Genomic DNA, 288,358 nt, shown 5'->3' with positions numbered 1-288,358 from the left:
TACCAGAACAATATAAAATACCACTGTCTACAATATAAAATGCCACTGTCTACAATATAAAATGCCACTGTCTACAATATAAAATGCCACTGTCTACAATATAAAGTACCAGAACAATATAAAATACCACTGTCTACAATATAAAGTACCAGAACAATATAAAATACCACTGTCTACAATATAAAATGCCACTGTCTACAATATAAAATGCCACTGTCTACAATATAAAATGCCACTGTCTACAATATAAAGTACCAGAACAATATAAAATACCACTGTCTACAATATAAAGTAACAGAACAATATATAAGACCACTGTCTACAATATAAAGTACCAGAACAATATAAAATACCACTGTCTACAATATAAAGTACCAGAACAATATAAAATACCACTGTCTACAATATAAAGTACCAGAACAATATAAAATACCACTGTCTACAATATAAAGTACCAGAACAATATAAAATACCACTGTCTACAATATAAAATGCCACTGTCTACAATATAAAGTACCAAAACAATATAAAATACCAGAACAATATAAAATACCACTGTCTACAATATAAAGTACCAGAACAATATAAAATACCACTGTCTACAATATAAAGTACCAGAACAATATAAAATACCACTGTCTACAATATAAAGTACCAGAACAATATAAAATACCACTGTCTACAATATAAAATGCCACTGTCTACAATATAAAGTACCAAAACAATATAAAATACCAGAACAATATAAAATGCCACTGTCTACAATATAAAGTACCAAAACAATATAAAATACCACTGTCTACAATATAAAGTACCAAAACAATATAAAATACCACTGTCTACAATATAAAATACCAGAACAATATAAAATGCCACTGTCTACAATATAAAGTACCAAAACAATATAAAATACCACTGTCTACAATATAAAATACCAGAACAATATAAAATGCCACTGTCTACAATATAAAGTACCAAAACAATATAAAATACCAGTACCATCCAAAATGTGCTGTGTATGAAAAAATAATCTACCTCTACCTGGAAATGATCCACAAACAGGCTAGCTGCTGATAACAGATCTTATCTATTTATTCATTTTCTAAAACTGGTGTGTGCCTCTATTGAAGGTTTTTTTTCCCCTCAGAACAGCAATTAACCAATGACCTGATTTTGTTGATAAATACTTAATTTATCCAAGAGCCTCTGTTCTTTTCTCAGGGATTCCTAGTAGATTGTTATTGCGGGTCTAATATATGTATTATAACGTAGTACAATATTGATGCTTATCTGTCATCATGTAATATAACGACCGTGAACTGGACTAATAGTGGAATTCCCCTGCTCAGAAATCCTCATCTATTAGCCAGAATGGAGAGTGAATACAAAGAGCGGTTTTTCATTCTGGAGTTGTCCTGCATTACACAGACAGCCCATTGATTTCAATGAGAACTGTGTAATGCTTCATTTCACCTGTGGTGGCACTGCAGGGATATTAAACACCTGCTGCCTGTTTCCTCCTACAAGTGATCGCTGGGGGTCACCCTGTGATCAGCTTATAATCAGGGAATCCTACTAACTGTAATTTGATCCAATGGGTGGAGCAAGTAGAGAACTTGTCATACAATTTTCCTGTGATACATTTATACTTTTTAATCGCCTATCAGACAAGAAAGCAGATAAACAATATTTGCAACATCAGGAACAATCATCCTCATCATTGCATTATTTTCCTTCTAATGACCAACGTCCCAATAGTAAAACATATCAGAATATTGGTCAGATTGGGGCAATTCTACCTTGCCTATGGCGAGCCTTATACCCACATAGACTATATACAGATGAATTAGAACTGAGTTTGTCATGTGGGGTTTCTCATAAGTCCACCAATAAACCTAGTATATTAGCGTAACACAGTAAGAAATGAGGGAGCCTCAAAGAGCTAAATGACAAATTCAGCTCTGCTGCATCTGTAATTATGGAGACTCGTTGTGGGGCCATGTTCTGAGAGGACCCCTTGTTCAAGATAGATGACATCATGTATTGAACCTTTAATCTATGCAGAAATTATTCATTTTCATTCCACACTGTGTCTCTAGGAGACTAGACTAAAGCATGTTGTCATAGTGGAAGGAAACGTGTAAGACGCTGACGTTGACTCCGATTTCCCCTTTCCCTATCATCTCCATTTCCATATTCTATTGATCAAGGAGGATCTTCTGTGATTGTCTTCTATGATTGTATTGTGTATTGACATTTTGTCTGCTGTAACTTTTTATAGTCATTTCAATTTTTTCTTTGTCAAAAAGTTGCCAATTTCCAAAGATAGAAAAATAAATACAAGAGTCTAGAACGGTGGTGGTCAAATGGTAGATTGTGGTCTACCAGTAGACCTCACAGCGGGGACCAGTAGATCTTGTTAGGTCATATAGGGACTCTTGGCCAGTACTACTACCTGGTGTAACTCACGCACAGGGCAGGACAGCTGGGAGGAGCAGCACGGTCATGCATAAATACGCCATGGATGTAGAGCAAGTCTTACAGTAACTGTGGCTGCTATCACTGTTATGGAGGCACCAGGGTATCTAAAAATGTTTGCAGCAGTGTCCTCAACACGCCGTTCTGGTCCCCTAGTAAGTGCCTGATTCAGGCTCCACAAAAAGGATTCTCAAAAAGTTTGTCCATTCCTGAACAATCCATGATCATACCGATCTCATAAGGTTTAGTTTGGGATCCTTATATTTTGTGTGGACAAGACCCAACTCAATGGAAGATGCATAGCATGGCCAAAATGGGAGGGTGTTAAGGTGGTTAGATGTCATTTCCAAAAAGTCAAACAAATATGATAATACTCCTTGCGTCAGTGTAAAAAGTACATATCTTGCTTTATTCTCGTAGATATCCGACGCCAACATCAGTAGGGTTCCATTTCTCCATCCGTTTAGCTGAGGGCCACCCTATCATTGACAGAAACCAAGGACATTTTTGAGGTCTAAGAAATTTTCCACCGAGTAGATCTGAGTCCTCATAGATAAGCAAATGATTGGTCTTGGTTGGATAGGCTCAATTATTGGTTTATTTAGGTCACCCTTAAAATCCCTAACAAAATGAAGTGACGGCGACGTGTTCTGGTTTTAGGAAAGATCATTACAACTGAAAAACTTCTGGATTGTCTCATTTTACGTATGTCTGATTCTCCAGTCAACTGATCAATCTTCCAATACTCATTGTATCAATAGTCGGAGGTGACCTTCCATTCTTGGTTGGGTCGTCCTAGTAAGTGTAGTAGTTTGTCTATGGTCACTTTACCCAATATGCAACAGAGATATCACCCCAAAAAGATTATCCACCCCCTTCCCCCTCCCCCTCCTTTGTGTTGGGTGAACCTTAGCCTATCTGTACAGGGAAATGTCTCTTGGCTGTAAACCCCGTCAGGAACCAGTGATCGCCCCCTCTCCCATATCACAGAAAAGGGGTCCCATTGAGAGCAGTTGGAGTTTTTCCTTTGGTCACTGGTTGCCTCCCAGTTGTACAACATGAAGATTGAAAACCTAAAATACAGAGAATATTCTGGGGGGGGGGGGGAAAATGCTCTATTGAGGTCAAATGATGGGAATCTTCACATTATGCTACGTAAGGTTCTAAATCCTTTCTTTTCTTTCGAGGTGCAATGCTCTGCGTATCAATCCATTCCGTACCAATCTCTTGAGTGTGATGCTCTGCAGTCGGTTTCCCTCATCTGGTTTGTACTTGTGGGTGCAACCATCTGCAGATGTCTTCCTGGCTGCGATGCTCTGCAGGGTTCTGTGGTGAAGACGGTTGATTTGTTCCCATTTCATAATGACATGGGTCTCTATTGCCTTTTTTACTATCTGTTTTCCTTTGAATGTAATTTTTTTTATTTTGTGCTTCTTTGGGCTCCCAGTTTATACATCTATAAGACATGTATGTATATAAATACATATGTATATATACATATATATATATATACACACACTCACGCACGCAGGAGAACCTATATACTGGGTGAGTCTTGGTCAGACAGCATGCGGGAGGGTGCACGGAATAAAGCCTAGAGAAATGACCTACTTGGTGTCCGTGTTATTATTATTATTATTGTCATCATTATTGGAAATATTATTTCTTATTAACATTATTGTTGTCACAATTAACAATACTTAATATAATTAACTGGAAAATAACGAAAAAATTTATTTTTCATCCCATGTGACCACTGCAGCCAATCACAGACTGCAGCGTCACATGGTCTGCAACATCACCGTAGGAGGCCGGACTATGCGCAGGGCAGAAGGAGGGGCTAAGTATTTTTTTATTTTCTTTTCAAGCGCTACTTTCCGCAGCGGAAGGCGCTGCGTGTTCCAGGTCAGATACGCTGCGCAGTTTTCACACAGCGTATCGGACCCGTGTACAGGCACACATTTGTGATCATTCATGGGAACTTAACTCGTTAACAGGTAAGCATCCGAATTGTCTGATTAACATATTAATACATAACACTATTGTACACTCAAACTACTACATAAAGGCACATAAGAAGAAGATTGGATCTGTCAACAGCAGCGTGTTGACTGTTTCCAGATAGGAATATTAGATATTTTGCTATAGTAAAAACTGTAAAGAAAAAGAAAGCAACAAAAAGGGAAGAAAAATACATCATAAAGATTCTAAAATGTACAATTGTTGCCTATAGAGCGAATATTAATCAAAGGCGGAGCGTCACTATCAGATTACTTATCATTTATAGTCTTCCCTCCTTCTTACTAAATGCCAGGATATAACGTGCTGAATAATGTTCAGTCTGTTGACAGGAGGGTCTGCAGTTAATATGGGCCCCCGTAGAATAAAGCGATCTCAGATGGGGTCAGATTTATAGAAAACAGTGTCCTGGTCAACAAATAAAGCAGGGTCAGTTTTTCCAATTTCCAAATACTTGGTGGTTTACGGCACTGAAGGAGTTAACTTTTAATTCCCTGGTGGTCTAGGGCAGAAATGGGGTCAATTGTAAATGTATGTAGCCCCTTGGGGTCCCATCCTAGGAAATGGTTCCTGAGCAATCCCCCAGTTTAACATCCCCAAAACCAGCCCTGGCCTCGGCTCAGATTACCCAATGTCCCTTTCTCATGGTCGGGTTGAACCAGGGTGAACTCTCCTCTTGCACCAGGAGGGGGCACCTTTTTATTGTAGGGATCTTTTGCCATTATGGACTATTTAAAGTGCTTATTTGGCTTATAAATGTTGCTTTAATTTCCTATCGATAACACATATGGCCGCCTTTATGGCTCCTATAGCAGATTTCACCCAGCTTTCCCAACACCCTGAATGACAAATTTGCCTAGTTATGAACCAATATAGGAGCTGGGGATGTATCATTGCAGAACTAGTCAAATGCGCTAGACTGTTAGGCCTGGGAAAGCTGGGTGACAACCCCTGGGTATGATTAAAGGTGGCTCTATTGCTTGTCACCCCAGCTTTCCCAGAAACAGATAGAACCATTTTTAGCAGCAGAAGGGGATGATTTTGATTTTCTGGGTTTGGCTCTTTAATGGCAATCTACATGGACTTGTAAACGAGCGCACATGTCATATTCTCCTGAATGGGAAGTGTTCTCTTATCGGACGCACCTTAATATTATTTGGATCAGATGACATCATCGTTACAGATTATTCTAATTAAACCAGGTACCGGACCAGTACAAGGATGAATAATGCAGGAGAGCGAAATGTTCTAATATTAGCTCCGAGAGGACGCAACGCGGATTACGGGAGGAAGAGGGACTGAGCCAAGGTAATTAAAGTTAATGTGACGAGGATGATTCCATGCACGGCCTTAAAGGACAACTACGGAACAATCCGACGATGGTCATAATGTGATACAATTCATAGAAATTATCCAATTATTATTATTACATTTTATTTTGTGGTGTGATTTTTAAAGAGACAAGTTCCCATCAGATAAGGGTTTCTGTTTGATGCCCTAAAAACCTTACAGGGGTTCTCAACAAAATTAGTCGGTCTCTATATAAAACCCAAAAATTCTGCAATTACCAATTATCTTACCCAATTATCATCACACTTACCAGGTCAGGGAAGCTGAGGTATGAGGAGCTGTTTGTTGGGGTGTTCACACTGTAGATCTGATTTATACTGTTCCTGTGCTGCATGGACATGGAGGGATCATGGTGGTCAGGGACAGCTACAGGAGCTCTTCGATGCGAGGATCCCCACCAAACAGCTCCCTATATCTCAGCTTTCTGGATCCCTACCAGTGTAATATGGAGAGAAAAGGGATTTGGGGGTTGTGTACTCGCCCCTAATATAAGGGGTTATTAAAGTGGAACGGTCACCTCTCCTGACAAGTCTGTTTTACTAACTACTTGTGTTCCCCATAAAATCAAAATTCTGGAGCATCTTTTCTTAAAACTCTGTGTGGTGTCGTTCCTCTGTTATTCCTCCTGGAAATTTATGAATACATTGAAAACTGGGTGTTACCATTCTCCTTGCCAAAGGGGCGTGTCCCTACACAGTCTGAGGCTGTGAGCACTGATTGGATAATGTCAGACTGTGTAGGGACACACCCCCAACTGGTAACACCCAGTTGTCAATTTATTCATATATTTCAAGGAGGAATAGCAGAGGAATTGTATAATGCATAGTTCCAAGAAAAGATGCTCCAGAACTGTTATTTCATGGGGAATATATTTATTTACTAAAACAGACAGGTCCGGAGAGGTGACCGGTTCACTTTAAACAGACAAATTTCCCTTAGCTCAGGGTATATATATATGATGCCGTGTCAAACCTTAAAGGGGTTTTCGAGCAATAATAGTCTGTCTCTATTCAAAACCTAACAATTCTGGGGGGACTGCATTTACCAGTTATCGTACCCCCATGTGAAACCAACCAGGTCCTGGAAGCTGAGATATGAGGAGCTGTTTGTTGGGATCCTGACACTATAGAGCAGGTTAATCTGTTCCTGTGCTACCTGTGACATGAAGGGAACATTGTAGTCACCGGGAAAAGCTAAAGGAGCTCTTCAATGTGAGGGTGCCACCAAAGAGCTCCTCATATCTCAGCTTCCTGGACCTGATAGGTTTCACATGGGGGTAAGATAACTGGTAACTGCAGTCATCACTGACTTTTTAGGTTTTGAATAAGGTTAAAATATTATTTGTAACTAATATCTCAGCTTCCTGGACCCCCTACAAATATAATATGGGGAGAGAACAGATTTTGGGGTTAGCTGTGGGTACCCCTAACATCATCCTCAAAGAGGAACCTGTCCCTTATATCTGTATTACGTCTTTCTAAACCTTGAATGGGTTTTCAACAATTAAATTCTCCTCTCAAAACCTACAAATTCTGGGGTGACTAAAGTAAACCTCAATAACCTACATCCCTTGTATCACACATGTGAAACCAACCAGGTCCAGGAAGCTGAGATATGAGGAGCTGTTTAATTGAGTCTTAATACTAAAGCTGGTTTCAACATTCCTGTGACATGGGGGTCTCCAGCGACAGCTAAAGGAGAACGACAACCAGAGGACCCTACCAAACAGCTCCCTATATCTCAGCTTCAAGGACCCCAATAATTGCATTTTGGGGTTAACAGTAGCCACCTCTAATAATGGACAAATCCCCCAGGTTATATGTATGATGCCTTATCAAACCTTACATGGGTTCTCCAAAATTAATATTAAAAATCGCAGTTACTGAAGTTACCCCCATGTCCTACTCTACTCACCAGATCCAGGAAGCTGAGATATGAGGAGCTGTTTGGTGGAGTCTTTGCATTGCAGAACTGCTTTTACTATCCATGTGATTACATGATGGGAATACTGTAGTGACGGGGAGGGGGGGGGGGAGCTTAAAGGGGCTCTACAATGGGAGGCCACCACCAAACAGCGCCTCATATCTCAGCTTCCTGGACCCCTACGGGTGTAAAATGGGGAGAAAAGGAATTTTGAGGTTTACTTTGGTCACACCTGAAGGGTTGTTGTCAAGTGTGGAAGGAGACCAGAGTAGCATTTTGAGGATCGGTATGGTAAAATGTTTTTTAATTTACTTTTTGAGGGGGATCTGTCTAAATCTTGGACTACCCCGTTAATGGGGAAAAATTGCACAAAGTGAGTGGTGCATGTTGTACTATTGTCAACAGGACATCATTAGTGCTATGACCATGGTCAAGAGTTCTTACATAACCCCCCCCCCCCCCCCCAACAAAAAAAACTCAAAGAAATCTGTATTATAAAATATTTTACTTTCCCATTGATAAATAATACAATGAAGATTGGGGCAGATATAGGATTATACATGAACATCTCTAGACCAGGAGACCATAAATAACGCAAGGCAGCATCAACAGTGGCTAGAAATTGGCAACTAGACCAAATTGGCAACTAGACCAATAATCAAAGATACATTTTTTATAAATGTACAGATGTGGCCATCTTTATCTTGACTCAACGTTAAATACACAGCAGCAAGATGGCTACATCAGTATAAAGAATTGATAACGAGCCGCATAGCTGAGTGCCAGATACTGTTCAATGGAATCAGACGTTTAAAGGGGCTTTGCTATCATTAACATACAGTAGATGTCGTCAATGTACCACATGCGGGATCCCCCCCAATGCCCCCTAAAACAGCGCCACTCCTGCAACATAATCCCACTCGCCGTTCTATGTATTTGGCCAGACATTGAAGAAAACCCCTTTGTGCACTACACAACATATTTTTGGGGGAATCAAGATGTCTTTAGCTGAAGAACACCTTTAACTTAAAGAGGATCTGTCACTGGTTCAGTAATGCCCAATCTCTTGCTGATCTAATAGACGATGTCACACTGATGATAATAATAATAATAGTGAAAATTGTGTCCCAAAAAGTTTATTATTTTAAAAGTTATGAGCTTTTTTGAGGCTATACTAGACAAGTGGGTGTCACCACCAGTGATTCTCCAGAGGTGGCGCTACCTCACAGCCTCTGATGCGGTCTTATCAGCTGCTTCACACGGTGTGAGAGACTGAGGCTGGAGTGAAGGGGGAGCATTTCAAGCAGCCATATCTCGGGCTGTGGATCACCTAGAACAGCGGTTCTGGTGGCAAATGAAACAGGAGATTCTAATCTTTCATATGACACCGGGATTCTAGCTGTGAAACAACCGGGAGATATCACCAGTTGAAAACAGTCGGGAATGGAAACTGTATACTATATGATCACGCTGTGTTGCTGGGCAGGGAAGGGGGAGAAGCTGTATGCTGATTGGACAGCGTCATACAGAAAACATAACGCCGCCCAGAGGGAAAAGAAAGAGTCACCTCCTATTTGGCAAGTATAGGTAAATTGGCGTATTTAGAAAAATGTTCATAACTTTGCAAATTATAAACATTTTTTGAAAAAAAATTACACTGTAGTTCTCAGCATCATAGCGCCTATTAGATTAGTTAGGAGATAGGGAATTAATAAACTAGCGACAGATCCTCTTTAAGGGTAAACGTTCAAGGCAGTAATGCAGGACCGAAGGTAAACCATCTAAAACACATGAGTCTACCCTACTAGGGTGGGCGGCCTCCAGCAGAATTGATATCTTGTCGTAGAGGACATCTAAGGCTATGGACCATGACTATTATAGTTGGCTTTCGGAATAGTGTACCTTTAAGCTGTTTAAAAGGTCAAGACACTAAGGCCGCACGCACACGACTGTATTTTCATCTATCTGTAAATACTGTTCGTAAATACGGATACGTAGTCACCCATAAGTTACCCGCATATACGGAACGGTATCCGCAAATACGGTCCATAGTGCATCCATATTTGATCCGTATATACGGATCCGTAAAGAAAAAAAAATAGGGAGGCTGCAAATGATGTCACCAACATGTTGCATAGCAACGCTTCCGTAAATATGGACGGTTTACGGATGCACATCCATAGCCATTCGTATTTACAGGCTTCTACTGGAGAGTCCATGGCATAATTACGGACAAGAATAGGACAGGTTCTATAATTTTTTCAGCACGGACACCCACCCGTAAAAATACGGAAAGGTGTCCATAGTCAATAGAAATGAATGGGTCCGTAATTATGGATGAAATATACGGTAATGTGCATGGGGCCTAATAATATTCCAGCTGAATATTGATTACCATTACCTATAAGCAGACTATTATTTTGCTGCCCTCTAGTGGCACACTTATGAACTACATGCTCCATGCTTTTTAGCCCTATTCTATCTCACAATGAAATGCGCTGGGTAAACAAAAATAAATAAAAAAAACTTCTTTCTTCCCTTCTAATTATATATTTTTTAGCTATCCAACCTCTGAGAAATGCCCTTGTTTAAGAAACCTCCCGATAGTGATAAATGATTAAACTCATCGACGGTACAATGGACAAAGTATAATAAAAGTCTCCTGTCTTGGTCATTATAACATGTATTTTATGAATCTACTGATTTCACAAAAACAACAAGTGCAAGATTCTATAAAAGCGTTTTGCATCTTAGTAGAAAAATAAGACCATATAGACTTTAAATACATCAATGTATAGTGACAGTGCTCCGCATGACGGCAGCGCTCCTCGTAATCTCTTCAATGCATTCACGGTCAGCTGGTGTATTATAACACTATAAAAATGCCTGCTATTGTATTAAACTTTAAGACTTGGTGTGTCCTTAATTCTCTGACTCCGACTTAAGACAACGAGCAACGTCCAGAACATGAGCTTTTCCATTTTCCATACAACCAGAAGATTAAGGGTTCAGGAACATAAAATGATGAGCATTGGGTTTGGCATGAAGTTCATGAGATCCATAAAGTCCTTCTCCTGAGTGTCCATTATACTATACATAATCCTACCACCAGCAGTTTTACGAGACATTTCTAAAAAATTACCATGAACATTTTTGAAAAACTTTACAAAAATTTCAAAACTTGGAACTATTTTGGCAAAAATCGGACATTGATGACTTGAAAGATGAGTTTATAGCACAGGAAAAAGGGTGAATTGCTCCCCCTTCCCCACCTTGATGACTACCAAACCTATTCCCATCATCTGTGGTCTGGCCATGACAGTGCCCTTATGGCCTGCTAGTGAACCACTGTCATTCACTGGTGAGCAGCCATCAGACTTCCTTTTCGGCTCGATGCTGTGAAAATCTCAATATCATTCAGGCATTATGTGGTACCACCAAGGGGTGCAGAGGGTGAATTTGTACCCAGGCCATGAAGCCCTTGGGGGCCCAAAGACTCCTTAGCATTAAAAGTTGGGTGGGGCCTTGGTAAAGATTTTTAATTGGGGCCTGGTATCTTCTATCATCTCCCCTGGGTCCACATAAGTTATAACCACTTGAAAGGGGTTGACTTCTTTGGACAACCCTTTTCCATATGTCCTGCGTAATGAGGCAACAGATGGGGGTCAGAATAGAGAGCCGCTTCAAAGAACACCTGCTCTGGAGAACCCATCCTCTCCATGTATTTTACAGACAACCATTGAATTCAATTGGAGTTGTGTAACACTTAATACTGAATGTGTGCTCCGCCGCCAGTTTCCCCTGGTGATGACGGGCAGCCAGCAGCATGTGGCTCCTCTCATGATCCCCTGGGAACCTGACTCAGACACAAAGGCTGTCCAAAGTAGGAAAACCCCTTTAATTTTGTTTGATTTCACGCTGAGACTTCTTGCTGTGAGAGGGGAAGAGGGAGGTGTTCTTATGGCAGCTGTAGAGACCACACACTGTGGAATACATAGGGCTGATTTTCATACAGTTATTTCTTGTTTATTTTTTTAAACCCCCCTTTAATACAAATATATACAATTTGCCCTAAAAAAAAAAAAAAGATGATTGGCGCAATTTTCAGACTTATTTGTAGCAGTGGCAGAAACTAGTAATTATATGGGTTCCAGCCGATAAAAATGTATCTGGTCGGTAATTGCGGATAGCACCATTATTGTAGCAATGGCAGACCTACAATGGACATTGAGGATTATGCAGGGGCTCCTGGGACCCAATGCAGAATCGGTAAGAGGGCCCCCATCTATTATGTGTCATTTATAATACTGGTGTCTTCCTTCCTTTCCTACACCCCTGGGGTCATCTATACTAACCCCCAGGATGACTCGCTATAAGTATTCATCCATCATCCAACCCTCAACCTCACACATTAGAGCTTGTGGAGGAACCATTGTGAAGTCCGTGTTCTGGGTCATTGGATATTTTTACATTTGGAGGCCTAGACTGACTTTCTAGTTGTAAGTTAGAGACGATGAGACACCCCTTAATGGTATTATGGGGGTCCAGTAGATGCTGGTGGTTGTATTACTTGATGTTTCGGAGTCAGCTTCTTGTCCAGGAATGCCGAGCGTTGACATAATAAAGTCGGTTTGAGGTTTTTCCTTGATAAAAGTTTTTGGAGAACATTATAAGAAATATTAAGGCTCCTTGTGAGTTTCTTGTATGACAATGTTATAATAAAGCAGTAATCCGAGCGTACTTAATGTAAGTATGAAGAGCACAAGACATACAAGCGTCTTCATCTCCATTCCTGGAGCCTTCAGAAAGTTCTTCATAAAAGATCCATCTCCATCATGTCTAGACCTTGCCATCCCAAACATGGCATTATGGGTTGGGGGTTACAAAGGCGCATCATCCTCGCTGGGCTCTGCAAACACTTGGAAGTCCCTCAGGATCTGCGATACGTTCTCCGATCCTTGACCCGACAGATCATCCAGCTCAGAGTCTGGCGTCACCTCTGGAGCAGCTAATGTTGTAGGGTCGTCAGGGATCATGGACGGGTCAGGAGATGGCGGCGTCTTGGGAACCGGTCGCTGGGATTCCTTTCGAGACAGTGTGCGGTTGGCATCACGGAAACTGGCAAAGGCGGGGCGCAGGCGAACACCGGACTGGGCGGTTCCTTCAATGGCCTTTTGCAGCTAATGGAAAGATAAGATATGATTTACTTTGTGTTGTATGTACTCACCATTTTCAAGAACTCTGCTTCCTGTCAATGAATGGAAACATTCTTGCTTACATCCAGAGGCTGAAAATCGATCCTGAGCTACTTCTCACCGCTGAAGGTTTGTTGCAATTGTATACAGTCTACACAACCCTCTGAGCTAAACAGCCTAGATTCCAGACTGATAGTTTTTACCTGCACTGATACATTGTAGCAAACAACAGAAGAGAAGAAAAGTTTGTGTTGGGTTTAGACTGGATACATTTGTAACAAACCCTCAGCTGTGAGTAGTATTAGGTCTACTAGGGGGTGTTTAGTATACTTTTTAGATACTTTTATATTTATCTATCTAGAATTAGTCTTGGACTACGTTGTGTCTTATACTCTAGCCACATGCAGAGCTGCGTTTAAAAATCTGCTGTAGCTCACTGTGCAGGATGTAGTGTTTATCGGAAACACAGTGATATTTTTCCCATGATGCACTGCACAATCCTACTGCATATTATACCATCTCAGTGTTGATGGATTGCAGGGAGCAGCTAGCAGACTTTTGAATACAGCTCTGGGTGTGACTGGAGTAGAAGTCACGACAGATTTAAAGCGAAGAAAGGAATCACATGTTCAGTACAGCAATAAAAGTATTTTTAGTTGCAGTCATATTGCGGGCCCATGTTTACTGCTCTCCTTTTACTGATCCTCTAATCTTTCTCTCACCTCCTTCAGAGCGATGACTCCTCTCAGTTTTCCTCCACTGGTGATATACGCCTGACTTAGGCCGAGAAGAGAGAAGAGCGTGTGCGTCTGGAAAGGAGGAAGAAAATACATACAACCTTTAACACTGAACATTCAAAAACATTCAAAAATTTCCCAAAAAGTTGGAACTATAAATCCCCCAAGTCTCCATCTTGTCCTATATGTGTAACAGAATATTAACAGCAGCCATTGCAGTGCCCACGGGGGATGTCACCCAACTTTTCCCAGACCGAGTTACATCCCCTGCTCTGCAACATAACTAGGAGTCCGGTGTATTAATTGATCGTTCCTATTAGCCAAATGGCACAGTAGTTTTTTTGTGCCGTTTTGGCCAATAGGAGATCAGACCTATCTCTATATTATGTCTGATGACAGATCCAGTCTTAGGGTCTTTCAGGTTTCAAAATCCAACCTATTTCTGATATATTTTTCAGTTAATTTTTGTGCTGCGCTGCATAGAGAAAAACTGTCAGGAAACTATCATCAACTGCTGTTGACAGATCTGTTTTTCTTATTATGTATCTTTTAGGTATAAGGACCCATGCACATCCGGAACCCATATAATAACGGGCACATTCGTCTCTATGGCCAACGTATATTTAAGGGAGGGGTCCGTGCCATAGAAATTTGGCCAAAAAATAGGACATGTCCCATTTTTTTATTTTATGGACCGTGCTCCCATACTTTATAATGGGAGAACGGCCCGTAAATACGGATGGCTGTCCGCGGCTGTAATTACGTGCACGGTCGTGTGCATGGAGCCTAATGCTGTGCTTTTGTTAATGGATCGTGTATCTAATTGGCTCATTAAAACCTTAATGACCCTGTCTGACCATTAAAGGGGTGATATATGGCACGTCCTGTGGATATGCCATAAATGTCATACAGGTGCGGGTTCCACCTCTGGGACCCTCGTTCTCCAGATCGGAGCTGGGACCCACATGTATCATACATTTATGGCATATCCCGAGGATAAATGTCTGAGATGGGGGATACCCCTTTAACACATAAATATCCAAAGTGTGCATTAGGTATTGATATAATAACCAGACTGTTGAGATGTTCATATTTTAATGAGTCGAGCTGCAGAAAATAAAGCCATTATAAGAACTGTCAGCAACAGATCTTGTTGCCTACTTGTTGATGGTTTCCAGGTAGCAGAACATTTTTTTTTCTATACTGTAAACTAAAACATTAGAGAAAACTGAAAAAATAGAGCGGCAAGGTATAATAAAAAAGATGTTATATTTATTTTACTAGAGTCAGCATTAGTCAAAAGCGGCGCTTCATATGGAACTGTTGGCGTACCTTGTGAAGTGATGTCCTCTCCACGAGCTGAAATGGTGATGGATCAATGAGACAGCTATCGAAGGAGGTCACCTTCTCCAGTTCTTGTTGTTCCCAGACTGCAATCTGGAAATGGAGATCTTTCATTATTGACTTGTTCCACCAGCGTGGCAGCCACGACAGTACGAGCACGGTGTCTACCAGCGATAGATATCAACAAAGAGGCTCCATGACACCAGATGTCAAGGTGCCCTTAGTGAGGACGCGAAGTCGCTTGGTGGTCACGGTTAGGATGCCTTCAGGCCCGTGTTTACCCAGTAGGACAGAAAAGCCACCAGTGAAATTTAGGTTCAAGGGACAAACCATAGTCACACACCAGTAGAGTAGCTTTCATAATACCCAGATACTTGACCTTACTATGTTCCATGCCCTTCATGCAGAAGTTCTTACTCCTCAGTCCTGGTCCTCATCTCTTTCTAGAACCCTATCATTGTTATCGTTCCTTGTGCCCTGATTCTTGTATCGACCCCAGGGTCCCTTTCAGTCCCTAACTTTTTCCTGTTTCTCATGAGCCTACTGTCAACTAGTTGTGTGAATAACCTGAAGCTGCCTTTTCTGACCAGACTGTTGATCTCACTGCTTGATGTCTAACACTGATCATTGGTCTAATCATCACCTATTGTCTTACAACGCGTCAAACAAATTGTTTTTTGTCCACCTGGTGTGGGCCTGTTGAGGGATAATAGCTTTGTGTAGAAGTAAGGGGCCAGTTTAGTCCTTTAGGATTTGGGAGTGGTGGGAGATTCATGGGAAAGGCAGTAGGCAGTGGCGTAACTACCCCTGTAGCCACCATAGAGGCTACTACGGGGCCCACGGCATGAGGAGGCCCGTGTCACCCACAGACACGGCCCCCCATCCCTGGTGGTGCCAATAGCAGCCATTATGGCTGCTACAGCAGTAGTGATGCCACTACACAGGCCTTAACATTTACGGGGCCCCGGTGCTAGCAACAGCCACATTCACTTGTATCTGTGTCCTCAGGACGCAGATGCAAATGAATACTATAGGCTGCAGGCCACGTTAGGCCTGCAGCCTATAAGGCACTGGGAGGACTCCCTGTGCAGGCCGGCGTGAATACGTCACTTCATCATGCTGGTCTCGCCCGGAGGATGTGCAGCGATCCATCCATCGTGGGAACAGGGCAAGGTAAGTACAATATATATTTTTTGGGTGGGCTGTGTTTCAGTATACAGGGGGGAGGCAGGGTGGCACAATATACAAGGGGGCAGTGTAGCACTGTATACAAGGGGGGGCAGTGTGGCACTATATACAAGGGGGGGCAGGGTGGCACTATATACAAGGGGGGCAGGGTGGCACTATGTACAAGGGGGGTCAGGATGGCACTATATACAAGGGGGAGCAGGGTGGCACTATATACAAGGGGGAGCAGGGTGGCACTACATACAAGTGGGGGAGCAGGATGGCACTATATACAAGGGGGAAGCAGGGTGGCACTATATACAAGGGGGAAGCATGGTATCACTATATACAAGGGGGAAGCAGGGTGACACTATACACAAAGGGGACTGTGTGGCACTATATACAAGGGGGACTGTGTGACACTACTAAGGGGTGGCTGTGTGGCACTATCTACTAGGGGGCTGTATGGAACTTTGCAAGGGGGAGGGCTGTGTAGCGTTATCTACAGGGGGCTGTGTGTGGCACTATCTACTAGGGGGCCTATATGGCACTATTTACAAGGGGTAGGGCTGTGTGGCACAATCTATAGGGGGCTGTGTGTGGCAGAATCTTCAGGGGTCTGTGTGTGGTGCTATCTACTAAGGGAGACTGTGTGACACTATATACAAGGGAGGGGGCTGTGTGGCGCTATCTACAGGGGGGCTTTATGGCGATATCTACACGGGGGCTGTATGGCACTATCTACAAGGGGGAGGTGGGGGTGCTAGATACACGTGGGCGGTGACACTGTCTACAGGGGGGGCTGTATGGCACAATCTACAGGGGGGCAGTATCTACAGGGGACATTATCTATAAGGGAGGGCTGCGTATGGCACCTAGGGGGGGGGGGGCAGTCTCAAAAGTGTGCTATGGGGTCGAGTCTTTCCTATTTACACCCCTGGCAGTAGAGATGGTCCTAAACCTCAATTACATATTTAGTCTGGCTGATATTCCTGAGTAAGAAGATTGACTGGAAGAGCATTACTGACTTTTACGTGACTCTCACCTCTTCTGGTGTCATTGTGTCTTCAAGATCAGATTCCTGCAGATAGAAAAGAAGTTGAAGCTTTGAGCATTGTCCATGTCTTCACAATACAGGCTTTTTCTCCATGGAGAGTTTGAGGAACGTTTCCTTTGCTTACATAATCGAAAAGGTACATTACCTACAAGCTACATTACTTTGTGCCCATCTGTAGCATTTAGGACATTGATTGGGAGTTAAAATACTTTTTTTAAGTTTGTATTTATCAAATTCCAAGGAAAATCCAGGGTAAAGTTATCATCTGACCTGTCCCAGTGATATATTAGAAGATATTGGTGGTGGTCCAAGATCCATCGATTACAGATTCAAGAGGCCACATCTCTCTATAACAATGGTGTACATAGAAGAAAGTTGGCCCCATAACAAAGATCAAAATGGGGCACCATTATGGTGCCAGGTTTTTGCCACCAAATACTAGAATACTAGAAGGGTCTGGTGTTTGTGTCCCAATCGGCTCCCTTTCCATTACCCTTGGGACAGTTCCCCACCCCCTTGTTTGTTAACATTGCAGTTCCTCTGGAGAGGGTTGTCCTGTACAGGTTCGTGTCACCTACTCTTGTATCAAAGGTGATGGGACAACCCAGGGCTGGGCCCCCTCTTTCCAAGGTATCTCCATGATTAGCCTATATGGTATGTATGTATGTATGTATGTATGTATGTATGTATGTATGTATGTATGTATGTATGTATGACCTTGTTCTATAGACCACACTGCTTTGGACAAAGTCAGAGAACAAAATCAATGGAACCGCTCTACAAGTTTTGTAGAGTGGAGCTTGGTCGCTCTATACGACCACAAGAGTTGTGTTAAAAAATGTCCAATTCGGGAACCCTCATGAGATCTACAGGTTGCCAATGCACTTTCCCTTAGTGATTCAGTAGGGTCTCAGCTCATGGACCTCCTCCAATAAATTTTTGTGACGTGACACTGTGACATATGAGTAGAGGATTTTATACTAAGGACAGTTTATCAACGTCACCAGAATCCGTTGCAACAACATTATTGATATATAAACCCAATTGTCAATGTTTTTGAAAGACACCGGAAAACCTGGAGGAAAGCCACGCAAAAATTTAGAAAGCATTGTTCCATCGTGTCATTCCCACCTAAAAAAAAATGTCCTACTAACCTGTGGAGGGTCTTTAGGTTTGGCTTCTTTAGAACTACAGAATATTCCGGCTAGTGAAGAACGGAACCGTTTGCAGCAACTGTCTGAAAAAAAAACAAAAATATAATAATTTCAAAATAGTTCCCAATCCATCATCCCGTGACTTCATATGTTCCCTATGGTAAAATAAGTGACCTTATGCCTATCGCAGAAATTCTTACTGAAAAGTCACCGAATTTTGTGAAAGTTGCATGGTCGCTTAAACTTTCTTTCCTATAGAGCAAAAGCGAACATACAGCCTGGGCGGCCTGTCCTGCTGCAAAGGGCTCAGGGGGACAGGGGGGCCACTCTGGCCACATGGGCTTAAAAAACAAATATCCTGCTTCTCTCACACCCTTCCCCTACTCACAGTCTCCGCGGTCTCTCATAGATTACACAGACACTGCATCATCCCAGTCAGGTATTTTATAACCCCTTTCCTGCCCTAGACCACCAGGGATGTTACCATTAACCCTTTCACCACCCTAGCCCACCAGAGATGTTATCGTTAACCACTTAACAGCCCTAGACCACCAGGAATGCTATCATAAACCCCCTTTTACCCTGGTTTTTCTTGATAATTCCACGTCAAGGCTGGTTGAGCACATTGAACTAGCAATAGGCTAGTTAAAAATTGGACAGTTTTGGTAAAACGTAGCTCCCATACTTTTAAAAAGAGCAATTTCTGGGCATTTGTTATATAGGTTTTACTTGATCTCTGTAACAATCAGGTGAAATGCTCTGTGTCCTTACACTGAATAAAGCAGCTCTGCCTGCCTCATACACAGCAGGACAACCCAGCAGAAACTAAAGCACCAATCAGCCGCTGAGTTACATGCAGCCAATCATCTATCAGCCTAATCTCTCGATGTGTGTGCTGCTGGGTGACCTCCCCCAGGCTCCTATTCACCTGCCAAGGTCAGTTATTATGTGATCAAAGGGAGGGCCACATAACAATATAATAAAAAAAACTAAAAAATTCTAACCATCGTCCCATGAAAAGAAAAATTGAAGTCTTAGTCTGTCCTATAGTGAAGGGGGTGTTTCCTGTGACACCGGCGGGGTGTTACCTTGCTCTGCTGGAGTTGCGGGTGTCTGCCCTGAATTATTTGGGATGGTGGGACCGTTGCATTCTTCGATTGGCTGTAAGGAATAATATAGACACATGGGTTGTGAATATTTCGCTCTCCTCCACCAGTCGCCCCCCACCTGCCTTTCATCTGGATGTTAATACCAGCACTGTTATTCATTCCCTCTATGGCCAGCTGCATTCAGCAACGTGACTGAGATTTATAAATACACAATGACAATAATCAGATCGGATCCTGCGCCCTCATTCACGTCTCCGTATTTATCAGTTCCTGCAGCCGGAGCCACTCACACGTTTCCTAATTATCTACTTGTCCTTTTCATCTCTCAAAATGGACTATTATTTATCAACACCAGTCAAAAGTCCATCAATTCATTAAGCTGCTATGAAACATTGTAACGCAAAGCAAAATGAAGACAACCAATTTCAATGTATCCTATTGGGGCATATGGATGTCATAGAAGGGGTCCTCCACTCAGGACCCTTCATTATTAGACATAGCAGAGAGCAGTTCTCACTCTGGAAATTCCGGCCCATCCATGTATTAGAGGGTTGGCTATTCATTTGAATGGCCAGCATGTAATACTTAATTTTGCCTGTAGTGGCCACTGCAGAGGAAATACGGTATATGGCCATTTATGGTAGCCTGTATTCTGCATATGGAGCCGCAAAACACAGGCTACCGTAAAACATCTTGATGGTGTTTTAGTAATGCAATTATACCAGTCTCTTTGCATGAAGATGTAGCCGTCTTTATTTGGACTTTTAACGCATTAAATACACAGCGGCGAGATCCATTATCATGACTTTTTCAATGGCTTTTGTTGTGTGATATCACGCTGCAGCAAGTTATCAGAGTCAAGGTAATGATGGCTACATCCGTAACTGTAGCACAATGGTAAAATGTTTATCTCGAACTCCATGTTTGTGTAGGCTCTAGATTTTCGGGAGTTACTCCCCTCTTAGGTCCTATTCACAAGACAGGGATAGTAAACCGGGCTGTCAAAAAATTTAACATGCCCTATTTTGGGCCGCTCTCACGGCCGCACGGCTCCCATAGAAGTCTATGGGGCCATGTAAAACACGGCCGTCACTTGGATGTAATCCAAGTGACGGCCGTGCTGTCTGCCGCTCGCTCTCTTCCTCGCAGTGCGAAGTGTATATGAGAAGGAGGACTTTTTTTGCTGCAGATAGTGCCGTAGCTGTAGATAGCACCACCCCCCCCCCCCCCCGTAGATGCCCCCCCCCTGCGCTGTAGGAGCGGAAGCCCTCTGGCCGGCAATTCCGCTCCTAGAAGGAGCCCCTGATGTCACAATCCATATATGGACAGTGATATCAGGGGCAAATCCTGAAGCGGAATACCCGGCCAGAGGGTTTCCGCTCCTACAGGGAGCTACAGTGGCGCTATCTACAGGGGGGGCATCTACAGGGGGGTGCTATCTACAAGGGGGCAGTTGCACTACCTACAAGGGGGCTGTTTGGCACTATCTAGAGGGGGCTGTGTGGCACTATCTACAAGGACCACTGGGGAATATCTACAGGGGGCACTGTGGACCTATCTGCAGAGGGCGGTGTGTGGCATTATCTACAGAGGGCAGTGTGTGGCATTATCCCCGGAGGGCAGTGTGTGGCATTAAATTTATCCATCTTTAAAAGGGACAGGAAAAAAACGGATGCAAAACAGGTCAATGTCGGCCATTAAAAATGGAAACACGGCCCTATCAGAAACGGAATGGATGTAAAACGGCTGAGAAAAATGGACCAAAACGGACGTTTTTATCAGCTGACACTCGGACCCTGTCGTGTGAATAGAGCCCAGTCAAGGCAAAGTGAGCTCAGATTGGCTGAGAACATCAAAGCTTAGTGACCATAGCACTGACTGAAAACTCTGAATTCAAAACACAAGCCGAAGGCTCTTTACTGGAATTGGACATTCCATAATGAAGAATCCAAAAAAACTGGTTCAGAACAGAGATATAAGATTTCTTTAGACTAATATGGATTCAAGTCTGTCATCCCGACCCTATAGTGTAAAATGGTCCAGCAAGAAATAGAAGATGACAGTTCACAGTCCACCTGGAAGATAGGCCTCCGTCCCCAACAACATCTTAAGGTGCCCATACACATCAGATGGCAGTCGGTTGGACCGGCCAAATTCGACAGGACCGGCCGACTATCTGCTCTGTATGTGGGTCTCGACTTTCCTATGATGGCCGATGTTGGAGAAAAGAAGTAATTGGGCATGTTGGATTTCAATGTGCCCTATCCCTTGTTCCCGCAGGAGATAAGCCGCTGCCAGAAGAATCTAGCAGCTGCTTATTCGCCTCTCCCTATTGAATACACACGCTTGCTTGTCCAAGCCGAGCGTGAATGTCTGTGCGGGAGTCGGGAGAACTACCGAATAACGAGCATTTGACCAACAGCTTAAGTCTTCTTGACCTATTGTAGAACACGAATGGCGATACTGAAGTTGACATAAATTGTGTTGGCCAAGATACATTTTTCAACAAATTTCTGCCCACTTCTTCCTTGGGCATGTTGATTCTAATGTGTGGTCATCATCCTCAGTCATCAACCATCATAAACGGGTAATAGCTTCCAAGTAATAGCCAAAAATACCCAACATTTACAGATGTCACCAGCGGGATCGATCACTCTTGTCCAAAATGTTATACTCTTTTTCACCAGACTTTCATCTAATTGGTTTAGACCTCGTCAGTCTAATGCACATCAGGTCCATCAGGCCCCTTAACTTTTGGAATGATTTCATTGGCTACAGATTGATCTAGGTCTGTAAAGCCTCTGAGTGGTCCCAGGCTGGTATAGTTTTGAGGAAATTCTTATTTTTGTCTGTATTGTACCACAATATTATATAGAACATTGGATTGGCACCATATTGAGTGGCTGATTTACTTTCATACAATGTTCATCTCTTCAACTACTTATTGTTTTCTTCTCACCTCTTTCTTCTCCTCCTCCTCGACACCCGCTTCCTCTTCATCTACGTATCGGAAGGAATCCCGTTTGCCCCCGGGGCCTGCTGTCCTCTGCCCTTTGTAGGGTGGTGAAGACATACGCAGTCTTCTCTCCTTACTTAGGACTCTGTCCAATAAAGCCGCAATCTCTGTTCTCTCAATAGACCCCAGAAGAACCATACATGCTGCAGGAAGGAAAAATAATATAGAACTGTTTAACCAGGACCTAGTCCCTAACTTTTTATTTGTTAAATAGTCATGGAATATTTTGTCATATTAACTTGTCCTGATGTCACCTTGAATACACGATCTTTAAAGTGAAGCTTTACCTCTCGCTATCATCTGCTGTATTAGTTGTTTACATTGTCCAAAGAAGAAGTAAAACGTTTTTCTATCTGGAAACCATCAACAAGCTGCTATTGACTGATCCAGAATTTCTAAACTGCATAGAGTAAACATTTTACAATTTTACACTGGATTTTGCACTTATCAACATTCCCAATGTGTATCAAAGGAGAAGCTAATACTATAATCTATTATTAATACATTATTATTCCCGAATACATATGAAAAAACACTCAAATGTTCACAGGACTTCGCATTATACATACAGTACATATTCTTAGCTACATAGCAAAGGTAACATCAGGCCTTGAAAGGACTCACAGTCTTCCACCACTTTGCTCCTGTACCATTAGGCTCTGTTCACACACAAACTCAAAAACGTCTGAAAATACGGAGCTGTTTTCAAGGGAAAACAGCTCCTGATTTTCAGAAGTTTTTTAAGCCACTCGCAATTTTCGCTGCATTTTTGCTGCGTTTTTTTACGGCTGTTTTTCGAACGGTTTTCAATAGAGTCTATGAAAAACAGCTCCAAAAACGTCCCAAGAAGTGACTTGCACTTCTTTTTCGCGGCAGTTTTTTTACACGGCCGTTTTTCATAACAGCCGCGTAAAAAAAAGGCCCATCGGAACAGATCGCCATTTTTCAATGGGCAGATGTTTGGAGGCGTTCTGCTTCCGATTTATCGGCCGTTTTTCGGGCGTTTACGGCCCGAAAAACGGCCGAAAATAGGCCATGTGAACATATCCTAAGTCTACAGCCTATCAGCCATACCAATATGGTGGTTGACATCAGAAAATATTGATTATCCCGTTTTCTTTGCGGACAATGGTCTTTGGTCCCCTAAGCACCATCCCGCACCCAAGATCTGGAGTCAAGAAGTGGAGAACGGTCGGTCACCATAGATGTGGAGTCTTCTATGGCAATTACAAGCCAAATAGAAGATTCTATGGGTCCAAAAGACTAACCGGGGGCTAAACGTTGTTCCCTTTTGTAGGAAAAACACAATGTTGGCTTTGTGATGTCTGACTCTTTTATGTGGGTTCTCTTCTACAGAAGTTCTTAAAAGAAGACCATGAATCAAAATTTTAAGCCATCATGTTTTCCCATGGTTCCCTTTGCTTCCCAACATCCACATCTACTCACTACTTTCTATCACTGGACCCGCAGTTCCAGCTCTTTTATTCTCTTATATAGGCACTGAAATATAAAAACCCATCTCTTGACTAAATCTGAGTTTGTGTCTATTTGTAACAGATCAGTAAACGATAAGAAGTTAAGTTAAAGGGGCTCTCTGTTTTGAACAATCCCTACTTGTTAGAAGGGTCCATTAACGATAAGTTGATCATAAAGTGTCGTCCTGCTGGGACCCCCAATGATCAACTGTAATCTGTGGGAAACCTGTCTGTAAGTGTTCAATTTCCCTGCAGCACCACCTCAGGGGAAATGAAGCATTACACCTATTAACCCCTTCCCGTCGTAAACAACTTTTAGATTTTAATTTTCGTTTTTTCCTCCCCACATTCCAAAAGCCATTACTTTTTTATTTTTCCGTCGATATAATCCTATGAGGGCTTGATTTTTGTGGGACGAGTTGTAGTTTTTTGCAGCGCCATTTATTGTGCCATATAATGTAGTAGGAAAGAGGAAAAAAAAATATTTGTGGGGTAGAAAATGAAAAAAACAGCGATTCCTCCATTGTGTTTTGCGCTTCGTTTTTACGGAATTCACTGTGCAATTAAAACAACATGTTAACTTTATTCTGCGGGTCAATACGATTACGGTGATACCAAATATATGTTGTTTTTTCTATATTTTACTACTTTTACAAGTAAAAATCTAAATGTAAAAAATAAAATTTATTTTGTGTCGCCAAATTCTGAGAGCCGTAACTTTTTTTATTTTTCAGTCGATTAAGTGGTATGAGGGCTTATTTTTTGCGGGATAAGCTGTAGTTTTGAATGATACCATTTTGGTGTACATGCAAGATATTGATCACTTTTTATTCAATTTTTTATGGGAGATGAGGTGACCAAAAAATAGAGATTCTGGCGTTTACAATTTTTTTTTTTTTACGGCGTTCCCCGTGCGGCTTAAATAATTATATATTGTAATAGTTCCGAATTTTACGGACGCGGCGATACCAATTATGTTTATTTATTTATTTTTTTACTATGCTCTCGGGGGAAAATGGGAAAATTGATTTTTTTTTAACTTTTAATTTTTAAAATTTTATTTTACATTAAAAAAAAAACTTTATTTTGCTCATTTTTCCTTTTTTTCATTAGTCCCCCAGGGGATTTCAACCAGCGATCGTTGGATCGCTTGCACGATATACTGTAATACTAATGTATTGCAGTATATCGTCTTTCTGACAGGCCAGAAGCAGCGCTTAGTAGGAGCACAAAGATGGCGGACCTAGGGGCCTTCAATAGGCCCCCAGGCAGCCATAGCAACCATCGCCTCCCCGCGATTGCATTGCGGGGGGCGCGATGAGCTGCTAGAGGGGGTCGTCCCCTCTGTCTAATGATTTAAATGCCGCGGTCGCTATTAACCACGGCATTTAACGGTTTAAACTAGCGGGATCGCGCTCGAGAGTGATCCCGCTCATTACTGTGAAGTGTCAGCTGTAACATACAGCTGACACCCGCATCGTATGAAGCGGGTTCACTCCGTGAGCCCGTTCCATACTTCCCCTACCCGGCAATGACGTATGGATACATCAAACTTCAAGAAGGTGTTAAAATCAATGAATTTATTGTATAATAGAGAACAGGTCCTCCAAAGCTCTGTGTAACTGCTTTCTACTCTGGCGAAAAGATGAGGGTCGTGAACAAAGTACTGCCCCCCCCCCCCCAGCCCCTCAGAACCAAGAATTTCCTAAAAGGATTTTTTTGGGCTAAACTTTTGCTCTTATCTCACAATATTTTCACAGAATTATAAAAAAACAAAAAAAAAAACATTGAGAATTCGGCTGTCTTACCTCTAGACTCCACTAGAGGCAGGGTTTTATGGGAGCAGTTCTTCAGGACATTGAGAAGATCTTTGTAAGTGCAGTGAGAAGACACATAACGAACTTGACTCACCATAATATCCTCCACGAAAATGTTGTATTTACTGCCAGAAGAAAACAATAGAACATGAAAATAAATTGATGCATTATTTTTTCTCTTGTGTCGATCTCGATCTTCACTTGTGCTGATCTTGAATTGTTTAACATGTAATTGTCCCTTTAAGTTTCCATAAAAATGTAATGCCTCTCTAAAAATGAATTGGCAAAGAGTGTTACTGTCCGTTTAAGATTTTTGCAAGTCGACAAACCTAGCCGTATTCCCTCACATGAGCACATATCTGGCAGACGATCCTTGTGAGTATTTATAGACACAGATAAAATAAATCCTACAGGCAGCATGGAAGCCCTCGGGAATCATCTAATTATCGGACGCGAGTCTCTCCGAGGCGCAGTTGCAGTATAACTACTTTCTAGAAGCTCATACAAGGCAGACATTATAATAAGACAATTTTTGGAGACATTACATATGTTTGCCAAATTCTGTAACAATGACATTGCTGTAAAATTCAACAACACCTTTTGGGGGGCACTGTGTGTGGTTATAAAAGGGGCACAGTGATTATTGGGGCACTATCAATAATATGTGGGAATTCTGGCTATTATGGATCACAGTCTCTCTTATAGGGCTACTGTGGCTGTTATAATACCGTTATGGGGAACTGTGGCTGTTATGTAGCATTTAATGGGGTACTCGGCTTTCACTGTTATGGGGTAACCACATCTATCATTGTTTTTGGGGTACTGGAGCTGTAACTATTATGGGAGTACTGGGACTGTTATAATAAGTGTACGTAAGGTTCCCCTGACCAGAGCTGGACTACAGTATAGGCAAAAGGGGCAATTGCCCCAGGGCTTCTGTCATATATACGTTAAACAGTCTGTGACCTATATTACTAACAGTGGCATCCGCACCCATATGCTATTATGACATCTATGTAACGTATACATCATGAAAAGCTCTTAAAGAGATCAATGCACATACTGTACATTAAACAGATGCAAATGACGGATGCCATATAGGCTTCCATGTTAAAAAACTTACATATACATTTTTTACAAACTGACATTTACCAGTCAACTGAGACTAAAAGGACACTTTTGTGGCCTATGTCGGGCTGATGTAACCACAGGGACATGTTTAGTGTCTACCCCGGGAGCTTTCCCGGTGTACATGCTAAATCTACATCACTAATGTGTTGTGAACTGGTCCATACTCTTAATTTTCCTCCTTAAACTGGCCCTGCCCCTGACTGTTGTGTTACTACCCTACAGATATTGGTGGGGTCAAACCAAATTAGACTAGAAAGAGATCTCCCACTGAGTGATACTCATGACACATAACGCTATGTGTAATTACTGGAGCTAATTTTATACAGACACTGAACAATCAGGGGATGCAAGAGAATGTGAGCTCAGAAGCCTGTAGAATAGTGAGTGCAGCTCTGGAGAATAATACAGGATATAACTCAGGATCAGTACAGGATAAGTAATGTAATGTATGTACACAGTGACCCCACCAGCAGAATAGTGAGTGCAGCTCCGGAGTATAATACAGGATGTAACTCAGTATCAGTACAGGATAAATAATGTAATGTATGTAGACAGTGACTCCACCAGCAGAATAGTGAGTGCAGCTCTGGAGTATAATACAGGATATAACTCAGGATCAGTACAGGATAAGTAATGTATGTACACAGTAACTCCACCAGCAGAATAGTGAGTGCAGCTCTAGAGTATAATACAGGATGTAACTCAGGATCAGTACAGGATAAGTAATGTAATGTATGTACACAGTGACTCCACCAGCAGAATAGTGAGTGTAGCTCTGGAGTATATTACAGGATGTAACTCAGGATCAGTACAGGATAAGTAATGTAATGTATGTACACAGTGACTCCACCAGCAGAATAGTGAGTGCAGCTCTGGAGTATAATACAGGATGTAACTCCGGATCAGTACAGGATAAGTAATGTAATGTATGTACACAGTGACTCCACCAGCAGAATAGTGAGTGCATCTCTAGAGTATAATACAGGATGTAACTCCGGATCAGTACAGGATAAGTAATGTATGTACACAGTGACTCCACCAGCAGAATAGTGAGTGTAGCTCTGGAGTATAATACATGATGTAACTCAGGATCAGTGCAGGATAAGTAATGTATGTACACAGTGACTCCACCAGCAGAATAGTGAGTGCAGCTCTGGAGTATAATACAGGATATAACTCAGAATCAGTACAGGATAAGCTTTGTAATGTACGTACACAGTGACTCCACCAGCAGAATAGTGAGTGCAGCTCTGGAGTATAATACAGGATATAACTCAGAATCAGTACAGGATAAGCTTTGTAATGTACGTACACAGTGACTCCACCAGCAGAATAGTGAGTGCAGCTCTGGAGTATAATACAGGATATAACTCAGAATCAGTACAGGATAAGTAATGTAATGTATGCACACAGTGACTCCACCAGCAGAATAGTGAGTGCAGCTCTGGAGTATGATACAGGATGTAACTCAGGATCAGTAATGTAATGTATGTACACACACAGTGACTCCACCAGCAGAATAGTGAGTTCAGCTCTGGAGTATAATACATGATGTAACTCAGGATCAGTACAGGATAAGTAATGTCATGTATGTAGACAGTGACTCCACCAGCAGAATAGTGAGTGCAGCTCTGGAGTATAATACATGATGTAACTCGGGATCAGTACAGGATAAGTAATGTCATGTGTGTAGACAGTGACTCCACCAGCAGAATAGTGAGTGCAGCTCTGGAGTATAATACATGATGTAACTCGGGATCAGTACAGGATAAGTAATGTAATGTATGTACACAGTTATTCCACTGGCAGAATACATTCCACATGCGGTGTCTCACCTGACATGACATGAAGACAAGTCTGGTAAGTACGGCAATCTCTTTGTCTGGATTATGGAATCATAAAGACTGGGCTGAAGATTCTGAGCAACCACGTTGGCCATGATGACGGAGATGAGCATAGGGAGAATATGAGAGATCTGTCCCGTCAACTCAAAGCAGATGACAGCGGTGGAGACAGTATGTGTGACAGCTCCTGTAAGTGCAGCCGCACCTAAACAACAGACAAGGGGAGGGTGACAGGTAAAACTGCATGAGCACCACAATGTGACATGTAACTGGAGGATATCACGGACACTAAAAAACCTTCTATAGAAATGTGAAATAAAGGAACATTTTATATTCTCTCTTTAGTAAATGAACCAAGTAGAATATATCTGTCTGTGAAGATGAAGCTGCAGGCTGTATGCAATGACCTTCCATACATTGTGCCCCCTTCAATGCTGCCCTAGACAGTTGCCTATCCTGCCAACTGTGCTGTCCTGACACAAGGCACAATATTCATATGGTCATCAGGATTCACAGCACAGAACAGCACCACGTTTCCAGAATCCAATGGGATTTCAATGCAGAGGCAGCTGGGCATGTGCGTCATCTATATACTGAATCAAGAACTGGGACCCGCTCATACAAAACATCACCATGCGAGCCATCAATGTGACCACATGACAGGTCAGAAGATCCTATTATCAGAACACACATAAAGTTACAGGCAGGAACTTGCAAAAATATCATGTTCCTCTTCACTGCTGCTGAGCAGGGGTGGGGCTGTGACAACCGATCCGACTTGAAGAGAGTGATTGTCACTATTAAAACAATTTTTGTTTTCTATTATAATATTAGATTTGTTGTTGTCATTAAAATTTTATATAATTTTAACGTTTAGCTTGGAGTTCCCCTTTAAGGAAGTTCAATGTGGTACTATTGTCCGTTACCAGTATTCCACCATCACAACACAATAACACTTATAGGATATTTATCCAGAGCTGCGTAAATTAAATGTCTCCGTTCCTGGACTTATGCATACAGCTGCCACACTATAACAATGCCTCCTTCTATCCGTGGCTTTTGTCCTCTGTGCCAAGCTCCCGCAGCCAGGGGATTCCCACGCTTAATAAACCGCCATTTATCTTCATGAAGAATGCCAGTTCCCCAGGGCAAGAATTCTCAGAGCGGAGATTATTTGGTTTGGCATCAAAGTATTGGCACCAAAATGACCCCTGTAATGATAGAAGTGCTTCATCCAGCTACTCACAGCGGCTTTTGTTTAGTAAGAGTCGGCCTGTAGTTGTGCGCGGCACTTGCAGAAAACTTTGCTAACTGGTAAACATTACATAGCCATATGCCTCTTCATATTAAAGGGCCATTAACCCTAAAAAATCTATAGATATAGTTTAAGAAGTTCTCCACTTTTTTGCATTACTCCTTTTTTGTTAGATGGATCCCCCAGAAATGTCGATCACAGGGTTTCCTGTGGCTGGGACCTCCAGCGATCAGCTGCAATCTGCATAGGAAACCTGCAGCAACTGCTCAATTCCCCTGCAGTGCCACCACAGGAGAAATAAAGTATTACATGGTCCGCACTGAAATTAATGGGCTGTCTGTCTAACGGACACAGACCTGCCAGGTCTTACTATGTTTGTAGTTCTGTATCTATGATCCTGCTAATCAATAGAGGTCCTAAATAGGGGACCTACCTGTATTAACTCCCTTATAGGGTCTTGGTAAATAGGTTTTCTCAAATAGACAACCCCATTAAGTCAACTGGAAACTGAGAGAACTAAAGATAACATTACATACATTTTGTTAGAAGCAAATCAACAGTGAAATCAAGAGTTGACCGGCTGGGCAATGGAACAGACTGGTAATAGATTCACTCGATGTACGGGCACGAGTTCACCAATGGACTTCCTTACCTGCAGGATATTAGGCTCCTGGTGCAAACAGGGCTTCTAAAGGGGGGTTTCCAAGCATGTTGGTGTCTTTGATGAAGATGGCAAAATTCTATTCCTCATTATATGAACTGTCTGTGAATTTACAGACGATTGGTAGCCCTGGTTAACACTTAATATTCTTGGTGGCTCAGAATGGTGCAGGAGTTAGAGCCTAACATTTAATTTGATCTAATCCAAATAGATCCAAATGTTTTATAGGGGTCTGCTTTCCTTTACACCGCCATAGAGTTACATGATAACATTTTGTCTGCCTCCCGCTACCACTAGGGGGAGCTCACTGCATAAGGATTTATACAGCTCCAACTGAACTCTATCATAAATCCATCATAAATCCATATGCAGTGAGCTCCCCCTAAAGACAGCATAAATAATTTTTTAAAATCTGTTTCTCAGAAATTGCCCAAATGGGTGTTTCCTGGTACTAGAAAGCTCCCCCTCAGTACGCCCATGGGCTCTGCCCCACTGCGTGAATGCTCAGTCTGTTCCAGTACTATACCATATACAGATAGATATACTGTATATTTATTTACTAAGTCTTGTATAGTCTAGCTGTAATTATATAGCCCCCCAGTTACAAAAATAATCTGGATGACAGGATGACCATTACATACTACTACTACTATTACTACTACTACTACTACTACTACTACTACTACTACTATCAGGAAAAAGTTACCAATCACGGCATAGCCCCCAGGTAATATCTTGTAGACAATTCCATCAAAGAGAATTCCATTGGGGAAGAGATAGGCCATCAGCTCTCCAACAATTCTTCCGAAGGCAGCCCCTAGAGGAAAATTACAGATTTTTTTTCAGATTATACAATACATTATAAAATTGTATTACAAGATAAATAATAAATATACAATATAAATAAAATAAGAGAAGATACAAAACATATGACACAAGACCTCACATATCCTTGGAATCGACAGAAGGCGGAATCTTATTCCCAATACACCAATTAATTCCTGGTCCACATCTTCTCTTTCTTTATGTCTTACTCACCTAATATAAAGACCGGCATGAAGGCGCCGCAGGGGATCGGCATTGTTGTAGCAATGACAGACATCAGAAACTAGAAAAGAGAGACAACAAATATAAAGAAAAGAGACAAAAAAATCAGAGGGTCTTTAAATCTGCGTAGATTGGTTATTGCCATCGACAGGCAAGATTGTCAACAAGCTGGAAAACTGGAAAACAATTCGTTTTTTGTAATGTCAATGGGCAATTTTTGGGCAAGACAAGAGGCGACCTGAAGTTGAATGTGCCCTGTGCATTGCCTTCTATGGATGCTTTTCCCCTTTTAGTGCCTAAATAATGCAATCATACAGTGCCCAAATAATATTGCCCAATCAATAAACTAAGGAATGTAACTGCATCCTATGCAGCTGCCTTTACATAGCTTTTGGCACCAAGTGTGGGATCAGGAGTGCAACCTCTGGGTTCCCAGGCTATCATTGTCAGTGGTGCCCTATCCACAGGTAATCCTATTTTTAGGCTAGCCCTGGCCAGTAGCACAGATTATTGCAGAGAAGATATTGAATCTGTAGGCCAACAAGTCTAGTCATAATTTCTCGGGAGAAGTTTGCTCCTCCTCATTTCTAGAGTTAGTTATATCGATGACGTTTTTTGCGAAGTCCAAAACATGAGGTGACAGCTTGTCATATATATATTTATAACTGCGTTATCTACAGTTTTTTCATACATACATACATACATACATACATAGAGTTTTCAAAATTTCATCCACTTCTTTGGCTAACAGGTTGATTTTTGCCCATTATCCCCATGTAAGAACTCTGTAGGTCTCATTGTTTTCTTGCCACAAGATTACTAGGAGCTCTTAAAAGCTGTATTTTTCTTTTTGGTTTTATGCAAGATTTACTTTGCATTTTATGTACTGTATACAGAAAATGTATGTGAGGCTTCTCAAAGTTATTTTACTTTGAATTTCATGTTTCAGCTTTGTTGTAACTTTAAATTAATAAAAATAATTTAAAAAAAATCAAATCATCCACTTTGCTTCATTATGTTAAAGGGCTATTTTTATATATAATTAAAAGCTATGCAATTTTCCAATATATTTCTGTATTTATTCCTCATGGTTTTCAAGATCTCTGCTTGTTGTTATTCAGTAGGAACATTCATTGTTTACTTCCAGTGGATAAAATTCTGTCCTTGGTCATGTGATGGACACACAGGTGCTGGGATCATTAGAAGACACAGCTCATACAGATAACGTACGTGTAACGAGCCGTGCAACTGTGTGTCCATCAGATAACCAGAACAAAATTTTATCCACTGGAACTAAAAAATAAATTTTTCTACCGAATAACAACAAGCAGAGATCTTAAAAACTGTGTGGAATAATTACAGAAAAGTATATTTCAAAAATGTATAACTTTTAAATATACAAAAATAATGAATAAAAAAATAATATATATAACATATAGATATATTTATTTATTTATTTAATTAAAAAAGATATAAAGTTATTTGCTGAAACCGGAAACCCCTTTATGACGTATTTGGAGCCTTCTAGTTAACCTTCAGCACAGGAACGCACACAACTGGCACAAATAATAAGGGAAATGGAAGCCATAAATTACAGAGGTCATAAACCATGTGAAATACTGATGATATCCCAGTCAATAAAGTCCAACCCCAGATAACTACAAACAACGCTAAGAACATATGATAGGATAATTAAAGTACATTAACAAGTTGTAAAAAACAATCCACAGGCAAAATATTCCTTTATAACAAGGTCAAATTCCTGAAATATTGCCGTCTTTTATAGTGTTCATTGAGCTCTCACAATAGTTGACACTTTTATCTAGTGCTGTGTACATTATAAAGCTGCAGTCAGATAACACAAGATCACCCCATGGTTAATAGGTGATGGGGACAGTTCCTCCTCCCTCCTCCCCCTCCCTGCAAAGTTGTCTGTGTACATGTCACAGAGCATGCTCACTACACTTTCCCATAGAAGTCAATAGACTATTTCCTAATTTATTAACTGTTAATGTCCAGGAGCGTCTCCGAATGCAGACCTCTGGAGCTACTGTTGTAGCAGCTCAAATAAGAAGGTCTGGGATCTACAGGCCAATGTGTCTAGCAGTATTTATTGGGATGCAGAAGTTTTCTATACCTGATTAGTGAGCGCCCAATGGTTTTAAAGGGAGGTATTATAGAAATTACATATAGGGGTAATACCTGTGCAATTATTGCCTTTTTTTCAAGATTTGGAGATAGGAATGAATTCTTATAACTATGATGACCAATTGACCTTCAGCAACAAACACATATGCACACCACCCAACTTATAAAGAGAACCTGTCATCTGCCCAAAAAACTACAGCTGACATCTCAGATTGCAGGCGCCTCACAGATTCTGCTGCTTTTTATTTTTTTTCTTCTAGGCCCCACCGTTCCTGAGATATCGGTGTCGTTAGTTTATGTGCCTGATATGCAAATGAGGCCTTTGACTGTCAAGTGGGCGGTTACCAGTTATCAAGTGACAGGTGTTACCCGCCCACTTGACAGTCAAAGGCCTCATTTGCATATCGGGCACCAAAACTAACAGCACCGATATCTCAGGAACGGTAGGGGCTAGAAGAAAAAAATAAAAGGTGGCAGAATCTGTGAGGCACCTGCAATCTAACTGAGATGTCAACTGCAGTTTTTTGAGCAAGTGACAGGTTCTCTTTAGATCGCCATTTGTGGGACAGTATTAAGCCCCACCTCAGAAATGTCCATAAACCATCCAAAAAATGGCCAATTTGAATCATATTGACAACATATATAATACAATGAAGGCCCTTTTACACGGGCCAATAATCGGGCAAACGATAAAGCCCGTTCCCGATCATTGTCCTGTGTAAACAGGGCAATGATCAGCCGATGAACGGGCAAACGCTCGTTCATTGGCTGATTGTATAGTTTATGCAACCGAATATATTATCGTTGTCGGAGGCACATCTCCCTGTGTAAACATAGAGACGTGCTGCTGACATGATGGAAATTTATGAGGACGAGCGATCGGAGTAACGAGTGATCGGAGTAACGAGCGCTCGTCTCCATACATAGCTCCTTGTGAAAGAAGCAAATGAGCGCCGATCAACGATATGTCTTGTTGATCGGCGCTCGTTTACACGGCCCGTGTCGGGCCACGTAAGAGGACCCTAGTCCAAACCATAAGTAACAAACCATAAACTTGCTGAAATTACTACATGTTACTGGTTCTAGAGAGATAAGGGTTGGCCTCCAACTAGGATGGAACCATTTGTAAAGAACGCAGTGTGGGTGTAGACCTGGAAATAAGCTATTAATTACTACGCACTATAAAGCATAAAAGATCTGCAGTGCCACCCGTGTAGGCCGATTCAATATTCCATTTCCAACCATCTGACATGAGTTTGTATGTGAAGAAAGACATATCTATTGACGGATCAAAGGATTCAATTCCCAACGAGATACACAGTGTAAGTGCCACAAGGTGGACGTTACCTTCATGATGAAGAACAGAGGCAGAGTGACAAATACACTGATGTTGGGGGGGAGGAAGGCAGCGGAACGTCCCAGTTCAGAGGTGTTATCCATGTGCTTGGTCCATGTGTGGTTATCGAATAGCACGCTGATGCTCTCCCGGGGCATGAGCTGTGAGAACATCCAGGCAAGACAGAAAGAGTTAATGAGAGAGAGAGAGCAAGACATCCCGCCAGAGACATAGACAGAGAGCTAGAGACAGGTAGTGAGAGAAGAGATGGACAACATGCGGTGGTTTACTAGCTCTCTCTTTCTCTGTCTTTCTCTCCGAGAGAGAGACAATTCAATTAATATTTGGCTTCATTATACACCATGGGTTGGGTATTATGCGACTCATTGTCTTGGGTCTTCTTGCTGTGTATGGATGAAGTATCTACTGGGTTCTTTGCATCTAGACAAACATCAATATACAAGATCATTGAGCCCTATTTACATACACAGTCATATATATGTGTTTCCCGCTTTGTCTTAAAGGAACTCTCCAGTAAAAACTGATATGCCTACTGCAGGGCCTGAGGGGGAGGAGCATGACACAGGGATTTAAAGAGCACCAGAGATAGAAGTCATGCACCGCCCCTTCTGAACGTGAACTAGGTGTAACTCAGGGCATTTGTTTTTTCCTGGAGTGTTCCTTTAATCCCTTGCCGTAGGATATAATTTTAAAAGTTAGGTTCTTATTTATTTAAAGTTTGTCCACTTTGGACTATCCATTTTTGTTAGAAGGGTCTCCTGATAAGCTAATCATAGGGTATCCCGATACTGGAGCCTCCAGTGATCAGCTGTAATTGTGGAGGAACCTGTCAGAAAGTGTTCAATCTCCCTGCAGTGCCACCACAGGTGACATGAAGAATTACAAAGTTCCTGTTAAAATCAATGAACTGTTTCCTCCTGAGCAAGAGGCAATCTTTCCTGCTGCTCTCCGCTCTTGCTTTTAGATGTGGGTCCTGAATAACAGACCCCCATCTACTAACAAAAATGCTGTAATAAGGTATTTGAAAATCGGCCTTCTAAATCCAACAACCCCTTTAAGTAAGAGAAAAAGAGGCTTGCACACTTTCTCAGTTAAAAAGGTAGTATGAGATGACCTAGATTTATGTTCATGGATGGTCCATTGATGCCACAGAATCTTATCCTACAGGCATTAAAATATTTGTTATCTGTCTCCTACCTTGAAGGCACTTTTTAAGCTTAGAGGTTTGACTTTTTGAAAATCTCAATGAGTTTCTAATAAAATCCATCCTGACTAAAAAGTCCTGAACAGACTTAATCAGGGAGAAGAAGCTACAGTAGATAGAAGCAAAAAACAGACAAAAAGAGACAATACCAGGTCAACATGTACTCAAATAGGCAAGTCGGTAATTTCTCGATGCCATGGACTACCAGGATATGGGCAAAGGACTTATCACTGAGTCTTCAGGGCCAGGTTCACTTTACTGTATACCACTAACCGGACACAGTATAGGCCATTTTACTTGCTCTTTAGGTTCTCCGTGATTACACAGGCTTACCTCTCCGGCCATGAACTTCCCAAATCCCGGTGGAAACGTGAGCGTTGCAATGCAGAAAGTAACCACAGCCGGGTAAATGAAACGACTTGGAGATAAAAGGAAAGATAGGAACGGAAATTAACTAGTGAAAGAATGGTCAGCCTGCTGTGCAGACTTATAAAATGTGGGTGTGGCTTCTGCCATATATGGGTATGTCTTATAAGATGGGCGGGTTTTGTAATTAAAATTAATTTGCATGTTAGATATTTCACGGAATTTAATCATCAACTTACTAACGGCTCAGAAAACTGTTCAGGGTCTGGTTACGGCGGATTCCAAGCACTACCTGACGATTCAGGTACACGAAAAAGGCCCCAAGGAAACCGCAACAGATTCTGCACAAAAACATAATAAGAATTATAGTACTAACACTAACTAAAGGTTTCTAAAAAATGTAACTATAAGAGATTGGAGGAAGTTTTACCCAATTACTGCAAATGCAGGTAACTCCTGGAGGTCAAAGGGAAACTCCATGCGGAAATTGGTGCGGAAAAGGGCAGTAATGGTGACTGAAAGAGACAAGTTGACTGTGACTATTAAATTTCTTGAAAGATCTTACTTTCTGTAGGTAAACAAGAAGAGGGGAAGATCAAAAAGAATAAGGCCTAATACACACGACTATAGATTTTATCCCAAATGACGTATCCGTAATTGCGGATAAAATACTGACACATTAATTTCTATCGGCCACGGGCACCTTCCCGTATATTTATGGGCGTGTGACGGGGCCGTAGAAATGAGCCGCAAAAAAATAGGACATGTCCTATTTTTTGCATTTACGGACCGTGCTCCTATACTTATTACTATGAGCACGGTCCTCAAATGGAGGACATTCCGCGGCCTGTCCATGGAGTATTTACTAACCGTAAATACTGCACGGTCGTGTGCATGAGGCCTGACACATGACTACAGGATCACAGTTCGTTTGTAGTCTGTAACCATGGAGACACATAGGTCTTCATAGTAGATGTATACACAAAACGGTTGGAAATTTTTTTTTAAAAATCAAAACTTTTTGCTTCATTTATTTTTTTTAGATGCATTGGAGTCAGGGCAGGCAGCAGCACCCGGCACACATGGTGATCTGGGTAAACAGGGGGCTCACTTCGACTTTGTCACCGAAGAGTTTACATACAACTAAGGCCAGCCCTAATTGGAGCAATAAAACTTGCCCTATAAGTTTTAGAGTATTTACTATGTATTTTTATACAATATTTGTGGTGTTTGGGATAAGCAATGTATTTGAACCAACCTGCATCCTTGTTCCATACCGCAAGGACCCGGAAGATGAAGGCACTAAAAGTTGCTGCAAAGAATCCACGCCAATAGTTTCTCACCGCAAAGTAGGAGGATGTGACCTCAATGCTGAACAAGACACCTATACAACAATTCACAGCAACAAGGGAATATTATTACACATCAGCGAATTCATTAATAGAAAGATAAGACAAGTCAGAGCACTGGATGCCGCACTCACTCATTACTATAGGTACAAGTTGAATAAAAAAAGATGGATGTCCAAAATGTTTAAATTAATCCCATAACCAAGGTGTAGGCCACCGGAAGTCTTCTTAAGAGGTAACTGTGGTTTCACAAAACTTTTGACTTGTCATAGTTTCATGTCAGAAGTTTTGATCGGTGGGGGTCCAGGTGCCGAGACTCCCACCAATCTCTGATTAAAGCCTCATGCACGCTTCTGTTTTCCGTCGTACGGCCGCTAATGACGGATTCGTGAAACACGCACCGCACCCAGATGATTTCCGTGTGCAGTCCGTTGTTGCAAAGGAACAAAATAATGGATTGGCCGAGACTGTTAAGTCAAAAACGGACAGGAGTAGGACCTGTCCTATTTTTGTCGGAATGGCCACACTGTTCCGTTAAAACAAAGTTATGGCCCCATAGAAATGAATGTGCCAGTGTGCTATCCGTTAAAAAAATGGATAGCACACTGAAGAAAATAACTGAAGTGGGCATGAGGCCTAAAGGGGACAGAATTGGTCAGCTGTGCCCAATTGGATCCCATCGGTCTTTTCTGCTAGCTTTGGAAAAGTTGGGTTAGCATTGTACAGGCCATAAACTTTCTATGAGCCTATATACCACTCTACTCAGCCATTTTTTATATAGCAGTTGGTGGAGGTCTCAGTGCCCGGACCTCCACCGATCAATACTTCAGACATGTCACTATGACATATCTCACATAGAAGGGGCAGGACAGCATCAACTTGTGAATATATTACATATTATATATACACATTAAAAAACATCCACCAGTTCTCACAACATATAAGAATAGGACTTGCCTCCTAATGGGGTTCCAAAGCAACAGCCAACACCAACGGCGCATCCCACAGTGAGTACGTCAGTGTAATAATACGCCTGCTACTGATAGGCCATGAGTGACCAGAAGACACAACCAGGAGATAGCAAGACCACCAAGATATGGAAGACCACAAAGTGATGAGATATGGTGATGGATACAGTATACCAAGTGTCAGGATGGAAACAAGATATTGGTGGGACAATGACATAACAAAAAGGGTCAACAGGGAGATGAAATGTTGACAGCAGATGATGGAGGGAAAATGGTACCATAGACAGAACCAAGGAGAATAAATTCCATACAAAAGAAGACAAATGACGCACAAACCATAAAAAGAAGAAGAAAAGAAAAGAAAATCAGCAAAGACCTCATGACAACCCTGAGTCTTATAGAATGCTATGTGCATGCTGCTGGAGAAGATATCAGATCCAAATGACCAGGACTGATGTCTTCCAACTTGGGAAAAGGGAAAAGCTAGTTGGTGGAAACCAAACACAATTGCATGCAAAGAAGTTTAGACTGGATACAAGCAAGATGCAAGGAACAGGAGGAAGAAGAAGAGATGAAGATGAAGTAAGGGTAGTAAGGTCAAAATGAAGTCACTGTCATTCTGAAGGGATCTACATGAGATGCAACTTTTTGATTAGCTAAAACCAAGCTTGTTTATTGTGTGACTTGATAGTCTAGTTTTTCTAATGAGTCCATGGACAAATGGTGGCCACACATTAGATAAAATTAGTCATACCTGCCGTTTTCAGCGGGTTTCTCTTCTCGAGCGTGCATGTTAATGGGGTAGTTGAAAGGAATAGCTGATAGCTGTCTTAAGTGTATGGGCACCTAATGGCAACATTTTAATACATTACTAAATCATTGGCTGGGCTGAGGTAATATTTATTAGCCTGACATTATAAGCCCATTACCTATCTTCTTGTATGAAGCCCATTGGCCTAATATCTGCTACCATTTCTAGTTCCTTGACCCAACCCTTGAGAAGCGGAATATCTCAAGAGTCAAGACTATCTGAGGACAGGTCCCAAATTTTGTACCTTCAGAAGACGTTAGGGGAACTTTCTTGCTTGTGGACAGAGTTGAGCAGAACATAGCATGGTTCGGGGCGATATTTTCCAACTGTTCCCAGTTGGAGCAAATTTCCAATCACTTGGGCTAGCCACGCTGGGGTCATGATACAAAGGAAATTCTACTGACTGGTATTTCGAGACTACTACATCATTATACTGTGTTGCTCACGTAGCTGCCTCCGGTTGACAGAACATATAGGCAGAAATGAGGGGAAAAACAGAGGTCAAGAAAGTCATCATAGATGCGGGAAAACTAGGGTTAACATATATAGGCAGCACTTGCCTCCAAGTGGTGCAGCAAAGCAACATCCAACCCCCACAGCACAGCCAGCGGCCAAAAGATCCAGACTTCGGTAGGGGTCCTGAGTAAGGGTGTTATATATGTGAATGTAGGCAAAAGTTCATAGATGGAATTATTATTACATGCATTCTTCGTACAATAGTTGACATCTTTCACAATGATTTTGTACCAGAACTTCCATAGTCTGAGTAATATGTTTTATAGAAACCAGTGGTCTCCAATCTTTGGCTCTCCAGCTGTTGCGAAACTACGACTTCCAGCATGTCTTGACAGCTGCAGGCTGGGAGTTGTAGTTTACAACAGCTGGAGAGCCACAGTTTGGATATAGCTGATATTAACAAAAGTCTCTGTGTAGCCCCAGTCTAATACGGAGTGATAAAGTGAGGGTCACTCTTTCTCACCCTTTTACTTTGGCCCAAGTAATGGAAAGTTCTACTAGCCAAGAGGGTTGACTTGAGTATCTGAGAAATTATTGATATCTCCAGAGACAATGGTGCTCAAAACAAAAATCCTCCAGTCAATCCCAGTTCTGTAGGCAAAATGTTATTTTTAATTACAGAGACTAGAGAAGAGTGGCCAGACGTGGCAAGGCAACCGTAACTCAAATGACCATACGTGACAGTGGTGAGTTTAGTTGTTGACCATGTGTTTCTATTATTGTCACAGTCTACAAATTTATTAAAGCTGGACATAGACGTGAGATTGATGCCCTCTTTCTGTTAACCCCTGTTCCCCTTGGAGATATGGGTAGGTGTGGACCTACATGGAGGATAGACTTCCAGGGTCTCCAGGGGAGACCGAGTTGGAGATGGGAGAGAAGAGGCGCGATATTCTATTATCAATGAATGATAGGAAAAGCGTAGAGACAGGTGAGTTTACGCTCACCTTTTTCGGAAGGTACAACATTTTGTAAAGATTTTTTCGTAGAGGGGTGCAAGCAGTCTATGGCCAGGTAATCGGATAACCGGGTCCACGGTGTCGAGTGTCATCTGCAGGGGTTCATGCTGAAAGCACAGTGGGAGAAAGAAGGGCACAGACGGGTTCCATAGTGTGATAACGTAACGCGTCTGTGCCCTTCTTTCCCCTACTGTGCTTTCAGCATAAGGAACCCCTACCGCTACAGATAGGCGGCACCAAACATGTCTCGGAGTCACTTATTCCCGTGCCCTTAATAAAAAATGCAGCCTTGGCCAATTCGAGCATGTTTATGGAGGAGTAAAGCGGCATAGCTGTCAACCAAATGAACTTTCTGCCAATAATTGTCTTATGCCTACAGCCATCTTTACACCAGCAGGTCAGCACACCGTGTCCCAAAACATAAGTCACCTCAACCTGGTTCCACAAACACAAGGAGTTCAGTACCGTCCCCAGATCTCGATCCAATAGATAATCTTAAGGATGTGGTAGAGTAAAGATTGGCAGCATGAACGTGCTGCCAACAAGTCTCCTCTCCACCAACTGTGAGATGCCATCATTTCACCATGGACCAGAATCTCTAAGAAATATTTTTAGCACCATATCGAAATTTTTTACACCTACCACCAGTGGTGGCAGCAGACAGGGGAAAGAAGGATATTGTTCTGCATGTGCATAGGATGTAAATGAGTGGCAGATAAGAGATCCTCCAAGATATATAGAGTGGGATCACAGGGCAGCTGTATTTTTATTGGGGGAGGTTCTGTGCCCGCCGATGCTAAAATAAAGGGACCCCAGCAATTAGCAGAAACCCCTTTGACCATAAGCTCAAGAATCTGTGCATCTCCTAAAATCTTCGAGCTTAATGTTGACCCATTGGACCGTGCACAGTGCCAATGCAATGCAGCAGTCCGAACGCTGGCACCGCCACGGAAGATGAGGACAGGTTCTCTCATCAGACTGGAGCAAAGACTGTGTATATGCACTGGCAATCTCCTATCTCTTTAATGGCAGATATGGAAACAACTCAATGCACTCACTTGGTTATTTCCATATTGCCCAAGAGTTAATAAGTAAAGAAGTAACTTGGGTTTGCCACTTTTCCAGCTAAAATAGCAATGGCATTACACATATAGTCAACATCTCCTGCCAATGTTACCCATAGGTCCCTTGGGAACTGAGTCAATACGGTGACAGTCCTTACGGTTTCGTACTATGAAACCATAGGGGCACCTTGTGTCCATAATATGGCATCTGATGCAGCATGCCATGATTTTTTTTTCTGTGGGATTCGGTATGGATTCCACAGAAAATAATCTGTTTATTATTCTGTATAGAATCAGAGGCATACAAGAATATAGAATGACCCCGTAGACTAATGATCATCGCCAGCAGTGTTTGCCACACAGAAGACGATGGCCGCAGGTGAAAATCCCCCTTAAAATAAAACTAGACATGTAGATGACTTCTAACACACTAAAAAATGTAAAAAACATTTTTGAATCTTAAATCCAAAAATCCTGTTATTTTTACTATGAATAAGGTTATTGTTTATTAAAAAAAGAGTTTTCCGGGACTGTAATATTAATGGCTTAACTTTAGGATAGGTCATCAATATCTGATCCGTCCGGGTCCAACAACCAACAGCTCCAACGATCTGCTGCCCGAACAGGCTGGAGCGTTGGGTCCCTTCAATGTTTACTCAGACACAGCGCCATACATTTGATTGTGGCTGTGCCCGGTACTGCAGCTCGCAACAGCTCAGTCCTATTCAATTAAATGGGACTGAGCTGCAGTACTAGGCACAACCATAATCAAATATACGGCGCTGTGTCTGAGTAAAAAATAAAGGGGCAGCGGTCCATTCATGCAGCTGACGGACTGGGGCGCCAGGAGTCAGAATCCCCACCGATCAGATATTGAAGGCCTATCCGAAAGAAAGGCCATCACTATTACAATCCCGGAAAACACCTTTTAATGTGGAAATGATGTGATGAGGAGCAAGTAGGAAAATTCAGAGGGTGAAGTCACAATTTTTTGACTGTTAATGCAATTCATGCTACATAATAGGGTTGTACATAAATGCCTTAAAGGTACTAAAATAATATTACACCTGGTAACATTGGTCATATATGTAAATCAAATGTGGCAATATATAATAATTAACAAAGGCGCTCTGCAATATCATGAGATTAGTAACCAGCTTCATTAATTCTAAACATTCTCCCGGCAAGTCAAAGCCAAGGCAGCTGGAGGCCATACCAGGGGGGCAATCAGCAAATCAAAGGGAGGCAAACAGGGGGCCAATGTAAAATACAATTCAGTTCCATTCAGCTCCTTACCTCATAGACCCCACAGAACACAGACAGGAATTTGCTTAGGACGGCCGCACAGATACTCGCAATGTGCACAAATGGGCCCTAAAACACAAGAACATCGGTATCAAAACAAAAAGTATTAGAAAAGTCAGAGAATTTTGCTGGTTCCAATTCCATCTATAATGTAAGGAGGCTCCTTGGGGAGGGGGACATTTTCCTACAGGATATTCATATAAATAGTACTTTAGAAAGAATTTAGAATTTTTGGAAATTTCTTTAACTTCCTCCTTCCAAAGAGGCCAGAAATGGTATCATACAAAACTCATCTCTATACTGATGAGGTCCAAAAGACAGAAACAGATGGGTGTCAATGGTTATCTGTTTTGACCAGCCGGTTTGTGAACCCACTGGGCTACTCCACCAGTTTGGCTTAGGGCCACCTCTATGGGCGTTGTTTAAGCAGCCTCCCCTGTCTTAACCCTTTAACCCCCATACATGCATCTGGTCTTTGCTGTGGAGAGGCTACCAGGGTGCTACCTCTTGAGGTGGTCCCAGCGGAGTAGCTGCTGGCCAAACAGATACGAGACAGGCACAGGCAGATGGTACCTTGATGGATGGAAGCGGATAATCCACTGGTCACAGTTATAGATAACTTGACACAAGGGGACAACCCAAAAACGATTTATTTTTTAATTTAAAATATATTTTTTTTAATTTCAAATATGTCCCTGTATTGCTGAACCCGCAACTGAAATCATCTGAACATTTTTGTCTGATGTTCCTGCATAAGATTGGCTTTGGTCTATGTCGTCCAGTTATTACAAAACAGAGGGCGGCTGGTGGTTCAGTTCTTGCAGAATAGAATTTCACTGAGCGTGGCCCCTGATAGGGAATCCCTACCGAGCCACGGCCTGATCATCTATTAAAACCATCACATCCTATCAAGTGACGGAGCTCCTGCCCAGTGGAGTATTTATAGATGTAATTATCATGAAGCTGAAATCAAGAGCAAGAACTTCTGCTGAATGTTTGTTTTGGACAAGGACAGTTTTCGTGTGGTAAATTTTCCTCATTTATTACATCATATGTACCCAAGTTATAGGGAATGTTCCATCAGAACGTGATCCATTATTTAAATCAGGTTATATTATAAACGTTTTTTTTATTATTATTAATTACTTTTTTCATTTTTGTGACTATCCACATAATAAACAACATTCATATTTTCTGTAGCTCACTTGTTAGCTTTGCTGTATAGGCTGGGATAGAATGAGCAGAGTCATCTCACTATCATAGAGATTGGGCGAGGTAATGACAGCTCTGATGTACTGCTTGAGGCCTAGATAAGGCAGGATAGTAACACTATATACGTGGATAAGGCTCTGTATACAGCTATCCTGTCATTCCCTGGTCTTTGGGGGAAGGGCTGTACTCCATCACTTAATGGAGACTGTAGTAATTTTTCACATTTCTCTGTCAATTGACTCCCTTTAATTTCAGCTGCCATAAAGCATACAAAGCCTGTTGTACTGTCTATACAAAAAAAAACAAGAAAGGAAATGTGTGTAGCAATATGGCCGCCCCCTATATTGCATATCAGACTCCTTTTTCTTATCTTAGACAACCCCTTTAACAATATTCAGATAAGCTACTCTAAATAAGGTTTTTCGATATTAATATGTCAGGTCTTTGGACCTTTAGACACCCCAGTGGGCATGACAGCAAAATAAAGCCTCGATGGGTTTTACATATGAAAATTAGACTTCTATCAATATCTTCTTCTGCCATGTGTATGTGACCCAAGATAATTTTTGGTGGATTTCCCCTTTAAGTCTAATTTGCTTCTCCGTAAATGTAAGAAATTTTTTGAAATCGTATTCCTTACAAATCTTTCTTCTGATGATTTGATTTGCATCTTACCTCTTTTCCTAGGGGCATCCCACTACCCAAAGAGGCCGTCAGCCCAATCACTTTGGCTACAAAGGCTTTGAGAGTCAAGTATTCTTTCAGTACGACACCTCGGAGAATAACTTTCAGCTCTGGGATGCCAGAACCTTAGAATAAAACAGTAAAATGAACTTGTTAGATCCTCTGGAGATGTTATTACATCAGTACAGACTGCACAAAATTCAGTTCTATTTAATGAATTTTTTGTAAAAAAAAATTTAACTTTTTTTTATAAGACCTTTTTTGGTGGGATCATGTCATAGACTCATATCAATTTATATGAAATAGGAATTTGAATTAATAATGTTGACTGGATAACCAAGACCAATACTTTAAGTGGTTGTCTCAATATGGAGTCCTCCACCGTTCCTAGTCTACAACTGAAAGCACTCAGAGGATCCCCAAAACACCCATTCATTTTGATAGAGGGAAAAACACATCATCTCTCCATTGATGGTTGTGACGAAGACCAGCCTGTACTCAGATTCAGTGGGTTAGTAATTGGAAGAGATACAAGGGCATATGAACCATAAAAACAGATCATGTGGCTGTTATGGGGTCGCCCAGCCGAAGTTGGCCACATTTATTATTTTAATGGGTGGTGAGAACTTGAGGAGGGATCCTCTATACACAGAAACTACAACATTGGGGAATCAATCCAAAGATCATGGAAAGTAGATGGGGGGGAAACAGGCAAAAAGTTCTCCTGTCACAAGTGGTTAGGAGTGTGGTGGTGTTACCGAGCATCAGAAGGCAGCAAATTTTAATTTGTGCTTTATGCCTCTATGTATGCTCCTGATGACATGTTATAAGTGTCTGTCCTGGGGGAAAAAACTTTTAACCTTTAGAAATGTGCCAGACCAATACAATATTCCAAATTCATCTTTTTTTAATTTATCCAAAAAAATCATCAAAAATAGTCAAAAAGACAGTACAAAGCACAAAAACTGCGGATGAACAAGACAATATCAGTATAACATAAATATGTTGTAGCTTAATAGGAACATATGCGATATACATAGCCCTCCGAGATATCATGATCCAAATACCTGCAGAGCAATAAAGTTAATCAACAATACATGCAAAACAAAAAGGGAAAACGTATAAAAGTATAGGTAAAGAAGATAAATTCAGCGTTCACACACCACACCTGACGAGCTTCGTATAATGCTGAGATTATAATCTCTACCTATATTTGTTTTTGTCTTCCCTTTTCATTTATTGATGAGTAACTTTATTGCTCTGCAGGTATTTGGATGGTCCTATCCCTGAGGGCTATGGATATAGCATATGTTACTATTATTCTATGACCAGGTCGGGATCTACGTATTTATGCTATAATGATTTTGTCTTGTTCAGCCACCGTTTTTGTGTCTTCTTTTTAACTATTGTTTTATGATTTTTTTAGATGATTTAATAAAGATGAATTTGGAATATTGAATTGGTCTGGCACTCTTCTCTTCTTGGTGTAATATATACATTGTATGTGCATGGGGTCCGTAACTGTGTAGACCATGTGGTGGGGACTACATTTTGGGTTTGCTAGGAATAGAAATGTGTGAAATGTTGGATAATTGGAAGTGTAATGTTTTATAGAAAACAGTCTTGGACACCATCACTCTCCCACATGAGTAGGTCTGGAGGACCTCACATAATTACTCTGTGCTGGAATATGGATTTCCCTCAGCATGGGCACCAAAGCCTCTACGACCACATTTGGTGGAACTCATATGATTTTGAAGTGAACTTCCCCCACTTAGATATCTAGAAAGAAGCAGAGCTCTCTTTAACCAATAATACGATCTTTTACGTTCCTTGCAAGGAATCATTTGTTCTCAGCCTTAATGATGTTTGTGTGTGGGGCTAGAAGGTTATGTAGGGACACACGATGTGACTGGTTTCGGTGGATGACCATACTCTTATCTGGATAAGTGACTCACACCAAGATTGAGTTTAGTAATAAATTGTGTTTAGAGACATCTGACACAATCTCTGGTTACCCTGACTGCCCAACCTGTTCCTCAAAGTTGACCCATCTGAGAAGCTTCAGCCAAGTGCCTCGGAGGCTCTACAAGACTTCATAGTCACGACAACTCATATAAACCCAATATCGAAGAACTAAGAGACCTTTCATGTGATATGTTGATATAAAGGAGCCAATGATAAATACAGGATACTGTAAGATTTGGGCCAAAAATAGCAGGTGACCAATGGCCTATGAAAGCCAGCAGTGAGACCTTCTTACCTATGGCTTGTGGAGACACTATGTGGCAAAAGACTGCAGCAAATAGTATAAGAACAAGAGGGTAGGACACCCAGGCCATATACTGGTAGTAGACATTATGTGCAGCTCCATCGAACATCCACCTATATGCTGGGAAAAGGATAATCGGGAAACCAGGAATATGGTGAGACGTTATGGGACAATATTTTGGATAATGTTTATTTTTACACTTAAAGTGGCATTCGGGGAAATTACATTGCTGGCCTATCCCACCCCTGGGATCCTCACTGATCAGCAGTACGAAGCCGGGCATTGCTGCCCCTTCACTGCAGTGTGGCTGTGCATGGCATGGCAACCCAGCCCTGCTCAGCCCCTTCATTCTGCTAATCAGTGGGGACCCCCATGATCATATATTGATGGCCTGTAATAAGGATAGGACATCAAAGTAATATACTGGTAAACACTTTTAAAATACTAATAAATTGCATAGCTGGTGGCGCTGTTGCACTGGTGTCTAGGCAATGGATTTATCACTGGCACAGTGGTGAAAAGCGGTACTGCACGCTGCAACTCTCAAACATAATTATAAGATTTTTTTTATTTTTCCATCAGAAATTAAAGATACATCTTGTCAATAGGCAAGTCAAGCTCTGCAAAAAATTAAGTGACATAGTAAATTACACAACCGGTGTTACCCTGTAAACTCTTCGCACTGGCGTAGTCCATACTCCAGCTCACCAATGCCATGACAAAACCAAGAAGAACAAGGAATATCCAATCTTCTCCCAACTTTTTGATGAAATATTTCTTTACCCGCTGTACGCAAGCTGCAAGACAGCAACCATAGAAAGTACCAATCATTAATATTTTAATGTCTGGTGATAATTTCACGCCAATGCAATCATAGGGATTATAAGTAGCTAAGTATTTTTCATAGGCTAGTGAGAGGGACTTCGTAAAGCGAATCATTTCTTACCATGCCACTTGGAGTAACACTGCTTCTGAACATCGGGGGGTTTGGCGGCACTCGTGCTCGCACTTTGCTTTTCTTGCAATAATCTGACAGCTTCCTTACGAGCAAATTGAGAAAGTTCTTCTGTATAGTGGCCATAGGTCTGTTGGGAGACACAAGACGTGCCCAAACCAGGTTATTATGCGAAGTCAAATGGTCATCACATAAACTTTTGGACTTGATGACCAACCAACTGCAACTCTAGTAGGATGTTGCCCATCTCAGATCGGACATTACCGGTGGGACTGGTTACCGGTATGCCATTGGTTGACGTAACAATACTTACAATGTATCCGGCACTCCAGGTCTATCCTATATCGGTAAATGACCAGATTAAGTCCTGTTTAGAGGATGAACTTTTTCTTACAAGGACAACACGTCTGGGGCTGTACTCGCCTCTTCATTAGGCAATGACATACAATTCGTATGTTTAATTGTCTGACAAATTGTGTAATCAAGTGATGAAGGGGCTTGTACAGCATCGAAAAGTGTTGTGCTAGGTACATACATAATAGGAGACGTTCATTCTTCATGCGGGTCTTGGTCCGGTGATTCACAAATGGAGTCCGGAACAGCAGTGCCAAATATAGTATATACAGAGGGGTAACATCTTGGCCCCAATGGAAATTCTGTGACAGGGACGCCCAGCTATCACATGTCTTTAAGAGTAATAGTCTTATCATATGAGGCAGATTAACCTTTTGGGACCCCTCAGGGTACAGGGACCAGATACAAGGGCTACTTCTGCCCACCTCTATAGTAACGCATGTGGCTATAAGATTATAACTGGAATCCCTCATCTATAGTAAAAAGTTGGTATGGACCAAAAAAATCTTCCAATCTTTTGTCCCAAAGGGGAACATTTCCATCTTTCATTGTTACTATACCAAAGAAGCTTACATTTTATTTCCTATCCCAGATAGATTTACCTAATTGTAGCTTTAAAGTCTATGTCCACCTTTGCAGGCAATTGATCAAATGCATCTAAAATTAAAAAAAATAGTCTTAATTAAAAATGACTGTTTGTTTGTGCAGCTTTTAAGTAAACCAATGTGTCTCTATGGATACAGACTACAAACAAACTTTTGGTAGTCTGATTCTGAAGTCATGCGAAACTCCACTCGCTCTCCCCTTCTTCTTGAGACAGTAGAAGAGGGGACAGATGAAAGAGAACAAAACTGCAGGAACAGACTACACAGGGTTAATAATCTTTAACTATGGAAACACATAATTTTGCATTGGAGTTGTGTACATATAACAATAGATTTTTTTTAAATTAAGACTATTTGCAAATTTGCTATTTATTTTAGATCTATTGGAGCAATAACAAATTCATACCCTTTAAGAAAATATATTCCTAAACTCAGAACACATCTCCGCTAAATATCCAGACTCGTTTCTTCTCCGACTGACCTTTTAACTACTTTTTAAAAGACTTTAATAAATGTGCTTTCATCTTGTACAAAAAAAAATCACACATCTGAAAGCTAAAAGGCAAATATCAACTTAGAATATTAGTTTTCCAAACTCAACAAGAATTTTTCAATTTTTTTTGACTATAAGAAATGTTTTATGCTGGAAGCCATTATACTATATGTGCCCAACAGACCAAATAAGACGATATTGTGCAGTATTTGTCACATTTTGGTAAGAAGGGTTAATTCCATAGATCAATGGAAGATTCTCAATATTGATGTGTCAGATCTTGACAGTTATTGGGAAAAAGAATATTAACGTAAATATTAACAGATGGAGTGAACTTGACTAAAAGAAGAATATTTAAGATTTTATTTGACTGTGGACATGCATCTGCCACAGACCAAGATATCTCAATTTTCAGACACCATGTTGGAGTTATATGTGTTGTCCTCAGACTGGAGGAGGAACTTGGTATACCAAAGACACGGACACCAAACCAATGTACACCAGGGACACCAGGCACCTAAGCTCTGTGTACCAAGGAGAGGGGCACCATGCCTCTGTCTACCAAACAGAAGGCCCACTAAACCACTAGACACCAGGGACTATCTGGATCATACACCACTGTGTACCAAATACAGACACCAAACCATTGTACACCAGGGACCGGAGCACCAAAATATTGTACACCAGGAGTAAGATCAGAAAACCACTGTACACCAGGGGCACCAAATTAATGTATATAATACCAAGGACAGGGTCTACAAAGTTAGGGATTGGGGCACTAACCCACTGTACACCAGGGACAGGGGCATTGAATCGTTTGACACCAGAGACCACTGTTGGCCGCACATCTCAGTTATCCCCACTCCCACTCAGACCCCCTGAGCTTCCCTCCTTAAAGGGGTTATCTGACTCGTTAAAATTTTTTGAAAGTTCTGCAAATATCCTAAAATAAAAAAATAATCGATACTCACCTATTCTTTCCCTTGGCGATCCAGCGCTGACGCTCCGGCGGTTCTCCTAGTGTTTGTTTACATGCCGGCAGCATGAGACTTCTGCAACCAAACAGAAGCCTCTGCGGTGACATGACCTATTCCTGGCATAAACGCTCAGTGATAGGCGCCATGATGACAAGAATACAAGACTTTACTGCCAAGGCCTCTGAATGGCTGACAAACAAGTCGGATAACCTCTTTAATGATTGGGCAGAGTGACCCTGAATGCTCTCCCCAATCACAGTAAGAACTGTGCAGCTGCCCTAGACCACCAGGAAAGCTGGCATTAACCCTTCACTGACCTAGACCACCAGGGATCCTGGCATTAACCCTTCACTGGACTAAACCACTAGGGATCCTGACATTAACCCTTCACTGAACTAGACCACCAGGGATCCTGGCATTAACCCTTCACTGACCCAGACCCCCAGGGATCCTGGCATTAACCCTTCACTGGACTAAACCCCCAGGGATATTGGTATTAACTCTTCACTGACTTAGACCACCAGGGATGTTTCCCTTGAACATCAGGGATGCAGACAATGACCTTTACTGCCCTAGACAATGATACTGCCCTAGACCTGGTTGCTGTATAATACTATTTGCCTGGATGCTCTGTTGCCCTGTATATCTGGCTGCTCTGTAGCTAAATATTAGGGCGCTGTATGTAAATCTTTATTTGGTGCAGTTCTCTTATCACCCGCATGCCGTCTGCAAAAGGAGCATTGCCAGAGACTGGGGAAATAAATACTGGCCATCATAAAATGGGCCGCTACATACCAGGGACTGCGGCACTGAACAATTAGACACTTAACCCGCTCAGACAATATAGTAAAGGGCAGAAAACTTGCTGATCCTCAGAAGAAAAATTAGTACTTTGGGCATATGTTGTTATATTAGGATTTGCCTTGAGCACCAGAAGGGCATCCATTCCTTGTGAAGTCTTTTCAAAAATATATTGGCAGTACAAATACAACAAAAAAAATACATTTTGTGCAGAGTAAATATTTCCCACTTGCTAGCAGTTTCTGAGATGTGGTGGTCTTTAGGGAACATCTTGCACTTTTCATAGGACCATAGCAGCATAGGGTGTAAAGACCTGACAAGGGGTGTGCTGAGAATTGTCTGGGCCCCCCAGGCAATAAGGCTCATGGGTCCCTTATAGCATGGGCAGACAAAGACAACAAAGGGTCCCTGTGCAAAAACAGCATGTGGGCCGTCTGGTGGTCTAGCGTAGTGAATGGGTTAATGAAAATATCCCTGGTGGTCTAGGGCAGGGAAGGGATTGTTGATAATATCCCTGGTAGTCTAGGGCAGGGAAGGGATTAATGATAGCATCCCTGGTAGTCCAGGGCAGTGAATGGATTGATGATAATATCCCTGGTGGTCTAGGTCAGGGAAGGCGTTAATGATAATATCCCTGCTGGTCTCGGGCAGTGAAAGGATTGATGATAAAGTCCCTGGTGGTCTAGGGCAGGGAAGTAATTGATGGTAACATCCCTGGTGGTCTAGGGCAGTGAAGGGATTGTTGATAATATCCCCGGTGGTCTTGGGCACTGAAGGGATTGATGATAAATCCCTGGTGGTCTAGGGCAGTGAAGGGATTGATGATAATATCCTTGGTGGCCTAGGGCAGTGAAAGTATTGAGATAATATCCCTGGTGGTTTTGGGTGGGGAAGGGATTGATGGAAACATCCCTGGTGGTCTTGGGCAGTGAAGGGATTGATGATAATATCCCTGGTGGTCTTGGGTAGGGAAGGGATTGATGGTAACATCCCTGGTGGTATTGGGCAGTGAAAGGATTTATGATAAAGTCCCTGGTGGTCTAGGGCAGGGAAGTAATTGATGGTAACATCCCTGGTGGTCTAGGGCAGTGAAGGGATTGATGATAATATCCCTGGTGGTCTTGGGTAGGGAAGGGATTGATGGTAACATCCCTGGTGGTATTGGGCAGTGAAAAGATTGATGATAAAGTCCCTTGTGGTCTAGTGCAGGGAAGTAATTGATGGTAACATCCCTGGTGGTCTAGGGCAGTGAAGGGATTGTTGATAATATCCCCGGTGGTCTTGGACACTGAAGGGATTGATGATAAATCCTTGGTGGTCTAGGGCAGTGAAGGGATTGATGGTAACATCCCTGGTGGTCTTGGGCAGTGAAGGGATGGATGATAATATCCCTGGTGGTCTTGGGTAGGGAAGGGATTGATGGAAACATCCCTGGTGGTCTTGGGCAGTGAAGGGATTGATGATAATATCCCTGGTGGTCTTGGGTAGGGAAGGGATTGATGGTAACATCCCTGGTGGTATTGGGCAGTGAAGGGATTGATGATAATATCCAATACATTTTATATTCAAGACTATGGAGACATTTGCATATATTTTGGTTTTACTGCATACCATCTCTTATGTGATTTAAAAAAATAAATAAAAAAAAAAACATTTCTTTAATTGGTCTGAATTAAAAATCTCAACCATTTTGCTTCTGCAGCGTGCAACTATTCCAGTACACTGCACGATGCAGAATGGTGTTAGCGCTAAATTCCATCCGGGAGGGGGTTGACCACAGATGGAAGTACGTAAAATATTTTTCCCTTTGTACTGTACGTTTATAGTGGAATCAGAAATGGAAATCATATAAATACCTGGAAACCTTGTACATAGTTCACAAGTCACAAGTCATTGAGTTTATGATCTTGAATGCTCGAGCTCTGTTGATCCAGAAGAAGGAATGACAAGCCCATCAGCCTGGCATGTGCCAACTTAATCTTACAAGGGGAAATTCTTCCTGACAGCATCACGTTAATGAGATTATTCCCTGTTATCAATCATCCCAGTTATTCATCTTCTTAATTATAGAAACATCTACAGTTTCCAGTATGAACGGCATCTAATTCACGGTAAATCCAATTAGTCCATCTGTTATCACTGCACGGAGAATTCCAAAGTCTTGACCCCTCTCATTGTTACTTCTTTCTTCTATGCGGCCAATGTATCACTGATACCTGGATAGACCTCAATATGGATGGTTCATTGGTAAACAAATTGTATTTACCTTGAATTGATGTTTTCATGATATTAAAGGGTGGTCCGCTTTGGACAACCTTTTTGGAACACTGGTCCGCCGATGATAAGCTCCGATCACCTATGTGACCAGCAGCGATCAGCTAAATTCTGTATAGGAACCTGGCTGTAAGTGTTCAGTATTCCTACAGCGCCACCACAGGGGAAATAAAGCATTACATGGTGTCCATTTAAATCAATGGGCTGCACATGTAATGCACAGATGTGTCAGGTCCCCCAGAGCGAGGGACGTTCTTTATACCTGCTCTCTGCTCATGTCAATAGATTAATAATAATTATAATAGTGATTGTTAGCATTGCTATTATTGTTACTGTTATATTCATGCGTTTATAACCTTCATGGATCGGCTTTTTGTTTTTTAAATTATTTGCTTATTACAGCATATCTCCAGCCAAAGGTAAAGATCTGTCCTCCTGAATCTGTATGTGTTCCTGACTTCTGCTGCCAGATACAGATAGTAGCTGTCTGATATCTACCATTGTCAGCCATCTTATCTCTCATAGGATTCATTTCTCTGTCACTCAGTCACCCAGATATTCCTCCTTCTACAGTCTCCCAGCTCTCCCTGACAGTCAATCACAGGGAGAGAAGACTCACAACCTGCTCATTGTGCAGAGATATGTTTGATTGTAAATCTGCCTGTAGCATGTAAGGCTGGGTTCACATGACCATGTTACGTCCGTAATGTACGGAACGTATTTCGGCCGGAAGACCCGGACAGAACACAGTGCAGGACAACTGTCCCGTACTGTAATCATGATTACAGTACGGGACAGAAGTTCCACGTACATCACTATGATGCTTGGAGCCCGGCTCCCTGCACTGTGTTTGGTCCGGGTCTTCCGGCCGAAATACGTTCCGTACATTACGGACGTAACATGGTCGTGTGAACCCAGCCTAATACATCATCTTGTGTCATTAGAAACCGCCAATAAGTCACCCCATTTTAAAAACTGCACCCCTCAAAGTATTCAAAACAGCATTTAGAAAGTGTCTTAACACTTTAGACGTTTCAGAGGAATTAAAGCAAAATAGAGGTGAAATTTACAAATATCATTTTTTTTTTTAAGAAATTCATATTTAATCCATTTTTTTCTGTAACACAAAAGGTTTTACTAGAGAAACGCAACTCAATATTTATTGTCCAGATTCTGCAGTTTTAGGAAATACCCCACATGTGGCCCTAGTGCGGTAATGGACTGAAGCACCGGCCTCAGAAACAAAAGGAGCACCTAGTGGATTTTGGGGGCCTCCTTTTTATTAGAATATATTTTAGGCACCATGTCAGGTTTGAAGAGGACTTGTGGGGCCAAAATAGTGGAAATCCCCTAAAAGTGACCCCATTTTGGAAACTACACTACACTACACAAGGCAATTATCTAGGGGTATAGTGGCCATTTTGACCCCACAGGTTTTGTGCAGAAATTATTGTAATTAGGCCGTGAAAATGAGAATCTACATTTTTTTTCAAAGAAAATGCAGGTTTAGCTAATTTTTTTTCATTTTCACAAGGACTAAAGAAGAAAAAGCACTGCAAAATTTGTAAAGCAATTTCTTCCGAATAAATACACCACATAAACGGCTGTTTGGGTACACAGAAGGGCTCGAAGGGAAGGAGCGCCATTTGGCTTTTGGAATGGTTTCTGGGCACCATGTCACTTTAGCTGAGCCACTGTAGTACTAGTTTAGTGGAAACACCCCAAAAGTTACTCCATTTGGAAAACTACACCCCCTTGAGGAATCATATAGGGATATAGTGAGAATTTTGAAACCAAAGTTTTTTTGCTAAATTAATAAAAATTAAGCCGTAAGAATGAAAAAATATGTTTTTTTCCAATAAGATGTAGATTTAGATGAACTGCTGTTTACATATATGGGAGGCTGTAGAAGAAAAGGAGCGGTATTTGACTTTTGAAGCTGGATTTGAAGTAGATTTTGCTGGAATGGTTTACGGACGCCATGTCGCATTCGCCAAACCACTGATGAACCAAAAAACAAGTGACCCCATTTTAGAAACGACACCATAAAGGCATTTATCATGGGGTGCAGTGACATATTAGACCCCCACAGGTGTTTTTCACAAATTAATACTCAGTGGATGATTCAAAGTTCAAAATTGCAATTTATCCAGTGATCTGCCATTTCAATATGTTGTGCCCAGATTGTGCCACTGGAGAATCTTACCCCATAAATTGTTAAGCGGGTTCTATGAGGTATGATAATGCCATGCTTGTGGATGTAAACTGATGTTTAGGCACGATGTAGGGCTAAGGAGGGAAGGAGCGCCATTTGGAGTGTGGATTTTGCTTGGTAGTAGTTTTGTTTGAGTATTACAGTTTATAATGTGGGGACATATGTAATCTGTGCGGAGTACATTAGGGTATATGTAATATGTGAGGAGTACATCAGGATATATGTAATATGTGAGGAGTACATCAGGGTATATGTAATATGTGAGGAGTATATCAGGGTATATGTAATCTGTGCGGAGTACATCAGGGTATATGTAATCTGTGCGGAGTACATCAGGGTATATGTAATATGTGAGGAGTACATCAGGGTATATGTAATATGTGAGGAGTACACCAGGGTATATGTAATATGTGAGGAGTACATCAGGGTATATGTAATATGTGAGGAGTACATCAGGGTATATGTAATATCTGAGGAGTACATCAGGCTATATGTAAGCTGTGAGGCGTACATCAGGGTATATGTAATCTGTGCGGAGTACATCAGGGTATATGTAATATGTGAAGAGTACATCAGGATATATGTAATATGTGAGGAGTACATCAGGATATATGTAATATGTGAGGAGTACATCAGGATATATGTAATATGTGAGGAGTACATCAGGGTATATGTAATCTGTGCGGAGTACATCAGGGTATATGTAATATGTGAGGAGTACATCAGGGTATATGTAATACGTGAGGAGTACATCAAGGTATATGTAATATGTGAGGAGTACATCAGTGTATATGTAATCTGTGCGGAGTACATCAGGGTATATGTAATATGTGAGGAGTACATCAGGGTATATGTAATATGTGAGGAGTACATCAAGGTATATGTAATCTGTGTGGAGTACATCAGGGTATATGTAATATGTGAGGAGTACATCAGGGTATATGTAATCTGTGAGGAGTACATCAGGGTATATGGAATATGTGAGGAGTACATCAGGGTATATGTAATATGTGAGGAGTACATCAGTGTATATGTAAGCTGTGCAGAGTACATCAGGGTATATGTAATCTGTGCGGAGTACATCAGGGTATATGTAATATGTGAGGAGTACATCAGGGTATATGTAATCTGTGCGGAGTACATCAGGGTATATAGAATCTGTGAGGAGTACATCAGGATATATGTAAGCTGTGAGGAGTACATCAGGGTATATGTAATCTGTGAGGAGTACATCAGGATATATGTAATATGTGGGGAGTACATCAGGGTATATGTAATCTGTGCGGAGTACATCAGGGTATATGTAATATGTGCGCAGTACATCAGGGTACATGTAATCTGTGAGGAGTACCTCAGGATATATGTAAGCTGTGAGGAGTACATCAGGGTATATGTAATCTGTGAGGAGTATATCAGGGTATATGTGAGCTGGGCGGAGTACATCAGGGTATATGTAATCTGTGGGGGGTACATCAGGGTATATGTAATATGTGAGGAGTACATCAGGATATATGTAATATGTGAGGAGTACATCAGGATATATGTAAACTGTGAGGAGTACATCAGGGTATATGTAATATGTGAGGAGCACATCAGGGTATATGTAAAATGTGAGGAGTACATCAGGGTATATGTAAAATGTGAGCAGTACATCAGGGTATATGTAATATGTGAGGAATACATCAGGGTATATGTAATATGTGAGGAGTACATCAGGATATATGTAATATGTGAGGAGTACATCAGGGTATATGTAATATGTGAGGAGTATATCAGGGTATATGTAATCTGTGCGGAGTACATCAGGGTATATGTAATCTGTGCGGAGTACATCAGGGTATATGTAATATGTGAGGAGTACATCAGGGTATATGTAATATGTGAGGAGTACACCAGGATATATGTAATATGTGAGGAGTACATCAGGGTATATGTAATATGTGAGGAGTACATCAGGGTATATGTAATATGTGAGGAGTACATCAGGCTATATGTAAGCTGTGAGGAGTACATCAGGGTATATGTAATATGTGAGGAGTACATCAGGGTATATGTAATCTGTGAGGAGTACATCAGGGTATATGTAATATGTGAGGAGTACATCAGGGTATATGTAATATGTGAGGAGTACATCAGGGTATATGTAATATGGGAGGAGTACATCAGGGTATATGTAATCTGTGAGGAGTACATCAGGGTATATGTAATCTGTGCGGAGTACATCAGGGTATATGTAATATGTGAGGAGTACATCAGGGTATATGTAATCTGTGAGGAGTACATCAGGATATATGTAATATGTGAGGAGTACATCAGGATATATGTAATATGTGAGGAGTACATCAGGGTATATGTAATCTGTGCGGAGTACATCAGGGTATATGTAATATGTGAGGAGTACATCAGGATATATGTAATATGTGAAGAGTACATCAGGGTATATGTAATATGCGAGGAGTACATCAGGGTATATGTGATATGTGGGGAGTACTTCAGGGTATATGTAAACTGTGCGGAGTACATCAGGGTATATATAATACGTGAGGAGTACATCAGGGTATATGTAATATGTGAGGAGTACATCAGGGTATATGTAATCTTTGCGGAGTACATCAGGATATATGTAATATGTGAGGAGTACATCAGGATATATGTGATATGTGGGGAGTACTTCAGGGTATATGTAAACTGTGCGGAGTACATCAGGGTATATGTAATACGTGAGGAGTACATCAGGGTATATGTAATATGTGAGGAGTAGATCAGGGTATATGTAATATGTGAGGAGTACATCAGGGTATATGTAATATGTGAGGAGTACATCAGGGTATATGTAATCTGTGCGGAGTACATCAGGGTATATGTAATATGTGAGGAGTACATCAGGGTATATGTAATCTGTGCGGAGTACATCAGGGTATATGTAATATGTGAGGAGTACATCAGGGTATATGTAAAATGTGAGGAGTACATCAGGGTATATGTAATATGTGAGGAATACATCAGGGTATATGTAATATGTGAGGAGTACATCAGGATATATGTAATATGTGAGGAGTACATCAGGGTATATGTAATATGTGAGGAGTATATCAGGGTATATGTAATCTGTGCGGAGTACATCAGGGTATATGTAATCTGTGCGGAGTACATCAGGGTATATGTAATATGTGAGGAGTACATCAGGGTATATGTAATATGTGAGGAGTACACCAGGATATATGTAATATGTGAGGAGTACATCAGGGTATATGTAATATGTGAGGAGTACATCAGGGTATATGTAATATGTGAGGAGTACATCAGGCTATATGTAAGCTGTGAGGAGTACATCAGGGTATATGTAATATGTGAGGAGTACATCAGGGTATATGTAATCTGTGAGGAGTACATCAGGGTATATGTAATATGTGAGGAGTACATCAGGGTATATGTAATATGTGAGGAGTACATCAGGGTATATGTAATATGGGAGGAGTACATCAGGGTATATGTAATCTGTGAGGAGTACATCAGGGTATATGTAATCTGTGCGGAGTACATCAGGGTATATGTAATATGTGAGGAGTACATCAGGGTATATGTAATCTGTGAGGAGTACATCAGGATACATGTAATATGTGAGGAGTACATCAGGATATATGTAATATGTGAGGAGTACATCAGGGTATATGTAATCTGTGCGGAGTACATCAGGGTATATGTAATATGTGAGGAGTACATCAGGATATATGTAATATGTGAGGAGTACATCAGGGTATATGTAATATGCGAGGAGTACATCAGGGTATATGTGATATGTGGGGAGTACTTCAGGGTATATGTAAACTGTGCGGAGTACATCAGGGTATATATAATACGTGAGGAGTACATCAGGGTATATGTAATATGTGAGGAGTACATCAGGGTATATGTAATCTGTGCGGAGTACATCAGGATATATGTAATATGTGAGGAGTACATCAGGATATATGTGTTATGTGGGGAGTACTTCAGGGTATATGTAAACTGTGCGGAGTACATCAGGGTATATGTAATACGTGAGGAGTACATCAGGGTATATGTAATATGTGAGGAGTAGATCAGGGTATATGTAATATGTGAGGAGTACATCAGGGTATATGTAATATGTGAGGAGTACATCAGGGTATATGTAATATGTGAGGAGTACATCAGTGTATATGTAATCTGTGCGGAGTACATCAGGGTATATGTAAGCTGTGAGGAGTACATCAGGGTATATGTAATCTGTGCGGAGTACATCAGGGTATATGTAATATGCGAGGAGTACATCAAGGTATATTTAAGCTGTGAGGAGTACATCAGGGTATATGTAATATGTGAGGAGTACATCAGGGTATATGTAATATGTGAGGAGTACATCAGGGTATATGTAATATGTGTGGAGTACATCAGGGTATATGTAATATGTGAGGAGTACATCAGGGTATATGTAATATGTGAGGAGTACATCAGGGTATATGTAATATGTGCGGAGTACATCAGGGTATATGTAATCTGTGAGGAGTACATCAGGGTATATGTAATATGTGAGGAGTACATCAGGGTATATGTAATATGTGTGGAGTACATCAGGATATATGTAATATGTGAGGAGTACATCAGGGTATATGTAATATGTGAGGAGTACATCAGGGTATATGTAATCTGTGAGGAGTACATCAGGATATATGTTATATGTGAGGAGTACATCAGGATATATGTAAGCTGTGCGGAGTACATCAGGGTATATGTAATCTGTGAGGAGTACATCAGGGTATATGTAATATGTGAGGAGTACATCAGGGTATATGTAATATATGAGGAACACATCAGGGTATATGTAAGCTGGGCGGAGTACATCAGGGTATATGTAATATGTGAGGAGTACATCAGGGTATATGTAATATGTGAGGAGCGCATCAGGGTATATGTAAGCTGGGCGGAGTACATCAGGGTATATGTAATATGGGAGGAGTACATCAGGGTGTATGTAATATGTGAGGAGTACATCAGGGAATATGTAATATGTGCGGAGTACATCAGGGTATATATAATATGTGAGTAGTACATCAGGGTATATGTAAGCTGTGAGGAGTACATCAGGGTATATGTAATATGTGAGGAGTACATCAGGGTATATGTAACCTGTGAGGAGTACATCAGGGTATATGTAATATGTGAGGAGTACATCAGGGTATATGTAATATGTGAGGAGTATATCAGGGTATATGTAATATGTGAGGAGTACATCAGGGTATATGTAATATGTGAGGAGTACATCAGGATATATGTAATCTGTGAGGAGTACATCAGGATATATGTAATATGTGAGGAATACATCAGGGTATATGTAATATGTGAGGAGTACATCAGGATATATATAATATGTGAGGAGTACATCAGGGTATATGTAATAAGTGAGAAGTGCATCAGGGTATATGTAATCTGTGCGGAGTATATCAGGGTATATGTAATAAGTGAGGAGTACATCAGGGTATATGTAAGCTGTGAGGAGTACATCAGGGTATATGTAATATGTGAGGAGTACATCAGGGTATATGTAATATGTGAGGAGTACATCAGGGTATATGTAATATGTGCGGAGTACATCAGGGTATATGTAATATGTGAGGAGTACATCAGGGTATATGTAAGCTGTGAGGAGTACATCAGGGTATATGTAATATGTGAGGAGTACATCAGGGTATATGTAATCTGTGCGGAGTACATCAGGGTATATGTGAGGAGTACATCAGGGTATATGTAATATGTGAGAAGTACATCAGGGTATATGTAATATGTGAGGAGTACATTAGGGTATATGTAATATGTGAGGAGTACATCAGGGTATATGTAATCTGTGCGGAGTACATCAGGGTATATGTGAGGAGTACATCAGGGTATATGTAATATGTGATTGATGAGTACATCAGGGTATATATAATATGTGAGGAGTACATCAGGATATATGTAATACGTGAGGAGTACATCAGGGTATATGTAATATGTGAGGAGTATATCAGGATATATGTAATATGTGAGGAGTACATCAGGGTATATGTAATATGTGAGGAGTACATCAGGGTATATGTAAGATGTGCGGAGTACATCAGGGTATATGTAATATGTGAGGAGTACATCAGGGTATATGTAATATGTGAGCAGTACATCAGGGTTTATGTAATATGTGAGAAGTACATCAGGGTACATGTAATATGTGAGGAGTACATTAGGGTATATGTAATATGTGTGGAGTACATCAGGGTATATGTAATATGTGAGGAGTACATTAGGGTATATGTAATATGTGAGCAGTACATCAGGGTATATGTAATCTGTGAGGAGTACATCAGGGTATATGTAATATGTCAGGAGTATATCAGGGTATATGTAATATGTGAGGAGTATATCAGGGTATATGTAAGATGTGCGGAGTACATCAGGGTATATGTAATATGTGAGGAGTACATCAGGGTATATGTAATATGTGAGGAGTACATCAGGGTATATGTAATATGTGAGCAGTACATCAGGGTTTATGTAATATGTGAGAAGTACATCAGGGTACATGTAATATGTGAGGAGTACATTAGGGTATATGTAATATGTGTGGAGTACATCAGGGTATATGTAATATGTGAGGAGTACATCAGGGTATATGTAATATGTGAGGAGTACATCAGGATATATGTAATACGTGAGGAGTACATCAGGGTATATGTAATATGTGAGGAGTATATCAGGGTATATGTAATATGTGAGGAGTACATCAGGATACATGTAATATGTGAGGAGTACATCAGGGTATATGTAATATGTGCGGAGTATATCAGGGTATATGTAATATGTGAGGAGTACATCAGGGTATATGTAATATGTGAGGAGTACATCAGGGTATATGTAATATATGAGGAGTACATCAGGGTATATGTAATATGTGAGGAGTATATCAGGGTATATGTAATATGTGAGGAGCACATCAGGGTATATGTAATCTGTGTGGAGTACATCAGGGTATATGTAATATGTGAGGAGCACATCAGGGTATATGTAATCTGTGTGGAGTACATCAGGGTATATGTAATATGTGAGGAGTACATCAGGATATATGTAATATGTGAGGAGTACATCAGGGTATATGTAATATGTGAGGAGTACATCAGGGTATATGTAATATGTGAGGAGTACATCAGGGTATATGTAATCTGTGCGGAGTACATCAGGGTATATGTAATATGTGAGGAGTACATCAGGGTATATGTAATATGTGAGGAGTACATGAGGGTATATGTAATCTGTGCGGAGTACATCAGGGTATATGTAATATGTGAGGATTACATCAGGGTATATGTAATATGTGAGGAGTACATCAGGATATATGTAATATGTGAGGAGTACATCAGGGTATATGTAATATGTGAGGAGTACATCAGGGTATATGTAATATGTGAGGAATACATCAGGGTATATGTAATCTGTGAGGAGTACATCAGGGTATATGTAATATGTGAGGAGTACATCAGGGTATATGTAATATGTGAGGAGTACATCAGGGTATATGTAATATGTGAGGAATACATCAGGGTATATGTAATCTGTGAGGAGTACATCAGGGTATATGTAATATGTGAGGAGTACATCAGGGTATATGTAATATGTGTGGAGTACATCAGGGTATATGTAATATGTGAGGAGTACATCAGGGTATATGTAATATGTGAGGAGTACATCAGGGTATATGTTATCTGTGAGGAGTACATCAGGATATATGTTATATGTGAGGAGTACATCAGGATATATGTAAGCTGTGCGGAGTACATCAGGGTATATGTAATCTGTGAGGAGTACATCAGGGTATATGTAAGCTGTGAGGAGCACATCAGGGTATATGTAATATGTGAGGAATACATCAGGGTATATGTAATATGTGAGGAATACATCAGGATATATGTAATCTGTGCGGAGTACATCAGGATATATGTAATCTGTGCGGAGTACATCAGGGTATATGTAATCTGTGCGGAGTACATCAGGGTATATGTAATATGTGAGGAGTACATCAGGGTATATGTAATGTGTGAGGAGTACATGAGGATATATGTAATATGTGAGGAGTACATCAGGGTATATGTAATATGTGAGGAGTACATCAGGGTATATGTAATATGTGAGGAGTACATCAGGGTATATGTAATCTGTGAGGAGTACATCAGGATATATGTAATATGTGAGGAATACATCAGGGTATATGTAATCTGTGAGGAGCACATCAGGGTATATGTAATATGTGAGGAGTACATCAGGGTATATGTAATATGTGAGGAGTACATCAGGGTATATGTAATATGTGAGGAGTACATCAGGGTATATGTAATCTGTGAGGAGTACATCAGGGTATATGTAATATGTGAGGAGTACATCAGGGTATATGTAATATGTGAGGAGTACATCAGGGTATATGTAATATGTGAGGAATACATCAGGGTATATGTAATATGTGAGGAGTACATCAGGGTATATGTAATCTGTGAGGAGTACATCAGGATATATGTTATATGTGAGGAGTACATCAGGATATATGTAAGCTGTGCGGAGTACATCAGGGTATATGTAATCTGTGAGGAGTACATCAGGGTATATGTAAGCTGTGAGGAGCACATCAGGGTATATGTAATATGTGAGGAATACATCAGGGTATATGTAATATGTGAGGAATACATCAGGATATATGTAATCTGTGCGGAGTACATCAGGATATATTTAATCTGTGCGGAGTACATCAGGGTATATGTAATCTGTGCGGAGTACATCAGGGTATATGTAATATGTGAGGAGTACATCAGGGTATATGTAATGTGTGAGGAGTACATCAGGATATATGTAATATGTGAGGAGTACATCAGGGTATATGTAATATGTGAGGAATACATCAGGGTATATGTAATCTGTGAGGAGTACATCAGGGTATATGTAATATGTGAGGAGTACATCAGGGTATATGTAATATGTGAGGAGTACATCAGGGTATATGTAATCTGTGAGGAGTACATCAGGATATATGTAATATGTGAGGAATACATCAGGGTATATGTAATCTGTGAGGAGCACATCAGGGTATATGTAATATGTGAGGAGTACATCAGGGTATATGTAATATGTGAGGAGTACATCAGGGTATATGTAATCTGTGCGGAGTACATCAGGGTATATGTAATATGTGAGGAGTACATCAGGGTATATGTAATATGTGAGGAGTACATCAGGGTATATGTAATCTGTGAGGAGTACATCAGGATATATGTAATATGTGAGGAATACATCAGGGTATATGTAATCTGTGAGGAGCACATCAGGGTATATGTAATATGTGAGGAGTACATCAGGGTATATGTAATATGTGAGGAGTACATCAGGGTATATGTAATCTGTGAGGAGTACATCAGGGTATATGTAATATGTGAGGAGTACATCAGGATATATGTAATATGTGAGGAGTACATCAGGGTATATGTAATATGTGAGGAGTACATCAGGGTATATGTAATATGTGAGGAGTACATCAGAGTATATGTAATGTGTGAGGAGTACATCAGGGTATATGTAATCTGTGCGGAGTACATCAGGGTATATGTAATCTGTGCGGAGTACATCAGGGTATATGTAATATGTGAGGAGTACATCAGGGTATATGTAATATGTGAGGAGTACATCAGGGTATATGTAATATGTGAGGAGTACATCAGGATATATGTAATATGTGAGGAGTACATCAGGATATATGTAAGATGTGATGAGTACATCAGGGTATATGTAATATGTGAGGAGTATATCAGGGTATATGTAATATGTGAGGAGTACATCTGGATATATGTAATATGTGAGGAGTATATCAGGGTATATGTAATATGTGAGAAGTACATCAGGATATATGTAATATGTGAGGAGTACATCAGGGTATATGTAATATGTGAGGAGTATATCAGGGTATATGTAATATGTGAGAAGTACATCAGGGTATATGTAAGCGGTGAGGAATACATCAGGATATATGTAATATGTGAGGAGTACATCAGGATATATGTAATATGTGAGGAGTATATCAGGGTATATGTAATATGTGAGAAGTACATCAGGATATATGTAATATGTGAGGAGTACTTCAGGGTATATGTAATATGTGAGAAGTACATCAGGGTATATGTAATATGTGAGGAGTATATCAGGGTATATGTAAGCTGTGAGGAGTACATCAGGGTATATGTAATCTGTGCGGAGTACGTCAGGGTATATGTAATATGTGTGGAGTACATCAGGGAATATGTAATATGTGAGGAGTACATCAGGGTATATGTAATATGTGAGAAGTACATCAGGGTATATGTAAGCTGTGAGGAGTACATCAGGGTATATGTAATATGTGAGGAGTACATCAGGGTATATGTAATATGTGAGGAGTACATCAGGATATATGTAATATGTGAGGAGTACATCAGGATATATGTAATATGTGAGGAGTACATCAGGATATATGTAATCTGTGAGGAGTACATCAGGGTATATGTAATCTGTGCGGAGTACATCAGGGTATATGTAAGCTGGGCGGAGTACATCAGGGTATATGTAATATGTGAGGAGTACATCAGGGTATATGTAATATGTGAGGAGTACATCAGGGTATATGTAATATGTGAGGAGTACATCAGGGTATATGTAATATGTGAGGAGTACATCAGGGTATATGTAAGCTGTGCGGAGTACATCAGGGTATATGTAATCTGTGAGGAGTACATCAGGGTATATGTAAGCTGTGAGGAGCACATCAGGGTATATGTAATATGTGAGGAATACATCAGGGTATATGTAATCTGTGAGGAGTACATCAGGGTATATGTAATCTGTGAGGAGTACATCAGGGTATATGTAATCTGTGAGGAGTACATCAGGGTATATGTAATATGTGAGGAGTACATCAGGGTATATGTAATATGTGAGGAGTACATCAGGATATATGCAATATGTGAGGAGTACATCAGGGTATATGTAATATGTGAGGAGTACATCAGGATATATGTAATCTGTGAGGAGTACATCAGGGTATATGTAATCTGTGCGGAGTACATCAGGGTATATGTAAGCTGGGCGGAGTACATCAGGGTATATGTAATATGTGAGGAGTACATCAGGGTATATGTAATATGTGAGGAGTACATCAGGATATATGCAATATGTGAGGAGTACATCAGGGTATATGTAATATGTGAGGAGTACATCAGGGTATATGTAATCTGTGCGGAGAATATCAGGGTATATGTAATATGTGAGGAGTACATCAGGGTATATGTAAGCTGTGCGGAGTACATCAGGGTATATGTAATATGTGCGGAGTACATCAGGGTATATGTAATATGTGAGGAGTACATCAGGGTATATGTAATCTGTGCGGAGTACATCAGGGTATATGTAAGCTGGGCGGAGTACATCAGGGTATATGTAATATGTGAGGAGTACATCAGGATATATGTAATATGTGAGGAGTACATGAGGGTATAATAAGAGGGTATAATAATGGGGTAAATAATACAATTATCCATAGATGTGGGTTACGCTGTGGAGCGATCCGTTATTCACAGGCCGGTGTCGCACTGATAAACTGTTTTCTTTCTTATCCCTCTTGTGTAACGCTCTGCACTTTTTGGGGACTTTTCCTCCTTTGTAGTTTGGTAAATTTTTTCTGTAAAGTGTTTCGCTGGTAAAATACGGGCGCCCTCGCTTCCAGCGGATGTGCTATGTCCCTTCCCTTCCTAGTTCCTAAATACTATGTCCCTGAAACTGAAGGAATGTTCCCCTCCGGCCTGCGCATCGGGATGTTTTTTCATCACCGCATTACTAGTGCCATAACTTTCTTATTTTTCTGTTGATGGAGCGGTGTGCGGGCTAGTTTTTTGTGAGAAAAGCTGTCGATTTTATTGGTACCATTTTGGGGCACATACGACTTTTTGATCACTTTTTATAAAAAATTTTGGAAGAGGAAATGAGCAAAAACAAGCAATTCTGGGATCGTTTTTTTATTGGGGTTTTTTTCGGCATTCACCGTGCGCCATAAATTACATGTTAACTTTATTCTGCGGGTTGATACGATTACGGCGATACCAAATTGTCATTTTTTTCATGTATTGCAGCTTTTGCACAATAAAATCACTATTTTAAAAAAAATCATTTGTTTTCTCTGTCGCCTATTCTAAGAGCCATAACTGTTTTATTTTTGCGTGGACAAAGCTGTGTCAGGGATTTCTTTTTTTTTGCGGGATGGGTTGTTTTTATCGGTACTTCTATGGGGTAAATGTGACTATTTTATCACTTTTTATTCCATTTTTTAGGAGGAGATGTGACCTAAACACAGGGAATCTGGTATTGTTTTTCTTCTTTTTTTTTTTACTGCGTTCACCGTGCTGGATAAATTACATAATAGTTTTATAGTTTGGGTCGTTATGGATGCGGTGATACCAATTATTTATAGTTTTTGTTTTTTTTTTAAAGTTTTTTCCAACAATAAAAGACTTATGGGAAATAATGCAGTTTGGCTTTTGTTTTTTACTTAAAACCTGTATTTTTAGTTGTTTTTTTACAACATTTTTATTAACTTTTTTTATTTGTCCCACTAGTGGACTTGAAGGTCTGAAGCCCAGCTCGCTATTCTAATACACTGCACTACATACGTAGTGCCTTGTACTAGAGCTGTCAGTTATTCACTGACAGCAAGCCGATGAGGACCCGCTCCAGCGGGTCCTCATCAGCTTCCGTACCAGGCATACACGGAGGCCATTATTTGGCCTTCGGTTGCCATAGCATCAGAACAATTGCGACTCTGGGGTGCCGGTCGGGTAAAAACCACTCAGATGCTGCGCTCTCTATTGAGCGCAGCATTTGAGGGGTTAATCGGCTGGATCGGAGAATAGCTCCGGTCCTGGCCGTTACAGGAGGGTGTCAGCTGTAATATACAGCTCACACCGGCGGTGATGGTGTGGGCTCCGCTTCTGAGCCCGCACTATCACCATGAGGTAATGGTACTGCGGTTTGCGGGAACCCCTTCCCGACAGCGCCGTCTATATACGGTGGATGTCGGGAAGGGGTTAATATAAGTTACAGGGGAAGTAATAAGATAAGGATTTATGGCCGTTACTCATTGCCGTACATTTCTCTTTACAGTTTAAACTCTCACCTGAAGTCACTACGCGTGAATTTACCCTAACGGTTTTCCAAAGCATCAAGAGTTAATGAATAGTGTTTTTTCAATATACAAGTATTTTAAATTTTTTATTGTTCTTGTCTGTATTCACTTACTATTTTCCCTATGGCACCGTTGTTTATATGACCTGTTGCCAACGGTTCCGTCGGGATAAGCGGTGCACTGAGCCGGTCGCGCTTGCGCAGTTGAATGTCAGCTCCCTGCTCTGAGGTCTAGGGCTAAGATGTCCCTGTTGGAGAAAGATGCGCAGAAGAAAAACGGTGTGACGTCAGACGCCTGGTGCGCCTTTTCTCTGGGAACGGCGCACACCACAGGAGGATTGTAGGACAGCACGTGAATGACACACGGACCGCCCGCCATCATAAGGGAGGTGAAAGAATTTCAGGGGCAGATGAAGGCACCGAAATGTAAGTTCTATTGTACAAAAAACAGACCAAACATGAAAATAAATGAAGCGGACATCATTGCCGCGACAATCCAAACCATATATTCCGTTAGCTTAGTGGCACAAACTCTTTAACAACTTTTACGACGCTCAAATCCGTTTTTTCCCGTCTTTCTGTGAATATTTGTATTATGATGGATTAAGAATGTATAGAGTTACTATATGTAATTGTTTTAATTGTCTTTTCGATATTTAAAAACAACAATGTCAGAAGGGACATGTTCGGAGCCAAATTTCAATGTATTTACAATATTAGCGGTGGGTTTTTACAGCTTCAGAAAGACCACTTGACTGCCGAGTCTTCGTTAAAGGGAACCTGTCACCAGCATTTCACCTATTAAATCAGCAATACCTGGTGGTAGAGGGTGAAAAATCATTTTATGTAACCTATAATTGTCTTCTTAGTCGGCTCTGTGGCTTTAGTATTCAGTTTTTCGTTTTCCCATGAAGTATGCTAATGAGCATAAAAGAGTCAAGTCTTCATTCCTCAAGCCTTTCTCAGTTAACCCCGCCTCCTTACTTTTGATTGACAGAATTCAGGGTGTTCCAGTTTTCGGCGGTGGGCGGGTATAAGAAGGGGAACGAACGAGACTTCCGGATTATTACCATAAAAAGCACAAAATGTTTGCAGAGCGTTATTTATGGTCGGAGGAGGAGTTTAGGAGCGGGGATAAAGGCAATGAACTTTTGACAGCAGCGGCCAGCGAGGGGTGAGTAGAGTTCAATAGGTGAAATGCAGGTGCAGGTTCCCTTTAAAAACCCCTTAATGACTGGGCCTGAAAAGACCTTAATGACCAGCTCAATTTTTCTGTTTTTGCCGCTCTGCGTTTCAGCAGCCATAACTTTTTTTTTATTTTTTCATTGACGTGGCTGTATGAGGCCTTGTTTTATGCGAGAGAAATAGTATTTTTTTTTCCCCACAGTTTGGGGGTAAAAAAATTTTTTTTTACGGCATGAATATAGGAAAAAGCGATACTCGGAATAGTTTTTTTTTGTTTCTTTTTTATCCCGTTCACGTTTCTCGCTAAACAACCCATTAGATTAATTCTTCATGTTATTACGGTCGTGTAGATACCTAATATGCGTAGGTTTTTTGTTTTTATTTAGTGTAGGGGCAATAAAATGTATTTAATGCAAAATAAAGACTCTTTTTGGGACTTTTTTTATTTATTTATTTGTTTTGTTATTTATTTATTTTTTAATCCCATCAGGGGATAACTTTATTTTTTACTGGTAATGTATTAGCATACTTCTGTACGCTAATACATTACACTGTGTCACTATGACACAGGCTGCTGATCGGGCAGCACATAGTGTGCCCAAACAGCAGGCACACGGAACAGACAGCCCTCGGGTCCTTTGTAGGTCCCCAGGGCTGACTGCAGAGGGATTCCCCATTGTTTGATCGCATCACTGGAATCCCGGTGATGCGATCAAAGAGGGGAATTCCCTTTAATCATGCCGCGGTCACGGACCGCGGTAATCAAAGGGTTAAACAGCTGCGGTCCGACTGTTTGCCGACCCCAGCTGTGTTCAGGAGGCTGCTCTAAGATCAGGAGCTGTTAGTAACAGCTCCTGCTTAGAGGATGAGCGCTCACACGAACGCTCATCAGCTTCATCTGCAGCGACGCCAAAAGACGTCTCTGTGGACTAAGCACCCGCACCGCCTGACGTCAAAAGACAGTGGGCGGTCGGGAAGGTGTTAAGTATACATTGTATGTTGCTGTGATGGAATAAAGGAAAACCACTTGTACTGGCAAAAGTCTGGTGCATTGGCTTCTTTGTTAAAGGAGTTTGTCCACGACCGGACAACTGATGACCCATCCATAGGAAAGGTCCTCAGTATATGATCGGTGCGGGTCCGACATCCGGAACCTGCACCGATCAGCTGCTCCGGCTCCCTCGGGGCACCGGATGTTTTGAAGGGCATGCAGTAGTTGGAGCCGCACAGCGGCCATTCTGCAGAACTGCAGCTCTGCTCCTATTCACTTGAATACTGCAGCTCGGCCGCTATTCTGTGACCGGAATCATCTACTTCCAGCATGGACGTCTTATGCCCGGAGGCAGCTGAAGCAGCTCATGGGTGCGGGGTCTGGGTGTCAGACCCCCACTGATCATACACTGATGACCTATCCTGAATCTTCGATGATCCTGAATCTTGATTATGACAGATTGATTAAAAAAATGTTTGAACAAAAATTTTACACAAAAAAATGAAAACTCCAGAATCTCAGTTCAGTGGTTATGAGGAAACGCTCCCGTGTTCTTGCATTAGAGCCGGTGTCCGGCATCGGTCTGGATTCTCACGCACGGACGGCGGCAGCTGCTTCTAAAATCTCACATGCTGATCCCAGGTGTCCTCAAGACGTCTCCGACCACTGGCACAAGACATGAACAACGACCGACTCTTCCTCACACCGGTTCTATTTAGTGTATACACGTTTGAGGGGGCCTATACCTTAATAAACAAATGCCCCAAAAGGGCAGCAAATAGGGCAGAGCCACTATCTCATATACACCCTGTCATGGTCCTGCCATTTGTACCGATCACAGGGACTGTGGAGCTACGGGAGTTGCATTTCGTAGCTGTTTGTTGCATTTTTGTTTTAAGTCATTCACCATGATGTATAAATTATTAACATTATTATACGGGTCGTTAAAATTGCGGCAATACCAAATATGTATAGGATTTTTTAAACACTTTTGCACAATAAAACCATTTTTTATGTATTTAGATTTTTATTAAACACTTTTTTTTTATTTATTTTTTTAAATAAACTTTATAAAAGTTTAATGAATTAACTTTTTTTTAGTCCCACTAGAGGACTTCTGTAATGGTTTTGTATACTCGGTACACCAAAGCATTATAAAGCGTCTGTAATAAACTTGAAGACCATCTATTAGGTCATACCTTAGCCAGGCCCCACGGCTCCCCACGATCGTGCTGCAATGTCTAACCACTTAGATGGCACGGTTGCTATTGACCATGCTGCCATGTAGGGGTTAAACTTAATATCAAGATCTTTATACCATTTGGGCTCTTTCGGCTAAAGTTTCCGTTTGGTGAATCATAGGAGATTTTTTTAATCAATAACCATTTGCAAAGTTGTTTCGTTAGTTATTTTAGATATATTGGGACAATAAATAAATTGGTTGCAAAAGTTTACACAACCTTTGAAGTCAATGGATATTACCAGAGCCAAAGACTGATCAGAATGTATGGAAAATGGATATATTTTTGTTTTATGTAACTTTTGCTGCTCCTGACACTCTGAGAAAATAATACACTGACACTTGGGGTACAGGATAATGACACTGACACTTGGGGTACAGGATAATGACACTGACACTTGGGGTACAGGATAATGAGACACTGACACTTGGGGTACAGGATAATGAGACACTGACACTTGGGGTACAGGATAATGAGACACTGACACTTGGGGTACAGGACAATGACACTGACACTTGGGGTACAGGAAAATGACACTGACACTTGGGGTACATGATAATGACACACTGACACTTGGGGTACAGGATTATGACACACTGACACTCGGGATACAGGATAATGATACATTGACACTTGTGGTACAGGATAATGACACACTGACACTTGGGGTACGGGATGATGACACACTGACACTTGGGGTACAGGAGGATGACACACTGACACTTGGGGTACAGGACAATGACACTGACACTTGGGGTATAGGATAATGATACACTGACACTTGGGGTACAGGATAATGACACACTGACACTTGGGGTACAGGATAATGAGACACTGACACTTGGGGTACAGGATCATGATATACTGACACTTGGGGTACAGGATAATGACACTGACACTTGGGGTACAGGATAATGACACACTGACACTTGGGGTACAGGATAATGATGCACTGACACTAGGGGTACAGGATAATTACACACTGACACTTGGGATGGTACAGGATAATGACACACTGACACTTGGGGTACAAGATAATGATACACTGACACTTGGGGTACAGGATAAAGATACACTGACACTTGGGGTACAGGATAATGATACACTGACACTTGGGGCACAGGATAATGACACTGACACTTGGGGTACAGGATAATGATACACTGACACTTAGGGTACAGGATAATGATACACTGACACTTGGGGTACAGGATAATGACGCACTGACACTTGGGGTACAGGATAATGACACTGACACTTGGGGTACAGGATAATGATACGCTGGCACTTGGGGTACAGGATAATTATACACTGACAGTTTTCTGGCGTAGAAAAGTCACAATTTGCAAAATAACATGTTGGGTTTTTTTGCACCAAAAAAAGTTGCAATGCTTATATTTTGACGCCACCTCTGCTACTTAAAAGTGGTCATGGACTATTAAAAAGGGGGAGTAGCAACTCACTGCTGACAGATTCATTATAATTTACGTAAGAAGCAGAAAATACCCAGGTTATACCAGCTGTACATATATAATTATATACAGTAGATACCCAGGTTATACCAGCATGCTCCATATCACTATATACAAGAAGATATATAACTTATACCAGCTATACATATATAATTATATACAGGAGATACCCAGGTTATAGCAGCATGCTCCATATCACTATATACAAGAAGATGTATAACTTATACCAGCTGTACATATATAATTATATACAGAAGATACCCAGGTTATACCAGCATGCTCCATATCACTATATACAAGAAGATGTATAACTTATACCAGCTGTACGTATATAATTATATACAGAAGATACCCGGGTTATACCAGCATGCTCCATATAGCTATATACAATAAGATGTATAACTTATACCAGCTATACATATATAATTATATACAGAGGATACCCAGGTTATACCAGCATGCTCCATATCACTATATACAAAAAGATGTATAACTTATACCAGCTGTACATATATAATTACATACAGAAGATGCCCAGGTTATACCAGCATGCTCCATATCACTATATACAAGAAGATGTATAACTTATACCAGCTGTACATATATAATTATATACAGAAGATACCCAGGTTATACCAGCATGCTCCATATCACTATATACAAGAAGATGTATAACTTATACCAGCTGTACATATATAATTATATACAGAAGATACCCAGGTTATACCAGCATGCTCCATATCACTATATACAAGAAGATGAATAACTTATACCAGCTGTACATATATAATTATATACAGAAGATACCCAGGTTATACCAGCATGCTCCATATCACTATATACAAGAAGATGTATAACTTATACCAACTGTACATATATAATTATATAGAGAAGATACCCAGGTTATACCAGCATGCTCCATATCACTATATACAAGAAGATGTATAACTTATACCAGCTGTACATATATAATTATATACAGAAGACACCCAGGTTATACCAGCATGCTCCATATCACTATATACAAGAAGATGTATAACTTATACCAGCTGTACATATATAATTATATACAGAAGATACCCGGGTTATACCAGCATGCTCCATATCACTATATACAAGAAGATGTATAACTTATACCAGCTGTACATATATAATTATACACAGGAGATACCCAGGTTATAGCAGCATGCTCCATATCACTATATACAAGAAGATGTATAACTAATACCAGCTGTACATATATAATTATATACAGGAGATACCCAGGTTATACCAGCATGCTCCATATCACTATATACAAGAAGATGTATAACTTATACCAGCTGTACATATATAATTATATACAGAAGATACACAGGTTATACCAGCATGCTCCATATCACTATATACAGGAAGATGTATAACTTATACCAGCTGCACATATATAATTATATACAGAAGATTCCCAGGTTATACCAGCATGCTTCATATCACTATATACAAGAAGATGTATAACTTATACCAGCTGTACATATATAATTATATACAGAAGATACCCAGTTTATACCAGCATGCTCCATATCACTATATACAAGAAAATGTATAACTTATACCAGTTGTACATATATAATTATATACAGAAGATACCCAGGTTATACCAGCATGCTCCATATCACTATATATAAGAAGATGTATAACTTATACCAGCTGTACATATATAATTATATATAGAAGATACCGAGGTTATACCTGCATGCTCCATATCACTATATACAAGAAGATGTATAACTTATACCAGCTGTACATATATAATTATATACAGAAGATGCCCGAGTTATACCAGCATGCTCCATATCACTATATACAAGAAGATGTATAACTTATACCAGCTGTACATATATAATTATATACAGATTATACCCAGGTTATACCAGCATGGTCCTTATCACTATATACAAGAAGATGTGTAACTTATACCTGCTGTACATATATAATTATATACAGAAGATACCCAGGTTATACCAGCATGCTCCATATCACTATATACAAGAAGGTGTATAACTTATACCAGCTGTACATATATAATTATATACAAAAGATACCCAGGTTATACCAGCATGCTCCATGTCACTATATACAAGAAGATGTATAACTTACACCAGCTGTACATATATATTATATACAGAAGATGCCCAGGTTATACCAGCATGCTCCATATCACTATATACAAGAAGATGTATAACTTATACCAGCTGTACATATATAATTATATACAGAATATACCCAGGTTATACCAGCATGCTCCATATCACTATATACAGGAAGATGTATAACTTATACCAGCTGTACATATATAATTATATACAGAAGAGGCCCAGGTTATACCAGCATGCTCCATATCACTATATACAAGAAGATGTATAACTTATACCAGCTGTACAAATATAATTATATATAGAAGATACCCAGGTTATACCAGAATGCTCCATATCACTATATACAAGAAGATGTATAACTTATACCAGCTGTACATATATAATTATATACAGAAGATACTCAGGTCATATCAGCATGCTTCATACCACTGTATACAAGAAGATGTATAACTTATGCCAGCTGTACATATATAATTATATACAGAATATACCCAGGTTATACCAGCATGCTCCATATCACTATATACAGGAAGATGTATAACTTATACCAGCTGTACATATATAATTATATACAGAAGAGGCCGAGGTTATACCAGCATGCTCCATATCACTATATACAGGAAGATGTATAACTTATACCAGCTGTACATAGATAATTACATACAGAAGATACCCAGGTTATACCAGCATGCTTCATATCACTATATACAGGAAGTTGTATAACTTATACCAGCTGTACATATATAATTATATACAGAAGATACCCAGGTTATACCAGCATGCTCCATATCACTATATTCAAGAAGATGTATAACTTATACCAGCTGTACATATATAATTATATACAGGAGATACCCAGGTTATACCAGCATGCTCCATATCACTATATACAGGAAGTTGTATAACTTATACCAGCTGTACATATATAATTATATACAGGAGATACCCAGGTTATAGCAGCATGCTCCATATCACTATATACAAGAAGATGTATAACTTATACCAGCTGTACATATATAATTATATACAGAAGATACCCAGGTTATACCAGCATGCTCCATATCACTATATACAGGAAGTTGTATAACTTATACCAGCTGTACATATATAATTATATACAGAAGATACCCAGGTTATACCAGCATGCTCCATATCACTATATACAAGAAGATGTATAACTTATACCAGCTGTAAATATATAATTATATAGAGAAGATACCCAGGTTATACCAGCATGCTCCATATCACTATATACAGGAAGATGTATAACTTATACCAGCTGTACATATAGAATTATATACAGGAGATACCCAGGTTATACCAGCATGTTCCATATCACTATATACAAGAAGATGTATAACTTATACCAGCTGTACAAATATAATTATATACAGAAGATGCCCAGGTTATACCAGCATGCTCCATATCACTATATACAAGAAGATGTATAACTTATACCAGCTGTACGTATATAATTATATACAGAAGATACGCAGGTTATACCAGCATGCTCCATATCACTGTATACAAGAAGATGTATAATTATACCAGCTGTACATATATAATTATATACAGCAGATACCCAGGTTATACCAGCATGCTCCATATCACTATATACAGGAAGATGTATAACTTATACCAGCTGTACATATATAATTATATACAGAAGATGCCCAGGTTATACCAGCATGCTCCATATCACTATATACAAGAAGATGTATAACTTATACCAGCTGTACATATATAATTATATACAGAAGATGCCCAGGTTATACCAGCATGCTCCATATCACTATATACAGGAAGATGTATAACTTATACCAGCTGTACATATATAATTATACACAGAAGATACCCAGGTTATATCAGCATGCTCCATATCACTATATACAAGAAGATGTATAACTTATACCAGCTGTACATATATAATTATATACAGCAGATACCCAGGTTATACCAGCATGCTCCATATCACTATATACAGGAAGATGTATAACTTATACCAGCTGTACATATATAATTATATACAGAAGATACCCAGGTTATACCAGCATGCTCCATATCACTATATACAAGAAGATGTATAACGTATACCAGCTGTACATATATAATTATATAGAGAAGATACCCAGGTTATACCAGCATGCTCCATATCACTATATACAGGAAGATGTATAACTTATACCAGCTGTACATATATAATTATATACAGAAGATACCCAGGTTATACCAGCATGCTCCATATCACTATATACAGGAAGATGTATAACTTATACCAGCTGTACATATAGAATTATATACAGGAGATACCCAGGTTATACCAGCATGCTCCATATCACTATATACAAGAAGATGTATAACTTATACCAGCTGTACATATAGAATTATATACAGATTATACCCAGGTTATACCAGCATGCTCCATATCACTATATACAAGAAGATGTATAACTTATACCAGCTGTACATATAGAATTATATACAGATTATACCCAGCATGCTCTATATAATGATTTTTGTCTCATGCCGACTTCATTTATGTATATAAAAGGTGCGTGGTCTGGTTCTTAACTTTTTTGTGATCGGTCTTGGATCTTATATATTCAATAATTATATATTTTTCCTGCATAATTACCGATGAGTATTTAGTAATAATTTTTATATATTCACAAGCTCTCATACTATTTTAATTTAATTGACAGTAATAATTTAGGTTTAATTACAATCTCAAAAGGTAAGGCTCCGGTATAAGAGCCAACCGAGATGGTAAAGGGACTGGAATGGAATAACATGGGGAGGGATTTCATGGAATAACATGGGGAGGGATTTCATGGAATAACATAGGAATAATTGGCATAGGACTGTATGTTGTGCAATTAGTATTGAATATCTGGCTAGGGTTGGAGGGGTCTCCTGGGGAATTCCTTAACCAAATTCTATATTTTTGCATAAAGATTTTCGAAGCGCTCTTACCCTGGTCCTTGCTTTGAATCTGAGCTCCTATAGAATATTTGTAGAAACATGTAGGAATACGTGTACTATAAGAAATAAATGGGAATTTGGGATCTAGGGTTAGAGTTTATGAATAGGTAGAACTGTCCATAAATCCCATAGACCCGGTAAACTTCTTATTCATTTGAATACAACTCATGCGCTAGTCAACGACGCAAGAAAACCTTCTACTATAAAGCCTCTTACTAATGATATCCCTAAACTCCCATATATTCCTTATACCGCATGCGTTCCTGCATGTTTCCACCAATATACTATAAGAACTCATGTCATACAAAAACCACAACCACACAAACCTTCTGCAAATGCCCATTACTAACTCTAATCCTAACCATTACTAAGTATTTCCTATAACCCATGGCCCACAATCCTATATGCACTCTGACAAATATTCAATAAGAATTGATGCCCTAATCTCAGCCAACCACACAAGTGAACCTACTAAGAATGCCCATTATTAACCCTAAACTGTGCGCATTCCTGCATTTTGCCATCATTATCCTTCAGGAAGTCAGGTCATAGTCATAGCCAACCACACAAGAAACCTTCAACCAATGCCTATAGCTAACCCTAAACACACCTATATAGTCCTTGTGTGTATTCCTATATATTCCCACAAATTTTCTATAAGAATTGAAGGACTAAACTTAGCCAACCATCCAAGAGAACCCTATACCAATGGCTATTACCAACCCTTACCTCAAAATCCTAGAAATTCTTTATACCGCATGAATTCCTTTATATTCCCACTTATATTCTATAAAAATTTACGCCATAACCTTGGCCAACCACACAAGCAAACCTTCTACTAATGTCCATTACTAACCCTAAACCCCAAAAACTTCCATATATTTCGTACATTCCGCAAACCCCATACATTCCATAAATCTATACAGTTTGGCTTCGATAGGCGTTCAGGCTCTAGTTTTAATCATACATCCCAATACTCAAAGGGAACCATCCACCAATGGTCTCCCCAAACCCCATACATTCCATAAATCTATACAGTTTGGCTTCGATAGGCGTTCAGGCTCTAGTTTTAATCATACATCCCAATACTCAAAGGGAACCATCCACCAATGGTCTCCACAAACCCCATACATTCCATAAATCTATATAGGTCTGCCTTCGATAAGCGCTCATGCTGTAGTCTTAACCATACATCCAAATACTCCAAGGGAACTGTCTACCAATGATGTCTACAAATCTCATACATTTCATAAATCTATATAAGTCTGCCTTCGATATGCGTTCATGACTAGTCTTAACCGTACACCCCAATACGTCAAGGGAACTGTCCACCAATGGTCTCCACAAACCCCATACATTCCATAAATCTATATAGGTCTGCCTTCGATAAAGTTCATGCTCTAGTGTTAACCATACATCCAAATACTCCAAGGGAACCTTCTACCAATGGTCTCCACAAGCTGCATACATTTCATAAATCTATATAGGTCTGCCTTCGAAAAGCGTTCATGCTCTAGTCTTAGCCATACGGTCCAAAACTCCAAGGCAACTGTCCACCTACGGTCTCCACAAACCCCATACATTCCATAAATCTATACAGTCCTGCCTTCAATAAGCGTTTATGATCTATCCTTAACCATACATCCCAATACTCTAGGGGAACCATCCACCATTGGTCTCCACAAACCCCATACAGTCCTTAAACCTATACAGTACCGCCTTCGATAAGTGTTTATGCCCTAGTCTTAACCATACATCTCAATACTCTAAGTGAACCTTCCACCATTGGTCTCCACAAACTCCATACATTTCATAAATCTCTATAGTTCCGCCTTTGATAAGCATTCATACTCTAGTTGAGGCCATACATCTCCAACCTCCCAGAATACCAATGTTGATTACACACTGAAGTACCCCCCCCACTCATACTTTCTATGTAAATCCTTCCTTGAATCTTCTCCTCGACTCCTGTTACTCTACCACAGAACATGTCTCAGAATCCCACACTCATCTATAAATAGCCCTTTGCTTCTTCGTTGTACAATTTCCAGCCTTCAGCAGTCTTAGATACCCTTCTAATTTCAATGCACCCCCAAACTTATAAGCCATAACCATGACCACCACCTTACCTGGGTTTGAGTTGGGGGTTGCTCCTCTGGAATCTCCTTCATGGGAGCTGAGGTCTGGTTGGGAATCCCATAGCTGGAGCTTTCTCGTAGTTGCATATATTGATACTGGACGTCATCGCCCCACCACCCTGACTTGCAGGCATTGTTTTGTAAATCCTTGGGGGCTTCCGTTCTCTCCATGCCACCCACTGTAAATGACCTCTTAGTATCTACCCTTTACTAACTGTCTCTCATTGACTTGCAGACTCTCCCTTGCTTTCATACCCTTATTCTAACGATAAGGTGTCTCACGACGTCTTTAAAGACTATCTCTCGCTAAAACTCATTTGCCTTCTACGTCCTTGTAAATGTGACTCTTTCATGAGAGGTCTCGTGTCTTCTTCTTGAACTCTTGAGCCCTTCATTAAATGCCTGTTACCCTTCACAGGTTGTTTATAAAGGTTTTCACTCTGTGACTTTCCTTCAGTCCTCTTCTCCTTAAAGTCTTAATTTGTCTTCATATCTCTTAATACATTTCCTGGAAAAAAAACCTATGGACTCCTCATACTCCAAGCCTGTATCTTTCTGAAGGAGCGTCTGAAGAGGGAGCAGGCTTACGGTGCAAACCCAGGTATAGCGATATATAGATATATATAGCATGTCACATGACCTGTTGCAAAACCTGAGATATTAAATATCAGTGAGATAGCCAGAGAGTAAGTGAGGAAGGAGAGATAGGGAACACGCAGGAGAAACAGTAGAAGATGGAAGGTGGACGAACCTGGATCTGTACTCAAAATATACAAATGACTTTAATATATTCCCATAATGCAACATGGAATTAAAAAATATCAGCATTAATATATTGAAAAGATACATTGTTTCCTTTTTTATAATTTGCAAGACAAGTGGGAATTGAGCAAGATCAAAAAGATTGTAAGTTATGTGCCGTGGGGCCACTGAGAAGACCATTTGGAGAAGACATTTTTAGTGAGCAGCGATAGGCTAAAAGGTTAAAGGGTTATATCAAATTAGAAAAACATTTGTAAGGAGGTAACAAACATATTCCCACCCCTTACGTAAAATTGTGTGTCACTGTTGTGTGCCCTATATGTAAAATGCCACGGTCGTCTTACACCTTATTGCCCTTTTCTGGTGGGCCACTTTAAGCAGCTGCGCCTCCAGATCCTGCCATCATTTCAGGAGGAGGTGTCGGGCGTCAATGAAAGCCCACGTGTTGCGCTGTGTGCCAAAACACTGGTAGGGAGGGGCCAGTGTAGGAGACATTAGGCTGGTTTTGGCGCAATAAGAGAGAGTGTGGCTAGACCGCGTGAGGTGCCTGAGGAGCCCATTCTACTGTGTTAATGCAGTTAGGCCCTGAGTACAGCCACCGTGAGACTGTCGGAGGGCTGTTGAGATAGAGCGACAGGAAGCCAGTGAGGAGTGGTGCAGTGTGGTCTAATGGAGCCGCCATGAGACATTCGGTGAGCCAATGGAGAGATCAGAGGCTTCAGGGTCTCCGAGGGGTGCTGCACTTGTAGGCTCGAGTGTTGTCGCTAGTAGGGAAGCCGGTGATTGGTAAGAGAGAAAGACTGCTCTGATTTGATCTTTGGAGCCAATACTGGGTCCGTGTGGGCTGTCACTCCTGAGGAAGTCAGAGAGTGACCAGCGTTTACCAAAAGTTTAGCTGCCTTGAGGCCTAGTGAGAGGACTGTACATTCAAGACCTGTTAAGTGAGTGGACTGGCGGAGTTGAGAGGGGTTGTGTTAAGCCAGAGAGTTCTTGGGAGGATAAGACAAGTGGTAAAAAGTAATCCTCCTCCTGCATAAAGAAAAGTTCAACTGTTAGGGTCAGTTCACACGTAGTGTAAATACTGCGGATTTTCTGCAACGGATTTCGTTGCTGAAAATCCGCAGCATAATACAGTAGCAGCAAAGCGAATGAGAGTTAAAGAAATCTCCTCCACACGCTGCGTAGATGCTGAGCAGAAAAAAAAACGCTCAGAAATTGACCTACGGTGCGGAATTTTAATCTGCAGCATGTCAATTGTATTTGCATAAAAAAATAAATGTTATACTTACCCAGAATTATTCGCCCAGGACGTCCTCCTGGGATGACGTTTCATCCCATGTGACCGCTCCAGCCAATCACAGGCTGCAGCGGTCACATGGGATGAAACATCATCCCAGGGCTGCAGAGCGTCATGACGTCGGAGGGACGCGTCGCCATGGTAAGTATCCTTTTTTTATGTGCAGTTTTCTGCAGCGGACATTCCGGCCGGAAAACTGCACCACAATTAGCTGCGGCACCCAGGGCAGATACGCTGCGTGCTTTTACGCGGTGCATCTGCCCTCTGTGAACATACGCTTATACTGTATTCTGCAACTAAGTTACCTGTGATATTAATACCGTTATTGTTATCCCGCTGATACAAGTCAGGTCAAACTGTCCTTAAAGGGACAGTACACCTTTCTAACAGGGATTTGAATTGGGACTGTGTCGGCCACCTAGTGGTGTGCATGTTGTACGACCTGCACGCTACACACACTGTTGTAAAAACAATAAAAGCTATCTGCTCAAATGCAACCGATTGGTCAACTGTGATCCTTTTAAAGGGAAGCACCCGTTACACATGTCCGATTTCTGCCAGAAACAATGGGGGAAATCATTTGGTCGACAGTTATCCCAGTTGTAAATCCAGACTGTAATTATTATCAATGTTATGCTCAGTGATACAAAAAAATAATGTGACATAATAACACGACGCATTCATCATACAGATCAAAAACCCGGTTATTGTAAATGGAAAAGAGATATAGAATTTAATTCTTATGAATACTGAGAAACGGGAAAAAATATTAAAAGGCTTGGAGGTCGTTCATTCACAAATGAATTCTGGATTACTAAGATCAATGCTCTGGAGAATAGTCTGTAGAGTTTACGGAGCCTTTTACATGAATTATACTGATATTAATGTTAATAGTTCGACAAAAAAAAAATAGATGCCCAAAATTTAACCTGATTGATGCCGGGTGGTGGCATTGCATACGGACATGTTCAGCCAACCAAATATTCTGTGATGACAGGGTCCATCAGTAAAACGGGATCCTTGGATATTTTTTCATTCAGAATTTAAAAAATCCTCTTTTGATGATATTGATAAAAATAAATTATACACTTAAAGGGGACCTGTCCCCTCTCCTGACATGTCTATTTTAGTAAATACTTGTATTCCCCATGAAATAACAACTCGGGAGCATCTTTTCTTAAAACTCTACGTTGTTCCGTTCCTCTATTATTCCACTTATAAATTTATAAGTACATTGACAACTGGGTGTTACCGCTCCCCTTGTCAGAGGGGCGTGTCACTAAAAAGTCTCACTCTGTCAGCACTGATTGGACATTATCAGTCTGTGTAGGAACACACCCCCAATTGGTAACACCCAATTGTCAATTTATTCATAAATTTCTTGGAGGAATAACAGAGGAACAGCACAAGACAGAGTTTTAAGTAGAGGCTCCAGAATTGTTATTTCATAGGGAAAACAATTATTTCATAAAGGGGACAGGTCAGGAGAGGGGACAGGTCAGGAGAGGGGACACGTCAGGAGAGGGGACAGGTCAGGAGAGGGGACGGGTCAGGAGAGGGGACGGGTCAGGAGAGGGGACGGGTCAGGAGTGGGGACGGGTCAGGAGAGGGGACAGGTCAGGAGAGGGGACGGGTCAGGAGAGGGGACGGGTCAGGAGAGGGGACGGGTCAGGAGTGGGGACGGGTCAGGAGAGGGGACAGGTCAGGAGAGGGGACAGGTCAGGAGAGGGAACGGTTCCTCCTTAAAATTGTTTGCAGTTTAAAAAAACGATGATGATGATACACAGACAATTTTTGCAACAATGGAATCGCTTGATATTCATACACAAAACCAAGGACAAAGGCAAAAATGGATGAGATGTTTATTTGAAAAATGAGACATTCACAACATATTTTCATTGTGTAATATTCCTTCTCTCAGAACAATGAACCCGACAGACCCCACTGTAAGTCACTAGTGTTATCCCTTGTTTGTCTAATCCAGCAAACCGACGTTACTCCCATTATAAATAGAAACCACAACACAAGTGTGAACTGAACCTTAGTCAACTCAGCTAAATAATTGTAATAATAAAGATTGTTTAATCCATTTCTTTAAAGTGTCATTTTGGAATGACACATTGCAAACATCTTCATAAGGTATATTGGCATATTTCATGAAGAAGAAAAGATGATAGATAGAGATAGATAGATAGATAGATAGATAGATAGATAGATAGATAGATAGATAGATAGATAGATAGATAGATAGATAGATAGATAGATAGATAGATAGATAGATAGATAGATAGATAGATAGATAGATAGATAGATAGATATGAGATAGATAGATAGATAGATAGATAGATAGATAGATAGATAGATAGATAGATAGATAGATAGATAGATAGATAGATAGATAGATAGATAGATAGATAGATAGATAGAGATAGATATGAGATAGATAGATAGATAGATAGATAGATAGATAGATAGATAGATAGATAGATAGATAGATAGATAGATAGATAGATAGATAGATAGATAGATAGATAGATAGATAGATAGATAGAGATAGATATGAGATAGATAGATAGATAGATAGATAGATAGATAGATAGATAGATAGATAGATAGATAGATAGATAGATAGATAGATAGATAGATAGATAGATAGATAGATAGATAGATATGAGATAGATAGATAGATAGATAGATAGATAGATAGATAGATAGATAGATAGATAGATAGATAGATAGATAGATAGATAGATAGATAGATAGATAGATAGATAGATATGAGATAGATAGATAGATAGATAGATAGATAGATAGATAGATAGATAGATAGATAGATAGATATGAGATAGATAGATAGATAGATAGATAGATAGATATGAGATAGATAGATATGAGATAGATAGATAGATAGATAGATAGAGAGATAGATAGATAGATAGATAGATAGATAGATAGATAGATAGATAGATAGATAGATAGATAGATAGATAGATAGATAGATAGATAGATAGATAGAGATAGATATGAGATAGATAGATAGATAGATAGATAGATAGATAGATAGATAGATAGATAGATAGATAGATAGATAGATAGATAGATAGATAGATAGATAGATAGATAGATAGATAGATAGATAGATAGATAGATAGATAGATAGATATGAGATAGATAGATAGATAGATAGATAGATAGATAGATAGATAGATAGATAGATAGATAGATAGATAGATAGATAGATATGAGATAGATAGATAGATAGATAGATAGATAGATAGATAGATAGATAGATAGATAGATAGATAGATAGATAGATAGATAGATAGATAGATAGATAGATAGATAGATAGATAGATAGATAGATATGAGATAGATAGATAGATAGATAGATAGATATGAGATAGATAGATAGATAGATAGATAGATAGATAGATAGATAGATATGAGATAGATAGATAGATAGATAGATAGATAGATAGATAGATAGATAGATAGATAGATAGATAGATAGATAGATAGATAGATAGATAGATAGATAGATAGATAGATAGATAGATATGAGATAGATAGATAGATAGATAGATAGATAGATAGATAGATAGATAGATAGATAGATAGATAGATAGATAGATAGATAGATAGATAGATAGATAGATAGATAGATAGATATGAGATAGATAGATAGATAGATAGATAGATAGATAGATAGATAGATAGATAGATAGATAGATAGATAGATAGATAGATAGATAGATAGATAGATATGAGATAGATAGATAGATAGATAGATAGATAGATAGATAGATAGATAGATAGATAGATAGATAGATAGATAGATAGATAGATAGATAAACAACAGATCATACATCCATTACTTCCATGACCCCCCAAATATCCAGCCTATAGAATACAATGGGATAAATACTTTGATAACTTTTCTCCTTGGTTCACCAGAGGTGACTCTTAAGCACCGGCTGTCACATATTCATTGATTTATTTGTTTGGTATTGACAGGTGGAACATAAACCAATTCACACAACGCTGATCCTCTGATCACAGCGACTGATTCTAATAATAACCAGCAAAATATAATGATTATTAATTCTAACACTCACGATTAATCACAATCTCCCCAGATGGACACGACATGCAGACGACTTGTTTACTATTAAGGTCCTCAAACTTTGCAGGGTAAATTCTATCCTGACCGCTGATCTCGGGGTCCGCAGGGGGAGGGGGCAATGTTTGTTTCTATAACTTGCTGTAGGACTGCCCTGCTTACATTGAGTGCTAGGGGGCAATTTAGCATAGCATTGCATTTAACCCTTTATGCTGCAAGTGGAGTGCCCCTTTAAGATGATCAACACTATTTAATCGGTTGTCACAGTTTCCATTTGTATTTTTGGTTCTAAAACCTATAAAAAATTGCAAATATGGACTTACCCAGACCTGAGGGAGCAGAGCTCTGATGGACATGGTTTCCTATAATATCTTCTCTCTCGTTACTACATTTACTAAATTCTGTTACTTTGTGTCCCCAGTTATCGCCCTTCACTTTATATCCAGTCCCTATCTCACCTGTAACCCCCCCCCCACATATATCATATAGTACCGCTCCCTCCCTAGTGACCGTTCCCTTTTCTCCCAGGAATTACATATGACCTTTATATGATTTATGGCCTAATTTTACTTTCGGCTTTGACAGCCATGACTTCACAACCAGGTAACTGTCGGGCTGTTTAAATTATATCCCACGTCTTCTTCCGATGATCTATCAGCTACTACTAGATGTCAGCCGACACTATACACTGCACTCTATAGACATCCCATCATAAATAATATGGGAACCTATAGATTACCCATAAGCTTTTCATGTGAACCTTGATACAATGTATCTGATCCATTATGTTGATCCCTCTCCCAGAGGTGTAACTATAGGGGGCGCAGCGGTTGTAGTCACACATGGACTCTGATAACTGAAGGGGCCTAAAAGGTCCATTTTCCTTATATGGTGAGACTCATAATACTAAGATTAACCAATCAAGATGCTGGTTGGATTGTAGTTGTCATGATTAGTGGGACCTCACAGCAGGCGATTGTGTTGTCTAATGGGACTCTGGTAGTCTGATGTAATGACAGGGATAGGGAAACAGACAAGTGAGCCCTAATCTACCCGCCACTCAGTCCCTGCCTACTTGCAACGACCCGCCCTAGGCGACGGGGTACAACTGGACGACGGTCCCTACACTCAGTAAGTGCACGACAGACAACCAGACAAGGAAACACAGAACAAGGAAAACGGGGCAGTTGCCCACGGCAACACCGTGAGCAACAAGAGTAGTAAACGAGCCGAGTCAAACCAGGAGAGTACGAGGTGCCAAACGCAGAGCAGGAGAGTAGTGAACAAGCCGAGTCAAACCAGGAGTGTACGAGGTACCAAACGCAGAGCAGGAGAGTAGTGAACAAGCCGAGTCAAACCAGGAGTGTACGAGGTACCAAACGCAGAGCAGAAGAGTAGTCACTAAGCCAGGGTCAATACGAAGCAGGGACAAGTAGTTCAAGAAGCTGCAGCAGGGCCAGGAAACCAACAGAGAAGAATCACAAGCAAAGGAGGAACAGGAAAGGCAGGTATAAATAGAGAGAGGGCGGGAGCTAGCTCCGTCTGGCCAGGCTGTGATAGGCTCTCCCACTCCTAAGCCTGCCATCCTGAGTGGTGGAAGATGGAGTCAGTCTCACAGACATAGAAGCAGGTGCAGACTGATTACCTATGGGCGTGGATACAGAAGCTGTGCCTGGCAGATCCTTAACATCTGAACTCTACATCATTGTTCATAAGAGGCTCAGGCTGCGGCACTGTCCATCTCTCATGTGTTACACTGTAGATCTGTTTCTTCAGATTGGCTGCTGTATATCAGCACAAGCTCAGCACCAGCTCAGCAGGAAGTCAGTGCATGTGGAGCAAGCAGAAAATTATGATAAACTACATATAAATAAATAAGAATTTCAGGAAACTGCTACAGATATTCTTAACTTCCAAACTTTTTCTAGATTGGGTAGGCAAAATGGCATTAATTTGAGCAGTGGAGGAGCTCAGACACCTCTGCACCTCCCATGAATTCACTTAAGCCCCACCCACAAACATATTTCTGTGAGATGATGTTCATTTCTCATTAAGGTTCATCTCCTTTTAAGGTCCAACATCTAGAATACCCCAAGTTAGTAGTTTTGAATAGTCTGCTCTAGACCACCAGAAAAATAGACATTAACTCCTTTGTCTGTCCTAGACCACCAAGGAAGCCAACTTTAACTCCTTCATTGCCCTAGACCACCAGGAATGTAGACTGTAACTCGTTAACTTCCCTAGACAACCAGGGGTGTAGACATTGACTCCTTTCCTGCCATAGACCACCAGGAATGCTGACCTTAACCCCTTAATTGTCCTAGACCACTCTGGACGCCAACAACTCCTTCACAGCCCTAGACTACCATGGATGCAAATCGCAACCCATTTCCTAGCCTAGATAACCAGGGATACAGACATAAACCCCTTCACTGATCTAGATACCAAGGGGACAGACATCAACCAATTCAACTTCACTGCGCTAGCCCACCAGGCATGCTAGCATTAACTCATTCACTGTCCGAGACCACCAGGTATCTTACCATAAACCCCTTCCCTACCCTAGACCACCAGAGACATAAGTATTGACCCCTTCACTGCCCTAGACCACCAGGGATGTTGGGATAGACACTATGTATACTGTATGGTTAATAATTTGGCCTTTCTGTCACAATATTTTTTTGATGTTGTTTGGGTTTGCCTGGATAAAACAAACAGTATCCAGGTCCTGCCCCGCTCAATAGCTACAATGGCTTAGAGAAAACATGGTTTGCCAGTGAATAACCGTGCTGGGTGCCATGATTGGAGGCACCTTGAGCTGTATTTTTTATCTTCCGAAAGGCTTAGGTTCCAATATTTATGGTTAGATCTTCAAAACGATATAAACACATAGGATGAAACTTTCTGTGAGAAAATCCTGATGTATAATCGGAATGTGGCGCCCCCTGTGGCCAAGCCCTGGATCTGCAGTGGAATCTCTGTGCGGCTGTCACTGTCACACTCTCTACCTCTCCATGATAATGTTGCTCACTGGAGCCAGTTCCCAGGTTAAAGCTGTAATACTGGAGGTGGCAGTCCGATAAGGAGAAGGGGGAAATTAAATCAGTGAGATAACTGCAGAGAGGTGATAAGAGAGCGCAGGCTGACACAGAGCCAAACCCACAGCGCCACAGCTGAAATAAATGGAGAGAGTGAAACCCAGTGCTATACTAGAAAACACCCAGATGTAAGATAAAAACTCTCAAGGAGCCCGTAGATAATAAAACTGTCACCGGGCCAGAAGGGGTGAGTGAGACCCCACTTTGTTACCCAGGGATTTGACATAGGGCTAAACCGGGGAACCAGGGTCTTCATCCATTAACAACTATACAGGTATCTTGACGCTAGTCGCGCTTGGTGATGGCCAACGTAAACAGGCGTAGTACAAAATCAAAAGACAATATGTAGGGTCAGGTAAAGCAAAGATCAGGGCAGGTGGCAAACGGGCACTCACGGTTGGTCAAGCAAAGGCTGGTAGATGGCAGAGGTTCGGCATGGGTCACTAGTAAGAGGTCAGGGCAGGCGCCAGGCAAGTATAGACAAAAAGTCACAGGAAACCCAAGAAATTAATGGCAGGGAAACTCTAGACTAGCTAAGTAGAACCTAATAGATCAGGCAAGGTGTGCAGGAAAGGGAGGACCCTTTATATGTAGGAAAAGCTGGGTGGATAATTTGGAGCGGTGGCCATTTAAGGCAGAGAGATTCAGCGCATGCACACTAGGAACCGGGGCATAGCCGCGGCGGCGTGGGAAGCCATGAGAAAAGGATATCGGGGGAGAGGAGCGGCGCAGGCCAGAAGATGCGGAGACCAGGTAAGTATATGGCGGTGGTGTGAAGTTACGGCCATTACAAAAACTAGTTTATGACAAAAAGTGGTGCAAATATGCCATAAATTTTGAAGGTGGAAACATGTCCTTTATTTATTAAAATGTTGCACCATTTTCCTAAAGCAACAGTGTTTTTTATAAGGCACCTGATTAAAACATCATAATACTGCGACGGGGGCCGAGAGGCTGAGGTGACGGAACAGAACTGCTCACGGGAAACTCTTTATATATGGATTTATACAGCTAGTATTGAGTTTAATAGGAGCTGTCTAAATCTGTATGCTATGAGCTCCCCCTAGTGGTGGGTGCAGGCAGCCAGGATCTTATCATTTTACTCTATGGCTATGCAGGGGATTTGGAGTTCTGTATTAGAAACATGGAGGCACTGACCACTTTTGAAGACATATAATGGAATTAATCAGCTGAGAACATGCCCCTTTTTAGATTAAATTAAATTTACTCTTTAACCCTTTATACCCCTAGAACACTGATAAACCCGTACACCATCCTAATAATAGTACCTCCACCAGGAACTTTAGGTTCTAACCTCTAACCCATCCTGGGCATAGTAAGGCAATATTTATCTGGGCATAGTATGGCAATATTTATCTGGGCATAGTATGGCAATATTTATCTGGGCATAGTAAGACAATATTTATCTGGGCATAGTATGGCAATATTTATCTGGGCATAGTATGGCAATATTTATCTGGCCAAAGTATGGCAATATTTATCTGGGCATAGTATGGCTTTATTTATCTGGGCATAGTATGGCAATATTTATCTGGGCATAGTATGGCAATATTTATCTGGGCATAGTAAGGCAATATTTATCTGGGCATAGTAAGGCAATATTTATCTGGCCAAAGTATGGCAATATTTATCTAGGCATAGTATGGCAATATTTATCTGGGCATAGTATGGCAATATTTATCTGGGCATAGTATGGCAATATTTATCTGGGCATAGTAAGGCAATATTTATCTGGGCATAGTATGGCAATATTTATCTGGCCAAAGTATGGCAATATTTATCTAGGCATAGTATGGCTTTATTTATCTGGGCATAGTATGGCAATATTTATCTGTGCATAGTATGGCAATATTTATCTGGGCATAGTATGGCTTTATTTATCTGGGCATAGTATGGCAATATTTATCTGGGCATAGTATGGCAATATTTTTCTGGGCATAGTAAGGCAATATTTATCTGGGTATAGTATGGCTTTATTTATCTGGGCATAGTAAGACAATATTTATCTGGGCATAGTATGGCAATATTTATCTGGGCATAGTATGGCAATATTTATCTGGGCATAGTATGGCAATATTTATCTGGGCATAGTATGGCAATATTTATCTGGGCATAGTAAGACAATATTTATCTGGGCATAGTATGGCAATATTTATCTGGGCATAGTAAGACAATATTTATCTGGGCATAGTATGGCAATATTTATCTGGGCATAGTATGGCTTCATTTATCTGGGCATAGTATGGCTTTATTTATCTGGGCCTTACTATGCCCAGATAAATATTGCCATACTATGCCCAGATAAATATTGTCTTACTATGCCCAGATAAATAAAGCCTTACTATGCCCAGATAAATATTGCCATACTATGCCCAGATAAATATTGCCATACTATGCCCAGATAAATATTGCCATACTATGCCCAGATAAATATTGCCATACTATGCCCAGATAAATATTGCCATACTATGCCCAGATAAATATTGCCATACTATGCCCAGATAAATATTGCCATACTATGCCCAGATAAATATTGCCATACTATGCCCAGATAAATATTGCCATACTATGCCCAGATAAATATTGCCTTACTATGCCCAGATAAATATTGCCATACTATGCCCAGATAAATATTGCCATACTATGCACAGATAAATATTGTCTTACTATGCCCAGATAAATATTGCCATACTATGCCCAGATAAATATTGCCATACTATGCCCAGATAAATATTGCCATACTATGCCCAGATAAATATTGCCATACTATGCCCAGATAAATATTGCCATACTATGCCCAGATAAATATTGCCTTACTATGCCCAGATAAATATTGCCTTACTATGCCCAGATAAATATTGCCTTACTATGCCCAGATAAATATTGCCATACTATGCCCAGATAAATATTGCCATACTATTCCCAGATAAATATTGCCTTACTATGCCCAGATAAATATTGCCATACTATGCCCAGATAAATATTGCCATACTATGCCCAGATAAATATTGCCATACTATGCCCAGATAAATATTGTCTTACTATGCCCAGATAAATATTGCCTTACTATGCCCAGATAAATATTGCCATACTATGCCCAGATAAATATTGTCTTACTATGCCCAGATAAATATTGCCATACTATGCCCAGATAAATATTGCCTTACTATGCCCAGATAAATATTGCCATACTATGCCCAGATAAATATTGTCTTACTATGCCCAGATAAATATTGCCATACTATGCCCAGATAAATATTGCCTTACTATGCCCAGATAAATATTGCCATACTATGCCCAGATAAATATTGCCATACTATGCCCAGATAAATATTGCCATACTATGCCCAGATAAATATTGCCATACTATGCCCAGATAAATATTGCCATACTATGCCCAGATAAATATTGCCATACTATGCCCAGATAAATATTGCCATACTATGCCCAGATAAATATTGCCATACTATGCCCAGATAAATATTGCCATACTATGCCCAGATAAATATTGCCATACTATGCCCAGATAAATATTGCCATACTATGCCCAGATAAATATTGTCTTACTATGCCCAGATAAATATTGCCATACTATGCCCAGATAAATATTGCCATACTATGCCCAGATAAATATTGCCATACTATGCCCAGATAAATATTGCCATACTATGCCCAGATAAATATTGCCATACTATGCCCAGATAAATATTGCCTTACTATGCCCAGATAAATATTGCCATACTATGCCCAGATAAATATTGCCATACTATGCTCAGATAAATAAAGCCTTACTATGCCCAGATAAATATTGCCATACTATGCCCAGATAAATATTGCCATACTATGCCCAGATAAATATTGCCATACTATGCCCAGATAAATATTGCCATACTATGCCCAGATAAATATTGCCATACTATGCCCAGATAAATATTGCCATACTATGCCCAGATAAATATTGCCATACTATGCTCAGATAAATAAAGCCTTACTATGCCCAGATAAATATTGTCTTACTATGCCCAGATAAATATTGCCATACTATGCCCAGATAAATATTGCCATACTATGCTCAGATAAATAAAGCCTTACTATGCCCAGATAAATATTGCCATACTATGCCCAGATAAATATTGCCATACTATGCCCAGATAAATATTGCCATACTATGCCCAGATAAATATTGCCATACTATGCCCAGATAAATATTGCCATACTATGCCCAGATAAATATTGCCATACTATGCCCAGATAAATAAAGCCTTACTATGCCCAGATAAATATTGCCATACTATGCCCAGATAAATATTGCCATACTATGCCCAGATAAATATTGCCATACTATGCCCAGATAAATATTGCCATACTATGCCCAGATAAATATTGCCATACTATGCCCAGATAAATATTGCCATACTATGCCCAGATAAATATTGCCATACTATGCCCAGATAAATATTGCCATACTATGCCCAGATAAATATTGCCATACTATGCCCAGATAAATATTGCCATACTATGCCCAGATAAATATTGCCATACTATGCCCAGATAAATATTGCCATACTATGCCCAGATAAATATTGCCATACTATGCCCAGATAAATATTGCCATACTATGCCCAGATAAATATTGCCATACTATGCTCAGATAAATAAAGCCTTACTATGCCCAGATAAATATTGCCATACTATGCCCAGATAAATATTGCCATACTATGCCCAGATAAATATTGCCATACTATGCCCAGATAAATATTGCCATACTATGCCCAGATAAATATTGCCTTACTATGCCCAGATAAATATTGCCATACTATGACCAGATAAATATTGCCTTACTATGCCCAGATAAATATTGCCATACTATGCCCAGATAAATATTGCCATACTATGCCCAGATAAATATTGCCATACTATGCCCAGATAAATATTGCCTTACTATGCCCAGATAAATATTGTCTTACTATGCCCAGATAAATATTGCCTTACTATGCCCAGATAAATATTGCCTTACTATGCCCAGATAAATATTGCCATACTATGCACAGATAAATATTGCCATACTATGCCCAGATAAATATTGCCTTACTATGCCCAGATAAATATTGTCTTACTATGCCCAGATAAATATTGCCATACTATGCCCAGATAAATATTGCCTTACTATGCCCAGATAAATATTGCCATACTATGCCCAGATAAATCTTGCCATACTATGCCCAGATAAATATTGCCATACTATGCCCAGATAAATATTGCCATACTATGCCAAGATAAATATTGCCTTACTATGCCCAGATAAATATTGCCATACTATGCCCAGATAAATATTGCCATACTATGCCCAGATAAATATTGCCTTACTATGCCCAGATAAATATTGCCTTACTATGCCCAGATAAATATTGCCATACTATGCCCAGATAAATATTGCCTTACTATGCCCAGATAAATATTGCCATACTATGCCCAGATAAATAAAGTCTTACTTGAGGGCAGCATCCATGTGGCAAAAATATACTGGTGTTTATTAACTCATCCCAAATATATAGTCGAAACGTAGCTTTTTTACATATATTTGGGATATGTTAATAAACACCAGTATATTTTTGCCACATTGATTCTGTCCTCAAGTTTTTGTATCAATAGTCCGTCCGGATGGGATTTCTGGACACGGAATTTGCATCTCTTTGAAATTGAAGTGGACAGATCCCGATAAAGTGAGTTCTGTGGATTAACTTTTTTCAAATCATATATAACCGTGTCATAAAATGGTATTCTTTGCCGCCACACATGGTATCACCAAATAAAATGATGTCTTAAAAAGTTTTTGTATTGTATACCGCAAATGTCATTTTGTGTCATAACATGATACTCTGGGTAATTGAGGGAAGGGACAGGGAAGCCTTAAGGAAAAAGTAATCCATGCTGGTGTGGACTAAGGGTATGTATGTACGCATGGCAGATTTGATCAAATTTCTACAATTGTCCTATTGTCTAAATGGGTTTGTGGAGGATGGATGGATGGATTAATGGATGATAGATAGATAGATAGATAGATAGATAGATAGATAGATAGATAGATAGATAGATAGATAGATAGATAGATAGATAGATAGATAGATAGATAGATAGATAGATAGATAGATATGAGAGATAGATAGATATGAGAGATAGATAGATAGATAGATAGATAGATAGATAGATAGATAGATAGATAGATAGATAGATAGATAGATAGATAGATAGATAGATAGATAGATAGATAGATAGATAGATAGATAGATAGATAGATAGATAGATAGATAGGATATTGAAGAAGTAAGGAGTACAGAGAGGACAGGGGAGGACATGGTGAGGGGCTCTGGAAATAGAGCAGGACGGGGTCCAGATAATCTGATAGCTGCAGGCTGAGCTGCAATATGAGACTTGGTGTTCTGCTCAATACCAGACCACTCACAGCTCAAATCCCCGGAGGATCAGCAGAGGTGACGTCACCCTAGACCGGGAGATCCCAGGATTGTTCCTCATTATTTATATCGTATGGAAGGAAGATCAATGTATTCTACAGGACACGGAACATTAAAGAACATTTCCCAAAAATAAAAATAAAACACCAATAATTAAATCTGTTCACAGTGAGTTTTTTGCAGGCAGAAAATTCTGCCTGGAAAAACGAGCTCCGTTTTTTTTTAAGTGGTTTTGCACCGCAGACGTTTTTGCTGCAGATTTTGTTGCTTTTTTGCTGCGTTTTGTTACACCTTTCTTCAACAGGCAAAGGTAAAAATCGCAACCTTTTTTTTTGCCATAAAACGCGTCAAAAAAGGCGTCAAAAAACTTTGCGGGGTTCTTTTCACACCTCAAGATGGGGCATGCCGCTTCTTTTCACACAAGCGTTTTTTTCCGCTCGCAGGAAAAATACGGCTCCACCTTCCATTCCAATTAATAGGAGGCAGTTTCGGCAGTTTTTTGCCACAGTTTTCACCGCGGTTTCCATGGAAAAAACGCTTGAGCGGCGCGGGCAAAAAAAGCAGCAAAAAAACGCTTTGTCTGCCTCCCGTTGATGTCAATCTTCTTTTTCTTGCGAGTGTTTTATTCCGATTGCAGGGGGAAAAAACGCCTCCGCCTCCCATTGAAATCAATAGAAGGCATTTTTGGACGGTTTTTTAGCGTTTTTTTGAGCGGTTTCCTTGGATGACAATCAATATGGCCACTATTACAGATCACCCAGCTTTCCCATCCCCCTGTATTCCAAATCTTCCTAGTTTCTAGATTTTTACAAGCACAACTATAGACCCGCAATCCTTCTTTAATCATATTTGCCTCCACCTAATGCTCATTCCCTAGAGGGGGATATTGGGGTAGCAATGGCAGCACCAACTATGGGGCTGGCAGGCTTAAAAGGGTCTTCTGAACCCTTACCAATAGGTTCCTACAGTATCACAATATTAAAAATAATACTTTTATCATGTACATACCTGCACGTACACATAGAACTGTACTAAAAAAAAAAAAAATATTCATGAAACACAAAGAATGCAAATACCTGGTGTAAACACTACTTCTCCCACAATGCAGAACAGCAGTGAACGTTGTTGAAACATAGCATCAGTAAGGGCAGCAGTGAGGTTTGAGGTAAAGCTGCTAACCGAAAACGAGTGGTTTCTTAACGCAGCTCTGGATGTGACTGGAGTATAAGCCATGATATAACTCAAGATTAGTACAAGAATGAGAAAAGCAAATAAAAAAAACAACAGATGAGGAGACAAAAGACAAGGAGACGAGTGTAACGACCATCAGCAAGTAAGACTGGAGTCACCTGAATGGACAATAGACCCGAAGCAAAGATATCACCAAAGAGACAATCAACCCAGAGAAGACCCTGAGGAAGCACCAAGGAGCCCACCAGGACGACCATTATATTATTCTACCTTCATAAATACTTGAAGCTCATCCTCTTCCATTGTGCCACGCGTGGTCCACAGACAGCACCAGGAACGGGAAGTCGGAAAGGATCAAGCAAATATTTGGAAGAAGAACACAAGGGGCCGGAGAGTCTGGACCGTCAGGACATATAAGGTTTCTGTCATCGCTTCTTCATTCAGAAGATTATCCCTAATAATATTCATATTAACATGCGGAGGGACGGGGGGGGGGGGGGAATCTCCCCTGATACACAATTCTTTATGGGACAATAGAACACAAAACTTCTGTATGTCCTAGAAGTGGTCGAATGGAGGACAGAAGGGCTGAAATCTTTAAGGAAAACCACGTTCTATATACAAAAAGTCACATGGAGAAGGACGACTCCAGTCTGAGGAGTAGCCAGGCTTTTCTTCACCTGGGACAAATATTATTCTCACTGCCCCAGTCTTATAACTAAATACATCGGACAAGGCAGAAGGATTTGCTGCCCCTCCCCACCCGGCACTCAGCACCCGGGGCAAATGTCCCACCATTACTCCAGTCATACAACTCCTGTAGGACATCAATGATGATGTCATGTCTTCTCTGTGTTACCAACTCCACCTTTCCCACCGTCTTCTTACTCATCTGTGACTCTGCCGTCCTGCTCCATGTTATATTCCGACCTGTCTTTTATTCCTTACATTCACTGTATTGCCAAATTTGGTCACCTTCACGTAAAGAACATCTCCCGCATCCTTCTAACTTTACTATGGACACTGCTAGAATACTCCTCCAGACCCCGATCCTTTCTCACCTTGGACACTGCTAGAATACTCCTCCAGACCCTGCTCCTTTCTCACATTGGACACTGCTAGAATACCCCTCCAGACCCCGATCATTTCTCACCTTGGACACTGCTAGAATACTCCTCCAGACCCCGATCCTTTCTCACCTTGGACACTGCTAGAATACCCCTCCAGACCCCGATCATTTCTCACCTTGGACACTGCTAGAATACTCCTCCAGATCCTGCTCCTTTCTCACCTTGGACACTGCTAGAATACTCCTCCAGACCCTGCTCCTTTCTCACATTGGACACTGCTAGAATACCCCTCCAGACCCCGATCATTTCTCACCTTGGACACTGTTAGAATACTCCTCCAGACCCCGATCCTTTCTCACATTGGACACTGCTAGAATACTCCTCCAGACCCTGCTCCTTTCTCACCTTGGACACTGCTAGAATACTCCTCCAGACCCCGATCCTTTCTCACCTTGGACACTGCTAGAATACTCCTCCAGACCCTGCTCCTTTCTCACCTTGGACACTGCTAGAATACTCCTCCAGACCCTGATCATTTCTCACCTTGGACACTGCTAGAATACTCCTCCAGACCCTGATCATTTCTCACCTTGGACACTGCTAGAATACCCCTCCAGACCCCGATCCTTTCTCACCTTGGACACTGCTAGAATACTCCTCCAGACCCCGATTCTTTCTCACCTTGGACACTGCTAGAATACTCCTCCAGACCCCGATCCTTTCTCAACTTGGACACTGCTAGAATACTCCTCCAGACCCCGATCCTTTCTCACCTTGGACACTGCTAGAATACCCCTCCAGACCCCAATCCTTTCTCACCTTGGACACTGCTAGAATACTCCTCCAGACCCCGATCCTTTCTCACCTTGGACACTGCTAGAATACTCCTCCAGACCCTGATCCTTTCTCACCTTGGACACTGCTAGAATACTCCTCCAGACCCCGATCCTTTCTCACCTTGGACACTGCTAGAATACTCCTCCAGACCCTGATCCTTTCTCACCTTGGACACTGCTAGAATACCCCTCCAGACCCCGATCCTTTCTCACCTTGGACACTGCTAGAATACCCCTCCAGACCCCGATCCTTTCTCACCTTGGACACTGCTAGAATACTCCTCCAGACCCTGATCCTTTCTCACCTTGGACACTGCTAGAATACTCCTCCAGACCCCGATCCTTTCTCACCTTGGACACTGCTAGAATACTCCTCCAGACCCCGATCCTTTCTCACCTTGGACACTGCTAGAATACCCCTCCAGACCACGATCCTTTCTCACCTTGGACACTGCTAGAATACTCCTCCAGACCCTGATCCTTTCTCACCTTGGACACTGCTAGAATACTCCTCCAGACCCTGATCCTTTCTCACCTTGGACACTGCTAGAATACTCCTCCAGACCCCGATTCTTTCTCACCTTGGACACTGCTAGAATACTCCTCCAGACCCTGATCCTTTCTCACCTTGGACACTGCTAGAATACCCCTCCAGACCCTGATCCTTTCTCACCTTGGACACTGCTAGAATACTCCTCCAGACCCTGATCCTTTCTCACCTTGGACACTGCTAGAATACTCCTCCAGACCCCGATCCTTTCTCACCTTGGATACTGCTAGAATACTCCTCCAGACCCTGATCCTTTCTCACCTTGGACACTGCTAGAATACCCCTCCAGACCCCGATCCTTTCTCACCTTGGACACTGCTAGAATACCCCTCCAGACCCCGATCCTTTCTCACCTTGGACACTGCTAGAATACTCCTCCAGACCCCGATCCTTTCTCACCTTGGACACTGCTAGAATACTCCTCCAGACCCCGATCCTTTCTCACCTTGGACACTGCTAGAATACCCCTCCAGACCCCGATCCTTTCTCACCTTGGACACTGCTAGAATACCCCTCCAGACCCCGATCCTTTCTCACCTTGGACACTGCTAGAATACCCCTCCAGACCCCGATCCTTTCTCACTTTGACTACTGTAACCCATTACTATTTACCGGTATCCCATTACCGGCTCCACTCTAATCCATCATGAATGCAGCAGTCTGGTTTATTTTCCTATCTAAGGATTCCACTAACACCCCATTACCTGATGGTCATAGCACTGGCCACCTTCCTCTACATGATTAACCCCTTCCCGTCACAGCTATTTTTTGGAATTTTGTTTTCATTTATTCCTCCCCACCTTCCAAAAGCCATAACTTTTTTTATTTTTCCGTTGATAAAGCCATTCGAGAGCTTGTTTGTTGCGGGACGAGTTGTAGTTTTTCACGACACTATTTATTGTACCATTATTATACGATTACAGCGATACCAAATGGATATAGTTTTTTTATGTTTTATTACTTTTACAAGGAAGAAACTAATTGTTAAAAATAACATTTGTGTTTTGTCGCCACATTCTGAGAACCGTAACTTTTTTATTTTTTCGGTGATTTAGCGGTGTGAGGGCTTATTTATTGCGGGGGGAGCTGTAGTTTCTGTTGGTACCATTTTGGGCTACATGAGATTTTTTGATCACTTTTTATTTCATTTTGTGTGGGATATGAAGGGACAAAAAAACAGCGATTTTGGCGTTTGAATTTTTTATTTTTTATGGGGTTCATCGTGTGGGTTTAATAATATTATATTGTAATAGTTCTGACTTTTACGGATGCGGTGGTACCAATTTTTTTTAATTTTTACATTACTTTAAAGGAAAAATGCGAAAAGGTTTTTTTTAACTTTTAATATATAATTTTTACACTACTAAAAACATAGTTAAACTTTTTTTTACACATTTTATTAGTCCCCCTAGGGGACTTGAACCAGCGATCGTTGGATCGCTGTTGCAATACACTGCAATACTAGTGTATTGCAGTATATTGTCATTTTTACGGGCTCCTGTTAAGCCCTGGGGGCCTTCATTAGGCCCCTGTGCTGCCAGGAGAACCAACAGCACCCTCAATTGCATTTTTGGGGGCAACGAGCTGTCAGAGGGGGCCACTCCCCTCTTTTTAACATCTTAGATTTTGCAATCGTGATTGATCGCAACATCTGCCTGATGAAGACCACAGTGCGTGGTTGAAACGCGTTGCAGCAATCGAATTTTATATTGTTTTAAATAATAAAATCGTTGAAAATAAACCCTGACGATTTTGTGAAGATACCAGTACAATCCACACCTGAGCGCCCGTTCAGAGGAGCAGCTTTTTCTTCCTAATCTGCATATATATAAGTATAATACCCAAGATAATATAAGTATAATTCCCAAAAAATTTCTTTGTAATGTTAGTTGTTTTTTTGTGTTATTACTTTGTTTAACCCCTTCTTGTCGCAGCCATTTTTCAGATTTTCATTTATTTGTGGGGTAGAAAATGAAAAAAAACAGTGATTCTTCCATTGTTTTTTGCGCTTAGTTTTTACGGATTTCACTGTGCAATTACAACAACATAATAACTTTATTCTGCGGGTCAATACGATTACGGCGATACCAAATATATATCGTTTTTTCTATATTTTACTACTTTTACAAGTAAAAAACCTAAGTGTAAAAAATGATGCATTTTGTGTAGCCAAATTCTGAGAGCCATAACTTTTTTATTTTTCCGTCGATTAAGTGGTCTGAGGGCTTATTTTTTGCGGGATAAGCTGTAGTTTTTAATGATACCATTTTGGGGTACAAGCGACGGTTTGATCACTTTTTATTCCTTTTTTGTGAGAGATGCGGTGACCAAAAATTTGTGATTCTGGCGTTTACTATTTTTTTTTTAAGGCGTTCACCGTGCGGGTTAAATAATTATATATTGTAATAGTTCAGATACCAATTATGTTTATTTTTTTTTATTTTTTTACTATGCTCTAGGGCAGGGGTCTCAAGCACGCAGCCCGCGGGCCGAATGCAGCCCCTGGGGCTGTCATCTGCGGCCCGCGGGACACAGAGCCGCTAGACTCTGGAATTCCCTGACATTGCTGTCCACATATGAACAGCGATGTCTGGGGCTTCCCCAGAGCCGGAGTCCCGTGCAGAGCGCTAGTATCGGCTCTGCTCCGGGACTCTGTGGAATTCCCTGACATCGCTGTCCATATATGGACAGTGTGTCAAGGTCTTCCCCAGAGCGGAGTCCCGAGCAGAGCACTAGTACAGGCCCTGGTCCGGGACTCTGTGGAATTCCCTGACATTGCTGTCCATTTATGGATAGTGTGTCAGGGTCTTCCCCAGAGCGGAGTCCCGTGCAGAGCGCTAGTATCGGCTCTGCTCCGGGACTCTGTGGAATTCCCTGACATCGCTGTCCATATATGGACAGTGTGTCAAGGTCTTCCCCAGAGCGGAGTCCCGAGCAGAGCACTAGTACAGGCCCTGGTCTGGGGCTCTGTGGAATTCCCTGACATTGCTGTCCATTTATGGATAGTGTGTCAGGGTCTTCCCCAGAGCGGAGTCCCGTGCAGAGCGCTAGTACAGGCTCTGCTACGGGACTCTGTGGAATTTCCTGACATCGCTGTCCATATATGGACAGTGTGTCAGGGTCTTCCCCGGAGCGGAGTCCCGAGCAGAGCGCTAGTACAATCTCTGCTCCGGGACTCAGTGGAATTCCCTGACATCGCTGTCCATATATGGACAGTGATGTCAGGAGCAGAGCTGGAATCCCAGGCAGAGTGCTAGAAGCGGCTCTGCTCCGGGTCTCCAGCTCAGGGCAAGCCCCTGACATCACTGTGGCAGCATCTGCGGAGGGCACTGCGGCAACATCTACAAGGGGCACTGCGGCAGCATCTACGGAGGGCACTGCGGCAGCATCCACGGAGGGCACTGCGGCAGCATCCACGGAGGGCACTGCGGCAGCATCCACGGAGGGCACTGCGGCAGCATCCACAGAGGGCACTGCGGCAGCATCCACAGAGGGCACTGCGGCAGCATCCACAGAGGACACATTGCGGCAGCATCCACTGAAGGCACAGTGGCACTATCTAAAAAGGGGCTGCCCAATCTTGACATGTGTGTCTGCCAAACGCTGCCAACTGAGCCGCCGAACTGCATTTAGCGACACTTAAACTGGAAAACTGGATTGTTGAAATAAGCACGTGGAGAAATATCTCACATTTTAAACCTAGCGCTATTATTATAGTAATGTAGTGTTATAGTAGTTCAAATAAGTAATTTATTAACAATCATTTTGTGTCTTATCAAATTTGAAAGTAATGCGGCCCGTCAACTTCCCATTTTTTTTATATGCGACCCACTTACCTGGCCGAGTTTCAGACCCCTGCTCTAGGGGGAAAATGGGAAAAGGGGGGCTTTTTGAACTTTTAATATTTTTTACTTTTTTTTATTAGTCCCCCAACGGGACTTCAACCAGCGATCGTTAGATCGCTTTCACGATATACTGCAATACTAATGTATTGCAGTATATCGTGATTCTAACAGGCTTCCATTGCCACCCCGCAATTGCATTGTGGGGAGCGCGATGAGCTGTTAGAGGGGGTCGCCCTCCTATTTCTAACTATTTAAATGCTGCGGTCGCTATTGACCGTGGCATTTAATTAGTTAAACTAGCGGGATCGTGCTGGAGCGCGATCCCGCTCGTTACTCTGAAGTGTCGGCTGTAACATACAGCATCATATGGAGCGGGTTCGCTCCGTGAGCCCGTTCCATACTTCCCCTACCCGACTTTGGCGTATGGATACGTCAAATGTCAGGAAGGGGTTAAAGGGGTTGTCCACGACCAGACAACTGATGACCTATCCACCAGATAGGTCATCAGAATATGATCGGTGGCGATCCAACAGCCGCACTGATCAGCTGCTCTGGCTGCTTCCACGCACCGGGCGTCTATCGTCTATGCCGGATGCAGATGGCTTCGTACACTGCACTGTGGGCGTTCTGCAGAACTGCAGCTCTGCTCCTGTTCACTTGAATACTTCAGCTCGGCCGCTATTCCGTGATCGATTCATCTGCTTATGGCATAGACGTCCGGTACGCGGAGGCAGCCAGAGCAGCTGATCAGTGCGGGCTCCTGGTGTCGGACCCTCACCAATCATATACTGATGACCTATCCTGTGGATAGGTCATCAGTTGTCCGGTCGCAGACAGCCCCTTTAATCCTATTGGCCAATCCACAAGAGGAGGCGGTCAGAAAAGTATTTTAAATGTTAATTGGAATCAATGATGGCCGACCCTTTCCGTAGCCGATAGAACATTGATTCTGTCGCGTGGCAGCCATGTTTAGTTTTTCACTTTGTGCTCTGTTTTTACAGAATATTGTATTACCATTATGAAACCGAATACCGACAAGAACCAGATGGGTTATAAGGGATGTGGGTCAGAACCGTTAACCAGGGTCCCATTCTTTGCCATAGAATTTGCTACACAAGCACAGGCACTGTCCATATAAATGAATGGGAACAGCTGAGCCCTCGCAATCGGATGTTTCTAACGTCCCCATTCATTTTTGTGGAAGTGCAGCCAAATCTTTGTGGGGTAAGGGGTACTTAGGGCCCCTCACTATCAGTAAGGATGAAAGTCCTATTGCTCGGAACCGGAACCTGTTATACTTTAAAGGGTTTGTCTGGTATAGAGAAGCCGACGGATAGATGGGACTGCACCGATCTGAAAGCGATGGCATATCCTAGAGGTAAGCCATCAATTTCTGGGATGAGAATAACCCTATAACAGAGCTGACCCCCCAGTCAGGACCTTTATTATCCAGAGTGGAGAGAGGTTACAAAGAGCGTCTCCCACTCGGCACATCTGTACAGTACACGGACAGACCACTGATTTTAATGGGCACCATGTAATGCTTTAGGTTACCTGTGGTGGCGCTGCAGAGAAGTTGAACACTTATTGCCGTGTTAACCCACAGATTACCGCTGATCGCTAGGGGTCTCAAGCAACAGAACACCTTCTGATCAGCCTGTTACCAGGGGGCCCTTCTTACATGAGATTATCCAAATTGGAGATCCCTATAAAGATTTTGTCCGGTTTCAGAAAATGTATGTTTTTGTACAATTAAAAGATATACAATTTTCCAATATACTTTCTTTATTAATGCCTCACGATTTTCAAGATCTCTGCTTGCTGTTATTCAGTAGGAACATTCATTATTTACTTCCAGTGGATAAAATTCTGTCCATGGTCATGTGATGGACACACAGGTGTACGGCTCGTTACAGGGTCATGTGATGGACTCACAGCTTCATGGCTCGTTAAAGGGTCATGTGATGGACACACAGGTGCACGGCTCGTTACAGGGTCATGTGATGGACACACAGGTTCACGGCCCGTTACAGGGTCATGTGATGGACACACAGGTGCATGGCTTGTTACAGGGTCATGTGATGGACACACAGGTGCACGGCTCGTTACATGGTCATGTGATGGACACACAGGTGCACGGCTCGTTACATGGTCATGTGATGGACACATAGGTGCACGGCTTGTTACAGGGTCATGTGATGGACACACAGGTGCATGGCTTGTTACAGGGTCATGTAATGGACACACAGGTGCACGGCTTGTTACAGGGTCATGTAATAGACACACAGGTACTGGGATCATTACAGGGTCATGTGATGGACACACCGGTTCACAGCATGTTACAGGGTCATGTGATGGACAAACAGGTGCACGGCTTGTTACAGGGTCATGTGATGGACACACAGGTTCACGACTCGTTACATGGTCATGTGATGGACACACAGGTGCACGACTTGTTACAGGGTCAAGTGATGGACACACCGGTTCACAGCTCGTTACAGGGTCACGTGATGGACAAACAGGTGCATGGCTTGTTACAGGGTCATGTGATGGACACACAGGTTCACGGCTCATTAGAGGTTCATGTGATGGACACACAGGTGCACGGATCGTTACATGGTCATGTGATGGACACACAGGTGCACGGCTCGTTACAGGGTCATGTGATGGACACACCGGTTCACAGCTCCTTACAGGGTCATGTGATGGACAAACAGGTGCACGGCTTGTTACAGGTTCATGTGATGGACACACAGGTTCACGGCTTGTTATGTGGTCATGTGATGGACACACAGGTTCACGGCTTGTTACAGGGTCATGTGATGGATGCACAGGTGCACGGCTCGTTACAGGGTCATGTGATGAACACACAGGTGCACGGCTCATTACATGGTCATGTGATGAACACACAGGTGCACGGCTCGTTACAGGGTCATGTGATGGACTCACAGGTGAACGGCTCGTTAAAGGGTCATGTGATGGACACACAGGTGCACGGCTCATTCCAGGGTCATGTGATGGACACACAGGTGCACGGCTCGTTACAGGGTCATGTGATGGACACACAGGTGCACGGCTCGTTACAGGGTCATGTGATGGACACACAGGTGCACGGCTCGTTACAGGGTCATGTGATGGACACACAGGTTCACGGCTCGTTACAGGATCATGTGATGGACACACAGGTGCATGGCTTGTTACAGGGTCATGTGATGGACACAGGTTCACGGCTCGTTACAGGGTCATGTGATGGACACACAGGTGCACAGCTTGTTACAGGGTCATGTGATGGACACACAGGTTCACGGCTCATTACAGGGTCATGTGATGGACACACAGGTGCACGGATCGTTACATGGTCATGTGATGGACAAACAGGTGCACGGCTTGTTACAGGTTCATGTGATGGACACACAGGTTCACCGCTTGTTATGTGGTCATGTGATGGACACACAGGTTCACGGCTTGTTACAGGGTCATGTGATGGATGCACAGGTGCACGGCTCGTTACAGGGTCATGTGATGAACACACAGGTGCACAGCTCGTTACAGGGTCATGTGATGGACACACAGGTGCACGGCTTGTTATGTGGTCATGTGATGGACACACAGGTTCACGGCTTTTTACAGGGTCATGTGATGAACACACAGGTGCACGGCTCGTTACAGGGTCATGTGATGAACACACAGGTGCACGGCTCGTTACAGGGTCATGTGATGGACTCACAAGTGAACGGCTCGTTAAAGGGTCATGTGATGGACACACAGGTGCACGGCTCATTCCAGGGTCATGTGATGGACACACAGGTGCACGGCTCGTTACAGGGTCATGTGATGGACACACAGGTGCACGGCTCGTTACAGGGTCATGTGATGGACACACAGGTGCACGGCTCGTTACAGGGTCATGTGATGGACACACAGGTTCACGGCTCGTTACAGGATCATGTGATGGACACACAGGTGCATGGCTTGTTACAGGGTCATGTGATGGACACAGGTTCACGGCTCGTTACAGGGTCATGTGATGGACACACAGGTGCACAGCTTGTTACAGGGTCATGTGATGGACACACAGGTTCACGGCTCATTACAGGGTCATGTGATGGACACACAGGTGCACGGATCGTTACAGGATCATGTGATGGACACACAGGTGCATGGCTTGTTACAGGGTCATGTGATGGACACAGGTTCACGGCTCGTTACAGGGTCATGTGATGGACACACAGGTGCACAGCTTGTTACAGGGTCATGTGATGGACACACAGGTTCACGTTTCGTTACAGGGTCATGTGATGGACACACAGGTGCACAGCTTGTTACAGGGTCATGTGATGGACACAGGTTCACGGCTCGTTACAGGGTCATGTGATGGACACACAGGTGCACAGCTTGTTACAGGGTCATGTGATGGACACACAGGTTCACGGCTCATTACAGGGTCATGTGATGGACACACAGGTGCACGGATCGTTACAGGATCATGTGATGGACACACAGGTGCATGGCTTGTTACAGGGTCATGTGATGGACACAGGTTCACGGCTCGTTACAGGGTCATGTGATGGACACACAGGTGCACAGCTTGTTACAGGGTCATGTGATGGACACACAGGTTCACGGCTCATTACAGGGTCATGTGATGGACACACAGGTGCACGGATCGTTACATGGTCATGTGATGGACAAACAGGTGCACGGCTTGTTACAGGTTCATGTGATGGACACACAGGTTCACGGCTTGTTATGTGGTCATGTGATGGACACACAGGTTCACGGCTTGTTACAGGGTCATGTGATGGATGCACAGGTGCACGGCTCGTTACAGGGTCATGTGATGAACACACAGGTGCACAGCTCGTTACAGGGTCATGTGATGGACACACAGGTGCACGGCTTGTTATGTGGTCATGTGATGGACACACAGGTTCACGGCTTGTTACAGGGTCATGTGATGAACACACAGGTGCACGGCTCGTTACAGGGTCATGTGATGAACACACAGGTGCACGGCTCGTTACAGGGTCATGTGATGGACTCACAAGTGAACGGCTCGTTAAAGGGTCATGTGATGGACACACAGGTGCACGGCTCATTCCAGGGTCATGTGATGGACACACAGGTGCACGGCTCGTTACAGGGTCATGTGATGGACACACAGGTGCACGGCTCGTTACAGGGTCATGTGATGGACACACAGGTGCACGGCTCATTACAGGGTCATGTGATGGACACACAGGTTCACGGCTCGTTACAGGATCATGTGATGGACACACAGGTGCATGGCTTGCTACAGGGTCATGTGATGGACACAGGTTCACGGCTCGTTACAGGGTCATGTGATGGACACACAGGTGCACAGCTTGTTACAGGGTCATGTGATGGACACACAGGTTCACGGCTCATTACAGGGTCATGTGATGGACACACAGGTGCACGGATCGTTACATGGTCATGTGATGGACACACAGGTGCACGGCTCGTTACAGGGTCAAGTGATGGACACACCGGTTCACAGCTCCTTACAGGGTCATGTGATGGACAAACAGGTGCACGGCTTGTTACAGGTTCATGTGATGGACAAACAGGTGCACGGCTTGTTACAGGTTTATGTGATGGACACACAGGTTCACGGCTTGTTATGTGGTCATGTGATGGACACACAGGTTCACGGCTTGTTACAGGGTCATGTGATGGATGCACAGGTGCACGGCTCGTTACAGGGTCATGTGATGAACACACAGGTGCACAGCTCGTTACAGGGTCATGTGATGGACACACAGGTGCATGGCTTGTTACAGGGTCATGCAATGGACACACAGGTGCACGGCTTGTTAGAGGGTCATGTAATGGACACACAGGTACTGGGATCATTAGAAGACACAGCTCTGATACACATACTGTAACGAGTCAGTACCTGTGTGTCCATCACATGACCATGGACAATATTTTATCCACTGGAAGTAAACAATGAATGTTCCTACTGAATAACAACAAGCAGAGATCTTGAAAACGGTGAGGAATTAATACAGAAAGTATATTGGAAAATTGTATATCTTTTAATTATACAAAAAATAACATTAAGTTGCAGAAACTGGACAAATCCTTTAACGACTTATCTTATTAACAAGTTGTAGAGATAAAGTAGGGTTTGCAGCGGGAAAACCCCTTAGGAGTTTATTCCTTCAGTAATTTTGAGGCAGATTTTGACCTGCCTGCACTTTCAATGCCTCGTTTTTTGCAGAAAAACCGCAGCACAATACAGTATCAGCCTAGGCAATGAGATTCCAGAAAATCTCATGTACACGCTGCGTTATTTTTCTGCAAGTAAATTGACCTGCAGATTTTAAAATCCGCAGCATGTCCATTTATCTTGCGTTTCCGCTTGCGATTTGTATAAGTCTAGTGCTGAGGAAAATTGCACCAAAATCCGCAGCATAAAAATCCGCAGAAAAATGCATCAAAACATAAAAACCGCACTGAAAAACGCATTGAAGAACGTACGATTAGGTACTTTTTTTTACCTGCAAACTTCTTGCATATTGATGCGGTTTTGGTGCGTATATATTCCGCAGCAAAATACACAACATGACAGTCCAGGGAATCTGAAGAAATCAAACTCTAAATAAAGCCAAATTCTCCACTCCTGCAAAAAACATCACCCGGCCCAAATATAATATTGACTTCAATTATTTGTTTTAGATGCAAACTGAAAACATAAATGAATAAATAAATAAATAAATAAATAGAGGCTTTCCTGCTGCTGCCTGGCACACGGCCCAATTGGTTATATCATATGTGCTATAAATAAGGTACAGAGTATTTTTATGCTTCCTGGACCTGGAGGGCGGCATTGAATGAACCTGCGCTCAGTATGTTAATGTGGGAGGCGGCTGCGCTTGTCTATATAACATATAACATTGCCTAACGAGCAAAGTTGTTACAAATTCTATTCGGCCATAGCAAACCTGCCTATTTATGCAGTGGTACAGGGAATGCATCACTATAAGACCTGACAAATGTGCCAATCAGGGCTCGAGAAAAGCAGGGTGGCGTCCCCTGGGAGAGCTGCGGTGGCAGCCATATCGGTTGTCACTTAACTTTTCCAAAAACAGATAAAATAAAGAGAAAGAAGAGTTTCCTTTGCTTCTGGGTGGGAAAATGTAGGGGAACCCCTTTCAGGTGCTTGACTAGTGTAGGCGGGAGGCAATTGTCATTGCATAGGGTGGGCCCAGATGGGGCTAATTTTTGCATGTGCCCTAATTCTTCATTGTAATTCCCGCTCCTCCAGGAAATCATTTTCTTATACAACTTGTTCTTTTCTATCAATTTCCTGTACGTTGTAACTGCTATAATCTAATTTTCCTAAAGCTAATTTTCACGTTTAATCAATTCAATTGTAGGTCCAAAATTCTGTGCTGATTAATCTTCTTCTTTACTTCTTTAGTGGTCTAGGCTCAGTTTTCCTGATAAAGAGCAACAAATCCTCTGCATAGCCATAGAGTAAATGATAGAATTCTGTCTAGCTGCAGTCACCACTAGGGGGAGCTTAGGAGCTTACTAAAGACAGATGTAATAATTTATGGGAGCTGTATAAATCCATATGCAATGAGCTCCCCCTAGTGGTGACTGCAGGCAGATAGAATTTTATCACGTAACTTTATGTCTATGCAGGGGATTCGGAGCTCTGCAGCATAAAAACGAAGCCCCGACCGCTATAAAGATATATTACATAAATAATCACAGAATCTCAGACCTTATAACAAAATGGTAGTCAAGAGTGGACAGTCACTTTAAATCACAAATCAGGACTGAAGTCATTGGGCAAATTACTAAATTATACACTGAACATGAATTAATTAAATATTCAATGATATAAGCCACTCCCCTTTTACATATGCAAATCGAAATCCGAATCTGAAGTAAACAACAGGAGGCCAGCGCAAGATCGTCATAGGATAGTAACAACATTGTATATGGGAACTATATTTATATCTTTCATGCAGCAGAGCTGAGTTTGTTTTGCAATCCGGCTCTGCTACATCTACATTTAAAAGGTTCTAGTGCGAAAACTGCTCCATGGATAACAGTATAATGGCAAAAAAAAAAGAAGAAAAGTCCTGGGCATTCTATTTGGATAGATATTCTGCACCTACAACTTCAAGGCGATCCGCGTATGCTGGGAGTTGTAGTTTCACAACAGCTGGAGAGCTCCTAGTATGTAACATAGAGGGATATGAGTACAATTTCTTAGACACCTGGCCCTCTGACGTGGGTTGACCCCTCCCCCCATGCTATATGCATCTTATATGACACTCACCAGGGTATGCTGATATGTGAGGGTTCTGGTAGGCACATCAGCCACAGGCATAACCAGAGACAGACAGAAGGGAGAAGCGGGCAGAAGGGGTACCAGCTCTTGTGCTGCTGAGATCGGCTCAGCCCCCTGCCTAATTCTTGACCCTCTGTTCAGATCTCTCATTAAGTGCCCAAAGAACGGGGGGGCACTAACATTGGTAGTGTAGGGAAACATCCGGTTGTCACACGAGATGTCACCTGCTGCTCGAGACATCACCTGTCACTTGAGACATCCGTCTTGTCACGTGGACACCCAGGAATAACCTTGGGTTACTGTGCGTTACAGTCCCAACTTCTATATCCCTATGGAGAGCTCTTCATATTCTATATGTCAGAGAGGTGTTTAGGTCAGTGTTATATCTATGGATGTAGCAGAGCTGATTTTGTTATTCGGTTCTTTTGGGTCCGCATTATTTCTGCATCATAGTAACGCTCAGAAGGTTTACCTGCAGTCCCATGTAACACTTCAGATACTGCACCTGCTAAATAACACACTGAGCTCTGCTGCATCTGTCTATTCATTACTGGATATGACTACTACCGAGTCATGCGGGAATCAATAAGAGAATATAATGCAAAGTGTGCAATGAAATGCAACAACCAACCAGTATATTTCTGCTTTGCCTGTCTGGTGCATGCTACATAACGACACCTGATTTTGGTTGCTCTCAGGTTGCAGGATCTCCTTGCATCCCCTGCTTGTTCAGTCTCTGTAGCATGTTGTGCTGTGGTGCATAGTGGGGAATGAACAGCTTATACTAATCTGATGCACCAATAATTGACCAATGCCAACTTTCCATGAGACCCCCTGAGAAGCCCTGCATAGAAATCTATTGGCCCCCGCTAGACCGACATTGCGCCAGACCCTTTTTTTTATTATTTTTTCCCCCATCATTGCAGCCATGACGTTAATATCGGTGGTGACGTGAATTGTTCTTCGCAGGGTGTGCCGTTTGCATCCATCACGGTGATTCCAGGGCTCTTGGGTTAATGTTTTATGTGGAGAATGCCGTGTGAAAGGGACTCTATGATATCACCCAGGAAATTGCAGCGGTGACAACTGACGTGACTGTCCGGACTCCCACCGGACTGAGCTCCATCAGGCTGATGTGAGCTCAAACATTAACTAGTGACGTCCGCATGACATCCAGCATTTATCAGCAAGCGGAGAATTAAAACAATATAAAACTTTTAACTTGTCTCCGGCTGCGCTCAAAATAATAAAAACTTTCCCTATAACCAGGATTAATGCCAAATCAATACAGAAGAAGCACAACCTTACACCGCAGCCAGTGCGACCTCGAAGCCTTCACCGCACTGATACAGGCAACGCTCCATCAGGGGGACTGTCTAAGAACTGTGCACCGTCATGTCTTCTCTTACCATAAAATTTGGACCATGCAATAACCTCAAATCCGCCAGCGGCCAACGTTAATAACAGAAGGGCCTGTGCAAGAACAGAACGTGGGCCCCTCATGGCCTTTAAGGAAAACCTCCCTCAAAGAAATACCGGTTTGTCTGATAGATCTCAATCCATCAGTAACTGTAAGGATTATTACAGCACGTTCTATGCAATCTCCAACCGGCTTCTCTTACCCTTCAGCGATCGCAGACCTCTGAACTTCTGCTGGTGTCATTTACAGGTGCGCGCGCTGGCCGTGTAAGGTCAGGGACGAGCTGCCGCGCCCCCACCTGTAAATGTTCCCTTCCCAATCCCAACAACACCCTGTATTATAAAAAGGGCTCTGCCCCTTCCTCCGTGCCTGAGCGTTGTTGTGTTTACCCATGTTCGTTATTGGAAATGGTCCCTTAGTTGTACCCTGTATCCTGTGTCCCATATCCAGTAATTGTGTTTTGTTCCTGAGCGAAGTCTAGTGTTGTAGTCGAGTTCATCCTCTATGCCACATGTCATCTACCACGCCACGTGTCATCTACCACTCTACGTGCCTGCTACGCCGAGTGTCGGCTGCCAAATCATCTATCCAGATACTCTAGAAGAGGCTGGACGCAGCTGCAGGCTTGAGGGAAGCCGACATGACCGTCCTGGTAGGGAAAGGGTTAATGTTAAGAGGTGAGGGAAAGGTGAAGAAGCTGAAGGAGGGACGGGGAGGAGCTAGGGGGGACGGGGGGGCCGTTACTGCGCTTCCCGCTGTTTCTCGGCATTGAGCCGGAAGCAGCGGGAGGAGTAGTACACAAGAAGCAAAGCTCCCCGTTGCCCGGCTTTTTAGTATGGCAGAGGCCCTGATTTTAGAGCGGCTGCGTGCCGCTGCTGTGCACCACGGTCCCGGATGGCTGGAGGAGACCGTGGCTGCATTAACGCGGATCCCGGACGCCGTTTCGCCACGTCGGGCACGGCGTTCGGGGTCTGTTGTAAGGGACAGGCTCCCCTCCCCCGGCCCCCCTACGAGCATGGCTATGGCGGCGGGGGGGGAGTCGGCAACAACCGCTCCTGCGCTGGGCAGGCAGAGAGCGGTAGCAGGGGTGACGGCGATGCAGGCTGTGTCGACCCGTCCCTCTCGGCGGTCCCGACCTCCAGAGCGCCTGAGTCCGGAGGTAGTCCCGCGGACACGGCGTCGCAGAGGGAGCCCGATCCCGGACGCTGCAGGCCAGGCAGCTGGGAGGACCGCCCCTTCCCAGGCCCTGCGTCCTGGCAGGAATCCCAGGCCGCGACGGGGTCCGGCGGTAAGCAGGGAGTCGCAGGCCGGGCTCCCTGTCACCCCTCCCCCATCAGATGGAAGATGTCAAGAGCAAGGTACGGCCGCCCCGCATGGTGATGTTCCGGCCAGGGGGCAGGCTTCGTCAGGATCGTCTAGACGGACGACTAGATCTGCAGCGACGTCGAGGCAACAGGTCCGGTCGGAAGTCTGGGTCCCGGCGGTCGGGCGGCAGGTTGCCGGCCCATCGGTCAGCGCGTCCTCATCCCCTTTCCGAAGAGGTCGTTGGGAGGGACAGTCGTCGGCGAGAGAAGAACTGGAGGAAGGTGAACTGGACGTCTATCGTCGAGGTCAGGATGGTCCGGCTGACGGGAACACAGCGCCTGTGCAGCCCGGTGAGTGTATAACTCCTTTATTGTCTTATCCAGCGATTTTTATGTCGGGTGTCGGCGGGGGGGCTGCTAGCATAGCATCGGGGGCCGGTAGTGGCGCGGGCGGACGCGACGGAGCGGGTTTGGCAGATTTAGTGGGTTGCTTACGGGAGCTGGTGGGGCGCCTGGATAGGGCCGCGGCGCCGGTAGTAACGGAAGTGTCCCCTGCGGTAGTTTGGGAAGGCCCCAGGGAAGTGGGATCGTTGCAGGCGCGTCCTGTGGTGGCGGTTAGAGAGGCGGTCGCGGTGTCGGTGCAGACTGAGGCACAGAAGGACGGCGATCGAGTGCGCATGGACGATCGTGCTCGGGGGGAGGTGTATGTTTGTTTTGAGGGTCCGTTGGGGGCGCATTTAAAGCAGGAGGTGCGTGATCGGATCTGGAAAGATGAATATGTTGAAATTTTTTCTCTCTTGCCGCTGGCTAAATTCAATTTGGATAAGAGCAAGCGGGATGAGAGTAAAAAGGACGAGGAGGAACGGCGGCGGTATAGGCTTATCCCGCAGACGTTCGTTAATTGGTCGCAGGCGTTCGCCATATTGGCTAGTGTGATAGGGGAAAAGGCGCCGGAAAATTGTTCGGCGTTATTTTGTTATTTTGATGCTATTGGGGAGGCTCATAGGGCGTATGGGGGTCAGGCGTGGCTGCGATATGATGAGCAATTCCGTCAGCGGAAGGCGGTTCGGCCGGCGATTCGGTGGGACCAGAAGGATATTGCTCTCTGGTTACGGGTTACGGTTCCGGTTAGGCAGCCCTTTCCCGGGAGCGGTGGCCAGGGAGGCCAGACTAGTCAGAGTGGACCAAGCGGCGGGGGAAAGGCGGGGTTTTGCTGGCAATTCAATGAAGGCCAGTGTAAGTTCGGGGCCACGTGCAAGTTCAAGCACGTGTGCTCCGAGTGTAATGGTGCATCACACGGGGCGGCAAAATGTCTGCGTAAAAAGAGGTCCGGGAACCAGCACGGGGCTGGTCAAGGGGGTGTCGCCGGTGAGGGTGGAAAGGATGGCCCCTTATCTAAATGAGTATCCGGATAGGGCGGCGGCTAAGTTGCTTTATGAAGGGTTTAGTGTTGGTTTTGTTATTCCTCCGCCTCCTTATGAGGTTCCGGTTACGCGGAGAAATTTAAAATCGGCTTACGTGCATGCGGAAGTCGTGTCGGAAAAGTTGTTAAAAGAAGTTTCGTTGGGGCGCATGTCGGGGCCATTTGTGGAGTCGCCGGTGAAAGATTTAGTTGTGTCCCCTTTGGGTATTGTCCCTAAACGCGAGCCCGGAAAGTTTCGTTTGATTCAACATTTATCGTATCCCAAAGGTTCGTCGGTAAACGACGGGATTGATCACGAGTTGTGTTCCGTAGTTTATACCTCATTCGATAAGGCGGTGGGGTTAGTGCGGGCTGCGGGTCCGGGGGCGCTGCTAGCAAAAACCGACATCGAGGCGGCGTTCAGGTTGTTGCCGGTGCATCCAGAAAGCCAACGGCTGTTGGGCTGTTTTTGGAATGGGGCCTTTTACGTGGATCGGTGCCTTCCGATGGGGTGTTCTCTTTCTTGTGCATACTTCGAGGCGTTTAGTAGCTTCGTGGAGTGGGTAACGAGGGGAGTATCCGGGGTCGATTCGTTGATCCATTACTTAGATGATTTTTTGTGCGTTGGCCCGGGGGGTTCGCCGGTTTGCGGTAACTTGCTTCATGCCCTGCAGAAGGTGGCGAGGGATTTTGGGATCCCTTTGGCGCCGGAAAAAACGGAGGGCCCGGTAGCGACGATTTGTTTCTTGGGAATCGAAATTGACTCGGTGGCAATGGAGTGTCGGCTCCCGGCGGATAAGCTGGGTGCTTTGAGGCTGGAGGTGCGACGGGCTTGTAGAAGGAAGAAAATGTCGTTGAGGGAGCTTCAGTCGCTGCTGGGGAAGTTGAATTTCGCCTGCCGGATTATGCCGATGGGGAGGGTGTTTGGTAGAAGGTTGGCGGCGGCAACGGCGGGAGTGCGGGCGCCGCATCATTTTGTGAGGCTCAAGGAGGAGCACCGAGCTGATCTTCAGGTTTGGGATGACTTCTTGGGACAGTACAATGGTCGCTCGCTATGGATGGCCCCAGCGCAGGATACGAGTGATCTGAATATTTTCACGGATGCGGCTGGGGCGGGTGGCTTTGGAGCTTACGGGGGAGGTCCGTGGTGCGCAGGTCAATGGCCGGCTAGCTGGGTGTCCAGTGGATTGACGCGGAATCTGGCCCTGCTCGAGCTGTTTCCCATCGTGGTGGCGGCTACCATTTGGGGGGACAGGCTCAGGGATAAGAAGGTCCGTTTTTACTGCGACAACATGGGTGTGGTGCTTGCCATTAATAACATCACGGCGTCCTCTCCTCCGGTAGTTCAATTGTTGCGACATTTAGTGTTGGTGTGTTTGTCGCTGAACGCGTGGGTGGTGGCGGTGCATGTCCCGGGTGTACGGAATTGTGTTGCTGATGCTCTTTCTCGCTCGCAGTGGGACCGGTTTCGGCAATTGGCTCCGGGAGCGGAACGTATTGGTTTGGCGTGTCCGGATCATCTATGGGATCTGGTATCGGTCCCGTAGAGCAGCTGTTACAAAGGTCTTTGGCGGGCACGACGTGGAGGGCTTATGCTGCTTGTTGGAGGCAGTGGGAGGAGTGGGTAAGAGAGTTGGGTGATGTCAATACGGATAGAGACAGGTTGGTGGCACTTTTGTATTGGTTAGGGGATGCCTGGGAGGCGGGGTTTTCAGTAGCGAAGGTGAACCGGTTTATATCCGCGGTGGCGTTTGGGCTTAAGTTGCGGGGCTTGCGGGATGTATCGAAGGAATTTCTGGTATCGCAGGCTTTGAAGGGGTTGCGCAGAGGTAGGGTGGAGGCGGATAGTAGAAGGCCGGTGTCGTTTGCTTTGCTGGGCTTGTTGGGTGGTTCATTGGCATCGGTATGTCGTTCTTCAGATGAAATGGATTTGTTTCGGTTGGCTTTCTCGTTGGCGTTCTTCGGAGCATTTAGAATAGGTGAGTTGGTGTCGCCAAGTACTAAACAGGCAGGGGGGCTGAGATCTGGGGAGGTGAGCCTTTTTGCAGATCGGTTGGAGGTATGGTTGCGTAGATCAAAAACTGACCAATTAGGGAAGGGAAAACTGATAGTTTTGTTCGCTCTCCCGGGGTCGGTCATGTGCCCAGTAGAGTGCATGCGTGGTTTTACAAAAAACAGGGGGTCTCCAGATTTGCCTTTGTTATGTCATGTGGACGGGTCGTTCTTGTCCAGGTTTCAGTTTGGAGCTGTTTTTAAAAAATGTTTGACGGCGGTTGGGGTTGCGGCAGGCTCATATTCATCTCATTCCTTCCGGATTGGCGCAGCAACGGAAGCAGGGCGCTGGGGGTTGGATGATGAGGGGGTGAGGCGTATTGGTCGTTGGGAGTCTAAAAGGTTTAAGTCCTATGTCCGCCCCCATATGTTGTAATTTTGTTGTTTATGCTTGCAAATGTATATGGTGGTGCCTAACTGTGTTTTCCGTTTCAGATTCGCCTCCTTGTCTGGTGTGGTTGATGGGTCATTCGTACGTGCACTGGGGGGCTTTGAGGGCGGACGTCCGCCCGGATGGTCGCCAGTTGCGCATTCCGCGACAGGATGCGGTTGTGCATTGGCTGGGGTTTAGAGGTATGTCGTGGAACAGGGTGTTGGCGGAATTCCAGACATATGTGCGGCTTGATAGGGTTCCGGAGGTTTTAGTGTTGCACGTGGGTGGGAATGACTTAGGAGTCCGCCCTTTTCGTGAGTTGGTGCGGGATATCAAACATGATTTGTTGTGTTTGTGGGTATCTTATCCCAAGTTGGTGGTAGTGTGGTCGGACATAGTCCCAAGGAAGCATTGGCGGTTAGCTAGATCGGTGGAGAGAGTCAATAAGGCTCGGATAAAAGTTAACCGGGCGGTGTCCCGTTTTGTGGCAAAGAACGGGGGCATTTGCGTGAGGCATAGGGATTTGGAGTCAGGATTGGGGAATTTCTGGAGGAGTGACGGGGTTCATCTGACCGAGGTTGGCATTGATATTTGGAGCTTGGCTATAGCAGAAGGCATAGAAAGGGCGGTGGTGGTGTGGAGGAACTCACAGGCTTAAGGTGGTCAAGGCCTGTTTCGCGGTGGCGGGGGGAGTCCTTGAGGCCAGTCAGTACAAAATGGTGGGGGGGTCGCATCGGGGGTATGCGTCCCCCAAAAAAGGTACATGGTTGAAGACTTCATCGGGTGTTATCCCTTTGAAGTGGTCTTCTGGTAGAAGGTATGTCACTTGAAGGCTTCATCGGGTGTTATCCCTTTGAAGTGGACTTCTAGTGGTCGGTATATCACTTGAGGGCTTCAACGGGTGTTATCCCCTTGAAGTGGACTTCTAGTGGGTGGAGCCATCTGCAGAGGTGAACGGTGCTTCCGAGCTGGTTTACGGCTGGAGGTAATTAGTGGTTTGCAGATGGCTAATTCGGTGTGTTCTTGAAAGGAACATCTGAAGGGGCTTCAAGGACTTCCTCTGCTCGGGTTAATGTTAACGTTTAATGGTTATTTATGATTCTGACCCATGTTGGGTCATGTGAATTATTAGGAGGAATTCTCTGGTGGATTCCTAACTAGTTATCCGAATGTTTCGGATTTAAATTGTTTTTATAAAACTGTGAAATTAATAAACGGCTGCTGTGGCCATTTCACATCCAACCTCGGTGTCATGTGTCGTTACTAAATGGGGGTGGGGGATAGTATGGTTTAAGGTTAACACACGACTCTACCTAGGCAGGTCAAGAAGAGGCTGGACGCAGCTGCAGGCTTGAGGGAAGCCGACATGACCGTCCTGGTAGGGAAAGGGTTAATGTTAAGAGGTGAGGGAAAGGTGAAGAAGCTGAAGGAGGGACGGGGAGGAGCTAGGGGGGACGGGGGGGCCGTTACTGCGCTTCCCGCTGTTTCTCGGCATTGAGCCGGAAGCAGCGGGAGGAGTAGTACACAAGAAGCAAAGCTCCCACCCTCCCACCCTTGTTTTGTTACTCCTTAGGTCTTCTGTACGTCCGTATATGAGCGTTGTGTTTTATTTTGTGTGTTTATTTAACATGTTTTTCTTTTTTCCGGAGTAGGTTCTGTTGTCATGGCAGCTGGCGGGGGGAGTCCTTGAGGCCAGTCAGTACAAAATGGTGGGGGGGTCGCATCGGGGGTATGCGTCCCCCAAAAAAGGTACATGGTTGAAGACTTCATCGGGTGTTATCCCTTTGAAGTGGTCTTCTGGTAGAAGGTATGTCACTTGAAGGCTTCATCGGGTGTTATCCCTTTGAAGTGGACTTCTAGTGGTCGGTATATCACTTGAGGGCTTCAACGGGTGTTATCCCCTTGAAGTGGACTTCTAGTGGGTGGAGCCATCTGCAGAGGTGAACGGTGCTTCCGAGCTGGTTTACGGCTGGAGGTAATTAGTGGTTTGCAGATGGCTAATTCGGTGTGTTCTTGAAAGGAACATCTGAAGGGGCTTCAAGGACTTCCTCTGCTCGGGTTAATGTTAACGTTTAATGGTTATTTATGATTCTGACCCATGTTGGGTCATGTGAATTATTAGGAGGAATTCTCTGGTGGATTCCTAACTAGTTATCCGAATGTTTCGGATTTAAATTGTTTTTATAAAACTGTGAAATTAATAAACGGCTGCTGTGGCCATTTCACATCCAACCTCGGTGTCATGTGTCGTTACTAAATGGGGGTGGGGGATAGTATGGTTTAAGGTTAACACACGACTCTACCTAGGCAGGTCATGTCCTAGAGACTGTTATTGACTAAACTTTGGCCAAATGCTACTGCGCTACGGCAGAGCGGCCTACTGGTCCACATACCTCATCACCGTGACAGTACGCTCAGGCATGGATCCCGCTTCTTCTCCGCAACAGTCAGTGCATGCTGCGGAGGGGAAATTCTGCACCGCAGCCTATGGTCCGCAGCGGAGTTTTCCGCAACGTCTGCACGAAGATAACTAAAAAGGTGTGGAAACCAATTTACAAACTGTCTGCAAAGGATTTCCACAGCAACTCCGCCATGTGTGAATGTGCCCTTACAGGCTGTGAACTCTGTCATTAAGGCCTCATGCACACGACCGTAGCCGTGTGCACGGCCGTGATTTTCGGGTCGGGCAGGATGAGGACTGTCAGCCGCGGGCCGCCCGCAAATCGTACGACATGCACATGGCCGCCATCATTGTTTTCAATGAGCCCGGACCGCAGAACACGGCCGTAATAGGACATGCCCGTTCTTTCTGCGATGCGGGTTCCCGGGCCATGCATGGCCCAATAGAAAAGAATGGGGCCGCAATTCTCCCGTGGATTTTCGGGGGAATAGCGGCCGCAAAAACACGTTCGTGTGCATGGGGCCTAACTGTTTGGATCGTCCTTCTGTTCCTCCACGTATGAAAGATGAACTGGCAGCTCGAGAGCTCCCCTCTACGTTGGATGCCTTGATACTTCTAGTAACCTGGAGCGATATGACGATCCAAGAGCTCACTTGTGAAGTTCGCCGGGAGAAGAGGCCTTATCAATTAGCACCTAAGTTTCAGAGACGTCTTCTGCCTTCTCCAGTTGTATCCCTGGAGGAGCCAATACAAATAGACAGACTGACTGTCCGACCAAGAGCGGCAACGCAGACGTTCTACTGGATTGTGTCTATACTGTGGTCACAAGGGACATTTTGTGCGCCAATGCCCTCAGAAACCGGGACATCTCCATTGGAGAGACAACTCTAGGTGAATCTACTTCTGCTACTAAATTCTCTCCCAGACTGTCTATTCCTGTGTTTATTGTCACTAGGGAAGGATCGCACGGTGCGCCGGCTTACTTGAATTCCTGAGCGGCAGCAAATTTTGTCCAGTAGGACATGGTAGACCGTCGCCACTTGGCCACTGGCCTTCTGGAGAAACGTCTAGCGGTCGCTTCAGTTGATGGACAGCCCCTGCCGGACCTTATTCTGTCTATCACTGAGCCGCTGAGACTACAGATAGGAGGCCTGGGGTCCTGAACCGCTACAGTAAATCTCCTGGTGCTACAGTTGCTCCAAGCGGTTCTTCTGTCGTCTTCGAGGTGAAGGAAATCCTGGACTACAAGGGGGTAGGAGGCAGGGGCATTGATAGGGTCTTAAAAGATCAGGGGCACAAGCACCGAGACATATTTACACCCCCCCCCCCCCCCCCCCGAATAGACTTTTACATACATATCAGAGATAGCGTATCTATAAGACTAAGGCACCTATAGCTGCACCGCTTGATAGAATTTGATGTATTGTCTCAGCAGACAGTATCATACATGATAGGCTTAGATACATGGCCCCTGCAGACAGTATCACACATGCTAGGCTTCGATACATGAATTCAGCAGACAATATCACACATGATAGGATTAGATACAGTGTCTCAGCAGACAGTATCATACATGATAGGATTAGATACATGGCCCCTGCAGACAGTATCACACATGCTAGGCTTCGATACATGAATTCAGCAGACAGTATCACACATGATAGGCTTAGATACATGGCCCCAGCAGACAGTATCACACATGATAGGCTTAGATACATGGCCCCAGTAGACAGTATCACACATGATAGGCTTAGATACATGGCCCCAGCAGACAGTACCATACATGATAGGCTTAGATACATGGTCACAGCAGACAGTATCACACATGATAGATTTAGGGCTCATACAGACGAGCATGAATCTCATCTGAGTGCTGTGCATTGAAGCAACACACAGCACACAGATCCATTGATATCAATGGGGGTGTTCACACATGCGTAAATTTTCACGCAGCAAGTGTCCGTGGCGTCAAACACACTGCATGTCCTATATTGGTGCGTTTTCACGCAGCTAGTCGCCAACTGAAGTCGATGGGTGCGTGAAAACCACGGATAGCACACGGACGACATCTGTGTGCTGTCCGCTTATCACGCATCAATTACACTGAAAAAAAAATAATGCCTGCAAGTGCGTGAAAAACCCATGTCACACACGAAGACACTGATGCAAAACGCGTAGGATGGACAGATATACGCACGTAAATCTGTCACGCTCGAATGTAGCAGCATATCTATAGCACTACGACCCTATAGCTTTGAATAGGATTAGATGCAGTGGCTGAGCAGAGAGTATCACACATGATAGGATTAGATACAGTGGCTGAGCAGACAGTATCACACATGATTCGATTAGATACAGCAGCTCAGCAGACAGTATCACACATAATAGGATTAGATACAGCAGCTCAGCAGACAGTATCACACATAATAGGATTAGATACACTGGCTCAGCAGACAGTATCACACATGATAGGATTAGATAGAGTGGCTCAGCAGACAGTATCACACATGATAGGATTAGATACAGTGCCCAAGCAGACAGTATCACACATGATAGGATTAGATAGAGTGGCTCAGCAGACAGTATCACACATGATCGGATTAGATACAGCAGCTCAGCAGACAGTATCACACATGATAGAATTAGATACGGCGCCTCGGCAAACAGTATCACACATGATAGGATTAGATACAGCAGCTCAGCAGACAGTATCACATATGATATGATTAGATACAGTGACTCAGCAGACAGTAACACACATGATAGGATTAGATACAGGGCCCCGCAGCATTGCGGCTCCAGCGCTGGACCCAGGAAAGGTAAGTATAAGAATTGCTTACCTTTTTTATCAGTTACTAATTTTTTGGGTGTATTTGTGTTTTTTTACAGGTTCGGTTGTTGGACTACTTCGGATGCGAGGACTACTTCGATTTTTTATTCTCAATAAAAGGCTTAACGAGGATTGTGTCCGAGTTTTTTATTTCAATCAAATATTTTTTCTATATCTTTGCATTTTTTTAAACTTTTTTACTATTGCCTTATTAATAGCTGCCGGCTGATTGACAGCATCCATTACTAAGGCGAGGCTTAATGTTAGACATGAAGAGGCCAACACTAACCCCCACTATAACCCCGATACCCACCGCCACCAGGGGTGCCAGGAAGAGCCGGCTGCGATCCAGTACCCGACCCTCTGTAGTGATGGTCGGGCACTGGGGCGGCCGCAGGCTGGTATTATCAGGTTGGGAAAGCCTAACAACAGTGACCGTAACCCACCCTGGTAATGCTGGCCTGCTGCTGCTGTGTTGTATCTGGCTGGATATAAAAATGGGATGGACGGACCGCACAAGGTTTATTCCATTTATAAAAAAAAAATAATTCTGTGGGGTCCCTCCCATTTTTGATAACTAGCAGTGATTTTGAATTTAATAGAGTCTATTGGAAAATTGCATACGTTTGAATTATACAAAAAATGACATTAATTTCCTAAAACTGGACGACACCTTTAAGAATATGAGTAAAAGTATGGCGAAAAGAAGAGGAGGGTCAATGGGTGAGGCTAAGAAGGTTGGGGTGGTCTTGGAGCAGCCCCTGCAAAGCCGGCCCCATGCATTAGACAACAATTACTCAATCCGAGTGACTTCAGCAGGATCACAAGGCTTACGCCTTACGTGTATGTTCCCATCACATAACCCCTGGTGACTGATCTAAAAAGGATTTAGAAACATTTTACAGTTGGATTTGGCATTTCCGATCAATGAGTAATTAATGTGTATAAGAAAAAGAAAAAAGGGGATAATGCTGCTAGTTTAATAGTGTAAGTGTTAACGGTTGCAACGTCTTGTGTAAGTTAAAATTTAGAAATCAATGAGTTTTTGTGTTTACCAGACTGCATGCTGGGTAAGGACGCAGTGATTTATAAGCTCTATAGGACACAAATTCTGGCAATAAATCAGGCTTACTTCACAAAGCTGTCACCCCTGTAGATATAGGGATTTACTTAACAGTAATAAGAGCAGGAAATTTAGTCATCCACACGAGAATCCTAGAGAAAAGGGAAGGATGATGACATATATCTACAGCTTCTGACATCACTGCTTATGTGATCCGGCTGTTATCTGCAAAACCAGTACAAGACAGAGAATCCATAAACTTATAATGGGCAGAAAGTGAACCGCCTGTGCTCCGTACGTTCCAAGATTCTGCATGTCCTATCAGAAAAAAGTGCAATAGGACCCCGTTTAAGTATTTATAGGGGGAACAAACCATCAGGTACTCTTAGGCTATGTTCACACGGAGTATTTTGGCGGAGGAATATCTGCCTCAAAATTCCGTTTGGAACTTTGAGGCAGATAGTCCTCTCCCTGCACGCCGATTTTCGCGGCAATTATCGCGCCGTTTTTCGCCCGCGGCCATTGAGCGCCGCGGGCATAAAACAGCGCGAAATACGCTTTCTCCTGCCTCCCATTGAAGTCAATGGGAGGTCGGAGTCGGAAGCGCCCGAAGATAGGGCATGTCGCTTCTTTTTCCCGCGAGGCAGTTTTACTGCTCGCGGGAAAAAGACGCCGACGCCTCCCATTGAAATCAATGGGAGGCGTTCTCGGGCCGTTTCTGCCGAGTTTTGCGACGCGGTTTCCGCGTCAAAAAACTCGGCAAAATACCCCGTGTAAACCTACAAAGCAGCCTCAAAAGGGAAAGAAACAGGGGATCCCCAACAACTGGTAGCAACAACCTAAAAGCACAAAAGCACGGGACAGGACACCCCAATAAATAATATAGCACAAGTAACAGCCACGTATTGTAAAAGAATATAACTTTATTGGTAAACAATACACGGTATCACATAGAATATAATAAAAATACAAATGGTCACATGGAGAGCAGGAGCAGCAGGTATATCGTTAAATATACCAAGAGGTTAACAGACCTAACCCATCTCAACATGTAACGTCCTGTATACAGTAAACCCCATACAAAATATACGGTATAGAGTAATGTATGTACAAATAGAAACTGCCAAGCCAAATAACGCTATAAAGGCTGCATAGTATGTATAGAACAATAAATTGAGGTATATAGTAAAACCTATGAAGGTAAATAGACACAATAACAGCAATAGCAGCAAAATCTAATAGTAAAGATATCTTGGCATACCTAGAGACATTGTAGGGAGACAGGACGTGATGAGATGTGGCACAAGGGCAGAACGCCTCGACGCGCGTTTCGCCTGGGACCGGCTTCGTCAGGAGGATGACGATATTAAAAATAAGGGGGGTTTATATACACAGGTTGGCAGCAGTAATGATACACACCTGTGCACAATGTGCAAATCGACGCTCTAGCCGCATGTTGCAATGACCGCCATCACCGGAAGCGCCAGTATGTCTGCATTATGATGACGCGTATCGTCAGATGACAGCAACGCGCATCACCATGGGAATGCAGACAAACAAAGATGGCACTCCGGAATGAGGGCATCACAGCGCATGCGTGGAAAAGCGTACGTGCACACAGTGCACAGGGTGGATCGAAAATAGTATGGAAGGCAGCGGGATGTGAATAAAGACCAACACAAGATACAGGATGCAGATGAAATGCAAATAAATACCGAAATAGCAAAAATATGAAGTTATGAAAATATATATAGTGGTTAGTGATATAATTCATCTGAAAATAGAGCCACATATAGTTTTAAGTCATAAAGAATAATAAATATATAGTAAAACTAAATACAACTAACAAAAATAAATAGTATAAATAGAATATCTACATCATAGAATACATATATAAACTGTCCATACAGGTACATATATAAACAGTCAAACGTGAATAAGTGATAAAAAGTGTAATGTGAAAAATATATGAAAATATAAAGATAAGATATGTACAGATAAAAAAACAATACATAAATATAGAAATATGAAAAATTCATTGGTGAAAGTGATAAAATTGGATGAATAAATAAATAAACATAAAACGTGCCAAAGAATATACATACATATATATATACACATACACAGAATTATACAGATATACATATATATACACATAGTGAAAAAGACATATGTTAAAAGTGATACAAAAAATGTAAAGAAAATGCAAATCAGAAATGAAAAATAGTGACAAAAAATAATATATCAATAGGCATATACAAATGTATAATGTACACATAGACAAGTACATATTGTCAAAAATATAAACATTATATACATACTGGATAGTTATACTAATAAGAATGGACAACAAATATACATAATAAAGTAAGGAATATATATACTGAGATAAAAAACACAAATTAATATAAAAAATAATAAATAATGAATAATAAAGAGAAAAATAATAAATAATAAAAATGGAAATAAAAATAAAAATTATAATGATAAATATAAATAATAAAAATAATAATAAATAGAAAAATAGAAAAAGTTATATATATAAATATTGATTGTAGACCGTTCGGCGAAAAATAATCTTTCGTACTGCATTCCATATATTGAAGATGGATAGTTGCCTCCAAAATGGGGTGTCAGCCCGAGGGTTGACATCAGAATGAAAATAGCCAGCAAGTTGTAAAATACAAAATAAAGAATTTATAAAAAAAAAGAAAATAGCCAGCAAAAACTAAAATATAACAAAAAAACATACAAATTAGAATATATATACAAAAGAACCCCCCAGTAGAAGAAAATAGATAAAATTAAAATTCGCGCAGGTTAGTGACAGTTACAGAAAGGGTTTGAAGCTCGTGGCCTCATTCAGGCCAAACGGTGTGGTGGTGTTAAGAAGCGTAATCCACTTAATTTCTTTTTTCAGGAGGGCTTTACGAATATCACCGCCCCTACATCCCAAATTAACCCTATCAATACCTCGAACCTTCAAGCCCCTAGGGTCGCAAGCGGGATATTCACGAAAGTGACGGGGGATAGGTTGTAGTTGATCAAATTCTTTGGCATGGAGAGCCGACTGAATCTTGTTAGCATGCTCAAGTACTCGTATCTTCAAAGGTCTACTGGTCATTCCAATGTAGATCAAATCACATGGACATGTGGCAAAATATATCACAGCTTCTGTTTTACAAGTGATGTTAAAAACAATTTTGTAATCTCTATCTCTTTGAGAATTAAAGAAGGAAAATGAGCGCAAGATATATTTGCATGCGGCACAACCGCCACAGTTGAATGAGCCCCATGGAGGACCACGAGTCCCAAAAGGGTTAGTTAGGGTCTTAGAGATATAGTGACAAGAGGTAAGGAGGTCACGTAAGTTTTTAGATCTCCTCCACGTGATGGAAGGATTCTTAGGCAAACATATAGACAAATCCTGATCCGTAAGAAGTACATTCCAATGTTTTTGTACAATCTTACGGATTTCAACCCATTGGGAATTGAAGGTAGTAATAAACCTAACATTCTGATCTATATTTGATTTAGGTTTAGGCTTACTTACCAAGAGTGACTCTCTTGATGATTGTTTTGCTCTCAAATAACCACGTCTAATAACTTTGTGATTGTAACCGCGGTCACGAAATCGTGCTGACATATCAGATGCTTGATGTTCAAATTTTGCTCAAATTAGAGCAAATGCGTCGAACTCTTAAAAACTGCCCCGTCGGTATTGCCTTCTTAACTTGTGGATAGTGGAAGAAGGTGGCGTGAAGAAGGGCGTTTGTCGAAGTCGCTTTTCTAAAAATGTCAGTAGAAACAACATTGTTACAGTCCCTAGAAATCAGAACATCAAGGAATTCTACACATGACTTACTCAGCTTCCATGTCAATTTAATGTTCAGATCATTGACATTAAGGGCGGATAAAAAGGTCTCTAAATCTTGCAAAGAACCCTGCCAAATAAACAAAATATCGTCTATATATCTAGACCATACGAGTACGGCATCATGACCAGGGGTATTAAGGACAACTTCTCTCTCCCACAGCCCCAGGAACAAGTTAGCATATGAGGGAGCACAGGTCGCCCCCATAGCCGTGCCCTGGAGCTGTAGGAAAAGACGGTCCTTAAACGTAAAAAAATTATGAGTAAGAGAAGACTCAAGCAAGGTTAGCACCAAATCAATCAAATCAGAGTCATAGTTGGTCATCCTCAAGAAATATTTAGATGCTCGCACTCCATGGGCATGATATAAAGACGTATAAAGAGATTCCACGTCACAGGTAACTAGGATCATATTGTCCTCCAAGTTTTAGGCCATCCAGTCGTCTCAGAACATCAGTGGTATCTTTAACAAATGATGGCAAAGTCTCAACGCACTTCTGTAGGAAGAAGTCAATAAATCTACAAATGTTCTCACAGAGACCACCAATGCCCGAGACGATGGGACGGCCTCTTAAGTAGGTACTCTGATACTGTGCCATATATGCAAGAATATAACTACTATAATACTGCTCCTATATACAAGAATATAACTACTATAATACTGCTCCCTATATACAAGAATATAACTACTATAATACTGCTCCTATATACAAGAATATAACTACTATAATACTGCCCCTATATACAAGAATATAACTACTATAATACTGCCCCTATATACAAGAATATAACTACTATAATACTGCTCCTATATACAAGAATATAACTACTATAATTATCTTTTTTATTTGAAAACTTGCAACAAAATATTACAATACCTTTGCAATACACTCATAACAGATAAAGAATATAAACATTTGTCTCTTATTAACATCACAATCATTAAACAAACCATAATATATGAATATTGCTCCAGTATAGATTGTTTCAACTATTTTTCATGATATTATTCTAGACAGTATTACAGGAGAGTTCTTCTTTATTGGTGACCGGGCAGCATCACGCACACCACAGAGGGTACACGGTCACCACATTTATGACATATAGTGAACCTCTATGATATAAACGGAGTTCGGGGTAGAAGTCTCCATACAGCAGCTGAGAGTTTCACTGTCCCACTAGATGTGGTGACTGCAGGGACACAGCAGGGACATTACTCTGTAGATAAGTCTCTTGTATAAAGATGACATTGGTTTTGTCGTCAGACAGACGCTGGAATATCGCCCGCCGCCTGCTCCTATTCTTCACACTGTTCACATTAATAGGAGGTGATTTTCAGCCTCATCCTGGTTACATGTCTTTCCTACTTTTTTTCCTTCTTCAACTGCTATGTCCTGTAACACCCCATCTTTTGGTGGACATTGGGGGGTCAGCATCTTCATCCTGAGGTTCGTTGTCTGGGATGTGTGAGGAGACTTGCTCCATCTCTGCTTCTTCTTCCTGGTCATCTTCCCCCAGCGCACAGTAACGTCCCCCAGTTATCGCCAGCACTGGAGACTCTGGTGATTTCTTTGCAGCAGTGATTTTTTTCCTAGAAGAATCATCTGTTTTACTTCTCCTTTTAACCGTCTGAAATCCCTCTTCATTCATACTGGTCGCTGCGGCTGGATCAGCTGGTTTTTTACTGGTCGCTGCGGCTGGCCCAGCTGGTTCCTTACTGGTCGCTGCGGCTGGATCAGCTGGTTCCTTACTGGTCGCTGCGGCTGGATCAGCTGGTTCTGTACTGGTGTTGGGCAGATGTTTAGATGTTTTGGTGACAGAGTGACTGGATATTTTGCTTTTAGCATGACCTCTATTTTCAGTGGCTGGTGACACTTGTGCAGCATCCACAGATGGGACATTCGTCTCTGGAGCAGGGTCTCTGGTACTTTGGCTCACATCCTCGCTGGGACTTCCAGGTTCTGGGGTTGTATCTACACATATGGAGACATCCTCCTGCTCTTCCTCCATGGCTTCTTTAAAGGTCTCCTCCTTATTATGTTCTGCATGCGGACACTCCCGGAATGTATGTCCAGGTCCCAAGCACAGGTTACAGATGACAGGTCCTGTACAATCGTCCTTCACATGCCCAAACTGACCACATAGTGAGCACTTAATACGGGAACAGTTGAATGCCAGGTGTCTGCCCCCACATCTATGGCACAGTCGCGGTTGACCAGGGTAGTAACATACGCCTCTCTCCGAGCCCAGGTAGAAGGAGTGTGGCAGATGTCTGGTCACTCCATTCTCCTGAACCAGCTGGATCTTGACAGAATATCCTCCATTCCAGATCTCCTCCTCATCATAGATCTTTGTTGGCAGTCTCTTCACCTCACAATATCTGCTCAACCAGTGCTGCACATCTGCCAGAGCCACCACCACAGACTGGAACAGGACAGTGGCGGTGACTACCTGGGGTTTAGTCAGCTGGATGACATGTAGATGCTCCCACATCGCGTGCTCCTTTGTATCGTTATAAATACTCCAGAACAAGTCTAGACTATATTGCAGCTTGAAACTGATGTCATAATTCCTGCTGGAGGGAACGTGGATCAGAGCGAACACCTCAGAAGCTTTAAACTTCATAAACTCCTTCAACAAAACTTTCCCAATGTGGAGTCTGGAGGGGAGGTTTTCCTCTGGTCCTGAGTACCTGATTCTGACCGCGTTCCTCCTTTGAGGTGTGGGGTTAGTCGGTCTTGTGACGCTGGAGAACAGTCTCCTGTACTGAGGTCTGTCAGCAGGTGGGTCAGGACTGGACCTCTCCTCAGCTGATTGTACTGCAGATCCTCCTGTGTCTGCTCCTGATCGCTGTGTAACCTGCACTTCATTCACTGACACTGCGGACGGCTGAACCTCCAGAACAGGGTCTGCAATGTCCGCCTCATCCTGTGCGGCTGGTTCATCCGATATCAGACTGTCAATCACCGCGCTGAGCGAGGTCTCACTTATAATATCAGGACATGAGGAACTTTCTTGCTCACTCCCAGGAGTGCCACTCGCATTCACTTCATCTGTACTGCACATAGAGTCTACTGCAGTTAACCCCTCGTCAGCTGGCACACATTTCTCTGCAGCTTTAGCAGCATTTGTGTTGGCTGATTGCACAGACCCCACACATGATAAGAGATGTGATCCTCCAGCCACTGCACACTCATATCTTCCAGGGTTTCCCTGTGCCACAATATTATAGTCAGTGTCTTTTTTTGCAATGATATTTTTTTTCTTCACAGTTTGGGCTCTGGTCTCCCTTTTGTTCTCAATTGCCCAGTTCTTTATTTTGGGTACTGTGCATGATTCTTTCTGCAATCTCTCCTTCAATATCACCAGCTCACGTGTGCAAACATCCAGGCACTCACATTTCATCAGCTTTGCCTTTGGATCAGTCTCTTGGTTAATTTCAGTTCTCAATTTGCGAACTTGCATTTCCATTTTAAAGATATTTTTCTTTGTCATTTTTGTGCACAATTCACCAACATCATGAGATTCCGTTGACTCACCAGCCACCATTTCCAGATCATCACCTCCACCATCTCCATGCTGCAGGCCAAACTCCAGACTCTGGGCTTTCCCAGGATCATCAGCCCAGGACCCCTCCCCTCCACTTGGGTCAGAAGCCATGCATAGTCCTAACAGGGAGCTCACAAGCACACGTCTATCCTCTCCTATGGACAAGAATAGAACTACTATAATACTGCCCCCTATATACAAGAATATATCTACTATAATACTGCTCCTATATACAAGAATATAACTACTATAATACTGCTCCTATAAACAAGAATATAACTACTATAATACTGCCTCTATATACAAGAATATAACTACTATAATACTGCTTCTATATACAAGAATATAACTACTATAATACTGCTTCTATATACAAGAATATAACTACTATAATACTGCCTCCTATATACAAGAATATAACTACTATAATACTGCTTCTATATACAAGAATATAACTACTATAATACTGCCCCTATGTACAAGAATATAACTACTATGATACTGCCCCCTATATATAAGAATATAACTACTATAATACTGCTCCTATATACAAGAATATATCTACTATAATACTGCTCCTATATACAATAATATAACTACTATAATACTACCTCCTAAATAAAAGAATATAACTACTATAATACTGCCCCTATATACAAGAATATAACTACTATAATACTGCCCCTATATACAAGAATATAACTACTATAATACTGCCCCTATATACAAGAATATAACTACTATAATACTGCCCCCTATATACAAGAATATATCTACTATAATACTGCTCCCTATATACAAGAATATAACAACTACTATAATACTGCCCCCTATATACAAGAATATATCTACTATAATACTGATCCTATTTACAAGAATATAACTACTATAATACTACCTCCTATATACAAGAATATAACTACTATGATACTGCCCCCTATATATAAGAATATAACTACTGTAAGCCTTCTCCTATATACAAGAATATATCTACTATAATACTGCTCCTATATAAAAGAATATAACTACTATAATACTACCTCCTATATAAAAAAATATAACTACTATAATACTGCCCCTATACACAAGAATATAACTACTATAATACTGCCCCTATATACAAGAATATAACTACTATAATACTGCTCCTATATACAAGAATATAACTACTATAATACTGCTCCTATATACAAGAATATAACTACTATAATACTGCCCCTATATACAAGAATATAACTACTATAATACTGCCCCATATATACAAGAATATAACTACTATAATACTGCCCCCTATATACAAGAATATAACTACTATAATACTGCCCCCTATATACAAGAATATAACTACTATAATACTACCCCTATATACAAGAATATAACTACTATAATACTGCCCCCTATATACAAGAATATATCTACTATAATACTGATCCTATTTACAAGAATATAACTACTATAATACTGCCTCCTATATACAAGAATATAACTACTATAATACTGCCCCTATATACAAGAATATAACTACTATAATACTGCCCCTATATACAAGAATATAACTACTATAATACTGCCCCCTAAATACAAGAATATAACTACTATAATACTGCGCCTATATACAAGAATATAACTACTATAATACTGCCCCTATATACAAGAATATAACTACTATAATACTGCCCCCTAAATACAAGAATATAACTACTATAATACTGCCCCTATGTACAAGAATATAACTACTATAATACTGCCCCCTAAATACAAGAATATAACTACTATAATACTGCGCCTATATACAAGAATATAACTACTATAATACTGCCCCTATATACAAGAATATAACTACTATAATACTGCCCCCTAAATACAAGAATATAACTACTATAATACTGCCCCTATGTACAAGAATATAACTACTATAATACTGCCCCCTAAATACAAGAATATAACTACTATAATACTGCCCCTATATACAAGAATATAACTACTATAATACTGCTCCAATATACAAGAATATAACTACTATAATACTGCCCCTATATGCAAGAATATAACTACTATAATACTGCTCCTATATACAAGAATATAATTACTATAATACTGCTCCCTATATACAAGAATATAACTATTATAATACTGCTACTATATACAAGAATATAACTACTATAATACTTCCCCTATATACAAGAATATAACTTCTATAATACTGCCCCTTATATATAAGAATATAACTACTATAAGGGCATGCCCACACGTGGCGGATTTCCTCCGCAACTGTCCGCATCAATGCCGCACAGAATCTGCGTTGCAGATTCTGCGGCGGATCTGCCCAAAATGTGCAGTAAATTGATGCGGACTAGCTGCTGCGGACTGCGGTAAAAGTGCTTCCCTTCTCTCTATCAGTTCAGGATAGAGAGAAGGGCCAGCACTTTCGCTAGTGAAAGTAAACAAATTTCATACTTACGCGTCCCTCTTTCGGCATCCAGCCCGACCTCCCTGGATGACGCGGCAGTCCATGTGACCGCTGCAGCCTGTGATTGGCTGCAGCCGTCACTTAGACTGAAACGTCATCCTGGGAAGCCGGACTGGAGACAGAAGCAGGGAGTTCTCCGTAAGTATGAACTTCTATTTTTTTTAAAGGTTGCTGTATATTGGGATCGGTAGTCACTGTCCAGGGTGCAGAAACAGTTACTGCCGATCGCTTAACTCTTTCAGCACCCTGGACAGTGACTATTTACTGACGTCTCCTAGCAACGCTCCCGTAATTACGGGAGCCCCATTGACTTCCTCAGTCTGGCTGTAGACCTAGAAATACATAGGTCCAGCCAGAATGAAGAAATGTCATGTCAAAAAAGCAAGACGCATCCGCAGCACACATAACATGTGCATGACAGCTGCGGACTTCATTGCGGAAATTAGAATCTCCATTGAAGTCAATGGAGAAATTCCGCCATGAGTCCGCAACCAGTCCGCCACAACTCCGCAACATCCATTTCATGCTGCGGACACCAAATTCTGCACCGCAGCCAATGCTCCGCAGCGGAAATTTTAGCCTCGTCTAAACGAACCCTACTAAATAGAAGTGGAAGTCAATGGAGAAACGGCTCCGCTGCGGATTAACGCTGCGGAGTGTCCGCAGCGGAATTCAAGAGCAATTCCGCCACGTGTGGCTTTGCCCTAATACTGCCCCTATATACAAGAATATAACTACTATAATACTGCACCTATATACAAGAATGTAACTACTATAATACCGCTCCTATATACAAGAATATAACTACTATAATACTACTCCTATATACAAGAATATAACTACTATAATGCTGCCCCTATGTACAAGAATATAACTACTATAATACTGCCCCCTATATACAAGAATATAACTACTATAATGCTGCCTCCTATATACAAGAATATAACTACTATAATACTGCCTCCTATATACAAGAATATAACTGCTATAATACTGCCCCTATATACAAGAATGTAACTACTATAATACTGCACCTATATACAAGAATGTAACTACTATAATACCGCTCCTATATACAAGAATATAACTACTATAATACTACTCCTATATACAAGAATATAACTACTATAATGCTGCCCCTATATACAAGAATATAACTACTATAATGCTGCCTCCTATATACAAGAATATAACTGCTATAATACTGCCCCTATATACAAGAATGTAACTACTATAATACTGCCCCGTTTATACAGGAATATAACTATTATAATACTACCCCTATATACAAGAATATAACGACTATAATACTGCCTCCTATATACATGAATATAACTACTATGATACTGCCTCCTATACACAAGAATATAACTACAATAATACTGCCCCCTATATACAAGAATATAACTACTATAATACTGCACCTATATACAAGAATGTAACTACTATAATACTGCTCCTATATACAAGAATATAACTACTATAATACTGCTCCTATATACAAGAATATAACTACTATAATACTCATCCTATATACAAGAATATAACTACTATAATACTGCCCCTATATACTACAAGAATATAACTACTATAATACTGCTCCCTATATACAAGAATATAACTACTATAATACTGCCCCCTATATACAAGAATATAACTACTATAATACTGCCCCCTATATACAAGAATATAACTACTATAATACTGCTCCCTATATACAAGAATATAACTACTATAATGCTGCCCCCTATATACAAGAATATAACTACTATAATACTGCCCCCTATATACAAGAATAACTACTATAATGCTGCCCCCTATATACAAGAATATAACTACTATAATACTGCCCCCTATATACAAGAATAACTACTATAATGCTGCCCCCTATATACAAGAATATAACTACTATAATACTGCCCCCTATATACAAGAATAACTACTATAATGCTGCCCCCTATATACAAGAATATAACTACTATAATACTGCCCCCTATATACAAGAATATAACTACTATAATGCTGCCTCCTATATACAAGAATATAACTACTATAATACTGCCTCCTATATACAAGAATATAACTGCTATAATACTGCCCCTATATACAAGAATGTAACTACTATAATACTGCCCCGTTTATACAGGAATATAACTACTATAATACTACCCCTATATACAAGAATATAATTACTATAATACTGCCTCCTATATACAAAAATATAACTACTATAATACTGCTCCCTATATACAAGAATATAACTACTATAATACTGCCCCTATATACAAGAATATAACTACTATTATACTGCCCCCTATATACAAGAATATAACTACTATAATACTGCCTCCTATATACAAGAATGTAACTACTATAAGGCTGGGTTCACACGTGGCGGAATTTCACTTGAATTCCGCAGCGGACACTCCGCAGCGTTAATCCGCAGCGGAGCCGTTTCTCCATTGACTTCCACTTAAATTTAGAAGTGTTCGTTTAGACGATGCGTAAAATTCCGCTGCGGAGCATAGGCTGCGGAGCGGAATTTGGTGTCCGCAGCATGCTCTGTCTGTTGCGGAGCAGTGGCGGACTCGTGGCGGAATTTCTCCATTGACTTCAATGGAGATTCTAAATTCCGCAATGAAGTCCACAGCTGTCATGCACATGTTATGTGTGCTGCGGATGCGTCTTGCTTTTTTAACATGACATTTCTTCATTCTGGCTGGACCTATGTATTTCTAGGTCTACAGCCAGACTGAGGAAGTCAATGGGGCTCCTGTAATGACGGGAGTGTTGCTAGGAGACGTCAGTAAATAGTCACTGTCCAGGGTGCTGAAAGAGTTAAGCGATCGGCAGTAACTGTTTCTGCACCCTGGACAGTGACTACCGATCCCAATATACAGCACCCTGTCAAAAAAATAGAAGTTCATACTTACCGAGAACTCCCTGCTTCTGTCTCCAGTCCGGCTTCCCAGGATGACGTTTCAGTGTAAGTGACGGCTGCAGCCAATCACAGGCTGCAGCGGTCACATGGACTGCCGCGTCATCCAGGGAGGTCGGGCTGGATGCCGAAAGAGGGACGCGTCACCGAGACAACAGCCGGTAAGTATGAAATTCTTTTACTTTCACTAGGGAAAGTGCTGTCCCTTCTCTCTATCCTGCACTGATAGAGAGAAGGGAAGCACTTTTACCGCAGTCCGCAGCAGCTAGTCCGCATCAATTTACTGCACATTTTGGGCAGATCCGCCGCAGAATCTGCAACGCAGATTCTGTGCGGCATTGATGCGGACAGTTGCGGAGGAAATCTGCCACGTGTGGGCATGCCCTAATACTGCCTCCTATATACAAGAATATAACTACTATAATACTGCTCCTATATACAAGAATATAACTACTATAATACTGCCCCTATATACAAGAATATAACTACTACCGTGTTTCCCCGATAGTAAGACACCCCCGATTGTAAGACGTATCGGGGGTTTCAGGGGGGTCGGCTAATATAAGCCGTACCCCGAAAGTAAGACCTATGTCTTACTTTCGGGGAAACACGGGGATATTGCCGCCTCCTGCCCACTTCCGTGCCGCCCCCCTCTCCATACGTCACCGCTCCGTCCCCTGCACTTGCTCCTGCTGCAACTGCCGGAATCGAAGCGCGCGCCGATTCCGGCAGTTTAACCCATTAAATGCCGCTGTCAATAGTGACCAAAAATAGATATTGGGATGCACTCCTCAATCAATTGGCGTGGTGCTAGTAAGGTAGGGACGAGAATCCCACAATATTGAAAATATATAACCCCAGCACTCACAGAGGTACGCAAAAGATCCAGATGCAAACAAATTTAAGTTTTATTGCAACAAAAGATGGTAAAGTTGAGGTGGAAAGCGACTTGGTAAAGACGTTTCGGCCGAACCTCGGCCTTTGTCACGGTCGCTGTAAGACGATATCACTGGTATGGGTTGTCCGCCGGATACAGGGAATATCCGGCGGACAACCCATACCAGTGATATCGTCTTACAGCGACCCTATAATACTGCTCCTATATACAAGAATATAGCTACTATAATACTGCTCCTATATACAAGAATATAACTACTATAATACTGCCCCCTATATACAAGAATATAACTACTATAATACTGCTCCTATATACAAGAATATAACTACTATAATACTGCCCCTATATACAAGAATATAACTACTATAATACTGCCCCGTATATACAAGCATATAACTACTATAATACTGCCCCTATATACAAGAATATAACTACTATAATACTGCCCCCTATATACAAGAATATAACTACTATAATACTGCTCCTATATACAAGAATATAACTACTATAATACTGCCCCCTATATACAAGAATATAACTACTATAATACTGCTCCTATATACAAGAATATAACTACTATAATACTGCTCCTATATGCAAGAATATAAGTACTATAATACTGCGCCTATATACAAGAATATAACTACTATAATACTGCTCCTATATACAAGAATATAACTACTATAATACTGCCCCTATATACAAGAATATAACTACTATAATACTGCCCCTATATACAAGAATATATCTACTATAATACTGCCCCCTATATACAAGACTATAACTGCTATAATACTGCCCCCTATATACAAGAATATAACTACTATAATACTGCCCACTATATACAAGAATATTACTACTATAATACTGCCTCCTATATACAAGAATATAACTACTATGATACTGCCCCCTATATACAAGAATATAACTACTATAATACTGACCCTATATACAAGAATATAACTACTATAATACTGCCCCTATATACAAGAATATAACTACTATAATACTGCCCCTATATACAAGAATATAATACTATAATACTGCCCCTATATACAAGAATATAACTACTATAATACTGCCCCCTATATACAAGAATATAACTACTATAATACTGCTCCTATATACAAGAATATAACTACTATAATACTGCCCCTATATACAAGAATATAACTGCTATAATACTGCTCCCTATATACAAGAATATAACTACTATAATACTGCCACTATATACAAGAATGTAACTACTATAATACTGCCCCTATATACAAGAATATAACTACTATAAGGGCGGGTTCACACATGGCGGAATTTCACTTAAATTCCGCTGCGGACACTCCGCAGCGTTAATCCGCAGCGGAGCCGTTTCTCCATTGACTTTCACTTTAATTTAGCAGTGTTCGTTTACACGATGCGTACAATTCCGCTGCGGAGCATAGGCTGCGGAGCGGAATTTGGTGTCCGCAGCATGCTCTGTCTGTTGCGGAGCAGTGGCGGACTCATGGCGGAATTTCTCCATTGACTTCAATGGAGATTCAAAGTTCCGCAATGAAGTCCGCAGCTGTCATGCACATGTCATGTGTGCTGCGGATGCGTCTTGCTTTTTTAACTTGACATTTCTTCATTCTGGCTGGACCTATGTATTTCTAGGTCTACAGCCAGACTGAGGAAGTCAATGGGGCTCCCGTAATGACGGGAGCGTTGCTAGGAGACGTCAGTAAATAGTCACTGTCCAGGGTGCTGAAAGAGTTAAGCGATCGGCAGTAACTGTTTCTGCACCCGGGACAGTGACTACCGATCCCAATATACATGTATCTGTAAAAAAAAATGAAGTTCGTACTTACCGAGAACTCCCTGTTTCTGTCTCCAGTCCGGCCTCCCAGGATGACGTTTCAGTGTAAGTGACGGCTGCAGCCAATCACAGGTCAAGCACAGGCTGCAGCGGTCACATGGACTGGCGCGTCATCCAGGGAGGTCGGGCTGGATGCCGAAGGAGGGACGCGTCATAAAGACAACGGGCGGTAAGTATGAATTTCTTTTACTTTCACTAGGGAAAGTGCTGTCCCTTCTCTCTATCCTGCACTGATAGGGAGAAGGGAAGCACTTTTCCCGCAGTCCGCAGCAGCTAGTCCGCATCAATTTTCTGCACATTTTGTGCAGATCCGCAGCCGTAATCCGCAACCCGGATTAGGTGCGGCATTGATGCGGACAGTTGCGGAGGAATTCCGCCATGTGTGGTCATGCCCTAATACTGCCCCTATATACAAGAATATAACTACTATAATACTGCCCCTATATACAAGAATATAACTACTATAATACTGCCCCCTATATACAAGAATATAACTACTATAATACTGCCTCTATATACAAGAATATAACTACTATAATACTGCCCCTATATACAAGAATATAACTACTATAATACTGCCCCCTATATACAAGAATATAACTACTATAATACTGCTCCTATATACAAGAATATAACTACTATAATACTGCTCCTATATACAAGAATATAACTACTATAATACTGCTCCTATATACAAGAATATAACTACTATAATACTGCTCCTATATACAAGAATATAACTACTATAATACTGCCCGCTATATACAAGAATATAACTACTATAATACTGCCCTATATACAAGAATATAACTACTATAATACTGCTCCTATATACAAGAATATAACTACTATAATACTGCCCCTATATACAAGAATATAACTACTATAATACTGTCTCCTATATACAAGAATATAACTACTATAATACTGCCTCCTATATACAAGAATATAACTACTATAATACTGCCCCCTATATACAAGAATATAACTACTATAATACTGCCCCTATATACAAGAATATAACTACTATAATACTGCCCCCTATATACAAGAATATAACTACTATAATACTGCCCTATATCCTGTTGAATATTAACAATCATATTGGATACTATAACATTTTGTTAACACCAGATAAGTGAGTCGGATCTAGAGATTACACCAGAAAGCAGAAGTTCATTATCGGACTGATTGTCAGGTAGATGAACAGTTTGGAATAAGAATTTACTGTTGCAGAGAGATGGAACTTGTTCATTTTCTCTGGTTTGATCATCTCTTTAATGTGTTACATAAGACAAGTATTTTTTTCCCAGATGTATTAGAGTCGTATTAGTCATTTAGTCTTTTTTTTATTATCATTATAATGAATCATAATTACTTCTCGGGAGAATTCAGTTACTGACAAACTCAGCTCAACTACATCAGACCAGCAGGTTTCTGCTGCCACTTCTGCTCTATCTGTAATACGATGGTTTTTCTGTTCTCATTTCCTGCAGCAGCCTCCAAACATTCAAGGTTTTCTACTGAAATGAGTCACTGGGTCTTGGCTGCGATTCCGTAGTGATAATGCATCCAATTTTTTCCCCCTCTGTAGTGTGTTGTTTTTGCAAATGTGCAAGCTGAGTGGAGGCATGCTCCTACTTTATATATAACCCTGCCCCCCGCCATGCTGGCACAATATCCGTATCAGCATAGCTGTGTCACTGGAACATTTAATGCAATGGGGTCGAAGGGTCTTCTGTGCCCGTGTCCAGTGCCCGCAGCTTTGGCCAACTCAGGAAATACCACCACGATGGATTGTTAATGTGGAAAAAATAGAACGTGGAATCATTCCTCACATGTATATTTAGCTGTGGGTGTATATACAGCTGGGCCCCCATCACAACTATTGTAAAAATCCTTTAATCCAGAATCCACTGATTTACAATCCCTAGTAATCCAGCATCATGCCTAAACAATCCCAATAACTGTTTAATAGGAAAATATGCAGTAGTTCAGACATGTTAATCTTTGTAGGGGGCCGTTGGGAGGGCTCGGTGATGAGGAGCGCTGGAAAACAAAAAATGTCAAAAACTACACTTCCAGTAATCCGGAATATATGATAAACTGGAACTGGTGGTTCTAAGCATGGCGAATTGTTGGATTTTTACTATATTAGGAGAACATCTCTTTCCTCTTAGGGTATGTTCACACGCTTACTAAAAAACGTCTGAACATGCGGAGCTGTTTTCAAGAGAATACAGCTCCTGATTTTCAGCCGTTTTTTCGAGCAACTCGCGTTTTTCGCGGAGTTATTTACGCTCGTTTTTGGAGCTGTTTTTCTATTGAGAAACAGCTCCAAAAACGACTCAAGGAGTGACATGCACTTCTTTTTCGCGGCCGTTTTGAAAAACGGCGTGTAAAAAAACGGCCGGTCGTAACAAAACGCAGTTATTTCAATTTAAATCAATGGGCAGATGATTGGAGGCGTTCTGCTCCTGACTTTTCGGCCGTTTTTCGTCCGTTTACTGCCGAAAAACAGCCGAAAATAAGCCGTGTGAACATACCCTCAACGTCTGAGCAATGTTGGCCAAAGACAGCATAAATGAAAGGCTATGTTCACCTTCACAACCAAATGTGGTTTTTTTCTTGTCCCAATGCTTTTAAATTCAAAAATAAAGAAAATATGCAAAAGGTCTTAATTAAAAATGGCCTATAGTTTTATTGCTGCAGCAACTATACAGACCTATGTGTCTCCGTGGTAACAGACAGCAAACCAACCCTGTGTAGTCTGATCCTGCGGTCATTCTCTCTTTTTTTTTTTTGTCCCCTATTTTTTTAGAACATATGTGCAGTAGGTAAGCAGAATTAAATAACAGATAGGAGCTACTCCATACTCTCCCCCTCCTGACTATGATGTCAGCTTATATGCGGTTAACGATCCTGGTCCTCCAAAAAGTGAAAGCTTTACGTTTGGACAATAATCTTTTAGATCTGTTGTCTTGATTTTCATTGTGAAAATCCATATTTATCCTCAACTCTTTAATGCAAAATTAAAAAGTGAATCTTTTTTTTAGAATATCTTACTCCTATGCGGAGATACGATCAATTGAATTTAGAGGCCTAAAGCCTGAGGCTGCACTACTGAGATATTCTAAAGACAGCAGATTCCCCATATACACACATATCTGCCACTATTCAAGCCACGAAGGACGCGGATTTTGTTATACAAGGTCTCCATGTCCATATATCACCTGCCAGAAGAGGTCATGTTGTCATCGAAATCTCTCATTAGTGCAGCCTCAGGCTTTGGGCCTGTAACTTTAATTCACACTAGAACTGCTTTTCTAGCTCCAAAAAATTACAATTGTCATGACGCATCGTCAAAAACTTAAGCTCGACTGTCTCCATTATTAGTTGCCGCTAGTTTCTCCCAATCCTGTGAACATTTGCACTCAGAGATCATGCTGAGAGTTGTAGTTTTATCACAGATGGAGAGCCAAAGGTTGCAGACCCTGCCTGATGAATTACTGCAGACAAATTTTTGAAATATCCCTTTAAGGGCCAACATCCGAACTCTTCCTTCCGATCCACAATAGCAGTCATTTATTGCCACCATTGTATTGCCGTCTCAGCGCGGTAAATAAATTAATGCCGAGACGCAGTTGAGACCTCAGATGATTCCAATACTAATTAATTTACCGCCCTCAGTAAATTATATCTCACAACTTTATTTAATATGCCATCCTGAGCACCCGGGGACCTCACTAGGAATCTGAAATATTCAATTATTCAGCTTAAATTCCCCGCTAGTAAATGTTCTCAGGGATTTGCACACAAACTTGAAAAAAAAATTGTACATTTTTTTTAACCTGAGACTTAATCAGTGAATGGGGGTCAATGGGGTGTTAATCATATATGCGGATAGGGTTTAGGGAGTCTGGAAAAAAGATAGCACAAGGATCCTGAGCTATGGCACATGCCAACCATAGAAGATGTACAAATACAAAAATGTATTCTACAAATACAAAGTCTGCCAATACTATAAATGATAAACGTTCCTTTTCTCCTGCTCTGCACAGTATTTCCTTTGTTAGAGCAGCAATTTGTGCTGCAGAGCTGCTCTTCCTACTTTGACAGGGGACAAGAGGTTGTGACCAGAGTCAGCCATTTTGGAGGCTTTGGGGAACTTTTATTGGTCACCCGGTCACCCAGCCTCCCCTTTGCGTACCTGTTAGTCTTAAACATGTTACTACCACAGTTAAGGGTGTAGGTAGTATAGAGGCAGTCCATACAGCTGCTATGGTTGGCTGCATTGCTTAGGTTAATGGCTTCCTCTGCACAAGTCCTACAAATCTAGGGAAATTAACAAAAAGATCATGGAAAAGGAGATGGGGCAAGCAAACACCAAGTCCTCCTGTCCTAGGTTATTAAGGCTGTAAATCATTTGGACGTGGGTCTGTGCCATGCCGCATCACCGGACCAGTGAGAGCAGGTGGAAACTTGCTTAGCACATTAGGAGAGAGTAGCTGCCTGCAGATTGCCACTTAGGGTATTAAGCTTAGCAGTGAGGGGAGATATGGAGAGCGGAGCCTGACTGGGGTCTAATAAAGAGGGTACCCCAGGTGGTGTACTGTACTGGAGTGATGCTGGGTACTAGAAATGATTGTAAAAATTTCAATGTGGACCAGAATGGGAGGGAGAACCATGCTAGAGACCAAAAGGGGAACTATGCTGGGGAACAAGATTTAGAGGGGTGCCATGCTGGGGACCTAGAATTATAGGGTTGCCATACTGGGGACTACGATTGAGAGGGAGCCATGCTGGGAACCACAAAATAGGGGGTGGGCATGCTGGGAAATAGAAATGAGAGGAGGGCCATGCTGGGGACTAGGAATGAGAGGGAAGCAATACTGGGGCTTATAAATAAGAGGGGAAGCCATGCTGGATACTAAGAAAGAGAGGGCTGTTTATTTGTGTGCTATACTTTATTTTTTAAAGGACCACCCCCATAAAAGATTATTTTTGTATATAGATTGATTGCTTCTGGACAAAATCTCTATGTTTTGACCTTGCTACTTTCCAAAAATGAGGCCCATAATGCAAGTTCAAGCTGGATGACAACCTATATGGCGTCTATTACAGCTCACAGAGGGTTTAGCACTCAGCTTTCCCAGACTTCTAATTGGCAAATTTGTCTTGAGCACTCATACTGTATGGCCAAAAGTATGAAGATACCCTCCTAATTATTGAGTTCCGCTGTTTCATCCACACATCTTGCAAACAGGTGCATAAAATCAAGCACACAGTCATGTTATCTCCATAGATAAACATTACTAGTAGTAAGGGGGGTACTGAAGAGCTTGGTGACTTTACCGTGGCACTGTCATAGGATGACACCTTTACCACAAGTCACTTTTTGAAAAATCTACTTTGCTAGACCTTCACCGGTCACATGTAAGTGTTGTTATTATCTGTTAGCTCTGCACTAGGTCACCTGTTTTGTATTTATTATCTGCTAGATCTATCCTGATCACCTGTAAGTGTTATTATCTGCTAAATCTGCCCGGTCACCTGTAAGTGTTATTATTATCTGCTAGATCTTCCCCGGTCACCTGTAAGTGTTATTATTATCTGCTAGATCTTCCCCGGTCACCTGTGAGTATTGTTATATCTACTAGATCTGCCCCGGTCACCTGTAAGTGTTATTATTATCTGCTAGATCTGTCCCGGTCACCTGTAAGTGTTATTATTATCTTCTAGATCTTCCTCGGTCACCTGTAAGTGTTATTATTATCTGCTAGATCTGCCCCGGTCACCTGTAAGTGTTATTATTATCTTTTAGATCTTCCCCGGTCACCTGTAAGTGTTATTATTATCTGCTAGATCTTCCCCGGTCACCTGTAAGTGTTATTATTATCTGCTAGATCTGCCTGGTCACCTGTAAGGGCTATTATTATCTTCAAGATCTTCCCCGGTCACCTTTAAGTGTTATTATTATCCGCTAGATCGGCCTGGTCACTTTTGTGGTTAATTGGAATGCTGATTGTGAGCCAGACCTTCTCCTCCAAGAACAATGCCTGACCCCACAAATTAGCACAAATTCCCACAGACACCCTACAATTTTGTGTACAGTCTTCCCAGAAGAGTGGAGGCTTATAGCGACAAACTGGGAAATAGATTTTTATTTTTTATGGTTTTGTCCAATAAGCTCATATAGCGTTGATGTCAGTGGTCCACATACTTTTGGCCAGATGGTGTAAATCCCCCATGCTCCTTATTACTGCACACCGCCCTTTTGAGAGTTTGTAGCGATCCAGCTTTTCTAGAAACAAATTAAATATATCTGAGGAATATTTTAGAAAAGGGCAACTCAAGGACTTCCGTTCATTGGCATTGTTCCCGTTCATAATTCATATGTAATCATTACCATTGATCTGCCTCTTGCTGCAATGTGTTAGCACAGGCTGGGGACGGTTATATTGCTGTGTCCTGGAGCACAACCTCAGGGCTCGTCACATGTGCAGCAATCCCCAACTCTACACCAAGAGGGGAATATTTCACTCATTATAACAATTTGTCCTTGAAATCTCATATATTCCAGTTTATATAAAGGTTAATCATGAATAATAAAAAAATCTCTGCAGCTTTCTAAAATACTGTTTCAATTCCTTACCTTTTTCAAGATCTCTGCTTGTTGTCCATAAATGGGAACATTCCTGTTTACATCCAGAGACGGAAAACCTGTCCTGACCTAATACGTCTTACAGCTGAGGGTTTGCTACATTTGTGTCCGGTCTAGATAATTCTCTTAGAGCTGAACAGTCCGTACACCCAACTGATACATTTTATCTGCACTGATACATTGTAACAAACTAGAAGACAAATGTGTGCTCTTGCTGTGTTTAGCTCATGAAGAACTGTCTAGATTGACAATTGAAGCAAATTCTCAGCTGTGAGAAGTATAAGGGTATATTCACATATTACGGTCATATTTTTGTGTAAATGCAGCAAAACCCACTGGGGATCAGCCTCATTACCAAGCATCAGTTCTCTTCATTTTGGGATTGGGTGAGTGCCAGCTCATGGACCACCGCCATCTCAATGTCCCTTATATACCTAGAGCCTGCCAAGTAGAGCAGTCCTTGGGAAATGTTGTAGTATCAAGAGGGGTCTGTGTGAGCCGTGGTGTAGCTTTGATCTCTATATACAGATATAGCAGAGCTAAATTTATTGTAGTTTTATCAGGATTATTCAAAAAGCAGAGTGAGTGCGATGGAAAAAAAAAAGTCACCTTTGACCCAAGTGACAAACTCAGCTCTGCTATATCTAAACATGTTTCTAAATCAACCCTGTTCATATTTAATTCATTTATAGAATTTTATGACACACAGACAGGAGGAATGAGCCCGGGTCCAATAACATATTAAGTCTTTAGCATTCTCAAGGCAAAGCCAGAACCCTGCAATCCCCCGTACATGATTATTTCATGAGGCCCTATGTTCACAATTTTCTGCAGGGATTAAACTGCTGATCTTTGGGATTATTTTAGGACTTTGTCTCCCTCTGCTGGACAATGCTGGGTGCTGCAGGCAGTGCTTGTAACCATTGCTCTCAATCATGCACATAGTCCCAGATGCCCAATGCCCATTATCATTGTAATATATTCTGCGGGCCATAGTTAATTGCATTCATAAACTACTTTTTTATCACCAAATGCATGCAGAGTTAACCCTTCCTTGACGACTTCATCACAGCAAAGTAATAAGAGGAATTAAAGTGTATCATAAGTGAGGTCAATTTAAAAAAAAAAAAGGGCTTCTATAAAGAGCCCCTAGAGTTAATTTAGATATCACTGTAAACCTGGGCTAATGTGCTGTATCCTGCCCCAGCCCTCCTGCTAACTGGAGTGTTCAACCTGCCAGCCGCTCTCCTCCAATCAGAAGTTGTCAAAAATCATGGGTCTACTATTTCTGAGGATGTTACAATTTAGAAATCTATTCTCCTTTAAAGCTGGGGGCGCTGTTGCATTGTTGACTACGGAAATTATTCGTTTCTGTCACAGGTGAAAAGTGGTACTGCATGTGACAGAACTAATTGAGGAGACACGGTTGTTAGGCAGTGTATCCATAGCAACCAGACTGTGAGACAAGACTCAGCAGAAAGCAAGACTGACAGCAAGGAAAGGGAAAACGCATCTTGGCAGCAATCACATCATGTTATTCTCTATCGCAAACTGCATCTTCTAAAAATGTCTGGTTTTATGAAAGACAATTATTGTAGGATGAAAAGTTCTGCAATTTTCTAATCTACTTTGTGTTTCAGTTATCAAGATATCTGCTTGCAGCAAGAGAATGGAACCATTCTTTACAACTGTAAATCTGTACAGACCTAATACTTCTCACAGCTGAGGGTTTGGCACATGGGTATCTAGTCTAAAAAAAAAATCCTATTAGCTAAACAGTCTGGACTGCAGAATGATCCATTTTATGTGCACTGATACATTGTAACACACTATCAGCACAGGAGAGTGATTTGTGCTGCTCTCAGGTACACAGCGTAACCACCCTGGTGGCCGCAGGGAATTTCAGCAGAAAAACCGCACCAAATTATGGTGCAGTTTTTCGGCAGGAATGTCCGCTGCGGAAATCCTGCACTGAAAAAAAAAGGATACTTACCATAGCAACGCAACCCTCCGACGTCACGACGTCCTGCAGCCCTCGGATGACGTTTCATCCCTTGTGACCGCTGCAGCCTGTGATTGGCTGCAGCGGTCACATGGGATGAAATGTCAACCCAGGAGGGCGGCCTGGACTAGGAAGCACAGAATTCTGGGTAAGTAGAAGATGATTATTTTTTCCTTAGTTGTGACTCTTGTGGCGGAATCGCAGCTTTTCTGCCGCAAAAATCGTAACATCTGCTATTTGTTGCGGGTTTTACTTCCTCATTGAATTCAATGGGGAAAACACGCAACAAATAAGCAGCGATTACGCAAATACAAGTGACGCGCTGCGGATTAAGAAAAACGCACCGCAGGACAATTTATGACCGTTTTTTCCACTCATCGTTTACGCAGCGCGTGGAGGAGGTTTGTTCAAATGTCATCCGCTCTGCTGCTACCGTATTATGCTGCAGATTTTCCACAGCTAAATCCTTTGTAGAAAATCTGCAGTATTTACGCTACGTGAGAACCTACCCTGATAGCAGAACCCGCCAGTGTTGCCGCTGACCACAACTTCACAGAGACCAACAGCAGCGGGACGTCCATCACCAAGTCAGCCAGTAGCCTAAGGGCTCCAGCATAAGGCCTTATTCACACGAACGTGTTATACGTCCGCGATATGCGCGCGTCGCACGGGACTATGTAAGTGAATGGGGCCGTTCAGACTGTCAGTGATTTTCATGCAGCGTATGTCCGCTGCGTAAATCTCACGACATGTCCTATACCTGCCCGTGTTTCGCGCAGCACGCACCCATTGAAGTCAAATCGCGCACGGCACACGAACACACTTCACGCAGCCACGCACTATATACACGTCACACTGAACTTTTGCGCGCTCGGACATGTACGTGTGAACAAGGCCTAAGAGCGCATGAAATGCAATTTTATATACACACACACACACACACACACACACACACACACACACACACACGTGTCCCATAATTATGACAACCATCTAATATAAAGAGTGACTGGCGTGTGCAGCACTGACAGCAGTAGACGGGCTGGGAGTGACTCAATAAGGTGCTGGTCGGTGGTCTCCGGTATCCGGCGCCATGCTGACTGCAGTACATCCCACATTTATTGGAGGGTGCGTGGGGGAGGATCCATAGAGCCAACAAGACGATCCAGGTCCAACAGGTGCTCAATTGGGTTACAGTCTGGGGAATTAGGGGGCCCGGGAAGTACTTAGAAGTCTTGGTCGTGCTGTTCCTGTCGGACATTTTTAGCCGTGTGACATGTCGCATTGTCTTGCTGGGAGATTCCACCTGCCCCGGGAAGACAATCAGCATGTATGGGGGGGGCGCGATCTACAACAATGGATTCACACCCAGATCGGTTCAGAGCCGTCCACATGGATGAGGGGCCCAGAGACGCCATGAAATAATCCCCCAGACCATAACGCTGCCGCCACCGGCTCGTGTTCCTCCAGCAATGGCTGCCGGGTGTTAGTTCTCTGATGTTTCTCGCCTGACACGCCAACGTCCATCCGTTCTATGAACCCAAAAACGTGACTCATCGGAGAAGACGACCTTTTACCAATCATCAGCGGTCCAATTTTGATACTGCCGCGCAAACTGAAGCCTTTTTTTCCGCTGAACCTTTGTTACATTGGAGCAGTGACTGTCCGTCGGCTTCGGAGCCCCATACGCAGATGGGTTCGCTGAACTGTTGATTTAGACCCCGTCTGGTCGCCCCCCTGGTTAATATTCACGGTGAGCTGCTCCATTGTAGCGCGTCGCTCAGCCCTCGTGCACCTTCGTAGCCGACGTTCACCCCGCAGCTTCCACGTCGGTTTTTCACAGTGGTGCCATTTGTCCACCCACGATACACTGTCACCAAAGCAGCACGCGAACAGTTCACAAACTGCGCTGTGAGAAATACCGACACCCTGGGCCCGAAAGTGGAAAATCATCACTTTTTGCAACTCTATTAAATCGCCCCTTTACCCACGGCAACAACGAGTGATATGTGATCAGACAGCCGACCGCACCCCTTATATACCCACCAGCCCCCGACACATCACTGCCTTCATGAGCTACGCGTTGCCGACGTAGGAGATGGTGATAATAATGTGACTCGACGGTACATGTATATACTAAGGCTTCTCAATGTATTAGAAGATCAAAAAGTTAATTTATTTCAGTAATTCAATTCAAAAAGTGCCCCTCGTATATTCTATAGATTCATTACACACAGAGGGATCTATTTCCAGCACTTTTTCTTTTAATGTTGATGATTATGGGAACAGTTAATGAAAAGCCAAAATTTTGTGTCTCAGAAAATGAGAATATTATATAAGCCCAATTTCAAAAATAATTTTTACGACCGAAATGTCGTCCTACTGAGAAGTCTGTCCAGTATCTGCCCTCAATTCTTGGTCGAGGCTCCGACTCTGCAGGAATTACTGCATCAATGCGGGGTGGCATGGAGGCGATCAGCCTGTGGCGCTGCTGAGGTGTTATCAATGCGGCGTGGCATGGAGGCGATCAGCCTGTGGCACTGCTGAGGTGTTATGAATGCGGCGTGGCATGGAGGCGATCAGCCTGTGGCACTGCTGAGGTGTTATCAATGAGGCATGGCATGGAGGTGATCAGCCTGTGGCACTGCTGAGGTGGTATCAATGCGGCGTGGCATGGAGGTGATCAGACTGTGGCACTGCTGAGGTGTTATCAATGTGGCGTGGCATGGAGGCGATCAGCCTGTGGCACTGCTGAGGTGTTATCAATGCGGCGTGGCATGATGGCGATCAGCCTGTGGCACTGCTGAGGTGTTATCAATGCGGTGTGGCATGGAGGTGATTAGTTTGTGGCACTGCTGAGGTGTTATCAATGTGGCGTGGCATGGAGGTGATCAGACTGTGGCACTGCTGAGGTGTTATCAATGTGGCGTGGTATGGAGGTGATCAGCCTGTGGCACTGCTGAGGTGTTATAAATGCGGCGTGGCATGGAGGTGATCAGCCTGTGGCACTGCTGAGGTGGTATCAATGCGGCGTGGCATGGAGGCGATCAGACTGTGGCACTGCTGAGGTGTTATCAATGTGGCATGGCATGGAGGTGATCAGACTGTGGCACTGCTGAGGTGTTATCAATGTGGCGTGGCATGGAGGTGATCAGCCTGTAGCACTGCTGAGGAGTTATCAATGCGGCGTGGCATGGAGGTGATCAGACTGTGGCACTGCTGAGGTGTTATCAATGTGGCATGGCATGGAGGCGATCAGCCTGTGGCACTGCTGAGGTGTTATCAATGCGGAGTGGCATGGAGGCGATCAGCCTGTGGCACTGCTGAGGTGTAATCAATTTGGCGTGGCATGGAGGCGATCAGCCAGTGGCACTGCTGAGGTGTTATCAATGCAGCGTGGCATGGAGGCGATCAGCCTGTGGCACTGCTGAGGTGTTATCAATGTGGTGTGGCATGGAGGCGATCAACTTGTGGCACTGTTGAGGGGTTATCAATGCTTTGTGGCATGGGGGCGATCAGCCTGTGGCACTGCTGAGGTGTTATCTATGTGGCGTGGCATAGAGGCGATCAGCCTGTGGCACTGCTGAGTTGTTATCAATGCGGCATGGCATGGAGGCTATCAGCCTGTGGCACAGCTGAGGGGGATTATCAATGCGGCGTGGCATGGAGGCGACCAGCCTGGGGCACTGCTGAGGTTTTATCAATGCGGCGTGGTATTGGGCGATCAGCGTGTGTTACTTCTGAGGTGTTATCAATGTGGCGTGGAGTCAATCAGCCTGTGGCACTGCTGAGGTGTTATCAATGCGGCGTGGCATGGAGGCGATCAGCCTGTGGCACTGCTGAGGTGTTATCAATGCGGCGTGGCATGGAGGCGATCAGCCTGTGGCACTGCTGGTGTTATCAATGCGGCGTGGCATGGAGGCGATCAGCTTGTGGCACCGCTGAGTTGTTATCAATGCGGCGTGGCATGGAGGCGATCAGCCTGTGGCACTGCTGGTGTTATCAATGTGGCGTGGCATGGGGGTGATCAGCCTGTGGCACTGCTGAGGTGTTATGGAAGCCCAGGTTGCTTTGATATCGGCCTTCAGCTCGTCTGCATTGTTGGGTCTGGTGTCTCATCTTTGTCTTGACAGTACCCGGTAGATTCTCTATGGGGTTTAGGTCGGGTGAGTTTGCTGGCCAATCAGGCGCAGTGATCCTGTGGTTATTACACCAGGTGTTGGTACTTTTGGCAGTGTGGGCCGGTGCCAATTCCTGCTGGAAAATGAAATCCGTATCTCCATAAAGCTTGTCAGCAGAGGGAAGCATGAAGTGCTGGGAAATGTCCTGCTAGACGCTGCGCTGACTCTGGACTTGATAACACAGTGGACCAACACTGCTGCTCAGTGTCCAAAGTCCTGTTTTCAGATGAAAGTAAATTTCGCATTTCATTGGGAAATCTCGGTCCCGGAGTCTGGAGGAAGAGCCATCAATCCAAGTGTCCTGCGCTCCAGTGTGAAGTGTCCAGTCAGTGATGGTTTGGGGGCCGTGTCATCTGCTGGTGTTGGTCACTGTGTTATATCTGGTCCAGATTCAGCGCAGCGTCTAGCAGGACATTTCCAGTTTGGGACAGACGGATACTAAAGTGACAGACTACATAGTTTAATTGTAGTCTGTTACCATGACGACTCATAGGTCTGCATAGGAGCTGCAGACACAGGACAATTGGCAAAGTTGCTTCATTTTACACGTTTCATGCATTGATAAAAAAAAAAAAAAAATAATTGGATGCAGCCTTTAAGAATGCTACTCCGCTTTCCTTGGAAAAAGCCAAAAAGAAAATCTATGATGAGTATCCCTAAAAATAAAAAAAGGGACAGCAGCAGATTTTGTGCAAACATTTATTTTGGGCTCCTGCTCTTCCTGGAGGTTATCTAGAGTCGCTAGCGAGTACTATATACTGCTCCATGACTGTCCGATAATCCAGAATGTCTGATAATCCTGCATTTACTGCACCGTCAAGTCTCATTGATGCCGGATTAAAGGAATTTTACATCATTTGTATTACTAAGCCATTGGCTGATGTGACGGTTATAAATCAGGACCCCACAATATCACGGTGACACCGAGTTCTAAACTATTTATTATCAAAGTGTAAAAAAAATGTCTAACGCACAGAATTCAGGTATAAAAAGTTTTATTGAACCAGTACAGAATAATTCTCTATATCTTAACGGCGTTGCATTGGGACACGTATCGACCTTACGTGACATCGGAATATTTGGCAGAGTATAAAATACAGAGCGCGGCAGTGACAAAAGCGAGAACAGTCCTGAGATAGAGAGGAAGGAAAAGGTCACGGAGTCAATGGCAGCGTGGAATGTACAAAATAAAAAGCGTATGGAGGACGAGGCGTCACGCCCCTCCCGCAGTGCAGCCTCGCTGCGCCAGAATTACCGGAAATACAAGTTTTACGTTTTTTTTTAACATTTTGCAATTAAAATGTATCTCCAGTGACGACCGCAGCCGCGCCTCTCGCCAGAAGTTAAAAAGCAATGGCAAAAGGAAGCGGCGTGGAGCCGGTCCAGCGAGAGCGTCTCTTCAGAAGCTTTCTACCTCGCACGGTGACCGCCGTTCTCCCGGCTGCGTCTCCCACCGGCCACGATCCTCACTAGAGATACACTTACCCCACTAAAATTTAGATGGGACTACAGTAGATGCAAATAGAACCTCCCATACAGGAAGGTGCGAGGAAGATGAGATATAAGGAGCTGTTTGCTGGGGTCCTCACACTGTAGAGCTTGTTACTGGGCAGGGCTCTGTTCACATTAGCGTTAATGGAATCCGTCACAATTCCGCTGTAATTTTGACAGCAAGAATAGCGCAGTCTGCGGTGCTACTAAAGTCAATGGGGTTCCTCCAGACTCGCTGGTATCTATTAGAATCTAGATCCGTCATAGCTGGAACGCCACGACACCTGTGTGAACAGGGCATATAACATGCACCTACTCTGGGTTCCTTGACCCTGCAGGGTCTCGGTTTGGTTAGTGTCACAGGCCAGCTATGGGCAGGTAAAGCAAGCCTGCAAACAGCGCTCCATATCTCAGCGTCGTGTTTAACACAAAATAAATAGGATAAAGCAGCTCTACAGTGTGAAGACCCCCAACCTACAGCTCCTCATATCTCAGCTTCCTGGAACCGGCTTATCCATAATGGAAATACGATATTGGCGTCACTGCAGAGATTTTAAGTGCAGTTTGGCTTTAAATTAAAAAAACATAATTACAGAATTAAAATCATATAAAAATTATTACATGAACAAAACGAAGCAAAAGTTTAAAGTCAGGAGATTTTAGCCATCGACCGGAAAATCTAGAAATGTTCTTCACATAATTACAAAAGTTTTCCCATGAAATAAAGTATTAAAATAAAGTAGAGTCACCTCTAGTCTGGCAGAACCCCGGCTGATATATTATTATCTGCACCCCCTTATTTACTATCATAAGCAAAACTGCAGGAAACAAAGTAGAAGGGAAATCAAAAACCCGACAGCAGTGGCGTCCAACCCTCTATATGATGCAAAACTACAACTCCCAGCACGCCGACAGCATGCGGCTATCAAGGCATGATGGGAGTTGTCGGTTTGCAACAGTTGGAGAGCCGCTGCTTTACAGCTTACCTGCTGTCATATGAAGTGTTCTATACATTGTCAATGAGTTCAGCGGCTCCGATGAACCCATAGGTGGCCTTTGATGTGTAGGGATTGCTACTACTTGCATAGGGAGCAATTTGGCTAGTGGAAAAAAAAAGTAGGATTGGCATTTCTCTAAAATATTAGCGCAGATATCTGTAAACTGGAGGTCAGCATATATATATATAACAATTCTCATCTGCGAAGCTTCCTAAAATACTGAACGTGCCAGAGCTGAATAAAATGTGCTAAGATGAAGGGGCTGACGCGATCTTTCAGAGTACCCTTCCCCTTGGGCTCCCATCAACCGCACTTGGAAGACATTACAATGAGCCCCCCCCCCCCCACTGATATCCAGTCGATAAATGTCATGCGTGAGGACCTCTATTCTTCCCGGACATGTCGGTTTTAGTAAATTCTTGCATTCCTCAGGAGATAACAATTCTGGAGCATCAGCTCTACAAAGAACTTCCATTGTGCAGTTCCTCTGTTATTCCACCTGGAAATGTTCAAATAAATTGACAACTAGGTGATACCATTCCCTTTGTCAATAGAATGTGTCCCTATACAGTCTCATTCTGACAGACCTGTCCGGACTGTGTCGGGTTGCACCCGATTTTCAAGGAAAATATTAACACCAAGTTCTTAATTTACACATACATTTCCAGGAGAAACAACAGAGGAACAGCACGACGCGGTATTCTTAGAAAAGATGCTCCAGAACGATTACTAAGTATTTTTTGGTGGGAAATACAGGTATTTACTAAAACGGAGAGGTGACAGATTATCTTTAACCTCTTAAAGACCAATGACGTAACTATATGGAGAAGGCTCAGGATCTGAGCCCGCTCCATACGCTGCGGGTGACAGCCGTGTATGACAGCAGACACCTCTCTCTAACGGCCGGGATCAAAGACGACTCTGATCCTTGCAGTTTAACCACTTATATACCATGGTCAATAGAAACCACGGCGTCTAAGCCATTAGAAAGAGGAGGGTCCCCCTTTGTCACTCCATCGCCCTCCGCCAATCGATCGCAGACTGCCGATGGCTGCCAAGGCAGACTGGGGCCTAATGGAGGCCGCAGGTCTGTCATCTTTCTGATCATATTAAGCTCTTAATAAGAGCCGGCAAAAATCACAAAATACTGCAATACATAAGTATAAGGCTGGATTCACACGAGCATGTTCAGTCCGTAAAGGACGGAACGTATTTCGGCCGCAAGTTCCGGACCGAACACAGTGCAGGGAGCCGGGCTCCTAGCATCATAGTTATGTACGACACTAGGAGTCCCTGCCTCTCCGTGGAACTACTGTCCTGTACTGAAAACATGATTACAGTATGGGACAGTTGTCCCGCAGCGAGGCAGGGACTCCTAGCATCGTATATAACTATGATGCTAGGAGCCCGGCTCCCTGCACTGTGTTCGGTCCGGGATTTGCGGCCGAAATATGTTCCGTCCTTTATGGACCGAACATGCTCGTGTGAATCCAGCCTAACAGTGTATTGTACCAACGTCAAGTCCCCTAAGGAGACTATAAAAAAAAAAAAATGTTAAACATGGTACAATAATATTACTGGGAACCGGTCAGCTTTTATTTTCCTACCAAAATTGTCTGGGCGTTTGGTAGGTCTTTTAGAACTATATGCCCACATACGTTCTATGACCACAGGCCTTGTATTACCTCGTTTGTCCAGATAAAACGACCTTATTGCCTTAAGCAAATGACTCTGCAAGTGCCACTCAGGCAGTTCATCGCCCAGCAAGTGCTCCTGTTCTCGCCATTTTAGACTGCTCAATTCTGCGCTCTTGGTAAGGCTTGACGTTGGCACGCTATTACCGCGTCGCTCTCATCCTCACTGAGGGAGCGGAGTTGAGCGGGCTAAAAAGGCGAGAACAAGAGCACCGACTGGAAACGGAACAAAACTGAGAGGGAAAAAGCAATCAAACGGTCGTATGAATCTAATAATTATACCACTAAATATAAGCACTCGCACTGCTCCATCGATGGAAATATAAAAAGATTATGGATCTCAGAATACGGCAACACTAATTTTTTTTTTACAAATAGTTTTCTCTTTGTAAAAGTTTTTAAAAGATAAACAAAACCTACATAGATTTGGTATCGCCGTAATTGATCCGTAGAATTAAGTTGTCGTTTTTAATGCAAGGCGAAAACCAAAATCCAAAAAATATTGGATGAATCGCAGTTTTTTTTCCCATTCCACTCCACAAAGAATTGTTTTTCCAGTTTCCCAGTACATTATACTGTATAATAAATGGTGCCGTGGAAAACGACAACTCGGCACACGAAAAACAAGCCTTCAAGCTCTCATAGTCCAAGTTTGGAAGGAAAAGGCAAAAATTAAAAACTGAAAAATGGCTGCGCCGGCCAGGGGTTAAAGGGTTCACTGGGGTTTGGTAACAAAACAGGGTAAAAGAACTGAGAACTTCCAGCTGCGAATTCCTAATACAATTCCTGTCCATACTCTATGTCCATACAGCCTGATGGGACCCGTTTATGGCCATTTCCATAGAAAAGCCTCTAAACTGTCAACGCTCCTCGGCAGAGGTCCCCGACAGCACCTTTCAGACTGACGTTTAACACAACACAAGTTCAAACTCCGTCATTTTCGCTATATTTACAATATCCCAGAGACCCGGGTGTCGGTCGGCCACGTTCACACAGTAATTTAGAGAGTGGTTTAACAATGCAACCAAGAAAAACACTCATCGTAGTGCAACTCCATATGTGGCTTCTGGTGCAATTGTTGCTTTTTGTTTTGTTCCGATTGAAATAAAAGGGGGAATAAAGGGCCCCAAAATAGAGAAAAATATACACAAAAGAAAAAATACAGCAGAGGCTAAAAAACACCAACTGCACGATGGCCCCGTGTGATCTGGAATATTACACGTTACATAGTACAAATGCAATATTCTATATGTCAAACGCCACAGCAGACAAACGTCCCATAAAAGGCCTGTGTGAACCCGGCCTAACCAGGAATGTGATCGGTTTGCAGCTCCCAGAACGTTCATACGAGAATACGCAAACAAAGGCGGCAGGCGTGACGGGAGACGGCACAAAGTTGGAAGACGTGAATAGAACGTGTAAGGAGAAAGCAATTGTGTTATTACAAGAGCAGATGATGATGTACAGGATGGAAGTGCGGCTCTGTGGTTTACTAGGAGTGTCCTGGGAACAAGTAGAGGTCTCGACACAGAGTGCTGCTGTACTCAGACATCTCTTTGCATCGGTCGTATTCGGTCCCTGGCGCATGTCCCTCTCGTTTTTTAATGCGGGCATTCACCTGTAGAGAAAGCAGACGGGAACGTTACACATCACGAGTTATTATAACTATATTATACACTACTTGGCAGCAGGCATGGATTTATGGTCTCAATACGAAGATTTCTATCCACTTGTAGTTTATTCAACTGCTCTCTCTGGGCTTAGGAGTCCAGTGGGTGGTCTCAATTGAAGATTGACAGCTTTCCCCACTTTTAGCGCCTCCTTCACACATAGAATTTTTCTGGCGTTTTAAACTGCATGAAAAAAAGCTAGTCTTATTAAAATGTAACATGTTTTTTTTCTGGCGTTTTCGAAGTCCTACAGACAAGCTTATAGGAAAAACTTCTGAAAAAAATGCCACACCCAGAGCATGCTGCGTTTGGAAAAAAAACGGGCTATAAAATTGCCTCAAAAAAGCCACAAACCAAAATGCAGTTGTATGTAGGGCATGTAACATCTGGCCACACAAAATAGAAAAATAAAATAAATAAAAACGCACCAAAAACACAGCAAGATATGCCATTAAAAAAAAAACAGGAAAGCACTGTGTGAATCCAACCTTAACCCTCAATATCAAAACCTTATAGATAGAAAGCAGCAACACGAAGTGCTAAATACTGTACTATAATGTACCGTTATATAGAGATATTATTAAATTGGCCCATACTGGGTCTAGAAAAATATATACAGTAAATGAGTGTCGTACCTTGACAAGCATGTCAGCTACATGTGTGTCATTGGCATGTTTGGAAAACACATCAGTAAGATCTTGTATGAACCACGATCCATGCTTTGTGTTGCGAAGTGAAACAGTACCTACAAGAAGATAAAATCCAAAATCAAAGTGTAAGTTCATATTTGAAAATATATTTTTATACAGATTACATCTATAGATATAAACTGTAAAGGATGAGTCACTGTCAACATACATTACTTATCCTGTACTGATCCTGAGTTACATCCTGTATTATACTCCAGAGCTGCAGTCACTATTCTGCTGGTGGAGTCACTGTGTACATACATTACATTACTTATCCTGTACTGATCCTGAGTTACATCCTGTATTATACTCCAGAGCTGCACTCACTATTCTGCTGGTGGAGTCACTGTGTACATACATTACATTACTTATCCTGTACTGATCCTGAGTTACATCCTGTATTATACTCCAGAGCTGCACTCACTATTCTGCTGGTGGAGTTACTGTGTACATACATTACATTACTTATCCTGTACTGATCCTGAGTTACATCCTGTATTATACTCCAGAGCTGCACTCACTGTTCTGCTGGTGGAGTCACTGTGTACATACATTACATTACTTATCCTGTACTGATCCTGAGTTATATCCTGTATTATACTCCAGAGCTGCTCTCACTATTCTGCTGGTGGAGTTACTGTGTACATACATTACATTACTTATCCTGTACTGATCCTGAGTTACATCCTGTATTATACTCCAGAGCTGCACTCACTATTCTGTTGGTGGAGTCACTGTGTACATACATTACATATCCTGTACTGATCCTGAGTTACCTCCTGTATTATACCCCAGAGCTGCACTCACTATTCTGCTGGTGGAGTCACTGTGTACATACATTACATTACTTATCCTGTACTGATCCTGAGTTACATCCTGTATTATACTCCAGAGCTGCACTCACTATTCTGTTGGTGGAGTCACTGTGTACATACATTACATTACTTATCCTGTACTGATCCTGAGTTACATCATGTATTATACTCCAGAGCTGCACTCATTATTCTGCTGGTGGAGTCACTGTGTACATACATTACTTATCCTGTACTGATCCTGAGTTACATCCTGTATTATATTCCAGAGCTGCACTCACTATTCTGCTGGTGGAGTCATTGTGTACATACATTACATTACTTATCCTGTACTGATCCTGAGTTACATCCTGTATTATACTCCAGAGCTGCACTCACTATTCTGCTGGTGGAGTCACTGTGTACATACATTATGTATCCTGTACTGATCCTGAGTTACAGCCTTATTTTACTCCAGAGCTGCACTCACTATTCTGCTGGTGGAATCACTGTGTACATACATTACTTATCCTGTACTGATCCTGAGTTACATCCTGTATTATACTCCAGAGCTGCACTCACTATTCTGCTGGTGGAGTCACTGTGTACATACATTACATTACTTATCCTGTACTGATCCTGAGTTACATCCTGTATTATACTCCAGAGCTGCACTCACTATTCTGCTGGTGGAGTCACTGTGTACATACATTACATTATGTATCCTGTACTGATCCTGAGTTACAGCCTTATTTTACTCCAGAGCTGCACTCACTATTCTGCTGGTGGAATCACTGTGTACATACATTACTTATCCTGTACTGATCCTGAGTTACAGCCTTATTTTACTCCAGAGCTGCACTCACTATTCTGCTGGTGGAGTCACTGTGTACATACATTACATTATGTATCCTATTCTGCTGGGGACTTATTCCGTACGGATCCAAAGTTACAGGCCGTTTTATATCCCAGAGATGCCGTCACAATTCTGCTAGTCCCAACATGGACACAATCTACCCATATGTCATGTGGCCGCTGTATGGAGACGTGTTCCGTACAATGTATGAGGAGGGGCGGCATGTACAGGCTGAGCAGTGGCTGCAATGTTTACATGTGACAGCAACAAAGTGATGTGGGGGCTACAGGCAGAAAGGACATTACCATTTAAATGTAGACCTATGCTGGGGATTTGGTGCTGCATAATAGAAAAATTATAGTGCACCAAATTACAGCTCCGATCGCTTTTAAAGGTATATTAAGCAATTATTGAAAATAGAATTTTGGATTTATTTAGATGAAAAAAAACAAAAAACAGAATGGTATTCAAGGTAAAGCTGCAAACCAGGCACCTTTATACAATGACAAAAATGATTTGATTGGGGGAAAAATACCCTCCCATATCACACAAAAACATTTATAGATACAAAATAAAGAGTGTGAATTCTATTGGTTAACACCTTTAATGTTCCACGCTTACCCTTAAGACACGCATAGGCGCAGATCATGTCAGACTGAGTTGGCAGTCGGATTCTCCGTTCCTCCCTTCCTGCATCGCTCTGTTCACAACCAGGAGATCCAGTTTGCTCTCTTCCATCTTGCTGGTCAACACCTCGATCTGTCTCTTCTATTTTATACACAAAACATTAAGATACAAATGTTAGAAAATAAAACAAAAAATGATCACAAATAAAAACTTGCAGCGTTCCATCTGTAATGCCCCAAATAAGAAAAGCTCACAATAAATAAATAGGGTTTTTCTACAATTGCCAGTAAATGCTCCCAGGACAACCAAGCGTAATTTTTGCGGCCACATTTAACCCTATTAAGGTGAACAAGAGAAAAGTGTCAGGGATAGGCCATGCTATGCTGGAAAAATGCAATTGAGAACCTGTGCGGCATTGTGTGTGCAGCCCATTCATTAGATGAATCTCTGCTCTATTTACAGCAGTTCATACTTTGAGAGTTTGTCCCCCTTCGCATATGTCCAGTGTTCAGATTTTGTTTCCCTCCAGTATTTCTGTAGCACCGATGCCAGAACTGATCCCATGTTTTACTATAGGAGCAGTTTTAGCATCCGATGCGTCAGTTGTGATGCCGGACGGCTGTGTCAGCTTACCATGTACCGCACGGCGAACCAGAAGTTCTACAGAGGTTTTATGATCTTATATAGATGTCAAATTAAAAGTTCTGCAACTATTAAATATAATTTGTGAGTCGATTACTCACCATCTGCAAGATCTGTTTGCTGTCAGTGAATGGGACATTTTTGTTTACACCTGAAGGATGAAAATCAAACCTACTCTAAGGCCTGATTCACACGAGCGTGTGCGTTTTGCGTGCGCAAAAGGCACTTAACAGCTCCGTCATCACCATATTATGCGTGCTTTTCGCGCAGCCGCCATCATGATGACACTCTGTTTGGATGTTTGTAAACAGAAAAGCACGTGGTGCATTTTCTGTTTTCATTCATACTTTTCACTGCTGTTGCGCGAATCACGCGTGTCCCACGGAAGTGCTTCCGTGTGGTGCGTGTGATTTTGAAGTCAATGGGTGCGTGATGCGCGAAAAACACACAAATATAGGACATGTCGTGAGTTTTACGCAGCGGACACACGCTGCGTGAAAATCACGGACTGTCTGCATGGCCCCATAGACTAATATAGGTCCGTGCGAGGCGCGTGAAAATCACACACGTTGCACGGACGTATATCACGTTCATCTGAATAAGCCCTTATTTTGTTTTTGCAGCACTCACCTCCCCGGCAGGCCTGGATAAAGAGCATTTTAGGTTTGTTCTGCAGCTTCGGGCAGTGGGCATTATCCAACTTTGTAAAGACGTCCTGCAACTACAATACGAGACGATGTTAGCAAACTCAGCGCGTTTTACATTTACCAGAATTATAAAACTATCCAACTACAAAAACAAGTACGGTAGCGCTCTGCTCACAAAAACGTGAGAGGGTCCAGTGACATGTCCAAGAGCCCCCATGAATTGTTCTAATGAACGTGCTGGTGCTGCTCGTGAGCTATAGGCATTTACACTCTGAGGGGAACCTGACAAAGCATTACAGTCCCATTAATCTCATGCCCGAACATCAGGCGTGGAGAGACGCTCCTACATACTCCCGCCGTGGCAACCACACGACGCCCGGAGAATATCGTGCACAGGTCCAAATCTAATCTCTCCCCGTCCGATGTTAATCTGGGCAGGAGAGCATAACTGGACTGACACTTTAAAAGGGATGTCCTATTAGGAAAAGCCCTGTCCATATGCCCCATTAAGATATATGAATGCCATGCAGCGGGGTCATCTGCTTGGGACAGCGTTCTATGAGCTGAAGCAGATAGCCGCAGACAAGCATCTAACTGGCCGCCATAGCATAGCAATACTAGAATAGCTGGCGGAATCTTCCCCCGAAAAAATAAACCAGGGTCTCGAAAGCCAAACTCTCAGATTAAATGGGTTATCTGTGATGAGAAAACCGCTTTAAATCAGCCTCACGTGGAAATCTCCATACAATTATGGGGCTACTTGGAGACATATGGTTGTGCACATTACAATAAAAGTCACGGAATTACCTCAACTATTGCAGAGTGTGCGGATCGCACCGTCATTTTACAGTAACTTGTGCACACCAAAACGTTGATGTATCCTCAGTCTTATTCATACGATCGAGTGCAGACTTGAATGTGAAAAACCGCTGTTTTTCACATTCGAGTTTCACCCGTGCGGGTCCCGTTTCCCTGGATCCCCATAGACTGGAGTCTATCGAGGGATCAATCTTTAACGAACACTTTACGCGGTCCGTTAAATCAACGGCTGTGTGAACGGCCACATTGAAATACATGCGTCCGCGTGACGGCCGTTGTTTTAATGACCGTCACACGGACGTATACAACGCTCGTGTGAATAAGCCCTTAAAGGGATTTTCCCACATTATCTCTATTAGATAATTTTTCAATTGGAGCATTTAAAAAAATTATGATAAATTGCTTGTGTAGATATCATTGGTACATACATGTTATGGCGCCCCCTGGTGTTCTTTTGATTCCCTCTCAGAATATCCACCTAATGTGTCCAGTGCCGGTGGTCACACATGCTCAGTCCCACTGTCCGAATCCTCTTGTACTTAGCAGAGTGATTTCTGAAGGCAGCCAACAGGAATCGTCTTCTTCTCCCCGGCACTAGACACATTAGATGGACATTCTGAGTGGGAAAAAAATGAATACCAGGGGGCAGCATAACAAGCATGTAACAGCGATATCTACACACAAGGGAAGATTTAGAAATGTATTCCAATTGAAAAATTGTTCTGAAGTTAAAGAAGCACGGCGCTTGCTCGGCCATCACACCCCTTTGTTATTCTTGGGGTTAATGGACCACAGGTCCCCACGGATTGCCGCTCCTGACATGTCGGGAGATCTTTAAAAGTGCATATACCCTTTACGCTACTGCCGACAGTGTATAAGTAGTCTACCTATAGAAATATAATAAATGGGCCTAATAAAAGCTGAATGAAGTCGGCTACATCTTAGCAACACATTAGCAGAGTAATATTAGAGAAGATGATTGGACTACCTGCATGGTGTATAACATACTCCGCAAGCACTGACCGACAATAGACCAGGAAATCTACATTCATGAGAATTGCTTATTGTCAACTTCAGTTATGGGACCCTAAACATTGATTTTTATAATTGGTAATAATTGTGGCAATAATTTATTTAATAATTCGGAATTTTCTTGCTTCATTTACACAGAAAACCAGGCATTGAGTTGTCACCTCCCATATGGGCAGCTGCTAATTTTTGCAAAGAAAAAAAAAAAACACTAACAAGTTTAATCCACTTTGGACAATCCTCTTTTTGTTAAACGAGTCCCTCCACAATAAGCTAACTACAGGAGGCCCAACTTTTATCCCTAATAGGGGAACCCGGCACAAACGGTTCACTTGCCCTGCAGCGCCACCACAGGTAAAATGAGGCATTGCACAATTCTCAATGAAATCAATAGGCTGTATGTGTACGGTACGTGCTGGGTCCTACAGAGCAAGAGACGCCATTTGTTGTCTGCTCCGGTTAATAAATCAGAGTCTGAATGGGGGGCACCCCTCTATTAAAGTGTTATTCCCACGACATATGCCATGATTGTCTGATAGTCGCGTACCTATCTTAAGAACAGGGTCCCCCCAACTCCCGTTTCTTCCTGGTGAGGGAGAGAACGAATGCATAGGCTGCATCCAGGCAGAGAATGAATGTGCGAATGTGTGCGATAGGAGTTATGGTAACAGTCAAACACACTTCCTCGGCTGTTTCCGTAAATCCTATAGGAGCAAATGAATAGTCGCACATGCGGCTACCTCTCCAGTCCTTATCCGTCTGTATGTGGGATCGGGGGGGGGGGGACCTCCGGTCTTGATATAAGTGTGGTTGGGACCCGCATCTATCAGACATTTATGGCATATCTCATGGATTTTCTAAACCAGACACCCCTTTAAAAGATATCTGCTATTCTGTCTTACTTGTACAAGTTTGCCATCAGATCCATACACAGCACCATCAACTCCATGAGATAAGATGGTGACGATACAGGAATCCAGCTGGGAATGATCAGGCAGTTTAGAAAACCGATCCAGCTCGGACATCATTTCCTATTAAGAGGAGAATAAGAGCGGATGTGATCACGGCCTGTACGACATGCAGTAGACAAAATCTATTCTTTTGATAATAGTTTGACATTGTAACATGAGACGGGAACCAACATGAACATCACCACAAATCTATAGCACAGAATCAAATATCACTACAAGTAACCCGAGGATCACGGTACAACACATACAAAGCCTCGGGGGGGGGGTGGGGGGGTGTATATCAGACACCTGGGACCTGCTACCTGTTCTAGCAGAATTATATTTGTATATTTGGAAGATCACAAAAATATATTCAGGTAAAAGCAAATAAAGAGGGATGAGCCTCACCTAGTGCATTATGGAAATGCTGCGAATAATAAACGCTGCTAGAGAACATCAAAGAAATTGTGATGACGGGTGCCGGTAAATTATCAGGATAGATATAGAGAAGTAAATAATATATTACCTCTAGAATCTCCACCTTCATACTAGTAATTTATTTTGGGTGGGGTGGGATACTTAACAGCACGGTTCATTAGAAGGGTTATTCCCATCTCAGACATTTATGTTAACTAAACTTTTTAAAAACTTTTGACATGTTATAGTGAGATGACAGAAGTTTTAATCGGTGGGGGCCCGAACACTGAAAGCCCCACCGATCGCTAAAACAAAGCGCAGAGGCGCTCGGGTAAGCGGTGTGCCACTTAGTTTCTGATCGGCGCTCCACGGACTCAGACTTTCTATTACATTTCTCCAAGGAAAGCCGATCAGAAACTAAAGGGCACAGCGACATGTCAAACGTTTTTTAAAAAGTTTAGGTACTCTTTAAGAGGAGATGGGAATACCCCTATCAATCAGACCTGTTACACATGAACAGGCAGCTCAGATTGATCTGTCGTTTTTGGAACAAGAATCACTATAAGGGGGGATTCACACGAACGTGTATTGGGTCCGTGCGGGCCGCGTGGTTTTCACGCGCCACGCACAGACCAATACAAGTCTATGGGGCAGTACAGACAGTCCGTGCTTTTTGCGCGTTTGTCCGCTGCGCAAAAAGCGCGACATGCTCAATATCTCCGCGTATTTCGCGCATCACGCACCCATTGAAGTCAATGGGTGCGTGAAAACCACGCAGGTCGCACGGAAGCACTTTCGTGCGAACCGACTGTTTCGCGCACCAGCTGTCAAAAGGATGAATGTAAACAGAAAAGCACCGCATGCTTTTCTGTTTCCAAACGGAGTGTCTTTGAGATGAGCGAACCCGGACAACCGAACCGAACTTCACCATGTTCGGCCGAACTCGTTTTGGCCGAACCCGGCAAAAAAAATTCCGGTACGCGACGTCAGGAGACAGTCACTGTCCAGGGTGCTGAAAGAGTTAAACTGTTTCAGCACCATGGACAGTGACTTCCGATCCCAATATACATGAACGTGTAAAAAAAAAAAAAGAAGTTCTGACTTACCGATAACTCCCGGCTTCTTCCTCCAGTCTGACCTCCCGGGATGACAATTCAGTCCAAGTGACAGCTCCAGCCAATCACAGGCCAAGCACAGGCTGCAGCGGTCACATGGACTGCCGCGTCATCCAGGGAGGTGGGGCCCGATGTCAAGAGAGGCGCGTCACCAAGGACGCGTCACCAAGGCAACGGCCGGGAGGGAAGTTCTCGGTAAGTACGAACTTTTTCTTTTTTTTTTTTAACAGGTTTCTCGATATTGTGATTGGCATTCACTGTCGAGGGTGCTGAAAGAGTTACTGCCGATCAGTTAACTCTTTCAGCACCCTGGACAGTGACTGACGTCGACTAGACTCATCTCTATGATGGCGGCTGCGCGAAAATCACGCAGCCGCGCATCATACACGGATGACACACGCAGCTGTCAAGTGGTTTTTGCGCGCGCAAAACGCCGCGTTTTTTTGCGCGCGCAAAAACGCAACGTTCGTCTGAATCAGCCCTAACTACCATCATGTAAAGATTTTTGTTATTGTGGAAATATCAATATGTAATCTTTTTGAAAACGCTATAAACATGGAACTGCACAAAAAAAATAAAAATAATAACAAATTTACTTTGTAAAAAAATCATTGACCCCTTGAGCAGCCATTTGTCGGTTTTTCTTTTTAATTTTTTCCTTCCCGTCTTCCAAAAGCCATAACGTTTTTAATTTTCCTTCGATATATCAGGGCTTTTTTTCTTCTTGCGGGATGAGTTGTAGTTTAAAATGTGACCATTTAAAGCACCATATAACGTAGTTGGAAACGAAAAAAAATATTTTTATTCGGTGCAATTGGGAAAAACGGTGATTGTTTTTTGGGTTTCGTTGTTACCGCGCGGTAAAAACAGCATGTCCACTTTATTCTGCGTGTCAATACAATTATGGCAAAACCAAATTAATATTAGTTTTTTTTTTAATGTCTTACTACTTTTACAAAGGGAAATCTATTTGTTAAAAAAAATAAAAATAATTTGTGTCACCATATTCTAAGAGCCATAAGTTTTTATTTGTACTATTTTGGGGTACACACAACTTTTGATCAATTTTTATTCCATTCTTTTTTTTGGGAAGCGAGGTGACCAAAAAGCAGCAATTCTGGCATTGTGACTTTTTTATACTGATGCATACCTCACAATGTACACCTAAAGAACATAGGGCTGGGGCAATGGGGGCTTATGGATACATTCGGCATAGGAGCCTGGAGCTCTACTGCCGCATACCCGGAACGCAGTGTTTAAACGTGTTTTGGCAATCGCAGCATTTTACATCAGAGGCCGGAGTTACATTGCAGCGCTGTTGTGCATCATGAAGACGGATAAAAACTGGAAGAAACACTCAATCAAAGCCTAAAAAACAGGAATTAGATGCGCCTTATGTAATTACCTGAGAAGTGATGTTGCTGTGTACAACGACTTTAAAGTTCAACTGAAAAAACAAAAGCTTCAAAATGCTCAAATCCACTTCCCCTCCATGGCGATAGTCGAGGTCAGGAGGAGAGAACAAGACATTACTGATGATCAGGCAAATACCACGTGGCTGTGTGTTCATTTTGTAGGACTGAAAACAATGTATGAGATAAAAGAGGTCAAATTTGCAGTTTTCAGTTAGTAAACAGCGCCACTCTTGCATATAGGCTGTGTCTGGAATTGCAGCTCAACCCAATTCACTTGTGTGGGGCTGAGAAGCAATACCAGACACAACCTATGTAAGATAGTGGCGCTGTGTCTAGGAAAAAGCTGCATTTTTTTCTATTCGTGACATACTGACAGACCTGTTTGTGATGTGACAGGTAGAAGTCCACAGTGGTCGGAGACACGTTTCCTGCACCGTCTCCATCGTCTATACATCTCTCACAGGAGTCTAGGAAAAGGCAATAAAATAAGTATTGGTGAAAGGGCTGGGACATAACCAATAAAAGTAGGACCTGTCATGTAGAGTCCCATCCGTTTATGAATAACCTGTAGATAGTTTTATGCTATGTCTAGTCTGTATATTCCTCTGCTGCACAGGCAAGAAGTCATGTTTTCAGGCCTTTAAAAAGAGGTTCTAAACTTTTTTGTTTTAATTTGTGCCGAATGCATAACTTTGGGTGAAAAACTGAACATTCAGCATATTTCCAGTTTTCGGTCCCCGCATGGTCTTCCTTAGGACTTATGCACACTACAGTGCAATTCTTCAGTGTGCTATCCGTTTTTGTTTTTTTTAGCGGATAGCACACTGACACATTCATTTGTATGGGGCCATGCAGGCATCCGTTTTTTTTTTTTTGTGCGGATTCGTGTGTCCGTTCTGCAAATTATAGAACAGCTCCCATTCCTGAACGTTTTTTGCGGATCGGTCTCGCTTATTCTAGCTTATGGGTCTGTCAAAAAAACGGACCGCACACAGAAGGCATCCATGTGCAGCCTGTTTTTTGCGGATTGCTTGCCGGGCAACGTCATGGCGGGCCGATTTGCCCTCCTTACGTTTTTGTTTTTTTTGAAGTCTGTGAAATATGGAAGACACACGGATGAAATACGGAGAAACAGAATGGATGCGGAATGAACACGGAAACCATACGGACACTGGAATCCGTTTTTTACGTATAAATGGTGAAGGATGTGTGAATGAGGCCTTAAGGGGATTTTACACTGGGCAATAATCGGGCCGATAATTGCCCTGTATAAACAAGGCAGCGATCAGCAGATGAACAAGCAAACGCTAGTTCACCTGCTGATTATAGTTTTAAAAAAGTAAAATATTATCATTGTCGGCAGCGCATCTCGGTGTGTAAACAGGGAGACGCGCTGCCGACATTATAATAATGCATGGGGACGAGTGATCGGAGTAACGTCCTCTCGTCCCCATCCTCAGCTCCTTGTGACAGGTATTTTTCATTATTATGTATATTCGCTTCTCTTGGACACAGCCGGGTCTTTGATGCTGGGAGAGCATGGTGTGTTGTTGTTTGGCATAGCAAGCAGGGTAGCCCGCCCTATGAATTATCAAGGCGTCACAAATAGGCTTCTACCTGGCTATACACGTTGTGCCTCATGACGTACACACTATCCCTCCATGTTTCACTCACTTGCACCCCATTATCCATTTATTTCTATTGAGGCACTTCATTTATTACTGCCCCCTATATTTCACTTATAGTATTACACTTGCACACACACTATTCATTTATTATTTCTTACTACACATCCCATGCACCACATACCACTCCCCTCAAGACTAGTGGGAGTGGCTATTATTATTTAAAGCACCTGCTCGCCCTTTCATCAGCATTTCTGGCCTGGCTGTGTCCATTTGTAAGTATGGCCTTTTTCGGTGTTTTTGTATATGTCCCTGTGTTTTTATCGGTTCTCCTTGTGACAGGAGCAAACGAGCGCCGATCAACGAGTTGTCTCGGCCGGTGTAATAGGACCTTTAACCCCTTAATGACCAGGCTATTTTTTACGTTTTTCCATCGTCGCATTCCAAGAGCTATAAAGTTTTTATTTTTGCGTCGACATAGCTGTATAAGGTCTTGTTTTTTGCGGGACAAGTTGTATTTTTTAATAGCACCATTTTGGGGGACATATTATTTATTGATTAACTTTTATTAACTTTTTTTGGGGGGGGGGAATAGAAAAAAAATCTGACATTTTGACACTCTTTTTAAAAAACTTTTTTTTTGCGGGACGACTTGTAGTTTTTATTGGTACCATTTTGGAGTAGATGCGACTTTTTGATCACTTTTTAATCACATTTTTTTAAAGTCAGGATTCACAGAAAACAGCAATTTTTCCGTTGTTTTTTATTTAATTTTTACGGCGTTCACCGTGCGGGTTAAGTAATGTAATAGATTTATAGTCGGGGTCGTTACGGACGCGGCGATACCAAATATGTGTAACTTTATTTTGTTTATTTAATACTAAAGCAGTTTGTAAGGGGAAAAAGTGGGTTTTTCATTTTTTTTTTTATTAAAGAGGCTCTGTCACCAGATTTTGCAACCCCTATCTGCTATTGCAGCAGATAGGCGCTGCAATGTAGATTACAGTAACGTTTTTATTTTTAAAAAACGAGCATTTTTGGCCAAGTTATGACCATTTTCGTATTTATGCAAATGAGGCTTGCAAAAGTCCAAGTGGGCGTGTTGAAAAGTAAAAGTACAACTGGGCGTGTATTATGTGCGTACATCGGGGCGTGTTTACTACTTTTACTAGCTGGGCATTCTGATGAGAAGTATCATCCACTTCTCTTCAGAACGCCCAGCTTCTGGCAGTGCAGATCTGTGACGTCACTCAGAGGTCCTGCATCGTGTCGGCACCAGAGGCTACAGATGATTCTGCAGCAGCATCGGCGTTTGCAGGTAAGTCGATGTAGCTACTTACCTGCAAACGCTGATGCTGCTGCAGAATCAACTGTAGCCTCTGGTGCCGACACGATGCAGGACCTGTGAGTGACGACACAGCGTGATCTCTGGAGAACACGGCTGTGTCTGCACTGCCAGAAGCTGGGCGTTCTGAAGAGAAGTGGATGATACTTCTATACACAACGCCCAGCTAGTAAAAGTAGTAAACACGCCCCGATGTACGCACATAATACACGCCCAGTTGTACTTTTACTTTTCAACACGCCCAGTTGTACTTTTGCAAGCCTCATTTGCATAAATACGAAAATGGTCATAACTTGGCCAAAAATGCTCGTTTTTTAAAAATAAAAACGTTACTGTTATCTACATTGCAGCGCCGATCTGTTGCAATAGCAGATAGGGGTTGCAAAATCTGGTGACAGAACCTCTTTAACTTTATTAAACTTTTTTTTTCACTTTTTTACTAGGCGATGGTCCCTATCGCATTTATAATACACTGCAATACTTTTGTATTGCAGTGTATTACTGCCTGTCCGTTTAAAACGGACAGGCATCTGCTAGGCCTCCGGCATGATCTAGCAGGCATTCACTCCAGGCAGACCTGGGGGCCTTTATTAGGCCCCCGGCTGCCATTGGAGACACAGACACTCGGCGATCGTATCGCCGGGTGTCGGTGGGATGAGAGGGAGCTCCCTCCCTCTCTCCAAAACCACTCAGATGCGGTGCTCGCTATTGAGCACCGCATCTGAGGGGTTAAACGGGTGAGATCGATACTGATATCGATCTCACCCGGCAGAGCAGGGACGCCCCCAGCCCTCAGCTGCCTCTAGCAGCTGAGAGCAGGGAGATCTGACAGCTCCCTGCTCTGTTTACTTATTCCGATGCCGCGACGTAAAAAGTCTATGGCATCGGAATAAGGCCCGTTAGTGACCGACGTAAAAAGACTATGGGCCGGTCACTAACGGGTTAATGTAAAGCTGCCAATCTCAAGATGTACACAGCTTCTCGGGGAGGCTGCAGAAGAAGTCTGTATAGAAAATTCTCCCTCTGCTAGATAACACCAAGATAGGTGACAAAGATGCATAAAAGGGGTTTTCTGGTCATGGGGCATTGTTACATACACTGCATAGTGTGCATGTGGCCATAACGTCACATTAGCTCGTCAGTATGACCCATACAACTAGCAATGTTTCTTATTGGAGATTGCATGGCTGTGTGCTTGATTTTATGCACGTTTGCAAAGGTACATCCGGAAAGTGCACATAAGTTTGGCCATATAGTGATTATTTGTTTTGAACTAAACACAACGAGCAGATTCTTTTGTGTTAAGCTCTTTAAAATCGCACAGAATAACCAGTGACGCATTGTGCCAGATACTGTTTACTGTACAGCGGCCTCACCCCGCCAGCGATTCACTCCTCCTCGCTCTTCCACAGACAAAGGAAAGTAGGTTTCCTGTAATAAGAAACACGAAAATGTGTGACTACTGAATGTGGTACAAAGAGAGAAGTTAACATACAGACACAGTATTCGCTCTGGAGCATTGGAACATAGGGGGGGTCCTGTCATTTTAAAAATAAAGTAACTTACAGGGAAAGTGTTAAAAACTGTCCTGTCCCCTTGCAATTATTCGCTTCAGACTTCCTAATTGATCATTTCTTATTTGCAGTGTTTACTAAGCAGTGACCAGAATACGTACATGCTGCGGCTTAGTGTCAGCGAACACGCCGGAGGACAATGGATTTTACTCGGTGAATCCTGCCATTTGCTGACATCATCCCAATTTGCCAAATCTCCCTGCACGGGACCCCGCTGTAAACAGCAGCTCACGCTCTGTTGGACTCATTCATTTGAATGTGCAATATATAATATCACATTTCTCCTGCAGAGGCCTATGCTGCAGAATTGTGTGGAAGCCCGCAGCTTATCGTAGGGGGAGGTTTAGGCCACGGATTGCCAGTGGGTCGTTACTTAGAGAAGAGGTTGTCCAAAGCTATTGCTTGGTAATGAGATATGTGTATGCAACACAGGTTTTAAGCCTCTGAATGCACACAAGAATGCTTCCATTCACCGACAGCAAGCAGGGATCTTAACAATGGTGAGGAAATGAAACATATTAGAATATTCCATAATTCTTTTTTTTATTGCACAATGGTTAAACCTTACATAGAACCCCTGTACAGCTGTGGTACTGGTTACAATTGCAGCATTTACAAGGGAATGGGGACGTGCTAGATTTCCCAGCCAGCCGTGTATCTGTGAAAAACCTGTAAAGGGGACGCAGCGCTAAAGCAAGCACTGCGACCCCTTTAATCTTAGGATTGGTGAGTTTCCCTGTGTTCGGACTCCCACCAATCACAGAATGATGGCCCATTCTAGGAACATGTCATCACTTTCTGTGACGGGAATACCCTTTTAATAAATGATTTTGGCAAATCTGCATTTCCACTAATTTACATAGAATTAATAACTCAATGGCGCAAGCCCTGCAATATCAGGCCATCTGCCCATAGACGGCAGTGACCAGCATTCTGCTTGCTTATGATAGACGCGGATCTTACCTCTGGTTCGGGGCTTCTCAATTGCTGCTCCAACTGTTCGGCTAAGTGCTCCTGATTGGTGTCTCGCAGTGCAGTACAGAAGATGGAGAATGCTTTTGGACCTCGTTTGGGAAGCAAATCCAGCAGAGCGACGTTCTGTCGGAAACTTATCCCTTTAGACTTTTTGAGAGAGAATGGAGAGAACAGCAAACAATAAAGGATTAAGCTACAGCAATGTTAATAATTCATATACATAAAAAAAATCACCATCTGTGTCAGGGCAGTCATTTTACAGAACCTCCAATCTTATACTGAGGGTTTTTTTTGGGGTTTTTTCACATATTTATACGGAATCCATGAGTAAAGACATTGTGACATGCCTCATCAGATGATGTATTATGGAGGTATTCTCCCCTAAAAGCACTGCCTTATGTCGGCACCATATGTTGGCACCTAGATGGTCTATGGCTCTGTAACACAGGCCTGTCTGGACTCCATGTGTGATATAGGGGGTCTGTACAGCGTGCATGTGTGATATAGGGGCTCTGTACAGCGTGCATATGTGATGTAGGGGGTCTGTACAGCGTGCATATGTGATGTAAGGGGTCTGTACAGCGTGCATGTGTGATGTAGGGGGTCTGTACAGCGTGCATGTGTGATGTAGGGGGTCTGTACAGCGTGCATGTGTGATGTAGGGGGTCTGTACAGCGTGCATGTGTGATGTAGGGGGTCTGTACAGCGTGCATGTGTGATGTAGGGGGTCTGTACAGCGTGCATGTGTGATGTAGGGGGTCTGCACAGCGTGCATGTGTGATGTAGGGGGTCTGCACAGCGTGCATGTGTGATGTAGGGGGTCTGCACAGCGTGCATGTGTGATGTAGGGGGTCTGCACAGCGTGCATGTGTGATGTAGGGGGTCTGCACAGCGTGCATGTGTGATGTAGGGGGTCTGCACAGCGTGCATGTGTGATGTAGGGGGTCTGCACAGCGTGCATGTGTGATGTAGGGGGTCTGCACAGCGTGCATGTGTGATGTAGGGGGTCTGCACAGCGTGCATGTGTGATGTAGGGGGTCTGCACAGCGTGCATGTGTGATGTAGGGGGTCTGCACAGCGTGCATGTGTGATGTAGGGGGTCTGTACAGCGTGCATGTGTGATGTAGGGGGTCTGTACAGCGTGCATGTGTGATGTAGGGGGTCTGTACAGCGTGCATGTGTGATGTAGGGGGTCTGTACAGCGTGCATGTGCATTTCAACGAGGAGGAAATAAGCCGCTGACAGACACCTCTTGAAATTCAACTTGCCCGATCTTTCCACTGCCTTCCCTCCTACTCTGACATCTGCTGTCGGGAGAGTCTGGACACTCCATACACATTAGGGCCTGTTCACATTTGCCTCGGAGGCTCCATTAGTGGCCTCCCTCACAGATCCATTTCAAAAGGGCAGAAATAATACCACTGCATACAGCGCTATTGTTTCTGATAAAATGACGGACTTCATGGCGGAAACCCCGCCACCGGTCTTTTCGTTGCTCTGCTCCTCTGACGGAGTAGAACCATGGAAACAGCAAACGCTCTTCCTGCTGAAATCAACGTGTTCGTTGGACTTTTACCTAATGTGCATGGGCACCTTAAGGAAACTAAGGAAAGACATTACTGAGCTGGCCGTCACTTGAAGTCATGTCTATAATTCATCTTCTCGTCTGTGACTCTGCAGCACTGTATGGAGAGCATGCTTTCAGATGTTATTTTCCAGAATTGCTGGGGATCCTGACAGTCAAACCCCACTGAACAGAAAGTCAGCGATTGGGGATTTTGATTAGGGATAACTGTTGGCCAAAACAAGTTTTTAACAGCCGTACTATGTGTATTGTAGTTTTCTACTACACAGTATTAGGGTGTGTTCACACGATTTACAAAATACGTCTGAAAATACGGAGCGGTTTTCAAGGGAAAACAGCTCCTGATTTTCAGATGTTTTTTGAGCAACTCGCATTTTTCGCAGCGTTTTTTTACGGCCGTTTTTGTATCTACTTTCAATAGAATCTATGAGAAAACGGCTCCAAAAACGTCCCAAGAAGTGTCCGGCACTTCTTTTGACGAGCAGTCATTTTACGCGCCGTATTTTGACAGCGACGTGTAAAATGACAGCTCGTCTGCACAGAACATCGTAAGACCCATTGCAAGCAATGGGCAGATGTTTGTTGACGTATTGGAGCCGTCTTTTCAGGCGTAATTCGGGGAGTAAAACGCCTCCATTATGTCTGAAAAATGGTCGTGTGCCCATACCCTAAGGCTGGGTTCACACGACCAAGTTTCAGACGTAATTCGGGCGTTTTACGCCTTGAATTACGTCTGAAAAAACGGCTCCATTACGTCGACAAACATCTGCCCATTGCTTTCAATGGGTTTGCCAATGTACTGTGCCGACGACCTGTCATTTTATGCGTCGTTGTCAAAAGACGGCACGTAAAAAAGACGGCTCGACCAAAGTGCAGGAGACTTCTTGGGACGTAACTGGAGCCGTTTTTCATTGACTCCATTGAAAAACAGCTCCAATTACGTCCGTAATGGACGCCGAGAAAAACGCGAGTACGAGCAATTACGTCTGAAATTGAGGAGCTGTTTTCTCCTGAAAACAGCTCCGTCATTTCAGACGTATTTGCCATTATCGTGTGCACATACCCTAAGGCTGATACAAGGAAGTTATGAAAGGAGACCTTCAAGAAAAAGATTTAAAAACAAAACAAAAAGACCTTACATTGCCATGTGCATGAACCTGTGTGGTAGCACACAGAGACGTACGTCTGTATGGTGCACCGCATTTACCCCTAGAAGCAATGCTTTTATGGCAGACTATGGCGCCTCACAGAAACACAATACAGCATTAGGCCCGATTTACACGAGCGTGTGCGCTTTGCGCACGCAAAAAACGTGGCGTTTTGCGTGCGCAAAAGGCACTTAACAGCTGCGCGTGTCATCAGTGTATGATGCGCGGCTGCGTGATTTTCGCGCAGCCGCCAACATTATGACACTCCGTTTGAATGTTTGTAAACAGAAAAGCATGTGGTGCTTTTCTGTTTGCATTCAGAGTTTGACAGCTGTTGCGTAGTTTTCACGCACCCATTGACTTCAATGGGTGCGTGATGCGCGAACAGCGCACAAAGAAAGGGCATGTCGTGAGTTTTACGCAACGCACTTGCGCTGCGCAAAACTCACGCACTGTCTGCACTGCCCCCATAGCCTAATATAGATGCGTACGACACGCGTGAAAAGCACACGCGTCGCACGCGCGTATATTACGCTCGTGTAAATGATGCCTTACACTGAACGCCTAGAAATGCTTCTAGTGCAAAATGACTAATACAGAACTGGATGTAAAATCAAAGGCACATAGAGGTGAAGTACGAGCCTATATTTTATCCCGAATATGACGGTGTGCATGATGCCTTCCATGCGGAGATCTTATCAGTTAACATTACTGGTCCTAAGCCTGGGAGATTATGAGGACATGTCAGGTCCAGTGTTATCATGGAGACCTTGTGAGGCCAGGTAGGATCCACATAAGGTCTCCATGACTGCCCCTGACATGTTGCCATCAGAATTTCTTAGTAATGCAGCCTCAGGCTTGGGGCCTGTAATGCTACGTGATCGTATCTCAGCACAGAAGTATTATATTAAAAGTTTCTCACATTTCAATGTACCATAAAGGGTCTTTTATACATTTCTTCTGGTAGGTCAGCTTTAAACTCGGCTGTCAGATTTCTCCTCCTCTTACCTGGATATTTTCTTTCATATATGGAGTAAGGATTTTCCTGGCTTCAAGATGTTCGATTATCTCGTCAGGCACCATCTCTTGTATTAATTCCACTTTCAGATTGATGAGGGCTCCTTTGTGGCGATCCTGCATTCCTCCCAGCATCCTAAGAAGGCAAAGAAAATTCAGGAGGCTGGACAAGTACTGGCACATACTCCCTAATGCAGCGGTCCCCAACTTTTTTTTAACCAAAGACCAGTTTCATGCAAGGCAATTTTCCCACGGAGGCCGGCTGAATACTCAGCAGTTTTCCACAGGGGACATTCCGGGCAAAAAACTGCACCACAATTTGGTGTGGTTTTTCGCTTGAAATTCCCTGTGGCCACGGGGCGGATACTAGATACTGTGGCCCGGTACCAAGTGATCCATGGCCCGGTATTATCCGTGGCCCAGTGATTGGAGATCATTGCTCTAATGGTTTGGTCACATGGTGCTGTCAAATTGCGGTTAATTGCCAAAATTGCAGTGAAATCGCTGCAGAACGATGCAGTTTTGCAGCGATTTTTATGGAAATTGTTGCAATAAACTGTGATTTGACGGATTGTGTGAACAGACCGTTGCTGCTAAAATACTCCATGTGATACATCATTGCAGTTATACGAGTAAAATACTGTGATGCTTCACATAGCAGGATATTTCTAGCCCTTCAGGCAGAAAACATAATGCACTCGATGACCATCTGCTTATATTTCACAAAGGAAATTCAGCTTTGACTGTCATTGGAGTGTTTGAAGTTTGTCCACAGATGTCAATCTGCGTGTACAGCGCTTTATCCTCTTGTATAAGTTAATAAAAAACAAATACTTGATTAATGTTATTAAGAAAAGTATATGTGATCCTCCTCACCAATACAGAGCGCTAAGCTCTATCTCAATCTTCAGCTTCCGCTTTGGTTGTGATAACAGCAGCCGGCAGTTTTAGTAAATCCTTTTTCCCTAGTCAATTGCCGGCAATAATCACATTGTTTACTGACAACATAAGGCCTGTTTAGCGCAAGCCGACATGTAGCAGCCGCATATCGGATTGTCTGAGTTGGATAAACGCAACGTTTTACCACGACTCGGTGCGGTTTTGCCACGCATTCTCGGTTGCATGCAGATAATAAAATGAGCGAAAGTTTTTTTTCAATGCAAAAATCATAGCACTTGACCTTGGTATGGCAGGGTAGCTGGTCCATGGGTCAGGTTAGGAACAGGTGGGAGCCAGTCCCGGGTAAGGATAAAGTGCAACAATTTCATCAGCCGCCACATGCAACTAGATTTCTCTATATGAACATGACCTGCACCCTTTTATATGCCACAAAACGTGGTGTAGTGCTTTTTGCTTCAATGCTTCAGCTGAGGCCATATCGGGCTCCATTTTCGGCACATATGTCAGGAAATGCTTTCAACGAATACATCCAACGAGCCCATACAGGGAAGAGCGTGTCTATAGAGTGCACTTTTGGCCGGTATACCTTTTATTTACATCTGCATTGAAAAGAGTCGTCAACTACATTTTCAATACAACTGGATCCCTAATAAAAACATCACATGGGGAAGCCAATGGCAGACATACGCAACTGTACGGGCATACATCAGGCAGCTCTGTTCATGCCGAATGTAGAGCCCAAATTTGTTAGCCGACACCAAATAGCGGATCACAGAGAGCGCCGCTATAGGGGAGGTATTTTATGGATTATTGACCGCTGCTCACTGCAGGATTGATTGGCTCTTTGGATCTCCCTGGACAGGACACATCCAGACCTGACCAATCTATCTATGAGCAGGGAGCTGATCTATACAAACCCTCCGCAACCAGCATTCTGCAGATACAAAGGCCGTGGTGAGGGTGTTATTCCGCCTATAGCTAACCACAAACATGAGCTATTTCTTGGCAGGTCTACGTGCTACGGTTGCACAAGTCAAAATAAATGTTTTGCCGTGCTGTTTTGCAGCCGTTCACAGCAAAAAGAATACATTTTGGCTTTAGGTGCTCATACACATTAGAGTATTTTGGGGGAGGAATATCTGCCTCAAAATTCCGTTTGGAACTTTGAGGCAGATATTCCTCTCCCTGCACGCCGATTTTCGCGGAAATTATCGCGCCGTTTTTCGCCCACGGCCATTGAGCGCCGCGGGCATAAAACAGCGAGAAATACGCTTTCTCCTGCCTCCCATTGAAGTCAATGGGAGGTCAGAGGCGGAAGCGCCCGAAGATAGGGCATGTCGCTTCTTTTTCCCGCGAGGCAGTTTTACTGCTCGCGGGAAAAAGCCGCCGACGCCTCCCATTGAAATCAATGGGAGGCGTTCTCGGGCCGTTTTTGCCGAGTTTTGCGACGCGGTTTCCGCGTCAAAAAACTCGGCAAAATACCCCGTGTGAACATAGCCTTAGATGCAAGCTGGACAAAGGCAGTGATTTCATGCGGGACCAACGACAATCTGATATGTATGCGGGCATCCTCACTCTTCCGTCGGCAGACGTCGCGGAAAGAAGGATCGGACGTGTTGGAAATCAACGTGCTGGATCTTCTGTTCCGGTGGGTGATCAGCCACCGCTAGAGGAATCGGGTAGCGGCTTATCCCCCTTCCCCAATGAAAACATATGCTCGTTTGGCCGACTTTGATCGAACGTGTATGACCGGATTGATATCGCTGCCAACAGAGACAAGTGTCCGGGAAAAGCGGAGGAGTTGTCCATAGCAACTAGATTTCTGCTCTCAGGGCGTCTTGGTCACAATATATATATATAAAATGATCATATATAGTCACCAAACCCACCAGACTTTAGTTTAAAAATGACAGCGGGCATCCGGTGGGCAGAGCGCAGTGATAATGGGGAGAACACTTTGTTTCTTTGTTCTGTTTCCTGAGGGAAGAAACACGAGACTTCTGGAGGGAGCGTAAGAAAAACTTTACAGAAGTGAAAGCTGGAGCCGGGCCAAGTTATAGTACAACTTTATCAAAGTTCAGAAAGGCTGCACCACTCCTCCAACATCAAGTGTCCATCATCAACCTCTGTGCGCCAAACCGAAACCTGTTTATACGTTAAATATTAAGTCGTAAAGTTACAAATAATTTGGTGGGGAGATTTAGGGTGCGGTCACACGTCGCGTCCGTGAGGAAGACTACAATGTACGCTTATGGGAAAAATATTCCGTAACTTTGACAGATTTCTCTAGTTCTTGCATTGCGGAATATTTTTCCCATAGGGATACATTGCAAAGGTGCGCGCAGCGGATGTTTACACTGCGGAAATACAAAGCAAGGACGACTGCTCCCTTAGGGTATGTTCACACGCTTAACAAAAAACGTCTGAAAATACGGAGCTGTTTTCAAGGGAATAAAACTCCTGAATTTCAGACGTTTTTTGAGCAACTCGCGTTTTTCGCGGCGTTTTTTTTACGGCCGTTTTGGGAGCTGTTTTCAATAGAGTCTATGAGAAACGGCTCCAAAAACATCCCGAGAAGTGTCCTGCACTTCTTTTGACGAGCCGTCGTTTTACGCGCCGTATTTTGACAGCGACGTGTAAAATAAAGGCTCGTGGGAACAGAACACCGTAAGACCTATTGCAAGCAATGGGCAGATGTTTGCAGGTGTAACGGAGCCGTCTTTACAAGCGTAATTGGAGGCGTAAAACGCCTGAATTACGTCTGAAAATAGGTCGTGTGCACTTACCCTAATATGGAAAAACGCAGCAGAATTATGGCTTATGTTGTGCAAGAAAACTTGCATATACGTTAAAGATCTGTCACCTCCTACGTTTTGTCTTTTCCCGGCGCATACGTTAGATGTAGGCCCGCCCCCTCAGCGCTAATTGGGACCATGTCCACGGCACCTTACTAAAGTGCCAAGGACTCAAACATGAGGAGGCTCAATTACTACACAGGGTGAATTATCTAGTAGGGAAAAAAAAAAAAAAGACGGGGCTTGTCTAGATGAATGGTTTAATTGCCAGACCACGGAGCCACCGCATTTACCCACCTATGAATTGTATGGAAACTTTTAGCAAAACTAAAGACCTGAGATCAAAAGTGGTCGCTTTCAAGTATTAACAGGTTGAGGCGATTATCGAAATTAGTTGAATTGTACGTGGTCCTGCTCTTTGGACATTCCCTACTTGTTATAGGGGTCCCTTGACAATAAGCAGGTGAACATACCCTTGGGGTTGTGCATCTTGTATAACAATTTTCTATATCCACTATGAGGGTATATGGATGTCGAGGTCCCCAACAGAACCTACCTCGTCCCTACATTAGACTTGGCAGTGAGAAGGACTGACCCTAATTATAACACGTGCTGCCGCTCTCTTAAGCCAGGATCACACACACACAGTTTTGATGCAGTTTTCGGTGCAGTTTTTTTTAATGAATCGGTCTTTTTTTATACCTTTGCTTCGGCCTCATGCACACGACCATAGAGGTGAGCACAATCTGCGATACGGAGTGTCATCCGCAGGCCGGCCGCAATCACGGACTATGCACACACAAGACGTGCATTGACTTTAAGGAACCCGGACCGCGAATGCAGCAGGTTAAAGGACTTTCACCATATATTTTTTTTTGCGATCTGGGCTCCCGGCCGATGTGCGGACCGTGGAAACCAGTCGTGTGCATTGGCCCATAGGATAGAATGTGTCCTATACTATCCGCATTTGCAGATAGTATGCGGAACGTAATGCATGAGGCCTTAGGGTACGTTCACACGACCTATTTACGGACGTAGTTCAGGCATTTTTCGCGGTATAAATTGACATGCTGCCGATTAAAAAAACAAAACGAAACCCAGGTCTATTTTATACGTTTCTTTTTTACACAGCGAGTTGATGAGATTTGTTCAAATCTCATCCACTTTCCCACGTCTGTAATAAGCTGTGGAGTTTCTGCAATTAAATCCATTGTGGAAAATGTGCAGTATTTACGCTGTGTGTGAACCCGGCCTAACAAGGAAGATTTACTATTCAAGATTGTATAGAAGCCGGGCGCCAACCGACGTCAGAGCAGTCACGGGGTCAATATTAGGGCTTATTCAGACGAACGGGATATACGTCCGTGCAACGCACGTGATTTTCACGCGTGTTGCGCGGACCAATATTAGTCTATGGGGCCGTGCAGACTGTCCGTGAGTTTCACGCAGCGTGAGTCCGCTGCGTAAAACTCACAACATGTCATATCTTTGAGCGTTTTTCGCGCATCACGCACCCATTGAAGTCAATGGGTGCGTGAAAACCACGCATGTCGCACGGAAGCACTTCCGTGGGACGAGCGTGATTCACGCAACAGCTGTGAAAAAGTATGAATGTAAACAGAAAAGCACCACGTGCTACAAACATCCAAACGGAGTGTCATAATGATGGCGGCTGCGCGAAAAGCACGCAGCCGCGCATCATATGGCGATGACACACGGAGCTGTTAAGTGGAGCTGTGTGCAAAACGCTCCCGCTCGTGTGAATCCGGCCTTAGATAGAACTAAAAACAGATAACAGAAGAGGACGACTGAACGGTTATCATTTACTGCAAATTTGTTTTGTTTTTGGCTGAAATATTCTTTATCTTTTCTGCGCTGTAATTTTAATTATATGGTCAATCCACAGGAGAAATAAAAAAAGTTCCACTGAATAAAAACCACATGCAAACTCCACTCCTTCCCTCGAGATCCCGATATGAAAACCATATGTCCGCAGGCTTCTCCCCCCACCCCCCCAGTATCGCGCTCCAGCTGGCCGGCGCGCTGCGGAGCTCAGCACTGACCCCAATACACATTATGTCAGCTTTATCTTTTCCTGTTTCACTGTTTGCAGATGTTTTACTCCATATTTGTTATACAACGGGAAAACTAAAGCAGCGCTGCGGCCCCTTCATTACCAGAGGTCGGACCCCCACAGATCATGAAGCGATGGATGGTATACCCGAGCGATCGGCTATCGTTTTATAAGGCGCACGGCCGGCTTACAGGATGTGTAAAACCTTTGGAGACTTTTTTTTTTTTGTATTTTCGTGTTTTTTGCAACTTTGTAATTTGTTTATGTCCCTTAGGCTATGTTCACACGTAGAGTCAAAAACGTCTCAAAATACGGAGCTGTTTTCATTGGAGTCTATGAGAAAACGGCTCCAAAAACGTCCCAAGAAGTGTCCTGCACGTCTTTTGACGAAGCTGTAATTTTACGAGCCGTCTTTTGACAGCGACGCGTAAAATGACAGGTCGTCGGCACAGAAAATCGTAAAGCCTATTGAAAGTAATGGGCAGATGTTGGCCGACGTATTGGAGCCGTTTATTCAGACGTAATCCGAGGCGTAAAACGCCCCCATTACGTCTGAAAATAGGTCGTGTGAACCCAGCCTAAGGGGGACTAATAGAATGTGTAAAAGAAAAAAGTGAAATAAAGTTTTTCGTAGTGAAAAAAAAATAATAATAATAAAATAGAAACTACAACTTCTCCCGCAAAAGATAAGCGGTCGCATCACTCTATTGACAGAAATATCAAAGAGATATGGCTCCTGGAAGGCGGGAAGTGAAAAACGAAAAAATGGCTCAGTCCTGAAAGGGTTAAAGGTTTATATAACCCTCAAAAGGAGTGTAGACCCTAAGGCTCCGTGCACACACAAAATCAAAAACGTCTGAAAATACCGAAAGGGAACAAAGCAACACGCGTTTTTCGCTGTTTTTTTAGTCGATGAAAAACGGCTCCAAAAACGGCTCGAGAAGTGACATGTACTTCTTTTTCGTGGGCATTTTTACGCGGCCATTTTGAAAAACGGACCCGTCCAAATAGAACGCTGTTTTTCCCGTTGAAATCAATGGTCAGATGTTGGTAGGCGCTCTGCTTCCTATTTTTCGGCCGTTTACAACCTGAAAAACAGCCGAAAATAAGCCGTGCGCACATACCCTGGACATTCACGTTCAGCACAGCCAAGCATTTATGCTTAATTTGATGGGAAAATGGAGATAAGCAGCTGCCAAACCCATCTGGCAGCAGCTTATCTCCCATTGTAACTCGTCTGAATGAAGCCTAAGGCTCATTGCGCTTTGCATCAGTACGCGGTGCGCGTGTTGTTTTTCACGCACTCGCAAAGCACTTTTTTTTTCAAATGGAATTGATGCGCAAATCACGCACCGCACACGTATGAGCATCCGCGCGCTGTCCGCGGTTTTCACCCACCCATTGACTTCATATATAGCTGAACTGCCTGCAACAGACCCCACCAATATACACAGCCCATGTGTGACCACCTGACGCATGCGCAGTCCCTCTACATGCCACTGGTCAAGACCCCCTGAACAATGACGTCATGCTCACCTGTCGCTCAAGTAGGGGCAGTGTGTAAGCCACGCCCACCGGATCACGTGGTGTCATTAACAGAAATAACAATATTGCTGAAGAAGATGTGCGTAGCGGGGGGAGCCCGGCAGGTAGTAGAGCTCAATGCATTAATCGCCCGCAGGTGTCCGTGGACTCCCCCGCACCTGAGTCTACCGGACACACCGTAGAAACACTGTCCCTGGCGCTTGTGCGGTTTCCCTTTCTGCTGCGCATGCGTCTTTAACCCACGCCTCGCTTTCTCGTTCAGGGACAAAGCAGTGACGTCACTCGGTTTTCGCGGGCTTTGCACTGATTGGTCCGTTCAGTGTTTCCCGCGGTTTTCAGGTCGACGATGAAGAAGGAAGTTTAGAGAAAACAATGGCGATCTGTTCTGTTGTGTGAATGGCTGGAGCCGTGACAGAAACACAGCTTCTTAGTGCAGTCCCAAGATCTAGTCTAGTTTAATCAGATGAACGATATGAATATATATCCTGCAAGGAATACAACCAGTTCCTGAGGCGATTCTATAACTTGACAATATTTTTGTAAAGAAAAAATAATAATAAATATTTTTCTTGATGCAATTTGTCTCATTTCTTCCACCAAGTAAGACCTCGTGCACACGGCCGTAATTCTTACGTCACTTACGTCTATTTCTACATGCACAGATCTCACAAAATCATCAAAAGTAAACTCCAAAAAGTTGCGAGATCCAGATGCCGTAGACATTCGCGTCCCAGAGTGGACAAATGGCCTTATGCCTTGTACACGCGGCGCGAGAAAACCGATGCGTAAACGCGTCCAAAAAACTTTTTAAAATACAGCCGTATTTGACACGTTTTTGAGGCGTATTTTGACGCGTTTTCTTCGTGTAAATAGGAATCCCAATGACTTTGCAGATTAGGTGTGTTTTACATGCCAGGAATTGACCTGATGCTTTTTTTACACAATGCGTTTTTAAACGTGCACGTAAAAAAAACGCGTCATACGCACTACAATGTGTTTTCCCATCGATGTAAACCGGAAGCTTAATGCATGCGTTTTTCGGTGCGTTTAATGCACTCCGTGTGAACAAGGCCTACCACCGAAATGACAACCAAGACCCTTCTAGACGTTCGCAATCATTGTTTAATGTAAAAAACGTTTCCGCTTGTTGTTGGTCGATTTCTTTATCTTGGCATAATGGTTCTCGTTGGTCGGCGTGAAATCCCCAGGTGTGAACAGGCATCGGCTACTCGTAGGCAGACGAGACGGGAATTGTTGGTGGAGACGTGGGTTTCCAAAGTTTGTATGACCCTCAAATGTTCTCCTTTTAGTCGTTGATGAAAACCGGAAATACACGGCTAGCAAGGCTCGGAGGAATAGTGGTTACCGAATAATTTTTAAAGGGAACCTGCACCAGCATTTCACCTACTGAACTCCACTCACCCCTCGCTGGCCGCGACCGTCAAAAATTCATTGCCGTTATCCCCGTTCCTAAACCCCTCCGACCGTAAATAACGGTCTGCAAACATGTTGCGCCTTTTATGGTAATAATCCGGCAGTCTCCTTCGTTCCTCTTCTTATGCCCGCCCACCGCCAAAAACTGGCCCGCCCCAAATGCCGAAATCTCGTCTAAGATAGCGTGCATGCGTCCGACATGTATGGTCCGACACACTTCCCTGCTTCGTCCGGCCTCAAATCTAGCTACTGTGCGTGCGCCGCTATGGTGACCCGTTGTGCGCACGCACCAGAAGATCGATGCGCGAGCGTGGGATTTTGCGTGTGCCGAGGGGAGGCGAGGAGCTGTCAATCAACAGTAAGGAGGCGGGGTTAACTCGGAAGGGCTTGAGGAATGAAGATAGGACTCTTATGCTCATTAGCATACGGCGCGGGAACACTAAAAAACCGAATACTACAGGTACGGAGGCGACTTGGAAGAGAATTATAGGTTACATAAAAATTATTTTGCACTCACTTCCACCAGGTGTCGCTGGTTTAATAGGTGAAATGCCGGTGACCGGTTCCCTTTAAACAGAGAGTCGCCAAAGTTACGGCTCTGGGAACGCGATAATGCAAAAATAAAAGATTTTTGTTCAAAAATGTTTTTATTCTGCAAAGTAGTAAAACATAAAAAATCTCGACATATTTAGTATCACCCTAATCGTACCGACCCGTGGAATAAAGGCAACGTGTTATTTACACCGTACGGTGAACTGCGTCAATTTAAAATGCAAACAACAACGACGGAATTGCTGTTTTTTCCACCCCCTCTTGAAAAAAGTAATGAAAAGTTAAGAAAAATTATCTCTACCCCAAAATGGTGCCATTGAAAAATACAACTTATCCCACGCAAAAAAAAACACGTCCTCGTACAGCGGTGTCGATGGAAAAATTCACACTTTATGCAATTATGTACATGTATCGCAATTTCTTCAATTCCAAGACAGATACATTTTAGGTTATGTTCACACGCAGTGTCTCCAGACGTAATTCGGGCGTTTTACGCCTCGAATTACGCCTGAAAAAACGGCTCCAACACGCCTACAAACATTTGCCCATTTCTTTCAATGGGATTTACGATGTTCTGTTCCTACGAGGTGTCATTTTACGCGTCACTGAAAAAAGACGTCATGTAAAAAGACGTGCATGTCACTTCTTGGGACGTTTTTTGGAGCCGTTTTTCATTGACTCCATTGAAAAACAGCTCCAAAAACGTCCGTAAAATACGCCGCGAAAAACGTGAGTAGTTACAGAAACGTCTGAAAATCAGGAGCGGTTTTCAGGCGAAAACAGCTCCGTAATTTCAGACGTATTTTGCTACTGCGTGTGAACATGGCCTGAGTCCTGCAAGTTGTTCACCTCTCCTGTGAGAAATGCCGGATCTTGTAGAAAAGACAAAACATTGTTGGATTATTTCATAAATATTTCAATGACCTCCAAATTGTAAAATGTCAATATTTTTTGATGCAGTGATTGTTGTTGTGTTGTTTCTACAGAGCACCAGAAGAAACAGACACGACAACCTCCCCTCATTCATCCAGGGAAAAAGAGCAGTGAACACATCAACAAAGAAATGAACAGGCCAAACAACCACTGAGTATTTCTTTTCCGCTGACACTATGAATTCTTGTGTGTGGAGTGAAATGTTAAATACTATTGTGTCAAAAAAAGACAAAAGTGCAGTAGGTGCGATACATTTATTGGCCAACCATAAAAATGATACATGCGGCTTCCAGAGCACACGGGCTCCTCCGTCAGGGAAGTTTACAAATGATTCTGTGCGTAATGTATATAAGCGTCGCGCATATAATGTATATAGGTGTCCTGCATATAATGTATATAAGTGTCCCGCATATAATGTATATAAGTGTCCCGCATATAATGTATATAAGCGTCCCGCATATAATGTATATAAGCGTCCTGCATATAATGTATATAAGCGTCCCGCATATAATGTATATAAGTGTCCCGCATATAATGTATATAAGTGTCCTGCATATAATGTATATAAGTGTCCCGCATATAATGTATATAAGTGTCCCGCATATAATGTATATAAGTGTCCCGCATATAATGTATATAAGTGTCCCGCATATAATGTATATAAGTGTCCCGCATATAATGTATATAAGTGTCCCGCATATAATGTATATAAGTGTCCCGCATATAATGTATATAAGTGTCCCGCATATAATGTATATAAGCGTCCCGCATATAATGTATATAAGCGTCCTGCATATAATGTATATAAGTGTCCCGCATATAATGTATATAAGTGTCCCGCATATAATGTATATAAGTGTCCCGCATATAATGTATATAAGTGTCCTGCATATAATGTATATAAGCGTCCTGCATGTAATGTATATAAGTGTCCCGCATATAATGTATATAAGCGTCCCGCATATAATGTATAGAAGTGCCCCGCATATAATGTATAGAAGTGTCCCGCATATAATGTATAGAAGTGTCCCGCATATAATGTATATAAGTGTCCTGCATATAATGTATATAAGCGTCCTGCATATAATGTATATAAGTGTCCCGCATATAATGTATATAAGTGTCCCGCATATAATGTATATAAGTGTCCCGCATATAATGTATATAAGTGTCCCGCATATAATGTATATAAGTGTCCTGCATATAATGTATATAAGCGTCCTGCATGTAATGTATATAAGTGTCCCGCATATAATGTATATAAGCGTCCCGCATATAATGTATAGAAGTGCCCCGCATATAATGTATAGAAGTGTCCCGCATATAATGTATATAAGTGTCCCGCATATAATGTATATAAGTGTCCCGCATATAATGTATATAAGCGTCCTGCATATAATGTATATAAGTGTCCTGCATATAATGTATATAAGTGTCCTGCATATAATGTATATAAGTGTCCTGCATATAATGTATATAAGTGTCCTGCATATAATGTATATAAGTGTCCCGCATATAATGTATAGAAGTGTCCCGCATATAATGTATATAAGTGTCCTGCATATAATGTATATAAGTGACCCGCATATAATGTATATAAGTGTCCCACATATAATGTATATAAGTGTCCTGCATATAATGTATATAAGCGTCCTGCATATAATGTATATAAGCGTCCTGCATATAATGTATATAAGTGTCCCGCATATAATGTATATAAGTGTCCCGCATATAATGTATATAAGTGTCCCGCATATAATGTATATAAGCGTCCCGCATATAATGTATATAAGCGTCCCGCATATAATGTATAGAAGCGCCCCGCATATAATGTATAGAAGTGTCCCGCATATAATGTATATAAGTGTCCCGCATATAATGTATATAAGTGTCCTGCATATAATGTATATAAGCGTCCTGCATATAATGTATATAAGTGTCCCGCATATAATGTATAGAAGTGTCCTGCATATAATGTATATAAGTGTCCCGCATATAATGTATATAAGTGTCCTGCATATAATGTATATAAGTGTCCCGCATATAATGTATATAAGTGTCCCGCATATAATGTATACAAGTGCCCCGCATATAATGTATAGAAGTGTCCCGCATATAATGTATATAAGTGTCCCGCATATAATGTATAGAAGTGTCCCGCATATAATGTATAGAAGTGTCCCGCATATAATGTATAGAAGTGTCCCACATATAATGTATAGAAGTGTCCCGCATATAATGTATAGAAGTGCCCCGCATATAATGTATAGAACTGCCCGCATATAATGTATAGAACTGCCCCGCATATAATGTATACAAGTGTCCCGCATATAATGTATACAAGTGTCCCGCATATAATGTATATAAGTGTCCTGCATATAATGTATATAAGTGTCCCGCATATAATGTATATAAGTGCCCTGCATATAATGTATATAAGTGTCCTGCATGTAATGTATATAAGTGTCCTGCATATAATGTATATAAGTGTCCTGCATATAATGTATATAAGTGTCCCGCATATAATGTATATAAGTGTCCCGCATATAATGTATATAAGTGTCCCGCATATAATGTATATAAGTGTCCTGCATATAATGTATATAAGTGTCCTGCATATAATGTATTGAAGCGTCCCGCATATAATGTATATAAGTGTCCTGCATGTAATGTATATAAGTGTCCCGCATATAATGTATATAAGTGTCCTGCATATAATGTATATAAGTGCCCTGCATATAATGTATATAAGTGTCCCGCATATAATGTATATAAAAGTGTCCCGCATATAATGTATATAAGTGTCCTGCATATAATGTATTGAAGCGTCCCGCATATAATGTATATAAGTGTCCTGCATGTAATGTATATAAGTGTCCCGCATATAATGTATATAAGTGTCCTGCATATAATGTATATAAGTGTCCTGCATATAATGTATATAAGTGTCCCGCATATAATGTATATAAGTGTCCCGCATATAATGTATATAAGTGTCCCGCATATAATGTATATAAGTGTCCTGCATATAATGTATATAAGTGTCCTGCATATAATGTATATAAGTGTCCTGCATATAATGTATATAAGTGTCCTGCATATAATGTATATAAGTGTCCTGCATATAATGTATATAAGTGTCCCGCATATAATGTATATAAGTGTCCCGCATATAATGTATATAAGTGTCCCGCATATAATGTATATAAGTGTCCTGCATATAATGTATATAAGTGTCCTGCATATAATGTATATAAGTGTCCTGCATATAATGTATATAAGTGTCCCGCATATAATGTATATAAGTGTCCCGCATATAATGTATATAAGTGTCCCACATATAATGTATAGAAGTGTCCCGCATATAATGTATTGAAGCGTCCCGCATATAATGTATATAAGTGTCCTGCATGTAATGTATATAAGTGTCCCGCATATAATGTATATAAGTGTCCTGCATATAATGTATATAAGTGCCCTGCATATAATGTATATAAGTGTCCCGCATATAATGTATATAAAAGTGTCCCGCATATAATGTATATAAGTGTCCTGCATATAATGTATAGAAGTGTCCTGCATATAATGTATTGAAGCGTCCCGCATATAATGTATATAAGTGTCCTGCATATAATGTATATAAGTGTCCCGCATATAATGTATATAAGTGTCCCGCATATAATGTATATAAGTGTCCTCCATATAATGTATATAAGTGTCCCGCATATAATGTATATAAAAGTGTCCCGCATATAATGTATATAAGTGTCCCGCATATAATGTATATAAGTGTACCGCATATAATGTATATAAGTGTCCCGCATATAATGTATATAAGTGTCCTGCATATAATGTATATAAGTGTCCTGCATATAATGTATATAAGTGTCCCGCATATAATGTATATAAGTGTCCCGCATATAATGTATATAAGTGTCCCGCATATAATGTATATAAGTGTCCCGCATATAATGTATATAAGTGTCCCGCATATAATGTATATAAGTGTCCCGCATATAATGTATATAAGTGTCCTTCACTTCTTTGACGAGGCTGTATTTTTACGTGTTGTCGTTTGACAGCTGTCAAACGACGACGAGTAAATGACAGGTCGTCTGCACAATACGTCGGCAAACCCATTCAAATGAATGGGCAGATGTTTGCCGACGTATTGTAGCCTTATTTTCAGACGTAAAACGAGGCATAATACGCCTCGTTTACGTCTGAAAATAGGTCGTGTGAACCCAGCCTGAAAGAGAAACAGATATATATATATATATATATATATATATACACCCAAAATAGTAGAACAGGTAGGAGCAGCGGAAGCAGCACTCAAAGAAAAACGTGAAGTTTATTCACCCAACAAATGCCTTGAGTGAATAAACTTCCCGTTTTTCTTTGAGTGCTGCTTCCGCTGCTCTTATTCTCTTGGTATATATATATATATATATATATACATACATATATATAGAAAACAGCATAGAACGTAGTAACGGCACCAGGACTCCAAGCTCATAGCTTGAGAAAGGTTCCTGTTGAACCGAAACGTTGCTGTGTCTTGAGGTGAATAAATCCACCCTGTTTTTCATCTGTCTTGGAGTCCTGGTGCCGTTACTACGTTCTATGCTGTTTTTGTATCTAAAAAGAAGGGGAATTGATTCATCCCCTGGTGACGAGCACATGGCCTGATTTCTTGGATTTGTGGAGTGCTGCGTTTACTTGTTTCCGTTTCGTATATATATATACACACACACACACACACACACACACACACACACACACACACACATACATATATATACACATATACATACACACTGCATATATCGTATAATTTTTTTATTAATCAAGGTTCAATATGATATTATGACATGAAGTATTTCATAATTTGGGTCTAGTAGGTCTACATATGATTACACTATACTTTTCAAAAACATAGGCCTAGTGATTATTTTATATGAGAGCATTTGTGTCAAAGTACCTGAACATTTCCATCTTTCAGGGCTCGCTGTGGCTTCACGTGTTTCCGGAAATATTAACGCAGGAACAGAGATGGATGTCGTCAACTTCAGATCTTGAGGAGACCTACTAGTAGAAAGGAAACGCAGTGCGGCTACCAAGCACCAAGCTTTGCTCCGCAGTTATTGATGTTCTCATTACTCTGACTTTTTTTTTTGGGGATAAATGGTTTTACTGCAGAAAATCATCTGGGTTGTTTTCTCTCCGTTAGAAGTCCCATGTGAGACAATCTCCCTCCGATTGCACCAACATCTCCTCTGAAGTGTCGCAGGTCACTTATCCTCCACCTCAATGATGTGCTCCGGATTTCTATGGTAAGGTGACGCTTTGCGCCGCTTCTCATCTTACAACCGCTTGTTCTGTACTCAGGACAAATATGAACCAAAATGGAATCTACTCTGGGGGGTGGTCTTGTAAGGACATTCCTACACCCCTTTCTCACACCCATCACCTATACACTCACCCTTCTCGACCAATCATCTTTCTGTGTAAATGCAGAAAGACAAGAGATCTAAACTACAAAAAAAAAAAAAATCTACAATCGAGACAGTTAAGCACTTGCTAACTTCTCGATCAGCACTCAGTTTCAATAATTTATCCTTAAAGGGTAACTAAACTTTCAGAAAACGTCTGACACGTCATCGTGACATGTCAGAAATTTGATTGGTGGGGGTCAGAGCACTGAGACCCCCACTAATCGCTAAAACTAAGCAGCAGAAGCGCTCGGGTTGATGCTGAGCCTCTTCGTTTCTGATTGGCTTTTCTCGGAAAGCCGATATAACGGTGTATGGGCTCATAGACTTTCTATTGAGTCCGTACAGCAGTTGAAAAGCCAATCAGAAACCAAGCAGCTCAGCGCTCACCCGAGTGCTTCTGCCGCTTTGTTTTAGTGATCGGCAGGGGTCTCAGCGCTCGGACCCCACCGTTCAAAACTTCTGACATGTCAGACGTTTTCTGAAAGTGGAGTTACCCTTTCATTGTAAAAGAACCTTCAGAGGGCACCTATACGCTTTTATGGTAATAGGGATTGATAAAGAAAAGTTTCTTACCCCCCCCCAGTGCTCCCACCAGGCAGGGCGGGGGTCAGGTGACCCTCGTTCTGGAGACAGGTGCATCTATCAGACATTTATGGTATATTCAGTGTGAATAACCCCTATTATGGATCCATTCCCTCAGTCTATGTTCAGTAGTCACTTGATTATCTCTAAATCACTGGTTTAGGTGGGTGTACTTTATAATGGGGGCACGGTTTGGATGGAGCCTTCTTTGGTCGGGGCACAGACTTAGGCCTCATTTACACGAGCGTGTGCATTTTGCGCACGTAAAAAAACGCAGCGTTTTGCGTGCGCAAGAGTCACTTGACAGCTTCGTGTGTCATCAGTGTATGATGCGCGGCTGCGTGTTTTTCGCGCAGCCGCCATCATAGAGATGAGGCTAGTCGACGTCAGTCACTGTCCAGGGTGCTGAAAGAGCTAACTGATCGGCAGTAACTCTTTCAGCACCCTCGACAGTGAATTCCGATCACAATATACACCAACCTGTGAATAAAAAAAGACTTTCATACTTACCAAGAACTTCCTGCTTCCCCCAGTCCGGTCTCCCGGCCGTTGCCTTGGTGACGCGTCCCTCTCTTGTCATCCGGCCCCACCTCCCAGGATGACGCGGCAGTCCATGTGACCGCTGCAGCCTGTGATTGGCTGCAGCCTGTGCTTGGCCTGTGATTGGCTGCAGCTGTCACTTGGACTGAATTGTTTTTTACACGTTCATGTATATTGTGATCGGAAGTCACTGTCCAGGGTGCTGAACCAGTTTAACTCTTTCAGCACCGTGGACAGTGACTGTCTCCTGACGTCACGTACCGGAAGTTTTTTTGCCGGGTTCGGTCAAAACGAGTTCGGCCGAACCCGGTGAAGTTCGGTTCGCTCATCTCTAATTTGACACTCCGTTTGGATGTTTGTAAACAGAAAAGCACGTGGTGCTTTTCTGTTTACATTCAGAGTTTGACAGCTCTTGCGCTAATCACGCAGTTCGCGACCTTCGTGGTTTTCACGCACCCATTGACTTCAATGGGTGCGTGATGTGCGAAAAACGCACGATTATAGAACATGTCGTGAGTTTTACACAACGCACTCGCGCTGTGCAAAATTCACGCATTGTCTGCACTGCCCCATAGAGTAATATAGGTGCGTACGACACGCGTGAAAAGCACGCGCGTATATTACGCTCGTGTAAATGAGGCCTTAGGGGCACTCTCTGGCTTGCTTGTGGGGGCAGTCTGGCTGCTGTAATAGGGGCATAACCATTATTTGATGGTGGGGCTAATAATATGCTTTGTGTAAAGGATCTGCCAGGCACTACGTCTGTGGAGACTCCCAGGGTTAATCAGTCGACACCTGAGGCCAGACCTCTTAGACTGACACCGGCTCCCACCAATCAGGGTGGCAGGCTCAGGAGTGGGAGAGCCTATCGCGGCCTGGTCAGTCAGAGTTAGCTCCGCCCCCTGTCCATTTATACCTGCAGTTTTCTCTTCCTCATTGCTTGTTATTCTTTTGGATTCCTGGCCCCACTGCTGCTTGCTCCAGCCTGCTTCTGCCGTGCTTCTGCCTTGCTGCAGTTCTCCTTGACTTGACTTGCTTTGCTTTGCTTTGCCCCTGGCTTGCTTCTGTCTCCGTGCCCGCTCGGGTTACTCACTTCGTCCTGGTCCTGACTGTTCGTTCGCCGCTCCGTTTCCCCGTGGCGTTCCGTGGCTACTGCCCCTTCCCTTGCGTGTTCCCTGTTTGTTTTCCTGTGCACTTAGACAGCGTAGGGACCGCCGCCCAGTTGTACCTCGTCGCCTAGGGCGGGTCGTTGCAAGTAGGCAGGGACAGGGCGGTGGGTAGATTAGGGCTCACTTTCCCTTCACCTCCTTCCTGCCATCACAGAATAACAAGCCCTTACCTAGTCTACCATTTCTCCTACGCTGTCGCTATCATGGACCCCCTTGAGACCCTGACCCAGCAGATGCAGGGCCTCTCCCTACAGGTCCAGGCCCTGGCCCAAAGGGTTGGGCGCACCACCTCACCTCTAGAACCCGACCTCAAGTTACCTGACCGGTTTTCAGGGGACCGTAAGACGTTTCTCTCCTTCCGGGAGAGTTGCAGACTATATTTCCGCCTTAAGCCCCACTCCTCAGGTTCCGAGAACCAGCGGGTGGGTATCATCATATCCCGACTCCAGGAAGGGCCCCAAGAGTGGGCCTTCTCCTTGGCTCCTGACGCCCCTGAACTTTCCTCTGTTGATCGTTTTTTCTCTGCCCTCGGACTCATTTACGACGAGACTGACAGGACTGCTTTAGCCGAGAGTCAGTTGGTGACCTTACGTCAGGGTAGGAGACCGGTTGAGGAATACTGTTCTGATTTTAGGAAGTGGTGCGTAGCTTCTCAGTGGAACGATCCGGCCCTAAGGTGCCAGTTTAGGTTAGGATTATCTGACGCCCTGAAGGATCTGCTGGTTAGCTACCCCTCGTCTGACTCTCTTGACCAGGTTATGGCCCTAGCAGTACGACTTGACCGACGTCTCAGGGAACGTCAGCTAGAACGCTTCAGTGTGCTCCCCTCTGACTTTTCTGCGATCCCCCCCGAGGTCCCGCCTCCTCGCCCCTCCACGGAGGACTCGGAGGTACCTATGCAACTCGGGGCCTCCATGTCCCCTCGACAACGTAGGGAGTATCGCAGAATGAACGGTCTCTGCTTCTACTGTGGGGACGACAAGCATCTACTGAACACCTGTCCCAGGCGCAAGAATAAGAAGCCGGAAAACTTCCGCGCCTAAGTGATCATCGGGGAGGTCACTTGGGCGCACAGGTATTTCCCGTTAATGTGAAACGCAATAAAATTTTGCTTCCCTTTCAGGTCTCGTTTGCTGGCCGGTCTGCCACGGGCAGTGCTTTCGTGGATTCTGGCTCATCTGCTAATATCATGTCTGTGGAATTTGCTATGTCTCTAAAGATGCCTTGTATTGATTTACCTTATCCTATCCCTGTAGTAGGAATCGACTCTACTCCCCTTGCTAATGGTTATTTTACTCAGCATACTCCTGTTTTTGAACTCCTGGTTGGCTCCATGCATTTGGAGCAGTGCTCTGTACTGGTAATGCAGGGATTATCGTCTGATCTGGTTTTAGGCCTTCCCTGGTTGCAGTTGCATAATCCCACGTTTGATTGGAATACTGGGGATCTCACCAAATGGGGTAATGAATGTCTTATGTCATGTCTTTCTGTTAACTCTATTTCTCCCCGGGAGGAGGTAAACACGCTTCCTGAGTTCGTTCAGGACTTCGCCGATGTGTTTTCTAAGGAGGCCTCCGAGGTGTTGCCCCCCCATAGAGATTACGATTGCGCTATCGATTTGGTGCCTGGTGCCAAGCTTCCTAAAGGTAGGATATTTAATCTTTCATGTCCTGAACGTGAAGCCATGAGGGTGTATATCCAGGAATGCCTGGCCAAGGGTTTCATTCGCCCCTCGACTTCTCCTGTAGGTGCTGGCTTCTTCTTCGTGGGGAAGAAGGATGGTGGTCTTAGGCCGTGCATTGATTATCGTAACCTGAATAAGGTCACTGTAAGGAACCAGTACCCACTTCCTTTGATTCCGGATCTTTTTAATCAGGTTCAGGGAGCCCAATGGTTTTCTAAGTTCGATCTACGGGGGGCATATAACCTTATCCGCATCAAAGAGGGGGATGAGTGGAAAACTGCGTTCAACACACCCGAGGGTCATTTCGAATACCTGGTCATGCCCTTTGGGTTGTGTAACGCCCCTGCTGTCTTCCAGAATTTTATTAATGAAATCCTGAGAGAGTACCTGGGTAATTTTCTTGTTGTGTACCTTGATGACATACTGGTGTTTTCCAAGGACTGGTCCTCTCACGTGGAGCATGTCAGGAAGGTGCTCCAGGTCCTTCGGGAGAATAATCTGTTTGCTAAGACTGAAAAATGTGTCTTTGGGGTACAGGAGATACCATTTTTAGGGCAAATCCTCACTCCTCATGAATTCCGCATGGACCCTGCCAAGGTTCAAGCTGTGGCGGAATGGGTCCAACCTGCCTCCCTTAAGGCGTTACAGTGTTTTTTAGGGTTCGCCAACTATTACAGGAGATTTATTGCCAACTTCTCGGTCCTCGCTAAGCCTCTTACGGACCTTACCCGCAAGGGTGCTGATGTCCTCCATTGGCCCCCTGAGGCCGTCCAGGCCTTTGAGACTCTCAAGAAGTGCTTTATCTCGGCCCCCGTGCTGATTCAGCCCAACCAAGAGGAGCCATTTATTGTGGAGGTTGACGCTTCCGAGGTGGGAGTGGGGGCCGTCTTGTCCCAGGGTACCAGCTCCCTCACCCATCTCCGCCCCTGTGCTTACTTCTCTAGGAAGTTTTCGCCCACGGAGAGTAACTATGATATTGGCAACCGCGAACTTCTAGCCATTAAATGGGCTTTTGAGGAGTGGCGGCACTTCCTGGAGGGGGCCAGACACCAGGTAACGGTCCTTACGGATCACAAGAATCTGGTTTTCCTAGAATCGGCCCGGAGGCTTAATCCTAGACAAGCTCGGTGGGCACTATTCTTTACCAGATTTAATTTCTTGGTTACCTATAGGGCTGGGTCCAAGAATATTAAGGCTGATGCTCTGTCACGTAGTTTCATGGCCAATCCTCCTTCCGAGAAGGATCCCGCTTGTATTTTACCCCCTGGTATAATCGTCTCTGCCACGGATTCTGATTTAGCTTCTGATATCGCGGCTGATCAGGGTGCAGCTCCCGGGAACGTCCCTGGGGACAAACTGTTTGTTCCCCTGCAATACCGGCTGAGGGTACTCAGGGAAAACCATGACTCCGCTCTATCTGGTCATCCTGGCATCTTGGGCACCAAACACCTCATTACCAGAAACTATTGGTGGCCTGGGTTGCCTAAAGATGTTAGGGCTTACGTCGCCGCTTGTGAGGTTTGCGCTAGGTCCAAAACCCCTAGGTCCCGACCTGCGGGCCTACTACGTCCCTTGCCCATTCCCCAGAGACCTTGGACCCATATCTCCATGGATTTTATCACCGATTTGCCTCCATCTCAGGGCAAGTCGGTGGTGTGGGTGGTAATCGACCGCTTCAGCAAGATGTGCCACTTTGTGCCCCTTAAGAAGCTACCTAACGCCAAGACGTTAGCTTCTTTGTTTGTGAAACACATCCTGCGTCTCCATGGGGCCCCAGTCAATATCGTTTCGGACAGAGGGGTACAATTTGTTTCCTTATTTTGGAGAGCCTTTTGTAAAAAGTTGGAGATTGATCTGTCCTTCTCCTCCGCCTTCCATCCCGAAACTAACGGCCAAACGGAAAGGACCAACCAATCCCTGGAACAATATTTAAGGTGTTTCATCTCTGACTGTCAATTCAAGTGGGGTCTCATTCCTTCCCCTTGCTGAATTTTCCCTGAATAACCGGGTCAGTAACTCGTCAGGGGTCTCCCCGTTTTTCTGTAATTTCGGGTTTAACCCAAGGTTCTCCTCCGTCTCCCCTGGTTGTTCCAATAATCCTGAGGTAGAGGATGTTCATCGGGAACTGTGCACTGTCTGGGCCCAGGTTCAGAAGAACCTAGAGGCGTCCCAGAGCGCACAAAAGATTCAGGCGGATAGTAGACGTTCTGCTAACCCCCGGTTTGTCGTCGGGGATTTGGTCTGGTTGTCGTCCAGGAACTTGCGCCTTAAGGTCCCGTCCAGGAAGTTTGCTCCCCGATTTATTGGGCCTTATAAGGTCATTGAAGTCCTCAACCCTGTATCCTTCCGTCTGGAGCTGCCCCCATCCTTCCGCATACACGACGTCTTTCATGCTTCCCTCCTTAAACGCTGCTCCCCGTCCTGGTCCCCCTCTAGGAAACCTCCTGTTCCCGTTCTCACCCCTGAGGGGGTGGAATTCGAGGTGGCCAAGATTGTGGACAGTAGGATGATCCAGGGCTCCCTCCAGTACCTGGTCCATTGGAGAGGATACGGGCCGGAGGAGAGGACTTGGGTACCTGCTCGAGATGTTCACGCTGGGGTATTGGTCAGGAGGTTCCACCTTCTCTTCCCCACTAAACCGGGTCCTCTTAGTAAGGGTCCGGTGGCCCCTCATAAAAGGGGGAGTACTGTAAAGGATCTGCCAGGCACTACGTCTGTGGAGACTCCCAGGGTTAATCAGTCGACACCTGAGGCCAGACCTCTTAGACTGACACCGGCTCCCACCAATCAGGGTGGCAGGCTCAGGAGTGGGAGAGCCTATCGCGGCCTGGTCAGTCAGAGTTAGCTCCGCCCCCTGTCCATTTATACCTGCAGTTTTCTCTTCCTCATTGCTTGTTATTCTTTTGGATTCCTGGCCCCACTGCTGCTTGCTCCAGCCTGCTTCTGCCGTGCTTCTGCCTTGCTGCAGTTCTCCTTGACTTGACTTGCTTTGCTTTGCTTTGCCCCTGGCTTGCTTCTGTCTCCGTGCCCGCTCGGGTTACTCACTTCGTCCTGGTCCTGACTGTTCGTTCGCCGCTCCGTTTCCCCGTGGCGTTCCGTGGCTACTGCCCCTTCCCTTGCGTGTTCCCTGTTTGTTTTCCTGTGCACTTAGACAGCGTAGGGACCGCCGCCCAGTTGTACCTCGTCGCCTAGGGCGGGTCGTTGCAAGTAGGCAGGGACAGGGCGGTGGGTAGATTAGGGCTCACTTTCCCTTCACCTCCTTCCTGCCATCACACTTTGCATCTAGAATCTCTCGAAGGCCTTTTCTAAAAAGTTGGCAACTATTTGCTATAGGCAACACGACAGTTTTACTAAATCTTCCGGACCGTTCTATAGGTTTTTTTTGCCCTTAAAGAAAAACAAGTAATCGAATCAGATTTGTGTCAAAACTTCAACAAAATGCGTCTTTATTTAGATGCGACACAAACACAAAATAAGGCATCGAAGAACCGTCACGAACAGGAAACTAAAGCAAGTAAAACGATAAATAAACCATCTGTACAGACGCCGGCTGTAATCTTAAATATATATAGCGAGGCCGCCTTACACCGCTGTGCACCAACAAATGGATTCAATAACTTGGACTCGGCCCCGGAGTTCATGGGGATCCGGCAGCATCTTTCTTCAGAGCTAGAAATAATCAAGATATAGGACATTAAATAGCATGTAAGGCGGCGCACCCTGCAAAAATAGGTACAACCCATCCAGAATAATTATATTGTGCGCCACATTATTTATGTGCCACTTATTGAGTTCTGAGGTTCCCCACAACAGAGCGTTGGCTACGGATGCCACCATGTGGCGGTGCTGACTATGTGGACAGTGGGATTGGTCTCTTGGGGCACTCTAGCTGTCATTATGGGGACCCTGCGACATCACTACTGTGGGAACACAGTCTCTAGGTGTGCTCTGGCTGGTCACGCCCTGTGGGGGCACTCTGGCTCTCATTACAGCAGCATACGCAGAGAATTTAGGGGATAGGCTTACAGGCAAGTATGAGTAAATATCAGAAATACCGTAGGGCTAATTTTCAGTGCGCTCGCCGGCTGCCTGGCTCGTCGGTGTGGATTTTTGAGGTTGCTGCACGACACAAGCTTTGTGCTGGGGGTACTGGAGCTGCTCGGGTATGCTGCGGACATTCTGAGGGCGAGAGCAAGCATATGGCGCACCTTGTATGTACATATCATTCCATGGAGAGGGGTGAAAGGATAGTCCACCTGCTGAGAAGAGAAGACATTGAGGGGCACAAAACAGCAATATACATATTAGGCCCCATTCACACGACCATAAAACCGAGGACTGTGCCACGGTCCGCGGTTTTACGGACCCATTCGGGATCTATTGGTTGCGGACACCTTTACGTAGCGCTACTGATGGGTGTCCGTGCCGTAGAACCGTGCCGGGAATTATGGAGCATGTCCTATTTTTCGTATTTTACGGGTCGTGCTCCTATACTTTGTATACTTTGCCCGCAATCGTGAGCTGTGATTACAGGCACGGTTGTGTGCATGGGGCCTTATACTGTAATATCCCTGGTATTTGATACAGAACTGGGAGATATTCTGAAATCCCACAAGACGTGGAGCAGAAGACCAAGCAGAGAGAACCAATTATGAGACTCCAAAAGGGCAAAGTCCTGGCAGCAGATGCTACTCAAGATCTCTGCTGGATTCCAGTAAATAGAAAGAAAAACATCCACAGTTTATAGTCAGAGGCTGAAATCTCATCCAAAACTAGTCCTGCTCACACAGCTTAGAGCTCGTTACATTGTACTAGTGTAGTCAATCCTCTGTGGGCTAAACAGAGCAGCAGCACAAATCTATGCAGGTTAGGCTCTGTTCACACTACATCAGAACCCTACGTTTGAATGATGTGTCAGAAAAGCTCCAAGCACATTTGACCAACGCATTCATAGACCCCCCAATTACCCGGTGAAAAAAAAAAAAGCCTATAGCATGTGGTATATATATTTTTTTACCATGCGATCCTAGTGGCCACAGTGTACGTGCTCGCTCTCACCCAAGTGCAAAAAAAGTGTTCAAGGATGCGGTCTATCACGAGCCCTCTACAAAAGGAGAAGGGCCCCCATAAACATTCCCCAAACCTCGCCAGAAGGTCGGGGGATCAATGGCCTCCCTTTGCCAAAGCTTAGGGAGAGCCCGTCTTACTCCTGGCTGCCACTCCAGTGTCCACCAGAAGTTAAAGTCGAGGTGAACACACAGTGACATAAAAAATAAGTTTAATTAAAGTGTAGCTAAACGTTTGATGAACTTCTGACATTTCATAGTGACATGTCCGAAGTTTGGATTGGTGGGGTCCAAGCACTGAGACCCCCACCAATCGCTGGAACGAAGCAGCAGAAGGTCTCATGTGAGGGCTCAGCCACTTCGTGTCTGTTCGGCTTTTTCCGGAAATAAATGTATCGGTGTACGGGCTCATAGACATTCTATAGAGTCCATACTGATAAATTGATTTCCGGAAAAAGCCCAACAGACACGAAGCAGCGGAGCGCTCATTCAGCTGCTTCGTTCTAACGATTGGTGGGGGTCTCAGTGCTTGGACCCCCACCAATCAAAACTTCTGATGTCACTATTTGACATGTCGCTTTTTTTCTATTGAGTCAATGAAAAACGGCTCAAGAAGTGACATGCACTTCTTTTTCACGGGCGTTTTTTTAACACGGCCGTTTTTCAAAACAGCCGCAGATAAAAACGCCCCGTCGGAACAGAACGCCGTTTTTCCCATTGAAATCAATGGACAGATGTCTGGAGGCGTTCTGCTTCCCATTTTTCGGACGTTTACGGCCTGAAAAACGGCCGAAAATAAGCAGTGTGCACGTACCCGAATTGTAATGATTGTATTTAGTGCTGGAGTATTGAAAGCCAATATAAAAATCATTGTTGTCGTCCCCCAACCATTCTGTCTAGCTCGAAGCCGCCACATTTTTGCCTTCCATATGACCCTATGTCTACATGACACCCACTTACGGTTTTGGAATATTTTGTAATATCGGTCCATGTTAGGAGATTACGGATTGTCAGAAAGAACGGTTATCACGTCTGCTCTTTACACTCGGAGGTTCAGTAAGATCTCTGTAAAACTAGAACACTTGCAGCTGCCACGGGGGTCAAAGGACCCCACTATAAACTCCACCACAAACCGCTTTCCTCTTTGACATCTGCCACCCGGGTGGGGGAGACCCCCAAACACATTAAGTAATCGGCGGGTTCGGCCAACATTTATCTGATGTGTATGGCCACTTTTATTCCCACGGACTGGAAAAACGGCCTGACGGCGGGGGGGGGGGGTGTGAACAAAGAATGGGGGAGGATTGCGGTGTAATGGTAGGCGCTAGCATTAGTGGGGACAGTGGCGGATTAAGAAGACCATGGGCCCTGGGCTGTTACCCAAACTTGGGCCCCCTTCTCCACCACCACCCTGCCGCGCCGTAACTATTGCTAACACTACCTAAACACTAGTACACAAAGTAGGCACATTATGCACAAAGTACACACAGTACACAAAGTACGCACATTATGCACAAAGTACGCACATTATGCACAAAGTAGGCACATTATGCACAAAGTACGCACATTATGCACAAAGTATGCACAGTACACAAAGTACCACATTATGCACAAAGTACACAAAGTACCACATTATGCACAAAGTACGCACAGTACACAAAGTACCACATTATGCACAAAGTACGCACATTATGCACAAAGTACACAAATTAGGCACATTATGCACAAAGTACGCACAGTGCACAAAGTACCACATTATGCACAAAGTACGCACATTATGCACAAAGTAAGGACATTATGCACAAAGTACGCACATTATGCACAAAGTACGCACATTATGCACAAAGTACGCACATTATGCACAAAGTAGGCACATTATGCACAAAGTAGGCACATTATGCACAAAGTATGCACAGTACACAAAGTACCACATTATGCACAAAGTACGCACATTATGCACAAAGTACCACATTATGCACAAAGTACGCACAGTACACACATTATGCACAAAGTACGCACAGTACAAAGTACGCACATTATGCACAAAGTACACAAAGTAGGCACATTATACACAAAGTATGCATAGTACACAAAGTACACACGAGTATGCACATTATACACAAAGTAGGCACATTATGCACAAAGTACGCACATTATGCACAAAGTACACAAAGTAGGCACATTATGCACAAAGTACGCACATTATGCACAAAGTACGCACATTATGCACAAAGTACACACATTATGCACAAAGTACACAAAGTAGGCACATTATGCACAAAGTACGCACAGTGCACAAAGTACCACATTATGCACAAAGTAAGGACATTATGCACAAAGTACGCACATTATGCACAAAGTACGCACATGCACAAAGTACGCACATGCACAAAGTACGCACATTATGCACAAAGTACGCACATTATGCACAAAGTAGGCACATTATGCACAAAGTAGGCACAGTATGCACAAAGTACACAAAGTAGGCACATTATGCACAAAGTACGCACAGTGCACAAAGTACCACATTATGCACAAAGTAAGGACATTATGCACAAAGTACGCACATTATGCACAAAGTACGCACATGCACAAAGTACGCACATGCACAAAGTACGCACATTATGCACAAAGTACCACATTATGCACAAAGTACGCACATTATGCACAAAGTACGCACATTATGCACAAAGTACGCACAGTATGCACAAAGTACGCACAGTACAAAGTACACACATTATGCACAAAGTACACAAAGTAGGCACATTATACACAAAGTATGCATAGTACACAAAGTACACACGAGTATGCACATTATACACAAAGTAGGCACATTATACACGAGTATGCACATTATACACGAGTATGCACATTATACACAAAGTACACCTTGTAAACACATGAATATGGACATTAAACACACATGAATATGGACATTAAACACACATGAATATGGACATTAAACATACATGAATATGGACATTAAACACACATGAATATGGACATTAAACACACATGCACTTACCTTTTATGTTTTCACTGCAGCTCTTCTGCTCACAGCACAGAGCCCGCCGACAGTCTCCCCTCCCCCATGTCCCGACAGCTAGCAGCAGAGGAGAGATGTTTAGAGCAGGGAAGGGGGGCTGGAGGGGGAGCTTCTATAGCAGCACAGACCACGGCTGCTAAGTAGAAGCAAAGCTCCCCTCGCCTGACAGGTGCGGTCCTGGCACCGGGGCTCCCTCCGGTGCTAGCGACGCCACTGGGCATGAGGGGGTTCGGGCGGTATTAGGCCCCCTGGGAGCCTTGGGCCCCGGGCGACCGCCCGAAACGCCCTAATGATAATCCGCCACTGACCACGGCTGCTAAGTAGAAGCAAAGCTCCCCTCGCCTGACAGGTGCGGTCCTGGCACCGGGGCTCCCTCCGGTGCTAGCGACGCCACTGGGCATGAGGGGGTTCGGGCGGTATTAGGCCCCCTGGGAGCCTTGGGCCCCCTGGCAGCCTTGGGCCCCGGGCGACCGCCCGAAACGCCCTAATGATAATCCGCCACTGAGTGGGGACAATCTTGATGTTTACCAGGGGTGGCCTCCGGGGATGGCGCTTAGAGCTCCAGGTTGTGTGCCCACAGACTCCAGCAGGGTAAATCCAGCACAGAACCTACACCACACATGATAAATCTCATAAGGAAGACGTTGTTATATTACCTGTGCCCGGCTGAAGCACAATATGACCGGCCGGACGCCCCGGCAGATAGGTCCCTGGGTTTCCATACGCCAGCATGCCAGTGTTGTTGGTAGGTACAGCAAGGAAGGCTGTATCATCCGGAGAGGTTGGGGTGAGACTGTGCACTGGGAGGCGCTGGTACTGGGTGTACTGGGGCATCTGGAAAGGTCCCAGTGGGTTACTTTGGTGATAGTACTGTGGAGCATATCTCATGGATATAGTCTCTGGAATTGGGGACCTGCAGAAAGAAGGTTAATCACACAATTACTAAGACAATCAAAAAAGGATCAATTGTATTTTTTAAGCGTCGTCGTCTTAGGCCAGGTCATTATTTATAGTCGGACTTGCATCTCTTGCCAGGAAATCTGGGTGACAAGGAAGCTGTGTGGCATGTTAGGACTCTGGGAAAGCTGGGTGACAAGGAAGCTGTGTGGCATGTTAGGACTCTGGGAAAACTGGGTGACAAGGAAACTGTATGGCATGTTAGGACTGGGAAAGCTGGGTGACAAGGAAGCTGTATGGCATGTTAGGACTCTGGGAAAACTGGGTGACAAGGAAACTGTATGGCATGTTACGACTGGGAAAGCTGGGTGACAAGGAAGCTGTGTGGCATGTTAGGACTCTGGGAAAGCTGGGTGACAAGGAAGCTGTATGGCATGTTAGGACTCTGGGAAAGCTGGGTGACAAGGAAGCTGTATGGCATGTTAGGACTCTGGGAAAGCTGGGTGACAAGGAAGCTGTATGGCATGTTAGGACTCTGGGAAAGCTGGGTGACAAGGAAGCTGTATGGCATGTTAGGACTCTGGGAAAGCTGGGTGACAAGGAAGCTGTATGGCATGTTAGGACTCTGGGAAAGCTGGGTGACAAGGAAGCTGTATGGCATGTCAGGACTCTGGGAAAGCTGGGTGACAAGGAAGCTGAATGGCATGTTAGGACTCTGGGAAAGCTGGGTGACAATCAATACCGTTTTTTCATTCCTCAAGGGGTTGTCACAGCTTTTCTTTCTAGTTACACAGTAATACGTGCCCCACTTCCATATAACTGCTTAACTAGATATATCTGCCATTCAGGACTCTGGTAAAGCAGTGTGTCAGAGCTGTAATGGTGACCATACTGATGGTCAGCGGTCACCCAACTTCCCTACAAACAGTAATCAGTAAAAAAAAAAAAGAATGTGCCACGAATATTAGTAGTAAGGTAAATAACATACTCCTGAATATTATATGTGAACAGGTCGCCTTCGGATGATGGGGGGGGAGTGCAGGTGCTTTCTGGTGTGTCCAGCATCAGAGGAACCATGTGACTACTGGGGTTAAAGGTCATAGACATGGGTAGCCCTACACGTCTTAGTGGCGGCGGGCTGTGGAACGTGGGTGGATACTCGTGGGACGGTGGTAGGCAGACGGCCCCTGGGGACCCGAGACTTGATCCTAAAGAAAGAAGAGACATTTCTGGATTACAATCTAAATATCGGATAACGCAAATCATGGAAGCACAGAAGTACCAGCTGGATATAAACCCCTCCCCTAATTATACTGACCACACCCCCAAAAGTGCCTTCCTCTTATCGAAGGCCTCACGCGCACGACCGTGCATTTGCGTCTGCAAACTATCCGCAACTATAGGGCGCATTATATCTTGTGGGCCAAGGCGCACGACTGCGGTTTCCACAGTCCACGGATTGCTCGGACCGCAAAAAAGATAGGACATGTGATGTCACGGGCCGCATTTGCTGTCTGGCCTCCTTGAAGCCAATGCACATCTTGTGCGTACGCAGTCCAGGATTGGTGACGGCCCACGGATGACACTCCTCGGGCCGTCCGTGCCGTAATCACGGACCGTACACACGGCCACGGTCCTGTGAATGAGGTTTAAAGCTTTCTCTAGGGGGGTCATCTAATGAAGGACTAAACTGGAAATGGCCAGAACATGGAATGGAGCAAATATTTGAGCCGGTGTCCCCCTTCCAGGTTTTCTACCAAATAGATAGCCCTCCTGGCTTAATTTGAAAGGGCCGCTAATTTAGTTAATAGGTGGACGGAATCCACTTAGGCAATTGCCAAAAAGTCTGTCGCTTTGGATAGTACTGGGAGGGAGGAGGAGGTCTGTTCTCTGGAGGATTTTACCTTAATATGCAGCTCTAACTAGGACATCCACATTTTTATTTATTCTATTTTCTAAGTGGCGCGGTGACTAAAAAAACAGCAATTCTACTATGGTTTTTATTCCGTGAGTTCTTGTGGTTTGCGTAACGAACTGTAGTTTAGATCAGGACCATTTTTAGGTACACGCGACTTTTTGATCTCTTTTTATTGAATTTTTTGGAAGGTGAAGTGACCAAAAAATTGTGATTCTGTTACGGTTTATTATGATTTTCTTTTACAGCGTTCACCGTGCGGGATAAATAACCAAATACTTCTGTAGTTCAGGCCGTTACGGACGCGGTGATACCAATTATGTATAGTTTGTTTATTTTATTTATGTTTTTAATAATAAAGGACTGATAAGGGAAAAGGGGGATTTCTACTTTTTATTACTTTACAACTTTTTATTTTTATACAACTTTTTTTTATTTTGTCCCACTAGGGGACTTGAAGGCAAGAAGCCCTGATCGCAATTTTGAGGCAAATCCCCCCATCTTCTAACTCGCCCTCTTCCTCTAACACTTCATAATCATCACTAGAAGAACCCATCCGGCCAGTAGAGGTGCTACAGTAGGTAAACCTCGCTCTGTTTTAGGGTTCTGAGTTTTTAACCTCAGCTCGGACAATATTTTTGATACTGGATGCAGGGCTAGTAGATTCCTCAGCGATGACCTTGTCTAGACAGGACTGACACAAACTCTTAGGATATGAAGCTGACAACTTCTTGCTACACACAGCACATTACTTAATACGGGATTTATCCAGTTTTTTTCCTAGGTCCCTCTCTGGCCTAAAACAGAATATATAAAAAGGGACTAGATTAGAAAAAAAAAAAAACATTGTCCTACAATTTGAAGAGGATGACAACTCATCACGAAAGTACCAGACTAGAGGATCCGGTAGCGTTGGAGCGGTCAGCGCGCCCTGCTGCTGAGGGTCTTGTAGAGGAAAAGGGTATGGTATCTTCCGCCTAAATAGGCTTTTGGACCGGCTGGGGCCGCCGGTAACACCGCTTCCTGAGACGTAAGCACAACACTTCTGCCGGAAGTGACGTGTCGCCCTAACCAGAAGTGTGCACCAAAGTAGCGTTGGTAAGGAAACGCCGCTCCACGTATTCCGACTCCTACATCAGAGAACATAGAGCCGGAGCACAAGGCAGGGAGAGAGAGAGCGCTCATCATCCCCGTAGGAGACCTGATAGGAACTGGACCAAAACCACCTCCGCAGAGGGAAGCGTGATCGGGATAGGCGGGAGGAACTGCCTTAAAGCTGCTCCAGAAGAGCCTTACGCCTTCAGACTACCCCTAGGATAAAATGGTATGAGCCTGCTGGGGGGTATGTAATCCAGAGAGATGTGTGGTCATAATGGACAATCCCATCCGGAAGAACAGGAAAGCTGACAGTGTGTGGAGAGGTCTGTCCTTTATCTCGTCCGGCTTCCTGTCCAACGAATGGGATGTCTCTCCAAGCGTTGTCGTGGGTGAAGGGGTAAATCTTAATTTCTGTTTTATGCATTTCTTTTTATCTATTCATGGATTGTATCCGGTTTTGAACCCTGTCCACCACCTCACGTGTCTTTTTATCCATTTTATGTGATTTTAGGTCACAATGGAGAGTTGATAAACTTTTGGGATTGTGATAAAATAAATACTTGAGACTATAGTTATGGCTTGTTTTGAAGAGGTTTGCACAGATGTGTTTGGGGCACTCCCTGGAATCCTGGACACTTCCTTGGCTCGAGGTTGAGGGGTCAGGAGATGGAGGAAGAGGCCCCACATGTGGCCACCCTGAGTATATATGAATCCACACGTGCCCTGCACTCTTCATACATTCAACAGGTCCCTACAGTTTGTGCTGCCGTCAACCTACCTGAACCGCTGCTGTTTGAAGTGCAGGAGGAGCTGTGCTGAGATGAGATCTCGATGGACTGAGACCTCTGAAGAAGAGCGCCAGGCACCAGAGACAACCTATGGGAGAGAGACGGAAAGAGATCAAGTGCCGACTGAACGGGGAGAAGGCTGCGACCTTGGAGTTAGTGAGGACAGGGCTGTAGGTGGTAGAAGAAATGTCATGTCGTACAGAAGGAAATGAAGACAAGTGGGAGGACACGGACAGCGCTACATAGATGGAGTACCAGGGTCCTCGAACAGCACAGAGTATTTCAGGAAAGGAGTGTGTTCTTGCAGGAGGCAATGACTTTGTCCACTTATGTGATGATGTTAGTAATGACAAGGCTGCACGTGACAGGGGCAGTGCGATAATATGAGAAGACTGGGAATGAAATATTGTATGGAGCAGCTTTCAACAGCAGCACAAAGTATTACAGATATTCTAGTTCTCTCACCCATTTCTGACGCCTGATAGTGGACCATAGGGGTGATGACCTGAAGTGATTGCAAATGAAATAGTTTCTGGTCGGGAAAGTGCAGAAGAAGAAAGAGCAGCACTCTCAGGATGAGACATCCCCACAGAGCCAGGAACCGTCTTCTTAACACCCTTAACAGTGTTTTTTTCAATTTTGCGCCATTTGGCTCGTCGGTTCTGAAACCAAACCTAAAACGAACGTAGCGATAAAGAACAAGGACATGGTAAATAAATACTAATAATAGCAAACAATCCAATCTCCCTTTATCTCACCCAGTGGGGCCAATTTACATATCAGGATATTGTTTGATTGTGGGATGAAACCAGAGAACCCAGACGAAACCCATTTAATCACGAGGAGAACATACAAACTCCATACAGATGTTTTTCCTGGTCGATTTGAACCCAGGACCACAGTGTAAGCGGTCAGGAAAAGTAATATGTATATGTTTCCATGGTTACAGACTACAAACAAAAGCCTGTTGTCAGATCCTGCAGTCATCTGTTGCTCTATTCCCTTTGCTTCTTGATAACCGACAGACAACAGAAGAGAGGCACATGTAAGACAGTATGGGCCCTCTTACACAGGCCGATGATCGAGGGAACAGTACACTAGTTTGTCAGCTGATCGCATCATTTATTCCAAAGTAAAGCGGGATGTGCTGCTGACAATGATGCAATCTGTATGGGGATGAACGATTTGTTGCTCAATACAGTAAAATGATGGGTCCATGTAAATAAAGTTAAACGAGTGCCGATCGATGCGCTATAAAAGTAACCTAACACGTCAGACTACACAGGTTTGTTTGTAGTCTGGAACCATGGAGACACATTCTGTATGGGAGTTGTAGATACACAATGCTAGTAAAATTTTAATGCAGACTATGTGAAAGTTGCTTCATTTTTTATTTTAGATTCACCGAAGCAATAAAAAAAGGCTCCTATTAGACGAACATTGGTGGGAAGAAGAAGACAACAATGACAGTTACCAATATTCTCTGTGGAGTGACCCCAATAATTTCAGCAATTTCCCTTCTCTTCACGCTGTCTGGGTAATGATCCTCAATGAATATTCGCTCTAGTTCCTGCAGCTGGTCTACACGATGGTCCGAGACATGAGAGAATGATAAAGGGAATGGGACATTACTGGCGGAAATACACTGGTTATATATGTTATGACATCACTACCACGCAGCAAAGTATATATTGTATATTAATACATAGCTTCCCTGTCATTGACGGAGGATAGGAAATATCCCCAGAACCAAAACATCTCATAAACTTCGCTTCCATTCAAATATAAACATTTTATCTATAAAGGGAAGTATTAAAGAGGCTCTGTCACCAGATTATAAATGCCCTGTCTCCTACATAATCTGATCGGCGCTGTAATGTAGATAACAACAGTGGTTTTTATTTTGAAAAATGATAATTTTTGAGCAAGTTATGAAAATTTTAGATTTATGCCAATTCGTTTCTTAATAGACAACTGGGCGTTTTTTTTTACCAACTGGGCGTTGTACAGAGGAGTGTATGACGCTGACCAATCAGCGTCATACACTTCTCTCCATTCATTTTTAGCAGTACTCGCAACGCAGTGTGATCTCGCGAGATCACGCTGTGCAGTTACATACTCCCACATTAACTTTACTGAAGTGTCTTGAGAGTGAATAGACATCACCTCCAGCCAGGACGCGATGTCTATTCACACTCCCGACACTTTGGTAAAGTTTATGTGAATGACAGCACACGTGATCTCGCGAGATCACGCTGTGCTGTGTGAGTAAGTCCCCAAGAAATATTACCGAGTGTCGGGAGTGTGAATAGACATCGGATCCTGGCTGGAGGCAATGTCTATTCACTCTCACTATTCGACTTTTCTGCACTTGCTCCTCAGCACTCGGCAACCCCGCTCTGTAACTTTACGTGGTCTGCACTTCGTAGCTGCGGTTCCTTCCACTTTACAATAATATCACTCACAGGTGATGGTGGAATATAGAGGAGGGAAGAAATTTCCAGAACTGACTTGTTACAACTGTGGCGTCCTATTACAGGACCGCGCCGGAATTCAGTGATCTCTTTACAATGACCCGTTCTATCACGGATGTTGAGTGCCGAATGTTATACACCTGTGGGAATGAGACTGAAGGAAGCACCTGAATTCAATGATTACGAGGGGGGGGGGGGATACTTTTTTCTATATAGTGCATCAAGTGACTGAATTTTTCCCTAAATAATCAGATGTTGGGGGGCAAACACAGCATTTTTTTTAAAGGGGGGTTTCCAAGTGCGTTGATGCTCACAATGGAGACAGTAAAATGCTGTAGATTACACAGACTTTATCATCTTCCTACATAAATGACATCATACACTTTTACACGGAGGTGGTTTCGGGTTAGTATCATACTCCTGGTGGTCTAGAGTGGTTTAGCAGCTAAGTCCTTCGGTGGTCTAGGGTGAAAAAGGGGTATTGATATACGTTATACATGGTGGTGTGTATATATTTGGGTTAATATCTAATATCCCTGGAAGTTTATGGTGCTTTAGTGGTTAACACTTAACTTATTGTAATTAGATTATGTGTCAACATTATTATATTGTTTAGGATACTATGGGGGCATTATATTGTGTCGGGGGCACTATAGGGCATTATGTGAGGTAATAAATCAATTAGCAGCCTCCTCCTCCCCCCTCTCCCCTCTCCATAGACTTCTGTGTGTGTGCGGCTGGATGACAGATTCTTAGATATAAGAAGCGGAGTATAAAGAAGGGGAGGAAAGCAGCCCGAGACGTGAAGAAGGAAGCATTAAGGCCCTTTTACACGGGCCAACGATCGGGCAAACGACTTTATCGGGATCTCGTTCCCGATCATTGGCCTGTGTAAACGCTCGTTCATCGGCTGATCGTATCGTTTATGCAGCAATAAATATTATCATTGTCGGCAGCGCATCTTGGGGTGTAAACAGAGAGACGCGCTGCCGACATGATGGAAATGTACGGGGACGAATGATCGTAGCAATGATCACCCGTCCTCATACATAGCTCCTTGCGAAAGGAGCAGATGGGCGCCGATCAATGAGCTGCCTCGTTGACTGGCGCTTGTTTTCACGGCCCATACAGAGCCATATAATGGGACCCTAATTCTTTAATAAAATATATTACAAAGTATTTTATTTTTTACCTGTACTATTCATTTATGAAAAGTTGTTTTATAACTGGAGGTGCAAGTGTAAAATCACAGTGTGTGTTAAACCACGCTCCAGCCACGCTCCCTGGCCGGTGTTTTTGTGTGAAGGTGGCGCCCCGAATTATAGCTCTTACCCATGTTATACAGAGTACGACTCTTCTTTCTGCTTGGTGCGGCCAGATCATCAATACTTTCCCCCTGGCAATTAGACTGTGGTTGTTCTCCTTCCGCTCCTGGATCATACGCAAAGGCTGGCACTTTACACGAAGCTGCACAACGGGCAGAGCGACGGGGGATTGAGTCCATTGTTGGGAAGCTGGCCGCCATTTTCAGGTTGACTGGCTGGAACTGTCCCGCTGTAGTAAAGTACCGGGGGTCCTGTGGAGCCTCTGTACAGTAAGTGCCATAACATCCTCTTGTAGAGGCATTGGGCACAGGCCCACACACTTTCAGGAGACTCAGCTGGCAGTGCCCACTATTAGCTACTGAACTCTGGGGGTCGTTGAGGCTGAATTCTCCGGAGTCTGAAGCCTCCAGTTCATCTCTCGGTCCTGCTACAATCACAGTGTTGTACTCGGAGGAGTCTTCTTCTCCATCCTGCTCTGTGCACAGCAGAGACGGCTCTTCCTTTAAATCTGCCAAGAGATGAAACCGGGAGGTGACCATGATGTTGGCATCTTCACCGCCAGGCGTATATTTAATAAATAGTACAACAAATCTACATTAGGCCTAACCAGTTTTATAACTATTTGTTTTTGCATGCTAGCCAATATTAAAAAAGTATATTTAAAAAAATTAAAAAAAAAGCCCGGCCTCCTGGGATCACGTTTCAGCCCATCTCCCATCAACACGGCCTTAAAGGCTATGTACACCTTTGAAATCAAATATATATATATATGTCTATCAGTGTGTTTGGCTTAACTTTCTAATTACTTTTTATTATAAATTATCTTTACTATTTGAGATACAGCTGCTTTGTATCCTGTATATAGAGCAGCTGTATCTAGTGCTGAATCCTGTATCCGTCAGGTTACCGGGACTGACGGGTTCAGTGTCAGCGGGTCCTGCGTGTCTGATCCTCAGAATCCACCTGTTATAGATCACATCTAAGTTATGAACCGTCAGAGACGCGCAGGACTCGCTGACACTGAAACAGTCAGTCCCGCTGACCTGACAGATACAGGATTCAACGCTAGATACAGCTGCTCTATATACAGGATACAAAGCAGCTGTATCTCAAAAAGTAAAAATAATATTTAATAAAAAGTATTACAATGTTGCACCAAACACACTGATATATATATATATATATATATAAAACATTTTAAAGGTGTACACAGCTTTTAAGTCTTTTCTCTGGCAGGGTTAACAGTAGAGCACAGAAGGCAGACCCAGAGGCCTTCACTTTTTTGGTACATACGATTTTTGACCACGTCACTGGTCGTTATGAAGTTGCAGCCTAACAAATTGTGCCCCCCCCCCCCCCATGTCGGCCATAGTCGGGTCATCCATGGTGACGTCGGACATAAGACATAGTCACATACAGCGCTGAAGACATTGAATGACCCTCAGTTTATCACTCATATCAATATTATAATTACAATGTGGCCAGATTTGTGGGAATTACCTTTTTAGCGATTGTCTACATTTATTACTATATCTGGTAATATCAGTATACTGCGTGCACTAATACTATTATAGACTCATATCATATCTAGTTTATATATTGGATGATTATGGCTATGTCATGTGACTGCTAGGCCACCAATGTCACCACGGACAACACGTCAGCGCAGTGGTAAAGTTTTACACACAGGTGCGATAGTGGACGCGGGGCAGAGTTTTTAATAAAAACATCTAGAACCGTTTTCCGCACGTTACCTGCACTTCTTTAAGGGTGGGTTCACACATTACAGTCAATATGCATTTTTTTGCCGTGATCTTCGTAAAACCATAGCAAAACGACGCCATTTTGACGTAATTTTTACAAAACCACTGCAAAAATGGCACAAGTAAACAAAACTCATTTTGACCACAACGTGTGAACTCGAGACCCCCTACAATCAGCTGTACTGTGAGGTCGGGGTCAGCTAGTTCTCACTTCCCAAATAAAGGGTTTCACGGCACCTGTAAAGCTGGGTTTTCACGCTGCGGTTTTGTCGTGTTTTTTTGCTGCGATTACTGACAAAGACACAACAAAACCGTAGCCTGAAAACCCAACCTAATGACGTTTTTATCACGTTTTTTTCAACATCAGTGTTCGTAGGCGTTGTAAAAACACTCCGGCTTTTACAAAGGTTGGGCCGGATTTGCTGCGCTCATAAAAATTGACGAAAAAAACAGACAAAAAAAAATAAAAGACTCATGTTCGTGGTTGCTCCCCAATTGCATTTTTGTTGCAGTTTTTATGTGCTGATTAATTTCTTTGAAAAACAGATGCGTTTTACCACGATTTTACGTTGCGGTTTTTGGCCGTGCGGCTGTTACAGGTGAAGCACATTGAAAACATCCGATTCATCCAAAATCCGCAACAAAACCGCAATAAAAACACTGGGGAAAAAAAAAGGTGATAAAAATCCCTGCGGAAACCCAGCCGAAAAATGCATGGACAGATCAGTAATGCAGAGGTGCAGTGGGACCCCAGAACAAGGACCCCCCCCCCCCAACTACATCCTTATACCTAAAAGGGGCTGTTTATTCCCATTAATCTAAACAGATGCCTAGAAGATTTCTCCTGAATGACCCCCATAGCCCCTTCTCATTAGACTGATAAGGGGCCGCCCGTCCTCATTGCTCTTTTTATTACTTTGTGTCTCCCTCAATGAGCAGTAATGATGCTGATAATTAAACCTCTAATATGTGACGTTACCCGGCCGCTCCTCCTGCGCTTCTTCTAATCCTCCGGCCTCCTCTTCTTCCATCTTCTCTATGTCTTCATTTCTTGCCACTTTTACTTTGATTTTGCACTAGTTTGCAACTTTGCACAAACTTTTTGGATGATTCCATTCACTCCCGGGGGAGCATCTCCTCTCCTCTCACAGTAAGTCATGAAGCTATAACTCATACAGTGGAATAAATCAGATATCTAACATTTCTGGAGAGGGGAGACAGTGGACAGTGTGGAAATATCCAGTGTACAATCATAAAGGGGCTGTAGAATCCCCCCCCCTCTTGGTGCAGGTGGTTTGGTCCAATGAAGCCCAGGTGATTGAGAGTCCTCATTAGATCGGGTGGGGGTTGGTGCAGTAGAAATGATGACAAATTCTGGAAATTTAATTAATGACGAAAAGCGATCAATTGAGTCCTTGGCCGTTAAATTAGTATTACCGCAGAGTTTTAGGGCACGGTTCCACGTAGAATCGGGCAAAAACCACGGCGGCGGGCAGGGTTTTCAAATAGAGTGTTAATTGGCCGCATGATTTCGCAGGTAAACGGCAGTTTTACCGGCAAAACTACGAAGCCATTAACAATCAATCTTAAATTAATTAGCAGTCGATTTTAAAACCTCGCCCGCTGCCTCCCTCCATGGTTTGCGGCTACCGCTACGTAGAGATTGAGGGTATGTTCACACGACCTATGTTCAGACGTAATTTGGGCGTTTTACGCCTCGAATTACGCCTGAAAAGACGGCTTAATTACGCCTGCAAACATCTGCCCATTACTTGCAATGGGTTTCACAATGTTCTGTTCAGATGAGGTGTAATTTTACGCATCGCTGTCAAAAGACGGCGCGTAAAAAGACGCCCGCGTCAAAGAAGTGCATGACACTTCTTTGGATGTTTTTGGAGCCGTTTTTCATTGACTCCGTTGAAAAACAACTCCAATTACGTCCGTAATGGACGCCGCAAAAATCGTGAGTGGCTTAAAAAAGTCTGAAAATCAGGAGCTGTTTTCCCTTGAAAACAGCTCCGTATTTTCAGACATTTTTGACTCCGCGTGTGAACATAGCCTTACCCTTGTATGTTTACACGAGCCGTTTTTGACTGCGTGGACAAAAATCGCATAAAAAAACGCATGTGGTTTTGCAATGCGTGTTTTTGGCCGTGTTTTAAACCGCGTGCGTTTTTTCTGCGATCTTTAACTGCGCGTTCAATAAAAACTCATGTAAAAGCATCCTTAGGCAATGTTCACGTGGTGGGTTTTCCCATCGATTTTGACGCAGAAACTGCACATATTCCGTGCCCAAATACGCAAGAAAACCGCTTACAAAAAACACTCCAATCATTGTAAGGCCATGTTCACACGCAAAATCAAAAACGGCTAAAAATGACGGATCTGTTTTTGTAGCCGAAAAAGTTTTTTCGAGCTGTTTTTCCATTTGGAATTCCGTTTGGAATTTTGGGGCAGATTTTGCTCTGCCTGCATGCCGTTTTTCGCCCGCGGCCATTGAGCGCCGATGGGCAAAAACGCAGCGAAATACGCTTTTTCTGCCTCCCATTTATGCCAATGGGAGGTCAGAGACGTAGGGCATGTCACTACTTTTTCTTTTTCTTGAAATCGCGTTTTTTGGCGCGTTTTCCGGCGCGGTTTCTGCATAAAAAACGGTGTAAAAAAACTCAGTATGAACTGACCCTGTGAAGTGCTCCTTCTTCTTGCGTGGCTTTTTTTTTTGCGCTGTTTTTTAAAACGGCGGCTTAAAAAACCGCGCCGTCTGAACTAAATGCCGTTTTTCCCATTGAAATCAATGGGCAGATGTTTGGAGGCGTTCTGCTTCCGATTTTTCGGTCCGTTTTTCGGCAGTTTACGGCATGAAAAAAGGTCGAAAATAAGCCGTGTGAACATACCCTGATAGGAAAATGCCCGGTTGTTCGTAGGGGTCTGATTTTTTTTCATTTTGTTTAATGACGCTGTTTCGAATATATATAGCGCGAAAATCAAGTTGGGGAGCCACGCGCAGATTTACCTTATTGAATTGGGTTTATGGGGATCCGCTGCTGTTGAAACTGCAAATCCGAGAAACCCAAAATCTCGCACAAATCAGCGTAAATGTTTTCTGAAAGAACCCGTCTGAACATAGCCTTAGCGACATCGCGGCAATAAACTGCACGGTGTGAATAAGCAGGGGGAAGGGCAATGCAGAGCGGTAACCATGTGGAGCTGGGAGGGCGCGTTGTCCTATAGTCGCGGTATTTGCAGCAATGAGGCGCAAAAAAGGTGCAATTTTTAACAAAGCTCCATTCACATTTAGCGGATTTTTCTGCTGCGGATTTGATGGCGTGCGGCTTATTTTGAAATCCGCATGTTGCCAATTATGCCTCGATTTTCACCCTTTGTAATACTAAGTCCGTGTTCACACGCTGAGGATTCCAGCCCTAAATTCTGACCGAATTTTATACCCAGCTCTAGAATCACGAAGTCCATATTGTATGTAAAATGTCGCGGCGCAGCTCTCGTCTGGAATCTCACGCGGTTGTAGGAAGTTGCGGGAGCGTTCTCCATTGGATTTCTGCGATAATTGCAAAAAAATCCAACAATGGCAAAACAAGACGGTGCCACTGCGTTTTTCACGGCCGTTTTTGGAGCTGTTTTCAATAGAGTCTATGAAGAACAGCTCCAAAAACGTCCCAAAAAGTGTCCTGCACTTCTTTTTCGCGGCTATTTTTTTACACAGCCGTTTTTCAAAACGGCCCGTCGGAACAGAACGCCGTTGTTCCCGTTGAAATCAATGGTCAGATGTTTGGAGGCGTTCTGCTTCCGAATTTTCAGCCGTTTTTCGGGCCGTAAAAAAAGTAGCCCGTGTGAACATACCCCAAGAATTCTGGACCTATTCATGCCAGGTTCACATGTTGTAGTCAAAATGTGCTTATTTTGCTGCAAACCGTAGCAAATCGCACCATTTTGCAGTGTTTTCGCAAAGATTGCAGCAAAATGGCGCAGATTTGCCGTGACTCGAGGCAAAAAAAATAAAACTTGGACCGCATGGTGAAAACCCAGCTTTAGGCAATAATTACACGTAGCGAAAACAGTGCAGAGATTGTATCCGGATTTTCTGTGCGGAGATTCTGCAGCGTTTTCGCACCATAACTTGACACGCTACTGTGGATTTCCGCTCGTCTTTTATGCGGGTTTTTTTCTGTAGCGCGTGGATGACATTTGTTGAAATCTCATCCACTTTGCCGCTACTGTACTACGCTCCAGAATGTCAGCATAGAAAATCCGGACAAAAATTCTGCAGTGTTTACACAATGTGCGAGCTCACCCTCGGGGTCTGTTCACACGGCTTATTTTCGGACGTTTTACGGAAGCAAAATCGGCATTCTGTTCCGACGGGCCGTTTTTTTTACGTGGCCTTTTTGAAAAACGGCCACGTAAAAAAACGACCTCTAAAAAGGAGTGCAACTGTAACTTCTTGAGCCTTTTTTTTAAGCAGTTTTTCATTGACTCTAGAAAAACAGCTCCAAAAACAGCCGTAAAAAAACGGCTGAAAATCAGGAGGCGTTTTCCCTTGCAAACAGCTCCGTATTTTCAGACATTTTTTATTTTGTGTGCGCACATACCCTCAGGCCTTATTCAGACGACAGTATTTTACGTCCGTGTGCCGCCCGTTTGAATAACTGACAGCACACTGTTCCATGCAAATCAATGCACTCGAGTGTTTTTTCATGCAGCGTGTGTTCGTTGCATGAAACTCACCGCATCTCCTAGTCTGGTCGGTTTTTGCGGACCACACCGCCCATTAGAGTCTAAGGGTCCGTGAAAAACATGGGGAGAACGTAAAAAATTATTCCAAACGGAACTGAAATGCATGAACTACGGTCCGTTTTTTGCGGACGCGCTCATCTGAATAAGGACTTAGAAGAAAGCGATCAATCAAAGATGCGGGGAGCGGCAGCTCATGAATACGCCGGACTCCTGGCTTGCGGCGCACGCATCGCGCTGCAGTAAATAAACTGTATGGCATATTCACACCAGCGACACTCCGCTGAAGTCGCATTACTTTATGGGCAGCATAAACGGCTGACAGGTTCCCTTTAAATTCTTGTACTGTCTGTAAAATTGGGAAGTGGGGGGCAGCCTGTCATCTCCGTCGTAGGCACCAACACACTTTGAAACTCGCCATTGAAAAAACAACACGTTTGCCCTTGTGACTCTAGTGCATGGACCCATTATATACCCCACAAGTATCAGCATCGGGGCCCCGGCGTCTGATAGGGCCCAGTGTGAGTGACGACATATCAAGTAATTACACCAAACTGCAGCCGACAGCGATCCGATTGTATAAATGCTGCACTTTTATGTGCCCGATTTTGGAGAGTCCCGATCATCAGACAAATGAAACGCATTTTATTGCTGCATCATTACACATGAAGGCCGAGGGTCCTGCTTCAGATCTTGCTTTGGTGCGCATACTACAGCTCTGCAGCAATACGTGGCACACAACATACTGTACGCCATGCTAAGGCCATATTCACACGAACGGGTATGAAATCGGCTGTGAAAAATTGACGTTTTGCATCCAAGCGGGACCAGTTACCACAGATCCCTCATAGACGGGACTACTGAGGGATCCGGGAAAACTAGCAAAAAAAAAAGTACGTCCTATGATTTCACGGCCGTGGGACTTGCCTCATAGATGTGAAATTATTTTAATGCAGCCGTGTGACGTTCGTTACAAATATGGACCGTCACATAGTCGATTATTTCTGTTGTGTGAATAAGCCCTTACCTTAATTTTATTTTCCCATAATTTCCATAAGTACAAAAACGCACAAAGTGAAAACAATGGCGAAGGTTTTTGTAGCCTATGTTCACACAACAGATTTTCACACACATTTTGGTGCGGAAACCGTGCTGAAATACGTGGAAGGGCCGCATAAAAACAGCTTCCCACCGAATTTCATTTTGAAACCGCCGGTTGTTCATAGAGGGATGAAGTACAAATTTGCAGCAGAGTATATACACATTGACTCCACCAGCAGAATAGTGAGTGCAGCTCTGGAGTATAATACAGGATGTAACTCAGGATCAGTACAGGATAAGTAATGTAATATATATACACATTGACTCCACCAGCAGAATAGTGAGTGCAGCTCTGGAGTATAATACAGGATGTAACTCAGGATCAGTACAGGATAAGTAATGTATGTACACATTGACTCCACCAGCAGAATAGTGAGTGCAGCTCTGGAGTATAATACAGGATGTAACTCAGGATCAGTACAGGATAAGTAATGTAATGTATGTACACAGTGACTCCACGAGCAGAATAGTGAGTGCAGCTCTGGAGTATAATGCAGGATGTAACTGAGGATCAGTACAGGATAAGTAATGTAATGTACATACACAGTGACTCCACCAGCAGAATAGTGAGTGCAGCTTTGGAGTATAATACAGGATGTAACTCAGGATAAGTAATGTAATGTATGTACACAGTGACTCCACCAGCAGAATAGTGAGTGCAGCTCTGGAGTATAATACAGGATGTAACTGAGGATCAGTACAGGATAAGTAATGTAATGTACATACACAGTGACTCCACCAGCAGAATAGTGAGTGCAGCTTTGGAGTATAATACAGGATGTAACTCAGGATCAGTACAGGATAAGTAATGTAATGTATGTACACAGTGACTCCACCAGCAGAATAGTGAGTACAGCTCTGGAGTATAATACAGGGTGTAACTCAGGATCAGTACAGGATAAGTAATGTAATGTATGTACACAGTGACTCCACCAGCAGAATAGTGAGTGCAGCTCTGGAGTATAATACAGGATGTAACTCAGGATCAGTACAGGATAAGTAATGTAATGTATGTACACATTGATACCACCAGCAGAATAGTGAGTGCAGCTCTGGAGTATAATACAGGATGTAACTCAGGATCTGTAATGCCAGGGTAGGGAGAAAGACAGGTGAGCCCTAATCTACCCGCCACTCAGTCCCTGCCTACTTGCAACGGCCCGTCCTAGGCGACGGCGTACGACTGGGCGACGGTCCCTACTCTCACTATGTGCACGACAGACAGACAGACAAGGGTACAAAGAAGCTAAGGGAAAAGGGACAGATGCCCACGGCAACACCGTGAGCTACAAGAGTAGTGAACAAGCCGAGTCAAACCAGGAGTGTACGAGGTACCAAACGCAGAGCAGGAGAGTAGTCAGTAAAGCCAGGGTCAATATGAAGCAGAGGACAAATAGTACAAGCAGCAGCAGCAGAGCCAGGAAACAAGCAGAATCACAGGCAAAGGAGAAGCAGGAAATGAAGGTATAAATAGACAGAGGGCGGGAGCTAGCTCCGTCTAGCCAGGCTGCGATAGGCTCTCCCACTCCTCAGCCTCCCAGCCTGAGTGGTAGAAGAAGGAGTCACTCTATCAGACTTAGGAGCAGGTGCAGACTGAGTAACCATGGGTGTCGACACAGAAGCTGTGTCTGGCAGATCCTTTACAGGATCAGTACAGGATAAGTAATGTAATGTATGTACACAGTGACTCCACCAGCAGAATAGTGAGTGCAGCTCTGGAGTATAATACAGAATGTAAACTCAGGATCAGTACAGGATAAGTAATGTATGTACACAGTGACTCCACCAGCAGAATAGTGAGTGCAGCTCTGGAGTATAATACAGAATGTAACTCAGAATCAGTACAGGATAAGTAATGTAATGTATGTACACAGTGATTCCACCAGCAGAATAGTGAGTGCAGCTCTGGAGTATAATATAGGATGTAACTCAGGATCAGTACAGGATAAGTAATGTAATGTATATACACAGTAACTCCACCAGCAGAATAGTGAGTGCAGCTCTGGAGTATAATACAGGATGTAACTCAGGATCAGTACAGGATAAGTAATGTAATGTAATGTACACAGTGACTCCACCATCAGAATACCCTGGGTGGAGAGTGACTGTAGAGTTCTTCAATGGGAGGAGTTACCGAGTCTATAAAATTCTCTACCCCCAAGATCACTACTTTATCTCACATATCTCCAGTGCCGAGAACTTAAAGAAACATTTACATCAATATGCGTGACGGTTATCAGCTGCTCCACTTATATCGCTGCTATTATAAGCTTTTAACTTTTTCCCTCTAGCGTGACACCTGTAAATGTCCGGGATTTCTCCCAACAGTAAATGGATAATAGTCCAAAAACTTTGTAAGCGAGGTAAAAACATAATTCAGTCAACGCTGCCATCTGCTGGCTATTACTACACATAACACACAGAATAAATAACAGCGACACGGTGAAGGTCTGTAAACCAATTTATTACATTTTCTGACCCTCTTCCCTTGAGGCCGTTATTACGTTACTCGAAGAAAAACAAAATATGTCAGCGCATTTTTATAAAATTTAACGTAAAATTATTTACAGAGGCCGACAACCCTGGAAAGTGCTGAGACTTCGTTTTTTTTTTCTTAATACGCAAGGCGTCCGGAAAGTTTGATACTTTAATTAAAAATATAAATACATCTTTGTGTGGGAAGAAGAAATCACCAGTGTTTAGTTTATTTTTATGTTACATTTACAATGAATTGGAGACTGTCCCTTTAAATGATTCCCATTTGGGGTAGATGGCGTTTTGAGCTGGACGCTGGTCTATGCCGCAACTATTATGGTCATACAGCATAAACCACTTACTTCAACCGTAACGGACACGTGTCGCATTGCGCAATAGTTGAATTCAGCAGCTGCCGTGGTATTGCGGTCACTTTACATCCTCCATATCGTGGAGATCAATACATTCCTATAGGTACGACTTTGAATACTGTACGGCTCAAGTCACCGTCTACCCCCAGTCTAAGAAAATGCATGACACTACATATAACTTAATGGGCATAGGTGGCGCTAGAGTGCCAAATAGCAAGTAAGCTTGGAGAAAACAGAGAGAGTGCATTAGGCAGCAGTTGCCACCTATTGCCCGGTTATTGTCCCTTGGCGCCAGTTGGTTGCAGTTTAGCTCGAGCAGTCTGTAGTCTTTGTTCTTCTTGCAGGTTGCGAAGACAGGCGTTCCGGCTGATGGGTTGGACGTTACAGTGTGGGAACCAACCAGACTGCTGATCCGAGAGGCGAATGCCGTGCAGCCATCCTGTCATGAGCAAAGAGACTGATTAGCATAGGAAACGCCCCTGAGTAGCCGATTTGCACATTTAAAGGAGCCGCCTAGACAAGTATTTTTCAATCCATTTGGAGCCCCCGTTGCAGATTCTGCCAAATTTGACTGGTAAAATAGCGCTGCGTGGTTATTTTTCCAATCAATAGGACGCACAAGTTGGTCTAACACACTGACGCCATTGTATGTCAATAGGGTCCGTTGTGTGACCGATCCAGCTATGCACCATGGTTTCCGTTATAAACGAAAAATATGACCCAAATGTGAACAGACTTTAAACCTCAATCACTTGGATTGTACTGTGATCTGCACCGAAAACCACAACAAATCATGAACATACCCGAAGTGGTGACCTCTGCTGGCCAGGTTATGTAGTGCAGAAGGATTTCATGGTGTAAACCACTTTAAAAGAGGATTTACACCAAAATTAAAAACAAAAATTAAAATAAATAAATGTCCAGTTGCTAATAAAGTGAGAGCAGCAGACACAGTTCAGTAATTATTTAACAGCCTACTGTAGGAGCTGTAATATTTGGCATATTTTCGCCCAGCTTCCCTAAGTTCCTGCATATTAAATATGGAACGATACAGCAGTAGGGGGATGTAGTGCTTTATAACCATGCAGTCGAGGAGTGATAATCACTGTGGGAGCTGTAATGGTGGACATAATGTCACCCAGCTTTCCTAGAAACAGATACACAAATAGAGACAGATATTCTATACTATATTCTTACCATCATCGCTGTTCTGCGTTACCATAAGAATATCGGCTTTCTCCAGGGACAACTCATCGTTTTCTCGCGCTTTATAGGACTTTAAACATTGCATCTGGGAGAGACCTGAAACATCAAACATGACTGTGACGATGGAGGAAATGGCGGAGGGAAGACTACTGCAAAAACGACATCATACACTCCAATGTAACGTCCACCTCACAGCTGTCAACTGATAAAAAACAAACATTGCTATATTCTTGTACATAGGGGGCAGTATTATAGTAGTTATATTCCTGTATATAGGGGCAGTATTATAGTAGTTATATTCTTGTATATAGGAGCAGTATTATAGTAGTTATATACTTGTATATAGGAGCAGTATTATAGTGGTTATAGTCTTGTATATAGGGGGCAGTATTATAGTAGCTATATATTCTTGTATATAGGGAGCAGTATTATAGTAGTTATATACTTGTATATAGGAGCAGTATTATAGTGGTTATAGTCTTGTATATAGGGGCAGTATTATAGTAGTTATATTCTTGTATATAGGGAGCAGTATTATAGTAGTTATATTCTTGTATATAGGGGGCAGTATTATAGTAGTTATATTCTTGTATAAAGGAGCAGTATTATAGTAATTATATTCTTGTATATAGGGGGCAGTATAATAGTAGTTATATTCTTGTATATAGGGGGCAGTATTATAGTAGTTATATTCATAGGAGCAGTATTATAGTAGTTATATTCTTGTATAAAGGAGCAGTATTATAGTAATTATATTCTTGTATATAGGGGGCAGTATAATAGTAGTTATATTCTTGTATATAGGAGCAGTATTATAGTAGTTATATTCTTGTATATAGGAGGCAGTATTATAGTAGTTATATTCTTGTATATAGGGGCAGTATTATAGTCGTTATATTCTTGTATATAGGAGCAGTATTATAGTAGTTATATTCTTGTATATAGGGGGCAGTATTATAGTAGTTATATTCTTGTATATAGGGGGCAGTATTATAGTATTTATATTCTTGTATATAGGAGCAGTATTATAGTAGTTATATTCTTGTATATAGAGGCAGTATTATAGTAGTTATATTCTTGTATATAGGGGCAGTATTATAGTAGTTATATTCTTGTATATAGGAGGCAGTATTATAGTAGTTATATTCTTGTATATAGGAGCAGTATTATAGTAGTTATATTCTTGTATATAGGGAGCAGTATTATAGCAGTTATATTCTTGTATATAGGGAGCAGTATTATAGCAGTTATATTCTTGTATATAGGGGCAGTATTATAGTAGTTATATTCTTGTATATAGGGGCAGTGTATAGTAGTTATATTCTTGTATATAGGAGCAGTATTATAGTAGTTATATTCTTGAATATAGGAGGCAGTATTATAGCAGTTATATTCTTGTATATAGGAGCAGTATTATAGCATTTATATTCTTGTATATAGGGAGCAGTATTATAGCAGTTATATTCTTGTATATAGGGGCAGTATTATAGTAGTTATATTCTTATATATAGGAGCAGTATTATAGCATTTATATTCTTGTATATAGGGAGCAGTATTATAGTAGTTATATTCTTGTATATAGGAGGCAGTATTATAGTAGTTATATTCTTGTATACAGGAGAGGTATTATAGTAGTTATATTCTTGTACATAGGAGGCAGTATTATAGTAGTTATATTCTTGTATATAGGGGCAGTATTATAGTAGTTATATTCTTGTATATAGGAGCAGTATTATAGTAGTTATATTCTTGTATATAGGGAGCAGTATTATAGTAGTTATATTCTTGCATATAGGAGCAGTATTATAGTAGTTATATTCTTGTATATAGGGGCAGTATTATAGTAGTTATATTCTTGTATATAGGAGCAGTATTATAGTAGTTGTATTCTTGTATATAGGGAGCAGTATTATAGTAGTTATATTCTTGTATATAGGAGCAGTATTATAGTAGTTATATTCTTGTATATAAGAGGCAGTTTTATAGTAGTTATATTCTTGTATATAGGGAGCAGTATTATAATAGTTATATTCTTGTATATAGGGGCAGTATTATAGTAGTTATATTCTTGTATATAGGGGCAGTATTATAGTAGTTATATTCTTGTATATAGGAGGCAGTATTATAGTAGTTATATTCTTGTATATATGAGCAGTATTATAGTAGTTATATTCTTGTATGTAGGAGCAGTATTATAGTAGTTATATTCTTGTATAAAGGAGCAGTATTATAGTAGTTATATTCTTGTATAAAGGAGCAGTATTATAGTAGTTATATTCTTGTATATGGGAGGCAGTATTATAGTAGTTATATTCTTGTATATAAGAGGCAGTATTATAGTAGTTATATTCCTGTATATATGAGCAGTATTATAGTAGTTATATTCTTGTATATAGGGGCAGTATTATAGTCGTTATATTTTTGTATATAGGAACAGTATTATAGTAGTTGTATTTTTGTATATAGGGGGCAGTATTATAGTAGTTATATTCCTGTATATATGAGCAGTATTATAGTAGTTATATTCTTGTATATAGGAGCAGTATTATAGTAGTTATATTCTTGTATATAGGAGCAGTATTATTGTAGTTAGATTCTTGTATATAGGAGAAGTATTATAGTAGTTATATTCTTGTATATAGGGAGCAGTATTATAGTAGTTATATTCTTGTATATAGGAGCAGTATTATAGTAGTTATATTCTTGTATATAGGGGGCAGTATTATAGTAGTTATATTCTTGTATATAGGGGCAGTATTATAGTAGTTATATTCTTGTATATAGGGAGCAGTATTATAGTAGTTATATTCTTGTATATAGGGGGCAGTTTTATAGTAGTTATATTCTTGTATATAGGAGCAGTATTATAGTAGTTGTATTCTTGTATATAGGGAGCAGTATTATAGTAGTTATATTCTTGTATATAGTGGCAGTATTATAGTAGTTATATTCTTGTATATAGTGGCAGTATTATAGTAGTTATATTCTTGTATATAGGGGCAGTATTATAGTAGTTATATTCTTGTATATAGGAGGCAGTATTATAGTAGTTATATTCTTGTATATATGAGCAGTATTATAGTAGTTATATTCTTTTATGTAGGAGCAGTATTATAGTAGTTATATTCTTGTATAAAGGAGCAGTATTATAGTAGTTATATTCTTGTATATGGGAGGCAGTATTATAGTAGTTATATTCTTGTATATAGGAGCAGTATTATAGTAGTTATATTCTTGTATATGGGAGGCAGTATTATAGTAGTTATATTCTTGTATATAGGAGCAGTATTATAGTAGTTGTATTCTTGTATATAGGAGCAGTATTATAGTAGTTGTATTCTTGTATATAGGGAGCAGTATTATAGTAGTTATATTCTTGTATATAGGAGCAGTATTATAGTAGTTATATTCTTGTATATAAGAGGCAGTTTTATAGTAGTTATATTCTTGTATATAGGGAGCAGTATTATAGTAGTTATATTCTTGTATATAGTGGCAGTATTATAGTAGTTATATTCTTGTATATAGTGGCAGTATTATAGTAGTTATATTCTTGTATATAGGGGCAGTATTATAGTAGTTATATTCTTGTATATAGGAGGCAGTATTATAGTAGTTATATTCTTGTATATATGAGCAGTATTATAGTAGTTATATTCTTGTATGTAGGAGCAGTATTATAGTAGTTATATTCTTGTATAAAGGAGCAGTATTATAGTAGTTATATTCTTGTATATGGGAGGCAGTATTATAGTAGTTATATTCTTGTATATAGGAGCAGTATTATAGTAGTTATATTCTTGTATAAAGGAGCCGTATTATAGTAGTTGTATTCTTGTATATAGGGGGCAGTATTATAGTAGTTATATTCTTGTATATAGGGGGCAGTATTATAGTAGTTATATTCTTGTATATAGGAGGCAGTATTATAGTAGTTATATTCTTGTATATAGAGGGCAGTATTATAGTAGTTATATTCTTGTATATAGGGAGCAGTATTATAGTAGTTATATTCTTGTATATGGGGACAGTATTATTGTAGTTATATTCTTGTATATAGGGAGCAGTATTATAGTAGTTATATTCTTGTATATAGGGGGCGGTATTATAGTAGTTATATTCTTGAACATAGGAGGCGGTATTATAGTAGTTATATTCCTGTTTACAGGAGCAGTATTATAGTAGTTATATTCTTGTATATAGGAGCAGTATTATAGTAGTTATATTCTTGTATATAAGAGGCAGTTTTATAGTAGTTATATTCTTGTATATAGGGAGCAGTATTATAATAGTTATATTCTTGTATATAGGGGCAGTATTATAGTAGTTATATTCTTGTATATAGGGGCAGTATTATAGTAGTTATATTCTTGTATATAGGAGGCAGTATTATAGTAGTTATATTCTTGTGTATATGAGCAGTATTATAGTAGTTATATTCTTGTATGTAGGAGCAGTATTATAGTAGTTATATTCTTGTATAAAGGAGCAGTATTATAGTAGTTATATTCTTGTATATGGGAGGCAGTATTATAGTAGTTATATTCTTGTATATAGGGGGCAGTTTTATAGTAGTTATATTCTTGTATATAGGGGCAGTTTTATAGTAGTTATATTCTTGTATATAGGGAGCAGTATTATAGTAGTTATATTCTTGTATAAAGGAGCAGTATTATAGTAGTTATATTCTTGTATATAGGGAGCAGTATTATTGTAGTTATATTCTTGTATATAGGGAGCAGTATTATAGTAGTTATATTCTTGTATATAGGGGGCGGTATTATAGTAGTTATATTCTTGTACATAGGAGGCAGTATTATAGTAGTTATATTCCTGTATACAGGAGCAGTATTATAGTAGTTATATTCTTGTACATAGGAGGCAGTATTATAGTAGTTATATTCTTGTATATAGGGGCAGTATTATAGTAGTTATATTCTTGTATATAGGGAGCAGTATTATAGTAGTTATATTCTTGTATATAGGAGCAGTATTATAGTAGTTATATTCTTGTATATAGGAGGCAGTTTTATAGTAGTTATATTCTTGTATATAGGGAGCAGTATTATAGTAGTTATATTCTTGTATATAGTGGCAGTATTATAGTAGTTATATTCTTGTATATAGTGGCAGTATTATAGTAGTTATATTCTTGTATATAGTGGCAGTATTATAGTAGTTATATTCTTGTATATGGGGGCAGTATTATAGTAGTTATATTCTTGTATATAGGAGGCAGTATTATAGTAGTTATATTCCTGTATATATGAGCAGTATTATAGTAGTTATATTCTTGTATATAGGAGCAGTATTATAGTAGTTATATTCTTGTATATAGGGAGCAGTATTATAGTAGTTATATTCTTGTATATAGGGGGCAGTTTTATAGTAGTTATATTCTTGTATACAGGAGAAGTATTATAGCAGTTATATTCTTGTGTATAGGGCAGTATTATAGTAGTTATATTCTTGTATATAGGGGCAGTATTATAGTAGTTATATTCTTGTATATAGGGGGCAGTATTATAGTAGTTATATTCTTGTATATAGGGGCAGTATTATAGTAGTTATATTCTTGTATATAGGGAGCAGTATTATAGTAGTTATATTCTTGTATATAGGGGGCAGTTTTATAGTAGTTATATTCTTGTATATAGTGGCAGTATTATAGTCGTTATATTTTTGTATATAGGAACAGTATTATAGTAGTTGTATTTTTGTATATAGGGGGCTGTATTATAGTAGATATATTCTTGTACAGAGGGGGAAATATTAATGACAATTGTATCTGGTAATATAAAGAAAGTCAGCAGATACAATATTATAATACAATAGAGCGTACAAATCCTCAGAATAAATATCTCACCGTGATCCCTCCAGAAGTCAATCTCCTCTTTAGGGGAAGACAATGCACAAATCCATCTCAGCTTCTGACTCCTGGAAAGGTAAAACAATGTATTTAATATTTGTAGGCTAAAACTTTACTAGAAACAACAACAGTCTCGGGATACTCGACAACCACAGGAATGCTGTCAAATAGACAAAATGTCCGATACTTCCAGTCTGGACTCCAATCTGATATATTTTAACTGCTCCGATACATTGTTACAAACTTTTAGGACAGGAAAGAAGTTTGTGCTGCTGATGTGTTTAGCTCACAGAGGATTGTCTAAACTGGATATAATTGGAACAAACCCTCAGCTGTGATACAGTATTAGGTCTGTACAGGTTTTCATGTTCCCATTCCATGAGTGATACGATGTGAACAGACTCACTGTGTCTCCGTCCTGAACATGTATTCCGTTTCTCTTCCATCCTGAGTGGATTCTCGTCCCATAGCAGAAGAATCTCGCAGGAAAACACGGAAAATGTTCTTCTGGTTGGTGTGAAGTTTAATTTCACATCGTTCTACTCGGACCTCGGATGAGTGATCAAATACGACAAAACGTCCTCCCCTGAGACACGATGAAAAAATATAAATCAGTAGCGGCTTTCAATAAACGCACATACAGTCAAATTCCTTTAGTCCGGCATGTAATAGTCCAGAAATTAGGATAGTTTGGCACGTGTTGCCAGTGCAGATGATGTTATCTTAATTTTCTATATTCTAATCAACCTTTACCACTTTTCCGTTTTAAATGTCAGTCTTCACTGTAGCTCTGGCATTCTATTCATGAACCAGTCTGCTGGATGAACAAAACGATAGGTCCTGCCTAAATTAGGGGTTTGCTTTATAACATGTTGCTGAGAATGCAAGGACTACTCGAGTCCAGACTCACTCTTTCACGCGAGACAGCAGCAGACAGTCGTTGAAGAGATGCAGGTAGACGGGCCGAGTGGTGACCTTCCATTTGAAGCTCATAGAATTGTACTCCAGAGACGTCACTTCCCCGTGTTTTACAAGACGTCGAGACTGGGAGATGAGGGGAAAGATCTGAAAAGACAAAAAAGTAAGACTCAGCATTTATGGTTAAACCCTGAACAACCAGACTGTTCAGATTCTGAATATGCACGGAAATTCTTTTAATCCGGCATTTGATAATCCAGAATGTTTTTTTCATAATTTGGCTGACAGATTGCAGGATTGCTGGAGCAAAAAGACGTGGCCAGAAGAGAACCAATTAGGAATCTCCTCTAATTACTAAGAATATATATCTAGTTACACTTTATGTGGTTACGTTTTATTTCGGATACCCTTTCCTTACAAGTAGGAGTTTTAGATTACTTTCTATGACCGTCAGTAATTCAGAATATTTCCTGATCTGGTACCTATTAGGTCCCATTGATGCCAGAATAAAGCAGAGATCAGTTGATTGAGCTGTGTAGGAACATAGGATTCTGAAAAGGTTTGTCCACCTCTGATCAGCATTTTATAGTTTACATACAGGAATAATTACATAAGAAGTTGAGTCCCTGCGTATATACATTTCATTACGGAGTTCCATCCTGTAGAATACTCCAGAGCTGCACTCTCTATTCTACTGGTGGAGTCACTGTGTACATACATTACATTACTTATTCTGTACTGATCCTGAGTTACATCCTGTATTATACTCCAGAGCTGCACTCACTATTCAGCTGGTGGAGTCACTGTGTACATACATTACATTACTTATCCTGTACTGATCCTGAGTTATATCCTGTATTATACTCCAGATCTGCACTCACTATTCTGCTGGTGGAGTCACTGTGTACATACATTACATTACTTATCCTGTACTGATCCTGAGTTATATCCTGTATTATACTCCAGAGCTGCACTCACTATTCTGCTGGTGGAGTCACTGTGTACATACATTACATTACTTATCCTGTACTGATCCTGAGTTATATCCTGTATTATACTCCAGAGCTGCACTCACTATTCTGCTGGTGGAGTCACTGTGTACATACATTACATTACTTATCCTGTACTGATCCTGAGTTACATCCTGTATTATACTCCAGATCTGCACTCACTATTCTGCTGGAGGAGTCACTGTGTACACACATTACATTACTTATCCTGTACTGATCCTGAGTTACATCCTGTATTATACTCCAGAGCTGCACTCACTATTCTGCTGGTGGAGTCACTGTGTACATACATTACATTACTTATCCTGTACTGATCCTGAGTTACATCCTGTATTATACTCCAGAGCTGCACTCACTATTCTGCTGGTGGAGTCACTGTGTACATACATTACATTACTTATCCTGTACTGATCCTGAGTTACATCCTGTATTATACTCCAGAGCTGCACTCACTATTCTGCTGGTGGAGTCACTGTGTACATACATTACATTACTTATCCTGTACTGATCCTGAGTTACATCCTGTATTATACTCCAGATCTGCACTCACTATTCTGCTGGAGGAGTCACTGTGTACACACATTACATTACTTATCCTGTACTGATCCTGAGTTACATCCTGTATTATACTCCAGAGCTGCACTCACTATTCTGCTGGTGGAGTCACTGTGTACATACATTACATTACTTATCCTGTACTGATCCTGAGTTACATCCTGTATTATACTCCAGAGCTGCACTCACTATTCTGCTGGTGGAGTCACTGTGTACATACATTACATTACTTATCCTGTACTGATCCTGAGTTACATCCTGTATTATACTCCAGATCTGCACTCACTATTCTGCTGGAGGAGTCACTGTGTACACACATTACATTACTTATCCTGTACTGATCCTGAATTACATCCTGTATTATACTCCAGAGCTGCACTCACTATTCTGCTGGTGGAGTCACTGTCTACATACATTACATTATTTATCCTGTACTGATCCCGAGTAACATCCTGTATTATACTCCAAAGCTGTACTCACCATTCAAATGGTTGTCATTGAAAACAGTCAACAAGCTTTTCGACAGACACCCCCTGCAGGGGCATAGCTAGGGTGGCAGACAAGACATGTGCCCCAGGCGTAACTAGGTGGTAGGGAAGGGGGGGGCGCCACAGGGCATCTGATCACTGTTGATAGGCGCCCTGTATGTCGGACACCTGCAGCAGCGATCAGCTATAGGAAGAGCCAGGAGATCATGCAGCGGCGTTCTGACTGGGGTCTGTGACGGCCAGGGAGTGGACAAGTCACCTGACCTCACGTCAGTGACATGAGGTCAGGTGATTGGACTGGTACACTCCCGGGCTGTAACCAGGGCCGGCCTTAGGAGGCGCTGCAGGGGGCGCCACTGGGCTCTGCCACTACTCTGTGCTCTGCTGTTACACACGGAGTAAATAACAGCAGAGGAGGAGGCTCCGCCCACAGCCCGTCCTGCAAGAAACCTGTGATCCGGTCGGCAAAGAGACATCGTGAGTGTCTATGTGTGTATATGTGTGTGTAGTGGGTATACAGTATGTGTCTCTGTGTTTGTATGTGTATATGTTACAGTGTGTGTATGTGTGAGTGTGAGTGTGTGTGTCTGCATGTGTTTATGTCTCTGCATGTGTTTATGCAAATATCTGTGCTGCCTCTTATATACCCTGCTGCCCCTTATATATATGCCTCTGTGTGTGTGTTTATATGTGTATGTGGGTAAAGTTATCATCTACGACATTATCTGTACTCAGAGAGTTATCAGCGCTGTTACATAGGACTGCTGGTAACCCTTACTACATTATCGGTACTCCGTTATCACTGTTATCTGTGGTGTTACACAGGACTGCATGTGAAATATACATTATCATCTGTACTGGGTATATATGGGTCTGTTTGTGAATGTGTCGTCTTTGTGCTTGTATATATGTGCCTTTTATATATTTGTATATGTTCCTGTCTGTGTATTTATCTGCCGGTGTGTGTATGTGTATATGTGTCTGTACGTCTATATATTTACCTGTATGTATATATTCCAGATGTGTGTATGTATATTTGCCTGTATGTCTAAATATCGGTCTGTGTATGTACAGTATATATGTTCCAGTTTGTGTGTGTCTATAAATGTGGTTAATTTTTGGCTTATGTAGGGGGGCAATAGAGAGTCCCGCACAGGGCGCCATCCAACCTAAGGCCGGCCCTGGCGGTCACCGACCCTAGTCAGAAGAAACTCCGCCGCTGCCTGCGCCGCATTACCTCCTTGGCTCCACTGGTAAGTCACGTCAGGCAGAGCAGAGAGTGGTAGCGGTAGGCTGTCGCTCACCGCTCTGTTTACAGTGTGGCGCTAAGTACAAGGGAGGAGTGTGGTGATATTTAAAAGGGGGGGAAAGAGTGTGGTGCTATTTACAAAGGGGCAGCGGGCTGTGTGTCGTACTAACGGGGGGGGGGGGTCAGTGTGCCGCCATTTACAAGGGATGGGGTGTGCCGCTATCTACAAGTGGGGAAGCGGGCTGTGTGCGGCACTATTTACAAGGGGGACTGTGTGTGGCGCTATCTACAAGAGAGGGGTTGTGTATGGCACCATCTACAAGAGAGGGGTTGTGTATGGCACCATCTACAAGAGAGGGGTTGTGTATGGCACCATCTACAACAGGGGGCTGTGTGTGGCGCTCTATCTACAACAGGGGGCTGTGTGTGGCGCTATCTACAACAGGGGGCTGTGTGTGGCGCTATCTACAACAGGGGGCTGTGTGTGGCTCTATCTACAACAGGGGGCTGTGTGTGGCGCTATCTACAACAGGGGGCTGTGTGTGGCGCTATCTACAACAGGGGGCTGTGTGTGGCGCTATCTACTACAGGGGGCTGTGTGTGGCGCTATCTACAACAGGGGGCTGTGTGTGGCGCTATCTACAACAGGGGGCTGTGTGTGGCGCTATCTACAACAGGGGGCTGTGTGTGGCGCTATCCACAAGGGGCTGTCTGTGGCACTATCTACAGGGGGGCTGTGTGTGGCCGCTTTAATTTATTTTCTTTTAATTTATTTTTATGTTAACTCTTATAGAACTATATCTCTTGTAACGTGTAGAAATGCTTTTATGCTCGAGTTACATTAAAAAAATTGTGGAAAAAATCTTTGCCCCGAATCCAGGAGAACCTAGCTACACCTCTGTCCCCTGACAATTTAGCTAAACTCTTATAATACAGGTTGGGGGGGGGGGATTTGGTTTTCTTACATTAGATTACTGTACAGCGTCTGGGGTAAAGATGACACGTCCCAGAATGCAAATCACCAGACAAAGCTCTGTGCAGACCCCAAACAAGCAGGAAATACTGAGAGATGTGAAGAAATCACAATGATTTATGTGGATTATTTTTTACTTTTAGGAGTGCTGTGTGGGTGTTATTACCCTTTAAGGAAGGAGCGCTGGGGTGGGAGCAGAAAACATTCTCCCCCTATTGTCGTCAGTGCGGCTTTTACCTGTAACACGGACTCTGTTTTTGATGTTTGTGTTAGGATTCATTTTTTGGCTTTCACCTTCTGTGTGATCAAACCCTCAACTGGGCAACAAACCTAGCTGCCGAAGGGCACAGATCCAGGGTCAGGACTACGACAGCGGAGCTGGGACAGACACCCACCTTACACTCAAACTGGATCTTCTGGTTGAGTAGAATCAGCTCCTCGGTGTCCTTCATCCTCTGCACGCTCTCATTACAATCTCTAATCAGCTGTGAAACAGACCAGATATTCACAGAAACACAAGATTAAAGGGATCGTCCAGACTAATATACGTGACGAGTTCTGCACCTTTCTAATACGCTTTAAGTTTCAGTTCCTCACAATTTTCAAGATTTCTGCTTGCTGTCAGGGAATGAGAACATTCTTTTTTAAATCCAGATACCAGAAACCCATCCTGACCTAATACCTCTCACAGTTTAGGGTTTGCTACAATTTTATCCAATCTAGACAATTCTCTTGGAGTCAAACATCAGCAGTACAAACATCTCTCCTAATAGTTTGCTACAATGTATCAGTGCTGGCGGTTTAGCTCAGAGGATTGTCTAGACCGGATACAACTGTAGAACATTTTTCTCTCTTTGAATATAATAAGAATGTTCCCATTCACTGACAGACAGCACTGACAGCTAGATAGCTGCTTGTTGTCAGCGGATAGGAACATTTTTGTTTATATCCAGAGGCTAAAAAATATGTATCGACCATATTTATGTTGATGTATCTCGTCTATACAGTGCTCTGTGAGCTATACACATCAACAGCCCAGGTTTCACTCCTGTCCTGTTAGTTTGTTACAATGTATTAGTGCAGGTAATACAGGCTGCGTAGCTCACATAGAGTTGTCTAGACTGAATACAAATGGAGCAAACCCTTAAGATGTAGAAAATGTAAATTAGGATATGTTTCAGTCTGTGTATGTAAACAATACTTTTGCTATTTGCTGGCAGCAAGCAGAGATCTTGAAAATGTTAAGTAATTGAAACAAAGTAGATTAGAAAGTGGTAGAAATTTACGTGACATCTTAATCTCTCCAAACCAAAATACTGATTCTGTCCACACAACATCCGCCTCGATGGAAACCTGTCCTGCTTTTACCCCCTTTATTCCAACCAAAGTCATTTATGGAACGTCCACAGGATAGGTCATAAATGTCTTATAGGTGGGGTCCCCTCGCTGTGATCGCCATCTATTGGCAGAACAGGGCTCCCATAAACCCCTTGTAGCAGCCCAAGTGTGTAGCAAATAAGGAAGAGGAGAGCTGGCCACGCATGTGCATCGCACTCTTCACGCAAGTCTATGGGACTAATGGAAATTGGCAAGCAAAACCTGGAGTTTTTCTTTAAAGTGAATGTCAATTTCGTTTGTTGTTTTAAATCCAAAATTCTGAGCTATTTAAATACTCAGGGCATATTGCTTATTGCATTGAACGCAAAGCCGTATACAGTGAGCGCCCTCTAGTGGTGGCTACAGGCAAACAGAATGTTATCATTTACCTTACAGGGGATTTAGAGCTCTAGATCTTAAAAAAAAAAAAAAAAAAAAAAAAAAAAAGAGCTCCAACTGCAATAAAGATATATTAGGAAATTAATCAGCACAGAATTTTGTACCTAAAAACGACAAAAGGATAAAAGGTGGAGGTTCGCCTTAGACTGTTGATAACACAACGTGTATGCTCGTCATGAGCGGCTAGATGTAGCCTTATCAAGAGGAGTATAGATGTCATGCTGATCGCGCGGGCACAACAAGTGCAAATTTAGGTAACATCTGCCTTTGTACTATCAGTATATAGAGAGATGCCAGTACATTAGAGGTAAAAAATCTAATTGAAAAATCCCCCTATGGAATTAATTAAAAAAATTAAAAATATGTTATGAACTCCAGGATGCAAAGAGGAAAATATCAAAAAATTGTTCTGTCCTCAAGGACAAAATTGGCCCGGACCTTAGAGGGTTAAGACTGCAAACAGGTAATCAAAATGATGGAAAAATAACTTCTGTGGTCCCTGCACGTGTCTGGTCCATAAACAAATGCTTCCACTACTTCTAGTTGGCCCAATCCATCGACCCCTCTGCTACATAATTATTAGCCCCCCTGGCCGGTAACCCGCTTCTCTAAGGAAACCCCCATGACAGCAATGACTGCTGGGTCTGTATTCCCGGGGTCCATACCTTCTCCAGTGCATTGTGGGCGTCTGTGGCTTGCAGCTCTTTGGTAGATCCTGGGGCTGAACGTTTCAGAATATTCTGTGGAAAAAGGTAAAAAGATTAAGAGGTTAAAGGAGTTTTCCAGTGTTATAATATTAGTAATTAAGCCTTGTATGATAAAAAGTTCTGAAACTTTCTAATATACTTTGTGTTTCAAGATCTCTGCTTGCCATCAGTGCGTGGATGAATTAGAAACATTCATTGTTAACATTTGGAGGCTGCTTAGACTTGAACAAGTCCCGAGCCCTGAATGGAAAACAAAACCCATTCACTTACAGCAAACAGAGGTCTTGATAATGGTGAGGGATTGAAACACCAAATATATTAGAAAGCTGCAGAACTTGTCACCATCATTTACAGAAGACTGGAAGATCCCTTTAAATCACGTCATCACATTCATTACAAGGATGGGAAACCTCAGGGCTCATTCCTACAGCTGGACGTCCTCCTCACCTGAAGAAAACGTTGCTGGTTCCATCATTTTTTAAGATCAAGTTGCGAGTGAGGTCTGACAACCCTGTTCCCACGCTCTTTCTGCAGGTGAGGACAGTAGCGAGCTGGAGCTTCCCTGAAAAATCGCTCATTCTAGTTCTGTTTTTGGGAGCAACTTCCCGTGGAAACTTAAATGTAATGTCTTCCTTGTGGCTGAATGAAATCTATTGCTCCCTGTTATCAGCCATTTCAGACACTACGAACGACTGAAAGTCAGGCAAATGTCCTGCCCCCCTGGTCACTGCTATATCCCATGTATCCAGATGTGGAGACCATCTAGAAATATTTACATCCATATGCAAAGCTTATATACCATCGATATAACCCATGGCACTCCCGTGGTCTCAAAACTACAACTCCCAGCAACTCTCCAACTACTCATTAATCATTGCCAAGACCACCAGGGAAGAGGATCAGGTGCTGCAAGAACAACCCTGACAACTTCTATAACAAACTAGCAGCTTGTCCCAGCCGGGGGCGTACACAAGAAAGGGCGTACACAAGAGGGGGTTACATGGTCAAAATACCCTCCTCTCGGAAGAAAAGAAGTAGCTGCTGCACCACAATCCCGTTCAGCAGCCCAAGCGTTCATAGAGCCAATATAAAATTTGGATAAATAATACAGCCACTAGGTGGCAGCACTAGGGCTCTGCGGAAACGGGCTGCTAAAATCTCTCACTCCTGTGATGCAGCAACCTCCTTAGGGCGGGGAGAATATGAGGCGCGGGGGATCATCTGCATCATCGCAGGTCTGGCTCCCTGTACCCTGGCAAACCACTGATCTTGCCAAGAGAAGCCACAGCCAGTCTCATAATGCAGATTGTCCGGTGTTACAGGGGATTCCGGATCACAATAACTGATGACAGATCACTAAGCTCTGATGTCACTATATAATGGTTGAGGTTCGGACACGTAGGCGTAGCTAGCGGGGGTCAGCGGCCACGTTCATCTGGCGGGGTCCACTCAGTGACGGTACTGTAAGATACTGTTCGAAGGGGAAGGGGACAAATTGACAAAGGCTGCTAAATCAATAAAAAGGCCTCTGGCGTGTTACATACAACATACCAACACTGCCGGGCGTCAGAACCTCCTGTGCACCGCAGCAGAGAACATGTGCAGCCAGTGGGGATCCAGGGTGGTGGGTAAATTTATTTTTTTATGTCTGACTTGGGTCTGATTTAGGGGTCGATACTCCAGGGATCCATGCTTTGGGGGGCACAAAGGGAGGCACTATTACCTTGTGGAGGGGCACAAATGGAAATTATTACTCTGGCAGGGCACAAAGTGGCTGTTATTACTACGGGGTACAAAGTGGAGATTATTACTATGGGGGCACAAAGTGGAGATTATTACTATGGGGGCACAAAGTGGAGATTATTACTATGGGGGCACAAAGTGGAGATTATTACTATGGGGGCACAAAGTGGAGATTATTACTACGGGGGAATAAAGTGGCTGTTTTTTTATGTGGGGCACAAAGGGGGAATTTTTACTGTAAAGAAGCGAATAGGGGCAGCTATCAATTTGTGGGAGCACAAAGGGGGTATTACTTTGTAGGGGCATTGATGCAGCTGAAAGTTACGGATGGGGCACGGCCGTAAAGGGAACCTGAGCAGGGGGGATCCAAGTTGAATTTTTGCACCAGGGTCAATGAGCCGTTAGCTACATTTCTGGTCAGATAGCAGGGCTCCTAACCAATTCATCGACCATAGGGGCTGTAGAGTTTGGCCACCTGAGGTTTCACGGTGCACAGCACCACTCCTGACCCGATGCTGTGTGGGAGCTGTGAAGACATCTGCACTGGCCATTACCTTTTACCCAGCACTGTGGCCCCTTCGGGACTGGTGGGGACCCTGGTACTTATACACAACCGTCCCTGTGAACCCTTCACAAAATCCGGCATATGCCCCTGTCCCCAGCAAAGAAATTTTACCTGTAGGAGCAGCCGAAGTCGAGTGATTCTCTGGAAGGGAAGGATGAGGAAAGATTTGAGGCTCAGTCTTTGGCACACGGGGTCACTCTCCAGCTTTGCCAAAACTTGCTGAAAACGCGGGTTACCGTTCCTGCCACGGAGACAAACACGAATCAGAGATCACGTCACAAAGGGGTACAACAATGTCACACTCCGAAAGAGCGGGGACAATCTTCCAGGGAGGACGCTGCATTGCCGTCCATGTTGGTCCGGGGGTATTCCCATCTCAGACAGTTATGGCATTAGGGACCCCCATTCTCCTGCACCTACCGGACATTTATAACTTATTCTGTGTATATGCCATAAGCGTCTGAGATGTGAATACCCCTTAAATCCTTGTATAATGAAAAGCTCTACAACTTTCAAATCTACTTTTATTTCAGTTTCTCACCATTTTCAAGATCTTCACTTGCTGTCAGTGACTGGAAAGGTTCACATTTACTTCCAGAGGCTGAAAACCTGTACAGACCTAATACTTCTCAAAGCTGAGTTTGCCATAATTGTATCCAGTCTATACAATCTTCTGTGAGGTAAATATTCTGGGCTCCAAATTGATACATTGTAACAAACTATTAGCAGGAGAGAGATTTGTGCTGTTGGTTGGGTTTACTTCAAATAGGATTGTCTAGACTGGATACAATTGTGACAAACACCTCAGCTGTGATAAGTATTAGGTCTGCACAGATTTTCAGCGGCAAGATGTAGACAAGAACCATACCATTCACGGACAGCAAGCAGAGATCTTGAAACTGGTTACCAGTTGGTTCATACATATCAGAAAGTTGCAAAACAGTTTGTTATACGATTATTAAGATGATTTTTTAAATAAAAAAAGCTCTTGTATAGCAGGACACTCGTTGAAATTTAATAGATACCAACTGGATACAGCTCTTGGCCTTAACCAATAGAGGGCAGGGTTGGTATATACGGGAAGTTCCAGTACTAAAGCCCACCCTACTAATGGGCCAATACCCAAATCTAAAATCAGGACTTGGAGTAGTAGGTCTCCCCCTAGTGGGGGATGATGGGGGTGATATGTGCTGTATGTATGTATGGTCCATGTAAGATTCTGGGTGGCGAGAGTTTAATGGGACCACCACCAGTCTCCACAAGGACTGGGGTCTCCATTACTAGTTTGCTATAGGTCCTTCTCTCTATAGTGTACGCACCTGAAGCTTTGGGGAGGGGGATGGGTTCTGTAGATGGATAGGACATGTCTACTTACATCAGCCTTTGGAAGGTCCTGTCCTGGTAACTCTGGTTGGTGACGTACGGTAAGTAGACCCTGCGGAAGGTGGACTCATGGGCGATCACCAAGTCACACACTTGGAATTTGTACATGTTACTCTCAAATTCTTCTTCCAGGTCAAATAGGAAACTGATGAGAGAAATACATCAATAAGGGCCCTTTAATAATTAAAGGGCACTTACACCAAAATCCTCAATAGAAACAAACTTATCATCAAGATGTGAAAAAATTATAATTCAGCTGTATACAGATATCTGCCTCTGGGAAAGCTGGGTGTTAACTAAATAGCTGCTATTACAGCTCCTAGAAAAGGTTCTCACCCAGCTTTCCTTGACTCCTGAATGGCTGATCCTCCAGAACAGGATATTTTCCCAATCTCGTTTTGGAGCAGAACAGGCAGGAGTCTGGGAAGCTGGGTGGCTATCCCGGTAATAGCAGCCATATTGGTTCTCAACCAACTTCCCAGTGGAACAAACTAACCGAAGAAGACAAGTAATCATCCACTGAGGGATCTTGGTAGAAGATGCGGAGTGACAACCATTAATAGCAGCCATTACAGTGGTTGTCACCCACATATCCACAGAGTAGGTTATTGGCTTATAAATAAGTATTTTTATCCAGAATTATTGCCCCCCTACTCTTTCCTACTGCTTTGCTTGTGTGTCAGTCTCCACTGTGGCTCTAGCATTCTATTTGTGAGCCAAGAAGCTCGGCAGTGGAAGGACATGATGCTCACTCGGAGCTGGCATCCCGGACTTCAGACAGACGAGAGAACAGCCATTGTCGATCCTGAGCGCTCAGAACCTCCTGCAACTCTGCGCTCCGCTGGAAATGATCCACCGCGATGTTGAGACTGCGCAGGTAAAGGGCCTCCGACATGATGAGCTCAAACTTCGCCTGGTGACAGAGACATCACAAACAGTAAAAGGGGGATCCGGTTTTATTTGATTAAAGATAGATCCCTGCAACTTTGTAATATACATAGAGTTGTGATTTCTTACCATTTTCAAGATCACTGCTTGCTGTCAGTAAAAGGACCGTTCATACAATGGCCATTTCCCATAACAGTGTCTCACCCGCAGATGTCCCCATAACAGTGTCTCACCCGCAGATGTCCCCATAACAGTGCATCACCCGCAGATGTCCCCATAACAGTGCATCACCCGCAGATGTCCCCATAACAGTGCATCACCCGCAGATGTCCCCATAACAGTGCATCACCCGCAGATGTCCCCATAACAGTGCGTCACCCGCAGATGTCCCCATAACAGTGCGTCACCCACAGATGTCCCCATAACAGTGTATCCTCCACAGATGTCCCCATAACAGTGTATCACCCACAGATGTCCCCATAACAGTGCCTAACCCACAGATGTCCCCATAACAGTGCCTCACCCACAGATGTCCCCATAAGGGTATGTTCACACGGCGGGGGTCCGTAACGGCTGAAATTACGGGGATGTTTCAGCCTGAAAACATCCCCGTAATTTCAGCCGTACCGGCATGTGCAGGCGCTTGAACGCCGCGTCAATTACGGCCGTAATTAGCGCTGCTATTCATTGGAGTCAATGAATAGCGGCTCCAATTACGGCCAAAGAAGTGACAGGTCACTTCTTCTACGCGGGCGTCTATTTACGCGCCGTCATTTGACAGCGGCGCGTAAATATACGCCTCGTGTGAACAGACAAACGTCTGCCCATTGCTTTCAATGGGCAGATGTTTGTCAGCGCTATTGAGGCGCTATTTTCAGACGTAATTCGGGGCAAAAACGCCCGAATTACGTCCGTAAATAGGCCGTGTGAACATACCCTAACAGTGTCTCAGCCACAGACCCTAAGGTGCTGTATAATTGGGTCAGTAGAACCACTGGGGGACCATTACATACAGAATACAGACAGTTAAGCACGGGTACAATACACCTGTGTGAACGAGGCCTTAGGCAGTGCGCCGGTTTGTCCTGTCCATAGTTTTTCTAGAATTTTCCTACCTCATTACATGACCTCTCACCTCTTGCAGCTTCTGCTCCTCTCGAGTCATGGACAGAAAGGTCACGCTGTCCCGTATTTTCGGAATGTCCTGCCATAGGGAGTCAGCTGAGGAGATGGACAGACGCTGCAGGTAGGAATCCTGGGATGATAGGATCCTCCTCCGCACCCTCGGAGAGCTGGGCTGACTGTCCTCTGCTGGGGAGTCACCCGGCTTCTGTCTCTGGATCTCCTGGTTCAAGGCCACATCGCTGTACTCCTGATACAGAAGGTTCGCTGCGGGGTCAAGAGAGAAGGTTTAAGAGGTCGTCATGGTGCTACAGTGACACCGCCACAAAATGCCCCTTTAACGCAAATTTACCTAAAAACGCACCCTCGGTTTGCGGGACAGTCGGGTAGTATGCATTTATAGCTGGAACCGTTTCTTTAACCCCTTTATGACTAAGCCCATTTGGCTCTTAACGGCGTTATACATTTCTTCAGTTTTGCCGCTCGGCGCTTCGGCAGCCATAAGGCTCAAAGTTTTTCATTAATGCGGCTGCATGAGGTCTTGTTATTTTTAGGACATTGATTTATTTTTTTTAAGCGCCATTTACTGTACATTACTGGGGAATTTATATCTTTTCCAGGGTTGCATGTAGACTTCTGTTTGTCATGTTTTTTTTTTTTTTGACAGTTCATACCAAAGAACCGGTTATAGAAATTCTTAGGTTATTACGATTGTAGAAATATCAAATACTTGTAAATTTTTAGTTTTTATGTAACCAATGTGTAACAAACTTTGAGGATCTGTCACTGGTTTAGTAACGCCCAATCTCTAGCTAATCTAATGGGCGCTGTCACACTGATCATAATAGGGAAAAGTGTGTCCCAAAATGTTTATTATCTATTAAGTTATGAGATTTTTTTCTAAATATGTAAATGAGCCTTTATTAAAAAAGCGGGAGGTAAAAGCCGCGATTCTCCGGAGGTGGAGCCTCCTCACAGCCTCTGACGCTGTCCTATCAGCATGAAGCTGCTTCACACGGTGTGAGAGACTGAGGCTGGAGGGAAGGGGGATCAATTCAAGCAGCCGTATCTCCGGCTGTGGACCACCTAGAACAGCGGTTCTGGTGGCACATGAAAGAGGAGATTCTAATCTTTCATAGGACACCAGGATCGCACACAACCAGAGATATCACCAGTTGAATACACAGTTAGGAATGGAAGCTGTATACTATGTGATCACGCTGTGTTGATGGGCAGGGAAGGGGGAGAAGCTGTATGCTGATTGGACAGAGTCATACAGGAAACATAACACCGCCCAGAGTGAAAAGAAAGAGTCACCTCCTATTTGGCTATTAGAGACACATTAGTATATTTAGAAAAATGCTCACAACTTTTAAAATAAACTTTTTTTTAAGCAAATTACACTGTAGTCCTCAGCATCATAGCGCCTATTAGATTAGTTAGGAGATAGGGAATTAATAAACTAGCGACAGATCCTCTTTAATTTATGCTGAAGAGTCACATTTATTTTTATACGACTTTTTAGTATTCCCTTAAGGGATAACTATTTTACTTCTTTAATTTGTATTTATTTCTTTATTTTGTATTTGTTTATATATTTTGTTTTTATAATGTATTATACTTCTGTATGCAGATTATGATCTATGTTATTATTACACAGGCTAAGGCAACTCTCAGGCTTTGTGTAAAGACAGCACTAGGGTCCTTTTAAAATCCCCAGGACTGACAGTAGAGGGGCTCCCCAGTCCCTGGCCGAGTCACGGGGAAAGGGGACAGACCACTTTGATCATGCCACGATCAAAAGTGGTTATACATGGCAATCAAACGATCAGATAGTTGGGATCGGAGGTTCCTCTGATACCGGCCATTAGAGCGGGAACTAAGCTCCCATTAGACAGCTACGCATCCGCTCTACGGAGTCACGGAAGTGGTCTGTTTTTATTACAATAGTAAGACAGAGGCAAGCAGCTGCCATTCACATCTGACTCCGTTTATTTTCCAGATGAACAAATGATCAGGACAATAGTGTTTTTCCCTCAACACAGACACCGGCTGTCCTCATACACACTAGATTGTGGTTAGATCCCATTGATACCAGCGAATGTTCAACATAAGTTTTGATACTGCTTCTGGGGAGGGAACACCAACAATTGTTTTTGTCATGGGGCCTCCACCAACCTTGAGCCGGCCCTGGTTGGGCCCATTATATCCTATAGAGACATTTGGCATATATATTATTTATAATTAATGGGATCTGCTGCTTCCTACACACCGGTGCTATACAGTATCTAGTAAAGACAACAGAAGAAAGTGTATTTCCATGTAAATATGAGCCTGGATGTAGCGAAGGCAACCAGAATGAAAACCCCCATTGTTTATATCGCTAGCTGCATTCATAAAACTGGTAAACGGTGCAGGATAGAAATAAGGACTACAGCTCTCATTTTCTGATTGAAGATTTTATATTTATAGAAACCCTTAAATTTAAGTATTTAAAGGGGTTGTTCACTTGGGACAATCTTTTTTTGTTAGAAGGGTTCTACATCTACAGTATGTGGTACCCCCAGTCATCAGGTGTAATTTTTGACAAATCTGCAGGCAAAAGTAAATTTTTTCCTACAGCGCCACCGCATGTGAAATGAAACATTACATCATTAAAACCAAATGGGCTGTCCGTGTAATGCACATGCGCCTGGTCCTCCAGATGAAGAGATGTTCTTAGTGCTTTGCTTTATATAGGATGAGAAGGGAAACTTACAAGAGTTTATGAATGTGGAGTAACGTCGGTGGATGCTCTGTGATGAATCAGAGGAAGGTGGTTTGGTCTTACTGCGGGTCCCTCTTGGAATAAAAAAAAAAAGTCACAGGATTAAGAAGATATAGATAGAGCTCATCACCCACAACCTAATTACAAGCAGTTCTAATAATCAATAGTCACTGTTGATCACCATTTACAGTTAATATATAGATATGATCTACATAAAACGTTGAGTCACTGTGTACATACATTACATTACTTCTCCTGTACTGATCCTGAGTTACATCCTGTATTATACTCCAGAGCTGCACTCACTATTCTGCTGGTGGAGTCACTGTGTACATACATTACATTACTTATCCTGTACTGATCCTGAGTTACATCCTGTATTATACTCCAGAGCTGCACTCACTATTCTGCTGGTGGAGTCACTGTGTACATACATTACTTATCCTGTACTGATCCTGAGTTATATCCTGTATTATACTCCAGAGCTGCACCCACTATTCTGCTGGTGGAATCACTGTGTACACACATTACATTACTTATCCTGTACTGATCCTGAGTTACATCCTGTATTATACTCCAGAGCTGCACTCTCTATTCTGCTGGTGGAGTCACTGTGTACATACATTACATTACTTATCCTGTACTGATCCTGAGTTACATCCTGTATTATACTTCAGAGCTGCACTCACTATTCTGCTGGTGGAGTCACTGTGTACATACATTACTTATCCTGTACTGATCCTGAGTTACATCCTGTATTATACTCCAGAGCTGCACTCACTATTCTGCTGGTGGAGTCACTGTGTACATACATTACTTATCCTGTACTGATCCTGAGTTATATCCTGTATTATACTCCAGAGCTGCACCCACTATTCTGCTGGTGGAATCACTGTGTACACACATTACATTACTTATCCTGTACTGATCCTGAGTTACATCCTGTATTATACTCCAGAGCTGCACTCTCTATTCTGCTGGTGGAGTCACTGTGTACATACATTACATTACTTATCCTGTACTGATCCTGAGTTACATCCTGTATTATACTCCAGAGCTGCACTCACTATTCTGCTGGTGGAGTCACTGTGTACATACATTACATTATTTATCTTGTACTGATCCTGAGTTACATCCTGTATTATACTCCAGAGCTGCACTCACTATTCTGCTGGTGGAGTCACTATACATTCATTACTTATCCTGTACTGATCCTCAGTTACATCCTGTATTATACTCCAGAGCTGTACTCACTATTCTGCTGGTGGAGTCACTGTGTAAATACATTACATTACTTATCTTGTACTGATTCTGAGTTACATCCTGTATTATACTCCAGAGCTGCACTCACTATTCTGCTGGTGGAGTCAATGTGTACATACATTACATTACTTATCCTGTACTGATCCGGAGTTACATCTTGTATTATACTCCAGAGCTGCACTCACTATTCTGCTGGTAGAGTCACTATACATTCATTACTTATCCTGTACTGATCCTCAGTTACATCATGTATTATACTCCAGAGCTGTACTCACTATTCTGCTGGTGGAGTCACTGTGTAAATACATTACTTATCATGTACTGATCCTAAGTTACAGCTGTTTTCACTGTTCTGCTGGTGGAGTCACTGTATAATTACATTACTTATCTTGTACTGAATATTACTACCAGGTTTCCTCACAGATCACAGCTGATCGCTGGGGGTTCCAGCAGGGGGGGGGGGCACTTTATCATCTTATTGTCAAGTGACCCTTCTAACCAGTAGAGATTGCCCAAAGCAGAGAACCCCTTTATATAGATAAGGATCATCATGTTGCTTAATAGTCAGGGCTGCAAGTAGCCCATTATGTGCTTCTGTTGGTCCCTCAAGTCCTTCCTGATGCCAATGCAAAAGTCCCATATTGGTGCACAAATGTAGCTAATCACACGGCAGGCAGGTCGCTTGTCATTTGATTGGCTAAGCCTTGGTCACAGAGGCTCCACATGACCGCACACACAGTGCCTACAGGTCCAATACATTTTTAGTTACATTTTTAGGAAATAATGGTGGCTTTTCACGCAAAAGTTGCTCTTGTTGACACACTGTGGAGAGCTTTGCTAGTGGACTTACCTTAGTAATACGGATTCTGGACTATTGGAAGGCTTCTCTTTTACTTTGGGGTGTCCTTCCTCTGCAGAGACATAGAACATCTGTCTGTATATAGTACTATAGTTAAAATCTTCATCTAAAAATTTGTTGTTTTTTTATGGGACTTGTGTCAAAAAAATAAAAATGTAAATGTTGAAAATTCCAGTTCTCACACAATAAACTGATGCTTCCTGTTTTAAGTAGATCATTTGTCAGCTTTGCTGTGTAGATTCAGACAGAATAAGCAGTCATCTCATTATCATTAGATGGCAGGGGATTTAAAGGGATATTCAAACAGAATCCGCCATAAATGTCTGATAGGTGCGAGTCCCGCTTCTGTTGTAGAATGGGGATCTGGTGATGCTCGTTTGCCGATTCCCAGCCTCTGCATTCTTTATATACTTCAATGAAGAGGAGGTGGCCTCACTTGTGCACCTTCAAAGTTTTTAGGAGTTAATGAAAGAGCGGAGCAAGCAGCCGAGAGGAGAGACCCGCACCGATCAGGCATGTGGATATGCTATATAAAAGCCTAAGATGGGAATACCACGTTAATGACAGCTAGATGAGGAAGGTGGAGGGGCTATACTCCCATCACTTCCATACAGTACACACAGCCGGCTGCATGGTTTATACAGGGAATACAGGAAGGAAGTGTGTGTCTCCAATATGAACGCCCCCAGGGAAGTCTAAAAATAAATAGCTAAAACAATAAAAATTAATTTTCTACACATTTACATGTCATTTATAAAAAAAAAAAAAAAAGCAATTCATGAGACTTGACCCCCATATACATAAGGTTGTGGACGGTTCCCACTGTCAGGAGATATTCTGAATCCGTGTGGAACTCCAATGAGGGGCTTCAAATTAGGTCTGAAGGTCAGTAATGGAAAAGCTACTCTACAAGGGACAGTGGCGGATTATAATATGGGCGTTTCGGGCGGCCGCCCGGGGCCCAAGGCTTACAGGGGGCCCATCGCAACCCGAAACGCACATCATTTTAAATCGATTAAGGACTCACTAATGGCCGTTCAGAAGAAGCGCCGCTAATGGCCGTTCAGAAGAAGCGCCGCTAATGGCCGTTGAGAGGGAGGGGCGGGCGGACTGCAACAGAGGGCAGCGCAGTGCTGATGAGGAGGGGGATGGATATCAACGTCTGGATAGGACTAGCAGACGTGCGTCTGCTAGTCGTGGTAGAACACGCCCCTCTGACGCTTCACGTACCGCCAGTGAGGAACAGACGAGAAGGGCGGTGGTTGAGCAACGAGGAGGTTAGTGTTCATGTTCGTCTCCATCTTCATTTACATCTAAGTGACTCCAGAGGACTCCATGAAGGGGGGAATAACCCCCCATCCCCCATAGAGCCCTCAGTATTTCAGTATTTATTATACAGCAGGGGGGCTGAGCGTGTAACTCACTGCAGAGGACTCTATGGGGGGACAATCATTTCCCTCCATAGACACTCAGCAGTGAGTTACACGCTTAACCCCCCTGCTGTATAATAAATAATGAAATACTGAGGGCTCTATGGGGGATGGTGGGGTTATTCCCCCCTTCATGGAGTCCTCTGGAGTCACTTAGATGGTTAGACCCCCCCCCCCCATTTAGTATAATCCCCCCTTCCCATAGAAGGGTAAGTCAAATTGTCTGACTTCTGGGGGCTGTATAGGGGGGTCTGAGCGACGGGCTCTATTTGGGGGGCTACCCCCCCCCCCACAGAGATGTCAGAATCAGACACTCAGACCTCCCTATAGAGCCCCCAGAAGTCAGACAAACTCACCTCCCCTTGCAATATAATCGCCCCATACAGCCCTCAGTTTTCCCATAAGAAAAATTTATGACATATCCACCATCCGTAAGTCCCATAAAACTGAATGATGGTTACGGAAGCAGTGTCTCTCGCCGACTCCCTCTGATCACTAAAACTAAGCGGCGGAAGCACTCGTGTGAGCGCTGAGCCACTTGGTTTCTGTTTCCGGAAAGCTGAGCAGCTTATGTACGGGCTCATAGAAAGTCAATGAGCCCGTACACCGCTACTTTGGCTTTCCGGAAAAAGCCAAACAGAAATGAAGTGGCTCTTCGCTCACATGAGCGCTTCTGCCGCTTAGTCTCAGCACCCGGACCCCCACCCATCAAAAGTTCTGACATGTCACTATGACATGTTAGAAGTTTGTTAAAAATTGACTTACCCTTTAGGCCTCATTTACACGAGAGTGTGCGTTTTGCTCACGCAAAAACTGCGCCGTTTTCCGTGCGCAAAAGGCACTTAACAGCTGCGTGTGTCATCAGTGTATGAAGACAGAAAACAATTGTGACCCTGGGTAGTCAGCAGGTACAATACATATGATCAAATAGGAGGAATGCCTGCAGGCAAACAGAACCCTTTTTCCTGACCACCCAATCGTAGTAAAGAATAAAGTTTAAATTTCAAATTTTATTAAGCTACGTGTAGCAAAGGACAGACCACATATATAGGTTTAAAACTGTCACTGCCTAAAGCCAAAGTAGAAGTAATTCGCTGGAGGAACCAGCAGAGTATAGAGACACCCAGAAGTAAATGCTGGCCGACACACAAGGAGTCAGTTACAACCAGCAAACACCATATGGCTTATTAAAGAATAAATTCGGCTAAGGCAGGAGATTAAAACACATAGAGCCCCCCCTACATGTTTCGCTAACTAGTAGCGTCCTCAGGGGTACACGGGGCTAATGGCGGCGCGGCGAGAAAACTAATCCTCTTATGGGGATGTGAAATGACGTAGGTAAGGGGCGGGTATGAGAGCAGGCCGCCAATAGAGCAGAGCGAGACACAGCAGCCATCGGAGGGAACGACCCGACCAATAGAAACCACTATAACAGAAAGCCAATAGGAGGCAGCGGGCCGCGCAAGCGCACTGCCGACGCAGCCAAAATAGTTCAAAGAAAGCGCGCGTGCGCAGTAGGACAAAGCAGGGACTTAGAAAAATAATAGACAAGACAAAAATATGACAGGTCGGCGCAAGCGCCGTAGCTGTCACATAGGACTTAATGCAGGGCACAGTGATATCCCCCGTCAGTGTGTAGCAGCAGGCGCACGGCCAGGACTGCCAGGACAGTCCAGGTTGGTGCAACTGCGCAGTAGGTAGAGAGAAGGACTCAGATACACAAGTTAGACAGGACCCTGCAAATAGGTACTGTTGGTGTCCCCTTGGACTAAGGCCAATGGCAAGGGCTACCCCCCCCCCTGTGGCATCGTAGCATGTATATATGAATGCGACTATAAGTGATATGTACACCCGAACCCCCAACAGAACATGTACAGCCATGAAAAAATAATAAATAAAAAATGTGAATATCCAGCAATAAATAAATAGTACCGGTCGCCACATTAAAAAATATATATGGTCAAAAATGATGAATAAATAAGTAAAGGTATGTAAGCCATGATATATCAAAATACAGCCGCTCTATTAGGAGAGGCTACGATAAACATAAATAAAGCGATTTATATAGACTAAAAACCAACTGATTATAGAACAATACAAACGATAAAGACATCCATACAGAACGTAGAGGAAAATGACAAGCACAGTCATAGAAAGGCACTATAAGTGAATCCCTCATTAAGTCCCTGAGGGGTCATGGTGCCAAGGCGGTGGATCCAACGTGCTTCCTCCTGTAGGAGTTTGCGGTCTAGATTGCCAGCCCTGGGTCCCAATTTTAGTTGTTCAATGCCCCAAAATTGGAGCAACTTGGGGTTATCGGGGTGAAACCTATGCATATGTCTAGAGAGAGTGGTATCCTCCTTAAGGTTGATGGTACTAAGATGTCTAGATACTCTCCTCCTCAGTTCCTGCAGGGTCTTGCCGACATACAATTTAGGGCAGGGACACCTGGCCAAATAAATGATCCCACTACTTTGGCAATTAAGGAACTGCCTAATGTGAAATAACCTACCATCAAAGGGGTTAGTGAAACTCCTAACCCTAGGCATCAAGGGGCAGAAAGAACACCTGCCACAGGGATGGAAGCCCGTGACAGGTGATTTCAGCCAAGAAGATGAAGTATTGGAAGAGGTGGATGAATAATGGCTATGTACCAAAAAAATCACGTAGATTTTTTCCCCTACGATAGGTAATAGCAGGATTGGCAGGAATCACATCCACTAGATCAGGGTCAGCAGTGAGAATAGACCAATGTTTTTTTAGAACCCCAACAACCTGGGAGGAGCACACGTCGAAGGTGCCAATACAGCGGATGGCATTGGATGATGTTGGCAATGCAGGTTCAGTACCTCTATCAGAGAGTAAATCAGATCTATGAGACACCCTAGCCCTAGCATAAGCCCTATGAAGCCACTTTTTAGGATAACCTCGTGCCAAGAATTTGTGATAAAGTCCATCGCATTCTCTCTGAAAAGATGACTCATCAGAGCAGTTGCGTTTGGCTCGTAGATATTGACCGATAGGTATCCCTCTCTTGAGGGCAGGGGGGTGATGGCTATCCCAATGCAAGAAGCTATTGGTGGCAGTAGCTTTACGGAATATATCAGTTTGGACACCGCCAACAGGGTCCAGAGAGATCTTTAGGTCAAGGAAATCAATCACCCGATCATTTATATCATAGGTAAATTTCATACCAATAGAATTGTTGTTGAGCATAGACATGAAGTCAGTAAAAGTGTTGACATCTCCATCCCACAGGATGAGAATGTCATCAATATATCTTCCCCAGAAGGAGATATGTGACAAAGAAAAGTAGATCATCGGAGAAAACAATGGTGTCTTCCCACCAACCCAAGAAAAGGTTGGCGTAAGAAGGTGCACAAACAGTGCCCATGGCTGTGCCTTTTATCTGATGATAATATTTGGCATCAAAAGTGAAAAAATTATGAGTGAGCAAAAAACGTAATAGTGACAGAACAAAATTATTATATCGGTGAAATTGAGTGCCTTTGGTGCTCAAAAAATATTTTACTGCAGTGAGACCTAGGTCGTGCTGAATGTTGGTATATAATGACTCCACGTCTATGCTCGCCAACATGGTGGTAGAGGTAACATTGATCTCCTGGATCCTGGTGACGGTGTCCTTGGTGTCCCTAAGATGGGACGATAAAGCAGAAACGAAAGGGGACAGAATCTCGTCCACGTAAAGGCTTATACCCTGTGTGAGACTGTCATTTCCCGACACTATAGGTCTGCCAGGGATAGGGCTTTTGTTTTTGTGAACCTTTGGCAGGGCATAAAAGGTTGCCAGAGTGGGAGTGGAATTATATAGACGTTTAAATTCATCCAAGGTGATAAGGTTATTCCTCTTAGCATCAGTGAGGAGATCATACAGTTCTGACAGGTAACTAGTAGTGGGATTGCTTTTTAGGATAACGTAAGTTGTATGGTCATCTAGCAACCTACACCTATCAGTGTATGATGCGCGGCTGTGAGATTTTCGCGCAGCCGCCATCATTATGACTAGAGATGAGCGAACTTATGAAAAGTTCGGTTCGGCTAGTTCGCCGAATTACACGAAAAAGTTTGATTCGGACCGAACCTGTAATTTCCGTGCGCCGAGCATGGTACTGTCCAGGGTGCTGAAAGAGTTAATGGGCTGCACTAACTCTTTCAGCAACCTTGACAGTACCATGCTCGGCGCGCGGAAAATAAAATTTTAATGTAATAAAAAATAAATACAAATACGTTCATACTTACATTCCTCCTGTCCGGCCTCCAGCGATGACGTTTCATCCATGTCGCCGCTGCAGCCAATCACACGCTCCTCTCCTGAAATACTCTGTGCTGCCTTAAACTCTGTGGACAGGTCAGAATCCTGTTTCTTTTAAATGCTGCTGGGGAACCCGCTCGATCCACTATATAAGGCTGCGCTACAGTGCAGCATTTAAAAGAAACAGGATCCTGACCTGTCCACAGAGTTTAAGGCAGCACAGAGTATTTCAGAAGATGAGCGTGCAGATTCAGTGCTGCTGTAAACTCTGCTCTTACCATTACGTAGCACTCAGTCTGTTACCTCTCCTCCACTCCTGTCCTCAATAACACCTTCACATGATTGGCAAGTCACCACGTAATGGTAAGAGCAGAGCTCACAGCAGCAGCACAGAGTATTTCAGGAGAGGCGCGTGCAGATTCTGTGCTGCTGTGAACTCTGTGTGAGGGGGGCCCAAGTTGTATCAACAGCCCAGGGCCCATGGTACACTTAATCCGCCACTGACAAGGGACAATATTGGAGTTCATTTCTTGATATTGAAAACCGTATGCACTCAAAAATAAAAGGGTATGGCATAAAATGTGAATAACTAGTGGCCTCAGACACAACCATGAGTAAGTACAGTTGATATTGCTGATAGCACCAGGGAGAGCGCAGATGATCGAGCAAGATCAAATAATGTGGGTTTTATGGAGTCTATCTAGTCTATCTTTGTGTGTGTTTTTTGGTCTTTTCTTTTTTATTGTATCATTCGGCTACTACTTTGGATTCCAAATGGCAGGAAAACTATATTTTTTTCTAACTGACATGGTCATATTGCTGCTCTACTTTGTACGGACCTATAATAGGGCAGCCATAGAGGTGCATGAGCTTCTACTGTACCTCCGTATGCTCCCGATTTCATACATTCAAATCATACAGTAAAAAAATTGTGGCATCGTCCATCACTCTCTGTATGTACGGAGGTATAAGGAGGCATTGCTTCTAGGGGAGAATGTCTCCGTACACACATCACCTGATGGAGCTTGTACGGCAGCACGCAGAGGTTGTGTAGCACTAGCCAGATGCCTCGTTAGCGGGCAGATTACTATTATTCGTGCTTCAGTTGCTACTTTCAGTACCCGGGGTGAGGTAATGGATAAAGTTGCTCCCAGTAGTTTAGTTCTATTAGGGCACCTTAGAGAGTTGTCTGGTTTAGAAAACTTATTTTAAAGACACTTTATTAGGGAATTTTAAGTTCATAGAGAAGAATCCCCCATTGAGGACCCTCATCTATCAGTCAGAGCAGAGAGCGGCAACAAAGAGCATCTCTCGCTCGGAGGACCCGCCACATCTGGGAATTATACATCCCATTGATTTCAATTGGCGCCATGTAATGCTTCATTTCTCCTGTGGAGGCGCTGCAGTGGAATTGCAAATTTTGTGCTTCATTCTTCTGAAGATTACAACTTTATTTTTAGGGGACCCTTTTGAACAAAAAAGGATTGGACTGGTGAACGATAATAAGAAATTTGCAGTGTGCACCCGGTAAATGACATCCATATGGGCCCAAATATATTTTCCTCAGCTCCAGGCATGACGCCCAACTTATGCAACCTTCACAAGTATTCTCTTTGCGGCTGGTGACTGACCTACTCACAAACTTTTACATAAACTTTGAGCATCACAGGATGAATTTTCAAAGTGGATTAACTTGTATTTGAGGTGTAGTGACCCAGAGACGCGTTAATTATCTCAGCCACCTTCCAATCAGCGCCTCTTGTCATACGGTTAACACCCATCTTCTGAGGTGGCCAGGGAACGTCTGACAGCACATGACTCCTTGTTGGGGGTATAATTAAGATCACCAAACTGGTGTCATTGTCAGAGTTAAGGTCTTCAAGTGCCAAATCAGCCTTGTCCTAAATAGAGACATGATCAAGGGATCTACTGGGTAAAATAAAAAGTGCCCCTCAGGTTTGGAGACAACCACAGCATAAGCTATAAAAGGTGACCATATTGCTTGTTAATTTTACCAAACACAGAACTAGGACGAGTCATATTTTCTGGGGATTTTTGTGAATTGGCAGAAATGTTCATTAAGACAGTTTCAGACGACCGTAATGTGACTTGTGTTATGGTCACAACACCCGGACCTGCTACGATTCAACTGAACCCTATTGTGATCCAAGTTTGGTTGCCCCTTTGGTGGCCAGGTGTTGCAGCCCTTCTACGGACGCTAAAATCTGGCCTCATTTAAAAAGGGCATTTAAAACCGGCCCTAATGGTGGATTCTTCTTAAAGGGTAACTAAACTTTCAAAGAATATTTCACATTTCATAGTGACATGTCAGAAGTTTTGATTGGTTGGGGTCCGAGAACTGAGACCCCCACAGATCGTTAAAATGAAGCGGCAGAAGTGCTCAGGTTTCTGATCGGCTACCCTCGGAGCGGTGTACGGGCTCAATAGAAAGTCTATGAGCCCATACACCACTTGCTTGGCTTTCCTAGGAGAGCCAATCAGAAACGAAGTGGCACAGTGCTCACCCAAGCACTTCGTTTTAGCAATCGGTGGGGGTCTCAGTGTCCGGACCCCCACCGATCAAAACTTCTGACATGTTTTTTTGAAAGTTTAGTTGCCCTTTAAGGATGAGACATGGCTTGTTCACAAGCAACAGGGTTTTGACTGTGGATTCTAAATTTGTAGAGCGAAACATTTTCTATGGACGAGTCCAATTCTAACCTATAGGACCCCTGCTTGATACTCCTGGTGTCATTCAGATGCCACGATAACTGTACCACCCAGCGTGTAGAAGCATCTTTCCATGCCCCATATCAGTTTGGGCGAGAAAGTACAACTACATGTACACTTTAAGGCCGAATTACACCTTTGCTCTAGTTCCGTGAGGTACAGATTGATAATATGGTTCAAATGTTATCATATAGCGTTTTCCATACCTATGTGCAATGCAGTCCATGTGCCTTATGGAACATATACAACATATACGGTGCCTCACTAAACACCATACAGAAAAAAATATAGTGCCACACAAAACTTCAGTGGTGCAATCTGTGCATCCATGGTGCCATATTTTTCATATAATGGTGCACATGAGGCCTTAGACCAGTGGTCTCCAAACTGTGGCTCTACAGCTAGAGGTTGGAGACCACTGTCTTGGACAAAGATGCACTTACACTTTAGTCCTTGATTTCTTCAAATTCACTACCAATAGAGGGCATTGGACTATAACAAAGATGGGAATTTGATGGACCATGTGAACACATGGTCACGATGGACAGGTGTCTTATTAACCGTACTAATTATGACTAGAACACATAGTATTGTCATCAACAACAAAAAAAAGTCATAATTTTACAGTGTACATCATATTCAATCTTCACAAGTTATAATATTTCCCATTCCACCTACCTCTTACAGTTTCCATGGAAGACGAACTTCTTGAATGAACAATCTCTGGTCTGTTTTCGGGAATATTTTGCTGATGAAATAAAGGTCTATTTTTGGAGGAAATTTGGATCTTGTTGACATTCATTAATTGGATCTGTGGTAAGCTACTTGCCCTAGGTGCCACTGGATAATCTTTCTGAGGAATGGCAGGTAGGTTTGGGCTACTGAACCTCTTAGTAGTTGGTCTAGCCCCAACGTTGCTCCTTTTGTGTCTTATGGTGGCTCTTCTCACCAGGGGATTATCTGGAGTTTTCGTAGGTCCAATTTCATTTACCCCACCAGTGTCTCCTATGTAACGTGAAGGACGAGGAGGAAGCCACAAGGGGGCAACTAAATGATCTGACATTGGTTTGGTATTAGAGATTCCCTCAGTAGATGAACCCTCAGGTCCTACAACAATGCTTTCAGGGTTCTGAGTATGCAGAAGGACCTGATTATCTTTAGGTGATGACTTGAAGTATCCTTGATTTGCATTCTCCACGTTGCCTTGTTCAAAGGTTTCTTTCTGGTAGAACCCAGATTCTTCATGCGTGTGGCCTAGCAGAAGCATGGGATTAAATATTTGTGTAGGGTAGAAAGTATATTCCTTTGCCGATTTCGTATCCCTTGCACTATGTGAACTTTTGTTTTCATCAGGCATTGGATACAAGACAGAGGTTGGGGTGTGCTCAATATTTTTTAGTGAAGTAGGTGTGAAAGAAGAGGTAAATTTGTCACAAGGAGGAGTTAAACTTCTCAATCTACCACTGGAAGAACCTTTAACATTGGAGCCAGCCTGTTGGTTTTCGTCTTGGTCATGAATCAAGCAAGGATCTGTGTTACTCCGCTGCCTCCTAAAGATTTTGATATTTTCAGAGTTTGTAGCTGTAGTCTTTGCCGTTTCTGAATCAGGAGTCATTGTGTCTTGGTCACGGTCAACCACAGGATGAATTTCACCCAAAGTACTTTTATGGTAGACTGACTCTCTCAAAGACTCTTGTAGCGGCAAGTGTGTGGTTTCATGTATGGTTATACATTTTGTGTCTTCTAAAATAGTGCCTCTACTCTCTGGTAATAAACCATGGGCCTTATTTTTCAATCCAAGGTCTGTCATATCTTCAGATATAAACCCAATGTTTTTCAATGTCGTGGGAAAAAATGCTAGTTTACAGTGGTCAGGCTCATCCTCTGAAAGTTCTTGAGTGCTTTGATCCACCTGTGAAGAACATGGGCTATTGTGAGGTTCCAACATTTCCACAGTTGTTGGCTCTTCTTGAAGTTGTTTTGGACCATCTAACCTCAGATTCTGGAAGTCAATGATTGAGTCATCTTTTGAGTGAGTGCTTTGTTCTGTAAGTAATCCCGATAGCTGCAAACATGGTTCACGGAAACCTAGGTCATCAGAAGATAATACTTGGACCTTTGGTTCTGCATTGTAGCCAAGTTCTAGGTTATTGGAAGGTTCATTTTCGGTATCTGCAGGTTTTATATATTCAGGCGCTATAGATTTGATTTCAATACCACTTAAAGTCTTTGCGTAGTCCTCCTGCCCTTTTTCTTCTGTCACTGGTAGACCACTAGCATCCAGTTGGGCTTCTATGTCCATATAGGATTTCTCATCAATGTTAACTGGTGTACTGTACTGCATCTCAACTACTGTTTCTTGGTTCATTGTAATTGGAAGATCATCAGAACGACCTTCACCAGTACCTTTGAGAGTCTTAATGCTATGTAGCTTCTCTTCAAGTCTTTCACATTCTAGACGGGCAATTTCCATATCCTCAGTTAGCACAGGTTTACTGGATGTTTCTGCTATATCCCATTTCTGCTTGGAATCATTATCATCGTCTAGATCATTTTTATTGATGGCACTTTCTTTCAAAATGTCTACTATATTATGAACAGGGAGTCTTGAAGCTTCGGAGAGCTCATCATTGTGTCCATAATCCTCATTGGCTTTAATCTGGACTTGTTTTTTTGCCATTTCCCTTTCGTCACTGGATGGTTCAATTAGAATTGGGTCTTCACTCAGGACTTCTTCCATTCTTTTGGATATCTCTACCTCGCCAGGATTTATATCTCCGACTTCTGTATCCTCAGAGTCAGATGTTAATGTCTCCTGTAAAGTATTTTCCAGAACAGTCTCTTTATAGATGACCCGCATCGGAGGACTGTCAATCCCGTCGTAGACATCCTGTTTTTCTTCGTTGACGCTTTCTGTGGGGACAACCTGTGACTTTTCCTGAGAGATCTCTTTACAGACATTTGGTCCTTCTTCATTGACAGGTTCTGTATAACTATCCAGAGTCTCATCAGAATCTCTACAGACATCATGTGTATCTTGACAGACCATCTCGCAGTGGCCACTATTTGTTCCATCACTGAACGTCTCAGAATAATCACCATGTCCCTCTTCAATAGTCTCGATGTATTTGGGAGTCTCATCATGTTTAGAGTCACTCTTGCTCTCATTTCTTAAGTTTTCTGTTTTGTCATCTAGTATTTCCTCACTATTGCCCATTCTATTTTCATCTGGCCTCTCTGCAGTTGTATCTTTTTCATCATTTGTGGTTTCTTCCTTCAAAGTTACCACTATGTAATTCAGTGGTGCGTCAGGAACAGCACCTATATTGTATTGATAAAAACTTATCTCACAGTCTTTGTCAAACTCTTCACTGGTAATCCCACTGAATGACTCATTGTCCTGTAGATCTGAATTTAGCATAATACGATCATGAAGCCTAGTCATGTCACCAACGGTCTCGTTACCCAAAGGCTGAACTAAGTCACTGACTGTTTCATGAACAAGAGACCTAGTATCATCACCAGAGGTCTCCGGACTGTAAAGCATGGTCTCCAAGTTATCTGTCTCCATGCCAGGAGAACAATTCTCCTCACTAACTATCTCCTTTACATGAGACTCAGTCTCTTCAATAACTGTATCATGACTAAGAGTCTCAGACTCTTCACTGGACATTTGTAAACCACAAGGCAGTGTCTGCTCACTTGTTGGTTCCAGACCAAGTGGTTCAGCCTCCTCACCGACTGGCTCTAGAGCTTGAGGCCCAGCCTCCTCACCAACTGGCTCTAGACCTTGAGGCCCAGCCTCCTCACTAACTGGCTCTAGACCTTGAGGCCCAGCCTCCTCACCAACTGGCTCTAGACCTTGAGGCCCAGCCTCCTCACCAACTGGCTCTAGACCTTGAGGCCCAGCCTCCTCATCAAGTGGCTCCAGACCATGAGACCCAGCCTCCTCACTGACTGGTTCCAGACCATGAGGCTCAGGGTTCATACTGACTGTCTCCTGACCATAAAGCTCAGTGACCTCATTCACATTCTCCTGACAATGAGGCCTAGCATCCTCACCGTGTTTTTCCTCACCAGGAGGCCCAGCGTCCTCATTGACTTTCTCTTGACCATAAGACCCAGTGTCCCCTCTGATCCTCTCATTACCAAGAGTAACTTGACAGGCAGCACTTTCCTCATGAAAATCACTTTTTTCTTTGACCATCGGTTTGCGATTAATGTTTTCTCTATCAAATTCTGGTTCTTCTGTCAATTTCTGACCTGGACTGCCTTCTCTTCTATCACATTGTTCATCTCCATTTTCTTTTTCTACTTTAATGTCAACAATTTCAGTATGTTCCTCAAGTGCAACACTCTCCTCGCTGGCGGTCTCCCATTCATCCGTATCATCGCTGGAGGTCTCGAGATCGGTTGTCTTGTTTTCCTCTTTAAGATGTCTCCTTTCAGTGTTTGTATGTCTCTCCACCACACCATGAAATGACTCCAGTTCACCAGGTAAGGCGGCATCACATGTTTCTTCTGTGTTATCGTTGGAAGGTGATCCTTGACTCGATCCTTTATGACAGGAAGATATACCGCCCTGTGTCCCAGTATTTACAATTTCATTAGTCAGCGTTTCCACGGTAGGTGGCAGCAAGTTATCCAGTAAATCAGAGTTCGATTCCATAACTGTCTCATAACTGAGGCCTCTGTGGTCCGTCTCCTTTGATCCTCTGCACGTAGACGTCACGGTTCCCTGTAAACTGACGGCCTCCTGTTCCGGACCTTGCTCATCCTTTAAAATACTTTCCATTGTCACTCCATCTGTGAAACAAATGGAAAGGAAGTTACAAAAACAGAAAACAAAAGGTTGTAAAGGTTATTTAAAGGGAGTGTTCATCTTTTGTGTAACTGCTGACTGAATTTCAAAAAGGTGTCCTTCGGTGGTCAAGGGAGACCACCATATACCACGAAGACACCTACAGATGTCACTGCTGAGCCATCAACCTTACTGCCTGCTGCGGGTGGAGTGTTTTTGGAGTGAATAGTACTGGAACCGGGATTTCGATAAATGTGATAGACCTGATTTGCCTGCAGGAGAGTGATGATTATACGATGGACAGCTTAAAGGGCTCTCCCACAGGAATGATAGTGTAGAGTTAGGGGTGACGCTAAAAATGGGACTACAACTCAGCCTCAAAAGTGGCCACACGTTTGTCACTTACTTTTCGTTACACAGTGTGAGAGGTTGAATAAAACCCCGATGTCTACGTAACAAATCCTAATACAGCACTAGGTACAAGCGCGGCCGCACAATCAGTGAAAGGGAATCAATGGGCCACACACTGTAGACAATGACAATATTATTGTACTGGCCGATGGTGCACGTTATCGCTAGTAGTATAAGCCTATGGGGGTCATGAAATTTTATTTTCTACATGCGTAGCCCCGTAGTCTAAGGGTATGTTCACACGACAGCGTCCGTAACGGCCGAAATTACGGGGCTGTTTTCAGGAGAAAACAGCCCCGTCATTTCAGCCGTAACGGCATGTGCAGGAGCTTGAACGCTGCATCCATTACGGACGTAACTGGAGCTGGTTTTCCATGGAGTCCATGGAAAACGGCTCCATTTACGTCTGAAGAAGTGACATGACACTTCTTTGGCGCGGGCGTCTATTTACGCGCCGTCTTTTGACAGCGGCACGTAAATATACGCCTCGTGTGAACAGACAAACGTCAGCCCATTGCTTTCAATGGGCAGATGTTTGTCAACGCTTTCAAGCAGTAATTTCGGACGTAATTCGGGGGTCAAAACGCCCGAATTACGTCCGTAAATAGGCCGTGTGAACATACCCTAATACTGACGATAACCTGTGATTTTGCACTGCAGATCGATCAGCAGCACTAATCTCTCTCCTGTCTTGATTGTTTGCTACAATGTATCAGTGAAGGTAAAATGTATCGGTCTGGTGTCTACTGTAAGGCCCTGTTCACACAGAGTTTTTTTTGCCGTTTTTTGTAGAGGAAACCGCAAAAAACGGCCAAAATAGCCTCCCATTGATTTAAAAAAACGCCGCAAAGAGCATGCAGACAGGACAAAATCTGCCTCAAAATTGCAGATTTTTCTGCCTGCAAAAAAATTGTGTGTGAACAGGGCCTAAAAGGGGGTTTGACACTGGCCAATTATCGGGCAAACGATCGTTCATAGAACTCTCGTTGACGATAATTGACCAGTGTAAACAGGGCAGTGATCAGCAGATGAACGAGCTCGTTAATCTGCTGGTCGTATCGTTTAAAAAAAGTGAAATATTATCGCCGTCAGCAGCACATCTTGGTGCTTAAACAGGGAGACGCGCTGCCGACATGATAATAATGTATGGGGACGAGCGATCGGAGTAACGACCGCTCGTCCCCAAACATAGCTCCGTGTACAGGAGCAAACGAGCACCGATCAACGAGCAGTCTCGTTGATCGGCGCTCACTGCATCGGCCAGTGTAATAGGGCCTTAACAAACCCTCAGTTGAGAGAGTTAATGACAATTTTTACAGGTAAACGGACTGTTGTAAATGTCAAAAGTAGTGACACAAGGCAGCGACACAGAGTTTTCTGTTAACCCCTGAAGCACCACAGCAACCCAATTTAGCCGCGCTCTAGTATCAGGGAGTATCATTACGATAAAATTAGCCAAACTTCTCCCAGGTAAGGAGCACACACCCTGCGCCTGTATTTGTGAACGTTTACATGTATGAAGTGCCCCGGCCCGCAGATAGCAGAGGCTGCCAAATGACCCAGCCGTAGAATCACGTATAATCAGTAGAGGTGCGGCGACAATGACCAGACCGGCCAATAAAATAAAGAAAACGGGATAGAAGTCTATGTACAGAAGACATTTTTTTGCAGCGATTTTCCGAATCGAGGCCAAACTGCAACATTTTTGTAAAAACTTCCATGGCAAAAATAACGCTACAAAGACGCCTCATGTATATACACCCTAAGGCCGAGTTCCCACGGGTCAAATACGCTGCGTAAAACATGCAGCGTTTCCGGCGTGGAATCCGCACCACGTTCTGTCCGAAAAACCGCACCACGTACACCGGCTGCTGTCAAAGTGACGCGTCCCTCCTTCCAGTGCGGCCTCCCGGGATAACCCTGCAGTCTGGGATTGCCTACAACAATCACATGGGATGAAACGTCATCCCAGGAGGCCGGACTAGAGGAAGAAACTGGGAGTTCTGGGTAAGTATAAAGGTTTTATTTTCTGAGTTGTGACTTTTGCGGGGAAATCGATGCGATTTCCCTGGAAAAGTCGCGACACTTGGCTATTTGTTGCGCGTTTTGCATCCCCATTGAATTCAATGGGGGAAAACCCGCCACAGAAAAGCAAGGAAAACGCAGCATAAATTGACATGCTGCGGATTTAAATTCTGCACCGCAGGTCATTTTATTAATGTTTTTGCTGCATTTTATTTCCGCAGCATGGCCATGAGATTTTCAAGATCTCTTCCACTTTGCTGCTACTGTGAACGCTGCAGAATTTCCGCACAGAATTCCGTTGCGGAAATTCTGCAGCGTTTACGATACGTGGGAACCCGGCCTAAGTAGGACGCTGTAGTTTGACCAGGTGGAGTGAATCTGGATAGACTGGGGCTCCATATCGCTCGCGTTGTGCTGCGATGCGATACCTTGCGAGTTTGCAGGACAAACCTCATGCGTAATGTGGCGATTTATAAATAAAAATTATTATTATATCGCATGTACACAGGCAATGTCAAGCGAACCCGTATGAACACGTTACATGTGATATCACAATGCATTTTGCATGCGAGATAATCGCGCACGTATAAACGCCGTGGAGTCCTGGCCTTAGCTCTAGAGTGTCAAATTTCTAAGACGGGCTGACGGCCCATTCCAGACATGTGGTGGGAAATCCCCTTTGACTCAGAATACGACAACAACAACAATACGTTGTTCTCTGGCTTGTTTTGTATAAATAAAGTTTATTGATATGAGCAAGCTAGGCCTTGTGTATGAAGCCAGTGCAGACAAACGTCTGTTGCCCATAGCAACCAATCAGCAGCCACCTTTCATTTTTCCAGTTCAGGTTAGAAAATGAAAGAAGCGATTTGATTGGTTGCTACGGGCAACAACTCCCTTTGTGTTCGTTTTTACACACGACGTCCATGTAATGTCGTCTCTCTGCGGTGCGGAGCATATCTCTGTGGTCGCTGCAACATCATGTGACCATTTCAATAAGCTTTCTTCATACAAAATTGGACAACTATGATTAATCAATCCTGACATTAGCCTTGAAGGCCTGTATCGTAATCGTTTACAGTGCACGGCGGGAAATAGTTCAGGCATAAGCCCCACCCTCAAATACTCGGACCACGCCCACATTCCTTACAGTATTCATGTAAGGTCTATAGGCCAAGCTAGTACAGAAAGTATGACGAACCCCCAATAAGACAACATGTCAAATAACGTATTAATCGTCACATCATATTATACATTGGGGCACATTTATCAACGCAATTACGCCAGTTTTGCGTAATTGGATTAAAAATAATGGCGCCCATGCTAAACCTCCTGTCCTACAAATACGTCTCTTTGGCACTTGCGGGGTAAAGAGGGGCACGGCTTCCACAAGTCTAATTTAGGCCGATATTAGACGGGCGTAATACAGGTGCTCTTCCTGCGCCCGGACTTTGTGCGGTTGTTCAGTACCACAATGACGGGGCTCTAACTTCGGTTCCAATGTTGCGTCTATTATACAGGCGCAAAAAAGTATCTCTGTGTTACGCCCGTCTAAAATGGCCCTATGTTTACGTTTTCTGCCATTTTTCCATCCAGAAGAGTGGCTGCGAGTTGCGAAGTAAACGAGGCTTGAATTACACGCAGACAGGAAGCATTGGGGCATGTTTATCAACGTAATTGCACCAGTTATCATATTTATCGAGCTCCCCATCACTTTTTCTCACACTTGCCAAATGTTGTGCCTTGCAAGTCACACAAAGAAAAGTCGCTAATTTTACACAAAGAACAGTGATGTTAAACTCCACCGTATACAAGCAGCGTGCGCCATAACCATGGATATTACTCGCATGCTTGCTACCCGCCATAGTACTATGTAGGGGGAAGGTATTTCATTGGTTTTATGCAATGGTCAAAAAAATAATAATCCAACAGTGTTTTAGGCTCCGTTCACATCACGCTGAAGCTATATGTCGGGACTATTCCCCAATGTATACCACTGTGTGGCATATATGTCGGCCATTGGCCGCAATGTTAAAAAAAAAGTATAGGACAGGGCTGTCTGCTTAAAAAATATGCCTACACATACAACCGCAGCGTCTGAATACACCCTAATGGTGACATTGCTGACGCAGGACGTTGCGCGTACACATCCGATTTCAAAGGAACACTTAACATTTGTTATCGCAATGCGGTTTTTTTTTCCAGGCGTGCACATATCATTGCCGTGGAGTCCAAGTCTGTAGGAAACTAACTGCATCTGAACACAGGAACATGAGATATATATCTATATATACACATTAAAAAAAGTTTCAACCTACACCGTAACTTCACGTACAGCCTCCCCCGCCTGGACGAGCAGGATTCCCTACATGACTGAAAAGCAAAGCAACCTTTTCCCACCTGGTAAATGGTCTCCAAGGTCCACGCCGCTGTCCGCAGAACTACTAATGGCAGGCGTTAACCCTCTCCTGTACACCTCACAGGCCTTACTTCTGGGCCCAAAAGGGTTAATCGACAGATGCTATTATTGAGGTGACGAGCTGAGATTTTCAGATCCGCGTGTGGAATCTGCCCCCCCCACCTCCTTATTCCTGACCGCTCCAAGAGTCCAGTTAAATATTACACTAGAGTTATAGATCAGCCACAAATGTCTAATTGGACTTTACATGTTGCCCCCCCCCCCCCTGCCCGCTGGGGCTTTGCAGGCCCCGTGAACTTGTTATCAAGGAAAAGCCAAGTTCTACTGCTTTGCAAGTTATTACAGTACAGACCAAGGGACCCCCAACGTGCGACTCTCCAGCTGCTGTAATACTACAACTCCCAGCGTGCTGTAGGCAGTAGAGCGCATTCGAGACCACCAGTGTACACAGAGCCGAACGCAGGAAGAGTGCAAAGGTTACTCTATAAAGGGAATGGGAGGGACCGAAAGAGCAAAAGTAAAGCAAAATGTCATGTATTTTGTTACCTGTGCACTGCAGAGACTTCCCGGGGGGGTCCACAGTAACTTCTCGGACCCCCCTAAATGGTGAAGGATCAATGGGATGTGACAGTCACACTGTGGTCCCACCAGGAATAAAGGGATTTCCTGCAATGGAGAACAGAGCAGGCCAGGTGAGACAGCCGCAGTACGTCAGGGACATCAGAGAAGGAGAGATGTGTGGGGGAGGGGGTGGCACAGGTGAGACACACCTACAGAGCTCGGACGTCAGTGGCAGCAGACAAGCAGGGACAGGCCGAGAGATAGCATTACATACAGCAGAGAATGTACAGAACCTGAGCGACCGCCTCACTGCGCCTTTAAGGCTTACTTTTTTTTTGCAGTGTTTTTTAAACCGCTGTTGTTTTTTTTTGTTTCGTTATTTTTTTAATGCAGTTTTTTACGGCATTTTTTCAAAACAGTGCGCTCAAGTACCCGCGTTCTTACATGCATACTTTTTGTGGCGGTTTTCACATGACTCAAAGATTCTCCTTTGCGTCACAGGATTTATTCATGCAAGACACATGCGTTTTTTTAATCGGGCAAAAAATAAAGAATGGGAAAAACAACAACCGCGGAGGTCTATGGAGGGAAAACGGCAATAACTGGCTGGAAAAATGCAGAAGCGATGTGGCAAAAAACACCACAAAAACGTGGTGTTTTGTATGCAGACCCCCTCCTTAGGCCAGGATCACACACACGGTTTTGATACTGGTTTTTAAGCCAAAGCCAGAAGAGGATCCAAAAGGAAGGAAAGTTTAAGGCTGGGTTCACACGAGCATGTTCGGTCCGTAAAGGACGGAACGTATTTCGGCCGCAAGTCCCGGACCGAACACACAGCAGGGAGTCGGGCTCCTAGCATCATAGTTATGTGCGACGCTAGGAGTCCCTGCCTCGCTGCGGGACAACTGTCCCGTACTGTAATCATGTTTTCAATATGGGACAGTAGTTCCACGGAGAGACAGGGACTCCTAGCGTCGTACATAACTATGATGCTAGGAGCCCGGCTCCCTGCACTGTGTTCGGTCCGGGACTTGCGGCCGAAATACGTTCCGTCCTTTACGGACCGAACATGCTCGTGTGAATCCAGCCTCAGGGTATGTTCACATGGCCTATCTTCAGACGTAATTCAGGCGTTTTACGGTTTTTGCGTGTGGCAAATCCGCATCGTAATTCAGCACCTGCGTAGTCCATGAAATTCCAGGAAATCTCGTGTACACACTGCGGTATTTTTCGGGACGGAACTTGACCTGCAGTGCGTTTTTTAGAATCCGCAGCATGTTGATTTTTAGCTTGCGTTTCCGCTTGTGAATTGTATCTGCCTAGTGCTGTGCAAACATAAATATATATATACTCATTCCAGGCTCTTTTTTTTTTTTTTTTTTACCACTTATTATTATTAGTAATATTATTATGTTCGGACGAGCTGATTTTTTTTGGCCGAAAAACTGTAGAGAATTCATGTCAAACAGTTTTGTTTCGATTTTGTTTTGGACCTGCCGGGGCAAAATTTTCAAATAAATCCACAAAATATTGGGCAAGCTATGGAGTTTACCTGTAGGTGTGAATGAGGTTTTGCAGAGCCACATTACTGCCCAGAATCCACACCAAAAATCTGCAAAAAAAAAACCTGCCACGTCTGAATGTGGCCATTATTATAATATTTAGTTTATTATTATTTATTGTTTATTTATAACTATTATTTCTATTAGTAATTACTATTCCTGATTTATTAGACCCTGTTCACACAGAGTTTTTTTGCAGGCAGAAAAATTAGCCTCAAAATGACTTCATGAATCTTGAGGCAGATTTTGCCCTGCCTGCCCTTTCTTTGAGGCGTTTTTTGCTGCGTTTTTTCATTGAGTGCCGCGGGTAAAAAACGCAGTGAAAAACGCTTTCTCTGCCTCCCATTGTTCCCTCTAGTGGGAATAAAACGCCTGCCATTGAAATCAATGGGAGGCGATTTTGACCGTTCTTTGGCGCGATTTGTGACGAGGTTTCAGCGTAAAAAACAGCGCCAAATTATTCAGTGTGAACTAGCCCTTATTATTAATTATTCTAAATGATTATTTATTATTATTACTTTAATTTTGTATTATTATTATTATTATTATTAAGAACCTGTAGATTAAATCAGGTCAATGACCGTCCTCTATAAATATCTGTCAGTCTCATTATATTCTGTCCTAGAATTCTCCGCCAGAACAATTGTGTCACACCCATGATTATTATGCTGTGACATCGCTTACGAAATAAACATATGCGCTGTCATTGGGCTGCGACCGTATCAGGCCTGAGTCCTCTGAAAACCTGAAGATTCACTTTAGCCTGAAGCTCGTCTCAATATCATTCTTCTCCCATGTCCTTCTCATAAGGATCCAGGAAGCTGAGATATGAGGAGCTGTTTGCAGGGTCTTCGGACATTAGAGCTGTTTTAGCTGTACCTGCCTGTAACGTGGTATCGGCCCTGGAGGGTCAAATAATTAAGAAGAACTCGGCATAATAACAGCACCCACTTAAAATGCCAACCGTAACCACCCCTCCCCCTCTTATTTTCCTGACTCCACCAAAAAATATGACTTTTCCTGTTTTTTTTTTTAGTAATCACGCATTCAGAAAAGTGTCATGTGACCTCCTTCGGCTTTGCTGAATGGCTGAGACGGCTCACAGTGAGAATCACGCACAGCACACGGACCCGTTGATTTTAATGGGGCCGTCCACACGTGCGTGAGTGTCCGCTGCGTGACACTTACTGCATGTCCTATATTGGTGAGTGTTCACGCACCTACAGGCCCATTGAAGTCAATGGGTGCGTGAAAACCGCGCACTACACATGGATCCGTGTGCGGTGCGTGATTTGCGCATGAATTCGATTGGAAAAAAAAAAGATGTGCTTTGCGAGTGCGTGAAAAATGTATGCCACACGCAAAGCGCACTGGTGCATAACGCACACACGGACCAGATTCACGTGCGTTTTTCACACGCGTGAATCTGATACGCTCGTGGGAATGTAGCCTTAGGGTATGTTCACACGCAAAAGTAAAATACGTCTGAAATTACGGAGCTGTTTTCAGGCGAAAACAGCTCCTGAATTTCAGACGCAATTGCTCGTACTCGCGTTTTTCGCGGCGTCCATTACAGACGTAATTGGAGCTGTTTTTCAATGGAGTCAATTAAAAACGTTTCCAATTACGTCCCAAGAAGTGACAGGCACTTCTTTGAGGCGGCCGTCTTTTGACAGCGACGCGTAAAAAAAAAACCCGTGTGCACAGAACACCGTAAGGCCGGATTCACACGAGCATGTGCGTTTAGCGCGCGCAAAAGGCACTTAACAGCTCCGTGTGTCAGCATCATATGGTGCGCGGCTGCGTGATTTTCGCGCAGCCGCCATCATTATGACACTCTGTATGTTTGCAAACAGAAAAGCACGTGGTGCTTTTCTGTTTTCAATCATAGTTTTTACTGCTGTTGCGCAAATCACGCGCGTCCCACGGAAATGCTTCCGTGTGGTGCGCGTGATTTTCACGCACCCATTGACTTCAATGGGTGCGGGATGCGCGAAAAACGCACAAATATAGGACATGTCGTGAGTTTTACACAGCGGACACACGCTGCGTGAAAATCACGGACTGTCTGCACTGGCCCCATAGACTAACATAGGTTCGTACGACACGCGTGAAAATCACGTGCGTTGCACGGACGTATATCACGTTCGTGTAAATAGGCCCTAAGACCCATTGAATTCAATGGGCAGATGTTTGCAGACGGTTTGGAGCCGTATTTTCGGGCGTAATTCCAGGCGTAAAACGGCTGAATTACGTCCGTAAATAGGGCGTGTGAACATACCCTTACAGTACCGGTATATAACACCTGGTTATGCCTACAATTTTTTTCTGGTGCAGTAGAAATCCAACACTACCAGTGTGTATGAACGAACCCAAGGACGAAGTAAAGAAAAAACCTTCTCAGTATACACTGAGTTCTTTTACACGTTTTTTGACACGGAAACCGCGTCGGAAAACGCGCCAAAAAATGTCCGAAAATGCCTCCTATTGATTTCAATGGGAGGCGGAGGCGGTTTTTTCCCGCGAGCAGAAAAAAAACGCTTGCGGGAAAAAGAAGCGATATGCCCTATCTTCGGGCGTTTACGTCTCTGACCTCCCATTGACATCAATGGGAGGCAGAGAAAGAATATTTTGCTGCGTTTTTTACCCGTGGCGCTCAATGGGCGCAAAAAACGCAGCAAACGGCGTGCAGGCAGATTAAAATCTGCCTGCAAAAATCTCTGTGTGAACAGGGCCTAAAACGGACAAAAAAAACAATACTGTGTATATATATATTGAAAAAAGTAAATAAGTTAATGCATCTAAAAAACAATAATAAATATATATATTTTTTATATCTTCTGGAATCCACTGGAAATGTTAGATCGGTGGGGATCTGACTGCTGGGACCCTCACTGTATCCGTCCCCCCAGCTGCAGGACCATGGCAAGGAGGACTTTAAATGGAGCTGCGGTTGAACATGGGAGACCCAACAGTTAGGGTATGTTCACACGAGGGCGTCCGTTACGGCTGAAATTACGGGGATGTTTCAGCCTGAAAACATCCCCGTAATTTCAGCCGTACCGGCATGTGCAGGCGCTTGAATGCCGCGTCAATTACGGGCGTAATTAGCGCTGCTATTCATTGGAGTCAATGAATAACGGCTCTAATTACGGCCAAAGAAGTGACAGGTCACTTCTTTGACGCGGGCGTCTATTTACGCGCCGTCTTTTGACAGCGGCGTGTAAATATACGCCTCGTGTGAACAGACAAACGTCAGCCCATTGCTTTCAATGGGCAGATGTTTGTCAGCGCTATTGAGGCGCTATTTTCGGGCGTAATTCGGGGCAAAAACGCCCGATTTACGTCCGTAAATAGGCCGTGTGAACATACCCTTAGACCCTCATCGATCACCTATGCAGTGGAGAGGAGATAAATGTTTTAGGCTGAAATACCCCTTAAGGCCTAGTTCACACTGAGTTTTTTGGGCGCTGTTTTTGACGTGGAAAGCACGAGAAAAAACATCCGAAATCGCCTCCTATTAATTTCATGAAAAAAACGCGATATGCTCTTTCTTCCCGCGGTTCCGTCTCTGGCCACCCATTGAAATCAATGGGAGACAGAGAAACCGGGCAAAGAAAGAGCAGGCAGGTCGAAATCTGGCTCAAAGTTCCAGGTATTTTGAGGCAGATTTTTTTGCCTGCAAAAAAACTCTGTGTAAACTTAATATGAATAAATGTATCAGCATTCAAGTTAATGGAACAAAAACAAATGTTTTCAAAACATTTTCCTCTAACCTAAAAGCTATATAAACTATAATACAAACAGTAAACATATAATAAAAAGTTAACCCTGAAGTATAACCCAGCTGTGTGCACCAAAATTAAGGAGATTTATCTAGAAGGGTTATCTAGGATAAAAAAAATTAAAACAATCCGGAACAGCGCCACACCTGTCCAAAGGTTGTGTATGGTATTGCAGGTCAGTTACATTGAAGTTAATGGGGATGAGCTGCAATACCTGACACAACCTGTGGACAGATGTGGCAGTATTTCTGGAAGAAAGCAACCATGTTTTTCTAATGCTGGACAATCCCTTTAAGAAAGCAGAAAAAAACCTCCAAATGACTAATTATAATTATACATAAAATACATTATGCAGCGTGAGGGTCTATAGCTTCATTGTGAGTGAACACGCATCACACACGGCTACCAAAGTGAAATAAGATTTATTCTTCTCTACTTACAGCCAAGAGGGAAGAATCTGCACATATGTGGGACCTTCTGATCTCACCGCTCACTGGGCTGTAAAGCAGGATCTAAAGAAACTCACAATAGAAACATCTCCACCTTGTGGTAACCACCAGCAAGTGCAAGTATTAGTCCAATCCAATGTAAGTAGCAGCTCCACCTTAACCCCTTCCCGTCGTAAACAACTTTTAGATTTCAATTTTCGTTTTTTCCTCCCCACCTTCCAAAAGCCATAACGTTTTTATTTTTCCGTCGATATAGTCCTAGGAGGGCTTGATTCTTGCGGGACGAGTTGTAGTTTTCCGTAACTCCATTTCTTGTGCCATATAATGTACTAGGAAACGGGAAAAAATTTATTTGTGGTGTAGAAAATGAAAAAAACAGCGATTCCTCCATTGTTTTTACAGAATTCACTGTGCAATTAAAACAACATGTTAACTTTAGGCCACAAAGATGGCGGACCTGGCGGCCTTCATTAGGGGGGCGCCCTCCTATTTCTAACAATTTAAATGCCGCGGCCGCTACTGACAGCGGCATTTAACGGGTTAAACGAGCAGGATCGCGCTCGAGCGCGATCCTGCTCGTTACTCTGAAATGTCAGCTGTAACATACAGCCGACACCCGCATCGTATGGAGCGGGTTCAGGCCTCATTTACACGAGCGTATTATACGCGCGTGCGACGCGCGTGCTTTGCACGCATGTCGTACGCACCTATATTAGTCAATGGGGCTGTTTAGACGATGCGTGAATTGCGCTCAGCGCGTGTGCGCAGAAAAAAACTCACGACATGTTCTATAATCGTGCGTTTTTCGCGCACTCACGCACCCATTGAAGTCAATGGGTGCGTGAAAACCACGCATGCCGCACGGAAGCACTTCCGTGCGAACTGCGTGATTCGCGCAAGAGCTGTCAAACTCCTGAATGTAAACAGAAAAGCACCACGTGCTTTTCTGTTTACAAACATCCAAACGGAGTGTCAAATTCGAGATGAGCGCACCGAACTTCACCGGGTTCGGCCAAACTCGTTTTGACCGAAACCGGTAAAAAATGTTCGGGTACGCGACGTCAGGAGACAGTCACTGTCCACGGTGCTGAAAGCGTTAAACTGGTTCAGCACCATGGACAGTGACTTCCGCTCCGAAAATCCATGAACCTGTAAAAAAAAAAAGACGTTCTGACTTACCGATAACTCCGGTCCGACCTCCCGGGATGACAGTTCAGTCAAAGTGACAGCTGCAGCCAATCACAGGCCAAGCACAGGCTGCAGCCAATCACAGGCTGCAGCGGTCTCATGGACTGCGGCGTCATCCTGGGAGGTGGGGCCGGATGACAAGGGAGGGACGCGTCACCAAGGCAACGGCCGGGAGCCCGGACTGGGGGAAGCAGGAAGTTCTTGGTAAGTATGAAAGTCTTTTTTTATTCACAGGTTGGTGTATATTGTGTTCGGCATTCACTGTCGAGGGTGCTGAAAGAGTTACTGCCGATCAGTTAACTCTTTCAGCACCTTGGACAGTGACGGACGTCGACTAGCCTCATCTCTATGATGGCGGCTGCGCGAAAATCACGCAGCCGCGCATCATACACGGATGACACACGGAGCTGCCAAGTGCCTTTTGCGCGCGCAAAACGCAGCGTTTTTTGCGCGCGCAAAACGCACACGCTCGTGTAAATGAGGCCTCACTCCGTGAGCCCGTTCCATACTTCCCCTACCATACATTAGGGATTTCAGACGTGATTTGTCGTTCATGGTCGGTCCTTTTTTTGCGGGACGAGCTGTAGTTTTGGTACCATTTGTTGGTACATATGAGTTTTTGATCACTTTTTATTACATTTTCTTTGGGAGCTAAGTTGATAAAAAAACCTGCGATTTTGGATGTTTACATTTTTATTTTTTATGGCGTTCACCGTGCGCGTTAGATAACGCTATATTGTAATAGTTCAGACTTTTACGGACGCAGCCATACCAATTTTGTTTACTTTTTTATTTTTTACATTACTTTAGAGGAGAAATGGGAAAAGGTTTTTTTTTGTCCCGGGCAGAGCACTACTAGCACTCTACCTGGGACTCCTGCTCTGCTACTGACATCACTGTCCATATATGGACAGTGATGTCCGGAGCAGAGCTGAAGTCGCGGGCAGAGCACTAGTAAAGGCTCTGCTCTGGTACTCCGGCTCTGGGGAACCCCCAGACATCACTATCCATATACGGCTAGTGATGTCAGGGGCAACCCCAGAGCCAAATTCCTGGGCAGAGCGCTACTAGCACTCTACCTAGGACGCCTTCTCTCCTCCTGACATCACTGTCCATATATGGACATATATGGACATATATGGACAGTGATGCCGTGACGACGGCAGGGTCAGTACCCGGCGGCCGAGTGGGTCCCCCCAAGGGTAGTGGGGCCCGGCACTTGCCCTAGTGCTGACACCGGCCCTGCCTGAGGTCGACTAAAAAGGTCCCACGGCCTCATATAAGGAGACCAACACCATAAATGACGTGTAATAGGTTGTGGTCCCTGTTACAGATTTTGCTTTGGGCCAGGAGCTTCAGGTTACCCCTCTGGCCAAAGCCGCCACGTAGTCAAAGTATTAGGATTATGTATAGAAGACTATAGAGATCCAGCGAATACAGGCGGCCGCTGAGAGGAACATGTTACCGCACAACCTTTTTTTGGCTTATTGAGTCATCCGATATGTGTCATAGAAGTTTAATAGGAAAAGAGGATTATGACAGCGAGTGCTATGAACTCAGAGAAATTAGTGAATTAGTGACTATGACAGAGGACCCCCCCAGGCCAAGTGAAAATTCAAGATGTATTATATCCAGAAATTTTTTAACTGTACAATATACAGAACCCACAACATGACCGCTTCTACCTGATCCATATTCTGCATCTAGACAGTCAAATCCATTGTATATAGGAGCAGTATTATAGTAGTTATATTCTTGTATATAGGAGCAGTATTATAGTAGTTATATTCTTGTATATAGGGGCAGTATTATAGTAGTTATATTCTTGTATATAGGAGCAGTATTATAGTAGTTATATTCTTGTATATAGGAGCAGTATTATAGTAGTTATATTCTTGTATATAGGAGCAGTATTATAGTAGTTATATTCTTGTATATAGGAGCAGTATTATAGTAGTTATATTCTTGTATATAGGGGCAGTATTATAGTAGTTATATTCTTGTGTATAGGAGCAGTATTATAGTAGTTATATTCTTGTATATAGGGGCAGTATTATAGTAGTTATATTCTTGTATATAGGGGGCAGTATTATAGTAGTTATATTCTTGTATATAGGAGCAGTATTATAGTAGTTATATTCTTGTATATAGGGGCAGTATTATAGTAGTTATATTCTTGTATATAGGAGCAGTATTATAGTAGTTATATTCTTGTATATAGGAGCAGTATTATAGTAGTTATATTCTTGTATATAGGGGGCAGTATTATAGTAGTTATATTCTTGTATATAGGGGCAGTATTATAGTAGTTATATTCTTGTATATAGGAGCAGTATTATAGTAGTTATATTCTTGTATATAGGAGCAGTATTATAGTAGTTATATTCTTGTATATAGGGGCAGTATTATAGTAGTTATATTCTTGTATATAGGAGCAGTATTATAGTAGTTATAGTCTTGTATATAGGGGCAGTATTATAGTAGTTATATTCTTGTATATAGGAGCAGTATTATAGTAGTTATATTCTTGTATATAGGAGCAGTATTATAGTAGTTATATTCTTGTATATAGGAGCAGTATTATAGTAGTTATATTCTTGTATATAGGGGGCAGTATTATAGTAGTTATATTCTTGTATATAGGAGCAGTATTATAGTAGTTATATTCTTGTATATAGGAGCAGTATTATAGTAGTTATATTCTTGTATATAGGGGCAGTATTATAGTAGTTATATTCTTGTATATAGGAGGCAGTATTATAGTAGTTATATTCTTGTATATAGGGGCAGTATTATAGTAGTTATATTCTTTTATATAGGAGCAGTATTATAGTAGTTATATTCTTGTATATAGGTGGCAGTATTATAGTAGTTATATTCTTGTTTATAGGGGGCAGTATTATAGTAGTTATATTCTTGTATATAGGGGCAGTATTATAGTAGTTATATTCTTGTATATAGAGGCAGTATTATAGTAGTTATATTCTTGTATATAGGGGGCAGTATTATAGTAGTTATATTCCTGTATATAGAGGCAGTATTATAGTAGTTATATTCTTGTATATAGAGGCAGTATTATAGTATTTATATTCTTGTATATAGGGGCAGTATTACAGTATTTATATTCTTGTATATAGGAGGTAGTATTATAGTAGTTATATTCTTGTATATAGGGGCAGTATTATAGTAGTTATATTCTTGTTTATAGGGGGCAGTATTATAGTAGTTATATTCTTGTATATAGGGGGCAGTATTATAGTAGTTATATTCTTGTATATAGGGGGCAGTATTATAGTAGTTATATTCTTGTATATAGGAGCAGTATTATAGTAGTTATATTCTTGTATATAGGAGCAGTATTATAGTAGTTATATTCTTGTATATAGGGGCAGTATTATAGTAGTTATATTCTTGTATATAGGAGGCAGTATTATAATAGTTATATTCTTGTATATAGGGGCAGTATAATAGTAGTTATATTCTTTTATATAGGAGCAGTATTATAGTAGTTATATTCTTGTATATAGGTGGCAGTATTATAGTAGTTATAGTCTTGTTTATAGGGGGCAGTATTATAGTAGTTATATTCTTGTATATAGGGGCAGTATTATAGTAGTTATATTCTTGTATATAGAGGCAGTATTATAGTAGTTATATTCTTGTATATAGGGGGCAGTATTATAGTAGTTATATTCCTGTATATAGAGGCAGTATTATAGTAGTTATATTCTTGTATATAGAGGCAGTATTATAGTATTTATATTCTTGTATATAGGGGCAGTATTATAGTATTTATATTCTTGTATATAGGGGCAGTATTATAGTAGTTATATTCTTGTATATAGGGGGCAGTATTATAGTAGTTATATTCTTGTATATAGGGGCAGTAGTATAGTAGTTATATTCTTGTATATAGGGGCAGTATTATAGTAATTATATTCTTGTATATAGGGGCAGTATTGTAGTAGTTATATTCTTGTATATAGGGGCAGTAATATAGTAGTTATATTCTTGCATATAGGAAGCAGTATTATAGTAGTTATATTCTTGTATATAGGAGGCAGTATTATAGTAGTTATATTCTTGTTTATAGGGGCAGTATTATAGTAGTTATATTCTTGTATATAGGAGGCAGTATTATAGTAGTTATATTCTTGTTTATAGGGGCAGTATTATAGTAGTTATATTCTTGTATATAGGGGCAGTATTATAGTAGTTATATTCTTGTATATAGGGAGCAGTATTATAGTAGTTATATTCCTGTATATAGGGGCAGTATTATAGTAGTTATATTCTTGTATATAGGAGCACTATTATAGTAGTTATATTCTTGTATATAGGAAGCAGTATTATAGCAGTTATATTCTTGTATATAGGAAGCAGTATTATAGCAGTTATATTCTTGTATATAGGGAGCAGTGATATAGTAGTTATATTCTTGTATATAGGGGGCAGTATTATAGTAGTTATATTCCTATATATAGAGGCAGTATTATAGTAGTTATATTCTTGTATATAGAGGCAGTATTATAGTATTTATATTCTTGTATATAGGGGCAGTATTTTAGTATTTATATTCTTGTATATAGGGGCAGTATTATAGTAGTTATATTCTTGTATATAGGGGGCAGTATTATAGTAGTTATATTCTTGTATATAGGGGCAGTATTATAGTAATTATATTCTTGTATATAGGGGCAGTATTGTAGTAGTTATATTCTTGTATATAGGGGCAGTATTATAGTAGTTATATTCTTGTATATAGGAAGCAGTATTATAGTAGTTATATTCTTGTATATAGGAGGCAGTATTATAGTAGTTCTATTCTTGTTTATAGGGGCAGTATTATAGTAGTTATATTCTTGTATATAGGAGGCAGTATTATAGTAGTTATATTCTTGTTTATAGGGGCAGTATTATAGTAGTTATATTCTTGTATATAGGGGCAGTATTATAGTAGTTATATTCTTGTATATAGGGAGCAGTATTATAGTAGTTATATTCCTGTATATAGGGGCAGTATTATAGTAGTTATATTCTTGTATATAGGAGCACTATTATACTAGTTATATTCTTGTATATAGGAAGCAGTATTATAGCAGTTATATTCTTGTATATAGGAAGCAGTATTATAGCAGTTATATTCTTGTATATAGGGAGCAGTGATATAGTAGTTATATTCTTGTATATAGGGGGCAGTATTATAGTAGTTATATTCTTGTATATAGGGGGCAGTATTATAGTAGTTATATTCTTGTATATAGGAGACAGTATTATAGTAGTTATATTCTTGTGTATAGGGGCAGTATTATAGTCGTTATATTCTTGTATATAGGGGCAGTATTAAAGTCGTTATATTCTTGTATATAGTAGTTATATTCTTGTATATAGGGGCAGTATTATAGTAGTTATAGTCTTGTATATAGGAGCAGTATTATAGCAGTTATATTCTTGTATATAGGGGGCAGTATTATAGCAGTTATATTCTTGTATATAGGAGGCAGTATTATAATAGTTATATTCTTGTATATAGGGGCAGTATTATAGTAGTTATATTCTTTTATATAGGAGCAGTATTATAGTAGTTATATTCTTGTATATAGGTGGCAGTATTATAGTAGTTATATTCTTGTTTATAGGGGGCAGTATTATAGTAGTTATATTCTTGTATATAGGGGCAGTATTATAGTAGTTATATTCTTGTATATAGAGGCAGTATTATAGTAGTTATATTCTTGTATATAGGGGCAGTATTATAGTAGTTATATTCCTGTATATAGAGGCAGTATTATAGTAGTTATATTCTTGTATATAGAGGCAGTATTATAGTATTTATATTCTTGTATATAGGGGCAGTATTATAGTATTTATATTCTTGTATATAGGAGGTAGTATTATAGTAGTTATATTCTTGTATATAGGGGCAGTATTATAGTAGTTATATTCTTGTTTATAGGGGGCAGTATTATAGTAGTTATATTCTTGTATATAGGGGGCAGTATTATAGTAGTTATATTCTTGTATATAGGGGGCAGTATTATAGTAGTTATATTCTTGTATATAGGAGCAGTATTATAGTAGTTATATTCTTGTATATAGGAGCAGTATTATAGTAGTTATATTCTTGTATATAGGGGCAGTATTATAGTAGTTATATTCTTGTATATAGGAGGCAGTATTATAATAGTTATATTCTTGTATATAGGGGCAGTATTATAGTAGTTATATTCTGTTATATAGGAGCAGTATTATAGTAGTTATATTCTTGTATATAGGTGGCAGTATTATAGTAGTTATATTCTTGTTTATAGGGGGCAGTATTATAGTAGTTATATTCTTGTATATAGGGGCAGTATTATAGTAGTTATATTCTTGTATATAGAGGCAGTATTATAGTAGTTATATTCTTGTATATAGGGGGCAGTATTATAGTAGTTATATTCCTGTATATAGAGGCAGTATTATAGTAGTTATATTCTTGTATATAGAGGCAGTATTATAGTATTTATATTCTTGTATATAGGGGCAGTATTATAGTATTTATATTCTTGTATATAGGAGGTAGTATTATAGTAGTTATATTCTTGTATATAGGGGCAGTATTTTAGTAGTTATATTCTTGTTTATAGGGGGCAGTATTATAGTAGTTATATTCTTGTATATAGGGGGCAGTATTATAGTAGTTATATTCTTGTATATAGGGGCAGTAGTATAGTAGTTATATTCTTGTATATAGGGGCAGTATTATAGTAATTATATTCTTGTATATAGGGGCAGTATTATAGTAGTTATATTCTTATATATAGGGGCAGTATTATAGTAGTTATATTCTTGTATATAGGAAGCAGTATTATAGTAGTTATATTCTTGTATATAGGAGGCAGTATTATAGTAGTTATATTCTTGTTTATAGGGGCAGTATTATAGTAGTTATATTCTTGTATATAGGAGGCAGTATTATAGTAGTTATATTCTTGTTTATAGGGGCAGTAATATAGTAGTTATATTCTTGTATATAGGGGCAGTATTATAGTAGTTATATTCTTGTATATAGGGAGCAGTATTATAGTAGTTATATTCCTGTATATAGGGGCAGTATTATAGTAGTTATATTCTTGTATATAGGAGCACTATTATAGTAGTTATATTCTTGTATATAGGAAGCAGTATTATAGCAGTTATATTCTTGTATATAGGAAGCAGTATTATAGCAGTTATATTCTTGTATATAGGGAGCAGTGATATAGTAGTTATATTCTTGTATATAGGGGGCAGTATTATAGTAGTTATATTCTTGTATATAGGGGGCAGTATTATAGTAGTTATATTCTTGTATATAGGAGACAGTATTATAGTAGTTATATTCTTGTGTATAGGGGCAGTATTATAGTCGTTATATTCTTGTATATAGGGGCAGTATTATAGTCGTTATATTCTTGTATATAGTAGTTATATTCTTGTATATAGGGGCAGTATTATAGTAGTTATAGTCTTGTATATAGGAGCAGTATTATAGCAGTTATATTCTTGTATATAGGGGGCAGTATTATAGCAGTTATATTCTTGTATATAGGGAGCAGTGATATAGTAGTTATATTCTTGTATATAAGAGCAGTATTATAGTAGTTATATTCTTGTATATAGGGGGCAGTATTATAGTAGTCATATTCTTGTATATAGGAGACAGTATTATAGTAGTTATATTCTTGTGTATAGGGGCAGTATTATAGTAGTTATATTCTTGTATATAGGGGCAGTATTATAGTAGTTATATTCTTGTATATAGGAGCAGTATTATAGTAGTTATATTCTTGTATATAGGGGCAGTATTATAGTAGTTATAGTCTTGTATATAGGAGCAGTATTATAGTAGTTATATTCTTGTATATAGGGGCGGTATTATAGTAGTTATATTCTTGTATATAGGGGGCAGTATTACAGTAGATATATTCTTGTATATAGGAGCAGTATTATAGTAGTTATATTCTTGTATATAGGGGACAGTATTATAGTAGTTATATTTTTGTATATAGAGGGCAGTATTATAGTAGTTATATTTTTGCATATAGAGGGCAGTATTATAGTAGTTATATTCTTGTATATAGGGGGCAGTATTATAGTAGTTATATTCTTGTATATAGGGGGCAGTATTATAGTACTTATGTTCTTGTATATGGGGGCAGTATTATAGTATTTATATTCTTGTATATAGGGGGCAGTATTATAGTACTTATGTTCTTGTATATGGGGGCAGTATTATAGTATTTATATTCTTGTATATAGGGGCAGTATTATAGTATTTATATTCTTGTATATAGGGGGCAGTATTATAGTAGTTATATTCTTGTATATAGGGGCAGTAATATAGTAGTTATATTCTTGTATATAGGGGGCAGTATTATAGTACTTATGTTCTTGTATATGGGGGCAGTATTATAGTATTTATATTCTTGTATATAGGGGCAGTATTATAGTATTTATATTCTTGTATATAGGGGGCAGTATTATAGTAGTTATATTCTTGTATATAGGGGCAGTATTATAGTATTTATATTCTTGTGTATAGGAGGCAGTATTATAGTAGTTATATTCTTGTATATAGGAGCAGTATTATAGTAGTTATATTCTTGTATATAGGGGCAGTATTATAGTAGTTATATTCTTGTATATAGGGGGCAGTATTATAGTAGTTATATTCGTGTATATAGGAGCAGTATTATAGTAGTTATATTCTTGTATATAGGGGCAGTATTATAGTAGTTATATTCTTGTATATAGGAGGCAGTATTATAGTAGTTATATTCTTGTATATAGGAGCAGTATTATAGTAGTTATATTCTTGTATATAGGGGGCAGTATTATAGTAGTTATATTCTTGTATATAGGAGCAGTATTATAGTAGTTATATTCTTGTATATAGTGACATGTCAGAAGTGTCCTGCAAGCTCCGAGCACTGAGACCCCCACCAATCTCTAGAACAAAGCAGCTGAATCACTCGTGTGAGCGCTCAGCCGCTTCGTGTCTTTTCGGCTTTTTCCGGAAATAAATGTATCGTGTACGGACTCAATAGAAAGTCTGTGAGCCCGTACACAGATACATTTATTTCTGGAAAAAGCCGAACAGACAAGAAGCGGCTGAGCGCTCACACGAGTGATTCAGCTGCTTTGTTCTAGAGATTGGTAGGGGTCTCAGTGCTCGGACCCCCACCAATCCAAACTTCTGACATGTCAGAAGATTGTCAAACGTTTAGCTACACTTTAACCATGAGGCTGGGTTCACACACCCCATTTACGGATGTAATTCAGGGGTTTTAGCCTCGAATTACGTCCGAAAATGCGGCTCCAAAGCGTCGGCAAACATCTGCCCATTCATTTGAATGGGTCTTACGATGTTCTGTGCCGACGGTCATTTTTTTTACGCGTCACTGTCAAGAGACGGCGTGTAAAAAAGACGCCTGCGTCAAAGAAGTGCCTGTCACTTCTTGAGACGTAATTGGAGCCGTTTTCCATTGACTCCATGGAAAAACAGCTCCAATTACGTCCATAATGGACGCAGCGAAAAGAGCCCGCACATGCCATTACGTCTGAAATTCCGGAGCCGTTTTCAGCTTCGTAATTTCAGGCGTAACGGAGGCTGCCGTGTGAACATACCCTAACACTTCCTCCATTGTGTGTGACAGTAGTGATATGTGTGATGTCATTAAAGTGGTACCTTTTTGCCTAATCTCTTTCTTGTAGTAGAGTCATGAACTCTGATGTTAGTTGAGGCTGGAGAGTCCATGCATCAGTTGTCTCTGTGCTCCATTTTGGTTGGTTGACCACTCAAAGTCTTCTCCATCTGGTGATAATGGTTCTCAGCGTACACTGGTGGAGTCCCAGAACTTTAAGGTGGCCATATACTATAGATAAGTTTCGGCCGAACTACATCTAGTTTTCCCAACTCCCCAATGCACGCTTGCCAAGCGCGCATATGTTTTCAATGCGGAAAGGGAGATAGGCTGCTGCCAGACTGCTATGGCAGCATCTTACCTCCTACTGAACTGTGCCAAAAACATGGGTCATCATGTTGGATTTCAACATCCCCAATCCTTCTGTCCACCAACATCAGCCATCAGGGGAGGGTCAGGACACCCCCATACACACAAGACATACACATAAGACAGTTGCTGGATCTTGCCGAAATCAGCGGGTTCAGCCAACTGTCAACTAATGTGTATGGACACCTTTATGCCTCATGCACACGACCTTAAGGGTTGTCCGCAAATACGGATCCGATGACTACGGATACACATTCGTAGCCTTCCGCAACTGCGGAAGCGCCCATAGATTTTTTATAGGCGAGTCCGTTTCGAAATTGCAGGCAAGAATGGGACATGTTCTATATTTTGTCGATCATTTCTATGGCAAAGACACACATCCGTCAATATACGAAAATGTGTCCGTGGCCAATAGAAATGAATGGGTCTGCAATTTCATCCATAATAACAGATCCCGTAATTATGGATAAAAATCACGGTCGTGTGCATGGGGCCTAAGAAATGTCTGTAGCCCATTCCAGACTGATCTTGTAGAAACTT

The 288,358-nt window shown here is 42.6% G+C and overlaps 4 protein-coding genes and 1 long non-coding RNA gene across 9 annotated transcripts; 1 reads left to right on the top strand and 4 right to left on the bottom strand.

Moving 5' to 3' along the window:
* Nucleotides 1-12,650: 12,650 nt before the first annotated feature.
* On the bottom strand, nucleotides 12,651-82,213 carry CLCN1 (chloride voltage-gated channel 1). Its single transcript, XM_075842324.1, has 23 exons — nucleotides 82,034-82,213; nucleotides 48,941-49,079; nucleotides 48,660-48,791; nucleotides 47,986-48,114; nucleotides 45,714-45,847; nucleotides 43,818-43,895; nucleotides 39,161-39,239; nucleotides 38,113-38,238; nucleotides 37,285-37,369; nucleotides 37,094-37,195; nucleotides 36,822-36,906; nucleotides 35,275-35,424; nucleotides 31,771-31,840; nucleotides 31,439-31,549; nucleotides 28,808-29,021; nucleotides 25,833-25,966; nucleotides 22,493-22,692; nucleotides 19,513-19,585; nucleotides 18,425-18,507; nucleotides 17,259-17,294; nucleotides 15,035-15,139; nucleotides 13,688-13,774; nucleotides 12,651-12,950 (listed from the first exon to the last, which is right to left on the bottom strand). Exons 1-23 carry the CDS (start codon nucleotides 82,211-82,213, stop codon nucleotides 12,651-12,653), a joined length of 2,832 nt encoding a protein of 943 aa, XP_075698439.1.
* Nucleotides 82,214-159,545: 77,332 nt separating this feature from the next.
* On the bottom strand, nucleotides 159,546-187,614 carry CASP2 (caspase 2). The gene is made up of 11 exons (XM_075842868.1): nucleotides 187,338-187,614; nucleotides 180,024-180,168; nucleotides 176,271-176,429; nucleotides 175,110-175,164; nucleotides 171,142-171,230; nucleotides 170,754-170,927; nucleotides 167,769-167,897; nucleotides 165,002-165,092; nucleotides 163,724-163,870; nucleotides 161,402-161,511; nucleotides 159,546-160,714 (listed from the first exon to the last, which is right to left on the bottom strand). Exons 2-11 carry the CDS (start codon nucleotides 180,165-180,167, stop codon nucleotides 160,589-160,591), a joined length of 1,224 nt encoding a protein of 407 aa, XP_075698983.1. The 5' UTR covers nucleotide 180,168; nucleotides 187,338-187,614; the 3' UTR covers nucleotides 159,546-160,588.
* On the top strand, nucleotides 187,359-239,263 carry LOC142663997 (uncharacterized). 2 transcript variants are annotated; one of them, XR_012851177.1, is made up of 5 exons: nucleotides 187,359-187,450; nucleotides 190,319-190,600; nucleotides 195,271-195,601; nucleotides 213,948-214,085; nucleotides 239,218-239,263. It is a non-coding gene; the product is annotated as an uncharacterized LOC142663997 (long non-coding RNA). The 2 variants fall into 2 exon arrangements; XR_012851176.1 differs by lacking the exon at nucleotides 239,218-239,263 and having other exon boundaries at nucleotides 213,948-214,365.
* On the bottom strand, nucleotides 203,220-219,160 carry LOC142663994 (homeobox protein NOBOX-like). 2 transcript variants are annotated; one of them, XM_075842866.1, is made up of 9 exons: nucleotides 219,090-219,160; nucleotides 216,355-216,855; nucleotides 214,023-214,129; nucleotides 213,014-213,222; nucleotides 212,539-212,636; nucleotides 209,736-209,955; nucleotides 208,507-208,763; nucleotides 203,794-203,997; nucleotides 203,220-203,407 (listed from the first exon to the last, which is right to left on the bottom strand). In XM_075842866.1, the coding sequence occupies exons 1-8, from the start codon at nucleotides 219,139-219,141 to the stop codon at nucleotides 203,801-203,803; spliced, it is 1,641 nt and encodes a 546-aa protein (XP_075698981.1). In that variant the 5' UTR covers nucleotides 219,142-219,160; the 3' UTR covers nucleotides 203,220-203,407; nucleotides 203,794-203,800. The 2 variants fall into 2 exon arrangements, with proteins under 2 accessions (XP_075698981.1, XP_075698982.1); XM_075842867.1 differs by having other exon boundaries at nucleotides 203,794-203,994.
* Nucleotides 226,409-270,915, bottom strand: LOC142663993 (uncharacterized). Of its 3 annotated transcripts, none has more exons than XM_075842863.1 (15): nucleotides 270,783-270,915; nucleotides 261,259-265,386; nucleotides 252,139-252,199; nucleotides 250,017-250,099; nucleotides 247,272-247,525; nucleotides 246,001-246,161; nucleotides 245,241-245,393; nucleotides 243,977-244,106; nucleotides 241,516-241,590; nucleotides 239,470-239,559; nucleotides 234,792-234,946; nucleotides 234,288-234,467; nucleotides 233,879-233,949; nucleotides 228,004-228,108; nucleotides 226,409-227,245 (listed from the first exon to the last, which is right to left on the bottom strand). In XM_075842863.1, exons 2-15 carry the CDS (start codon nucleotides 265,373-265,375, stop codon nucleotides 227,082-227,084), a joined length of 5,799 nt encoding a protein of 1,932 aa, XP_075698978.1. In that variant the 5' UTR covers nucleotides 265,376-265,386; nucleotides 270,783-270,915; the 3' UTR covers nucleotides 226,409-227,081. The 3 variants fall into 3 exon arrangements, with proteins under 3 accessions (XP_075698978.1, XP_075698979.1, XP_075698980.1); XM_075842864.1 differs by lacking the exon at nucleotides 270,783-270,915 and adding an exon at nucleotides 270,218-270,439; XM_075842865.1 differs by lacking the exon at nucleotides 270,783-270,915 and adding an exon at nucleotides 268,402-268,447.
* Between the last annotated feature and the right edge of the window lie 17,443 nt (nucleotides 270,916-288,358).

Source organism: Rhinoderma darwinii, chromosome 11 (genome assembly GCF_050947455.1).
Source record: "Rhinoderma darwinii isolate aRhiDar2 chromosome 11, aRhiDar2.hap1, whole genome shotgun sequence".
Classification (NCBI taxonomy): Eukaryota; Metazoa; Chordata; class Amphibia; order Anura; family Rhinodermatidae; genus Rhinoderma; species Rhinoderma darwinii.
The sequence above is the reverse complement of the archived record's forward strand: the minus strand, read 5'-3'. Positions and strand labels throughout refer to the sequence as shown.

Excerpts from the sequence above, each read along its gene's own strand:
- CLCN1 (XM_075842324.1), bottom strand. The coding sequence starts at position 82,213 with ATGGAGAGAACGGAAGCCCCCAAGGATTTACAAAACAATGCCTGCAAG. Across the intron at positions 31,841-35,274 it reads CTCTGTTCTTCATCATGAAG|TTTCTGATGTCTGTCATTGC; the intron begins GTAACGTCCACC and ends TCTCTTTTCTAG. Across the intron at positions 13,775-15,034 it reads AGAGGACATCACTTCACAAG|ACGCACACGCTCTTCTCTCT; the intron begins GTACGCCAACAG and ends CCTCCTTTCCAG.
- CASP2 (XM_075842868.1), bottom strand. The coding sequence starts at position 180,167 with ATGCTGGGAGGAATGCAGGATCGCCACAAAGGAGCCCTCATCAATCTG. Across the intron at positions 175,165-176,270 it reads TGAGAAGCCCCGAACCAGAG|GAAACCTACTTTCCTTTGTC; the intron begins GTAAGATCCGCG and ends TTCTTATTACAG. Across the intron at positions 170,928-171,141 it reads ACCTGTCACATCACAAACAG|TCCTACAAAATGAACACACA; the intron begins GTCTGTCAGTAT and ends CATTGTTTTCAG.
- LOC142663994 (XM_075842866.1), bottom strand. The coding sequence starts at position 219,141 with ATGGAAGAAGAGGAGGCCGGAGGATTAGAAGAAGCGCAGGAGGAGCGG. Across the intron at positions 216,856-219,089 it reads AGCGCAGGAGGAGCGGCCGG|ATTTAAAGGAAGAGCCGTCT; the intron begins GTAACGTCACAT and ends ATCTCTTGGCAG. Across the intron at positions 213,223-214,022 it reads TCACTCCACAGAGAATATTG|GTTTGGTTTCAGAACCGACG; the intron begins GTAACTGTCATT and ends CGTTCGTTTTAG.
- LOC142663993 (XM_075842863.1), bottom strand. The coding sequence starts at position 265,375 with ATGGAAAGTATTTTAAAGGATGAGCAAGGTCCGGAACAGGAGGCCGTC. Across the intron at positions 252,200-261,258 it reads TTCCATGGAAACTGTAAGAG|AGGAAGGACACCCCAAAGTA; the intron begins GTAGGTGGAATG and ends ATGTCTCTGCAG. Across the intron at positions 239,560-241,515 it reads CCCACAATGCACTGGAGAAG|CTGATTAGAGATTGTAATGA; the intron begins GTATGGACCCCG and ends TCTGTTTCACAG.